The sequence below is a fragment of the Schistocerca serialis genome, chromosome 10 (genome assembly GCF_023864345.2).
Source record: "Schistocerca serialis cubense isolate TAMUIC-IGC-003099 chromosome 10, iqSchSeri2.2, whole genome shotgun sequence".
Lineage (NCBI taxonomy): Eukaryota > Metazoa > Arthropoda > Insecta > Orthoptera > Acrididae > Schistocerca > Schistocerca serialis.
Window position 1 is genome coordinate 226,417,648 of NC_064647.1, and position 243,793 is coordinate 226,661,440.

Below are 243,793 nucleotides of genomic sequence, written 5' to 3' on the forward strand. Positions count from 1 at the left end.
TACTCCAGAATAGGGCGGACAAGCGTAGTGTAAGCAGTCTCTTTAGTAGACCTGTTGCACCTTCTAAGTGTTCTGCCAATGAATCGCATTCTTCCGCTGGCTCTACCCACAACATTATCCTATTTACGGTATTTCTAATTGTAATTCCTAAGTATTTAGATGAATTTACAGCCTTCAGGTTTGTGTGACTTATCGCGTAATCAAAATTTATCGGATTTCTTTTAGTACTCATGTGAGTAACTTCACACTTTTCTTTATTCAGGGTCAATTGCCACTTTTCGCACCACAGAGATATCGTATCTAAACCATTTTGCAATTCGTTTTGGTCATCTGATGAGTTTACAAGACGGTAAATGACAGAAACATCTGCAAACAATCTAAGACGGCTATTGAGATTGTCGCCTATGTCGTTAATATAGACCAGGAACAATAGAGGGCCTATAACACTTCCTTGGGGAACGCCGGATATTACTTGTGTTTTACTCGATGACTTTCCGTCTATTACTATGAATTGTGACCTTTCTGACATCAAATCACAAATCCAGTGGCACAACTGAGACGATATTCCATAGCCACACAGTTTGGTTAGAAGACAGTTGTGAGGAACGGTGTCGAAAGCCTTCTGGAAATGGGGAAAAAAGTTGAAAATATGAAGTTTGTGTTGGGTAGAGAGTTGGACTTGGGTAGTTGGTGCAGCAATGCTGACCACAGTACTCCAGTGGTGTAATGGTTAGCATTTCTGCGTTGTAAGCGGAAAGACGTGAGTCTGAGTGCTGGCTGCGGTACAAATTTTAACTCAATTCAACAGCTTCCATCATCAGAATGAGAGTTTATTCCACATTAATGTTAAAGGGAATAGTTTTCAACGGAGAAAACACGGTGCTACGCTAATCGAAAATATCAATTCATTTTGGAACACGAATCGGCCGCCTAGTAACTGTTACCGAGTATCTTTGGCGGCAACTGCAAGCCGACAATAATAATTTTGAACATAAACTTAAAGAACGAGACTTCAAAAGATTAGTATAACCCGACTATAGACTCAAATTAGTGTAAAGAGCGGACATTGTCAACAAATATTGGTAGCAATGACGGATAGTGTTGTGTTGCCACGCTTTCACGTACCTCGATCTCGACGGGGTGAAGACTATGGGTTCGGCATAGAAAAAGGAAATTAAAATTTATCTGATTGTGAAAGTGCCATTAGGCAACATAGGAGGCTTCACGCTACACTCCAGACAAATTTGTGTCTCGGGAACCAAAACCAACTGCCGTTCCCTGTCTAACAGCTTCCAGGAACAACAAAATTTTCATCTTCAATACTTTGAGTCTATATTGACCGAATTTAAAAATTTAAAATGGTGTCGTAATGTACTCGTTAAGAGGTATACACTGAGGTGACAAGAGTCACGGGATGCCGATATGTACATATACAAATGGCGCTAGTTCGTGTACATCAGTTTGGATTCCGTAGAAATGTTGGAACACGTGAGGCAATACTGACCCTACGACTTAGATTAAGGAAAGGCAAACCTACGTTTCTAGCATTTGTAGACTTACAGAAAGCTTTTGATAATGTTGACTAGAATACTGTCTTTCAAATTCTAAAGGTAAAATACAGGGAACGAAAGGCTATTTACAATTTGCACAGAAACCAGAAGGCAGTTATAAGAGCCGAGGGGCTTGAAAGGGAAGCGGTGGTTGGGAAGGGAGTGAGACAGGGTTGTAGCCTATCCCCGATGTTATTCAATCTGTATATTGAGCAAGCAGTAAAGGAAACAAAAGAAAAATTCGGAGTAGGAATTAAAATCCATGGAGAAGAAATAAAAACTTTCAGGTTCGCCGATGACATTGTAATTCTGTCAGAGACAGCAAAGGACCTGGAAGAGCAGTTGAACGGAATGGACAGTGTCTTGAAAGGAGGATATAAGATGAACATCAACAAAAGCGAAACGAGGATAATGGAATGTAGTCAAATTAATTCGGATGATGCTGAGGGAATTGGATTAGGAAATGAGACACTTAAAGTAGTAAATGAGTTTTGCTATTTGGGGAGCAAAATAACTGATTATGGTCGAAGTAGAGAGGATATAAAATGTAGATTGGCAATGACAAGGAAAGCGTTTCTGAAGAAGAGAAATTTGTTAACATCGCGTATAGATTTAAGTGTCAGGAAGTCGTTTCTGAAAGTATTTGTATGGTGTGTAGCCATGTATGGAAGTGTAACGTGGACGACAAATAGTTTAGACAAGAAGAGAATAGAAGCTTTCGAAATGTGGAGCTACAGAAGAATGCTGAAGATTAGATGGGTAGATCACATAACTAATGAGGAGGTATTAAATAGAATTAGAGGGAAGAGAAATTTGTGGCACAAGAAGGGATCGGTTGGTAGGTCATATTCTGAGGCATCAAGGGATCACCAATTGAGTATTGGAGGGCAGAATGGAGGGTAAAAATCGTAGAGGGAGACCAAGAGATGAATACACTACACAGATTCAGAAGGATATAGGTTGAAGTAGGTACTGGGAGATGAAGAAGCTTGCACAGAATAGAGTAGCATGGAGAGCTGCGTGAAACCAGTCTCTGGACTGAAGACCACAACAACAACATCGTGTACATAAGGTATAAAAGGGCCGTGCATTGCCGAGGCCGTTATTTGTACGTAGATGATTCATGTGAAAAGGTTTCCAATGTGATTATGGCCGCAGACGGCAATTAACAGAATTTGAACGCGGAATTGTAGTCGGAGCTAGAAGTGTGCGACTTTCAGTTTCGGAAATCTTCAGAGAAATCATTATTCTAAGACCACAGTGTCAAGAGTGTGCAAAGAGTACGAAATTTCAGGCATTACCTCTCACCATGGACAAAGCAGTGGCCGACGACCTTCACTTAACGACCGAGATCAGCGGCATTCGCATAGAGCTGTCAGTGCGAACAGATAAGTAACATTAGTGCGAAGTGGTCTTGCGGTAGCGTTCTCGCTTCCCCTGCACGGGGTCCCAAGTTCGATTCCCGGCTGGGTAAGGTGTTTTCCTTGCCTCGAGGTGTTGTTGTGTCGTCTTCATCATCATCATCAGTCATCCGCACTACGGTCGCAGGAGGGCAACGGCAAACCACCTCCACTAGGACCTTGCCTAGTCGGCAGTGCGGGTCTCCTGCATCGTCCCCTACGCTCCTCCGAGTGTGGGACCTCACCACCATCATCATCAGCCGTAGAAAGCAATGTAGGATGTACGACGAACGCATCCGTTAGGACAATGCGTCACAATTTGAGCTGATTCTGGATCACGGGGTCCTGGGCTCGATTCCTGGCCGGGCTGGAGATTTTCTCTTCCCGGGAACTGGGTGTTTGTGTTGTTCTCAGATTAGATTAGATTAGATTTACTTTCATTCCAATTGATCCGTAGTGAGGAGGTCCTCCAGGATGTGGAACATGTCAGAAAAACAACAAGACGTGTCAAATATTTACAACTAAAACATATAAGCTAATGTACCATTTCACAGGTCCCAAGTGGAATGATCGTCATTTTTTAATGAACATTAAGAGTCATTTTACAAATACTAATGCACTGAATTTAAAATAAAAAAGTTTCTTATTTATTGATAAGGTAATAAACATGTAATACAACTACTGTAAGACTTATTTACAATGAACACATTACTGCACTGAAATGGTGCAGAAGTTAGATTATACTGACACACACACACAAATTTTCAATGAACACATTACTGCACTGAAATTGTGCAGAAGTTATGTTGTACTTATATACAAATCAGTTGGTTTTACTGAGAAATTCATCAATGGAGTAGAAGGAGTTGGTCACCAATAAATCCTTTAGGCTTCTCTTAAACTGAATTTCATTGGTTGTTAAGCTTTTCATCGCTGCTGACAAGTTATTGAAAATGTGTGTTCCTGAATAATGCACACCTTTTTGTACAAGACTAAGTGACTTTAAATCCTTGTGAAGATTATTCTTATTTCTAGTATTGATTCCATGAATTGAGCTGTTGGTTTGAAAAAGTGATATATTTTTAATGACAAATTTCATTAAGGAATAAATACACTCCTGGAAATGGAAAAAAGAACACATTGACACCGGTGTGTCAGACCCACCATACTTGCTCCGGACACTGCGAGAGGGCTGTACAAGCAATGATCACACGCACGGCACAGCGGACACACCAAGAACCGCGGTGTTGGCCGTCGAATGGCGCTAGCTGCGCAGCATTTGTGCACCGCCGCCGTCAGTGTCAGCCAGTTTGCCGTGGCATACGGAGCTCCATCGCAGTCTTTAACACTGGTAGCATGCCGCGACAGCGTGGACGTGAACCGTATGTGCAGATGACGGACGTTGAGCGAGGGCGTATAGTGGGCATGCGGGAGGCCGGGTGGACGTACCGCCGAATTGCTCAACACGTGGGGCGTGAGGTCTCCACAGTACATCGATGTTGTCGCCAGTGGTCGGCGGAAGGTGCACGTGCCCGTCGACCTGGGGCCGGACCGCAGCGACGCACGGATGCACGCCAAGACCGTAGGATCCTACGCAGTGCCGTAGGGGACCGCACCGCCACTTCCCAGCAAATTAGGGACACTGTTGCTCCTGGGGTATCGGCGAGGACCATTCGCAACCGTCTCCATGAAGCTGGGCTACGGTCCCGCACACCGTTAGGCCGTCTTCCGCTCACGCCCCAACATCGTGCAGCCCGCCTCCAGTGGTGTCGCGACAGGCGTGAATGGAGGGACGAATGGAGACGTGTCGTCTTCAGCGATGAGAGTCGCTTCTGCCTTGGTGCCAATGATGGTCGTATGCGTGTTTGGCGCCGTGCAGGTGAGCGCCACAATCAGGACTGCATACGACCGAGGCACACAGGGCCAACACCCGGCATCATGGCGTGGGGAGCGATCTCCTACACTGGCTGTACACCACTGGTGATCGTCGAGGGGACACTGAATAGTGCACGGTACATCCAAACCGTCATCGAACCCATCGTTCTACCATTCCTAGACCGGCAAGGGAACTTGCTGTTCCAACAGGACAATGCACGTCCGCATGTATCCCGTGCCACCCAACGTACTCTAGAAGGTGTAAGTCAACTACCCTGGCCAGCAAGATCTCCGGATCTGTCCCCCATTGAGCATGTTTGGGACTGGATGAAGTGTCGTCTCACGCGGTCTGCACGTCCAGCACGAACGCTGGTCCAACTGAGGCGCCAGGTGGAAATGGCATGGCAAGCCGTTCCACAGGACTACATCCAGCATATCTACGATCGTCTCCATGGGAGAATAGCAGCCTGCATTGCTGCGAAAGGTGGATATACACTGTACTAGTGCCGACATTGTGCATGCTCTGTTGCCTGTGTCTATGTGCCTGTGGTTCTGTCAGTGTGATCATGTGATGTATCTGACCCCAGGAATGTGTCAATAAAGTTTCCCCTTCCTGGGACAATGAATTCACGGTGTTCTTATTTCAATTTCCAGGAGTGTATATTGGGAAGCAGTAGTTAGTATACCTAGTTCCCTAAACAGGCTTCTGCAGGATGTTCTTGAGTTCACACCACATATAACTCTTACTGCACGTTTTTGTGCCCGGAAAACTTTAGCTTGGCTTGATGAATTTCATCATCATCATCCTCATCATTCGTGACAGTGGCTAGATTTGACTGTGTAAAAAAATGAGACTGTGTGAAAATTGGGACTTAGTAGGGGCGCTGATGACTGCGCAGTTGAGTGCCCCACAAACCAAACATAATCATCATCAAAATTTGACGTTAATGGGCTATGGCAGCAGACAACCGAGCAAGTGCCATTGCTAACAAGAAATCGCCTGTAGCGCCTCTCCTGAGCGCGTGGCCATAACGGTTGGACCCTAGACGACTTGAAAACCATGGCTTGGTCAAATGAGTCCTGATTTGAGTTGTTAGGAGCTGATGGTAGAGTTCGTGTGTGGCACAGACCACACGAAACCACGGACCCAAGTTGTCATCGAGGCACTGTGCAAGCTGACGGTGGCTCCATAATGGTGTGGGTTGTGCTTACAAGGAATGGACTGGATCCTCTGGTCCAACTGAACCGATTATTGACTGGAAGCGTTTATCTTCGGCTACTTGGAGACAATTTGCAGCCATTCATGGTCCTCATGTATCCAAACAATGACGTCATATAACGGGGCCACAATTGTTCGCGATTGGTTTGAAGAATATTCTGGGCAATTCGAGCTAATAATTTGACCTCTCATATCACTCGACATGTATCCCATCGAACATTTCAAATTCAGCATTTTGCTTGAATTAAAGTTTCGTTTCACAAAATTCCTCACGACTTTGAACGTCGTGTACAGTTCTGCCATTGGGTACAAGAGAAATTACCGGACGATGACAGATTTTTTGCATCAGCGACTTTGGCGGGTTAATGTATGGTGCGGCATAATGGGAGGTAGGATAATTGGCCCCCATTCTATCAATGGCAATCTAAATGGTGCAATGTATGCTGATTTCCTACGTAATGTTCTACCGATGTTACTACAAGATGTTTCACTGCATGACAGAATGGCGATGTACTTCCAATATGATGGTTGTCCGGCACATAGCTCGCGTGCAGTTGAAGCGGTATTGAATAGCATATTTCATGACAGGTGGATTGGTCGTCGAAGCACCATACAATGGCTCGCACGTTCACCGGATCTGACGTCCCCGGATTTCTTTCTGTGGGTAAAGTTGAAGGATATTTGCTATTGTGATCCACCGACAACGCCTGACAAAATGCGTCAGCGCATTGTCAATGCATGTACGAACGTTACCGAAGGCGAACTACTCGCTGTTGAGAGGAATGTCGTTACACGTATTGCCAAATGCATTGAGGTTGACGGACATCATGTGGAGCATTTATTGCATTAATGTGGTATTTACAGGTAGTCACGCTGTAACAGCATGCGTTCTCAGAAATGATAAGTTAACAAAGGTACATGTATCACATTGGAACAACCGAAATGAAATGTTCAAACGCACCTACGTTCTGTATTTTAATTTAAAAAACCTACCAGTTACCAACTGTTGGTCTAAAATTGTGAGCCACATGTTTGTGACTATTACAGCGCCATCTATCACAAAGCGAAAAAAGTGGTCCAACTAACACATTCATATTTCTTTATGTACTACACGAATATGTAATAAAAATGGGGAGTTCCTATTTTAAAAAACGTAGTTGATATCCGTTTGACCTATGGCAGCGACATCTAGTGGGCCAACCTTAGCGCCATCTGGTTTCCCCCTTCAAGCTAGACTACTTTCGTTGTTTGTATTTTTTTCGTTTGACGCTTATTTCGTGAGATATTTGGCCCTGTCACGATCAATGGACCACCCTGTATACACTACTCAAGAGAACTGTGGAACATGTCTTTGGGCATCTGCCATACTCCATTGAGCAATTATTGAAAACTGGGTATATTATAACTTTATCTTTCACGAATTAAGTACACAGGCAAACATCATTACATCCTTGTCATCCTGTGGTATCCGTTCCCATTTGGCAATTGGACCCCATTAGAGTTCTTAGAGTTTCTGTGATGGAACAGTACAACCACGAACACATTTATCAAGCACGTCCAACATGTGTACGTTGGGGTTTTGATCGGGACTCACCGCCAGCCATTCCGCTGCTTCAATGTCCAGGCTTCGCGAGACGTCTCTTCTGACGCCTGCCCCATTCACCCTGGTATTAGAAGGAGTTCAGGGCCACCACCACATACATCAGTCACCACCTGGTCCAACAGGACCTGTTCGATGTGCTGCCTGGCGTCACGGCTACCATGGACAACGGCATCATACGGCCATCAACACTGAAGCCTCCCCACGTCATCACAGAACCTTGGAAATCTGTCATTTGGCAGGTACCGCTCACCACGGGTCTCCGCACACGAACACAGCCATCACCTTGCGTTACAGACATCTGGACAAGTCTGTGAATAACACGTTATGCCGGTGACGAAGTTGCCAGTAGACATGGCGATGGCAGAACTGAAGGCGGAGTTACTGAAAACAGTTTTCCGTAATTCCTTCACGACAGAAGACGAAGTAAATATTCCAGAATTCGAAACCAGAACAGCTGTTAGCATGAGTGACACAAAAGTAGATACCTTAGGTGTTGTGAAATAACTTAAAACACTTAAGAAAGGCAAAGAAAACTAATCAAAACCTGCTACATTATAAGGATCTTAAAAACTTGTTGCAGCAAAGCCAGCCTGTTAAATGTATATTACTCCTATGTGCATTCTGTAATTAAATACGGCATAATCTTCTGGGGCAATGCAACAACAAATATTAAATTTTTCAGGATGCAAAAGAGAATATTAAGAGAAGGGGTAAACAATACAAAATCATGCAGACCCATATTCAAAAAACTGTCAATTCTCCCTCTTCCTTGCATTTTTATCTACGAAACATCAGTTTTCATCACACAATATATTGATAGACACCCAGATATCTTATTAAAAATGAAGATATACATGCATACAATACAAGGCAAAAATCTGACCTTCATATGAAACAGGTGCCAGAAAGGTACACTACATACTGGTATAAAGATTTACAATAATCTGCCTAACCATATTAAATCAGCAGGTAAACTCTGTAGTTTTAAGGCTGAAGTAAAGGCATATTTAATTGATCATTGTTTTTACAGTCTGACAGAGTACATAGAAGCCAAACAACAAAAATAAAGGTGCTTTATGAATATTCTACTTTGTATGTTGCCTCTAATGTTTGTTGTATGTATGATTCTTTGCTAAATTACTTCAATATCTAGTCCTTAGGATTGCAATACAATCTGTATTTTATCTTGTAAATATCTAACCATGTCCAATATCCTTGTATATATTCTATACATGTAGGATTTGAAGGACTAAATAAATAAATCAATAAATAAATAAGTCTTCCGGTCCAGATGGAATACCAATCAAGTTGTTTTCAGAGTATGCAGACACAATAGCGCCTGAATGAAATTTTCACTCTGCAGCGGACTGTGCGCTGATATGAAACTTCCTGACAGATTAAAACTGTGTGCCGGACCGAGACTCGATCTCCCCACCTTTGCCTTCCGCATGCAAGTGCTCTACCAACTGAGCTAGGAGACGAGGTACTGGCAGAATTGAAACTGTGAGGACGGGTCGTGAGTCGTGCTTGGGTAGCTCACTTAGTAGAGCACTTGCCCGCGAATGGCAAAGGTCCCGAGTCCGAGTCTTGGTCCGGCACACAGTTTTAATCTGTCAGGAAGTTTCACGATAGCACCTTTCTTAGCAATCATATACAACCGCTCACTTGACGAAAGGTCTGTACCTAAAGACTGGAAAGTAGGACGGGTCACACCGATATTCAAGAAAGGAAATAGGAGTAACCCAATGAAGTACAGACCCATTTCGCTGAACTCAATTTGCAGTAGGAGTTTGGAGCATATACTGTACTCGAACATTATGAATCACCTCGTAGAAAATGACTTACTGATACATAACCAATTCAGATTCAGAAAATATCGTTCTTGTGCAACACAGCTAGCTCTTTATTCCCATGAAGTAATCGATTCCATATTCCTAGATTTCCAGAAGGCTTTTGATACCGTTCCTCACAAGCGACTATTAATCAAATTGCGTGCATATGAAGTATCGTCTCAGTTGTGGGACTGGATTCGTGATTTCCTCCCAGCAAGGTCACAGTTCGTAGTGATTGACGGTAAATCATCGAGTAGAACAGAAGTGATGTCTGGTGTTCCACAAGGTAGTGTCATAGGCTCTCTGCTGTTCCTGATTTACATAAATGATCTAGGTGATAATCTGAGCAGCCCCCTTAGATTGTTTGCAGATGACGCTGTCATTTACCGTCTAGTAAAATAATCAGACGATCAATTCCAATTTCAAAATGATCTAGAGAGAATTTCTGTATGGTCCGAAAAGTGGCAGTTGGCACTAAACAAATAAAAGCGCGAGGTCATCCACATGGGTGCTAAAAGAAATCCGATAAATTTTGGGTATACGATAAATCGCACAAATCTAAGGGCTGTCAATTCGACTAAATACCTAGGAATTACAATTACGAGCAGCTTAAATTGGAAAGACCACATAGATAATATTGTGCGGAAGGCGAAACGAAGAATGCGCTTTGTTGGCAGAACACTTAGATGTGACAAACCCACAAAAGAGACAGCCTACATTACACTTGTCCGTCCTCTGCTGGAATATTGCTGCGCGGTGTGGAATCCTTACCAGGTAGGATTGACGGAGGGCATAGAAAAAGTGCAAAGAAGGGCAGCTCGTTTCGTGTTATCGCGCAACAGGGGTGAGAGTGTCACTGATATGATACGCGAGTTGGCGTGGCAGTCACGGAGACAAAGGCGGTCTTCTTTGCTGCGAGATCTATTCACGAAATTTCAATCACCAACTTTCTCTTCCGAATATTTTGTTGACACCCACCTACATAGGGAGAAATGATCATCATAATAAAATAAGAGAAATCAGAGCTCGAACGGAAAGATTTAGTTGCTCCTTTTTCCCACGCGCCATTCGAGAGTGGAATGGTAGAGAAATAGTATGAAAATGGTTCGATGAACCCTCTGCCAGACACTTACGTGTGAATTGCAGAGTAACCATGTAGATGTAGATGTAGAAGGGGAGCGTCAAGATGTTACCGTGTCAACAGGACATCTGGGTCGCAAGGTTCTTTCTCGAGACCTGCTCATTACAATCTGATAGGACACAGCGGTTCCAGTACTTCATCTGGGATCGCCTTGCAGTGCTGTACGACGATGCAACGAAGAGATGGCCAGACATCGAGTCTTCACGTGGGGTTGTAATGCTGCAGCGATCTTGTCCAGCTCACCTTGTGTTCTGACCTGTCTTCCTGTAGCTTGTCCACAACCTATGGAGACACATCGAATCAAACAGGCTGCCCCTGCAACTTGCACTGCATTAAGATGCCGCATTGCATGAGCTTGGTCGAGTAAAACGTCCAGAAATGACAACTGCAGTCTCTGTGCCTCCCTAGAAAACACTGCGACACCGGTACCGACCTCCTTTTGAGGAGCCAACTGTTAGTGTAATACACAACACAGCCAATAGATGACGAGTGATTTTAATTGTTGCCTACAATGAAAGTGAAGATTTCAAGCCATGTAATAAGGTCACATGTACTGTTTGGCCACCATAGCTTGAAGATTTCACTAGTGCTGCCAGAAGCGGATAAAATCAACACTACTTGAAAGATATTCATTTGTCTCCGAGCACTGCCAACGTCAAGCTGCCCCTAGATGCAAAGTGGTACAGAAGTCTTGCGCCCATGAGCTGTAAGTACTAGCTGAAGTGTTTACATTAGAGCAAAAACTTACTCAACTTTACTTCTTCAAGCTACTGGAGTAAATTTATTTGAGGAACTTGTGCAAGTCTTTGTTACAGTAGTGCAGTTATTCTTAAAAACCAGAGCAGTCGCCACTGTTGTGGCATTACAATTATTATTAATGAATAAAGCTAGTGACTAAACACAAAAATAAAAAAAATAGAAAAATATTAGAGGAGTGCATATTTATGGTACCAAGAAACAGAATTCAACTAACTAAAATCAGAGGATTTCATTCAAATTAAAAACTTTGAGGATGTCGAATGAAAATTTCGAACATCTTTTGTCCATTGTATAATCAAATACTCGATAACAGAAAACAAAACTGATGGCCGATGTCTCACCAAGACTGCGTTTTAATTACTCTTCAATTTTTGCAAGCAGTATTTACTGCTTTTATCACAGATGTAGCGCATCTATGTTTACTTTAACATTAAAAAAATCAGCTAAAATTTAAATACGAACTGCCAACCTACTTTCCCGTTAGGTAAAACGAATTGACTGGTAAACTCATTTCACATTTCCCTGATTGATGGTGTCAATTATGTGCGTTTAGAGACTCCAACAGTACATTTCTTTCGGCCCATTCTCTTTGCGTCATTCTCCTTTTCGACAACATTTTCGCACCGGTCTTCTGTAAGTTTGAGAAGAACTTCCACTAAAAGCCAAATTGGGCAAGTACTTGCAGCAAAATGCAAGAATCTACGAGGGCAGTTCAATAAGTAATGCAACACATTTTTTTTCTGAAACAGGGGTTGTTTTATTCAGCATTGAAATACACCAGGTTATTCCCCAATCTTTTAGCTACACAACACTATTTTTCAACGTAATCTCCATTCAATGCTACGGCCTTACGCCACCTTGAAATGAGGGCCTGTATGCCTGCACGGTACCATTCCACTGGTCGATGTCGGAGCCAACGTCGTACTGCATCAATAACTTCTTCATCATTCGCGTAATGCCTCCCACGGATTGCGTCCTTCATTGGGCCAAACATATGGAAATCCGACGGTGCGAGATCGGGGCTGTAGGGTGCATGAGGGAGAACAGTCCACTGAAGTTTTGTGAGCTCCTCTCGGGTGCGAAGACTTGTGTGAGGTCTTGCGTTGTCATGAAGACGGAGAAGTTCGTTCAGATTTTTGTGCCTACGAACACACTGAAGTCGTTTCTTCAATTTCTGAAGAGTAGCACAATACACTTCAGAGTTGATGGTTTGACCATGGGGAAGGACATAGAACAGAATAACCCCTTCAGCGTCCCAGAAGACTGTAACCATGACTTTACCAGCTGAGGGTATGGCTTTAAACTTTTTCTTGGTAGGGGAGTGGGTGTGGCGCCACTCCATTGATTGCCGTTTTGTTTCAGGTTCGAAGTGATGAACCCATGTTTCATCGCCTGTAACAATCTTTGACAAGAAATTGTCACCCTCAGCCACATGACGAGCAAGCAATTCCGCACAGATGGTTCTCCTTTGCTCTTTATGGTGTTCGGTTAGACAACGAGGGACCCAGCGGGAACAAACCTTTGAATATCCCAACTGGTGAACAATTGTGACAGCACTACCAACAGAGATGTCAAGTTGAGCACTGAGTTGTTTGATGGTGATCCGTCGATCATCTCGAATGAGTGTGTTCGCACGCTCCGCCATTGCAGGAGTCACAGCTGTGCACGGCCGGCCCGCACGTGGGAGATCAGACAGTCTTGCTTGACCTTGCAGCGATGATGACACACGCTTTGCCCAACGACTCACCGTGCTTTTGTCCACTGCCAGATCACCGTAGACATTCTGCAAGCGCCTATGAATATCTGAGATGCCCTGGTTTTCCGCCAAAAGAAACTCGATCACTGCCCGTTGTTTGCAACGCACATCCGTTATAGACGCCATTTTAACAGCTCCGTACAGCGCTGCCACCTGTCGGAAGTCAATGAAACTATACGAGACGAAGCGGGAATGTTTGAAAATATTCCACAAGAAATTTCCGGTTTTTTCAACCAAAATTGGCCGAGAAAAAAATATCTTGCATTACTTATTGAACTGCCCTCGTAGAACGAATTTTCACCTTTAGCGGAGTGAACTTTGATCTCAAACTTTCTGACAAATCAAAACTGTGTGCCGGACCGAGACTCGAACCTGAGAACTCGATCTGGCACACAGTTTTGTCAGAAAGTTTCATGCACGAAAGCGTTTCCACTAACTTGCGAACTTCTTGAAATTGACGCAACTAGTGGACGTCGACTAGAAGGGCCGTGGGGAGGGGGGAGGGGAGGAAGGGGGGGCTTTGCAGATACGGTGGTTCGTAAATTACACGCAATTCTGTGATTGTATGGATAATGCGCCATACAATTGCAGCGAGTTCTACAGAATGCCTAATAAATATGGTTTCCAGATTGCGATGTTAGACCGGTTGCAAAATGGGGAAATTAGCCGGCCTGTGTGACCGAGCGGTTCTAGGCGCTACAGTCGGGAACCACGCGACCGCTAAGGTCGCAGGTTCGAATCTTGCCTCGGGCATGGATGTGTGTTATGTCCTTAGATTAGTTAGGTTTAAGTAGTTCTAAGTTCTGGGGGACTGATGACCTCAGAAGTTGAGCCCCATAGTGCTCAGAGCCATTTGGGCAAATAAACTGCAACGACTAAATGAGGAAGCCTGAACCGTTATCTACAATAAAGGAAAACAAACCAGTCCGGAAAGTGTACGTCGCGGATAAAATCACTGAGATCAGAGGCCAAAAAGTAGTGCCTCTACCGCCCTAAAACTGAAATCTGAATCCGAAAGAGGTGGCATAGGCCAAAATAAACACGATTTGAGGGAGAACAACGTCGCTGGTCACATGTCGAAGGAAATATTGCAGAACCTTGTTAACGCCGCTTTCCTTTCAGTTGCCAGCCGAAGTGGCCGAACGGCGCTACGGTCGCAGGTTCGAATCCTGCCTCGGGCATGGATGTGTGTGATGTTCTTAGGTTTAAGTAGTTCTTAGTTCTAGGGGACTGATGACCTCAGACGTTAAGTCCCATAGTGCTCAGAGCCATTTGAACCATTTTTCCTTTCAGTTACTGCACACGACTGGTAAGCTTATTTCAGGAATGTTCGGCAGCTGGAGCAGGATTATTGGACACGAGATGGAATAATGGAAATGGCCATCGATGAAGTTATCATTAATGCCACATCCTCAAGCCGTGATGATGATCTTGAATCAAACACAACTGACAGTGATATTTAGTGAACATCAGTTTGACAGTCCTTTCAGGCACAATTCATTACATTTTGTAAACATTACTTCTGTGCTGCCTTTAATAAATACAATACGCAAACAAATACCAAAAATCATTTTTTTTCCTTTCAGTTCATATTGTCGTAGGCTGCACATTCTCCTACTTTCTTTTCCATTGTTTTCGATAAATAAAGAATACACAACTTGTAGGTAAAGCTCTCGAGCATGAATATGTCAACAAATTAGGGATTTCCGGTCTCACGCAAGTGTCACTCAAACGGGCAATATTTCTGCGAGTGCTGCCTCCGATTTCGTGTTAAGAACAGAAAGCAGGCGGCGGTGGCAGCAGTGCTACAAATAGCCGACGCTGCCTTCCCCTCATCTCTCCTCTCGCTCGGCAGCCGTAATGCAGGGGCACGGCCGTTCACGAAAGCCACCGCGCCAATCGCCAACTTAAAGTGAACAAACGGTACTGCCTGTATCGAAGTAGATATAACAGACCAGGCGTTGATACACGTGGTCCCCTAAATCTTTTCAATGGAGTAGGTCTTTTAAACAATGTTTTCATTGCCACCTCTTTCCTGCAACTATGACTATGAAAACTGACACTCAAATACACAGGCGCAAAGTATAGGTTCGATGACAATGACGATCGTTTTCGATCAGTTTTACATGTGACTGTCATAGGTAACGATGGAGTGAGAATAGGCATAATTGAAAACGTTATCAATACTATTATTCCATTTCTCACAGACAACTTCACTGTCTCTCTCTCTCTCTTGTCAGTGGTACACATCCTACTGAGTGGAAGCAAAGTTTAATTTGACCAGTGCTGCAGAATGCTAACCCAAAATCACCTGACGAATAGAGGACTGTCAACATATTACTCACAGTACGAAGCTTTGGAGTATGTTGTTTAGGAACAGCTGACAGACTACCTTAAAACTTATGACATCTAAGATAAAATAATAGCATAGGCTTCCATGGCCAGGATCTACTAGTTAGAATAATAACCAAAAATATTAGTCGAGCTCATTGTAAAGATCTGTTCAGAACACTGGGGATTTTAACTGCTCCATGTGAATACATTTATCAGTCAGTCGTACACATCAAAAATAACATTGGTAATTACTGCACAAACAGCTCTGTCCATGACAATGCAGCAAGAGATAGACTCAACTTACATTTACCAAGAAAAAAATAAACATAAATCTCAAAACAGCATTATCTACCAAGGAATAAAACTGTACAATAAATTACCAAAAGAGAAAAAGGCAGCTAAAAAGTACCTGTTATGCAATAGATTGCTCACGACGATCTCGCCAGATTGACATACCGTTTCCGGACTGAACTGCAGGCTGCTGCCACTTCTGTCCATCAGATCACTTATGTATACAAAAAATAATAGCGGTCCTGTCACACTTCCCAGGGGCACACCTGACGTTGCCCTTGTCTCTGATGAACACTCGCCATCGACAACAACACACTGGGTTCTGTTACTTAAGAAGTCTTCGAGTCACCCACATATTTGGGCACCTATTCCATATACTCGTACCTTCATTAACAATCTGCAGTGGGGTACCATGTCAAATGTTTTCTGGAAATCTAAAAATATGACATCTGCTTGTTATTGCCCTTAATCCATAGTTTGTTGGATATCACGTAAGAAAAGGGCAAGCTCACTTTCGCACGAGCGATGTTTTCTATATCGGTAGTGAGATAAGATAATTTCTACAAATAATAATACTTCAGACTAAGATAACATTAGAAATCAGCTGCGAGCTGAAACTGAACTGGAACAGATGCAGTCCAGACACAAACGCAGAAAGCCTTCGATAAGTTCTCGATCCAGAGGTGAGTAATTTGAACGCGTATAGCACACGGGCAGTTTCCCTGTGCTCATACGGCCAAATTATCCTACTTGATCCATAAGCAGCTTCTTTTGATGAATCCTAGCACACTACAGAGTCATTTTGATATTCTCAATTTCAATGTATTGTTGTGCTGGGTATGAATTAAAATATTCACTGTGACGCCTGTGAGATTTATAGGAGCAAAGTGCGCATTCAGACTATGATATGAAGATGGCAGTGCATGTTCACTGGAGAATGCAAAAATGTTCAGTGTGAAAGCTGAAGAATGACGAATTTCTAAATGGCAGAACAGTTGTTGGAAACGGATGACGCTGAAATCACAAAAAAGGCGAGCTAAAAACAGCGACTCTCGTATTTCTCTTATAATGGTTATTGCAGATTACGAAACAAAATGTGTATCCATTTTAACATTTCAGGAAATCCGTCAGAAGTACTCCTAGTTTATCGGGTGGTTCAAGAGCATACTCAGAATCTGAGTTAGAAGAAAGATGGAACAGTTCTGAGATTTCAGGAGGAATGTTTCAGGGTATTGCTATAGTGTCTGGCACGAGAATAGGGCTTCAAGGTCATCTCGCCATCTTACAGCATTGCCAGATTTTTTTATAGTGGTAATTTCAAATGTTCATAAAAATTCAAAAAAAATATTGGGCAACTCAACTCTATTTTTAGTCTAGAATATGATGGAGTACTTTCCAAATGAAAATTCTCACTAGCTGCTAAGAAATAAATAAAAACTAACGTTACAAGAAATTTTGGAAGAGAATAATTTTTTACTTCAACCTGTGGTAGTAACAGAATCACTAATGTAATTGGACTGAAAAAAAGAACATCCTCAAAGTTTACAGATGCATATGTTGCGTCTTTTATTTCACTAACGTAAAAGTATTCAGAGATAAAAAATAAAATATTATAAGATGTGTGAAACTGAACCGAGTGCGTAGCGAAAAATGTAGTTGCTGATGAATATCGGTTCTGTAGGACTACGAAGAAACATCCCGCGAGAAAGTTTTTAAGAAAACTACAAAATTATTTTTGGTAACATTTCAGACATTATTGTATCGTATCACGTACAGAGGCAAATTACTTCTGCGATATTCGGTGCGCAGCAGCGCGCGAGTCGTTGAAGGCCGCCGCCAAGTTTTCTTCGGACAGCTCGCTTTAATATGATCAAAAATATTCCCTACTTTCCGAAAATATTTTACTGTCTGCTAATATATATCCTTCATGATTGCATCCATAACTCAAAACGTCAATGTACTCTACGAAAAAGTAAATGGGTTTGAAGCATTTTCAGTGAAGTCGAGCAAAAAAATTGTTCTAAAGGTTTTGTGAAGCCCAAGTTTTATCTATAATTTGCTGTAAGCCTATTGTTCTCAGAACGTAATACGTGCTTGGTACACAAAAACGTCGCTCTTACTACTGCAATGTCCCTGGCTTGTGTTACAAATTTCGTCCATCATTACAGTTCCCGAACCAAGTGGGTGGAGAAGGCAGTGGAGAAGGCAATGGATACTATCCATTGTCATACTAAAGTAATACAATTCTACTTTCTGGCTTTTTGTAAATGTCGTCAATTATCACAGATTTCTATGCTCTTCTCGGAGAATCAGAATAGGTGCTGGGATTGTTCTCATGTTAACTGCACTGTTTATATATACGGTATGAACTGCATTACCCTTACTACGAAACAGCCAGTAAATCCTTCTATGAATACAAGGCGTTAAATTTCGAATGTACAAGTAAACCGAATACATTACATTATATCCGAATGTAAAGACATTCGATTTAGGTTTTTAGGAAAAACTGTTGTTAATTAATGCGGAATTGGCAATCTTATTTTAATTGACAGTTACTGTCGAATAAACTAATCGCCACCACTTGTGATAAATTTATCAGACGTCTACTGTAAGGGAAAAACATTCGCAGTATGTCATCTATAACTTAAATGAATAGACAAACATTTAAATCAAGTCAGCTTTTTGCATAGAAGGCACTTTTCTAAACTGAGGGATCTTCTGGCTCCGTGTCTTCAGGTTCACTGTCGCTTCTTTCAGCCAGGGGTATAATCACAGATTCCACTATGGTGTCTCCTAAACCCCGGGTTAAAGAAATCAGTTTCCTGCAATGCTTCAGCGTGTTTTACGCACCTCTCCCAGTCCTGCTGACTAACATTTTCAAGAGCTTTGTGTCTTAGCTTCTCGATGTCAGCAAGTTTGACAGTAGTATTTCTTTTCGCTACTTTTCTCTTTATTTGGGTCCATATCAATTCAGTGGGATTATACTGGCAGTGATACGATGGTAGACGTACCACTTGGTGTCCCATTTCGTTTGCCAGTTGATCTAGTTCGCAAGTATTTTTGGCACCTAGGATTTCTTCCTTAGACAGGAGTTCAGCGTTCGTTTCATCGACTGAAAATGAAACATTCTTTCTCTTTAACCACTCCATAAAATCTACCTTGCGCCAAATTGAATGTGGCAGCTTTTCTATCTGAATGGAGTGGTAGTTGGCCTTATCCATCACGATGATTGACCCTTCTTCCAGCGCATACAACAGTCGAATAAACCAATTCTTAGGAACTTCTCCATTCATTTCTGCATGGTAATCGGATTGGAAAGAACTTTTCCCACCACGAAAAACAAGTTTGGCTTCTGGCATGAAGCCTGTGATTAATGGATCAGCGTGGGCGATGATTAATCGGCCACCTCTACCAGTACGCACTTTCAAATCGCCGTTTCCTTTGGAGTCGTGCCATATATACTTATTGGTGTGGTTCTGTGAAACCCAAGTTTCATCCAAGTACGTTTCAGGCCTGGTGTCTACAGCACACAAGAAGGGCATTGTATGCAAAAACTTTGCTCTTGCTGCCGCAATGTCTCTGCGTTCCATAATTTCCGTCTGTCATTACACTTCTTGAATTGGAAAACAAGGGAGCAGAGAAGACGAAGAACGGAGGCCTTTGAGCCTGAGTAATTAATTTTTTCACAGAGGTCAACCTGTATTTTTTTAGCCTTTGGATACTCTGTTGTAATATCCAACTACAGTTCTATGCACGAGCTCTTTGTTAAAATCGTCAAAGTCGGTTGATCTCTGTTCACGTTCGTTTCCCTTTCCTGGAGAATCGAAACACTCATTCATGTCTGGAGATTGTGCCAATGACACAGATTTGCTAATACAGCCTACAGTTGACTTGGAGTCACCACACGCTTTATCAGTAAGTTTACGAATTTGCGCAAAATTTAAGTTATTTCTCGCTTCTTCATTGTTGGCCAGATCAGTAAAAACTTCAGTACATTCTATATGATAATGTTCGATTGTTTATGAATGTCTTTCCACCCTTTACGCACACCAACCAGAAGAGTACTAGAAGTAGGCCGTTGTTCCTGCATTGTTGTTCACCACCGAACGTACGTCAAAGCACCTTTCTAAAGACAGTAAGACACTGAGATCAGACGTGAACACTCGATATAGCACAGTAACACTGAGCTTTCAGCTGCTCTGCACCGCTAATGGTACCTACATGGCAACAAACCCGAGAGGCAGGCAGATCACAGCCCACAACCCCTGCTGGCGGCAGGAGCGGCTGTGACCTTGAGGTCTCTTACTTCCATGCTGGCCACTCTAGTCAGTGTCCGTTACATCTTCCTCCTTTCTTCAGAGCGATACTGAATCGATATGTCCACCTGTGTTGCGTGTCGGACTGCAGGTTTGGTTTGTGAAGAGCTCTTTTTTCTGGGATGAGGGAGCAACCTCCCCCCACCCCCATTACACACCCACCCATTCTCACTGCTGTGGCGCCTCTGTAAGCCCATGGGGTCGTCCCTATTACTCGTCTGTAGGAGTCACATACATTAGAAAACTGTGCATTAGAAGACCGCACAGGCGCTGCACCAAACCAACTTTAAAATAAATGACCGATGGAAAGAGGAATGGGAGAGCAGAACAGCAGTAAACTGCCATAGTATGCCATGCATCTTTAGTAAACCAAAAGGATTTGATTGCCCTCTCAAAGTTTGGTCAACTCTTAATCGCATCAGAACCAACTGTGGGAGATGCGCCGACTCCTTACACAGATGAGGTAAACTTCCTTCGGCCGCTTGCGACTGTGACGCTGAGAGACAGATGGTAAAACACATCATGCAGGAATGCCCACTAAGGACATATGAGGGTGACCCACAGGATTTCCTAATGGCGACCCAAGAGGCAATCGACTATATATTATCTAAGCTGGACGTGTGTTTGTCATTGTTCTTCTGTGAGTGTAAATTTACAATGGGTGGTGTCCTTATAACAAACTGTTATTTATTGCTCTGTTTATACATATATGATATTTTTTAAAAATCGTGTTGTTTCTGTAATTTTTAGTGCGATGTTATGAGACATACGCTAAATTAATAAAATGTACCAAAATGCAAAAACACCTACAGAGGTACAGCACTTGATGCAGATACTTGCGTTTGATGCTTAACAAATACAAATGTAACATGTTGCCCATAAATGGGAGGAAAAGCTTCCTGTCATTAGCTTCGATTTGGTTATAAATCAATGAAACTGTAACAACTACAAAATATTAACTTATTTATCATGTATCTTTAAGCATATAAATTAGGGTGACCAGGCGTCCCATTTTTAATGGGACTGTCCTTTTTTTTTGTTATGCGTCCTATTGTGCCGCAAAATATTCAGGAGGATGCCAAATGTCCCATTTTCTCATAATCAGCAGCAGCCTTTTCGTCCTTTGCTTCATTTCGTGTTTTTATTTATTTTTACGTCAATTTAGTGACACAGACATAGGTTTTTAACATTTTATTGAGTCTTGCTTTCTCTTGAACGCAAAGATGGAATAAAGAAGTATTATTTTGGTCACTAGGTGAGGAAAGATGTGAACAGAAGATTTTACATCATCATGCTCAGTGCCAGTGACTCATGCGTGAGCTTCCTGGTTCGTATCGATAATTTGCCACCGCAGAAAGGACGGACGGAAGTAACAAGTTTTCGTTACACAACGTTATAGGGCTGTCAGTGTTAAATTCTATTTGTAGTTAGGAATTAGGAATTTGTAGCTAGGAATTAGCTGTTGACCGTTGGATGACATAAATTTGCAGTAGATGCAACCGACTCGATGTCTTCGAACAGTTACAGACAACAATGAAAAGTAATCGGCAAATTTCAATAATGGGTTCGATAAGCTTGCTTTAATTCACTTCACTGTCTGTTGTTTGCTATGTGTGAAATTAACTCTTGCTCGTTAATATGGGGAAAAGAAAGTGTTCTCCCTCGAAAACCACGAAAGAAGGGTTCCCTTTCTTGAAGGAAATCATGAGTACAAAGGTCGTTCAGTTTTTCCTATTGAACGTGGAGTACGTGTCGATATAACGTAGCACAGAAGCGCCTGTTGGCGGTTTCTGCAAGAACTTATAACAGCATAATTTCCTTTGTAAGAACTAATAGACTACAAAGAGACGAAGGTAATTGTACCGCTGCAGAAGAAGGGCTGTTTGCGTTCCATACCGCAAAACCCAATCGTTCTACACTGCACGGCTCTTCTCAGAAAAATAGTTCAAATGGCCCTGAGCACTATGGGACCTGACATCTGAGGTCATCAGTCCCCTAGACTTAGAACTACTTAAATCTAACTAACCTAAGGACATCACAGACATCCATGCTCGAGGCAGGATTCGAACCTGCGGCCGTAGCGAGAGCGTGGTTCTGGACTGAAGCGCCTAGAACCTCTCGGCCACAGCGGCCGGCGGCTCTTCTCATCAGAGGCCTCTTTGAGAAGAAGTTCACATGCTTTAGGACAAAATGCGAGTCCATTTTAGTGAACATTTTATGGTCGTATGCAGTACAAGAAGTTCACTTAGAACTTAAAGATGGAGAAGGAGTATTACGGTATATTAATAATTTTTACTTATGGACCGTCTGACAGCAACTGAATAAAACACCATTTTAGTGCCATACGCGTTTCGCCTTTATTTTCTGCAAGGCATAATCAGTGGCCTGGAATATGTACATATGTTAGCTATTTTATTTACATTTTTGTCATGGTGCCTATAGGTTATAAACAGTTCTGGTGGTTGGTATTTCCTGTTAAGTAATAATGTTTTGAACTGTACTTACAGGTTGCGTGGACAATTTCCTACATATTACGCTCCTGTTGCATTTTTGGTGTTGTTCTTCTCCTTATGATCGCCAATTTGCGGTTTTTTTCCCCATTCCACAACACTATGCACTGAACGCTTGTTTTAAAGCAATGTTTTGGTTTCTGTTGCCGACTGTCAAATGTTTTTGCGACCGTAGCAGTCGCGCGGTTCCGAACTGCAGCGCCTAAACCGCGTGGCCACCACGCTCGGCACACAATGACAAAAATGTAAATAAAATAGCTAACATATGTACATATTCCAGGCCACTGATGATGTCTTGCAGAAAATAAAGGCGAAACGCGTATGGCACTAAAATTGTGTTTTATTCAGTTGCTGTCAGATGGTCCATAAGTAAAAATTATTTATATACCGTAATATTACACGCAACTAAGGAAGACAGGACTATAAAAGTTGAAGATGGAGAAGGAGATTAGTGTATAACGTCCCATCGACAACGATGTTATTAGAGACAGTGCACAAGCTCGAATTAGGGAGAGAGGGGGAAGGAAATCGCCCTTACCCTTTCATAGGAACCATCCCGGCACTTGCCTCAAGCGATCTCCTCCCGAATGCATGTGCTAACCACTGCACCACCTTGCTCGGAAGAAGTTTAAGATGTTAAGCCTGTGTCTGTGATGGTTGATGTATCAAATACCAAAGCTTAAAGTTAGCGCCGATTCTAGCTAGGTATTTGACACCTACCAAAGATATTCAGTGCAACGTAATCTCTCTTCAGAAAACTGGTGGAGAAACGGCAGAATTATTAACCAGCTATAGTCTGGATATTTTAATAATGTAAAATATAGTTGACAAGATTGTCACATTTTGTGCAGATAACTGTAATACCATCTTTGGTGGGTACAAGAGGCCAGGAACAAGCAATGTTTACTCCAAACTGAACATTATTCTCAAGATGAACATCCCACTCATCGGTTGTGCAGCCCATGTGGTATACAGTGGAGATCAAACAAGTGAAAACATTCCTCCCATTGACATAGAAACATTAGTGAATAAAATTTTTCAATGTTTTCATATTTATAATGTGCGTGTGCAGGAACTAAAATAATTCTGTGTTTTTGTTGATACTGAATACAAGCAACTTCTAGGTAGTATTAAAACTAGGTGGATGCCATTGTTGCCAAGAAATAGAGGAGTTACTGATATGTATAAACCTTTGAAATCCTATTTTCTATGTCAGGATAGGTGTCCCAAATGGCTGAAATAGTTTTTTGAGAATTCACAGTCATTTCTATTGCTTCATTTCACACAGATCAATTGAAAACCTTTTCAAATTCAATCCAGAATTTGGAAAGAGCCGCGATTTCAGCTACAGAATCGCCTGAGGAGTTAGAGCCACTTAAAGAAAAAAATCAGTAACAGGAAATATTTTAATTAGCCTGGAAAGACAGGTATTTTCTCTCAGTCAAAATACGAGATGATTACCAATTTATTTAAAGACACTTTTGTAACTTATTTAGAAAAGTGGACTTCTCTATTTCAGCCTCTCAAATCATTTCATGGGGTAACACTGAAAAGTTCTGTTTCTTGAGCTGAACTGTTAAATTATCTGAAAATTCGTACGACAGTAGATTCAGGTGCAACATTTCAGGTAGATGAGGAAGTATTGTTTGGTGAGATGCAAGCACAACATGGCTTACAGGAAACTTGAAGAATGGGAAAAAACTAATGTGGAAACAGATAAGACATAGTGTGACGTTTTCCATACACTCAGAAGTACAGGTACTTCATCTGAAAATATAGAGACGTTTGTGAGTTTTGTTCTTGCTGTATCAGACACAAATGCTGTTGTGGAAAGTGTATTTTCGGAAATGTGTATTTTGTAAATTCCCTTTGTATTGATGAGAAAAGTTGTTTCACCACTGAAACTATTGAAACAATTGTGAAAGTTAAGACTCATTATCAAGACCTTACCTACAAAGATTTCTACAACCTGCTATTAATCAATTCAAAGCTTTTGAAAAGTATTAGATCTTCTGATAAGTACAGAGTTAGTAGTAGTGTTCCTGATACAGTAACGAGATGGTCTACAGGTTTTTGATGTCTGCATTAGTGTTCACTTGTAGAAATCATTCTACCACTTTCTCAGTATTTTGAATTACAATAGTTCTTGGAAAAACAATGAATTATCGAATGATGCAGTGTCATTACACGCATGTTTTGAAGTATTTTGTTAAATTATATCTCTTCTTATGAGTATAAACTTTAGTTTTTCTTTATTTTAGTAAAGCGATGCAGTAATATGTGCAGAATATTTCCTTTTTGTCTAGTGTTCCATTTTGTCCCATTTCTTTCATCCTAGTTTTTCGTAAATGTCCCGTTTTTTCAGGTGGAAAAAATTGGACACTCTAGTATAAACGTACTCAATGTTGTCATTTTGTGTACATATAAACATACAGTGTACGCACTGTAAATGTTCATTGACCATTTTTGACATCTTCGGAAATGTTATTTTCGATTTTTGTTATGATGATTTGAAAATGGGTCTCAGCCTGAAACTAATAATAGAATGAATAAAAAGTAAAAATTTGCATTTTAGACTGTTTTTTTTGTACTCCTGATACACGTAAAGGGTGTCTATAATTAAAGTTCCAGTTTCAGAAGGCTGTTGAAAGAGAACCACTGCTCAGTTTGACATTAAATTTCAGCACCATGTCATACAACGAAATACAAATTAACGAAAATTTTTGCAATAGATGGCGCTGTAAGCATCTTAACGCAAATAGGATCGGCTACAAATGACAGATAAATCGCAATTCGACGACTATAGGTTCCACATTACATCATCCACACTCCGAATGTGCACGACTGCACAAGTTTGGCAGTTAACAGTTGTGGCTCCACAGCAAGGTATACCACATCAGGTGGGTAAAATCAGTTTTTAACTGTCCTGAGGGCAAAAGTCGCGTAAAAAGGAAAATTACATCGGTTTTTTTATTGTTCTGGGGCCGAAAACCGCATAAAAGCAAATTGACATCAGGTTCTAACTGGCGCAAGGCATGTTCAGCATGCTGTTCACCGTCTTCTGCCACAAATTTTCCGACTAGATTAGATTGTCTGGGAAGGGGGAGAGGTCACGTTCAGAAATCGTTGTGCAATATGTGCCTCAATTGAGCTATGCTCGTAATTGGAGCACTGCACACAACATCTTTCAGATAATCCCATAGCCAGAAGATACAGAGGTTAAGATCCGGTGATCATCAGGGCCAGACTGTAGGGAAAAGACAACTGATAATTCTAGCATTTCTGAAATGCCTCTGTAGCAGATGCTGCACTGGCTAAGCAATATGTGGAGGGGCGCCATCTTCCATTAAACTGATCCTACCCACATAACCCTCACTGCTCAAGGGTTGGAATGACATTGGTGCACAAAAGACTCTCATATAGTTTACCAATGGCGATACAGGTAAAAGGACGTGTAAGACTCATCTCCTCGAAAACATATGGTCCTATGATAAATGATGCCATCAACCTGCACCACACAGTCACCTTTGCAGAATGAAGTGTTACCAATTCGTGCATGTGTGGATTTTCCATTGCCAATGCTTTGAAATTCTGCCTGTTGACATGTCCTTGGAAATGGGCCTTTGTTTGCCCACAGAATAATCCAAGACCATTAATTGTCCACTTCCATGTGGCCAAGAAATTTCAGAGCGCACGTTTATCTTTCTGACAGGTAGCAGGCAGCAACTCCTCAATGTGTGTGAGTTTGTATGAATAGCAATGCAGGATGGTTCATAGAATTTTTATGCATCATGCTCTCAGACTGTCCTTATTCAGGCGATACCCCATGCACTGCATGTTTGCACACCACCACTCAACCCCTTCTGCAGTGTTGCAGCCACATCTTCGACAGATATCAGATCAACTTTTTTCCTCCCTCTGACACACTGAATTTCTGAAGAACCTTTCTTTTCGAATTTTATAATCTTTTCTCCAGACCCTTTTTTTCATACCTGCGAGTGTCCGCAACTTCTGCAGGGCTACTGGAGCACGGTCACCATTCTTCTAAATGAGCTTTGCATTGTATGTTAACTGGGGGGCGTAGAAACGACGGAAAGGCCCCATCCCCGCCGCAGCTGCAGTGGTCCACAACCCCACAACGACTGATGCAGTCCATTCCACCCCTCCACTGCCCCACATCGAACCTGTCTTTCAGGGTTATTGTGCGGTTCAGCCCCCTGTGGACCCCCCCCCCCTCCCCCAGGGAAAGTCTCACACCAAACGAGTGTAGCCCCTATGTTTGCATGGTAGAGTAATGGTGGTGTACGTGTACGTGGAGAACTTGTTTGTGCAGCAATCACCGACGCAGTGTATCTGAGGGGGAATAAGGGGAACCAGCCCGCATTCGCCAAGGCAGATGGAAAACCGCCTGAAAACTATCCACAGACTAGCCAGCTCACCGGACCTTGACACAAGTCCACCAGGCGGATTTATGCTGGTGACCAGGCGCTCCTTCCCAATCTGGAAAGCCGTGCGTTAGACCGCACTGCTAACCTGGCAGGCAAATGAGCTTTACCAGCAGCACACGATCCTTCATGGAGACAGTGATTTTGAGCATCTCGGATGCTACAGCCATGTGCTGTGCATTTGTTGGTGTACGTATTCTGACGCTGATAGCGCCATCTGTTAGTAAAATTTACTGTTTTTTTCCCCATAAATTTTCCCCTGCAATAATAATATGCTTTTCAAATTGGATGTCACTCTGTTCCCATTTTTACAGTGTTTTGACTCTGGTACTTTAATTATGGACACACTATACATATACATACATACAGTGTGAGGAAAATATGGTGAAATACAATCAGTCATTAGTACTACTGTGCACAAAATAACCATTGCACCATAAAATCTATGACATATTCTTTACAAATAGAACATACATGAAACAACATTAATAATTCAACATACATTGGTGTCACTGGCACTGCTCACTCAGGGTCACATAGTGCTAAATCAGGCACATGCTACCAAGTGGGGTAAACAGTTTCACCAAAGCAGTAAATGGATGTCAAACTGTCATCGTGCCACCACGACCTTATGACATGAATACCATCGCCAGTAGGCCACGCGCCTGCTGGGGGAATTTCTGGGGGGTGCTGCATCTCATGACTAAATAGAAGCTGTTGTCTTGCAGTGGACATTTCCTAACTACTGCAGCCAGCACCACTATCTCCACAACTCGCCACTTCATCACCGTTTCACCACTTCTACACTACAGTGGCTCCACTCCCTCCCGGTCACTATAGTACTCAGTTTTGCTCTGTCTTCCCCTAATTAAAGTTTTATAGTCCTCAACGATTATTATTGACGTTGAAAATCATTTATAATCTTCGTTTACTGTACCTTACACGTCTAATGGATGTAGCTGCCAATTTTTTACCCATATGTTCATCTAGATTATACATTCTATCTTTTGGTACATTTTTTAATTCTTTATCAGGTATATATATCTACAAGGTGTTTCACAGTTATTGTTTCACCCTTCTAGAGGTTGTATAGGGGACTTAGTAGATGCTATAATCACTTATTGAATAGAGTGGATGTGTTTCACAGTTTTGAAGATGAACAAGTGCTCATAGGTCCTCAGGTATGAATTTTAGAGCGTATGTTCACTAGTCACTTTTTCTTGTTTTGGTGCGTCCTACCACCCTTTGTAAGTTGCCTACCCTACAACAGTAATCCACTGTCAGAGGTAGCACAACAATTTTCACTTATAACTTCAACTCGTTATTTCCCACTACAGGGTACCCTATCTCAATCTGATACATTTATGCTTCTCCACTACCCTAGAACTTTTGTTACATCATTACAGAATAACCTTGTATATACATACATGTACAGATGCTGGCGCCTATAGCTTTGCTGCTTTGTAGTATTGTTGGATGACGTTTCTGGATGTGGGTTCCATTTAAAACTTGATCTACTAAGTCCCCCCTACAAAATCTAGAAGTGTGTGACATGAGATGTGAAACACTCTGTATATCTTACATCATTATTATCTCTGTATCCACTATCATGTTGTTGACAAGCTTCATATAATCGATTGATTTCATTGTCTCCATGTGCTAATCTATCTTGTAATGTAGTACCTGGTCCAAAGTAATTATATCCAAGCAATTGAACCTCAAATGTTAGCTTTATTAATTAAGGAGTAACCTAATACTTTTCTATACTATACACCTTCCCAAAATAAATGTGGTAAATTATATAAGAATATAATTAAATATGGTATACCATTTGGATTATTGACAAAAATTCAAATAAATTTAGTTCTTATCATTTTTATTATTCCCACTTTTTCACTGTAATAATTATTGTTGCAGGTATCTCTTCTCTATTAAATACTGTTAAGCTATCAATTAAATGTGTGTAGTCATGCATTCATATGTACAAAATAGCTTAATCATCTTATTTCTTAATAAACCCAAGACCCAATTTTTGTTTTGATTTTTGTTAGCCTTTATGTCACTCATTATTGGACCTAATATATTGATCCCTTTATGTACCCTACTAGACTTTACTCTGATATTATTAGCATCATATTTATTATTCATTAACTTTGTGTTAATTGCTATTTCTTTAGAGTATTTAGATCATCTTCAGATAAATACCGACAATGTATTATATCACGATAATGAAAATAAGTGTGTTGTTGATGAAAGATTCACCTCTTTCAGAGTAATTTTAGAAATGCAATATTTAGCGTCTATGCAGTATCTTTTTAAAATAGTACCAGCATGTAAAATATTTGATCTATACTTTAATTGCCCTCTTTAATAATTCTCTGTCATAATTTCTATTCATTGTGTCATAATGTTGGTTTTAGTTTTGTTTTTAATGGTAAATGAAATGATTGAACATCCATCATCTTTGTGAAACAGCCAATTTTCAAATGGTGTTTCACTTGTTGTTGGCAGTATTATAAATGTCGTAATAACCATTTTGTTATGGTATTAGTTGTTTTTCTGCTTCTCTACTATCTTCATTAGCTTTTAATACATTAGCTAATCCTTCTACTCCTTGTTTAATCTGTTGAACAGAATCAATAACAGACTGAGCCTATCTTATTATTTTTCTCAATCAGTTCTCTGATTTTTTCCAGGTCTGAATATCTTATGGAGCAAGGCTTAATTTTTCCATATTTATGCATTTTAATAATATGCAGATCATACTTTACAAACATTTATTTAAGAAAATATGTTATATTTAATTGTATTTATTACAATACAGGTAAATTATAAGTTATATTATATGTTAATGGTAAGTGTTATGCTGCATGTTATACATTTCATGTTATGTACATAAAAGTGATTTAGTATTATTTCAATTTTTGACACTCTCTGGTTTATGTATTATATCTACAGGTTGTTGTTGTTGTGGTCTTCAGTCCTGAGCCTGGTTTGATCAGCTCTCCATGCTATTCTATCCTGTGCAAGCTTCTCCATCTCCCAGTACTTACTGCAACCTACAACCTTCTGAATCTGCTTAGTGTATTCATCATCTACAGGTAAAATTTTAAATTCTACATTCTAACAGTTATTATATACTTTTCTAAGTTCATTGTATTTTAAATGTCCATGAACAAATTCATGGTAATATGAATTACATTTGTATCATCTTGTCCAAACATATAAAAATGATTAAATTATCTTTCAGTAATTGCTTAGATATATTGGAATATGTTTGATCTAAGTAAATATTTTACGCTTACAGTAAGTAAAAATTCTCTAAGAAATTTTGGTTCTGTGTTGTAAACTTCTCAAATAAAGTGACTGAAGTAGCTTACAATTTATTTATAAAATCGTGGCATCATTATTATCAATCGATGTTATCATACCTAATTTATCATCCATTTTAGTACATCTATTTTGAATTATTTATATTTAGTTGATTTAAGCACTTAGAATAAACGCATCAATGGTTAAATTTATTTCAATTTTACAATACCGATGCAAAAGTATATCTATCATCACTAATGTTGTTTTACTACATTCACCAGATCCAATAAGTGAACACTGAAAGCAATTAGCCAATAAGTGACAAGCTTTCTTTTTTAAATGTTTATCTTTTACTATTATTTTTGTCTCTTAATAGAGTGCATTACTTTATTAATACAAACTTTTTACATAATAGATCAATCGATTGCTTAAGTTGGGAAATTCCTTAATTCCTAAAGAAAGATTAAAGATATCAAGCAGAAATGAATTTAAGGGAATTGCATTAATTGGATGTTATTTCACATGCTGACACATCATGTAAAGACTAAAAATAAACAGTTGTATTGGGAATCTCAAACAATTATATTTCAAGAGAGGCAATATACTTTTGAAAATTTTAAAAAGTATATCACTGCAAAGAATGCAGGTATAAATATTTGATATGATAAATGCTTAAACAGACTGATAATAGAGAGTGAGGTATAATTTTTCTTAGATAAAGATCATAGTATAGGTAGTTTGTCACAATGTAACAATCAATATATTGAACTAAATATAATTACTATAACTGATGGTAGTCATCAAAGTATTCCATTTTAATTAATGAAAATACATTTTAATTTAGCTCATGGAACTTCACTTAAAAATTTAGATCTTCTCAACTTATATCAATTCCACTGAATATTTTAAACCTAAGGTTGAATTTGGATATCCAATAACTTACAATAATAATACCATCTTTTGCTGTTTACATTTCATGACAACATTCAATATTTACTGATAACTCTAACTGATGAAAATGATAATTTCGTGACTTCAATGGTGCAGTTGGAAACACTGTTCAGACCTGATATAATTTTTTGTTTAATACTTTTTTATGTTTGTAAATGAACTGGACTGGATTGAAAGCTATGAATTTCAGTAACTCCCTATGAATGAAAACATCACAAATAAATTCAATTTTTCTAACAAAAATGTAGAGATTAATATAAATGTTGGTGATGGTTGGATTCATCCACTCATATTCAGTTTTATGTACTGTTTGATGTTATTCATACATATGGAACAGATTTTACTGCTTATGAAGGTACACAAATGTTAAATTATCTGATATTTTTTAGAAATCTTCCTGATGTAATTATCATAGAAAAGTACATTTTATTTATAACTAAACAACCACATATTTCTTCTACAGCATTATTACACTTAACTCTCAGACAATGGATACATAGAAAATTATGTAATTGAGAATGGTAAAATGAAATAAAAATCATTGGTGGACTTTTTAAAAATTGTAAAGAATCCATGAGGTAGAGTGATTTAACTATATATTTAACAGAGGACTTAACATGAACTGATTCATTTGTTAGATGTTATAGCTTTAATAGTGATGGGAAGATACTTCTGGTACATGTTCTAAAGGAGACAAAACAGTTGTAGTAAGTATCAAAATTACAGTACTTGTAGTTAAATAAGAACTTGAATATGAAACTGTATTAGAGCAAGACGGATTAAAAAATTCTTTTGCATGTACAGACATCTGCGCCGATACCTGCGCAGACAGATCGTTGCGTATGGACCAGCCTTTAGATTGTAGGAAGTGTGATCTCTGTAATATGTGCAATATGAGCAAATGATATGTTTTGTCTTCCTCACATAATCTCTTTGGTTATGTTTAAAACTGAATAATTTTATTTAAATAATTTTGTGTAGAGCTACCAATATGTGCAAACGATATGTTTTGTTTAAAGTGATTGTTTGCTGTTATGTAAACTGCTGACCTTCATTTAGGGCTTGTAGTTATTGTGTACTTAGAAGGTGGTGTGTTTCCCCTCGGGAACGGAACTGTGTAGCGCGCGCAAAATGTGGTTGCCATGGATAGAAAGGTGGAACAAAGAGTCAGTCGGAGACGAGCTACTGAACCGCTAACAGCTCATGTAAAGGTTGTGATTTGTGCTAGTGCCGAGAGGGGCTTTTAGTGCCGCTTTAATACGCGTCAAAGCTTTGGATGAATAGAGTGATATGCTGGCAATACTCTGAAATTAATATCTATCTTCGCCACCAAGAAATGACAGAGTCCAGCTTGTCTATCGGCACCTCCATCCAACAACATGCACTCGCCACCACATTGCGCAATCACTGAAAAGTGACCAAGAAATAACAGAATTGTACAGTGAAGGATCAGCTCATTGGATTTTTCAGTGTGCTCAAATATAAGGTAACTTATACCTGAACTCTTGTACCTATCCTGATTTTTTATCCGCAGTCACTTATCCAGTCAGGGTCCTTCCCATGTTAAAGTGCTTACTGAGTATCCTAATTGAAAGAGTATCAAAGCCCAGTGTGTTATATTAAAAGGCCTCTTTAAAACATTAAAAGTTTTGGTTAAAATTAATGTGGATAAAGAATGTGCCATGGTAACTGTTTGTTGAAGTAAATTTTGCAATCAAAGTTGTTGCTTAAAAAATCTGTTGGTTTTCAAAGAATTATCGGAAATAAAGAAGCAGATAAATTCAGTTGGGTCTTAAAACAATTTGCTGTTATTTTTAAGCTAATAGAATACTTAGTAATTTCCAAGAGTGATTGCCTGTCAAAGTACGTGGGTCCAAACGATACATATCGAACGTGCGATCGTAAATCGTTCATGCGACTCCGGTGGCGTGCGTTGTGATCAATTATTTGTGATCGTCATTTTCATCTGTTTTCCGTCATTCCCTTTCTTGCTTTAAATTATATACATCAGCGAATTATTTGTGAGTTGCTAGGGAAAGCCAGACGATTTATGTTGTTAGTGAGTGGGATGCCTGGTGTTCTTGATGTTTCTTTGGCGGATTCTCTCACATGAAAGAATCTAATTCCATGTTTATAAAGTGTAGAAAATTGTTCGACTTTTTGTCGCAAACATGAAGTACTACTGGACGAGGAAAGAAGGGGCTGTGTAGACTGTGGTGGTGCGAAGTGTAAGATCAGTTTTGATGCTGAAATACCGTTACAATTTCATTGCGGACAGTGCGGAAAACGAACGAGTATCAGGAAGAACACTTGGTTCGACTCTTCCAAATTATCCATACACACCACCGTAATGGACTTCCACGTGACGACAACACCGACGACGAGTAAGGTAAGTAATCTCCTTTGCATTTATAGGTATGTTTGTAACGCTCTTCTTTTGTCAATGCTGTAATAACAAACGTAAATATACCCATAACGCCCGCCAGCAGAGTCGCATGATAGTATTACGATCACACGTTCGATATATATCGTTTGGACTCATCTAATTCGATAGGCAATCATTCTTTGAAATTACCGAATACTTACTCACACTGAAGCTAAAAATTTTGTTCAGTAAATGAATAATGCAGCTTGTTGTCCACTGTACCAAGTGAGTCAATGCCTCATGTTTTACTTGTGTCTTATTGCAGTAACAGGTCAAATTACCAGTGAAAGTTTCATGGTTACGTTTGCTAAAATAAGGATCCTATGGGTATAAGAAGGTGCATATCATAGGACGTACAGTTTGCTTATTGTGCTCATTAGTAGGAAACATTTGATAGATAGATTACAGTAACTGCTTTCAGTCATAGATCAGTGAGAAAGTGTTTGTCAGTGCATTTCATTTAAATTTTATTCTAAGTGGAAAGGTATTTAGCTGAGAGAGACTTAACCTATGCCCCATGCATAATTTTGTAGTGAACTATATTTACATTTTTTTGTTAGGTAGGAAAATGTTTGAAAAGTGAGACAGTACCTATGTCCAATTTATCATTCTATGGTGAATATTAATAGTAATGTTGTTGAGACCATCCTGCTTGACTAAGGACTGAAGACAATAGTGTGTGTCAGTATCTGCTGCACTTAGGCAAATAGTTTGTTCTACTCTATCAGCTCCAGCCTTAACGTTAACATATGCTTGTGCTAGAGTTCATTGCACTCTCATGTGGCAAAGTATAGGTTGTTTTGGCACATTAAAGTTACTCATATCCATTTTCTTGAATACGAATTTTACTCATTCTTATGTCTAATTAGGCTGGCGACTGTTTTCTTTATCATTTGTACAGTGTGGATAGGTAAATTTTGTTTGTTACCATTTAAACATTTACGTAATTCTGACTTATACCTTCTGATAAGCCACTTCCGTTAGGTACATGACGGTCAACATAACAGAATTCCTTCCAGAGGGTAACACTGCTCTGCTTCTTTACACTATAATTGCTTTGACTAATAATTTGGTGATACAGCTTTGAGGTTATGGTATAACAGTAGCGGACGGTAGTGTTATAGGGTCTCAGAGGTAACTTTTCACACATACACATCCGCAGCTCGTGGTCTAGGAGCTAGCATTGATGCCTCTGGATCACAGGGACCCGTGTTTGATTCCTGGCTGGGTTGGGGATATTCTCTGCCCACGGACTGGGTTTTGTGTTGTCCTCATCATCATCATCATTTGTGGGAGTGACTAGATTGGATTGTGAAAAGAAAATGGATTGTGTAAAAATTGGAACTTTGTACAAGCGCTGATGACTGCTCAGTTGAGTGCCCCACAAACCAAACATCTTCATCACACATATATACACTTTTTGATCAGAACTGTCTGGACACCCCTGGTAATGTCGAACTGAGCACTTGATGTCACGAGAAGCAGACTCGCCAGTATAAAAGGAGGCAGAGAGTATTGTGTTGTCGGTAGAGGAGCGGTAAAAGCAGAATCTGATGGGCAGGCGAGTTCAGTGACTTGGAATGTGGACTAGTCACTGGACATCATAGTGACCGGCAAGCAACCATTTGAGTGTGAGGCCGAAAGTTCAATCTTTAGTAAGGCTCATTTGACAGTGTTGTGTCAACAGTTATGAGAGGAAGAATAAAAGGGGCTTTCTGCTGGATGGTAAGGAGATGAGGCGTCCAGGTGAGGTAACGATCGAGGGTGAGGCCAAGGTATCTCAGGGTGGGGGTGAACTGGATGGGACGACCATAAATGCTGAGGTAGAAATAGTGGAGACGGAAGGAGTGGGTGGTGCGGCCTATGATGATTGTCTGGGTTTTGGAGGGGTTAAGATGAAGGAACCACCAAGTTGTGAACTGTCCAAGGTGGGTTTGGAGTGTGCATTGGGACCATTGAAGGGTAGGATAGAGAGCCAGGAAGGCTGTGTCATCAGCATATTCGAGGAGGTGGACAGGAGGGGGTGGCTTGGGCATATCGGTGGTGTACAGGAGATAGAGGAGAGGGGAGAGGATGGAGTCCCGGGGGATGCCATCAGTGGGATAAAAGAAGTTGGTGTTGTGGAGGGTGACATAGGAAGAATGGCATGAGAGGAAGGATGCGACCAGACAGACAAACTTGATAGGCAGGGCGTAGGTTTTGAGTTTAAAGAGGAGACTGGGGGTGCCATACACGGTCGTACGTATTTTGGAGGTCGAGGGAAACAAAAATGGTGGAGCAACCGGAGTTAAGCTGGAGGGAGAGAAGGTGGACGAGGTTAAGGAGTCGGTCTTCGGCGGAGAAGGAGAGTCGGAAGCCACACAGGGTGAGGGGGAGGAGCTGGTGGTGATTAAGGAGCTGATGGATACGACGGAAGAGAATGGATTCAAAGACCTTACTGAAGAAGGAGGTGAGGCTGATAGGACGATAGGAAGAGGTAATGGAAGGTTTTCTTTTGAGTTTGAGGAATAAGAGGACGTGGGAAGTCTTCCACAGGTTAGGGTAGAAGCCGGTAGAGAGGGTGACGTAAAGATTGGCAAGGACAGTCAGTAAGGAGAAGGGGCTTTCTCTAAGGTGGTGGCAGGTGACACAGTCATGACCAGGGGCCGTGTTGCATTTGGACCGGAAGATAAGTTTAATGTTTTGTGCTGTGATTGGAGTGTTGATGTCGGAGGGGGGCAACTGCCCCAAGCGCTGGAGACTTCACAAATACTCGTGCGTGTTCTTGACAGTTAGCCACAATACAAAACATAAATTACGAAGTCACAGGAAGGAAAGAACTTAATTTAATGCACAAGAAGGAACACAGTTAATCTCGAATGGAAATTAGTACTTTAAATGCGAACATTTTTAGGTTAGGCTTTACCGTGACTGTTACTGACATTAAATGAAACAACAAGTTTACTGTTACTAGTCACCGTTTCATTTATTTCCACGACGCGTTTCGAAGGTTTAAACCTCCATCATTGGGTGGATTTACATTAGTTAGTTGTACATTTGTATGTGTGTTGTGTTACGATTTTTGGAGGAACTTGTGGCACTGCCTAGTGGAGAAACAAGACACTATTTCAGAATATGGTTTAGGATTACTTTTGACAAAAAATGAAACTGATATCTAATGGTAAACCTTAAATAAGTAAACTAGAGTACCTCCAGTGGTCACAGGTTCCTTTTGCTGTCGTAACACCTCACATGTATACTGCCACTTTTGTAAACAAATATGGCGTCTGGAATCAGCTGGGTGCAAGGTTCGTATAGCGGAAGAGAAGACATAAACGCAAAGTGCAAAGAATATACATCGTAACAACATTATTACAGAATAATCAGCTGCAAATTAGTACTTTTCAGCAACTGGGAAGATAACAGCAGTATGCAAACTATCCTAAGAAACTAGGAAGAATAGGTCTCAAAGAACAGTAGTCATAGAAAGTCATATTAATCGAGGAGTGGTAAACCAACGACAACACAGGTCCCCTGGTGGAAGGTGTGCGAACTCTTCGACACATGGCGTATGTACATCAGCTGACAGCAACTAGCGATGTTCTCACTTCAGGGTGAAGTTACTAGTGTAACACCAGAGCATACAACTTTGTATCCACCGTTATTCCATTTACTCTGAACTGAGAAAAGTCAAGGGATAATGATATGCACGTATACAGATGGCGGTATTGTCCCATGCATAAGGTATAAAATGACAGTGTATTCGCGGAGCTGTCATTTGTACTGACATGAGTCATGGGTAAAGGTATCCAAGTGATTATGACCGCAAGACAGAAATTAACACGCTTTAAACGCGGAATGGTAGTCAGAGCCAGACGCATGGGACGTTCCATTTCCGAAATCGTTACGGAATTCAATTTTCTGAGATCCACAGTGTCAAGAGTGTGTCAAGAGTACCACATTTCAGGCTTTAACTCTCTCCACGGACAACACAGTGACCTTCGCTTAACGAGCGAGAGCAGCGGCCTCTGAGTAGAGTTACCAGCGTTAACAGACAAGCAACAGTGAGTGAAATTATAGCAAAAATTAATGTAGGACGTACGACGAACGTGTCCGTTAGGACAATGCGGCGAAATTTGGCGATAATGGGCTATGGCAGCAGACGACCGATGAGAGCCTGGCAGATTAAAACTGTGTGCCGGACCGAGACTCGAACTCGGGACCTTTGCCTTTCGCGGACAAGTCCTCTACCAACTGAGCTACCCAAGCACGACTCACGCCCCGTCCTCGCTTAATCTGCCAGGAAGTTTCATATCAGCGCACACTCCGCTGCAGAGTGAAAATCTCATTCTGGACCGATGCGAGTGCCTTCGTTAACAGCACGACATCACCTGCAGCCTCTCTCCTGGGCTATTTATCATATCGATTGGACCTAGACGACTGGAAAACAGTGATCCTGACAGATGAGTCCCGATTTCAGTTGGTAAGAGTTGATGGCAGGTTTAGACTATGGCACAGACCCCACGAAGCCACGGATTCAAATTGTCAACAAGGCACTGTGCAAGCTGGTGTTGCCTCCATAATGGTGCGGGTTGTGTTTACGTGGAGTAGGCTGGTCCAACTGAACTGATCATGGACTGGGTTATTTTCGGCTACCTGGGGACCATCTGCAGCCATTCATAGGCTTCACGTTCCGAAACAACGATGAAATTTTTATGGATGACACTGCGCCATGGAGCACAGTCGTTCCCGATTGGTTCGAAGAACATTGCGGACAGTTCGAACGGATGAACTGGTCATCCAGATCACCAGACATGGCTCCCACCGGACATTTATGGAATATAATCAAGAGGTCAGTTCATGCACAAAACACGGTACATGCAACACTTCCGAGTTATGGACGGCTGTAGAGGCAGCATGGATCAATATTCCTGTAGGGGACTTCTAATGACTTGTTGAGTCCATGCCACATTGAGTCGGTGCACTACGCCGGGAAAAAAGCGGTCCGACACGATGTTAGGAGTACCCCATGACTTTTTTCACCTCAGTATACATGTCCATGACCTTCCTTTAACGTATAAGGAAGGGAAGGTGGAAATTTAGATTTTCAAGGAGACTTAAGGGCTAACCAAAACCTATCTCCAAGAGGCAAAATTCCAAGTATCGCTGATAGACACTTGTAAAAGTAGTTTGTGTAAGTGTTATATTGGCCTATAATATGTGCGATGAATAACTCGTGATCAAACACTGTTTTCCATTCACACTTTATTTACCGCTTTTAGAAACTTAGTTTTGACAAGTTATTTCCCTTTAGAACCGAAAACAGATTTTCAGGTTAATCTGGAAACGTAGTTACAATGCGTAAACATGTAGAAATAAACTGCATGTTAGAAGGAAAAAGAACATGAGAGATGTTGGCAGAATGCAGGTCGTAGTAATGTTTCAATGCAACACAAATAAGGGGTATAATACAAAGAGGATCCATATTCTTAGATTTCAGTAAAGCATTTGACACGGTGCACACTTCAGGTATGAGTATACAGAGTAGGTTTCCAGATACGTGAGTGGCCCAAACGCTTATTAAGGGGAGTTTTACTATCTTCGACCCGAAAAAAAGCATGTTCTTTGAGAATTTTTTTCTCGTGATATGGTATAGATATCAATGTCAAATTTAGTCAAAATGTTCATTGATATTTTATCTACAAACTGGAATTTTTTCGGCCGGAAATGTCGAAGATCAAAGGCGGAGGTTCAGTCGGAACGAAACAAAATTTCGATGTAGACCTTTACGCGCGGTATGTCACAGGTCAGCCGGCTCGTCTGAAATCAAAATTGAGTTGACGTTAGCGAAGTATATAAGATTCTCTAGGAGTTGTACATCGCTTAAGTTATTTGGACCTTAGGAAACAGAATGGCGGTCATCGGAAAAAAATAGAGTTTTTTCATCGATTTTTCGACTTCGTCGACCAAATAAAAATATTTATGATAGATGGATCGGAATAAAAGTGGTACAACTCCTAGACAATTTAGTTAGCTCCCTCGGAACCAAAGAATCATGCCAATAGGTTCAATGGATTTGAAGTTACCATACCGCGCGATTAAAAAAAAAGTCATTTCGAGAAAAACGCGTTTGAAGTTTCGACTACATATAAATGCAATATTATGCAACTTACGTTCAATCTGCTAATCCGAGCCCATAAAGTAGTCCTTCCTCTTCCTCATAGAGGGCGTTCTGCTCGATCTGGGCCATTCTGCGCTGCTCCAGAGCCGCTCGTATGGCCGGTGGCAAGCGGTTTTCGGCCGCTTGAATCCGGTGGTCGTCCGAATGCTTGGCGAACTGCGTCGAATAGAATCCCAGTGTGACGTCCATCGTTGTCATGGTCTTCAGAATTGCTGAATACCCTTTGTAGAAACAGTCTTCGCACCAGAATGCAAATGCTTGGGGGCTAACTTCCAAACACACGTGTTCAAACTTTCATTTGAATTTTATGTGTTTCCTCCCAAACACCGGTACAATAGATCGTCCTCCGAAAGAAAAAAAAAACTGGTGCGTCAGAAAGGCCGATTTCAGGCAGGTGCATTCTTTTGTTCAACCGCCAATAACAAACATTCCCGTTCCGTATTCGGAAAAACCGTTTCAGGGGTGGATTCTTAACACTTTTATGGATCCAAAAATGCAATTTTAAAAAAATCGATTTTTGGAACCAAAAGATAGTAAACCTCTCCTTAAGTAACAGAACTAAGTTTGTTGTCGTCGACGGAGACTGTTCATCAGACACAAGAATATTGTCAGGAGAGCCCCATGGAAGTGTGACAGAACAGACATTATTCTCTGTATACATAAATGATCGCGTGGACAGGGCGGGCAGCAGTGCCCGGTAGTTTTTCGATGATGCTGAGGTGTGTGGGAAACTCATCATTAAGTGATTGTAGGAGAATACAAGATTAGTTAGACAAATTTACTAGTTAGTGTATTATTGCCAGCTGCCTCTAAACGTGGAAAAATCTAAGTTAATGCGGATGAGTATGGAAAAAACCAGTAATGTCCGGATACAACCTTAGTAGTGCCCATTCTGGCACAGCCAAGTCGGTTAAATATCTTGGCGTAGCAAAGCGATATGAAATGGAACGAGAAAGCGAGGGTTGTGGTAGGGGAGACGATGGTCGACTTCAGTTTATTGGTAGAATTTTGGGAAAGTGTGGTCAATCTGTAAAGGAGACCGAATGTAGGACACTTGTGCGACCCATTCTTGAGTGCTGCTCGTGTGTGTGGGATCCGCACCAGGTCAGACTGAAGGAAGACACTGAAACAGTTCATAGGTGGGCTGCTTGATTTGATACTGTGAAAGAAGAAAAAAAATGGTTCAAATGGCTCTGAGCACTATGGGACTCAACTGCTGAGGTCATTAGTCCCCTAGAACTTAGAACTAGTTAAACCTAACTAACCTAAGGACATCACACACATCCATGCCCGAGGCAGGATTCGAACCTGCGACCGTAGGGGTCTTGCGGTTCCAGACTGCAGCGCCAGAACCGCGCGGCCACTTCGGCCGGCTGTGAAAGAAGAGTTCGTGCCGGGAAGGGGGGTATGATTGTTACATCCCACACCTGAAACCAATGTAAAAGAGTACGTGGTTTGGGGACGGAGAGAGTAACTTCTGACACCAGTGTTAATGTATAAAATGGCAGGGAAGGGGGAAGGAGGTTGTTAAGTATGCCTCGGGGGGGGGGGGGGGGGGGGGAGTGTGCAGGAGGTCGAGCGGTCAGGATTTGATAGTGGGCATCCAGGGCTGCCGCTAAATGACAAAACAGGGAATTAAGTACACTACTGGCCATTGAAATTGCTACACCACGAAGATGACGTGCTACAGACGCGAAATTTAACCGGCAGGAAGAAGATGCTGTGATATTCAAATGATTAGATTTTCAGAGCATTAACACAAGGTTGGCGCCGGTGGCGACACCTACAACGTGCTGACATGAGGAAACTTTCCAACCGATTTGTCATAAACAAACAGCAGTTGACCGGCGTTGCTTGGTGAAACGTTGTGATGCCTCGTGTAAGGAGGGGAAATGCGTACCATCACGTTTCCGACGTTGATAAAGGTCGGATTGTAGCCTATCTGGATTGCGGTTTATCGTATCGCGACATTGCTGCTCGCGTTGGTCGAGATCCAATGACTGTTAGCAGAATATGGAATCGGTGGGTTCAGGAGGGTACTATGGGACGCCGTGCTGGATCCCAACGGCCTCGCATCACTAGCAGTCGAGATGACAGGCATCTTATCCGAATGGCTGTATAACGGATCGTGGAGCCACGTCTCGATCCCTGAGTCAACAGATGGAGACGTTTGCAAGACAACAACCATCAGCACGAACAGTTCGGCGACGTTTGCAGCAGTATGGACTATCATACTGGTTCCTTCGCGTACTCTGTGTAAATTTCGCGCCAAACACATAAGAATGGCGCTAGCAGCGCCACTATGAGATTGCTGATCAGGTCTGCTTCAAATACACGCTGTAAAAGTCTTCAGCGTTGGTTACCTTTTGAGACTGGACGTTGTGTGGCAAAGTTGGTCAACAATGCCCTTAAGTCGATAAAGATTCCATTATCAACAGGCCACTGAGTTTGAACGAGGTTGCGTAATAGAGCTGAATGTTTCTTCCGTGATATTGCAGAAAGACGTGACAGGACTGTAGCCGCTGTGCATAACTGCTGATAGTGGTGGTCTCGAGAATGTACGGTAGCAAGAATACCAGGGTCCAGGAGCGCACGTGGCACTACCGAGAGGGAAGACCATCGTGTTTGGCGTATGGCTCTAGCACATGGTAATGCATCTGTAGCGATAATTTGAGCAGCAGTCGGTACCTCTGTGATAAAACGAACTGTCACCAATCGATTACCTGAAGGACAGCTGTAAGCCAGATGTCCTGTAGCGTGTACTCCAATGACCCCAAACCACCCCCATTTTCGACTACAGTGGTGTCAAGCGAGGGCTCACTGGAGGGCAGGGTAGAGATGTGTTGTTTTTTTCTGATGAACGTCGGTACTGCCTCGATGCCAGCGATGGTGGCCAGTTGAGCGCCAGCAGCCAACGTATCAGCATTCTAGGCACGCTTTCCCCCACATTTGGAGTTACGCCCTGAGGTGTGATTTCGTTTGGCAGCAGCAGCTCTCTCGTGGTTATCCCATGCACCATGACTGCAAATCTGTAGCTCTGATGATTCGAGCTGTTGTGCTGCCACTCATGAACAGCATTCCAGGTGGTGTTTTCCAACAGGATAACGCTCTCCCACACACCACTGTTGTAGCCCTACATGCTCTACAGACCACTGACATGTTGCCTTGGCCTGCTCAATCACCAGATGTGTCTCCAAGTGAGTGCATACGGCTGGTTATTTTGGAGTATAAAGGGACCAAACTACAGGGCCATCAGTCCCTTTTCCCTCATGAAAACAAGTCTCAAGGTAAAACAATTCCTAAAAGAAGTTGGGGAGAGAAAAAAGGCGTAAAATTAACGGGTAACCACGCTGAAACAGGTGACGAAAGAAGCGAACCAAAAAGGAAAAAATACACGAAAAGTAAAAAAGTAGAGAGAAATATTAAAATCATATAGCAGATGGCCTGAATTGGCTGATGATAAGAATAAAAAGGATGAACAAGCCATTCTGCAACACACTAAAATCTCCAACCTAAAAGACAAGGCGAGATGAACACAAGTAGGCAAAATACGAACACAAAGGCAAACAAAATGCAAAGGACGAGTGACGAAGAGGTGAAATGGAGGAAGGATGGAGGCCTGTGAGAGAAGGCCAGACGCCAGCCCTTAGGTTGTATGATAACCTCACCCCCCCCCCCCACCCACGAAGAAAACGTAAAACTAAACCAGCCATTGAGGCATTATCACCCAACAATATAGGTAAAATTAATGGGGTACTGGGAAGGTTAAAAGTCCGCCGCAGAGTGGCTAAAATTGAGCAGTCCAACAAGATGTGGATGACAGAGGTGGGTCCTTGCGATGGAGGAGGCGACCATGTGTTAACCAAATGTTGCTGACGAGGAGCCAGCAAACAGAGTCTCTATGAGGGGCTTGTATGGATGACTGCCACACATTTGTTGTCTCTTGATAACATGGAGTTTATTTGGTGTGCTGACGATGCGCCATTCAGTATCCAAGATAACAAAAACTTTACTGTGGAAGACCGATCGAAGATCAGTCTCTGGCAGGCCGATCTTCAGAGATGATTTACCGGTAGCCTGTTTGGCCAGGCTGTCAGAAAGTTCATTGTCCAGTATCCCAGCATGTCCTGGGGTCAAAATAAAGGTCATTGAACGTCCACTGTTTCCAAGGGCATAAACAGACTCCTGGATAGTCATTAACAAAGGATGTCGGGGCAAGCACTGGCCAAGAGCTTCTAGGCTGCTTAAGGAGTCACTACAGATGACAAAGGACTCACCGGCACACGAGCATATATACTCAAGAGCGTGATAGATGGTTACCAACTCTGCAGTGAAAACACTGCAGCCATCTGGCAAGGAATGCTGTTCAGTATGTCCAGCATGAGTGTAAGTGAATCCAAAAAATGGTTCCAATGGCTCTGAGCACTATGGGACTCAACTGCTGAGGTCATAAGTCCCCTAGAACTTAGAACTACTTAAACCTAACTAACCTAAGGACACCACACACATCCATGCCCGAGGCAGGATTCGAACCTGCGACCGTAGTGGTCGCGCGATTCCAGACTGTAGCACCTAGAACCGCTCGGCCACTGCGGCCGGCTGTAAGTGAATCCAACAAGACCATCGACCATTTATCCATTGGTGTAGACTATTTCTGAGCCCTGGAGCCGGCCAGAGTGGCTGTGCAGTTCTAGGCGCTACAGTCTGGAACCAAGCGACCGCTACGGTCGCAGGTTCGAATTCTGCCTCGGTCATGGATGTGTGTGATGTCCTTAGGTTAGTTAGGTTTCATTAGTTCTAAGTTCTAGGCGACTGATGACCTCAGACGTTAAGTCGCATAGTGCTCAGAGCCATTTGAACATTTTGGGCCCTGGAACTCGCCAAGAAGAGAGAAAAATTGCCAGAGGAGGGCCTCAGGTAGAATTAAGCCATTTGGGCCTTGTGAAAGGTCCAGTCGAAGCTGTGGCCGAGGCATGGACTATGGAGGTGTATATAAGTGCATCTGCAGGAAGGCTCGTAGAGGGATAGCGTCGAGTTCGGTAAGAAGTGACTGATCATGGGCAGGAAGGAGATTCCCAGTTCTGGGCGGCCATTGCGGAAGATGGATCGCAATGTTAGGGAAAAGGAGTTGGTAATTAGGATGGTGAGGTGAACTATGAATGTGAGCCACATAATTTGCAAGCAGTAGTTGCTGCTGGACCCACAATGGAGGAACGCCAGCTTCCACAAGGAGGCTGTTCACTGGGCTCATTCAGAAAGCTCCCATCACAAGCCCAACTCCACAGTTGTGGACAGGGTCCAGCAGACTTAGTGCAGAGGGCGATCCTGAACCATACACCAGACTCTCATAGTCAACAAGGGACTGTAAGAGGGCTTTTTACAGCTGCTGCTGTGTAGGACGATCAGCACCCCAGTCAGTGGGGCTCAGGCATCGAATAACATTAAGATGCCGCCAGCACTTGTCCTTAAGCTGACATAGATGGAGAACCAAAGTTATATGCAGGTGTCGAAGACCAGGCCCAAAAAGCAGTAAGTCTCCACTACATCAAGTAGTTGGTCATCGAGGTGAAGTAGTGGATGGAAGTGAACAGTACGACAATGACAGAACTGCATGACACAAGTCTTGATGGATGAAAACTGAGAGCATGAATGAGGACCCAAGACTGTGCCTTCCATATGGCTTCCTGCAGCTGGCGTTTAGCCACACCAATAGGAGAGGAGCAAAAGGAAATACAAAAATGGGGAGTCTGTAGGAGGGGAAATACTTAGGACCCAACTGCTACCGTCAGACCATTGACAGCAACAAAAAAGAGTGGGACACTCAGGACAGAGTTCTGTTAGACCCAAATCTCTTGAATATGGGGTGCACTGTAGGAAACATGGACGCTTGGAGTGAGGTTGGAGTGACAAGAAGTTCCATATAAAACTGGGAGCAGACCCCAGAGGCTTTACTCATGCAGAGTAGTGGGGATATAGTGTTCCCAAGTGGTATCGTAGGCCTTCATCAGGTCAAAAAAGACAACGACAAGGGGTTGTCACTGCGAAAAGTCTGACTGAATGGCAGACTCCAGGTGGACCAAATTGTCAAATGTTCAAATGTGTGTGAAATCTTATGGGACTTAACTGCTAAGGTCATCAGTCCCTAAGCTTACACACTACTTAACCTAAATTATTCTAAGGACAAACACACACACATCCATGCCCGAGGGAGGACTCGAACCTCCGCCGGGACCAGCTGCACAGTCCATGACTGCAGCGGCTCAGACCGCTCAGCTAATCCCGCGTGGCACCAAATTGTCGATGATGGAGCGCCCCTGGCGGAAACCACCCTGCAATGGAGCCAAAAGGCCCCGAGACTCAAGGAGCCAACACATCCTCCAGCTCACCATATGTTTGAGCTGATTGCACAGAATGTTGGTGAGGCTGATAACTGTCCACATCTAGTGGATTCTTGCTAGGCATTAGCACTGGAACGGTAATACTTTCTCGCCATTGCAACAGGAATTCACCTTCGCTCCAGATGCAGTTGAAGATGAAAACGAGGTGGCGCTGGTAATCTGCTGACAGACGTTTACACATTTGGGAATGGATGCAGTATAGGCCAGGTGATGTGTCAGGACAGTCGGCAACGGCTCTGAGAAATTCCCATTCACTGAAAAGAGCATTATATGGCTTAGGTTGGCATGGGGCAAGAGATAGGTGTTGTTGTTACACCTACTGTTTGAGGAGATGAAAGGTGGAGTGGTAACTCTCAGATGCAGAGGTGTAAGCATAATGCTCAGCAAGATGTTCTGTGATTACGTCTGGATTGGCAGATACAGCTCCACGTGTACAAATTCCAGGTTCACCTTCAGCAGTCTGATAGCAGTAAAGTCATTGGAGCTTGGTCCAAACCAGGAAAGGAGAGGTTTGTGGAAATCTGTAGGCAGACCTGGGCATGGAAACGTTTGGAAGCAATGAGGTTGTCAAGGGAAAGGTGGTAGTGAAGCTGAAAGCGTCCCATTCAGCCTTGGGAAGATCCTATTTGGGCTGGGGTAGGGACAGGAAGAGTGGAAAGTGGTCACTGCCACACAGGGCGTCTTGAGCTCTCCAGTGGATAGATGGGAGTAGACCAGGAATGCAAATCGAGAGATCAATGGCCGAATATGCGCCATGTGCCACACAGAAGTGTGTGGGGACACCTGTATTTAGGAGGCAAAGGTCGAGTTGAGTTAGAGAAGGTCCTCGATCTCTTTACCATGGATAGTAACTTTGGTTCCACCTCACAAAGGTGGGAGGAATTGGGAAATTAGTGCAGCGATACATGGGGCAGTGCTTCACCATCTTGGGGGAGGTAGATGTTACGTATGGTAATTTTCTGTATTGCTCTCATCCTGCAGCCACAGTTTCTAATGGTGTTTGAAGGGGCACAGCTTCGCTACCGACAGAGGTAAGGACATAGATACAAACTCCACCTGACTGTCACAGTCAGTATGGTTTTTGTAGTACTCCCAACAATCGCAATGGGCGGTGGTCAACATTGTGGGAAATCAGGTTTCCTGAAGGGCAATGCAAAAAGCAGGTGTTACACTTAAGAGTTGTTGTAACTCAGCCAGGTGGGAGAAAAAACCGCCGCAGTTCTACTGGAGGGTGACACCTTATGTGGTCAGGTAAGGCATGAAGATACCAAGGAGGCAAATTACACCTCAGGTGACACTGGAGTCTCCTCTTTCCTAACAGACTTCTTCTTTGTTTGTCTGCCCTCTCGCCACTCTTTAGGGGCTTGCAAGGAGGTCTTCTTGGATATAGCTTCAGGGACAGAGGAAGACCATGAAGCCTATTGACCAGCAGCTAGGGTTCTTTCAGCCACTAGCAGGTGTCCACTTGACCACAAAGGGCGGACTGTGGAAGGTAGAGTCCAAACGGAAGCTTTCCACATAGGACAAGCCAGAGGAGGCTGTTACTTCTCCAGCTAGGGGGAGAGAACCAATGTCCCCTGGGGGGGGGGGGGGGAGGGCGGGCGATGCTCCCAACGAGCATCCAAAGCAATAGAAGAAGATGTGACCCCAACCAGCATGTGGAGGGATGAAGATGGGCGACCCTAAGGGCCCACTGGAGTAAGCTTAGACAAGGGGCATAATGGAGTCATGGAGAGTGAAGCCATCATAGTGGCAGTATAAGAAGACAGCATTCGACCAGTGTTCATCCTTCCATAGTTTGGCCTCGCAATAAGACAGCCCGTCCAGGGTCTTGTACTGCATAATTTTCCGCTCCTTTTGGAGTACTGAGCGGTCTAGCGAGCAAGGGGAGTGGTGCTCTCCACAGTTGACACTGGTGGGAGGAGGCGCACGTGGAGTATTTGGATGCAGCGAACGTCTGCAGTCTCTACATGTGGTGTTGGAACTGCACTGGAAGGACATGTGCCCAAATTTGCAGCATTTAAAGCACCGAATTCGGGGAGAGGTGTAAGGTTTGACGTCACATCGTCAGGTAACGAATCACCACAGAGGCCAAGATGAAGGCACCGGTGACAACCCAAATGTCCTTAGGCCCCCTATAGATGCCCCAGCCGAAGTGAAAGCGCCATCGTTGTAAATTGGCAAGTAGCTCGTCGTCGGACTGCAACAGTAGGACGTGATGAAAAATAATTTCCTGGACCATGTTGAAGCTTTTATGGGGAATGACCAAAACAGGAATACCATGCAGCTTGTCACAGGCGAGTAACGATCAGGACTGGGCTGGGATGCTGTCTGAATCAGAAGTGACCCATTCCACATTTTGGACAGCGCTGTCACTTCCCCAAATTTATCCTCTAGGTGCTCAAGAACAAAAGAGGCTTCAGATCCAGAAAGGAGTTCCCATTGGTTCTGCTGCACACTAAATAACGAGGTGAATATGGCTCTTTCTTTCTGTAGCCCTACGTTCCTCCCATGGTGTTGCTAGGGAGAGGAACAACTTGGGGACAAACATCACAGCATTTTATTCTACCTTCCCTGGAGGTGTTACAGTCAGTCGTCTGGTAATCTCTGAACTCCTTCCATACTGGACGCCAAGGAACACACTTCAGTACTGCTATGTTGATAACGAGGCGATCAGAAACAGAATCCCGAGCCACCAAAAAGTCCACATTTCCTCCTCCTTTTTTATGACGTGCTGGTCTGCATCTCGCCATTGTTCGGCAGTTATGTGTCACAAAGCTTTGTACATCAGTTGTAGTACGGTTGGCAGCCTAAATGTCTTATTATTTCTCGCGACGAATCCCTTAACTTGGCTCCAGATCAGTTCTGTAGGGTTCAGATAGCAGTAGTACAGTGACAACTGCAAAAATGCAGCATTTATACGGTGTGCTCGACGCCGTAATTATTTTTTTCCATGCTTCTATGACACGTATCTCACTGGCTCGTGTGATAGGACATCTGTCCTACAAAACTATTGGCATATTCAAATAAAAAGTATTTGATTTTTCGTTTTACTCCAAAAAAGTTTGATTCTGTAATGTTTTCTTAACTTCAGCAATGTTTAACATTTTTTTAATAAAATATCGATACTTAATAACTTATATTTGCAATGAAAACTAGAATTTTGCTTGCGATAAGTGACAAGAAACATGGAAGACGTGGATTTTTCCTGAAAAATGATTGTTAAGTACGAGTTAACATATATTTGAGGAAATTGGTGTTTAAATGATTTAAATATTGAAATCGAAGAAAAAGTTCTAGCGCAGAAGGCGATTCGAGCTGCCGCCCCACAGCATACGTGCTTATCATTCTACGACGCTAGCGGTTACTCCCCCTATATCGTCAGACTACGACTTCCTGTTTATTACATAGTATTCCTCGAAAAACATCAGAACTGTTTTTCCTCTGTAAGCTTGTGAAAACCATTAAGAACAACTAGTTTCTCGCCGTTAACAGTGTTTTGCGTGCGTATTTCACTACGAAGCAGGAAACAGTGTCATCCATTGTATTGTATTGTATGCTAACGAGGGGCCTAGAAACGACGGAGAGGCTCCGTCCCCGCAGCAGCCGCAGTGGTCCAAGACCCCACAACGACTATCGCAGTCCACTTCACCCCTCCACTGCTCCACACCGAACCACTCTTTCAGGGTTATTGTGCGGTTCGGCACCCAGTGGACCCTAACCCCCCCCTCCCCCCCCCCCCCCAGGGAACATCTCACCAAAGACGAGTGTAACTCCTATTTTTGTGTGGTAGAGTAATGGTGGTGTACGCGTACGTGGAGAACTTGTTTGCGCAGCCATCTCCGACATAGTGTAGCTGAGGCGGAATAAGGGGAACCAGCCCGCATTCGCCGAGGCAGATGGAAAACCGCCTAAAAACATCCTCCACAGACTGGCCGGCTCACTGGACCATGACACAAGTCTGCTGGGCGGATTTGTGTGGGGGACCACACGCTCCTTCCCATTCCGGAACGCTGTACATTGCACGGCTAACCGGGCGGCTACAGTATGTATACTAACGAGACAATCAGGGCACTAGTAGCGTTTATCGAGACTGTGACTGTACACGGTTTTTGAAACTAAAATTACGTAGCTAAAGTATGATGAAGAAAAACTTTGACGGCTGTTAATACATCAGAATGTCTTAAAGTTTCATGTACAATGACAGTAATAATACTAGTATATAGTATAGTATAGTAGTATAGTACTATTACTATAGTACTATTATTATAGTACTATATACTAGTAGTATAGTAGTATAGTACTAGTATATAGTATATAAGTTGGACCTACTTCCAAGAGTGGGACAATGCCAGTGTACGAGAGCTATGGCTGCTGACCAGTCATCGTGTTTGCGTTTGTTTGTATCAGGTTTATTCTTATGATGTACAAAGTATATAGAATAAAACCAAAACAAATATTACTTACCAACAAAAGCCTCTGGCACTACCACCCCACGCGCGCGCGCGCGCACACACACACACACACACACACACACAACAAACTAATCAGACCTAACAAAAACATCAAACACAAACAAACAAAAAAGACCTTAATAACTCGTTGAAAATACTTCTGCAATCCACGTTGCTGCACCAACCACCTGAACTGAGAACTTCGTTACCCCGATGACAAGCAATACCCAATGAACCGAATGCCACGCATTAAATCCAGCACGTCCACAGCCAGCACCAGAGGGCATCATAAAATACAACACGACATCTACAAACCTCCACGCCGTAGTGACGTCACACACCACACCGCCATTAAGTCAATGACCAAAGCAGACAGGTGGAATCGGACATTTCTGTCAACCCTGTTTGTCAGTATTATTGTGAAAGAATTACTGGTGGTACTGAGCAAACTTGAAATCTAAGCAAGTTATACATTTGTGTACAGGTTCAGCTGTCGAACTGCACCTCCACTACCATGCTGCGGCTGCTCACAGTGGAATCTCCGGCACTATAGTTATCCCCTCTCGTAACAAACCGTCTGCAGAGGTGCGGCCAACTTACTCTGCGCACACTCCACCTTGAAATTGTGCACGCAACATGGCTGAACACATCTTGTGGGGGAAGGGTTGATATGTGCACATGCAGAGAGCCGATGGCACATGGCTGCAATCTCTTCAGGGTGACCCTGGACCAAATCGTTTTATTACAAAAAAATGTCTGCCCTCCACCACAGAAACACACAAGATTACGGAGCTGATAAGCTCCAGAAATAGCTTGGTTTCCCTCAGCTAAAAAGTCTCTTCAAACTGAATACATCATGGTTCATTAGAAAAAAATTGGGCTGAGGAATTAATTGGAGCATTTTTGCTTTATTTGAATGTATCATTAATTAAATTCATAATTATATATTTTTCAAAGAAAATAACAATACTTAACATCAAAGAAAACATTTGTCATTCTCACATGCTTCAAGTTGAAGCGTTTCAGTTGTGCAATTTTCTTGTAGTACACTGTAGCAGTACTTCAAACCATAAAAAATTCAAGTCCGTAGTTTTCCATATGTGTTTTTTCACTGAGTTTCCACCTTTTACACCAGGGAATTTCTACTTTTGTTATTTCCATCTCATTCACCATATTTCCGAGTGCAACACTGGTAACACATTGAACTGGCACATACAGCAGTAGCGTCACATTTTTTGCAGCCTTGACGCAGCTACTGTTCACAAATGTGTCGCGGGCTGCCTATGACGTGTCAGTTAAGTATATAAAGTGTAGGATGAGTCCGTTCCTCAGGCGCTAACCAGCTCTGAACTATGTAGGCCTCTGATCAGCTCTAGTTATGGCAAGTTATAGAGGGTGTGTTTGTGCTTTGTCGATTGAACTCCCTGAGCTTCTTCATTTATATTTTCTGTGTGATTTCATAGCATGCAGCAAAGATTGCAATTGAAGGCAGTTCCTATAAGAGGAGTAACTGCCTTATTAAGATATTAGGTAAGAAAGTAGTTCCAGATGTAAAATTTGTTTCACTACACACAACTAGTTTTGGCCTTCAAGTTTGTTGTCACTCACTTTCAATTAGAATTTCGCATGTAGGAGACGACTTCTTCGCTTCAGATTTCTATAAATGTCGATAGTTAGACGTGAAACAAAAGAAAAGATCGGAGTAGGTATTAAAATCCATGGAGAATAAATAAAAACTTTGAGGTTCGCCGGTGACATTGTGATTCTGTCAGAGACAACAAAGGACTTGGAAGAGCAGTTGAACGGAATGGACAGTGTCTTGAAAGGAGGGTATAGGATGAACATCAACAAAAGCAAAACGAGGATAATGGAATGCAGTCGAATTAAATCGGGCGATGCTGAGGGAATTAGATTGGGAAATGAGACAAAGTAGTAAAGGAGTTTTGCTATTTGGGGGGCAAACTAACTGATGATGGTCGAAGTAGAGAGGATATAAAATGTAGAGTGACAATGGAAAGGAAAGCGTTTCTGAAGAAGAAAATTTGTTAACATCGAGTATAGATTTAAGTGTCAGGAAGTCGTTTCTGAAAGTATTTGTATGGAGTGTAGCCATATATGGAAGTGAAATGTGGACGATAAATAGTTTAGACAAGAACAGAATAGAAGCTTTCGAATTGTGGTGCTACAGAAGAATGCTGAAGATTAGATGGGTAGATCACATAACTAATGAGGAGGTATTGAATAGAATTGGGGAGAAGAGTTTGTGGCACAACTTGACTAGAAGAAGGGATCAGTTGGTAGGACATGTTCTGAGACATCGAGGGATCACCAATTCAGTATTGGAGGGCAGCGTGGAGGGTAAAAATCGTAGAAGGAGACCAAGAGATGCTGAGGGAATTAGATTGGGAAATGAGACAAAGTAGTAAAGGAGTTTTGCTATTTGGGGGGCAGATTCAGAAGGATGTAGGCTGCAATAGGTACTGGGAGATGAAGAAGCTTGCACAGGATAGAGTAAAATGGAGAGCTGCATCAAACCAGTCTCAGGACTGAAGACCACAACAACAACAGACGTGAAAAACATTGATAAGACTACTCTCAAAATAGTTTTCGTGCGAATTTCCTAAACAAATTAATGTCTGGTTACATATCACCCCAGAGAATCTGCTGTTTATTGGATGGATGTTCTACATAAACAGATTAAATCGTAATCTCGAACACTTTTTATGGAGTCAGAGGCAGCGAGTGTGTCACCCTGCTGCATAGAAGCCGTGTCCCGCCCCGGCGCCGCCGAATGTGACCCCGACTCCGAAGCCACCGAGGGGCACGCGGAGCAGGTTGTGTGTGACTGGCGGCTTGTGCACAGTCGTGGTCGACGTCGAGGACTGGGATGCAGCTGGGTGGTGAAGCAGCACCACGGGAGCGTCCGGTGCGTGCACCACGAGCAGTGGCGCGTTGTCGTGCTGCGTCACCGTGGTGACCGTCGTCGTCTTGGCCAGCACGTGTGGGTCGCTGTCGTGCTGGGCTAGGGTCAGCGTGGTGCTCTTCGACAGCACGTGGTCTGCCTGTGGACAAACAGGGCAAGGGCAGGTAAGTGTGACAGCCATTATACGAGGGTCACTCCAAAAGAAATGCACACTGTTTTTTTTAAATCCATATTTTATTCTACATCTACATCTACATCCATACTCCGCAAGCCACCTGACGGTGTGTGGTGGAGGGTACCTTGAGTACCTCTATCGGTTCTCCCTTCTATTCCAGTCTCGTATTGTTCGTGGAAAGAAGGATTGTCGGTATGCTTCTGTGTGGGCTCTAATCTCTCTGATTTTATCCTCACGGTCTCTTCGCGAGATATGCGTAGCAGGGAGCAATATACTGCTTGACTCTTCGGTGAAGGTATGTTCTCGAAACTTCAACAAAAGCCCGTACCGAGCTACTGAGCGTCTCTCCTGCAGAGTCTTCCACTGGAGTTTATGTATCATCTCCGCAACGCTTTCGCGATTACTAAATGATCCTGTATCGAAGCGCGCTGCTCTCCGTTGGATCTTCTCTATCTCTTCTATCAACCCTGTCTGGTGCGGATCCCACACTGCTGAGCAGTATTCAAGCAGTGGGCGAACAAGCGCACTGTAACCTACTTCCTTTGTTTTCGGATTGCATTTCCTTAGGATTCTTCCAATGAATCTCAGTCTGGCATCTGCTTTACCGACGATCAACTTTATAGTCCGCAGCTCGTGGTCGCGCGGTAGCGTTCTCGCTTCCCACGCCCGGGTTCCCGGGGTCGATTCCCGGCCTAGTCAGGGATTTTCTCTGCCTCGTGATGACTGGGTGTTGTGTGTTGTCCTTAGGTTAGTTAGGTTTAAGTAGTTCTAAGTTCTATGGGACTGATGACCATAGATGTTAAGTCCCATAGTGCTCAGAGCCATTTGAACCAATCAACTTTATATGATCATTCCATTTTAAATCACTCCTAATGCCTACTCCCAGATAATTTATGGAATTAACTGCTTACAGTTGCTGACCTGCTACATTGTAGCTAAATGATAAGGGATCTATCTTTCTATGTGTTCACAGCACGTTACACTTGTCTACATTGAGATTCAATTGCCATTCCCTGCACCATGTGTCAATTCGCTGCAGATCCTCCTGCATTTCAGTACAATTTTCCATTGTTACAACCTCTCGATATACCACAGCATCATCTGCAAAAAGCCTCAGTGAACTTCCGATGTCATCCACAAGGTCATTTATGTATATTGTGAATAGCAACGGTCCTATGACACTCCCCTGCGGCACACCTGAAATCACTCTTACTTCGGAAGACTTCTCTCCATTGAGAATGACATGCTGCGTTCTGTTATCTAGGAACTCTTCAATCCAATCACACAATTGGTCTGATAGTCCATATGCTCTTACTTTGTTCATTAAACTACTGTGGAGAACTGTATCGAACGCCTTGCGGAAGTCAAGAAACACGGTATGTACCTGAGAACCCGTGTCTATGGCCCGCTGAGTCTCGTGGACGAATAGCGCGAGCTGGGTTTCACACGATCGTGTTTTTCGAAAGCCATGCTGATTCCTACAGAGTAGATTCTACATGTTTGAAAGTTTTACAGTGTGTAGATACATCCTGTAGCAACTATATTTTCATTTCTCCACATAATTTCCATCCCTCTCAACCGCCTTACGCCATCTTGGAACCAGCGCCTGTATACTCGCACGGTAAAATTCTGGACCAACCTGTTGGAGCCACTGTTTGGCAGCGTGCACAAGGGAGTCATCATCTTCAAACCTTGTTCTACGAAGAGAGTCTTTCAGTTTCCCAAAGACATGACAGTCACATGGAGCCAGGTCAGGACTGTAAGGCGGTTGTTTCAGTATTTGTCCATCCGAGTTTTTTGATCGCTTCCATGGTTTTTTGACTGACATGTGGCCGTGCATTGTCTTGCAACAGCAAAACATCCTGCTTTTGCCGATGTGTTCGAACACGACTCAGTCGAGCTTGCAGTTTCTTCAGTGTCGTCACATATGCATTAGAATCTATGGTGGTTCCACTTGGCATGATGTCCACAAGCAAGAGTCCTTCGGAATCGAAAAACACCGTAGCCATAACTTTTCCAGCAGAAGGAGTGATTTTGAATTTGTTTTCTTGGGTGAATTTGCATGATGCCACTCCATTGATTGCCTCTTTGTCTCTGATGAAAAATGATGGAGCCATGTTTCATCACCTGTCGCAATTCTTCCAAGAAATTCATCTCCACCATTCTCGTACTGTTTCAAAAGTTCGCTGCATACCGTTTTTCTTGTTTCTTTGTGAGCCACCGTCAACATCTTGGGAACCCACCTGGCACAAACCTTTTTTAACGCCAACACTTTCAGTATTCTGCAAACACTTTCTTCCCCTATCCCAACGTAGTGTGACAATTCGTTCACTGTGATGCGTCTGTCAGCAGTCACCAATTCGTTAACACGAGACCTGCCACTGCGAGGACAATCTTCAACATCGCCGTGCCCGCTTTCATCACGTAACCTGCTTGCCCACTGACTAATTGTACTGCGATCGACAGCAGCATCTCCATACACCTTTTTCAACCTCTTTTGCATATTTCCCACTGTCTCGTTTTCACAGAACAGGAATTCTATAACAGCACGTTGCTTCCGACGAACGTCAAGTGTAGCAGCCTCCTTGAAGACATGCTGTGACGGCGCCATTCACGGGAACAGGTTGAACTAAGTTTGAAAACAAGCGGGAAGGATTTATCTACACACTGTAAAACTTTCACACATGCAGAATGAAAACTGTATTTTTATAAAAATAGTGTGCATTTCTTTTGGAGTGACCCTCGTACAATCATCTTGAGATTTTGTGTATCCAAGTTGGTGACAAGAATAATATACAGAAGAATGGAAACGAAGGTTACCGGAATAGCACTCAAGGAAGAATGGACATCACGCAAAAATGGGAAGGCTCCACCTCTGAGTCCAAATCTCGCACAGTGTTCTACTATGTCAGGAAGTGTCAAATATGATACGAGGGGCATTCAATAAGTAATGCGGCACTTTCTTCCTGAAAGCAGTGGTTTTATTCAGGATTACAATGCACCATATTATTCCCAACTCCTTTGGCAATAAAACCCTATTTTTAACTTAATCTCCGTTCAATGTGATGGCCTTAAGCCATCTTAGTGGGAGGCCCTGTATGCATGCGTGGTACCATTCTAGTGGTCGACGTCACAGCCAACGTCTTGCTGCATCAATAACCTCCCCACCATCCACGTACTGGTTCCCACCGAGTGCTTCCTTCATTGGGCCAACCAGATGGAAGTTGGAAGGTGTGAGGTCCAGCCTGTAGGAAAGATGAGGAAGCATAATCCAATGAAGTTTTGTGAGCTCCTCTCAGGTGTGCAGATTTATGTGAGGCACTGTCACGGATAAGAAGTAGTTGACCAGTGACGTGTTTGATCACGATCCATAGATCACCTCGAATGGGAGTGCTGCACGATCCAACATTGCAGGAGTCATACCTGTGTGAGCTGGCCTGCATCCGGGAGGTCGGAGAGGTTTGTGCGACCTTTTCGAGATGATGAAAGATGCCTCACTCACCTTGCTTTTGTTCAGAGCCAGGTCTCCATAGACACTATGCAAGCAGTTATGAATATCTGCGATGGTTTGGTTTTCCGCGAGAACAAATTCAATGACAGGTCTGTGTTTCGAACTCACCTCCGCTACAGACGCCATTTTGAAGGTTACGTATAGCGCTGTCACCTATCGGACCTTCGTGAAACTATATCGGCTGAAGCGGGAATATCCCACACTATCCCACAACAAATATTGCATTTTTTTAGCCGAAATTGTCTGAGAAAATAAATGTGTTGCTTCACTTACTCCAAACCCACCGTATTTAAATGAGGAAGGAAAGGGCTAAACATTACAGCAGACAGCGTCCTTTGTCTTCCGGTGCACATTATATGTATACTGAGACACAGAATGCTGTAACAGAAGAACTTGGTAAGCATCTATCAGGCAAGTCCATCAAGGGGGAGTGTGCTAAGTTAGAGAAGTCTGAAAATATGAAAAATGCTACCAAATGTGGTCGCCCAAAAGTGACAACACTGAAAAATATGATCAGCATGACAGCTACATCTTCTTTGATTCTCATAAAGCCTGTGTGATGTGATTGGCTTTGGTGTGAAGGGGGATGATTGTCCTCTCAATGCATATGTGAATTCACGGAATTCACGCTTGTGGGCTACTGATATCCGAATCAGTTGTAAGAAGGGTCCCATCTCAACACACAGAAAGTGCGAATTTCGAATGCAATTTCACATAGACAAACTATGTAGAAATAAGCAGGATAAACAAGTTTCTTCATTTTAAATCACACATAGCAGTTTTCTTATGTACTGCAAACATAGCCAAAACAAGGTGCTTCATTAATCTTTTTTTCAATTAATGTTATGATGTATCTCGAAGCCCAAGAAAGTGAACACATCTTTTTATTATTTTTCATTTTTTGAAAAACATATTTTATAGGTTGTGAAGTTCCATGAGAAGTCATTAACTCTACGTACTGAATCTTGCCCAAAATTAAATGATAATCCATTTCACAAGCTGTGACACAGTCGCGAATAAAACAGTAATATCAATAAATTTACTTTATTTTCGTCTTTGATCACAAAAACGCTTGGTCGTTAGACTAACGATTTCGGTCAACGATGACCATGTTCATTTCAGCAGTAAAACACAGGAAAACCAAACACAACTGTAGACAGTCTACATCTTAAAACAATAAAATATGTCATAATGAAAAGAATTACTTTTACATTCATGTTTTGCAGATATATAAAAGAAATGTTCTTCATTATTGCCTACTTTATTGTTTTAAGATGTAAACTGTCTACTAGTTGTATTTGGTTTTCTCATACTTTGATGCCGATCTGAAGATGGACATTTGTTGAATGAAACTGGTTTTCGGAGGACCAAAATAGGTCATAGATGGAAATAAAAGAGATAGTCCATTTGCCTTGAACAATTTGTTGACGTTTTAGAATATTTCGTTGACTTCCTTTATATATATATATATATATATATATATATATATATATATATATATATATATATATATATCGACCTTTTCCGAAATTGTGTAAACAGTCCATTTTAACACGGGTAATGTATCACGAAGCAAATACCGTCCGCACTGGCGGAATGTTACGTGATACCACGTACTTATACGTTTGGGACTATTACAGCGCCATCTATCACAAAGCGAAAAAAGTGGTCCAACTAAAACATTCATATTTCTTTACGTACTACACGAATATATAATAAAAAGTGGGGGTTCCTATTTAAAAAAAAACGCAGTTGATATCCGTTTGACCTATGGCAGTGCCATATAGCGGGCCAACCATAGCGCCATCTGGTTCCCCCTTCAAGCTAGACAAGTTTCGTTCTTTGTAGTTTTTTCCTTTGATGCTTATTTCGTGAGATATTTGGCCTGGTTACTATCAATGGACCACCCTGTATATATATCAGACCCTTGTGGCACACCATGATTAATCGAGGGCGCCAATGAATACTAACTTGAGGTTCACTTTACAAACCGAATGCTATCAAAGTTATACTCCAGTATTTTCAAGCCTGTGGAATATGACGACGAAAATTTCTTCTTATGTGAGCTTCTTTTTCAGTACATAAGAAAAGTAACTCCTATACATGAAGATTTGTATGGGAACATGACGTCTATTGGGTATTTCTAACATTGGTGGAAATTTATAAGTAAAAATCTGACAAGTAAGCACATGTGTGACCAAAAAGAATGGTGTTTCATCTCCAGGCCAAGACCTTCCCACGTAGCCCATACAGAGAGATTGAACATAATAGCCAGGAACCCGTCGTCTTTCAGAGAGACAAACCTCGTGGTGCAGTTCGTGGTGGTGGGCGACGGCGAACGGCACTGCGGCGATGACGTGTATGGTGTCGTCATCAGCGTGCGCTGCGACCAGCGGCTGTGGTGGATGCAGCACCACCAAAGCACCAGGCCCAGAGTCCTCCTGGTTCGGACCGCGACCGTTGCTGGCGCCGCCGGCGCTACCCCCTACTGTGGTTTCAGATTTCGATACCAGGTGGTGGGCTGTGTCGCCGCTGTGGTGATGTCCTGACGATAGGATGACAGCCGGAGGAACTGTTGACATGGAAGGCAATTTAACAGTGATTCGGCTGTGAACATTGTACAGAGTGACTAAGAATTATTGGACAGATATGGAAGGCTGTATTTTACCAACACTGTATGTTAACACACAGTGTCCATTTTGTAATTTCCGAATTTCATTGTGTCCCTGAACCAAAACCACTCCCCTCCAGGCAATCATCATAGGCCGCACCACCCGCTTTTTCTGTCTCCATGATTTGTACCTCACCATTTATGGCTGTCCTATTCACCTCACTCCTACCTTCAAATACCTTGGCCTCACCCTTTACCACCACCTCACCTTGACTCCCCATCTCCTTACCATCCAACACAAAGCTCCCAACAGACTCTGCCTCCTGAAACTGCTGTCCAGCTGGACATGGGGTCTGCATCCTTCCACCATCCTTCACACCCACAAATCCTTGATCCGCCTCATCCTTTGTTATGCCAGCATTGCTTGAATTTCCGCTCCTCCCATGACCTCATCCCCTTCCCTCAACTTCTCTTTTTCCTTGAAAACATCCCACCCTATATATTGTCCGCTGCCTTGATCCACCTCACCCTCTGGTGTCTCCCTTCCTCTTCACCCTGAGTCATTGCTGTATTGTGTCCCACCCTCTCTCCATCTCAACATCCTCCACCTCCTTTCCCAACGCAACTTCCAACATCTACCCCTCCCAGATGATGAGCTTCGCCCTGACGTCTACCCTTCCTACCAACCCAACTCTAACCCCATCTTCCTTCTTTCTCTTCAGGGCTCCCTCTCCTAAGCCTCCCTTCTCCTGAGCGACTTTCCTCTCCTACTCCCCCTCCCTTTCTTGCACTCCCATTCAGTGTTTCTGCACTCCCTCCTGCCTTGTCTTCCCTCTTCATCTCCTGCCCCACCAGTCTCCTGCCTCTTAGTGTACCCACTGACGCCCCTACTCTCTTCATCCCGCCCCCTCCCCTGCTGCCCCTTGCTCTCCTGTCCTTTTCCTTCCTCCCCGGCCTCTCCCTTGGCAGGTCCCACCTGGCAGTTTTATACTTCACCGTGTGTGTTCCAAGTGGGTTTTAAGTTTGTTGTTCTGGAGTGTTTTTAATACTGTGGCCAACTTTTAACCTGTGCATGTGCCTTCAGTGTCTTTTTTGTGTTCTACGAATCGCCAACTGTGTTTTTTAACTTTGTCGACTTTTTTAATTGTCCCTCAATGTAACGTCTCCATGTCCGTGTATTTTTACCTCCATTATCTCCCCTTATTCTGTTTTAGGTCCCCCTTTTTTATCACCTTATATGTAACATTTTCTTCTTGTATTAGTTGTCATGTCACTGTGCTGAGGAGTGGCGGATTGTGCTGCTGACAGCCCTCCCCTGTCCATATGGGGCAGGAGAGTGCAATCACAATAAAGAAAAAAAAAACCAAAACCACTCGAGATATGTAGATGAAATTCACAAACACAAATCACAGAAACACGCCTACACAGTGTGTCTCTCCTACAGGTCGTCAGGGGCATTTTCCCTGGTGCTTTGGGATATTTTCGCAATTTAATTTTTACAATGAGTCAGCACAAGTAAATACTGCTCATCATGTCTTTCATATCTTGCCCAGTATCAGGGGAAAACATCAGTTTGTTTCCTATTACCAAAAAAATTATTTTTAAAGGGGAATTTTATGCGCCCATTCGACAGAGCGCAACGGCCTTGCCGCAGTGGATACACCGGTTCCCGTCAGATCACTGAAGTTAAGCGCTGTCGGGCGTGGCCGGCACTTGGATGGGTGACCATCCAGGCTGCCATGTGCTGTTGCCCGTTTTCGGGGTGCACTCAGCCTCGTGATGCCAATTGAGGAGCTACTCGCTCGAATAGTAGCGGCTCCGGTCAAAGGCAACCATCGTAATGACCGGGAGAGCGGTGTGCTGACCACACGCCCCTCCTATCCGCATCCTCAACTGAGGATGACACGGCGGTCGGATGGTCCCGATGGGCCACTTGTGGACTGAAGACGGAGTGCTGCTGATTCGACAGAGCAGTCCCACATTAATCCACTACAATATTCGTTTCATCAGTCTATACTAACAGGCCAGCTGGAGTGGCCGTGCAGTTCTAGGCACTACAGTCTGGAACCGAGTGACCGCTACGGTCGCAGGTTCGAATCCTGCCTCGGACATGGCTGTGTGTGATGTCCTTAGGTTAGTTAGGTTTAATTAGTTCTAAGTTCAAGGCGACTGATGACCATAGAAGTTAAGTCGCATAGTGCTCAGAGCCATTTGAACCCATTTTTATACTAACAGGGACTGTGAAACACGATGAATAGCCAGTACTGCAGCAGCCCTGCTGAGCCACTGCTCTTGTTTCACTGTCCCTGATAATACATATGGATAAAACGAATATCACACTAGACTAATGTAGGGCTACTCTGTCGAATCTGCACATAAAATTCCCCTTTAAAAATAAATTTCTTTGTAACGGGAAGCAAACCGGACACTTGATCTAGGCATCATATGTAATATGTGGTGAGCAGTATTTGTTTGTGCTGCCTCCAGGTGCGCGTTGCAAAAATGAAATTGCAAATGTCCTTCCAAAAACTAGAGAGAAATCCAGTGGAAGACACTGTAGGGAAGAAGCCCGGTATATCATCTTCACAGCTGAGGTGCCTGAACCAGAACCATCTCCTCCAGTATGCTGATTACACAGCATTACTAGCCCTGAACACTTACTCCAGATTCATCTCAACAGTTCACATCTTTGTATAATCCATAGCCCTCCAAAATCCAGGCAGTAAAACTAGTCAACAACCATTTTGCATCTGGGATGTGATACATGAACTACACTACTAGTCATTAAAATTGCTACAGCAAGAAGAAATGCAGATGATAAACGGGTATTCAATGGACGAATATTTTATACTAGAACTGACATGCGATTACATTTTCATGCAATATGGGTGCATAGATCCTGAGAAATCAGTACCCAGAACAACCACCTCTGGCCATAATAACGGCCTTGACACGCCTGGGCATTGAGTCAAACAGAGCTTGGATGGCGTGTACAGGTACAGCTGCCCATGCAGCTTCAACACGATACCACACTTCATCAAGAGTAGTGACTGGTGTATTGTGATGAGCCAGTTGTTCGGCCACCATTGACCAGACGTTTTCAATTGGTGAGAGATCTGGAGAATGTGCTGGCCAGGGCAGGAGTCGAACATTTTCTGTATCCAGAGAGGCCCGTACAGGACCTGCAACATGCGGTCGTGCATTATCCTGCTGAAATGTAGGGTTTAGCAGGATAGAATGAAGGGTAGAGCCACGGGTCGTAACACATCTGAAATGTAACGTCCACTGTTCAAAGTGCGGTCAATGTGACCGAGACGTGTAACCAATGGCACCCCATACCATCACGCCGGGTGATACGCCAGTAGGGCGATGGCGAATACAAGCATCCAATGTGCGTTCACCACGATGTCGCCAAACACGGATACGACCATCATGATGCTGTAAACAGAACCTGGACTCATCCGAAAAATTACGTTTTGGCAATCGTGCACCCAGGTTCGTCGTTGAGTACACCATCGCAGGCGAATCTGTCTGTGGTGCAGCGTCAAGGGTAAGCGCAGCCATGGTCTCCGAGCTGATAGCTCATGCTGCTGCAAAAGTCGTCGAACCGTTCGTGCAGGCGGTTGTTGTCTTGCAAACGTCCCCATCTGTTGACTCAGTGATCGAGACGTGGCTACACGATCCGTTATAGCCATGCGGATAAGATGCCTGTCACCTAGCCTGCTAGTGGTACGAGGCCGTTGGGATCCAGCACGGCGTTCCGTATTACCCTCCTGAACCCACCAATTCCATATTCTGCTTACAGTCGTCGGATCTCGACCAACGCGAGTAGCAATATCGCGATACGATAAACCGCAATCGCGATAGGCTACAACCCGACCTTTATCAAAATCGGAAACGTGATGATACGCATTTCTCCTCCTTACACGAGGCATCACAACAACGTTTCACCAGGCAACGCCGGTCAACTGCTGTTTGTGTATGAGAAATCGGTTGGAAACTTTCCTCATGACAGCACGTTGTAGGTGTCGCCACTGGCGCCAACCTTGTGTGAATGCTCTGAAAAGCTAATCATTTGCATATCACAGCATCTTCTTCCTTTCGGTTAAATTTCGCGTCTGTAGCACGTGATCTTCGTGGTGTGGAAATTTTAATGGCCAGTAGTGTGTAAAGATGAAATTCACAAACACAAATCACAGAAACACACCTACACAGTTTGTCTCTCCTACAGGTTCAAAAATGGTTCAAATGGCTCTGAGCTCTATGGGACTTAACGTATGAGGTCATCAGTCCCCTAGAACTTAGAACTACTTAAACCTAACTAACCTAAGGACATCACACACACCCATGCCCGAGGCAGGATTCGAACCTGCGACTGTAGCGGTCGCGCGGTTCCAGACTGAAGCGCCTAGAACCACTCGGCCACCCCGGCCGGCTCTCCTACAGGTCATTGGGGGCATTTTCCCTGGTGTTTTGGGATATATTCCAAATTTAGTTTTTGCAATGAGTAGCTGGAGTTAGCCCAAATGCATACTGCTCATCATGTCTTTCACATCGTGCCCCATCACGAGAAAGCTTCAGTTTTTTTCCTGTTACAGAAAAAATTCTTTTTAAAGGGGAATTTTATGCGCCCGTTTGACAGAGCAGTTCCGCGTTAGACTAGTGCATTATTCGTTTCTCAGTGTATACTAACAGTGCCTGTAAAACACGATGAATAGCCAGAAGTGCAGCTGCGACAGAGCAGCAGCCTCGCCTGTTCCTACAGCTGACGCCGTGCAGCAGCCCTGCTGGAGTACTCGTCATTCCTCTTGTTTCACTGTCCCTGTTAATACATACAGATAAAACGAATGTCACACTATACTAATGTGGGGCTGCTCTGTCGAATCTGCACAGAGCTTCCCCCTTTAAAAATAATTTTGTTTGTAACAGGAAGCAAACCGACACTTGACCTAGGCCACATACGAGGGTGAGTCAAATGAAAACCTTAATATTTTTTAAAATATTTATGGTGCAGAAGTGGTACAAAGCTGTATCACTTTTCAACATAATCTCCCCCACGCTCAATGCAAGTCCTCCAGCGTTTACAAACTGCATAAATGCCTTTAGAAAAAAATTCTTTTGGTAGTCCGCGCAACCACTTATGCACTGCGTGGCGTACCTCTTCATCAGAACGGAACTTCTTTCCTCCCATTGCATCTTTGAATGGTCAAGACATATGGAAATCACTTGGAGCAAGGTCTGGTGAGTATGGTGGAAGAGGAAGACACTCAAAATGCAGGTCTGTGATTGTTGCAACTGTTGCACGGGCAGTGTGGGGCCTTGCATTGTCATGTTGCAAAAGGACACCTGCTGACAGCAATCGACGTCGCTTTGATTTGATTGCAGGCCGCAGATGAATGTTTAGGAGATCTGTGTATGATGCACTGGTGACAGTGGTCCCTCTAGCCATGTAGTGCTCGAAAATGACGCCGTTTTCGTCCCAAAAGAGAGTCAGCAAACCCTTCCGTGCTGATGGTTCTGTTCAAAACTTCTTTGGTTTTGGTGATGAGGAATGGCACCATTCCTTGCTCGCTCTCTTCGTTTCCGATTGGTGGAAGTGAACTCAGGTTTCGTCCCCAGTAACGATTCTTGCTAGGAAGCCATCACCTTCTCATTCAAAGCGCCGAATAAGTTCTTCACAAGCATCAACACGTCGTTCTCTCGTTTCAGCAGTCAGCTGCCGTGGCACTCATCTTGCAGACAATTTGTGAAACTGGAGCACATCATGCACAATGTGGTGTGCTGACCCATGACTAATCTGTAAACATGCTGGAATGTCATTCAGTGTCATTCGGCGGTTTTCCTTCACTATGGCTTCAACTGCTGCAATGTTCTGTGGAGTCACAACTTGTTGTGCCTGACCTGGACGAGGAGCATCTTCCACTGAAGTAACACCATTTGCGAACTTCCTACTCCATTCGTAGACTTGCTGCTGTGACAAACAAGCATCACCATACTGAACCTTCACTCGTCGATGAATTTCAATAGGTTTCACCCCTTCACTACGCAAAAACCGAATAACAGAACGCTGTTCTTCCCTGATGCAAGTAGGAAATAAGGCGGCCATCTTTATACTGATACTGCGACGGTGTGTGTGCATCTGCACTGTTCTGCCACCTACAGGCCATTCTGCACGCTGTTTGTAGCACACTTACCAACTTCCAGGATAACGGTGCGAAATTTCGATTTGTTATTACAAATTTAAGGTTTTCGTATGACTCACCCTCATATGTAATATGTGGTGAGCAGTATTTGTTTGTGCTGCATCCAGGTACACATTGCAAAAATGAAATTCCAAATATCCTTCCAAAAACTAGAGAAAAATTCAGCAGAAGACTCTTTGGCAAGAAGCCTGGTATATCCTTTACACAGCTGATGTGTCTCAACTGGAACCATGTCCTCCAGTATGCTGATTACACAGCATTCCTAGCCCTCTAACGTATCCTCCAAAAATCTGAACCCTCACTCCAGATTCATCTCAACCAGTTCACATCGTTGTGTAACCCATAGCCCTCCAAAATCCAGGCAGTAACACAAGTCAACAGCCACTTTGCATCTGGGATGTGATACATCAACTAGAATGTATTTTGGTGGGTAGAATCCGAATACACCTTTCAAAATTTTCTAGCTCGTACAATTTTTGAGTTTTTAAAGATTTTTTATTTTTCGTATTCGGTATCTTGCTTGTTGCTGTTCTTCTGTTATTATATTTAATAGTTTGTTTTTGATTTGCAGAGGAGAGCTAGAAGATATACAAATCGTCAGTAAATGGTTGGTGTGGTAATTCAGTGGTGTGAAAGAGATCCTCAGTGAATGTTTCCTGTGAAAGATAGTGCAAACTTTTTGTATTTAAAACTTACACAAAGAAAAATGGCAACTAGGAAATCTCGTTACTGTCTAAACTACCCCGACAACTTTTGTTATATGCGTGGGAAATTCACTCCAAACGCCCACAGAAAACCAGTCACTTATTTGGTTAAAAAGGCACATAAAATGTATTTTGATTGTCCTGTTGGTGACCAAGATAAAAACTTTGCACATCATATTGCCTGCATAACCTGTACTACAACCTTATCCGTGTGGTTGAAATGAAAATGCCGAGCCATGCCATTCGCTGTTCGGATGGTGTGGTGTGAGCCTAAAGACCATTATTCAGACTGTTACTTCTGTGTTACAAATATTTCGGAACATTCAAGCAAAACTAGACATAAAATAAAGCATCCAAATGTATCTTCACTGCATATGCCTGTGACCCATTATGAGGGGTTAGCTGTTCCTGTCTGTAATTTTAAAGCCACGGAATCAGACCCCATGTCAAGTGAATCAGGAAGTATTGAACATACAGAAGATTACTGCCTTCAATATCATGACACTTCGCCTCAGCTCTTTAATCAAAAGGAACTGAACGATTTGGTTCGCGATCCTAAACTTTCGAAACAGCAAGCTGAAGCTCTTTAATCAAAAGGAACTGAACGATTTGGTTCGTGACCTAAAGCTTTCGAAACAGCAAGCTGGAGTCTTGGGGTCGAGACTGCAACAATGGAACCTTCTACCTCCAGGGACAAAAATATCCTGTTCCAGATCGAGAGGCAGAAACCAGATGGCAGTTATAAGTCGAGGGACATGAAAGGGAAGCAGTGGTTGGGAAGGGAGTGAGACAGGGTTGTAGCCTCTCCCCGATGCTATTCAATCTGTATATTGAGCAAGCAGTAAAGGAAACAAAAGAAAAATTCGGAGTAGGCATTAAAATCCATGGAGAAGAAATAAAAACTTTCAGGTTCGCCGATGACATTGTAATTCTGTCAGAGACAGCAAAGAACTTGCAAGAGCAGTTGAACGGAATAGACAGTGTATTGAAAGGAGGGTATAAGATGAACATCAACAAAAGCAAAATGAGGATAATGGAATGTAGTCGAATTAAGTCGGGTGATGCTGAGGGAATTGGATTAGGAAATGAGACACTTAAAGTAGTAAAGGAGTTTTGCTATTTGGGGAGCAAAATAACTGATGATGGTCGAAGTAGAGAGGATATAAAATGTAGACTGGCAATGGCAAGGAAAGCATTTCTGAAGAAGAGAAATTTGTTAACATCGAGTATTGATTCAAGTGTCAGGAAGTCGTTTCTGAAGGTATTTGTATGGAGTGTGGCCATGTATGGAAGTGAAACGAGGACGATAAATAGTTTGGACAAGAAGAGGATAGAAGCTTTCGAAATGCGGTGCTACAGAAGAATGCTGAAGATTAGATGGGTAGATCACATAACTAATGAGGAGATATTGAACAGAATTGGGGAGAAGAGGAGTTTGTCGCACAACTTGACTAGAAGAAGGGATCGATAGGTAGGACATGTTCTGAGGCATCAAGTGATCACCAATTTAGTACTGGAGGGCAGCGTGGACGGTAAAACTCGTAGAGGGAGACCAAGAGATGAATACACTAAGCAGATTCAGAAGGATGTAGGCTGCAGTAGGTACTGGGAGATGAAGAAGCTTGCACAGGATAGAGTAGAATGGAGAGCTGCATCAAACCAGTCTCAGGACTGAAAACCACAACAACAACAACAAGATCGACGGGTGCTTCCTTCCCTCAGTATTTCAATATGCAGAATTCAGTGTGTGTATGTATAGATGTCAATGGTCTAATATTGCAGCTAGGTGTCAACATAATCCACAGGAGTGGCGACTATTTATTGACTCCAGTAAAACCAGCGTGAAAGCGGTACTACTGCATAATGGCAATGCATTTCTATCGGTACCTCGGGCTTACGCAGTAGACATGCAAGAAACTTATGAAACCATGGCTTTGCTGCTAGAGGCAATCATAAAGATAATGAATGGCAACTTTGCTGTGGTTTAAAAGCTGTAGCGCTCCTTGCAGGTTTACAGGCTGTATACACGAAATACTGCTGCTTTTGTGCCTTTGATACAGCCATGACACGAAGAACAGTCAAGGAATGGCCAATAAGGAAGTCATATGTTCATGGAAACGTAAATGTCAACAATACCCCATTGGTTGAGCCCAATAAAATCATTTTGCCTCCCCATCATATCAAGTTGGGCCTTTGTAAAAGCTCTGGATAAAGAAGGTGAGGCATTGAATCACTTAAAAGAAAAGTTTCCCAAATTGAGGCAAAGCTGAAAGAGGGTATATTTGTTGGACCAGAAATAAGAAAATTGCTGAAAGATCCAACTTTTGAGGCCAAACTCACAGATATCCAATTAGCTGCTTGGTCTTCTTTTAAAGAAATTGTGAAGGGCTTTTTGGGTAACAAAATGGACTAAAACTATATTACCATTGTGAATGACCACTTGGACAACTATAAGAACATGGGGTGTAGAATGCCACTTAAAATTCACTTCTTACATTCTCTCCTTGATTTCTACACAGAATTTTGGGAGCCGTAAGCGATGAGCATGGTGAACGCTTTCACCAAGACATTCTTACCATGGAACAGCGTTACCAAGGCCGTTGGAACCCTTCGATGATGGGTGACTACTGGCGGGGTCTTGTTACGGAGAGTGACGAAACGGCAAACAAAATAAGAGATCCGTCGTCTCATTTTTCAGAAACCAAAGATGATTAAAGGTGAAAATATCGTCTGAACTTATTTGGACCTTTTATTGGCATCATACCCATATACAGGGTGGTCCATTGATCGTGACCGGGCCAAATATCTCACGAAATAAGCGTCAAACGAAAAAACTACAAAGAACGAAACTCGTCTAGCTTGAAGGGGGAAACCAGATGGCGCTATGGTTGGCCCGCTCGGTGGCGCTGCCATAGGTCAAACGGATATCAATTGCGTTTTTTTAAATAGGACCCCCATCTTTTATTACATATTCGTGTAGTACGTAAAGAAACATGAATGATTTAGTTGGACCACTTTTTTCGCTTTGTGATAGATGGCGCTGTAATAGTCTCAAACATATGGCTTACAATTTTAGACGAACAGTTGGTAACAGGTAGGTTTTTTAAATTAAAATACAGAACTTAGGTACGTTTGAACATTTTATTTCGGTTGTTCCAAATCAAATGGTTCAAATGGCTCTGAGCACTACGGGACTTAACTGCTGAGGTCATCAGTCCCCTAAAACTTAGAACTACTTGAACCTAACTAACCTAAGGACATCGCACACATCCATGCCCGAGGCAGGATTCGAACCTGCGACCGTAGCAGCAGCGCTGTTTCGGACTGAAGCGCCTAGAACCGCTCGGCCACCACGGCCGGCAATCGGTTGTTCCAATGTGATACATGCACCTTTGTGAACTTATCCTTTCTGAGAACGCATGCTGTAACAGCGTGATTACCTGTAAATACCACATTAATACAATAAATGCTCAAAATGATGTCCGTTAACCCCAATGTATTTGGCAATACGTGTAACGACATTCAACATCGAGTAGTTCGCCTTGCGTAATGTTCGCACATGCACTGACAATACGCTGACGCATGTTGTCAGGCGTTGTCGGTGGATCACGATAGCAAATATCCTTCAACGTTCCCCACAGAAAGAAATCCGGGGACGTCATATCGGGTGAACGTGCGGGCCTTGGTATGGTGCTTCGACGACCAAGCCACCTGTCCTGAAATATGCTGTTCAATACCGCTTCAAACGCACGAGAGCTATGTGCCGGACATCCATCATGTTGGAAGTAAATCGCCATTCTGTCATGCAGTGAAACATCTTGTATTAACATCAGTAGAACATTACGTAGGAAATAGGCATGCAATGCGCCATCGATAAAATGGGGGCCAATTATCCTTCCTCCCATAATGCCGCACCATACATTAACCCGCCAACGTCGCTGATGTTCCACTTGCCGCAGCCATCGTGCATTTTCCATTGCCCAATAGTGCATATTATGCCGGTTTACGTTAACGCTGTTGGTGAATGACGTTTCGTCGCTAAATAGAACTTGTGCAAAAAATCTGTCATCGTCCCGTTATTTCTCTTGTGCCCAGTGGCAGAACGGTATACGATGTTCAAAGTCGTCGCTATACAATTCGTGGTGCATAGAAATATGGTACGGGTGCAATCGATGTTGATGTAGCATTCTCAACACCGACGTTTTTGAGATTCCCGATTATAGCGCTGTTTGTCTGCTACTGATGTGCCGATTAGCCGCGACAGCAGCTAAAACACCTACTTGGGCATCATTTGTTATAGGTCGTGGTTGACGTTTCACATGTGGCTAAAGATTTCCTATTTCCCTAAATAACGTAACTATCCGGCGCACGGTCCGGACACTTGGATGATGTTGTCCAGGATAACGAGCAGCATACATAGCACACGCCCGTCGGGCATTTTGATCACAGTAGCCATACATCAACACGATATAGACCTTTTCCGCAATTGGTAAACGGTCCATTTTAACACGGGTAATGTATCACGAAGCAAATACCGTCCGCACTGGCTGAATGTTACATGATACCACGTACTTATACGTTTGTGACTATTACAGCGCCATCTATCACAAAGCGAAAAAAGTGGTCCAACTAAAACATTAACATTTCTTTACGTACTACACGAATATGTAATAAAAATGGTAAAATAAAAAAACGCTGTTGATATCCGTTTGACCTATGGCAGCGCCATCTAGCGGGCCAAACATAGCTCCCTCCATCTGGTTTCCCCCTTCAAGCTAGACGAGTTTCGTTCTTTGTAGTTTTTTCGTTTGATGCTTATTTCGTGAGATATTTGGCACAGTCACTATCAAGGGACTACCCTGTATACATACAAAATAGTATTGATTTCCAACGTTCTGAATGTGAATTTTTGTTTGACTTAATTGTGTCAATCTTCGTTATTAACATTTTCTATTCTGCTGTGTATCTAGGAAATGTGAGGTCATAGAGAGGAAAATGATTTCACCAGTGTAATCAGCGCCCCAAAATTAGGTAAATCCACCCATTTGCAAACCAGATGTAAAAAAAAAGTTTAAATTTGTTAACTAGTGTAATTTAAGAAGCAGTACCTGTAGTTTCTGCTTCCATGCTTTTTACCTTGCCATTTATAACTCTCTTATCAATTAACCAAAACATTTAAAATGACCATGTAAATTATACTAATAATAATAATAATAATACAGTGCTTTGAAATACTTTGAACTAACCCCTGACTATGAACTAACATAGCAACTTCACGTACTAACCATCCTCAGAAAACCCTCGATAGACTAACTTTAAAACTACCAACCTGTTGAACAAAGAATTGCATCCCTCCACTATCTTCCACACCTACAAAATCTTTTCCCGAAGCTACCCACTCCTATGTAAACGTCTGGTGCCTGCCCCACCAACATTCTATCAATCCCCCGAAATCCTTAAATGCCATGCACTTTGCCTGGCTTCCAAATCTGCTTACCCTAGCCTACAAGACACCTTTACCAGCTCATCACTTTTCTCAACATCCTTCTCCACATTGGAACACGTCCCTATATCCTATACTTCTCTTAAGTTTGTCTCCAGCAGATCTATTAAATTACCAATCCCAGTGTGCTGCCCCATCTGCATCAAAACATCCCATCCACTCTACACTTACACACCCTCGATATCCTCTGTGATCTCAGTTTTAGCAAACTGCCACTCCCTAACAACGACATTCGCTCTGACATTTATTCCTCCTGTCAGACTGAACTCACTCGTCCCTAATCTTTTCTCATTTCGTGGCTTCCCTACCCTATGGACTCCATACCCAGATTTTATGCTTTTCATAAACTCAGTTCATTAACTGCAACGGCTGCAGGATCTACACTTTGTAAGTCTCAGCTCTTTCTTTGGGATATTGTGCACCTGGCGCTCTTGTGCAGTCTAATGAGTTAACTGTCTTTGCCTGCAATGGATCTTTTTGCAGAATCTAGTAGCTCGTTATAAACATCCTCTTCCATGCATTTTATAAATATCACCAGTGTCCAAAATTGTGTTTATGCCGACCTTTGATCACTTTCGCATCTGATATAAATACGCAATATACAAAATGAAACTGTCTATGCACCGTCTTAACAGAAGCAATCTCAACATAATAAAACATCATCTGTTTATTTGTTTGTTTTTCTCTTGTTTTTTGAATGATGATACCGCTATTTGACTGTAATAGTACTTATTTTATTATTATAAGACCCAGATTTCGCCCATAGGCCGTTTATATGTCAAAAGACCTAAGACTGATGACTTTTGACATAAAAATACGTTTTTCTACTTGAAAATGGACTAAGGTCGGTATCTGGATCATGTAGCAACAAAATAAGAATTGTTACAATCAAGTGGAGCCAGCATCATTCAAGAAGTCTGTCATGACTTTGGCTCAAGCCAAAATAAAAATTAACATCGTTTCTCCTGAACAAAATCTGTCTTATTAGTCAAGTCGGTTTGGCTTACTCAGCAGATCTGAAACAACCAAACATAAATCCAACCATAAGTCCTTATGAGTTACCGAGCGAGGTGGCGCAACGGTTAGCACACTGGGCTCACATTCTGGAGGACGACGGTTCAAACCCGCGTCTGACCATCCAGATTTAGGTTTTCCATGATTCCCCTAAATCGCTTCAGGCAAATGCCGGGATGGTTCCTTTGAAAGGGCACAACCGATTTCCTTCCCCATCCTTCCTTAATCCGAGCTTGTGCTTCGTCCCTAATAACCTCGTTGTCGACGGGACGTTAAATGCTAATCTCCTCCTACTCCCTGTGAGTTATATGCATCTAATGTCTATATGCATGTTTACTTGGTTTGAAACTAAAGCACAAGAAAGTTGGGGGTCTTGTTTCCCTTCATCTGCATGACATCTGCTTTAAATTACGTATTTTGAAGCCCGAGACGTATGTGGAGATGCAATACACACTACTGGTCGTTAAAACTGCAAAGTCATGAAAGCAGCATGCAGTGAAAATGCAAGAGTGACCGGACTACAGCCTACCGACACTGCAGTTTGTCATTCTACGAGATTCGTTCCTGAAGTAATGCCTTCTATGTTTTTGTGGAGAGTTTAGATGTCCGCGCCAGATGTCGTTGGTGTAGTGCTGATGCTTGAATCTTCCTCTTTCATTTGCAGCTGGTTTCGACGTTCTGCGGCAGTTGGCGCCAGCAGCGGAATGTTCCAAAATGGAGTCTGTCTGATATGGATGCACGTGTGAAACAGTGATGTGTGACTGAGTTCCTCACTGCTAAAGAAATTGCACCGGCTGAAATCCATCGACGTTTGATACAGTTGTATGGAGATGGCAGAATATACGTGAGGCGATGGGTATGGCATTTTCAAGATGGTGAAGAGGATGTGCACGACAAGTCATGGCCCGGTCGATCCTGCACAGCTCTCATCCCTCGCAATGAAGAGCGTCTTGATCAACTCATCCGCGCTGCTCGGCGGATAACGGCCAGACAATTGTGTGCAAAGCTGAATGTCGGCTGTAATGCCTTAGAAACAATGTTGGAACATCTTAGTTGTCGCAAAGCCTGCGAGGTGGGTCCCATGGATGCTTACAGATGAACAGAAAACTCATCGAATGGAAATTTGTTGGGACCTGCTGGACCAAGCTGAAGGTGACAATTTTCTGAATAGTATCGTGACAAGAGACGAGATGTAGTGTCACCACTATGAGCCAGAATTCAAAAGACAATCCATGGAATGGCGACATGCGAATTCTCTGTCAGATAAAAAGTTCAAGTCATAGCCATCTGCCTGCAAAGTGCTGTGCACAGTCTTCTGGGACAGCATGGGTGTGGTTCTTTTGGATGCTCTGGAGCGTGGAGAAACTGTCAATCCAGCACGCTAACTAAGCAGGAAACCCGAATTTCCAGGGCCTGAGGTCGGGATCTGAATCGTCTAGCAACAAATGAAGGGAGGAAGACCAGCTTTCGCCTGCAACGTGATAACGCCAGGCCCCACACCAGTTTTTCGACCTCGCATCTCATTGCAAAATTCGGCTGGAATGTCTTACCACATCCACCATACAGTCCCGATTTAGCGCCTTCAGACTTCTATCTCCTTGGGCCTACATGGCAACATGGCAAACATTTTCAAGACTGGGATGCAGTTGTCGAAGCTGTAAGGATGTAGTGATCCTCAGCTGGTTCCAATTTTTACAAGGGCGGCATGCAAGCTGCGCTTCATCGTTTGCAAAAGTGCGTAAAGAATAATGGTGACTAGAATGAGATTTTCACTCTGCATCGGAGTGTGCGCTGATATAAAAATTTCCTGGGAGATTAAACCTGTGTGCCGGACCGAGACTCGAACTCGGGACCCTTGCCTTTCGCACGCAAGTGCTCTACCATCTGAGCTACCCAAGCACGACTCACGTCCCCTCCTCATTGCTCCACTTCTGCCAGTACCTCGTCACCTACCTCCCAAACCTTACAGAAGCTCTCCTGCGAGCCTTGCAAAACTAGCACTCCTGGGAGAAAGGTGTCCAGAATGAGATTTTCACTCTGCAGCGGAGTGTGCTCTTATATGGTAGAGCATTTGCCCGCGAAAGGAAAAGGTCCCGAGTTCGAGTCTCGGTCCTGCCAGTAAGTTGACAAGGGATTCCAGATCGATTCCGTATTCCTGGATTTCCGGATGGCTTTTGACACTGTACCACACAAGCGGTTTGTAGTGAAATTGCGTGCTTGTGGGATATCGTCTCAGTTATGTGAGTGGGTTTGTGATTTCCTGTCAGAGAGGTCACAGTTCGTAGTAATTGACGGAAAGTCATAGAGTAAAATAGAAGTGATTTCTGGCGTTCCCCAAGGTAGTGTTATAGACGCTTTGCTGTTCCTTATCCATATAAACGATTTGGGAGATAATCTGAGTAGCCGTCGTAGATTGTTTGCAGATGACGATGTCGTGTCGACTAATTAAGTCACCAGAAGATAAAAAAAATGCAAAACAATTTAGAAAAGATATCTGAATGATGCGAAAATTAGCAGTTGACCCTAAATAACGAAAAGTGTGAGGTCATCCACATGAGTGCTAGAAGGAATTCGTTAATCTTCGGTTACACGATAAATCAGTCTAATCTGAAAGCCGTAAATTCAACTAAATACCTAGGTATTACAACTACGCACATCTGAAATTGGTAGGAACACATAGAAAACATTGTGGGGAAGGCTAACCAAAGACTACGTATCATTGACAGGACACTTAGAAAATGTAACAGATCTACTAAGGAGGCTGCCTGCACTACGGTTGGCCGTTCTTTTTTAGAAAACTGCTGCGTGGTGTGGGATCCTTACCAGATACGACTGACGAAGTACATCCAAAAATTTCAAAGAAGGGCAGCACGTTTTGTATTATCGCTAAATATGGGAGAGAGTGTCACAGAAAGGATACAGGATTTGGGCTGGACATCATTAAAATAAAGGGGTTTTTCGTTGCGACGGTATCTTCTCACAAAATTACAATCACCAACTTTCTCCTCCGAATGCGAAAATATTTTCTTGACACCGACCTACACAGGGAGAAACGATCACCACGATAAAATAACGGAAATCAGAGCTCGTACGGGAAGATACAGGTGTTCGTTCTTTCCGCGCGCTATACGAGATTGGAATAATAGAGAATTGTGAAGGTGGTTCGATGAACCCTCAGCCAGGCACTTAAATGTGATTTGCAGAGTATTCATGTAGATGCAGATGTAGATGTATATTATAGGTCATAGTGACGTTATCTTCCAACAAGATAACAAAAGACCGCATGATGTCCGTGCTGCCCTGATGTACCTCAATACAGATGGCGTAGTACTGTTTGTCCTGGTGAGAACGCTACACAGATATCTTACCAACTGGAGACATCTGTTCATGGTTTCTTGAGAGACTGGCACGACAACACTCACCAGCCACGACGATTGATGAAATGTGGCATAAGGTTGAAGCAGCAGGGAATCATGTACCTGTATTTATCATCCAAGCTCAGTTCTACCCGATGTCCTACTGGGTTAGACTCGTTTTTGCTGCCAGAAGTAGCAGCTTCGTGTACTGAACTTGGCACTCCATGTACATTGAGGTAACAAAAGCTATATGCACTTGTACAGATGGCAGCTGTAACGTGTATACAAGGTATAAAAGGGGAGTCGTGTGACGAGGGCCTCCCGTCGGGTAGACCGTTCGCCGGGTGCCAGTCTTTCGATTTGACGCCACTTCGGCGACTTGCGCGTCGATGGGGATGAAATGATGATCATTATGGACAACACAACACCCAGTCCCTGAGCGGAGAAAATCTCCGACCCAGCCGGGAATTGAACCCGGGCCCTTAGGATTGACATGCTGTCGCGCTGACCACTCAGCTACCGGGGCCGGCCTAAAAGGGCAGGGCGTTGGTGGGGCTGTCATTTGTACTCAGGTGATTCTTGTGAAGAGGTTTCCGACGTGATTGTGACGGCACGACGAGAATTAAGACACCTTTAATTTGGAATGGTAGCTGGAGCTAAGCGCTTGGACGTTCTGTTTCCAAAACCGTTAGGGAATTCAATACTCCGAGATCCACAGTGTTAAGAATGTGCCGAGAGTACCAAATTTCAGGTATTACCTCTCACCACGAACAATGCAGTGGCCGACGGCGTTCACTCAACAAGCTAGAGCAGCGTCATTTGCGTAGGGTAGGGCTATCAGTGTTAACAGACAAACACCACTACGTGAAATAACCGCAGTAAATAATATGGGACGTACGACGAACGCATCCGTTAGGACAACGTGTCAAAATTTGGCATTAATGGTTTATGGCAGCAGACGACCGACGCAAGTGCCTTTGCTAACAATAAGAAATCGCCTGCAGCGCCTCTCCTGAGCTGTATCCTAGACGATTGGAAAATCGTGGCCTGGTCACATGAGTCGCGATTTCAGTTGGTAATAGCTGATGGCAGGGTTCGAATGTGGCGCATACCACACGAAGCTGTACCTCAGGTGGTCAACAAGTCACTGTTCAAGCTGGTGATGGCTCCACATTGGCGTGGCCTGTGTTTACATGGAATGGACTGGATCCTCTGCTTCAAATGAACCGATCATGACTGTAAATGTTCAGGTTTGGCTACATAGAGACCATTTGCAGCCATTCGTGATGTTCCCAAGAACGTCATCGGCCAGAATTATTTGCGATTGGTTTGAAGACCATTCTGGACAAATCGAGCAAATGAATCGGCCACCTTGATGGCCTGACATGAATCTGGTTGAACTTTCATGGGACATTAGGGAGAGGTTAGTTCGTGCTCAAAATCCAGCACCGACAAGACTTTCGGAATTATGGATGACTGTAGATGCAGAATGGCTCGATATCTCTGTAGGCGACTTGCAAAGGCTTGTTGAGTCCATGACACTTTTACGAGGTGTGGCTAGAAAAAAACCGGACTAGTACTGGTGAAACAATAAAACGAATGCAATAAGGCTGAAAGTCGCGTGGCCTGTCACGTGACTCTCGCTCCGCCTACTGCTCGAGTTTCATCTGCCTCCTGCACTCAGTCTGTCCGTGGCGTCTGTTTTAAGTAGTTGACGTTTTGTCTGTGCGTCGGAAAATGTTGAGTGTACAGAAAGAACAGCGTGTTAACATCAAATTTTGTTTCAAACTAGGAAAATCTGCAAGTGAAACGTTTGTAATGTTACAACAAGTGTACGGCGATGATTGTTTATCTCGAACACAAGTGTTTGAGTGGTTTAAACGATTTAAAGATGGCCGCGAAGACACCAGTGATGACGCTCGCACTGGCAGACCATTGTCAGCAAAAACTGATTCAAACATTGAAAAAATCGGTAAACTTGTTCGACAAGATCGCCGTTTAACAATCAGAGCAGTGTCTGAGTTAACAGGAGTTGACAAGGAAAGTGTTAGGCAGATTCTTCATGAAAGTTTCAACATGAACAAAGTGTGTTCAAAAATGGTTCCAAAGTGTCTCACAATTTAACAGAAGGAACGCCGAAGAACGATTTGTTCTGACATCCTGGAAAACATTGTAAGTGATCCCACCTTCTTACAAAATGTTATTACTTGCGATGAATAGTGGTTTTTTTACTTACGATCCCGAAACTAAACGCCAATCGATGCATTGGAAAACTCCTGGTTCTCCACGACAAAAAAAAGCACGAATGTCAAAATCGAAATTCAAGGCAATGATGATTGTTTGTTTTGACATCAAAGGGATTGTGCACATTGATTGGGTACCAGAGGGACAAACAGTGAATCAGCATTACTACGAGTACATTAGCGTCCTGGCTACCCTACGTGAGCGAGTACGGAGAAAACGGAACGATTTGTGGAGAAAAAAGTCATGGATCCTTCACCAAGACAATGCCCCAGCTCACAGTGCGTTGTCAGTGAAGACGTTTTTGGCAAAACACAACATTCCCATCTTAGATCATCCACCCTACTCACCTGATTTGGCCCCCTGTGACTTTTTTCTTTTCCCTAAAGTCAAGTCAGCTTTGAAAGGAACTAGATTTGAGACTGTTGAAGCAGTAAAAGAAAAAGCGACGGAAGTAATGTATGGACTTACCGAAAATGATCTGCAGCATTGCTATGAACAGTGGAAAATTCGTATGGAGCGGTGTAGAGACCGAGGAGGAGAGTACATTGAAGCAGATAACATGAAATTGTAAATAATCGTAAATAAATGTTTTTTCCAGCATCAGTCCGGTTTTTTTCTAGCCGCACCTCGTAGTGTCTTGCAAAAGGAGGTCCGACACTGTATTAGGAGATACCCTATGACTTTTGTCACCTTATGTTGTTGTGGTCTTCAGTCCTGAGACTGGTTTGATGCAGCTCTCCATGCTACTCTATCCTGTGCAAGCTTCTTCATCTCCCAGTACCTACTGCAACCTACATCCTTCTGAATCTGCTTAGTGTATTGATCTCTTGGTCTCCCTCTACGATTTTTATCCTCCACGCTGCCCTCCAATGCTAAATTTGTGATCCCTTGATGCCTCAAAACATGTCCTACCAACCGATCCCTTCTTGCAGTCAAGTTGTGCCACAAACTTCTCTTCTCCCGAATCGTATTCAATACCTCCTCATCAGTTACGTGATCTACCCACCTTCAGCATTCTTCTGTAGCACCACATTTCGAAAGCTTCTATTCTCTTCTTGTCCAAACTATTTATCGTCCATGTTTCACTTTCATACATGGCTACACTCCATACAAATACTTTCAGAAACGACTTCCTGACACTTAAATCAATACTGGATGTTAACAAATTTCTCTTCTTCAGAAACGCTTTCCTTGCCATTGCCAGCCTACATTTTATATCCTCTCTACTTCGGCCATCATCAGTTATTTTGCTCCCCAAATAGCAAAACTCCTTTACTACTTTAAGTGCCTCATTTCCTAATCTAATTCCCTCAGCATCACCCGACTTAATTAGACTACATTCCATTATCCTTGTTTTGCTTTTGTTGATGTTCATCTTATATCCTCCTTTCAAGACACTGTCCATTCCATTCAACTGCTCTTCCAAGTCCTTTGCTGTCTCTGACAGAATTACAATGTCATCGGCGAACCTCAAAGTTTTTATTTCTTCTCCATGAATTTTAATACCTACTCCGAATTTTTCTTTTGCTTCCTTTACTGCTTGCTCAATATACAGATTGAACAACATCGGGGAGAGGCTACAACCCTGTCTTACTCCCTTCCCAACCACTGCTTCCCTTTCATGTCCCTCGACTCTTATAACTGCCATCTGGTTTCTGTACAAATTGTAAATAGCCTTTCGCTCCCTGTATTTTACCCCTGCCACCTTTAGAATTTGAAAGAGAGTATTCCAGTCAACATTGTCAAAAGCTTTCTCTACGTCTACAAATGCTAGAAACGTAGGTTTGCCTTTCCTTAATCTTTCTTCTAAGATAAGTCGTAAGGTCAGTATTGCCTCACGTGTTCCAGTGTCACCTTAGTGTACTGCAAATAACAACAAATTTAATCAAGTATTGTTGCCACTGTACTCTACACACACAATACATAAAATTTCATTATTGGCTACCGTTACTGGCGTGAATTCCCAGCAGAGTATTACCAGTGCCAAACGACGCCCAACAGTGTAGTACGAACGAAGTTAAGCAACAATAAAGTGAAATTTCTCCCCCCCCCCCTCCCAAAAAAAGAGGGACTTACTAGTGTGGTGGTGATGAGCAGCACCAGCCGCTGCCACGGCCATGTGCTCGTGGTGCTGGTGGTGGTCCACATCAGCAGTGATGCCAGCAACATAGCCAGTAGACAGAGGAGACCTCTTAGACAGCGCTGCTGAGGTATGACTGTCAGCCCCTTCTTGCATCATTTTAACCAAGTGAGCAACACCACCTTTCCTTAATCGTTCAGTGCCCACTGATCTCTTAAAGATCCTGATCCCCACATGGGGTTCCATAACTGGATTCAGTCCACTCTGGTAATCAGATCTGCTGAAGATGTTATCATGCAGTAGACTACCTTCTCCCTCCAACCAAAATCTCTGTTGGTCGCTGGTCTCGAGAACAAGGGCTCCCTCATCTATAGAACCACCCACATCTTCAACATGTGGTTCAGAGACTGTCGTGTGGTCGTATTCAGACGGCTTGTCGTCTATCGGCAGGATGGACGCCACTTGTTCAGACACAGCTAGTGGAACGCTGTGATGTGAAGAGAGGCTCACTGCCTCGTTTTGTGATACTGGCTGGAACAGCTTAGAGAAATGATCTGTGACAATTCTATCCCATTGCCCTTCTCCTCCCATAACCATTTTCGTGATAGCGTTTTCCAAAATAGGACGGTCATTTCTGTTGAACTCCTCCAATGCAGCAGATCTGTACAATGTAGGCTTCTGTGATGTTCCAGGCTCCACATTCTCCCCGAGAGTGACATGTTGTCGTGACAAATCCCTCTTCTTATTCTGCAGTGTCTTTTTCTGGGAAACATTTGCCTGGGAAACGTAGTTCCTAAGATTTGCGGGGAATGTATTTTTAATATATTCACTGCCTAAAGCGGAATGAGCATATTCTCCATTTCCAAACGATGCCCTTCCTCCAAGTGTGGTCTGAGGGAGGATGTTTTCTCTCCCGTTACGAATTTGTAACAAGTTTCTCTGGTGTAGCGGGTACAGTGCTTCTGTAAACGCACTGGCATGTGTATTTTGGGGTGTATGTATATTCCGCTGCCCTTCCTGTAGGTACTGCTGCTGATTATTTACCACGTACGTGTGGACACTTGCTTCTGAACTGTCATAGCCAGTTGACACATGAAAGGGTCTCTGTTCTTGTGCTTCATCCACTCCATATCCGTTTGGGCTGGAGAAAAATCCGAGGAAGTCACGATTTGTAACTGGGGAACGTGGCAGACGAACAGAACGTTTGATCTCACTCTCCTCGTGTTCGCCAGAGGAAACAGACTCTGCCATTTCTTGATCTGGAGAATCGTGGTTACTGTTCCCCTCACCTTCAGCATCAGCTGGATTGTCATCATTCACAAGTTTATTTGAATCCCAGACTGTTGTGTGTAACTGCTCGACCATTGTACCATGGCCATCCAGTATCTTACGATAGGGTTTCTTTGAGACTTTGTACTCGTTTAGAGAAGGCTGAAGCTCTTCTTCGTCCTTACCAGTTAGGCTTGGAGCTCGATCATGTAAGTGTGGACCACGGTCCCCTTCTCTAACTTCATGTAAGAACCTCTTATCTGGTAGTTCAGTCTCCCCAACAGGTAATAGTGTCAGCAAAAGTTCAGCGTCATCAGTCGGTGTCGAGTCTGTGTGAAGATGTCCCTCCATGATATTCTGACGTTGCAATAAACGAGAGTCTGCAATCTCCACGCCGTCGCCCAAAGGCAGTCTCGTCGCAGACGATGGATGAGTTGTCAGCAGCACCATCACCTGCAACAGGAGGAGGAAACTTCGTAAATGGACGGATTTCAAGCAGTTTCCTCTGACAAGGGGAGGCCGCCAATTGTGAAATTCAGATTCGGTTCATACTGCGCATAATAAAAGCTCAAGGCCAGAGGTGTAATGTGGCAAAGCACCAAGATGCACTTCTCAGCCGTTGTCGAGAAAATCGACAGTTAAAAGAAACCGTTGCGGTGAAATACTATCTACGATTAATAATTTTCTCTAGCATCGTGGCGCAGCGGTAAGCGCTCGGGTTCGTAATCCAAAGGTCGCCGGATCGAATCTCGCGCCATGCAATTTTTTTTATAATTAGTTTTTTGTAATTCAAATATATATATATATATATATATATATATATATATATATATATATATATATATACACTATTAATGAATTGCTTATGCATGTTGGTGAAGGCGGATCGCTCTCCAATTGTACCGCCTCCATTTTTCCATTTGTTTAACAGGGTGTAGCAAAGCTCTCACGTCCGCACTGATTTTCGACGATGTTAGAAGTTGCGCTAGGAACCGCATCTACCTTCTTTCGAAGTTAGCAGGCAACTACGCTAGTTATGCGGCGGCTCATTGCGGCCCATTCAACATCTGTCCTTCAAGTGTAACGAGCGAGTAACGGAGTTTATATTTCATACCTGCCACAGCAAATTTGTGTTCGTGGGGTCTCTATTCTAATTCGAACGTTTGACTTACGCTATACGTATTCGTTTCGGAATATCGTTTCTACGTCTTCCGTTAACTATACGTGGTTAGCATTATGAAGACAATTAATAACAATTGTGAAATACAACTTTGTTTACGGAAAACATAATGATGTTCGAAGTCGCCAGTTTTTCCACCACAAACGACTTTCAACAACTTATTATATGCATAATTGCTGCAACTGATTGCCGGGAATTATATATATATATATATATATATATATATATATATATATATATATATATATATATATTGAATGACAAAAAACAAATACTAAAAAAAAAAAGGCTCCATGGCGCGAGATGCGATCCGGCGACCTTCGGATTACGAACCCGGGCGCTTACCACTGCACCACGACGCTGTAGAAATTTATTAATCGTAGAGAGTATTTCACCGCAACGGTTTCTTTTAACTGTCGATTTTCTCGACAACGGCTGAGAAGTGCATCTTGGTGCTTTGCCACATTACACCTCTGGCCATGAGCTTTTATTATGCGCAGTATGAATCGAATCTGAATTTCACAATTGGCGGCCTCCCCTTGTGAGCTGTAAACATGAAGTTTTAGGTTCACTAGCAAGCATACAATTGCTCCTAGAGGTCTTAACAGCAGATATCAGAAACTTTTTGACACAGACAAAAAATAATCTTCAGTAAAAACTATTATGGAGTAAATGTAAGGAAGAGATTCATTCATGTCGTTCAGAGCGCAGTAGTCAAAGTCGCCCAGACTGATACCAGTGTCCTAGACTTCCGGAAGGCATTCAGTATTCTTCAGAACTGTTGTTTAGTGAACGTAATACGAGCTCATCGAGCAGTGGACAAGATTTGTTACTGGATTTAGCACTTCCTTATGGAGAGAAAGAAATATGTCTTTCTTAACGGAAGAGAATCGACGGATGGAATTTCGGGGCACCCCAACGGAGTGTAACGCGGCGCTGTCTACCTATTAAGGCGGAACGGAGAGGCTTTCCACCAGTCAAAAAATTACTATTTCTTTTCCGTTTTTTTTTTTTTTTTTTTTTTTGTTCAGAACCTCTAGATTGTTATGTTTGAAATGGTGCTTAAATGTTGTTTGTTGCATGACGAGAAGTATTCTACTCAATTTTTAAATAATTGTTTGCGCAATAATTTGCCTCCCAAACGTCAATATCACCGCAGTCTTAGCTGTCAATATGATAACTTTTCTGCTTGCGAGTTCTTTCAAATTTGCTTATTGGATTTATGGAGGCAGCAAAACCAGTATTAAAAGACTTGGCAAAGACTGAAGTATTTGCAAGGCAGGACACAGAATGCAAACGAGAGTGTCAACTATGTCGTTTGGAGTCTATTATCCGAAAACGTTGTTGTAGCCACACACACACACTTTACACTTTGGAGTATGTAACACCCATTGCTGCTTTCAATCAAGGCAACATTTGTAAATAGCAAGTGCTGAAAACTCTAGGATATGGGGTAGACAGTCCACTGTTGAGGCGACGAGAAATTTGGATAGTGAGAGACCGAGGAATTGTAACGTGCCCTGGCAACACTCACACTATTAATAAACTAAAATTTGATTGTACTATATACGCCGCTATGAAGCAATTTGTATATACTGTAATTATTTAACAAAAAATATTATTTAATTTTGTGTAAAGGACATTCGTTATTATTGTAATATTTTCTGTAGTAATATTCTCGATGTACTTATGATTGTAATATTTCTATACTCATAATGTAATTGCGAAATGTGTCAATATCTGCGATAACAAAAATGTAAAATTCAACCACAGAGGAAAATAATGTTGTAAGATTACAAAGAGATGTTAATGGTCAGCAGTAGTATAAAAAGCACCACGTACTCTGTATTCTTTGTCGTCTCCCTGTAGAGCTGAAAGTGAGAGGAACCTGTGACGTAGCATTTTAAGAATGGGTAGACTTCTTTTGTCTGTATCTAGATTTAGCCGCCATTAGAGGAGAAATTACAAACTAACGTAAGTTGAATTATTGTTGTGGTCTAAATACATTATAATTTATCAAAAGTGTGTATTTTTAATGTAAATTAGCTTGCCCATGTCATCTATAATATTTCTTTAAAGAATTTTCAGCATTTTTAGCGGTGTTGCTGGGCTGTGCCGCTACCGAACGATTTGCAGCGGCGGGCACATTTAAAACATTGTTCCGCTAAGAAAAATTAACCAAACCCGTAAATCGGGAGCAGATAAAAATTAGCAGTGAATTAAGAAAATGTTTTTCTTTTACAGCGATCCAGAGACTGACGGAATTTATCACTAGTTTCACATTTGTGCATTCAGAGGCGGATAGTTAACGTTGAAATTTAACAATTTTGGTTCTTTCAAATAACTTAAATGTATTGACATCTTCAATTTTTTGGTCCTGTCCTCCTCAGTTGCGCGTAATACCTTTACATCCAGAAAGCCATAGCAGAAAACAAACATGTGATAAATGAACAAACACACATCAGCAAAGGCTCCTTACTACACTTAATAAAGGAAATGATAACATAAAAAAAGTATATAACACCAAAATACACACACACACACACACACACACACACACACACACACACACACACACGCACACACACACACACAAAAATTGCATAACACCAAAATACAGACAGACACACATACACAGCACAAAAAAAAAAAAAATTGCATAACACCAAAATACAGACAGACACACATACACAGCACAAAAAAAAAAAAAAATATATATATATATATATATATATATATATATATATATATATATATATATATAGATATATCACACCAAAACACACACACACATACACAGGACATAAACAAAAATAAATAATTAAATGCAATAAAATAAAATAAAATTAAATTAATATGACACCAAAAAACACTCACACACACAGACACACACACACACACACACACACACACACACACAAGCGCACACACAAATGCATACACGAACAGACCACAGATACTTCGATAGTTACACTCATAAGTTTGGCAGTAATATTCGATCTTTGGCAAAAACATTTGACAGTCGGCAACAGAAACCAAAACATTGCATTAAAACAAGCGTTCAGTGCATAGTGCTGTGGAATGCAGAAAAAACAGCAAATTGGCGCTCATAGGAAGAAGAACAAGACCAAAAATGCAACAGGAGAGTAATATGTAAGAAACTGTCTACGCAACCTGTAAGTACAGTTCAAAACATTACTACTTAATAGGAAATACCAACCACCAGAACTGTTTATAACCTATAGGCACATTGACAAAAATGTAAATAAAATAGCTAACATATGTACATATTACAGGCCACTGATGATGCCTTGCAGAAAATAAAGGCGAAACGCGTATGGCACTAAATTTGTGTTTTATTCAGTTGCTGACAGACGGTCCATAAGTGAAAATCATCAACATACCGTAGTATTACGCGCAACAGGAGGACAGGACCAAAATATTGAAGATGTCGATACAGCTATGTCAAGCATTCCCTGTCAACATGTACAACACATTCAAGAAAATACATCTGAGACTCCATAAGACGATACAGCATATAAAATTCAACAGAACATGCAAAAAGAACGATTTAATTCCAAGCTACATTAATGTAAAGGTTAAAAACAGTTCTACAGTGGCACAAAAGTCGAAATCATTTGCAGAACGATATTGGTTACTACATGAAATTAAAATGCTCTATTCGAAAAAACAGCACCTAAACATGATGCTCTATGAGACTCATCTAGAATTGGCAAAAAACGTAGGTAACGCCGCAGTTTTCATGGCACTAGTAGAAAAAACTGAGCACAACACATACATAGCAATGAAACATTTACAAAACAAACATAAACACAAGATAATGAAACTAACAGTAAAAAAGACGCAAAAATACATTCACATTTTAAATGTGAAACCACATGAACACCAACGCTCATTCCATCCACGCTTAATTAACCTAACAGAGACAGAACTACACGAAAACGAAAAAATGCTCTTGGAAAAAGGTTTGAAGCACTGCACCAATAGCAAGGTGAACAATCAATACATAGAAAATCTCATAGTAGAAACCGAACACATCCTTACACGTGAAGAACAACAAAATAATTGTGAAATAAACATAGGACTGACAAGAGAACTAGTAAAAGAAGAAATAAAAGGCATAATAAAACAAACACAGCAGACACACAATAAGAACAACCAAACAGAAGCAGCTACTATGAAAAGGTTAAAACAAAAGTTAACAAACAACAGCATATTAATAACAAGAGCAGACAAGGGAAATGTAACAGTACTCATGGATAAAGAGCAATACATAACAAAAACCAAGGAATACATAAACACCAACGCAATACAAAAACTGAAGTCAGATCCAACTACACGATTCCAGGCAAATGTGAAACGAACACTGAAAAACATTGAACACACACTCACAGACAAACAGAAATACTACTTAACACAGAAAAACCCACAAGCACCAACACTCCGCAGTCAACCGAAAGTACATAAAGACGGAATGCCAATGAGACCTGTTATCAACTTCAAGAAAGCCCCAACATACCGCATAGCCAAACACCTCCAAAAGTTAGTTACAAAACTCTATAAAGTAGAATACAACAGAACAGTGATAAACACAGGAAACCTAATAGAAAATATACAGAACATACAGGTACCACACACAGCATCACTGATTTCATTCGATATAGAAAATATGTATACCTCCATCCCTATCACAGAAACAATAGAAATCATAGAACAAAATCTCTCATCCCACAGCAACCTCACCACAGACGCAATAAAAGAAATAACAGATATGCTCAGACTGACAACTGAACAAAACTACTTTCAGTTTGAGGAAGAATATTATCTACAAACTGATGGACTGCCCATGGGATCCCCAATATCAGGAACACTAGCAAACATTTTCATCAGTCACCTTGAAAATCAGATATTTGATAAGATAGCCACAAACGAAAGTTTCAAAATCATATATTGGTACAGATACGTGGATGACATTATTTGTTTGGTAGACGAGCCAAGTGAAAAAATAGATGAACTCCATTCAGAAATAAACAAAGCTCATAAGAACATAAAATTCACACTTGAAAAAGAAAAAGAAAATCAAATAAATTTTCTTGACATTACAATTAAAAAGGAAAATGGAAAACATACATTTAACATCTTTAGAAAACCAACAGCCACGGACACAATAATACATTCCACATCCAACCACCCCCAAAGCCAGAAATTTGCAGCACTAAGACACATGTTACATAGATTAAACAGAATCCCACTCAGTAAGAGAAACTATGAACAAGAAATGAACACGATCATACAAATAGCTAGGAACAACGGGTATGACACACATGTGGTACACAGGCTCAATCAAAAAATAAAAAGACAAATAAAAAACAAACACAACATTTCCACAATACAAAAGAACTCACAAGCTGAAAACTTACAAACACACTCAACAAACACACACAATGACAACACCACACAGAAAAGAACCAGATGGTACACCATGACCTACACACATAAACTAACACACAGAGTTGCAAACATCCTAAAGAGACAGGGCTTCAAAATAGCATATAAGCCTGGGCAAACCCTTCAATCACACCTAAGCCAGCCAGCTACCAAGAGGGACAAATTCCAACAACCAGGAATATATAAACTTGAATGTCAAAGTTGTGATGCAGTATACATAGGCATGACATGCAGGAATTTTGAAACAAGATACAAAGAACATATCAGATGTTGGAAGTATGAAACAAACCATTCCACATTTGCAGAGTATTTAAAACACTACAACCATCATCCTACAAACATGGAACAAGAAATGAAAATAATGAGGATAAGCAACCATGACAAACATCTTATACAAATGAAAGAAAACTTCCACATCCAGAAAGCCATAGCAGAAAACAAACATGTGATAAATGAACAAACACACATCAGCACAGGCTCCTTACTACACTTAATAAAGGAAATGATAACATAAAAAAAGTATATATATAACACCAAAATATACACACACACACACACACACACACACACACACACACATACACACACACACACATACAAAAAAAAATTGCATAACACCAAAATACAGACAGACACACATACACAGCACAAAAAAAAATATATATATATACACTCCTGGAAATGGAAAACAGAACACATTGACACCGGTGTGTCAGACCCACCATACTTGCTCCGGACACTGCGAGAGGGCTGTACAAGCAATGATCACACGCACGGCACAGCGGACACACCAGGAACCGCGGTGTTGGCCGTCGAATGGCGCTAGCTGCGCAGCATTTGTGCACCGCCGTCGTCAGTGTCAGCCAGTTTGCCGTGGCATACGGAGCTCCATCGCAGTCTTTAACACTCGTAGCATGCCGCGACAGCGTGGACGTGAACCGTATGTGCAGTTGACGGACTTTGAGCGAGGGCGTATAGTGGGCATGCGGGTGGCCGGGTGGACGTACCGCCGAATTGCTCAACACATGGGGCGTGAGGTCTCCACAGTACATCGATGTTGTCGCCAGTGGTCGGCGGAAGGTGCACGTGCCCGTCGACCTGGGACCGGACCGCAGCGACGCACGGATGCACGCCAAGAACGTAGGGTCCTACGCAGTGCCGTAGGGGACCGCACCGCCACTTCCCAGCAAATTAGGGACACTGTTGCTCCTGGGGTATCGGCGAGGACCATTCGCAACCGTCTCCATGAAGCTGGGCTACGGTCCCGCACACCGTTAGGCCGTCTTCCGCTCACGCCCCAACATCGTGCAGCCCGCCTCCAGTGGTGTCGCGACAGGCGTGAATGGAGGGACGAATGGAGACGTGTCGTCTTCAGCGATGAGAGTCGCTTCTGCCTTGGTGCCAATGATGGTCGTATGCGTGTTTGGCGCCGTGCAGGTGAGCGCCACAATCAGGACTGCATACGACCGAGGCACACAGGGCCAACACCCGGCATCATGGTGTGGGGAGCGATCTCCTACACTGGCCGTACACCACTGGTGATCGTCGAGGGGACACTGAATAGTGCACGGTACATCCAAACCGTCATCGAACCCATCGTTCTACCATTCCTAGACCGGCAAGGGAACTTGCTGTTCCAACAGGACAATGCACGTCCGCATGTATCCCGTGCCACCCAACGTGCTCTAGAAGGTGTAAGTCAACTACCCTGGCCAGCAAGATCTCCGGATCTGTCCCCCATTGAGCATGTTTGGGACTGGATGAAGCGTCGTCTCACGCGGTCTGCACGTCCTGCACGAACGCTGGTCCAACTGAGGCGCCAGGTGGAAATGGCATGGCAAGCCGTTCCACAGGACTACATCCAGCATCTCTACTATCGTCTCCATGGGAGAATAGCAGCCTGCATTGCTGCGAAAGGTGGATATACACTGTACTAGTGCCGACATTGTGCATGCTCTGTTGCCTGTGTCTATGTGCCTGTGGTTCTGTCAGTGTGATCATGTGATGTATCTGATCCCAGGAATGTGTCAATAAAGTTTCCCCTTCCTGGGACAATGAATTCACGGTGTTCTTATTTCAATTTCCAGGAGTGTGTATATATATATATATATATATATATATATATATATATATATATATATATATATATATCACACCAAAACACACACACACACACATACACAGGACATAAACAAAAATAAATAATTAAATGCAATAAAATAAAATTAAATTAAATTAATATGACACCAAAAAACACTCACACACACACACACACACACACACACACACACAAGCGCACACACAAATGCATACACGAACAGACCACAGATACTTCGATAGTTACACTCATAAGTTTGGCAGTAATATTCGATCTTTGGCAAAAACATTTGACAGTCGGCAACAGAAACCAAAACATTGCATTAAAACAAGCGTTCAGTGCATAGTGCTGTGGAATGCAGAAAAAACAGCAAATTGGCGCTCATAGGAAGAAGAACAAGACCAAAAATGCAACAGGAGAGTAATATGTAAGAAACTGTCTACGCAACCTGTAAGTACAGTTCAAAACATTACTACTTAATAGGAAATACCAACCACCAGAACTGTTTATAACCTATAGGCACATTGACAAAAATGTAAATAAAATAGCTAACATATGTACATATTACAGGCCACTGATGATGCCTTGCAGAAAATAAAGGCGAAACGCGTATGGCACTAAAATTGTGTTTTATTCAGTTGCTGTCAGACAGTCCATAAGTGAAAATCATCAACATACCGTAACTTAAATGTATAGTGAAGTCTGTTTTATCAGTGATAATTAAACGTCGGCTTGGCAATATTTAACCATTTTCTGCTAATAGAGACAGTCTTGTGTTCCATAGCTAACGCCGGGAAACAATTCAGTAAATAGTTAAAAAAACCACTGCATTTAGAAAATTTGTGCCAGGGCTGAATTATACACTCCTGGAAATGGAAAAAAGAACACATTGACACCGGTGTGTCAGACCCACCATACTTGCTCCGGACACTGCGAGAGGGCTGTACAAGCAATGATCACACGCACGGCACAGCGGACACACCAGGAACCGCGGTGTTGGCCGTCGAATGGCGCTAGCTGCGCAGCATTTGTGCACCGCCGCCGTCAGTGTCAGCCAGTTTGCCGTGGCATACGGAGCTCCATCGCAGTCTTTAACACTCGTAGCATGCCGCGACAGCGTGGACGTGAACCGTATGTGCAGTTGACGGACTTTGAGCGAGGGCGTATAGTGGGCATGCGGGAGGCCGGGTGGACGTACCGCCGAATTGCTCAACACGTGGGGCGTGAGGTCTCCACAGTCATCGATGTTGTCGCCAGTGGTCGGCGGAAGGTGCACGTGCCCGTCGACCTGGGACCAGACCGCAGCGACGCACGGATGCACGCCAAGACCGTAGGATCCTACGCAGTGCCGTAGGGGACTGCACCGCCACTTCCCAGCAAATTAGGGACACTGTTGCTCCTGGGGTATCGGCGAGGACCATTCGCAACCGTCTCCATGAAGCTGAGCTACGGTCCCGCACACCGTTAGGCCGTCTTCCGCTCACGCCCCAACATCGTGCAGCCCACCTCCAGTGGTGTCGCGACAGGCGTGAATGGAGGGACGAATGGAGACGTGTCGTCTTCAGCGATGAGAGTCGCTTCTGCCTTGGTGCCAATGATGGTCGTATGCGTGTTTGGCGCCGTGCAGGTGAGCGCCACAATCAGGACTGCATACGACCGAGGCACACAGGGCCAACACCCAGCATCATGGTGTGGGGAGCGATCTCCTACACTGGCCGTACACCACTGGTGATCGTCGAGGGGACACTGAATAGTGCACGGTACATCCAAACCGTCATCGAACACATCGTTCTACCATTCCTAGACCGGCAAGGGAACTTGCTGTTCCGACAGGACAATGCACGTCCGCATGTATCCCGTGCCACCCAATGTGCTCTAGAAGGTGTAAGTCAACTACCCTGGCCAGCAAGATCTCCGGATCTGTCCCCCATTGAGCATGTTTGGGACTGGATGAAGCGTCGTCTCATGCGGTCTGCACGTCCAGCACGAACGCTGGTCCAACTGAGGCGCCAGGTGGAAATGGCATGGCAAGCCGTTCCACAGGACTACATCCAGCATCTCTACGATCGTCTCCATGGGAGAATAGCAGCTTGCATTACTGCCAAAGGTGGATATACACTGTACTAGTGCCGACATTGTGCATGCTCTGTTGCCTGTGTCTATGTGCCTGTGGTTCTGTCAGTGTGATCATGTGATGTATCTGACCCCAGGAATGTGTCAATAAAGTTTCCCCTTCCTGGGACAATGAATTCACGGTGTTCTTATTTCAATTTCCAGGAGTGTATAAAGGATTTAATTCTCAACTAAATATTCTTAATCAGTTATATGAATTCACGTAATTTTAAATGTACTTAATTCTGTGTAAATGAATTTTTATTACCACACGTAAATAAGAGTTTCTACAGCAAAGTTCGTACGTACAGAAGGAAAGAAAGGCAAATTAACTAAAAACAAATTTAAAAAAGGTAACTGTTGATTATTTTTTTTATTCTTTAATGTAATTTCATTAAAGAATGCAGAAAACAAGTTAAAGATATTCGGTAGGGTTTCAAGACAAACTGAAAAACGCGTCAAGAGGACCCTGATGAACCGAGTTATTTAGCAGGTATGTTTTGATGTCTCATCTTCGGACTCCGTTTTCCGTAAGTATATTTTTTCAATACAAAAGGTACATTTTCTCAGTTTCTATTCAATACATAAATCTGAAATTTTTAGGATATTACTCAAATGTACATTTTGCATCACCTGAGGTTATTTTTAATATGAATAGAGGTTTTTTAATATTTTATGGAAAATAGGACTGAACTTTAAAAGAAAAAATATGTATCTTTCCTTATAAGACATAACACAAAATTCCCGTAACTTTAGCAGTTACACATCGAAATTATACATCGCCCCCAAAAATTTCAGAACTGTTTCTCACATAGTTTCTGAAATAATGTGACTTTTACAGAACTTAATTTTATGTTATCTGGATAGGGCATTGCGTTTCTCCTTAACAATTTATATTAATGATCCAGTGGGTAACGATTACCAGCCCACCTCTTAACTTTGTATTAAGAAGAGCTGAAGATCGTTGTGGGTTGCATTGGTGCGATGTTCTTAACGCGTAATGACCTGTTAATCTGCCAGCAGTGCGTATTTAAGGCAGCGTACCTACTCTTCGTCAGATCGAGAGTTTCACCCACACCGAGATACGAGGTGCAGTGGCTAGCGCAGCCGGCCGGGGTGGCCGAGCGGTTCTAGGTGCTACAGTCTGGAACCGCGCGACGGCTACGGTCGCAGGTTCGAATCCTGCCTCGGCCATGGATGTGTGTGATGTCCTCAGTTAGGTTTAAGTAGTTCTAAGTTCTAGGGGACTGATGACCTCAGAAGTTAAGTTCCATAGTGCTCAGAGCCATTTGAACCATCTTTGGCTAGCGCACTGGACTCACATTCGGGAGGACGACGGTTCAAACCCGCAACCGGCCATCCTTACTTAGATTTTCCGTGATTTCCCTAAATCCCTTCAGGTAAATGCCGGGATGGTTCCAACTTACTTTCCCATACTTGCCTCAAGCGATGGGATCGATGACCTCTCTGCTTGGTCCCCTCCCCCAAACTAACCAACCAACCAAACAGCTACAACCGCGAAGATCGCATCTCACATGCATCTGAAGGTAATTCAATGATTACAGGCTCTTCAACATTCTCGCGGTCTGAATGCGGGCATTAGTTCTGTAAGGTGCCAGGTAAATACTGCTGCTTTCAAAACTCAATAGTCGACTCTGGAAACATGAAACTACGTCACAATCTACCGTAAAATATTTTGTAGTCTACCAACATGAACTTCTTAACCGTCAGAAAAACACATTAACCTAGTGCGACTCATGAAATTCAGAGCACGTGGAGTTGATCAACTTTTCGTACATATAAAATATTTGACCGCTCATTCTCGAACATGTATCTCAAGCACTGATCAGCCAAGAAGCGAAGCAAAAACAGTTCTTTCTGCTGAACAGGAGGATTCTGCGTATTGCTCGAGATCTACGTCATAGCTTCCCTGTGCAACTCGTGGGCGATTAGAAAATTTTACTACTAACATACATACAAAAGTGGGCGGTAGGTAAAAATGGTTGACTATCCTTGCTCTAGATAAAGAAGTCAACGTGCTCGTCCACAGACCAAAGCTACCCTTAAGGACTTGGGATGATTTTGGAACATAATACACCAAAATAACTGCCTGTGTTGTTGTAGTCTTCAGTCTAGAGACTGAGTTGATGCAGCTCTTCCTGCTACTCTATCCTGTGCAAGCTTCTTCATCTCCCAGTACGTACTGCAGCCTTCATCCTTCCGAATCTGCTTAGTGTATTCATCTCTTGGTCTCCCTCTACGATTTTTACTCTCCACGCTGCCCTCCAATACTAAATTGGTGATCACTTGATGCCTCAGAACATGTCCTACCAACCGATCCCTTCTTCTAGTCAAGTTGTGCCACAAACTTCTCTTCTCCCCAATCCTGTTCAATACCTCCTCATTAGTTACATCTACCCACCTAATCTTCAACATTCTTCTGTAGCACCACATTTCGAAAGCTACTATTCTTTTCTTGTCCAAACTATTTATCGTCCATGTTTCACTTCCATACATGGCTACACTCCATACGAATACTTTTAGAAACGACTTCCTGACACTTAAATCTATACTCAATGTTAACAAATTTCTCTTCTTCAGAAATGCTTTCCTTGCCATTGCCAGTCTACATTTTATATCCTCTCTACTTCGACGATAATCAGTTATTTTGCTCCCCAAATAGCAAAACTCATTTACTACTTTAAGCGTCTCATTTCCTATTCTAATCCCCGCAGCGTCACCTGATTTAATTCGACTACATTCCATAATCCTCGTTTTGCTTTTGTTGATGTTCACCTTATACCCTCCTTTCAAGACACTATCTATTCCGTTAAGCTGCTCTTCCAGTCCTTTGCTGTCTCTGACAGAATTACAATATCATCGGCAATCCTCAAGGTTTTTATTTCTTCTCCATGGATTTTAATTCCTACTCCAAATTTTCTTTTGTTCCCTTTACTGCTTGCTCAATATACAGATTGAATAACATCGGGGATAGGCTACAACCCTGTCTCACTCCATTCCCAACCACTGCTTCCCTTTGATGCCTCTCGACTGGTTAAGGAATCGTTTTTTAGAGAATGTCTACAGAATAAGACGAAAGTTTTACATGGACTAAATTCCCAGTACCACTATGACAACGAGAAAAAACAGTAGCCAAAACATTCGGTAACTAATCCCAGCTGAGGTGTTTTCCCTCAGCCGTAAGGCGAATTTCGGGACTCAGAATGAAGAAGGTTAAAGTAAGAGCATCTTCCTCCCATCCATGTGCAACAAAACACATTGAAATTAAGCATCACACAAATTCTCCTAAATAAATTGTGCCACCACAGAGTAAACTGCAACTACTGGCTAAAAAGGGTTATGCCTTCCTTCAGTCCGCTACTTTCCTCAGAGATGAAAAAAACAGTTGTTAATCAACCGCAGCGGACTCGTTGAGTTTTCTGTTTCCGTCTCAAGCCAGCTATCACGCTCAACTGCAGTATTTTTACGAGCCGTCCTCTCGGCTGGTCACAGTACCTTTGTTCCTTAAAAAAGCACCTACTTAGCATGTCGTCAGTTTGTTTATAAACATTGACTATTTAATTTGATACAATCTTCACTTATAGAAGACATATGCGATTATAATTTCATAAAACTTTTGCACTTTTGATTTATAATCATTGTTGATAACATGAGTGAATGGGTTCTTGGGGTCTGCGCTACATTCTGAGCCTGCCATCAGCTCCTACCAAATGAAATCGGGTCTCATCTGACCAGGACACTACTTTCCAGTCGTCTACAATCCAGCTGCTGTGCTCACGAGTCTAGGAATGGCGCTGCAAGATGTGCCGCACTCGCGTCGTTCGATGCCATAGTCCATTAACGCCAGTTTCGCCGCACTGTCGTTTAACGGATACGTTCGTCGTAAGTCCCACATTGATTCCTTCGGTTGTTTCATTCAGTGTTGCTTGTCTGTTAACACTGACAACTCTACGCAAACGCCGCTGCTCTCGGTCGTTAAGTGAACGCCGTCTGCAAGTGTGTTGTCCTTGGCGAGAGATAATGTCGGAAATTTAGTATTATCGGCAAGCTCTTGATACTGTGAATCTAACAATATTGAAATCCCTAACGATTTTCGAAATGGAATGTCCCATGTGCCTAGCCCTACCATTGTGCGTGCAGAGCCTGCTAATTCTCGTCGTCTGGCCGTAACCAAGTCGGACACCGTTGCAAACGAATTACCTGAGTACCAATGACAGCTCCGCATTTTTTTTTTTTTTACTTCAATGTTATTTTGACACCTGAACAATCAGGTAGGCTGGCAGCAGCACAATACGCCGCTCTTCAGCCGAAGAGAGTACAATGAGATAAACAGAGAAGAGACATCACGTAGAAAAAACGGCGGGAAAAAACAGTAGACACATGAACATAAAAACACAAGAAGCCGTTCACACTCGATGACAATCCACACTACGAACTGTTGACACGACGCACAAACACTGAAGAAGACGTTGGCACTGGCGAACAATGGAGTGTGACGGCGAAACTGAACACTAAACATGACGGCACACACGATACACTGATGGCGGTGATCTCCGGCGCGCGAATGTCCACTGAGCGTGTGCGAGTCCGGGGACCTGCCAAGAGGTGAACAGGGGTGAGGTGGGGGAGAGGGGAGGAAAAAAGGATGCCAATGGCTTAGGAGACGGGGGCAGGAGGAGAGGGACAGGGGAGGGGAGGCCCAGGGGAGGAGGGGGAAGAAAGGAAGGAGGGAGGGAAAAGGGAGAGAAAGGAGGGAGGGTGCCCAGAGGAGCAAGCACAGGAGGAGGGCGGGAGGATCACAGTTGGTAGGAGGGGTATATGGAGGGGAGGAGGGCATCATCAGGGAGGGGGAGCCGGCGGAAGCCACCTTGGGAGAGGGTAAGGAGGGTGGAGAGATGGAGACCGGGTGGGACGAGCGAATAAAGGCACGGCAGTGGGCGGGGGTGGGAGAGGATCGGGGAGACGAGTGGGTGAGGAGGATCGAGTTTGCGGGAGGTGTACAGGATCCGTATCCTTTCAAGGAAAAGGAGGAGGTGGGGGAAGGACAGCTCCGCCAATGCACTGCCCTTTTATACCTCGTGTGCGCAATACTACCGCCATCTCTATGTATGCATATCGCTATCCTATGACTTTTGTCAGCTCGCTGTATGTAGATGCTGAAACGGGCTGGACCAAGTGTTGACCGACCTTACCAAGATGTGGATTGGAGGATGGAAGTGTAAACCAGGGAACAGAGATTTATAGAGGCGTATTATTCATCAGGCCGAAGCCCATCAAGGGCTGTAGCCCGAAAAAGAAAAAATGTGTCCAATATGGTTAATCATACACAATGTTGAACGTGTGACACGGATGAATAAAATACGACAATGAAGTATGTGTCTCAGGAATTATGTTTGGCCGTACAACACTGCCAAATGTCCGTTAACATTTGAAAATTCAATACATCACTTAACAATGTGGGTATAAAGGCGAAAATCACGCACATGCTTGAAATGACATAGGATTGTTTTTAAGTCAAGAATAGGCGCACAAAATGACCAACAGATGGCTCTTCGTGCGATACAAAAGCAGTAATTAGAATACCAAGTGATTTTTATCAGAGACAATATTGTTTGTAACAAATGCTCGACAACCTAATCACGTGGTCATCGTCAAGACAGATCCACACAGACGGATCTAAACAAAAAGACGGGGCAGGAAGTCCATTCATAGATGCGAGACTAATCTAGGAGGCAAATTCAAGCTTCCAGAAGTTTCGTCCAGGCTTACTGCAGCAATTTCAGAGGGACGTAAATATGCAAAGGAAGTGCAACGATAAATCATCATAATTTTATCGGACTTGGTCAGCACTGACGCTATTAAAATGCTACGACGTCGACGTTACCAAAAATTATCTAATATATCGGATTATAAAAGCAGTGCAGGATCTTTCCTGCGTAAATAAGACGACCGTCAAGTTTTGGGTTAAAGTGCTCAGTGGAATAAAATGAAGTGAGAAATTGGATACTCTTACCAAGGAATCCGTTACAGTGGTTCAGTGAAATATAGTTAAGTGGCCCCTGACGATATTCTTCATAACGTAAGGACTATTATCACAGCCCGATCGAATGAACGCCTCGAGAAATGCTACGAAATTAAAGCGAGACACTAAGCCGCAGTGGTGCCTAATCTCCCATCATGTCGTTGCAGCAACTTTATAGTGACAATGGCACGACTTCGATCCAATCGCGTGAGATTTCGGCAACTTCTCAATATGACCAAATCTTTTTCATATGAATGTGGCAGTGAGGAAGGGGTTAAGCATATATTCTTCAGGTACCATAAAACGTTTCAAGAAACTGTGAAACGATTACAGCATCTGATGATCTATCGAAAAGCCTTGCCCAGAAACACTGAAACTCTTTCAGCAACGGAAGACACAAAAGTGTATGTGCTCCTATACGATTTTATAACAGAGACCCAAACAAGAATATAAGAAGTGAGAATTTTTATTCTTTACATTATAATGTGCTAAATATGTTAATTTACTAGAAATTTTACTAATGTTCAGTTGATACGGATGTATCAGATAACTGTTGTTTCTTATGGTCTGAGGCTGACTGAGTCAGTCATCCCCAAAATCTGTTAACAAAGAAAAGAATCATGTTGGCTGTCATTCATCAACAAATAAGCCATTGGCGGTTATTCCTAACTGCTACCATGAATGGAAGTTAAGAATAATTACATGAATGACTAGAGAATATGGACTGAGAGTAAATGGAAGAAAGACCAAACAATGCGAAGTAGTAGAAATGAGAACAGCGAGAAACTTAACATCAGGATTGATGGGCACTGTAATGTTTCCCTAAGTGTTAACGGATAACATTTCGTGTAGTAGCGCTGAGACGATTCTATCGCTGACAATAAGCACTGCGATTATAAAGAAATTAATATCTCTATAATTGGATTATCTATGTAATTTAAGAGAACAAGGACTCGCAACTTTTTTGTTCTTTCACTTTCTTTTCAGGCGTTGTCTGGTACGGTCATAAAATATATTGCTCCGTCAATGTTACGTAGAGATTTTGTTATTTGTGCTCCTTTGCATAATAATAACTATTCAATTTCATTGTGTTTTCTGTTGCAACTAACCATCCCTTTTCTCCTCAGCATTTTTTTCATGAATTTGATAACTAAATGTGACTTACTTTGTGTGGGGATATCTGTTACTGAATGATCACGTATTAACGGCACCAGTCTGTGAAATACGTTTGGTTTGCTTTCAGAATAGAACCTGCATGTAAAGTTTCACTTTTCACAAAACGAAGTCCGATAGCTTTTAGGCGTAAATCACACCCCAAAATTATAGTCGCCAACAGACAACCCCGGTAGAGGAGCCTGGCTAAAAAATATCACCCATTACCTATGATTGTGGCAACTGCATTCCGATTTCAATATATAAAAAATATTTTTACATGATTTTTTGAAGTATGTAATTTTCTTGCTTTAATTGACGACTCATTTAGCCAAAGATAATTTTAATTTGATTCATATTTGCATTTGAGTTCAAACGCTTTAAAAACTAGAATAAAAATTAATTAATAACTTCAAAACCCAATAATAAATAATAACAAAAAGCCACCATTAAATCACGAAGTAGATGAAGTTAAGGAATTCTGCTACCTATGCAACAAAGTAACCAAGGACATCAAAAGCAAAGTGGCAATGAAAAAAAGGGCATTCGTGGCCAAGAGAAGTCTGCTAGTATCAAACATAGGCCCTAATTTCAGGAAGAAATTTCTGAGAATGTGCGTCTGGAGCAAAGCATTGTATGGCAGTGAAACTTGGACTGCGAGGAAACCGGAACAGAAGAGACTTAAAGCAGTTGAGATGTTGTGCTACAGGCGAATGTTGAAAATTAGGTGGACTGATAAGGTATGGAATGAGGAGGTTCTGGGCAGAAACAGAGAGGAAGGGGATATATGGAAAACACTGACGAGGAGAAGGGACAGGACGATAGACCAGCTGTTAAGAAATCACAGAATGACTTCTATGGTACTAGAAGAAACGATAGAGAGGAAAACTGTAGAGGAAGGCAGAGATTGGAATACATCTAGCAAATAATTGACGACGTAGGTTGCAACAGCTACTCTGAGATGAAGAGGATGGCACCGGAGTGGAATTTGTGGCGGCGCGCACCAAACCAGTCAGAAGACTGATGATTCATAGAAAGAAAATGTATGGGGTCGGACGACTGCGGTAGACTTGCGACTTCAGGTAGCCCTACAACCAATAATCGCACGGATTGAGCTCTGAGGACGTTGGTGCCCAAGCGCGACGGTACTCGCAGACCAGCACGTCTTCCTCACCATACGATGTGTGCAAGAGATTTCCCACACGTGCAGCAACGTCGGCTGGAGCGCCATCGTTCATAAAAGTTGTACCTTCCAGCAGGTGTTTATCAACGACATGAGGATGCAGAAGGCAATGGAAACCACTGCATTACAGACACGTAACGTGTATCCACAGGACATGTGGCCTGTAATTGAAGAAGTGTCATGATGATCTCTCCATTGGCAAAAGATTCCGGAATAGTCCCCCATTCGGATCTCCGGGAGGGGACTGCCAAGGGGGAGGTTACCATGACAAAAAGATTGAATAATCAACGAAAGGATAACGTTCTACGAGTCGGGGCGTGGAATGTCAGAAGCTTGAACGTGGTAGGGAAACTAGAAAATCTGAAAATGGAAATGCAAAGGCTCAATCTAGATATAGTAGGGGTCAGTGAAGTGAAGTGGAAGGAAGACAAGGATTTCTGGTCAGATAAGTATCGGGTAATATCAACAGCAGCAGAAAATGGTATAACAGGTGTAGGATTCGTTATGAATAGGAACGTAGGGCAGAGGCTGTGTTACTGTGAACAGTCCAGTGACCGGGTTGTTCTAATCAGAATCGACAGCAGACCAACACCGACAACGATAGTTCAGGTATACATACCGACGTCGCAAGCTGAAGATGAACAGATAGAAAAAGTGTATGAGGATATTGAAAGGGTAATGCAGTGTGTAAAGGGGGACGAAAATCTAATAGTCATGGGCGACTGGAATGCAGTTGTAGGGGAAGGAGTAGAAGAAAAGGTTACAGGAGAATATGGGCTTGGGACAAGGAATGAAAGAGGAGAAAGACTAATTGAGTTCTGTAACAAGTTTCAGCTAGTAATAGCGAATACCCTGTTCAAGAATCACAAGAAGAGGAGGTATACTTGGAAAAGGCCGGGAGATACGGGAAGATTTCAATTAGATTACATCATGGTCAGACAGAGATTCCGAAATCAGATACTGGATTGTAAGGCGTACCCAGGAGCAGATATAGACTCAGATCAGAATACAGTAGTGATGAAGAGTAGGCTGAAGTTCAAGACATTAGTCAGGAAGAATCAATACGCAAAGAAGAGGGATACGGAAGTACTAAGGAATGACGAGATACGTTTGAAGTTCTCTAACGCTATAGATACAGCAATAAGGAATAGCGCAGTAGGCAGTACAGTTGAAGAGGAATGGACATCTCTAAAAAGGGCCATCACAGAAGTTGGGAAGGAAAACATAGGTACAAAGAAGGTAGCTGCGAAGAAACCATGGGTAGCAGAAGAAATACTTCAGTTGATTGATGAAAGGAGGAAGTACAAACATGTTCCGGGAAAATCAGGAATACAGAAATACAAGTCGCTGAGGAATGACATAAATAGGAAGTGCAGGGAAGTTAAGACGAAATGGCTGCAGGAAAAATGTGAAGACATCGAAAAAGATATGATTGTCGGAAGGACAGACTCAGCATACAGGAAAGTCAAAACAACCTTTCGTGACATTAAAAGCAACGGTGGTAACATTATGAGTGCAACGGGAGTTCCACTCTTAAATACAGAGGAGAGAGCTGATAGGTGGAAAGAATACATTGAAAGCCTCTGTGAGGGTGAAGATTTGTCTGATGTGATAGAAGAAGAAACAGGAGTCGATTTAGAAGAGATAGGAGATCCAGTATTAGAATCTGAATTTAAAAGAGCTTTGGAGGACTTACAGTCAAATAAAGCAGAAGGGATGGATAACATTCCATCAGAATTTCTAAAATCATTGGGGGAAGTGGCAACAAAACGACTATTCACGTTGGTGTGTAGAATATATGAGTCTGGCGATATACCATCTGACTTTCGGAAAAGCATCATCCACACAATTCCGAAGACGGCAAGAGCTGACAAGTGCGAGAATTATCGCACAATCAGCTCAACAGCTCATGCATCGAAGCTGGTTACAAGCATAATAAACAGAAGAATGGAAAAGAAAATTGAGAATGCGCTAGGTGACGATCAGTTTGGCTTTAGGAAAAGTAAAGGGACGAGAGAGGCAATTCTGACGTTACGGCTAATAATGGAAGCAAGGCTAAAGAAAAATCAAGACACTTTCATAGGATTTGTGGACCTGGAAAAAGCGTTCGACAATATAAAATGGTGCAAGCTGTTCGAGATTCTGAAAAAAGTAGGGGTAAGCTATAGGGAGAGACGGGTCATATACAATATGTACAACAACCAAGAGGGAATAATAAGAGTGGACGATCAAGAACGAAGTGCTCGTATTAAGAAGGGTGTAAGACAAGGCTGTAGCCTTTCGCCCCTACTCTTCAATCTGTACATCGAGGAAGCAATGATGGAAATAAAAGAAAGGTTCAGGAGTGGAATTAAAATACAAGGTGAAAGGATATCAATGATACGATTCGCTGATGACATTGCTATCCTGAGTGAAAGTGAAGAAGAATTAAATGATCTGCTGAACGGAATGAACAGTCTAATGAGTACACAGTATGGTTTGAGAGTAAATCGGAGAAAGACGAAGGTAATGAGAAGTAGTAGAAATGAGAACAGCGAGAAACTTAACATCAGGATTGATGGTCACGAAGTCAATGAAGTTAAGGAATTCTGCTGCCTAGGCAGTAAAATAACCAATGACGGACGGAGCAAGGAGGACATCAAAAGCAGACTCGCTATGGCAAAAAAGGCATTTCTGGCCAAGAGAAGTCTACTAATATCAAATACCGGCCTTAATTTGAGGAAGAAATTTCTGAGGATGTACGTCTGGAGTACAGCATTGTATGGTAGTGAAACATGGACTGTGGGAAAACCGGAACAGAAGAGAATCCTAGAATTTGAGATGTGGTGCTATAGACGAATGTTGAAAATTAGGTGGACTGGTAAGGTAAGGAATGAGGAGGTTCTACGCAGAATTGGAGAGGAAAGGAATATGTGGAAAACACTGATATGGAGAAGGGACAGGATGATAGGACATCTGCTAAGACATGAGGGAATGCCTTCCATGGTACTAGAGGGAGCTGTAGAGGGCAAAAACTGTAGAGGAAGACAGAAATTGGAATACGTCAAGCAAATAATTGAGGACGTAGGTTGCAAGTGCTACTCTGCAATGAAGAGGTTAGCACAGGAAAGGAATTCGTGGCGGGCCGCATCAAACCAGTCAGTAGACTGATGACCAAAAAAAAAAAATCCTGAGAAATCAGTACCCAGAACAACCACCTGTGGCACAAATGAGTAACTCGCACCTGTGACACTGACAGTCTGAAGAGCTGCTGCCCACTTCCTCGAAGAAAACTGGGTCTCATCACGACTGATATCGAAAAACCACACCACGCTGTGACTTTCATATCAGGCAATAGGGCTCCCACCGCAGTTCTACGATTTACGGCAGCCCAAATTCTAGAGTTGTGGGAGTTTGGCGCCATCTGATGACCGGTTTTTGCACTCGTTTTTGGTTTCAATCAAAATCAATTCCATTTCAGCGCGTGTGTCAAGTTTTACTCTCTAGCAATATTAATCCGTGAAGCAGCGCATTTTCAAATGTTAACGGACTTTTGGGTCACCCTGCAAAACCATATTTGGTACAGACGAAATGGATGAGTTACGTGGTATAGAATAATTAATGTAAACAAAATATAGCAGGAGAGATGAACGGTATTCCGAGAGGTCGGAGAAATGCCTATCTGAAGCAAAGACTTCAAATAGGTTCAGGCTCTACACTATTGACCAAGACTCTAAATCTACAGTAATTAGCACGTCTGTAGGCCACAAGTGGCCCTTTGGGACCATCCGACAGCCGTGTCATCCTCAGTGGAGGATGGGGGTAGGAGGGGCGTGTGGTCAGCACACCGCTCTCCCGGTCGTTATGATGGTTTTCTGTGACCGGAGCCGCTACTATTCTGTCGAGTAGCTCCTCAATTGGCATGACGAGGCTGAGTGCACCCCGAAAAATGGCAACAGCGCATGACGGCCCGGATGGTCAAATCCACATTCATAATCTGCAAAATAATAACAAGTGCATGTCAGAAGGTACTTCCTATTGCTTGATTTATTATGTACGTTTTCTTCAGTTTTATTTGCTTATGGTGCCCGGGAAGAACTCTGCCCGCATTCCAATTTTCTTATTTTCGCCGTCAGTACGGCAGTGATACGCAGTGGGTTGTATGTGTATTTCTAGATTCCTGAGTTAGCAAGATAAGTGCGCGGTAAATTCAGTGAGACAGACAGCTGTAACGGATCGTGCAATCACGTCTGGATCCCTGACTCAACATATGGGGACGTTTGCAAGACAACAACCATCTGCACGAACAGTTCGACGACGTTTGCAGCAGCATGGACTATCAGCTCGGAGACTGTGGCTGCCGTTACCCTTGATGCTGCATCACAGACCGGAGCGCCTGCGATGGTGTACTCAACGAGGATCCTGGCAGCACGAATGACAAAGCAACATTTTCACGGATGAATCCATGTTCTGTTCACAGCATCGTGATGGTCGCATCCGTGTTTGGCGACATCGCGGTGAACACACATTGGAAGCGTGTATTCGTCATCGCCATACTGGCATATCACCCAGCGTAATGGTATGGGGTGCCATTGGTTACACGTGTCGGTCACCTCTTGTTCGCATTGACGGCACTTTGAACAGTGGACGTTACATTTCAGATGTGTTACGACCCGTGGCTCTACCCTTCATTCGATCCCTGCGAAACCCTACATGTCAGCAGGATAATGCACGACCGCATGTTGCGAGTCCTGTACGGGCCTTTCTGGACACATAAAAAGGTCGACTGCTGCCCTGGCCAGCACATTCTCCAGATCTCTCGCCAATTAAAAACGTCTGGTCAATGGTGGCTGAGCAACTGGCTCGTCACAATACGCCAGTCACTACTCTTGATGAACTGTGGTATCGTGTTGAAGCTGCATGGGCAGCTGTACCTGTACACGCCATCCAAGCTCTGTTTGACTCAATGCCCAGGCGTATCAAGGCCGTTATTACGGCTAGAGGTGGTTGTTCTGGGTACTGATTTCTCAGGATCTTTGTATCTAAATTGCGTGAAAATGTAATCACATGTCAGTTCTATTATAATATATTTGTCCAATGAATACCCGTTTATCATCTGCATTTCTTCTTGGTGTAGCAATTTTAATGGCCATTAGTGTAGATCAGAAACAATAGAGGGCCTATAACACTTCATGGGAGGTCCTGTATGCCCGCATGGCGCAACTCTACTGGTCGATGTAGGAGCCAAAGTCCTGCTGAATCAGTAACGTCTACGTCATCCGTGAACTCCTTGTCGCTGAGTGCCTGCTTCATTGGGACAAACAGATGGAAGTCGGAAGGCACGATATGCGGGATGTAGGGTGGATGAGGAATAACAGTCCAATGAAGTTATGTGAGCTCCCGTTGGATGCGCAGACATGTGTGAGGCCTTGCTTTGTCGAGGAGAAGGAGCCGTTCGTTTGTACTTTTGTGGGGAAGAACACGCTGGAGTAGTTTCTTCAATTTTCTGACGGTAGCACAACACCATGAAGGAGTACATGAAACAGAATAACCTGTCCAAAGACCCAGAGGGCATTTGCCATGACTTTACTCGCTGACGACGCGGCTTTGAAAGTTTTCTTCGGAGGAGATCCGGTGTGATGTCACTCCATGGATTGCCGTTTTGTTTTCTGTTCGAAGTGACGAACCTAGGTTTCATCGCCTGTGGCGATGTTCCACAAAAAAGTATCACGATCGGCCTCGTAACGGGCAAGCGGTTCCGCACAGGTAGTCCTTCGTTACTCTTTATGTTCTTCTGTTAGGCGGCGAAGTACAAAGCGGGGTACACACCAAAGAGTACCGCAATTGCTGGACGAATGTGTCAGCACTACGCAGTTGTGCAGGGAGGCGTTTGACTGCGATCCGTCCATCACACTGTCAGGTCTCCGTAGACACTCTGCAAGCTCCTATGAAAATCTATGATGCTCTGCTTTTTCGGCAAAACAAACTTACTGACTGCTGTCTTCATGGAAGCACCTCCGTTACAGTCTACGAACAGCGCTGCCACCTACCAGAATTTCATGAAGCTTTAGGGGCCGAAGCGGGAATATTTCACGATGTCCCATAAGTAAGTCCCCTTTTTTTAAAAAAAAAAGGAAACTGTCCGAGAAAGAAAATGCGTTGCGTTACTTAATGAGCGCCCCTCGTGCTTTTCGGTTGGAGGAAGTCAGACCGCCGGCCGCTGTTGCCGAACGGTTCTAGGCGTTACAGTCTGGAACCGTGAAGGTTCGAATCCTGCCTTGGGCGTGGATGTCTGGGATGTCCTTAGGTTAGTTAGGTTTAAGTAGTTCTAAGTTCTGGCGAACTGATGACCTCAGATGTTGAGTGCCATAGTGCTCAGAGCCATTGAAAGGGTACAGTACCGCCCGACATTGAAAATAAGTACAACATACTTCATTATTTTGGTCAGAACAACACATTTTTTTTGTAAAATAACTCAATTTCAATTAATACAGCGAAGCCGGATACCAGTGTGGGAAAGAATGACAATTTATTTATTTAATTGATCACATGTGCACTCCCACAAAGTAAATCCCTACACCCAGTTTGGTGAGATCTGTGAAATGAATGAATGTATGGTCGTCTGCTAACCGCAGATAGTGAATGTGAATATATGATCATCTTTGAGACGATCCTTTGGCCACCTTTGGTGGGACCAAAGAGATGAAATTTACCTGAGCTTTGAGCGCCTGAAATGTGGCTGACCAATATGGTAGCAAGGTGCTCCCCCCACTTCAGCAGAGGTGGAGAGGACCTCGAGAACGGCCATGTTTCAGCACTCTGCCGCTGGATCTTGTGCTGTTAAGACCTGTTTTAGTTGTGCTCCGTAATGACGAAAGAGTGGAGACATGGTATGCATGTGGAATATTTAAGAGTAGTTTGAAATAATAATTTTCTATTTCAGGAACTTTTGTGGGGAGAATTAAATGTCAGGCAGGTAATATTAATGGGATTGTAGGAATCTTCGGAAGTGACCAACGGTCACAATGAAACCACGTGTAACAATAAGTTGAAATACTTCCGTGTGCTTAAGTTAAGCTGAATTACTAGCGTGTGTACCATAAGTTGAAATATTTAAGAAATGGCGTGTGCAGGACTTGAAATTAGAGACGAGTACTTTCACGTGGTGAGTACTGTGTGAGTCTCAATCTGTGTATGAGACAAAAGATAAAGATAAGTACTCGTCCATGGTATCAGTTGAGGACTCGCGTGTGTGATGAATACGTTCTTAATATTACTTTGCGTGATATAATTCCGTGTGACGCTAGATTCAAACTCTGAGAGAGAAGCAAGGCGAGTCGGCCGTCTATCCAGCAACGCCACTTGGCTTGCATTGCACAGGAAGACGTGCATATATCTCCAGACTTCGTAGTAGGAAAGTAGAATTACGAAGTGGGGCAGTGTCGTGTGAAACTGGGATAAATATTAATTGCAGTGGGAAAGCTGAAAGTGATAGTGTTGTGACTATTTAGTGTTTTATATTTCTTATTGCAGTGTGATGTATGTCATGTAATTTGGGTATGTGTGGTTTGCATGGGAGAGTAGCAAGGCAGTTTCAAAAGATTAGTGGGTTATGCTTGTTCCTTCTGTATCGCCCGATCTGGAGGAAAGTTTCGTGATGATGATTGTGAGAGTCGAAGTGTGAGATATAATAAAAGATCCACCATCCTATCCAGAAAGTGCACTGTACCGTTAAATAATTACGAGACCATAATATAGAGATTCACCAATGTAAAGCTGTGCCCACTGGCCGGAATTTCTCATGTGTTATTGTTGTAGGTTATAGAATTTGTGTGTTTAAGTTAGAGAATTTATCGGAATAAATAAGATAGTGAAAAGAAAAAGATTGGTGGACTTTTCCTTCGAATTGTATGTTGCCATAATGTCCCGAATTTATAATGTGTGCGCCATTCATATTCAGTGCGGTGGCCACGTGTTGACAAAAGCCGATAAATAAAAAAAGAAAGAAAATGTGGTATTGCCAGTACGTAGTGTACAGTGAGAGTTCTGTAAATTACTGATAGATGCGTGTTTCCGTTGCGTATTAATCATATAGGAGGATAACTTGTAACTTAAGTGTGAGTACTAGAGTTCATGTTACTCGATAAATAAGAATGAATCCACTCGCTTGGCAGACCACTCATCTTGCAGGCCTGACTGCTTGATGCCACAGTATGAGCAAGGCATGTGGGTGGCTCTCACCATTTCAACCATTTTAAAGTCAGTCCGTGGGAACTGAAAGTGTAGTTTTTTGCTGTAATTTTGGCGAAGTTTATTACAACATTGGATTCAAATATGGGGTTTAGATTTGCACGTATTATAAAAGATAACAGCCTGTTTCGTTAATTTTCTCGCTGCAGTGCGTCCAAATGTTTTTGTTTGTCTTTTAACATTCAGAACAATTTCTACCAACTGTATGCGCCTTTCCTTCCTTTGTGGCCATATGGTGTTTGCTTCTTCTTGTATCGACACTGACTGAAGTTGCTTCATGCGAATGCCGTGTGAGCGCATCTTCCAACTGTTTCCCCAATATTCTGATTGAAATGTTCCTCCCCGCCACGTCTTGGAACACATATAACGCGCTCACAGCAGCGTTGTCCAAAAGAAGATCGAATGCTAACTTTCGATACCATTTTACTGTCTCTCTAGATAGACTGCTATTTGCACTCACCTGACCAGAAAGATCAATAGGAGATTTTCTCTTATTATAATCACTAATAGCTTTTACTTTTCGATGAACCCCTCTTTTGGCTGTCATATCTTCCATTTCACTCGAATCTTTGGTGGAAGCAAACAAAATTTCTCTTTTGTCTTTCCATTTCAGTACCACAGTTCCTTGACTGTTCTCTTTAGCAATCACTTTCCCGCTTATTTCTTTAGTAATTCCTTTGCGATTTACTCGGAGGGTAACAACCAAATGAGCGTTCTTTGTTATGAGTTTGCTTACCAAATCTACACTGGTTTATCAGTTATCGGTGTATAATGTGCGGTCTTTACTCAATACAGTACGCTTGTTCGCCCACTGCTTGAATACTGCTCAGCAGTGAGAGATCCGTACCAGATAGGGTTGATAGAAGAGATAGAGAAGATCCAACTGAGAGCAGCGCGCTTCGTTACAGGACATTTAGTAATCGCGAAAGCGTTACGGAGATGATAGATAAACTCCAGTGGAAGACTCTGCAAGAGAGACGCTCAGTAGCTCGGTACGGGCTTTTGTTGAAGTTTCGAGAACATACCTTCACGGATAAGTCAAGCAGTATATTTCTCCCTCCTACGTATATCTCGCGAAGAGACCATGAGGATAAAATCAGAGAGATTAGGGCGCACACAGAGGCATACCGACCATCCTTCTTTCCACGAACAATACGAGACTGGAATAGAAGGGAGAACCGATAGAGGTACTCAAGGTACCCTCCGCCACACACCGTCAGGTGGCTTGCGGAGTATGGATGTAGATGTAGATACATTTCGACACAAATTCATCACAGCGTTTGTTCGGGTGGTAATTGGAAGTACTTTCCCAGTGTAAATACGAAAACTGTAGGAGTATCCATTATCACAACACAATTGAAAAAGTTTGATGACACACTTCTGTAACTTTTGTTTCAGATATTGCCTGAACACTTCGTGCTCTGAATCGTATTACAGACTAGTCGAGGCATAGTATTTTGGCACAATCATAGTACATTTCAAAATGTTTGTTCAATTCGGCCATGATCAACTGAACTTTTGAGGGACGATCTAAAGCATGAACTTTTGTATTGTCTGCGAAATGCACCATTTGCAATAGAATATGGAAATGATCTTTACTCCTTACATGTTTCTGGAATCTTTAAATAAACGGTGGATAATATAAATGTGTGGGTGGAATTGCCGGTTAATTGCTGTGTTCAAACATTTCTTCTGGTGCAAAAAGACTATAAAAATCTTCGACTTTCTTACACGTTTGCACATATTCACTACTCACTTTGGCATCATGGGCACTCGCAAAATGCTGGTTGCCTCGGGGATGAAACTTCCTACTTTGACCTCTTATTGAAGCATCAGACGAATTTTCGCTTTCGGATGATGACAGCCGCATTATACGGCGACATTTAAGTGGTACAAATAACACGCTTGATTAATTACTGTCTTCTCCTCACAATCTGTGTCTCTGTGTCTTTTTACACTGAAGAACCAAAGAAACTGGAACACCTGCCTCTAATATCGTGTAGGGCCCCCGCGAGCACGCAGAACTGCCGCAACACGATGTGGCATGCACTCCATTAATGTCTTAAGTGTCAATGAAGCTATTGGCCAGATATGGCCAATAATGTCCTTGTCTGGGGAGTTTGGTTGCCAGCGGGAGCGTTTAAACTCAGAAGAGTGTTCCTGGTGATACTCTGTAGCAATTCTGGACGTATGTGGTGTCGCATTGTTCTGCTGGAATTGTCCAAGTCCACCGGAATGTACAGTGGACACAAATGAATGCAGGTGATCAGACAGGATGCTTAATTATTTGTCACCTGTCAGAGTCATATCTAAATGTATCAGGCTCCCATATCACTCCAGCTGCACATGCCCCACACCATCACAGAGCCTCCACCAGCTTGAACAGTCCCCTGCTGACGTGCAGGGTCCTTGGATTCATGAGCTTGTCTGTAACGTCCATCCGTTCGATGCAATTTTAAACGAGACTCGTTCGACCAAGCAACATGTTTCCTGTCATCAAGAGTCCAATGTCGGTGTTGGCGGGCCCAGGTGAGGCGTAAATCTTTCTGTCGAGGAGTCATGAAGGATACACGAGTGGGCTTTCGGCTCCCAAAGCCCATTTCCATGATGTTTCTTTGAATGGTTCGCACGCTGACACTTGGTGATGGCCCAGCATTGAAACCTGCAGCGATTTGCGGAAGGGCTGCACTTCTATCACGTTGAACGAGTCTCTTCAGTCGTCGTTGGTCCCGCTGTTGCAGGACTGTTTTCCGGCCGCAGCGATGTCGGAGATTTGATGTTTTACCGGATTCCTTATATTCACGGTACACTCGTGAAATGGTCGTATGAAAAATCGCCACTTCATCGCCACCTCGGAGATGCTGTGCCCCATCGCTCGTACGCCGACTATAACACCACGTTCAAACTCACTTAAATCTTGATAAGCTGCCATTATAGCAGCAGTAACCGATCTAACAACTGCAACAGACACTTGTTGTCTTACATAGGCATTGTCGGCCGCAGTGCCGATTCTGCCCGTTTACATATTCCTGTATTTGAATACGCATGCCTATACCAGATTCTTTGGCGCTTCAGTGTATACCTCGTCGCCCTTTGGAGATGGTCTTCGTACCACATCAAGCCGGTTTATACTTCAGCCCAACAATAGTCAAGCTGTATACTCTCGTTTAGTTCACTTCCCCAGCTACGTGACAGTAACCGATCGAATTTTTTGCACTGGAACGCCTCTATGCTAGATGACAAGTGCCGCGTGGCTGTCGGATGGGTTGCGGACCAGCAGGCGCACTGTTACGCGGCTGGATGCGGCCTAAATCAACACACGGCAAGTATTCACCGATTCACGGGCCTCCCTCCTCAGCGGAAAGCCTAGCAAAATCAACTCCACGCTCAACGTGTTAATACCGCCTCTAGAAACTTCATAAGGGTGCCTTTGTGAATGGCACATCTATCTTCAAGCGTTTATGAGTTCAGAATTTTCAGCTCTCTCTTCCGTAGGTCAAAATAACCTGTGACCCTTATTTGTATACGGTCATCACTTCAGCAACTCTCCCCACTCCCTCCTCCCCCCCTCCCCTCCCCCCCCCCCCCCCCACTCACAAATCCTCAATGACAAGTTTCATTTGACATTCCATGTGATGGTACACTGGGCAACAGAATTAAAGGATAACTTTGTCGAAACCCTGTAAATGTTACCCATTGCGACCCAAATATTTGAAATTTGGCTCAAAGATGCCTACAACATTCTTCTGTCATAGGAAAAAATCCTGATCCCCTTCGACCCCAGCCCCAGGTTGACGAGCGTTCAAACAGCAAGATATCGACACATGCGAAAGACCAGAGCTCTGAAGTTCTGGGAACTTCGAGTTCTTGTCATATTGCTTGTCTATTCACACTATCATATGCTTTTTGGAAGTCCACAAAAAGGTAGTGAACATTTTTGCGGAATTCCCAGCTCTTTGCTAGCACTTGCCGTATTCTATGTAAGTGGTGTACAGTTGTATTTACCTTTCCGAAACTGCTTGTTGGAATCCCAGTACTTTCTCGACATGTGGTGTTGGTCGCTTCAGTAACAACATGCTCAACATCTTAGTTGCTACATCTCATTGAGTCTCCTTTCTTTAGTATAGGGTAGATGACAAACTCCTTCCATTCTTCTGGGGTCCTTTCCTTCTTCCAAATTAAGCAGATTAAGTGGTATAATCTCGCTTGTAGAGTAGCTCTTTCCTCCTTCAGCATCTCTGCAGGTATGCCATCTATTCCTGGTGCCTTCCCCCTTTTCAACAGTTTTATGGTCGCTCTTACCTCTTCCATGGTTGGTAGTTCATAGCTCCCCAACGGTACAGTATCTCTGTTTTCTCTATATGATTCTTGTTCTTCTTTTTCTGTTGTAGCACTCATGGTGTTTACGTCCATATTTAGGGGGTTTCCGAAGTAGGTTTTTCATTCCTCCATAGCTTTCATTTCATCTGTGATTATCTGTACTTCTTCACCTCTGATCACGTTAAACCTTGGATTGTATCCTTTCATGAAGAACCTGACTGTCCTGTAAAAGTCTCTTGTACTTCCAATTGTCCGGTCCTTTTCCGCCAGTTTTATTTTACTATTTATGAACTCTCGCTTTTCTGTTCCAACGACTTGTCTTGCTTCTTACTGCTTCCATGTATCCCAATCTTGTTCTTTCATGCTGTTCGTTTGTCATCCATAACAGCTTCCCTTCTTTTTCTCTTGCAGTCTGCATCTCTACACCTATCATTAAACCATCCTCTGCTCTTCCTCCTTTCCTCCATTGCTTTCAGCACCTCGCTTGGAGCATCTTTAAAACCTGTCTTGATTTTCGACCAAAATTTTTCAATGTCATGTTCGCCTTTTTCTTCTATGGAAGCAAAACTGTTTCCAATTTCAAGTGCGTGTCTTTCCTTATTGTGGTCCTCTTTCAGTAGGTCTGCATTTATTTTCTGATCTGCTTCTGTTCCCCTGCCGTTGTGGCTTTCTGTCCTCTCCTGTATGGTTGTCATCGCAAGGTAACTGTGGTGTCACCGCCAGACACCACACTTGCTAGGTGGTAGCCTTTAAATCGGCCGCGGTCCGGTAGTATACGTCGGACCCGCGTGTCGCCACTGTCAGTGATTGCAGACAGAGCGCCGCCACACGGCAGGTCTAGAGAGACTTGCTAGCACTCGCCCCAGTTGTACAGCCGACTTTGCTAGCGATGCTACACTGACAAATACGCTCTCATTTGCCTAGACGATAGTTAGCATAGCCTTCAGCTACGTCATTTGCTACGACCTAGCAAGGCGGCATTACCAGTTTATATTGAGATTGTAAAACATGTACCGTCAAGAGCGATGTTCTCCAATTATGGATTAAAGTTGAGTATTCCAGCAGCAATGTACCTTATTGGCTATATTAATTACATTGTCCTGTTCCAGACCTCACGCCAGTTTGCGTGAGCTTAAAAGCGGCCTCCTCTAGCTACACGGTGTTGGCTCTTCTGCCAACACATCAGTAACGGTCTGATCCTATTTCTGCATCTGTTTGAGATTTTACATTCTGGATAGCACTTCTGACTTCTGTGCCTGGCATTCACAAGCATGTGGTCTGTTTGGTTCTAGTCTCTTCCTCAGGTAACTTCCATGTTCTCTTATGGGTGTCTTTGCCAGGAAAGTAGGCACTCACAATTCTTAAGTTTTTTGAAGCTGCCAGACTGATTAATCTCATTCCATTGTTGTTAGAGGAATCATGCAGACTGTGAAGGTCAGCGTAAGGTCTCAAAATATCTTCTCTTCCTACTTCAGCATTGGCATCACAAAGGAAAACCTTCACATCATATGATGGTGCATCTTCATACACTGATTCTAGGTGTTCATAGAAAATGTCTTTTTCACTGTCATCTTTTATCTTCTGTAGGTGCATGGAATGAAACCAGAGGTGTGTTATGCAAATAATAAATGAATCATTAGATACTGGTAATTTGAATCTGTTAGAATTATGTGAGAGAGAAGAAAAGCACCAGCAGCAAGATTAGATCCAAAGACCTCATCCTTATGAAACTGTATGGCTATTACGTTTAGCTGTGGACTGCATGAATATTTGTGAATGCACAAAGCATGTAAGGAGGCAAAAAACTGTTGTGTTGCGTCTTCCTGTTTACATATGTTGTAGTCCTAGCAGTGCCTTATATACCATGCCAGTATGAATCATATCAGTGAGGGGAATTTTGTACGGTCCCCTTGTGAGCTCTCCTGAGGGAGCCATTCCGCTGTTCCCATTCTACTACTGAACCCCCAATTTTCTTTTTTTTTTTTTCCTTTATTGTGATTTCATTCCCCTGCCCCATATGGGCAGGGGAGGGCTGGCAGCAGCACAATCCAACGCTCTTCAGCCGAATGATACATTTAATAAAAAGATGATACATACAAAAGGCAGTAAAAATGGGGACATAAGAATATAATAAGGGGAGACAGTGGGGGTTAAAAGATACATTTACATGGAGACGTTCATGAGGTAGAGTTAAAAAAGTCCAGATAAAGATAAAAAACACAGCTGGTGATTTGTGGAGCACATAAAATACACCAAAGTCACACACACAAGTTAAAAGTTGATCACAGTATTGAAACACCCCAGAATGAAGACACTTTAAAACTACTGCACGAGACGGAGCATGCACAATGAAGAATAAAAATTGCCAGGAGGGACCTGCCGAGGGAGGGGAGGCCGAGAGGAGGAAAAAGATGGGAGAGGAATGGGCAGCGGGGGAGGGGGGTGGAGGGAAGAATGAAAAGAAAGGGGGTCAGGGGTTGCACCAAGGGGCAGGAGGTGGGCAGGAAGGCAAGTCAGGAGGGAGCTCAGAGATGCAGAAGGGGTACACTGGGAAGGGAGGGGGCAGAGGAGGGAGTAAAAAACCACTCAGGGGGAGGGAAGAGGCGCCAGAGGTAGACCTGAGGAGGGCGATGGGGAAGGTGGGGTTAGAGTTGGTAGGAGGGGTAGATGTTAGGGCGAAGCTGGAGCCAAGGTGACGTTCTTTTCGAGGAGCATTACTGAGAAAATTTAAAGCACATGCATTTGAAGCTGAGTGGAGAACGACTCTATTGCCGCCAGCGCACATTTCGCTTAATGACCATGAAGATAATATCTGAAAGATTACGGCTAATGAGGATGTATATAGATAGTCCTTTTTCCCTCAATCTGCTTAAGAGTGGAACAGAAAATGAAATGATCGGTAGTGGTTCAGGAAACCCTCCACTTGCAGAGTAGATGTAGATGTAGATGTAGACATACTTCACACACATACATTATCTACTGGAAAGAATCCAGACCCCTAGATGTCAGGAGAGGCAGACCCATCAGTATAAAAGGAGGTGGGGTGTATTGGTGATTGATGTCACTATCCACAATACCAACTCCTGTACTTTCTATCCCACTGCTGGCATGCCCCAAGGCTCTGTTATTTCCTCTCTCCTCTATCTCCTGTATACTACAGATATGCCCAAACCTCCTCCACTTGTTCACCTCCTCCAATTTGCTGATAACCTGTCAACCCCACCTCAACCAGTTCACCAACTGGCTCCTTCGTAGCAACCCTTCCGAGACCCAGGCAATCATCATAGGTCATACCACTCGCTCCTTCTTTACCTCACAATTTATGGTCGTCACATACACCTCACTCCTAACCTGAAATACCTTGGCCTCACCATCGACCGTCACCTCACCTGGACTCCTCATCTCCTTACAATCCAAAGCCCACAATAGACCCCACCTCCTGGAACTCCTGTCTGCCTGGACATGAGGACTGCATCTTTCCACCATCCTTCACACCTACAAATGCTTGATCTGTCCCATCCTTTGTTCTGCCAGCATCAGCTAGACTTCTACCCCACCAGATTCTATAAACCCCTCCAAATCCTTGAATGCCATGCACTCCACCTCACCTTCCATATCTGCCTCCCGTCCTCCACACGGATTCTCTATGACCTCATCCCCTTCCCACATCTTCTCCATTTCCTCGAACACTTCCACACACTGTGCATCGTCTGCAGATTCGATCCCCCCCACCCCCACCCACTGGTGTCTTCCATTCCCTCTACAATCAGTCTGTTGCCGTGCTTTTACAGTGGTGTGCCGCCCTCTCTCCATCTCCATACCCTCCACCTCCAATCCCAACACAACTTCCAGCGCCTATTCCTCCAGGATGATGAGCTTCGCCCTAACATCTACCCCCGAAGCATCTCCGAAATCTCGCCTACTGTTCAAACCCAACAGTAACATATTTAGCAGCCCGCCTCCGAATTGCTTCAATGTCTTCCTTTAATCCGACCTGGTGGGAAACTGAAACGCACCAACGGTTCCACAAAGATAAAATAAATGGTCAGTCTTCAGTTGCACAAGAAAACTTTTATTTGGTTCACTTTACCGGTTTGGATAATTTATGCTGTCATCTTCAGAAGTGAAAGAGGGCTCAAATCATTGGTAAGCCAACGCCGAAATAAAAATTTGTTTGTAGTCACCCTTGCTACAGAAGCAATAAAACAGTGACATCTCTAAAAATATATGATTGTGCGATGAGTGGTAAACAATTAACTGTGAAAATTCATTCAGTTGGTGGTTGGCTTTTCTCGAACATACCATGCACGATATGAAATTTGACAGTTAATTGTTTGCTGCTCATCACATGCATCATATATTTTTAAAGCACTCCGTTTTATTGACTCTGTAGCAAAGGACACTACCGTCCCATACATATTTTGACATTGTGTTACCAATCATTTCACTTCTGAAGAAGACAGTATAAACTAACTAAAACAGTAAAGTGAATCAAATAAAGGTTTTCTTGTGCAACTGATGACTGTCTTTGTCGAAATATTCTGCAACTGCTGAACTACAACTATGAAGAAAATCATGAACCCCAAAAATACTCAACAATGGGTGGCACTGGTGCCCTTTACACATGAACCACACTTTCCTAAAATTCTGCCAGCAAACCGTAATCAACCATTGGCCTTCCCTTAAGTGCTCATTCCATGTCATATTGCTTTGCGAAGTACGCCTAGACGTGACTGCCAACCACCACACTACTAATACTATACTCGAAGATTATTTGTTTGTTTTTCCTACTCATCTGAATTACCTTCCCTTTTTCTGCATTTAGAGCTAGCTGCCGTCCATCATACCAACTAGAAATTTTGTCTAAGTCATCTTCTATCCTCCTACAGTCATCAAATGGCTACACATTCCAGTACACCACAGTATCTTCAGGAAACAACCGCATATTGCTGCCTACCCTGTCTGCCAGATCATTTATGTATACAGAAAATAACAGCGGTCGTATTACACTTCCCTGGAACGCTCCTGACGATGCCCTTGTCTCTGATGAACGCTCGCAGCCGAGCACAACGTACCTATGTGCGGTCTCATTTACAGGTGAACGACTCTTTCCTAAAATTCTCCCAATAAACCGAAATCGATCATTTGCCTTCCCTACAACAGTTCTCACATGCTCGTCCCACTTCGCATAGCTTTGAAACGCTACGCCCAGGTACTTAAACGACTTGATTGTGTCAAGCAGGACACCGGTAATACAGTATCCGAACATTGCAGGTTTGATCTTCCTACTCGTCCGCATTAACTTACATTTTTACACATTTATGCTAGCTGTCATTCATCCCACCAACTGGAATTTTTGTCTAAGTCGTCTTGTATCTCTCTACAGTCACTCAACTTCGACACCTTACGGTACACCACGGCATCAGCAGCAAATAATCGCAGATTGCTGCCCAACCTGTCCACCAAATCAGAGAACCGACTCGTGGCGATAACATATTAGACCTTCTGGTGACAAACAGACCCGAACTATTTGAAAAAGTTAACGCAGAACAGGGAATCAGCGATCATAAAGCGGTTACGGCATCGATGATTTCAGCCGTAAATAGGAATATTAAAAAGGGTAGGAAGATTTTTCTGTTTAGAAAAAGTGACAAAAAGCAGATTTCAGAGTACCTGTTGGCTCAACACAAAAGTTTTGTCTCAAGTACAGATAGTGTTGAGGATCAGTGGACAAAGTTCAAAACCGTCGTACATAATGCGTTAGATGAGTATGTGCCAAGCAAGATCGTAAGAGATGGAAAAGAGCCACCGTGGTACAACAACCGAGTTAGAAAACTGCTGCGGAAGCAAAGGGAACTTCACAGCAAACATAAACATAGCAAAAGTCTTGCAGACAAACAAAAATTACGTGAAGCGAAATGTAGTGCGAGGAGGGCTATGCGAGAGGCGTTCAATGAATTCGAAAGTAAAGTTCTATGTACTGACTTGGCAGAAAATCCTGAGAAATTTTGGTCTTATGTCAAAGCGGTAGGTGGATCAAAACAAAATGTCCAGACACTCTGTGACCAAAATGGTACTGAAACAGAGGATGACAGACTAAAGGCCGAAATACTAAATATCTTTTTCCAAAGTTGTTTCACAGAGGAAGATTGCACTGTAGTTCCTTCTCTAGATTGTCGCACAGATGACAAAATGGTAGATATCGAAATAGACGACAGAGGGATAGAGAAACAATTAAAATCGCTCAAAAGAGGAAAGGCCTCTGGACCTGATGGGATACCAGTTCAATTTTACACAGAGTACGCGAAGGAACTTGCCCCCCTTCTTGCAGCGGTGTACCGTAGGTCTCTAGAAGAGCGTAGCGTTCCAAAGGATTGGAAAAGGGCACAGGTCATCCCCGTTTTCAAGAAGGGACGTCGAGCAGATGTGCAGAACTATAGACCTATATCTCTAACGTCATTCAGTTGTAGAATTTTGGAACACGTATTGTGTTCGAGTATAATGACTTTTCTGGAGCCTAGAAATCTACTCTGTAGGAATCAGCATGGGTTTCGAAAAAGACGGTCATGTGAAACCCAGATCGCGCTATTCGTCCACGAGACTCAGAGGGCCATAGATACGGGTTCACAGGTAGATGCCGTGTTTCTTGACTTCCGCAAGGCGTTCGATACAGTTCCCCACAGTCGTTTAATGAACAAAGTAAGAGCATATGGACTATCAGACCAATTGTGTGATTGGATTGAGGAGTTCCTAGATGACAGGACGCAGCATGTCATTCTCAAAGGAGAGAAGTCTTCCGAAGTAAGAGTGATTTCAGGTGTGCCGCAGGGGAGTCTCATAGGACCGTTGCTATTCACAATATACATAAATGACCTTGTGGATGGCATCGGAAGTTCACTGAGGCTTTTTTCGGATGATGCTGTGGTGTATCGAGAGGTTGTAACAATGGAAAATTGTACTGAAATGCAGGAGGATCTGCAGCGAATTGACGCATGGTGCAGGGAATGGCAATTGAATCTCAATGTAGACAAGTGTAATGTGCTGCGAATACACAGCCGGTCAGCAACTGGAAGCAGTTAATACCATAAATTATCTGGGAGTACGCATTAGGAGTGATTTAAAATGGAATGATCATATAATGTTGATCGTCGGTAAAGCAGATGCCAGACTGAGATTCATTGGAAGAATCCTAAGGAAATGCAATCCGAAAACAAAGGAAGTAGGTTACAGTACGCTTGTTCGCCCACTGCTTGAATACTGCTCAGCAGTGTGGGATCCGTACCAGGTAGGGTTGATAGAAGAGATAGAGAAGATCCAACGGAGAGCAGCGCGCTTCGTTACAGGATCATTTAGTAATCGCGAAAGCGTTACGGAGATGATAGATAAACTCCAGTGGAAGACTCTGCAGGAGAGACGCTCAGTAGCTCGGTACGGGCTTTTGTCAAAGTTTCGAGAACATACCTTCACCGAAGAGTCAAGCAGTATATTGCTCCCTCCTACGTATATCTCGCGAAGAGACCATGAGGATAAAATCAGAGAGATTAGAGCCCACACAGAGGCAACCGACAATCCTTCTTTCCACGAACAATACGAGAATGGAATAGAAGGGAGACCCGATAGAGGTACTCAAGGTACCCTCCGCCACACACCGTCAGGTGGCTTGCGGAGTATGGATGTAGATGTAGATGTAGATGTATGTATACAGAGGACAAGATCGTCCTGTCACACTTCCATGGGGCACTCCTGACGTACCCTTGTCTCTGATGAACACTTGCCGTCGAGGACAACATACTGGATTCTGTTACTTAGGAGGTCTTTCAGCCATTCACTTCCCTGGGAACCTATTCCGTATTTTTGTACCTTCGCTAACAGTCGCTAGTGTGGCATCGTGTAAAACGTTTTCCGGATATCTAGAAATGTGGAATCTTCCTGTTGCCCATCACACATGCTTCGCAGGGTATCATGTGAGAAAATGGCAAGCTGAGTTTCGCACGAGCGATGCCTCCTAAAACCGGTTCCCTTTCAAGGGAACATAGAAGTAGACACCTTAGGTGTTGCAAAACAACTCAAATCACTTGAGAAAGGCAAGTCTTCCGGTCTAGGTGGCATACCAATCAGGTACCTTTCAGAGTATGCAGACATAACACCGCCTTTCTTAGCAATCACACAACCGCTCACTTGACGAAAGCTCTGTTCCTAAAGACTGGGCCGGCCAGAGTGGCCGAGCAGTTCTAGGTGCTACAGTCTGGAGCGCGCGACCGTTATGGTCACAGGTTCGAATCCTGCCTCGGGCATGGATGTGTGCGATGTCCTTAGGTTAGTTAGGTTTAAGTAGTTCTAAGTTCTAGTGGACTTATGACCTCAGCAGTTGAGTCCCATAGTGCTCAGAGCCATTTGAAGCTAAAGACTGGAAAGCAGCACCAAAATGGTTCAAATGGCTCTGAACACTATGGGACTCAACATCTTAGGTCATCAGTCCCGTAAAACTTAGAACTACTTAAACCTAACTAACCTAAGGATATCACACACATCCATGACCGAGGCAGGATTCGAACGTGCGACCGTAGCAGTCGCGCGGTTCCAGACTGACGCGCCTAGAAAGCAGCACAGGTCACACCAATATTCAAGAAAGGAAATAGGAGTAACCCATTGAATTACAGATCCATATCACTGACCTCAATTTGCAGTAGAATTTTGGAGCTTATACTGTACGTGAACATTACGAATGACCTAGAAGAAAAGGACTTATTGATACATAACCAACACGGTTCAGAAAATATCGTTCTTGTCCAACATCTAGCACTCTATTCCCATCAAGTAATGAGTGCTGTCGACAAGGGATATCAGATCGATTTCCTATTCCTAGCTTTCCAGAAGGTTTTTGATACCATTGGAGGTATGTATTAAACAACGTCTTCAGTCACAACAGTTACGTGTTTTATTAACTACACGATGCATTTCGGACTCTGTTGGTCCATCATCAGGTATAATTTGCTTAATACATGTTTTATTTCTTCTCCTGAATGAGGTGAAATGCATATTCCTGTCAAGAAAAGGTTTAATGTTAGGTTATGAATTTCGTAAGTCGACTGCGGAAAATATGTGCAAAATAGTGGAAAATGGACAGTGTAAACTTACCACATAATCCAAGGAAAGCATTTTTAATGTTTTGGTACCGGTAAAGATTCTTTTCTCCGTCGTTTTAGTACATGTCACTTCATTGTAGATGTACATTTACACACACACATGTTTATAAATCTTGATACCGTTCCTCACAAGCGAGTATTAATCAAACTGCGTGCATATAGAGTAACGTCTCAGCTGTGTGACTGGATTCGTGATTTCCTCTTAGAGAGGTTCAAATGGTTGAAATGGCTCTGAGCACTATGGGACTCAACTGCTGAGGTCATTAGTCCCCTATAACTTAGAACTAGTTAAACCTAACTAACCTAAGGACATCACAAACATCCATGCCCGAGGCAGGATTCGAACCTGCGACCGTAGCGGTCTTAGAGAGGTCACAGTTCGTAGTGATAGACGGTAAATCATCGAGTAGAACAGAACTGATATCTGCCGTTCCTCAAGGTAGTGTCATGGGCCCTCTGCTGTTCCTGATTTACATAAAAGACCTAGGTGATAATCTGAGCAGCCCCCTTAGATTGTTTGCAGATGACGCTGTAATTTACCGTCTGGTAAAATCATCAGATGATCAATTCCAACTACAAAATCGTCTAGAGAGAATTTCTGTATGGTGCGAAAAGTGGCAATTGTCGCTAAACATGCAAAGTACGAGGTCATCGACATGGGTACTAAAAGGAATCCGATAAATTTTGGGTATACGATAAAGCGCACAAATCCAAGAGCTGTCAATTCGACTAAATGCCTAAGAATTACAATTACGAGCAATTTAAATTGGAAAGACCACATAGATAATATTGTGGGGAAGGTAAAACAAAGACTGCGCTTTGTTGGCAGAACACTTAGAAGATGTGACAAACCCACTAAAGAGACAGCCTACAATACACTTCTCCGTCCTCTGCTGGAATATTGCTGCGCGGTATGGGATCCTTACCAGGTAGGACTGACGGAGGATATCGCAAAAGTGCAAAGAAGGGCAGCTCATTTCGTGTTATCGCGCAATAGGGGTGAGAGTGTCACTGATATGATACTCGAGTTGGGGTGGCAGTCACTCAAACAAAGGCGGTTTTCTTTGCGGCGAGATCTATTTACGAAATTTCAATCACCAACTTTCTCTTCCGAATGACACCCACCTACGTGGGGAGGAATGATCATCATAATAAAATAAGAGAAATCAGAGCTCGAACGGAAAGATTTAGATGTTCCTTTCTCCCACGCGCCATTGGAGAGTGGAACCGTAGAGAAGTTGTATGAAAATGGTTCGATGAACCCTCTGCCAGGCACTTAAGTGTGAATTGCAGAGTAAGCATGTAGATGTAGATGTAGAAGGGAATTCATTGTATTGCAACAGAAACATATGTGACGTAAGCATACTCCAGCCCCCAGGGGTTCAAATGGCTCTGAGTACTATGGGACTTAACATCTATGGTCATCAGTCCCCTAGAACTTAGAACTACTTAATCCTAACTAACCTAAGGATATCACACAACAGCCAGTCATCACGAGGCAGAGAAAATCCCTGACCCCGCCGGGAATCGAACCCGGGAACCCGGGCGCGGGAAGCGAGAACGCTACCGCACGACCACGAGCTGCAGACTCCCCCCAGGGGTATGCACTGGATATATATGACAGTGGTTAGACCTAGGATTTGCTATGGGGCCGTAGTGTGATGGAAGAAGGTAGAACAGCGGGTTGCTGCTAAAGAGCTTGCTAAGGTGCAGAGATTGGCCTGCTTAGCTATAACGGGCGGAATTAGCAGCACACCAACCGCTGGAATGGAAGCCATGCTGGATACGCCTCCACCTTTGGATTAAGATGGAGGCGGCAGTTGGGGCATACAGACTTAAAACTGGCCAAAACTGGGTCTCATTCGGATATCCAGAATCACACACTAACATAGTGAGTGAGGTAAATATAGATGTGGCTGGGGAAATGCTCGCCGACTACATAATAAATCCCAACTGCTTCGACAAGCCTTACAACATAATAATTGAATGTAGGGAGCAGTGGGAGAAAACAGTTCGACTCCATATGGGGGACATCATTTGATTCACCGATGGGTCGAAAACAGATCAAGGCGGTGGGGCAGGGTTGCACGGGGTTCATCCAAGACTGGAGAGCAATATCTCTCTAGGGAAACTGGCCTCTGTATTCCAAGCCGAAATTACTGCACTCAGGGCATGTGTGGAGGAGAATATGAGTAGGTGCTACAATGACCGTAGCGTCTACATCTATTCAGACAGCCAGGCAGCTCTGAAATCATTGGCAGCTCCTGCAACAAGATCTAAGATTATTGATTGGCGACTCCATGGAGTGTTCTGCGCACCACGACCAAATATTGGATAGAATTGGAAGGAGAATCAGCATTGGTCGTATTTTTTTGTTTTATTATCCGCAAAATCGATTTTCAGTCACTTATGACCACCCTCAGTGCTGTAATATACAATTAAAATTGGTAGGCACTGGTATCAACAAGCTTAGAGCGATCACATAAACAGTTTATGTGATCGCTCTAAGCTTGTTGATACCAGTGCCTACCAATTTTAATTGTATATTACAGCACTGAGGGTGGTCATAAGTGACCGAAAATCGATTTTGCGGATAATAAAACAAAAAAATACGACCAATGCTGATTCTCCTTCCAGATCCGAGATTGTTGCAGATTGCGACAGGGCTCTGGGGGAGCTAGGGGGAAGCAATAGGGTGAACCTAGTGTGGGTCCCTGGCCACTCAGGGATCTGTGGCAATGAACAAGCTGATAGATTGGCTAGGATGGCGGCAACAACTCCATTTATTGGACCGGAACCTGTCTTGACAATCACCAAGGCTACGATCAAATTAGCACTACGGAACTGGCTTAGGAAACAGCAGGTAGGATATTGGACCGAGGTCCTTAAACAAAAAGATGGAAGGTAATAACGCCCAAGCCATGTTTCAAAAGAAGCTCTGTAATCCTGGGATTGAACAAGAAAGAGGTCAGACTCATGACTGGACTGATGACCGGCCATGGGAACTTCAAAAAACACCTACACACAATGGGTACAATGGAAGAGGACCCTAAATGTAGGATCTGTGATGAGGGTGAAGAAACTGCATCACACATCATCTTTGAATGCATGGCATTGGAGAGTAAAAGATACAGAATCTTCGGGGCGACTAGACCTGAAGAAATTGTGTCTAACAAAAAACTGGTAAAGGGACTACTTGCACTTGTTTTCGTTTAAGGAACTTGGTCCAATATCCTACGTGCTGTTTCCTAAGCCATTTCCGTAGTGCTAATTTGATCGTAGCCTTTGGTGATTGTCAAGACAGGTTCCGGTCCAATAAATGGAGTTGTTGCCGCCATACTAGCCAATCTATCAGCTTGTTCATTGCCACAGATCCCTGAGTGGCCAGAGATCCACACTAGGTTCACCCTATTGCTTCCCCCTATCTCCCCCAGAGCCCTGTCGCAATCTGCAACAATCTTAGATCTCGTAGCAGGAGCTGCCAATGCTTGGCTTTACTACAAATACAGGAAGCGATACCGCACAATAAACCTACTTTCGGTGCAGGCAGTGGCGGGTTAGACCTAAGCTGTTATAGCTCTCCTGTGGAAATCAATCAATCAAGCATACGCCGACGAAGCCGAGAGTAGGAAGCCGATTTGACTGTAGACTGCAGACGCACTGGCGACGGCTTGGACAGGCGCTGCCTTGCCGCTCGCGAGCCGGGCAGCCGCCGCTCGCGTTCAGGAGTGACCAGGCAGGTATTCTGCGCGACAAAACAGCGGCCGTGCAGCGCCGCGGTCCGGCCGGTCGCATTCCTCGCCCTTTCCTTTTCCTCTCGCTGGCGACAGACTCGGTACGGGCAGTCCGCAGCGTCCAACTGGAGCAGCGGGCTGTTGCCCAACGCCCCGGCGCGCGCGCTATGCGCTCTGACTGCGCCTACCCTGGCAGCACGGGGTACAGCAGAGCGGCGCGACTGCGCGTGCGACGAATCTGCGAGAGGCGGCGAACGGCGGGAAAGTCCCCGTCATCTCCACTAACGAGCAAGGCCGCTATCTAGGCTGAGGGCTATCTAGGGGCCTCGCAACGTAAAAATCTATAATAAAAAAACATGAATTTTATCCATAATGGATACTGTTGACCTCCGTGACTGTTCCTCTTTAGGTTGTAGAAAATTAAAGGTTATTTATTTGTCACACGACCGGTTTCGGACTTGCACCCGTCTTCAGGTGTTTTCACATTCATGTACAAGATTATGTTGCTGGAGATCACTGCATAAATACAAAAAATTTTTTGCTGGTGACTAAAGAGATACATGTGGGACAATTGTAAGTAACAAGGCAGCATTTGTCGAAAATACGAGGCGTGTTTTTTAAGTAAGTACCGCTTTGAAATAAAAAAAGAGACGTGCTAAGGTATCTCAATAATTTTAATTTTACATGAAAGCCTGTACCTTAATCTACTTTTCTACATAATTTCCGTCAATATTGAGGCACTTGTCATAACGTTGTACCAATTTTAGAATACCCTCCTCATAGAGGTCTGCCACCTGACTTGTTAACCACTGATTCACCACTGTTTTGGCCGGCCGGTGTGGCCGTGCGGTTAAAGGCGCTTCAGTCTGGAACCGCGTGACCGCTACGGTCGCAGGTTCGAATCCTGCCTCGGGCATGGATGTGTGTGATGTCCTTAGGTTAGTTAGGTTTAATTAGTTCTAAGTTCTAGGCGACTGATGACCTCAGAAGTTAAGTCGCATAGTGCTCAGAGCCATTTAACCACTGTTTTGACTTCATCGTCTTGAAGACGGTGACCGCCCAGGTGTTTCTTCAAGTGCAGGAACAGATGGTAGTCACTGGGCGCAAGATCGGGGCTGTACGGAGGATGATCTAGAGTTTCCCATCGAAAAGATGTGATGAGATCTTTGGTCTGATGCGCCACATGCGGACGAGAATTGTCTTGCAGCAAAACGATGCCCTTGCTCAACTTCCGTCGACTGTTTCTTTGATTCTGGTGTGACGAAGACCAACCATGTTTTATCGCCCGTAACAATTTGGCTGAAAAAATCATCACCGTCGTTGTGGTACCGCTCAACGAAAGTCAATGCACTGTCTAAACCTTTGGTTTTGTGCACATCCGTCAATATTTTCGGTACCGAACGTGTGTAAAATTTTCGGTAATTCAAGTGCTCGGTCACAGTGCCGTACAAAACACTACGAGAAACATTAGGAAAGTCACCCCGCAAGGAGGAAATCGTAAAGCGTCTGTTTTCTCCTCACCTTATTGTCCACTTCCTGCATCAAACTTCCATTAACGACCGAAGGACGCCCACTCCGTTATTCATCATGCACATTTGTGCTGCCATCTATAAATGCTCTCACCCACTTTCTTATCATTCCATCACTCATAATGTTTTCTCCGTAAAGTGCACAGATCTCACGATGAACATCGATCGCTTTTAGGCCTTCAGCACTAAGAAATCTTATAACAGCCAGTACTTCACATTCGGCAGAACTCAGGTTATCGGAGGCATCTTAAACACTCAGTAAACAACGTAAACAAGGAAGCATCAGACTGTAATGGCGTCAGTGCGTAGATTAAGGTACAGGCTTTCATGTAAAAATAAAATTATTGAGATATCTTAGCACTTTTTTTTAAATTTCAAAACGGTACTTACTTAAAAAACACGCCTCGTATATCTGTACTTACATAAAGATGAAACCATTATTATACTCTACTGGCCATTGAAATTGCTACACCAAGAAGAAATGGAGATGATAAACGAGTATTCATGGACAAAAATATTATACTACAACTGGCATGTGATTACATTTTCACGCAATTTGGGTGCATAGATCCTGAGAAATCAGTACCTCTGGCCGTAATAACGACCTCGATACTCCTGGTCATTGAGTCAAACAGAGCTTGGATGGCGTGTACAGGTAAAGCTGCCCATGCAGCTTCAACACGATACCACAGTTCATCAAGAGTAGTGACTGGCGTATTGTGATGAGCCAGTTGCTCGGCCACCATTGACCAGACGTTTTCAATTAGTGACAGATCTGAAGAATGTGCTGTCTCCAGAAAGGCCCGTACAGGAGCTGCAACATGCGGTCGTGCATTATCCTGCTGAAATGTAGGGTTTAGCACTGATTGAATGAAGGGTAGAGCCCGGGTCGTAACACATCTGAAATGTAACGTCCTCTGTTCAGAGTGCCGTCAATGCGAACAAGAGGTCACCGAGACGTGTAACCAATGGCACCCCATACCATCACGTCGGGTGATACGCCAGTATGGCGATGACGAATACACGTTTCCAATGTGCGTTCACCGCGATGTCGCCAAACACGGATGCGACCATCATGACGCTGTAAACAGGACCTGGATTCAAAAGAAAAAATGACGTTTTGCCATTCGTGCTGCCAGGTTCGTCGTTGAGTACACCATCGCAGGCGCTCCGGTCTGTGATGCAGCATCAAGGGTAACGGCTGCCACGGTCTCCGAGCTGATAGTCCATGCTGCTGCAAACGACGACCAACTGTTCGTGCAGATGGTTGTTGTCTTGCAAACGTCCCTATCTGTTGACTCAGGGACCGAGACGTGGCTGCAGGATCCGTTATAGCCATGCGGATAAGATGCCTGTCATCTCGACTGCTAGTGATACGAGGCCGTTCGGATCCAGCACGGCGTTCCGTATTACCCTCCTGAATCCACCGATTCCATATTCTGCTAACAGCCATTGGATCTCGACCAACGCAAGCAGCGGTGTCGCGATGCGATAAACTGCAATCGCGATAGGCTACAATCCGACATTTATCAAAGTCGGAAACACCACGCAGCTCCGGTCAACTGCTGTTTGTGTATGAGAAATCGGTTAGAAACTTTCCTCATGCCAGTACGTTTTAGGTGTCGCCACCGGCGTCAACCTTGTGTGAATGCTCTGAAAAGCTAATCATTTGCATATCACAGCATCTTCTTCCAGTCGGTTAAATTTCGCATCTGTATCACGTCATCTTCGTGGTGTAGCAATTTTAATGGCCAGTAGTGTAGTTACGCTGTGGTGACAGTTTTTCCACTTAGTTACACACTTATTATGATTCTCAACTGAGGATGGGCCAAAGCCCGAAACCGGTCGTGTGACAAATAAATAACCTTTCATTGTGACTGGCAGCGGAAATTTTTCTACAACCTAAAAAACATGTCTCCCTTTTATTGCTGAAGTGCGGGACCTCTTACACTGAGGTCACAAAAGTCCTGCCATTCCTCCTTATATCGTGTTGGACCTCCCGTTACCCGGCGTAGAGCACCAACTGGGCGTGGAATGAACTCAAGTCGTTGGAAGTCCCCTGCAGAAAAATGTAGCCATGTTGCCTTTACAGCCTTCCATAAATACACTCCTGGAAATTGGAATAAGAACACCGTGAATTCATTGTCCCAGGAAGGGGAAACTTTATTGACACATTCCTGGGGTCAGATACATCACATGATCACACTGACAGAACCACAGGCACATAGACACAGGCAACAGAGCATGCACAATGTCGGCACTAGTACAGTGTATATCCACCTTTCGCAGCAATGCAGGCTGCTATTCTCCCATGGAGACGATCGTAGAGATGCTGGATGTAGTCCTGTGGAACGGCTTGCCATGCCATTTCCACCTGGCGCCTCAGTTGGACCAGCGTTCGTGCTGGACGTGCAGACCGCGTGAGACGACGCTTCATCCAGTCCCAAACATGCTCAATGGGGGATAGATCCGGAGATCTTACTGGCCAGGGTAGTTGACTTACACCTTCTAGAGCACGTTGGGTGGCACGGGATACATGCGGATGTGCATTGTCCTGTTGGAACAGCAAGTTCCCTTGCCGGTCTAGGAATGGTAGAACGATGGGTTCGATGACGGTTTGGATGTACCGTGCACTATTCAGTGTCCCCTCGACGATCACCAGTGGTGTGCGGCCAGTGTAGGAGATCGCTCCCCACACCATGATGCCGGGTGTTGGCCCTGTGTGCCTCGGTCGTATGCAGTCCTGATTGTGGCGCTCACCTGCACGGCGCCAAACACGCACACGACCATAATTGGCACCAAGGCAGAGGCGACTCTCATCGCTGAAGACGACACATCTCCATTCGTCCCTCCATTCACGCCTGTCGCGACACCACTGGAGGCGGGCTGCACGATGTTGGGGCGTGAGCGGAAGACGGCCTAACGGTGTGCGGGACCGTAGCCCAGCTTCATGGAGACGGTTGCGAATGGTCCTCGCCGATACCCCAGGAGCAACAGTGTCCCTAATTTGCTGGGAAGTGGCGGTGCGGTCCCCTACGGCACTGCGTAGGATCCTACGGTCTTGGCGTGCATCCGTGCGTCGCTGCGGTCCGGTCCCAGGTCGACGGGCACGTGCACCTTCCGCCGACCACTGGCGACAACATCGATGTACTGTGGAGACCTCACGCCCCACGTGTTGAGCAATTCGGCGGTACGTCCACCCGGCCTCCCGCATGCCCACTATACGCCCTCGCTCAAAGTCCGTCAACTGCACATACGGTTCACGTCCACGCTGTCGCGGCATGCTACCAGTGTTAAAGACTGCGATGGAGCTCCATATGCCACGGCAAACTGGCTGACACTGACGGCGGCGGTGCACAAATGCTGCGCAGCTAGCGCCATTCGACGGCCAACACCGCGGTTCCTGGTGTGTCCGTTGTGCCGTGCGTGTGATCATTGCTTGTACAGCCCTCTCGCAGTGTCCGGAGCAAGTATGGTGTGTCTGACACACCGGTGTCAATGTGTTCTTTTTTCCATTTCCAGGAGTGTAGAAAGTGTCGTCTGTACAAGATTTTCTGGACCAACGGACCTCCCTATTATGTCTCATAAATGTTGCATTGGATTCATGATGTTCCATTGGATTCATGTCTGGCGATCTGTTTGGCGAACTTATTCAGTCGAATTGTCCAGAAGCGAACAACTGAGGTCTCGTGACATGGAGCATTGTGATCCATAAAAGTTCTGTTCATGAATGGCTGCAAATGGCCTGTAGGTAGCCGAACCTAACCACTTCCAGACAATGATCGGTTCAGTTGGACCAGAGAACCCAGTTCATTTCATTTAAACACAGGTACACAGGCAACACCATTATGAAGCCACCACCTGCTTGCACAGAGCCTTGTTGACAACTTGGGTCCACGGCTTCGTGGGGGCTGTACCACACTTGAACCCTACCATCAGCATTTACCAACCGAAATCGGGAGTCATCTGAGTAGATCACAGTTTTCCAGCCGTCTAGGATCGAGCCGATACGGTCACGAGCTCTGGAGAGGTGCTGCAGGCGATGTCGTACTGTTAGTAAAGGCACTCGCGTCGGTCGTCTGCTGTCACGGTACCTTAACAACAGAATGACGTATGCGAAGTTGAATGTCACCTTTAATGGTCAGGGCCCTCCCCACCAAGACTCTCGAAAATATCTAGGAGTGACTCTTGATAGAACCCTCTCTTTGTAGATTTCAAAAAGGCGTATGATTGCATCCATAGATCTTCAATGATGAAAATATTAAGGAATTTTGGACTTCATCCTAAATTAATAAAAATGATACAGTTAACCTTAACAAACGCCAAATCCAAAGTAAAATTTAGAGGAGAAATATCTGAACCATTTACGATTAAAACAGGGTTGAGACAGGGAGATTGTTTATCACCATTGCTATTCAATTGTGCTCTTGAATATGTAATGAGAGAATGGTACAAGGAAAATCCTATGAATATTAAAATTGGAACTAAGAAAGATAAAATAAACCTAAATTGCTTGGGATTTGCTGATGACCTAGCATTACTAGCTAATAATATTCAGGAATCCACGAAACAAATAACAAGCTTACAAAATATAGCACAAAAATTAGGACTCCAGATATCATTTGAAAAGACTGAAATAATGGTAACAGATCCACTTGTAATAGATCACATCACAGTGAACAATAGGAAAATTAAAATAGTGAAACAATTTAAATACCTGGGTGAAATTATAACACATAAATTGGACGAGAAACCTGCATGGCGAGCAAGAACTAATAAAATGATAAAAGCTCAAAAACTAACATGGTCTACGTACAATAAAAATGTCTATCAATTAAAACAAAATTAAAACATTACAGGACGGTGGTTCAACCAGAGGTTACATACGGAAGTGAAACTCTTTTTAAAGTCACCCAGAAAAACAGAATTGACAAAATTTTAAAAGTAGAGAGAAGAATTGCCAGAACATGCATAAATAAGAAATATCAAAAAGCTGGGCAATGGCGGATAGTTCCAAATGAAGTGGTACACAGAGAATTGGAGCCCATCACTGATACTATACGAAAGAAAAGGATCTCTTTTTGTGGTCACATTCTGAGGACACCAGAAACCAGATTATCAAGGAAAATTATTGAGAAACTCTGGAATTTGAAACAACAAGGAGGATGGCTTAAGGAAATAAGAGAGGATATGGAATAACTGGAAATAACTCTGGATGATTTGCAGAACAAAACGCCAAATTTAAAGAAGTTGAGGGACACAGAAATAAGATTTAAACCAAAAATTGACAAACGACATACAATGAAAAGGGTATTTACAGATAAGGAACGACGAAAAGCATCGGAACGAATGAAGAGATACTGGGCCACTCGGAAGGGTAAAATACCAAAGAAGAGGACCAGAAATGATTGACTGAAGTGGTCCAATGAGGCCGTAAAAGCAGAAGAAGAAGAAGAAGAACCCTCTCTTACAGGAAGCACATAGAAAACACCGCAGCAAAGCTGAGATCACGCACTAACATCATACAGGAGCTGAGTGGTACCTCGTGGGGCGCAGGAGCTGCGACACTGCGATGCACTGCCTTAGGGCTGGTCTGTTCTGTTGCCGAATACTGTGTCCCAGTGTGGCTCAACAGCACACATGTGAGAAAAACTGACGTGGAGCTAAACGCAGAAGTGAGGAAAATAACACACTGCATCAAATCTACTCCTCTATACTGGTTACCACCTCTGAGCAACAATGCGACACCAGACCTTCGAAGACAGAATGCCCTCCGCAAGGAATACCAAAAATTACTTAAAATCCCCGAGCTTCCAATGCACTTTGACGTTCCTGCACTCCGAATGAACCGATTATAATCTAGGCAGCCATCTGGCAGAATCGCTACAGGCAGCTACTTTCAGTATCAACAAAAAGTGGACAGAAACGTGGAACACTGTGGCCCATGAGGTACATCAGACCCTCCAAAGACCTGACACAAGACCAGCCGGCACGGAATTCACGCGACGTGGAGGCCACGGCATCTGTGCTAAAAACCTCTACCGATGGGGAAGGGCTTCATCTCCTCAGTGTCACTGTGGAAATGAACACCAGACGGTCCATCACATTGCAACAACCTGTAGCAGAAGAGCCCACCATGGGAACTTGAAAGATTTCTTTGAAGTGACAGAGGCACCCCTTGAATGTATCGACAAATTAGATATTAATTTACAGACTTATTTTATAAATTATAAATTATGAAATTAAGACATTTTTGTAAAATTTTGTAAAACCATGTAATCCACAATTGCTAGTCGCTGTTGATATGTGACGCCATACAGTAAATAAATAACGCCAAGTTTCACTGCACTGTCTGAACGGATACGTTCGTATGTCCCACATTGATTTCTGCGGTTATTTCGTGCAGTGTTGCTTGTCTACTAGCACTGACAACCCTACGCAAACGCCGCTTCTGTCGGTCGTTAAATGAAGGCCGCCGGCCATTGTGAGAGGTTATGCCCGAAATGTGGCATTCTCGGCACGCTCTTCACACTGTGGATCTCGGAACTTTGAATTCGCTAACGATTTCCGAAATGGAATGTTCCATGCGTCTAGCTCCGACTACCGTTCCGCGTTCAAAGTCTTTTAACTCACGTCGTCTGGCCATAATCACTTCGGGAACCGTTTCACACGAATCAGCTGAGTACAAGTCACGGCTCCGCCAAAGCACTGTCCTTTTATACCCAGCACACCCGATACTACAGCCATCTGTGTCTGTGGATATCGCTGTCCCATAACTTTTGTAAGCTCAGTGTATTGTTGTTGTTGTTGTTGTTGTTGCGGTCTTCAGACCTGAGACTGGTTTGATGCAGATCTCCTATCCTGTGCAAGCTGCTTCATCTCCCAGTACGTACTGCAGCCTACATCCTTCTGAATCTGATTAGTGTTTTCATCTCTTGGTCTCCCTCTACGATTTTTACCCTCCACGCTGCCCTCCAGTACTAAATTGGTGATCCCTTGATGCCTCAGAACATGTCCTACCAACCGATCCCTTCTTCTAGTCAAGTTGTGCCACAAGCTCCTCTTCTCCCCAATTCTATTCGATACCTCCTCGTTAGTCATGTGATCTACCCATCTAATCTTCAGCATTCTTGCCGGCCGCAGTGGCCATGCGGCTCTAGGCGCTTCAGTCTGGAACCGCGCGACCGCTGCGGTCGCAGGTTTGAATCCTGCCTCGGGCATGGATGTGTGTGATGTCCTTAGGTTAGTTAGGTTTAAGTAGTTCTTAGTTCTAGGTTTACCCGTGGTCTAGGGGTAGCGTGTTTGATTCATAATCAAAACGTCTTCGGTCCCGGGTTCGATCCCCGCCACTGCCTAAACTTTGATAAATAATCAGCATTGGCGGCCGAAGACTTCCGGCATAAGAAGTCAGCCTCATTCTGCCAACGGCCTTGTCAAAGAGGGCGGAGGAGCGGAAAGAGCTTCAGGGCACTCTCTTGTCCTATGGGTGGGAAATTGCCCCTAAAGGCGGAAGAATCAGCAATGATCAACGACATGCGGATGCAGAAGGCACTGGAAACCACTGCATTAAAGACACATAACGCGTATCCACAGGACATGTGGCCTGTAATTGAAGAAGTGTCATGATGATCTCTCCATTGGCAAAAGATTCCGGAATAGTCACCCATTCGGATCTCCGGGAGGGGACTGCCAAGGGGGAGGTTACCATGAGAAAAAGATTGAATAATCAACGAAAAGATAACGTTCTACGAGTCGGGGCGTGGAATGTCAGAAGCTTGAACTTGGTAGGGAAACTATAAAATCTGAAAAGGGAAATGCAAAGGTTCAATCTAGATATAGTAGGGGTCAGTGAAGTGAAGTGGAAGGAAGACAAGGACTTCTGGTCAGATGAGTATCGGGTAATATCAACAGCAGCAGAAAATGGTATAACAGGTGTAGGATTCGTTATGAATAGTAAGATAGGGCAGAGGGTGTGTTACTGTGAACAGTTCAGTGACCGGGTTGTTCTAATCAGAATCGGCAGCAGACCAACACCGACAACGATAGTTCAGGTATACATGCCGACGTCGCAAGCTGAAGATGAACAGATAGAGAAAGTGTATGAGGATATTGAAAGGGTAATGCAGTATGTAAATGGGAACGAAAATCTAATAGTCATGGGCGACTGGAATACGGTTGTAGGGGAAGGAGTAGAAGAAAAGGTTACAGGAGAATATGGGCTTGGGACAAGGAATGAAAGAGGAGAAAGACTAATTGAGTTCTGTAACAAGTTTCAGCTAGTAATAGCGAATACCCTGTTCAAGAATCACAAGAGGAGGAGGTATACTTGGAAAAGGCCGGGAGATACGGGAAGATTTCAATTAGATTACATCATGGTCAGACAGAGATTCCGAAATCAGATACTGGACTGTAAGGCGTACCCAGGAGCAGATATAGACTCAGATCACAATATAGTAGTGATGAAGAGTAGGCTGAAGTTCAAGACATTAGTCAGGAAGAATCAATACGCAAAGAAGTGGGATACGGAAGTACTAAGGAATGACGAGATACGTTTGAAGTTCTCTAACGCTATAGATACAGCAATGAGGAATAGTGTAATAGGCAGTACAGTTGAAGAGGAATGGACATCTCTAAAACGGGCCATCACAGAAGTTGGGAAGGAAAACATAGGAACAAAGGAGGTAGCTGCGAAGAAACCATAGGTAACAGAAGAAATACTTCAGTTGATTGATGAAAGGAGGAAGTACAAACATGTTCCGGGAAAATCAGGAATACAGAAATACAAGTCGCTGAGGAATGAAATAAATAGGAAGCACAGTGAAGCTAAGACGAAATGGCTGCAGGATAAATGTGAAGACATCGAAAAAGATATGATTGTCGGAAGGACAGACTCAGCATACAGGAAAGTCAAAACAACCTTTCGTGACATTAAAAGCAACGGTCGTAACATTAAGAGTGCAACGGGAATCCCACTGTTAAATGCAGAGGAGAGAGCAGATAGGTGGAAAGAATACATTGAAAGCCTCTATGAGGGTGAAGATTTGTCTGATGTGATAGAAGAAGAAACTGGAGTCGATTTAGAAGAGATAGGGGATCCAGTATTAGAATCGGAATTTAAAAGAGCTTTGGAGGACTTACGGTCAAATAAGGCACAATGGATAGATAAGATTTCATCAGAATTTCTAAAATCATTGGGGGAAGTGGCAACAAAACGACTATTCACGTTGGTGTGTAGAATATATGAGTCTGGCGACATACCATCTGACTTTCGGAAAAGCATCATCCACACAATTCCGAAGACGGCAAGAGCTGACAAGTGCGAGATTATCGCACAATCAGCTTAACAGCTCATTCATCGAAGCTGCTTACAAGAATAATATACAGAAGAATGGAAAAGAAAATTGAGAATGCGCTAGGTGACGATCAGTTTGGCTTTAGGAAAAGTAAAGGGACTAGAGAGGCAATTCTGACGTTACGGCTAATAATGGAAGCAAGGCTAAAGAAAAATCAAGACACTTTCATAGGATTTGTCGACCTGGAAAAAGCGTTCGACAATATAAAATGGTGCAAGCTGTTCGAGATTCTGAAAAAAGTAGGGGTAAGCTATAGGGAGAGACGGGTTATATACAATATGTACAACAACCAAGAGGGAATAATAAGAGTGGACGATCAAGAACGAAGTGCTCGTATTAAGAAGGGTGTAAGACAAGGCTGTAGCCTTTCGCCCCTACTCTTCAATCTGTACATCGAGGAAGCAATGATGGAAATAAAAGAAAGGTTCAGGAGTGGAATTAAAATACAAGGTGAAAGGATATCAATGATACGATTCGCTGATGACATTGCTATCCTGAGTGAAAGTGAAGACGAATTAAATGATCTGCTGAACGGAATGAACAGTCTAATGAGTACACAGTATGGTTTGAGAGTAAATCGGAGGAAGACGAAGGTAATGAGAAGTAGTAGAAACGAGAACAGCGAAAAACTTAACATCAGAATTGATGGTCACGAAGTCAATGAAGTTAAGGAATTCTGCTACCTAGGCGGTAAAATAACCAATGACGGACGGAGCAAGGAGGACATCAAAAGCAGACTCGCTATGGCAAAACCGGAACAGAAGAGAATCGAAGCATTTGATATGTGGTACTATAGACGAATGTTGAAAATTAGGTGGACTGATAAGGTAAGGAATGAGGGGGTTCTATGCAGAATCGGAGACGAAAGGAATATGTGGAAAACACTGATAAGGAGAAGGGACAGGATGATAGGACATCTGTTAAGACATGAGGAAATGACTTCCATGGTACTAGAGGGAGTTGTAGAGGGCAAAAACTGTAGAGGAAGACAGAGATTGGAATACGTCAAGCAAATAATTGAGGATGTAGGTTGCATGTGCTACTCTGAGATGAAGAGGTTAGCACAGGAAAGGAATTCGTAGCGGGCCGCATCAAACCAGTCAGTAGACTGATGACCAAGAAAAAAAAAATTTCTAGGGGACTGATGACCTCAGAAGTTAAGTCCCATAGTGCTCAGACGCATTTGAACCATTTTTTTTTTCAGCATTCTTCTGTAGTACCACATTCGAAAGCTTCTATTCTCTTCTTGTCCAGACTATTTATCGTCCATGTTTCACTTCCGTACATGGCTACACTCCATACAAATACTTTAGAATTTGAAAGAGAGTATTCCAGTCAACATTGTCAAAAGCTTTCTCTAAGTCTACAAATGCTAGAAACGTAGGTTTGCCTGTCCTTAATCTTTCTTCTAAGATAAGTCGTAAGGTCTGTATTACCTCACGTGTTTCAATATTTTTACCGAATCCAAACTGATCTTCCCCAAGGTCGGCTTCTACTAGTTTTTCCATTCGTCTGTAGAGAATTTGCGTTAGTATTTTGCATCCCTGACTTATTAAACTGATTGTTCGGTAATTTTCAAATCTGTCAGCACCTGCTTTCTTTGGGATTGGAATTATTATATTCTTCTTGAAGTCTGAGGGAATTTCGCCTGTCTCATACATCTTGCTCACCAGATGGTAGAGTTTTGTCAGGACTGGCTCTCCCAAGGCTGTCAGTAGTTCTAATGGAATGTTGTCTACTTCCGAGGCCTCGTTTCGTCTCAGGTCTTTCAGTGCTCTGTCAAACTCTTCATGCAGTATCGCATCTCCCATTTCATCTTCATCTACATCCTCTTCCATTTCCGTAATATTGTCCTCAAGAACATCGCCCCTGTATAGACCCTCTATATACTCCTTCCACCTTTCTGCTTTCCCTTCTTTGCTTAGAACTGGGTTTCCATCTGAGCTCTTGATATTCATACAAGTGGTTCTCTTTTCTCCAAACGTCTCTTTAATTTTTATGCAGGCAGTATCTAACTTACCCCTAGTGAGATAAGCCTCTACAGCCTTACATTTGTCCTCTAGCCATCCCTGCTTAGCCATTTTGCGCTTCCTGTCGATCTCATTTTTGAGACGTTTGTATTCCCTTTTGCCTGCTTCATTTACTGCATTTTTATATTTTTCCTTTCATCAATTAAATTCAATATTTCTTCTGTTACCCATGGATTTCTACTAGCCCTCGTCCTTTTACCTACTTGATCCTCTGCTGCCTTCACTACTTCATCCCTCCTATTCCCGTCAATTGTTCCCTTAAGCTCTCCCTGAAACCCTGTACAACCTCTGGTTCTTTCAGTTTATCCAGGTCCCATCTCCTTAAATTCCCACCTTTTTGCAGTTTCTTCAGTTTTAATCTACAGTTCATAACCAATAGATTGTGGTCAGAGTCCACATCTGCCCCTGGAAATGTCTTACAATTTAAAACCTGGTTCCTAAATCTCTGTCTTATCATTAAATAATCTATCTGATACCTTCTAGTATCTCCAGGATTTTTTCATGTGTACACAATAATAAAATTTATAGAAATTTTTTGTGTTCTCCGAAAGTTCGTCCTTGATGTTTCCTTTCCTGGTCAGCATACTTTCTAGTTATCTGAAGCATGTTACCTCTGCAATCAGCCACCCAAGTATTGGCGGGTAAACCTTAAACCATACTGACGTGATGAAATGCGGCTCAGGCACTGACCATCTAGTGCCAAACAATATAATCTCGCAAAGCTCCACGGTAGGGCCAGCTAGCCAGTGGTATCGTATCAACATCTCTTCAAACAATCAAACAAATATTTTAAGTATCTAATTTAAATATCTTGGTGGGGGATATAGAAATACGGCTCTGACAGCGAGGTTAACAAACTCAGAGCAGCTTTCAGTTAGTTAAAGATGTGTACAAGGAGAGCTATTTCCTCTCAAACAAAGTTTCAGAAGATTTTTACAGTTACAGAAACAGACTAGTACGTGACACTGTATGCAGAATATTAAAAAATGGAATTCTGTAGAGAGATAGCCTTATCTGTATACTGTGCGGTGGAGATTCGTGGATTATGTGGAGAAAAGATTCTACCTATGGCCAATCGGCTTAAATCAACTTCTGGAATAGCCAAATGTTGCAGTGAGTTGGACAGGAATCCGATTTCTGGATTTCCGGAAGGCTTATGACAGTGTACCACACAAGCGGCTCGTAGTGAAATTGCGTGCTTATGTAATATCGTCTCAGTTATGTGACTGGATTTGTGATTTCCTGACAGAGAGGTCACAATCCGTAGTAACTGACGTAAAGTCATCGAGTAAAACAAATTATTTCTGGCGTTCCCATAGGCCCTTTGCTGTTCCTTATCTTTATAAACGATTTGGGAGACAATCTGAGCAGCCGTCTAGGTCGTCTACAGAAGAGGCTGTCGCTTGTCGACTAATGAAGTCATCAGAAGAACAAAACAAATTGCAAAACCATTTAGAAGAAATATCGGAATGGTGCGAAAAGTGGCAGTTGACCCTAAATAACGAAAAGTGTGAGGTCATCCACATGAGTGCTAAAACGATCTCGTTAAACTTCGGTTACACAATAAATCATTCTAATCTAAATTCAACTAAATACCTAGGTATTACAATTGCAAACAACTTAAATTGGAAAGAATACATAGAAAATGTTGTGGATAAGGCTAACCAAAGACTGCATTTTATTGGTAGGAAACTTAGAAAATGTAACAGACCTACTAAGGAGACTGCCTACACTACGCTTGTCCGTCCTCTTTTAGAATACTGCTGCGCTGTGTTGGATCCTTACCAGATAGGACAGACTGAGTACACCAAAAAAGTTCAAAGAATGGCAGCACGTTTTGTATTATGGCGAAATATGGAAGAGAGTGTCACAGAAATGATACAGGATTTCGGATGGGAATCATTAAAAGAAAGTCGATTTTCGTTGCGACGGAATCTTATCACGAAACTTCAATCACCAACTTTCTCCTCCGAATGCGAAAATATTTTATTGACACCGACCTACATAAGGAGGAACGATCACGACGATAAAATAAGGGAAATCCGCGCGCTATACGACATTGGAATAATAGAGAATTGTGAAGGTGTTTCGATGAACCCTCTGCCAGGCACTTGACTGGGATTTGCAGAGTATCTATGTAGATGTAGATGTAGATTACAGAAGAACTGAATATTTTCGCAGTAAATGACAGAACACAAGAACACAAACAAAACTTGAATGAACAACCGGAACGACTGGAAAAAACTAGGATTCCAACGATGGCCTTATGATACAAATCCAAAAGGAACAGAGATGTAGCACAGCCAGTTCAACGATGGAAGTGAAGGCAGAACAGGAGGATACGCCTAATCTGTCAAAGGAAGAAGAATACGTGGTTGTCAAAGAAGCTATAGAAACAAGTTACAAATATTAGAAACCATTTTGTACAGGTATTACACAGGGATAAGAAAAAATGCCAGACCTGGCGGTCGGCATGCATTTCCTCATCCAGATTCAAGACGAGTAGCCACGTGAAGTGACCGCGTGGTTCTAGGTGCCATGTCACGGACTGCGTGGCCCCTCCCGCCGGAGGTTCGAGTCCTCCCTCTGGCATGTGTGTGTGTGTGTGTTGTCCTTAGCATAAGTTAGTTTAAGTAGTGTGTAAGTCTAGGGACCGATGACCTCAGCAAATACGTACCTAAGGAATTCACACACATTTGAAAATTTTTTCAAGGCGTATAGCTTATCTAGCAAATTCAGATCGGGTGCGTTCCGAAAACACATGTATGAAAACGAGGATCTTGCAACACTGTTACATTGTGCAATGCATAGGATTAACAGAGGAAAGTGTCCTACGCTGTCTTCCAATACCAGCCACCGTAGCTCACTGCGAAGACGTTTCGGATATCAAACACACATCCGCCGTGGACTTATGTTTAGAATACTCGTCATGTTTCTTTTCTTTTATTGTTTGGGTACCAGTTCCCTAGTTCTCGTCGTTTATAAGCAGTACTTCATTTCCGCTGTGGAGTGAAAATCTCATTCTGGAAACATCCCCCAGGCTGTGGCTAACCCATGTCTCCGCAGTATCCTTTCTTTCAGGAGTGCTAGTTCTGCAAGGTTCGCAGGAGAGCTTCTGCAAAGTTTGAAAGGTAGGAGACGAGATACTGGCAGAAGTAAATCTGTGAGTAACGGGCGTGACTCGTGCTTCGGTAGCTCAGACGGTAGAGCACTTGCCCGCGAAAGGCAAAGGTCCCGAGTTCGAGTCTCGGTCGGGCACACAGTTTTAATCTGCCAGGAAGTTTCATATCAGCGCACACTCCGCTGCAGAGTGAAAATCTCATTCTGGAGTACTTCATTTTGTCCCATGACGATAGTGGGATCCGGGAAAGTGGACGCACGTGTCTGCCGACCGCGTGGTGCACAGTCATAACCTGTCCTGCTAGGTTCATGCATGACTGCTTCCTGATGGACGACACAAACGACGAATACGTCAGCATACTCCTGGTACTGGATGCATCCGATAACCAAGCTGCTGCTGCTGGTGGTCACCTCAAAGGCGCCATCCCGACGAGAATGTTTTTCGTCGCCTGCGGCAACCGGTAATCTTCGTCCACAAGAAATGCGCCATCTAGACGCAGTGGTCATCGCAACCACACGGGACTAGGCCTCCTGCCAGACACGAATTCTCAATTTATCCACGCGATAGTAATATGCTGCTCCTTGCGTACTATCCTCATTATTCGTCTCATTTTGACGATTCGCATAGGAACGCGTCTGCGCTGAGGAGATCTTTGGCCGTTCTCGCCTTACGTGTGGTGTCTGTTCTCTCGAGCACGGCATCAGCCTGTGAGATGGAGTCATTGGAGGAGTGCTCTTTGGACCTTACCTATTGCAGGACTTGTCGAACGCGCCCCTCTGCTGTATATTTCTTTGCAATACTTTTCCTGACGCATTAAAAAACGTCCGACAAGGTGTACGGCTGTGGCTGCGGTTTCAGCATGACCGCGCACCGCCACACTTTGGAATGAATGTGTGTGTAACTATTTAATGACACGTTTCCAGGGAAACAGATTAGTCGTGGAGATCCAATGTTCTGGCCTCCAAGTTCATATTAATCAACTACATTTTTATCTGTGAGGACATTTACCAATGGTTCAAATGGCTGTGAGCACCATGGGACTTAACATCTGAGGTCATCAGTCCCCTAGAACTTAGAACTAGTTAAACCTAACTAACCTAAGGACATCACACACATCCATGCGCGAGGCAGGATTCGAGCCTGTGACCGTAGCGGTCGGGCAGTTCCAGACTGTAGCGCCACCCCGGCCGGCGACACTTACAAGAACAAGTTTATAATACTCCATCCATGGATGTACACGTTCCGCTACGGCCGATTTATCCGTGTGATCCAGGCGGCAATTCCTCTTATGTTCAACAAGACGGGTGTTCACATTTGTCTTTGTGGTACTGATTTATATGTTTACCAGGAATGTGATCATGAAATAAAATTCAGCGAGACGAGCGTCATATCTAAAACCTCGCATTATTATTCACCCATGTATAGAGAGGCTATCGAGATTGATAAACACCGTAATAATTTTAACAGGAAAGACGAAGGTGTTAAAATCTGGATGTCAGCGTTGCACCGCAAGCGTGACGATCGACTACTTTCAATCGAGAATGTTGGCATCACCAGAGACAATCTCATAGCCGACGCCACGTGATCGACAGTGGCGCCCTCTGTACTGCCTATATAATCAGCGCTTCCTCGAGTTCTCTTCGGAGTTCGCCGCTGTACCTCCGACAATGTCTCCCGCAGTCGGAGACGAAACGTCAGGAGACAGCTTTATCCTTCGACCACGGCCTATCAGCCCAGAAGTTTTAAGTTAAGACAATACGGACCGTGATAGCCTACACTGTATAATAAGCCTTTCCGTCTGTCTCTCGCGTTAATGGGACAGAGCGCAGAGTTCATGCCAGCTGTTCCTGGCCACGCTGCACGCAGTTACAGCGCTACCAGAGTCTGGTTATTTTAAAATCGCGTTTCTATTAAACTTACTAGCGGAACTAGGTTTTGCTAAATACACTTTTGCTTTGAATTGGGGTAAAAAATCGCATTCCGTCCGCCAAGAGCTGCATTTTTCACCACCCTGTATACACTATGGGAAATCTTTGACTCTGCCACAATAAAATGTGTACCGACTGCACGAGAGAAAACAAGGGAAGTATCTACCTGCATCACTTTGTTGAAGAATGTATACAACGAAGCTGCAGATTCCATTCCATTACCTCAAGAGAGTGAAAAAGTTCAGAACTGAGAAAGCAGTGAGGCAAAAGTAGTTCTACAGACTTGGTTAATGTCTCCAAATCATTAAAATGTGATGGAGAAGGAACACGGATAATCCGATCATACCAGAATCATCTTCGATTAGCAGACGGGAGATGGCTTCGCATGCAAAAGAATTTCAGTAAGGATGTAGTAACTAGGTATAGGCTGAAAATGAAATACAGTGATACCAAATTAATGTAGAGTTAAAATACTTGTAGCAAAAGAGCGAACTTTAAATACAGTTTACAAAGTTGCATTCTTACATCCTGCGTGTGGCACGATGACCGAGTATAAGTCATTCAACTGAATCTCTGTAGCGCTTTCACGACTACTACATGATCCTGTAACGAAGGTTGCTTCTCTGTCTCTTCTATCAATCCTATCTGGTACAGATCCCACACCAGTGAGCAGTATTCAAGCAGTGGGCGAGCAAGTGTACTGTAACCTACTTCCTTTGTTTTCGGGCTGCATTTCCTTAGGATTCTTTCCAATGAATCTCAGTCTGGCATCTGCTTTACCGATGATTAATTTTATATGGTCATTCCATTTTAGATCACTCCTAATGCCTACTCCCAGATAATTTATGGAATTAACTTCTTCCAGTTGCTGACCTTCTATATTGTAGCTGAATGATAAATGATCTTTCTTTCTATGTATTCGCACTTGTCTACACTTGTCTACACTGAGATTCAGTTGCCATTCCCTGCACCATGCGTCAATTCGTTGCAGATCCTCCTGCATTTCAGTGCGATGTTCCATTATCAGACGAGATCATCGGCCTCATCGGATTAGGGGAAGGAAGTCGGCCGTGCCCTTTCAAAGGAACCATCCCGGCATTTGCCTGAAGCGATTTAGGGAAATCACGGAAAATCAAGATGGCCGGACGCGGGATTGAACCGTTGTCCTCCCGCATGCGAGTCCAGTGTGCTAACCAGTGTGCCACCTCGCTCGGTACAGCAATTAGCGCAAGCTGCCCTATAGATTAAGCCAATCAAACACACTCCCCCTTCAAAATGAGCACCCTTATATTTACATAACATCAAATATTATAGTATATACTTATATTAAACTAATAAGAAAGTATCAAAACCTATTAAAAAAGCGAAGATTAGAAGAAAAAATATTTAGTTGCAAATTACCAACACTTGAAAATTTCGCCACGAAACTACGACGCTACCCACTGCACTACCGGGACCACGAGGGGTTGGAGACCACATCCAGCTTGTTACCATATCCTGAATGCTTTAATTGTAGCTATATTACTAATTTAAATTTAATTGCAACAAATTGTATCGAGAACAACGCTTTTTTAATGGATCCTCAGCCGGCCGCTGATTTAAAATGGCTGGCTCTCATAATACGCAAGTTACAATAATTCTTTTGCCACAAATATGACGTTTCTCGTCATTTTATTACAATGAATCATGCAATTAACGGAGGGTTTTCGAGAACTCCCCAGTTTGCTGGTGCTCAGAAACGGCATACATACCGGCTTCACCTGTTAGCCAGTATGGCGCCTCACAACTCTGTACTGAAGGGAGCCGGCGTGCGTGTGACGTAGGTGGCGTTGTGCCGTCTCATTGGTCAACGCTCAGACGCACGCTCAGAATATCTGACAAGCTAGATATTGCTCTGCACGTTCGGAAAGACTCCGGAACGTGCTGTTCCACGCTTTGACGTCAGAAACACGGCACGATCAACGTTCAGATGGCGACGGCTTAAAGCGTCGGCACACGGACCGTGCAACCGAACGTTGAGCGTTCAGCGTGCCAAGCTTCTGACGTCATAGCGTGGAATAGCACGTTCGGGAGTCTTTCCGAACGTGCCGAGCAATATCTGGCATGTCAGATGTTCTGAGCGTGCGTCTGAGCGTTGACCAATGAGATGCCATAACGCCACCTACGTCACACACACGCCGTCTCCCTTCAGTACAGAGTTGTGAGGCGCCATATTGGCATTCGTTTCAAGCCTATACGTAAATACGCCGTTTCTGGGCACCAGCAAATTGAGAATCACTGGAAAACCCCTTGATTAACTGTGTGATTCGTTCCAATAAAATAATGAGAAACATCATATTCGTGGCAAAAGAATTATTGTAACTTGCGTATTATGAGAGTATGCTATTTGGAGGCAGCGACACACTGAAGATCCACCTAAAACGCATTGTTCTTGGTACAATTTGTTTTAACTAAATTTCAATTAGTAACATATCTACGATTAAGATTTTCAGCAAATGCTAACATGCTATGATTGAGTATGAATAGCGTGTTGTTGGTTTAGCGAAGTGAGTAGTGTCACTGATCCGTATGAAGTAGCATATGTGGGCGGTGGTTCGCGAAAGGACAATTCCAAATTTTTTTCCTAACATTTGCGTTTTTATTAGGTTCTGATACATTATTATTAGTTTAATGTAAGTATAGACTGTGGTGTCACCGCCAGACACCACACTTGCTAGGTGGTAGCTTAAATCGGCCGCGGTCCATTTAGTACATGTCGGACCCGTGTGTCGCCACTGTGTGATCGCAGACCTAGCGCCACCACAAGGCAGGTCTCGAGATAGATATAGCACTCGCCCCAGTTGTACGGACGACATTGCTAGCGACAATACGGACGAAGCCTTCCTCTCATTTGCCGAGAGACAGTTAGAATAGCCTTCTGCTGAGTCCATGGCTACGACCTAGCAAGGCGCCAGTAGCCTTACCTAGTTTGACAGTTATCGTATAAATGTCTCACGAAGAACGTTGTAAACAAACCAAGATTAAAAGTTAAGTATAAAGCAGCTACGTACTTTTCTTGCTACCATTCAATACTATCCTGTTCCAGAATTCACGCCAGTCGGCGTGTGTGTACGCGTGCCTTTCTTTCGGCTCCCTTCCCAGTGTGGCGTAGCAAGCTTGTTACGCCACAACTGATTGGCGACGAGTGAAGTGTTCTTTCTGATTGCTTACATTTATTTGTGTCATGGCTTGCCACAATCTCCAGATGTACTGTCCGAATTTTATCGCTTGCAGAATCAGCAGATGCAGGCGTTATTGGATGCCCTTGGACAGCTCGTCCAGGGTCAACGTGCACTGCAACACGATGCGGCAGCCGCCGCTTCACCGCTACCGCAGCCACAACATGCAGTTGCACCGCCGTTTCGCAGTTATAATGCGGCGCACGAGTCGTGGCCAGAATGGTCCCGCAAGTTCGCATTTCATCTAGCCGCCTACAGAATTCAAGGTAATGAGCGGCAGCAGTTTTTGCTTTCTTGTGTCGGTGTGTCCACCTACCGTGTGATAGTGAAATTGTTTCCCCGACGCGACGTAGCAACTCTGTCCTACGAAGAAATTTTGTCTGCTTTAGATGCCTATTTCAAAGAAACAGTTAATGTAGTTGCAAAACGGTATACGTTCTTTCGTACAAAACGTACGGCCGGTCAAACTAATAGGGAGTGGGTAGCAACATTGCAAAGACTTACTAGGGACTGTGCCTTTGACTGTGACTGTGGCCTTTCTTATTCAGATACAATGGTACATGATGCAATTGCACAGAATGTTTCTGATGTTCGCATACGGGAGGAAATTTTGAAACTAGTTAATCCCTCCCTTCAACAAGTGATAGACATATTGGATAGACAAGACACACTTGACTGTGCTCAGGAATCTTTTGAAACTTCGCCAGCCGTGTGTAACATTAACCGGCCCGCCGGACGCGCTGCATGGCCCGGTAACCTGCCCTCTTGCACGTCGATGCAGCTGCCGCCGCGCTTTAAACCAGGTGTGCCGCGCCAGCACACAAATGCAGTGAAATCATGCCCGCGGTGTGCTACTAGACATTCGCGTGAACATTGCCCGTCACGCCAAGCTATTTGCTTTTTCTGCAATAGGAAAGGACATGTTCAAAGTGTTTGCCAGAAAAAGCTCAGATCAGACAATCACAACCATTCCAGGCCCTTTGCTTCGCGCTGGAATCGAACCAAGGACACTCAGGCTCGTGGACCTTCGCCCATGGACATTCATGTCGTTACTTCCACCCCGTCCAGTGCCACTTTCTCTAACAGTGACTGTGTTCGGCCCACAAAAACTGTGCGTCGACGTCGCCGGAAATCGCGTCAATTAGCAAGTGATTCTGTACAAGTGTCTGTTCCAATTGCACAAAACAGTCGCTCTTGTCGTCAGCCGGACAATAAACTTTTTGTCGATTTGGACTTTAATGGCAAGGTCATACCATTCCAGCTCGATACCGGAGCTGCAGTTTCATTGCTCAATCACGACACGTACAAACAACTGGGCGCACCTCCGTTGCGTGCCGCAAATGTTCAGTTACATAGTTATTCAGGACAGAATATACCTGTGTTAGGACAGTGCAGCCTTCTTGCCACATACAAAGGCCAAACAAAACTTGTGTCGTTTTACGTTCTTCGTTCTTCTACTGCAGTGAACTTGTTTGGCTTAGATTTATTTCAGTTGTTTAACATGTCTATAGTAAATCAGGTCCTATCAGTGAATCAAACTGTGCCTTCAGACAGTGTTTCTCGCTTATGTGAAGAATTTGCAGACATTTTTGCACCGGGCCTGGGTTGCGCTACAAACCATGCAGCACGTTTGGAACTGAAAGTAAACGCGCAACCGAAATTTTTCAGAGCGCGCAATGTTCCTCACGCATTGCGTGTTGCGGTCGCAAGAACATTACACGATTTAGCATCACAAGGTGTGAGTGAATGTGCGCAATGCCTCTTCCATTTCAGCTCCACTTCATTGCTTACGCCGTACAGGTGTTCCGTTTGTCTGGACGACGGAATGCGAACGCGCCTTTCGCCAGTTGAAATCGGCGTTGCTTTCTAATACTTGCCTCACGCCTTTCGATCCCCAGAAACCCCTTTTGTTGATGGTAGATGCATCGGATTTCGGGATCGGTGCTGTGCTTGCGCACAAAGTTGGCTCGCATGATCGCCCTATTGCCTTTGCGCGCAAATTGCTCTCGTCTGCGCAAAGAAATTATTCACAGATAGAGAAAGAAGCTTTGGCTCTCGTGTTTGGTGTTACTAAGTTCCATGATTTCTTGTATGGTCGTCACTTTACCATCATCACAGACCACAAACCTTTGAAATCGCTTTTTCATCCGACCAAGCCTGTACCTCCACGTACAGCGCAGAAATTCATTCGCTGGTCTATTTTCCTCTCGCAGTACCGCTACGATATCTTGTATCGGTCCACTGCTAAGCACGGAAACGCCGATGCGTTGTCCCGTTTGCCTGTTGCTGAGGATAAAGCATTCGATTCTTCCGAACTTGCTTGCATGTTCATTGATTCGGAAACAGATGAAGTGGTCGAATCGTTTCCGATTGATTTTCGTCGTGTAGCTACAGCCACAGCTGCTGACCCTGTCCTTGCTACCGTTTTGCGTTTTGTTGCTACGCAATGGCCTTTGTCAAAGTCTCGGATCGAGGATCCGTTGGTTCGCCGATTTTTTGCTCACAAGGAGAGACTTTTTGTTCGACGTGGTGTTTTGTTGTTGCGTTCCGATAATGATCAGTCCCGAGTCGTGGTCCCACGTTCGTTGCAGTCCTCTGTCTTACGGCTTCTTCACAAAGGACATTGGGGTATAGTTCGAACGAAACAACTTGCTCGTCAGCACTGTACTTGGTTCGGAATCGATGCTGCGATTACGAATATGTGTTCTTCTTGCATGGCGTGTGCCGAACAACAATCCGCACCGCCGCGGAAAGTCTTTGCATGGCCAAAAGCCACTTCCCCTTGGCAACGCTTGCACATCGATTTTGCTGGTCCATTCTGGAATGCTCGATGGTTGGTTCTGGTAGATGCCTTCAGTAATTTTCCTTTTGTTGTCCGGATGTCTTCCACGACGTCCTCTGCCACCATCTAAGCGTTGTCTACTATCTTTTGCATTGAGGGTCTTCCGCAGACTATTGTTTCCGACAATGGCCCACAATTCATGTCCGCAGAATTTCAGTCATTCTGCCAGGCCAATGGTATTCAACATCTGACATCTGCGCCGTTCTCGCCTCAGTCAATCGGTGCCGCTGAACGATTGGTCCGGACTTTCAAGTCACAGATGTTGAAATTGAAAGAGTCGTATTCTCGGGAGGACGCATTGTTGCTCTTTTTGTCTTCGTCTCACTCTCAGCCCCGAGATGGTCGCTCGCCGGCTGAGTTGCTCCACGGTCGTCCTCATCGAACCTTGATGTCTTTGCTGCATCCGCCGCATCAGGTTCCTCTGCAGCGGCAGACTCCTGCTTTTGCTCCTGGCGACGTTGTATTCTATCGCCACTATCGAGGTTCACGGCGTTGGCTCGCAGGGCGCATTCTTCGCTGCCTCGGCCGCGCGATGTATTTGGTTTTGGGGGCCTCTGGTGAGGTGCGTCGACATCTCAATCAGCTGCGCCTCTGTCGTCGCACGGGTTCTGCCGCTCCCCGTCTGCTTTCAGCGACGGTGCCGTCCGGTCAGCGCCCTGGGGACCCATCTACTGGCTCGCCTCATCCCCAGGTGTTACCGACGATGCCTTCCATTTTGCCCCATGGCGACGCGCCGCCGCAGCCACCGCCGCCGCCGCCTGTTCTCCCGCCGGCGCCGCCCGCATTCGACGCTTCGCTGCAGCCGCCACGCGCCTCCCTGTGTCACGCGCCGCCGATCGCTTCCCGTGACCAGCCGTCCTCCGCCATGGAACTCTTGCCCGCACCGGACCACATGGCGTCTTCACACGTCGGGTACCCCGACGCAATGGAGGTCGACCCTTCGGCCCCTCCTGTCTCTTTACGGGCGCATACACGGCATGTTGATGTGCACCCTGGACTAGGTTTTCAGGCGTTTCCTAGCTCCCCTCGGACCGAATGGCCGGGTGCGGGTGGCACAGCCTCGCCTGTTGTTAGGCTCCCCACCTCATCGAATACGTCAACATGGGGTCCTCCCCACGGCGGGCGGAAGCCTTATCTCACGACCGTTCGCCGATTTGCGGGGGAGGAATGTGGTGTCACCGCCAGACACCACACTTGCTAGGTGGTAGCTTAAATCGGCCGCGGTCCATTTAGTACATGTCGGACCCGCGTGTCGCCACTGTGTGATCGCAGACCTAGCGCCACCACAAGGCAGGTCTCGAGATAGATATAGCACTCGCCCCAGTTGTACGGACGACATCGCTAGCGACAATACGGACGAAGCCTTCCTCTCATTTGCCGAGAGACAGTTAGAATAGCCTTCTGCTGAGTCCATGGCTACGACCTAGCAAGGCGCCAGTAGCCTTACCTAGTTTGACAGTTATCGTATAAATGTCTCACGAAGAACGTTGTAAACAAACCAAGATTAAAAGTTAAATATAAAGCAGCTATGTACTTTTCTTGCTACCATTCAATACTATCCTGTTCCAGAATTCACGCCAGTCGGCGTGTGTGTACGCGTGCCATTCTTTCGGCTCCCTTCCCAGTGTGGCGTAGCAAGCTTGTTACGCCACAACATAGACTATAATATGTGATGTTATGTAAATATAAGTTCACCTTTTTTTGATGGGTTACTTTGTTCGATTGGCTTAATCTATAGGACACCTTGCGCTAATTGTATAAAAATAATTTGCTCCTTTTTCTGTTGCGCTTCGTAATTCACATGTTGCAAAGATTCTGCTACTGGGTAGGAACAGTAACCAAGTAAGGCTGACCGTGGGGTTTTACTAAAATGTGGGAATGATGAAATAATGTTTATCTTATGCGGAGAAGTATTCCAAATTTGTAACGCAGTGTTTGTAATGGAACTTTTATACGCCTGTTTCCTTATTGAGTGGACATGGTACTTTCCTTTTCGTGGACGATGGAGGAAATGTGCGTTTTAATAGAGGTAACGTGGGAATTTTACGCGCTCCCTTTTAGTAAACAGTGTGATTTACGAACTAGAAACATCCCGCAACTGCCGCTGGAGTGCGTTGTGATCGCGTATACCACGTTGGGGCCCACGTACCGTGTGCACAGGTCGCATCGTTCCTGATCGTTCAGCAGCACGTTGAACTTAGCAGCCGGCCGGTGTGGCCGAGCGGTTCTAGGCGCTACAGTCTGGAACCGCACGACCGCTACGGTCGCAGGTTCGAATCCTGCCTCGGGCATGGATGTGTCTGATGTCCTTAGGTTAGTCAGGTTTAAGTAGTTCTAAGTTCTGGGGGACTGATGACCTCAGATGTTAAGTCCCATAGTGCTCAGAGCCATTTGAACCATTTTTTTCAACTCAGCACGCTCAACGCTGACGATCCACAGCACGGTCCGTGTGCCGACGGCTTCACGCACGCCTATGACAGCGAGTCGCGCGGGGACAGCGCAGTTGGTAGGGGCGTTGTTTGTAGAGACCAAGGTGCGGGGTTCGAGTGGCGACCCTGCCAACATTTTAATCCGCCGCTATTTCTCAGAACAGCGCGGACGCCACAAGATAGCGAAATACACATTCCCTGACACCTCCTGATTTGCATGGCTGGCGATTTACAAATACAGATTTCTTGCCCTGCCCTGACCGGATGGACCTGTTGGCTCAAAACAAGACTGCGAGCCGCAGCTGGAGAAACCGCGCCAAGCATGTTGCAGCGGCTCTGGACATAAATCGAGTCCAACTTTCTGCGGTATCAACAGCAGGAGTCATGCTAAATCCTTTTAAAAATAACTGGCGGAATGAGAACGGAAAGAGAGAAACATCTTACGCAACGTAAAGAGCTGAAAGTGGTACAGCTTCTGACACAAGCTATGAAGAGCACGCCAGGGCATGGAAATGCACTACAGATGTCTCATCATTCGCAGAACATTTTAAACAGGTGTATCTTTTTTTCTTTTAGTCGTAAGTCTTCTGACTTCTTTGATGCGGCCCGCCACGAATTCCTCTCCTGTGCTAACCTCTTCGTCTCAGAGCAGTACATGCAACCAACGTCCTCAATTATTTGCTGGACGTATTCCAATCTCTGTCTTTCTCTACAGTTTTTTTCCCTCTACAGCTCCCTCTAGTACCATGGAAGTCATTCCCTCATGTCTTTAACAGATGTCCTATCATCCTGTCCCTTCTCCTTATCAGTGTTTTCCACATATTCCTTTCCTCTCCGTTTCTGAGCAGAACTTCCTCATTCCTTACCTTACAGTTGTTGTTGTTGTGGTCTTCAGTCCTGAGACTGGTTTGATGCAGCTCTCCATGCTACTCTATCCTGTGCAAGCTTCTTTATCTCCCAGTACTTACTGCAACCTAAATCCTTCTGAATCTGATTAGTGTATTCATCTGTTGGTCTCCCTGTACGATTTTTACCCTCCACGCTGCCCTCCAATGCTAAATTTGTGATCCCTTGATGCCTCAGAACATGTCCTACCAATCGGTCTCTTCTTCTTGTCAAGTTTTGCCACAAACTCCTCTTCTCCCCAATTCTATTCAATACCTCCTCATTAGTTATGTTATCTACCCATCTAATCTTCAGCATTCTTCTGTAGCACCACATTTCGAAAGGATCTTCTTCTCCAAACTATTTATCGTCCATGTTTCACTTCCATACAAGGCTACACTCCATACAAATACTTTCAGAAACGACTTTCTGACACTTAAATCTATACTCGATGTTAACAAATTTCTCTTCTTCAGAAACGCTTTCCTTCCCATTGCCAGTCTACATTTTATATCCTCTCTACTATTCGTCTGTAGCACCACATCCCAAACGCTTCGATTCTCGTGTGTTCTGGTTTTCCCACAGTCCATGTTCCACCACCACACAGTGCTGTGCTCCAAGAAATTTTTTCCTCAAAATAAGGCCTATGTGTGATAGTAGTAGACTTCTCTTGGCCAGGAATGCCCTTTTACTTTTGATGTCCTCGTTGCTCCGCACGTCATTCGTTATTTTGCTGCTTAGGTAGTAGAATTCCTTAACTTCATCTACTTCGTGACCATCAATCCTGTTGTTAAGTTCTTCGGTGTTTCCATTTGTGTTGTCATTACTTTCGTCTTTCTTCGATTTACTCTCAATCTATATTCTGTACTCATTAGAATGTCTACTCTACTCAACAGATCACGTAAGTCTTCTTCACTTTCACTCAGGATAGCAATGTCATCAGTGAATCGTATCACTGATATACTTTCACCTTGTATTCTAATCCCACTTCTGAATCTTTCTTTTATTTCCATAATTGCTTCTGCGATGTACAGATTGAACAGTAAGGGCGAAAGAGTACACCTCTGTCTTACATCCTTTTTAATCGGGGCATTTCGTTCTTGGTCGTCCACTATTATTACTCCCTCTTGGTTCTTGTACATATTGTATATTACCAGTCTCTCCCTATAGCTGACCCCAATGTTTCTGAGAACTTCGAACATCTTGAACCATTTCACATCATCGAACACTTTCTCTAGGTCGACAAATCTTATGAACGTGTCTTGATTTTTCTTTAGTCTTGCTTCCACAATCGACCGCAACGTCAGAATTGGCTTCCTGTTGCACTCTTATGTTACCCGCCGTTGCTCTTAATTTCACCAAGGTTGTTTTGACTTTCCTATATGCTGACACAGTCCTTACGACAATTATTTCTTTTTCAATTTCTTCACATTTTCTATGCAGACATTTCGTCTTAGCTTCCCTGCACTTCCTATTTATTTCAATCCTCAGCATCTTGTATTTCTGTATTCCTGAATTTCTCTGAATATTTTTGTACTTTTTTCTTTCATCCATGAACTGAAGTATTTCTTCCGTTACCCATGGCTTCTCCGCAGAGGCCTTCTTTGTACCTATGTTTTTCTTTGCAACTTCCGTGATTGCCGTTTTTAGAGATATCCATTCCTCTTCAACAGTACTGCCTACTGAGCTATTCTTGATTGCTGTATCTAAAACCTTAGAGAACTTGATCTCGACATTCCCTAGTACTTCCGTATCCCAATTCTTTGAGTAGTTATTCTTCCTAACTAATCTCTTGAACTTCAGCCTACTATTCATTAATACTACATTGTGATCTGAGTCTAAATCTGCTCCTGGGTGCGCCTTAGAATCGAGTATCTGATTTCGGAATCTCTGACTGACCATAATCTACATCTACATCTACATACATAATCCGCAATGCACCATACGGTGCGTGGCGGAGGGTACCTCGTACCACAACTAGCATCTTCTCTCCCTGTTCCACTCCCAAACAGAACGAGAGAAAAATGACTGCGTATATGCCTCTATACGAGCCCTAATCTCACTTATCTTTGTGGTCTTTCCTCGAAATGTAAGCTGGCGGCAGTAAAATTGTACTGCAGGCAGCCTCAAATGCTGGTTCTCTAAATTTCCTCAGTAGCGATCCACGAAAAGAACGCCTCCTGTCCTCTAGAGACTTCCACCCGAGTTCCTGAAGCATTTCCGTAATACTCGCGTGATGATCAAACCAACCAGTAACAAATCTAGCAGCCCGCCTCTGAATTGCTTCTATGTCCTCCCTCAATCCGACCTGATAGGGACCCCAAACGCTCGAGCAGTACTCAAGAATAGGTCGTATTAGTGTTCCATAAGCGGTCTCCTTTACAGATGAACCACATCTTCCCAAAATTCTACCGATGAACCAAAGACGACTATCCGCCTTCGCCACAACTGCCATTACATGCTTGTCCCACTTCATATCGCTCTGCAATGTTACGCCCAAATATTTAATCTACGTGACTGTGGCAAGCGCTACACTACTAATGTAGTATTCAAACGTTACAGGATTCTTTTTCCTATTCATCTGCATTAATTTGAATGTATCTGTATTTAGAGTTAGCTGTCATTCTTTACACCAATCACAAATCCTGTCCAAGTCATCTTGAATTCTCCTACAGTTACTCAACGACGACACCTTCCCGTAAACCACAGCATCATCAGCAAACAGCCGCACATTGCTATCCACCCTTTCCAAAAGATCATTTATGTAGACAGAAAACAACAGCGGACCTACCACACTTCCCTGGGGCACTCCAGATGATACCCTCACCTCCATGAACACTCACCATCGAGGACAACGTACTGGGTTCTATTACAAATTAATGCAATCTAACTGAAATTTTCCCGCATCACCCGGTCTTTTCCAAGTATACCACCACCTCTTGTGATTCTTGAACAGAATATTCTGTATTACTTGCTGAAATTTATTACAGAAATCCATTAGTCTTTCTCCTCTCTCATTCCTTGTCCCAAGCCCACATTCTCCTGTAGCCTTTTCTTCTACTCCTTCCCCTACAACTGCGTTGCTGTCCCCGATGACTATTGGGTTTTCATCTCCCTTTACGTACTGTATTACCCTTCTAATATCCTCGTACACTTTCTCTATCTCTTCATCATTAGCTTGCGTCGTCGGCATGTATACCTGAACTATCGTTGTCGGTGTTTGTTTGCTGTCGATTCTGAAAAGAACAACCCTGTCACTGAACTGTTCACAGTAACACACTCTCTGCCCTACTTTCCTATTTATAACGAATCCTACTCCCGTTTTACCATTTTGTGCTGCTGTTGAAATTATCCTATACTCATGCTTGTCTTCTTTCCTTTTCACTTCACTGACACTACAATATCTAGATTGAGCCCTTGCATTGTTCTTTTCAGAGTTTCTAGCTTCCCTACCGCATTCAAACTTCTGACATTGCACGCCAGGCTCGTAGGACGTTACCCTTTCGTTGGTTATTCAATCTTTTTCTCATGGTCATCGCCCTCTTGGCAGTCCCCTACCGGAGATCCGAATGGTGGACCATTCTGGAATCTTTTGTCGATGGAGAGATCGTCATGAGACTTTTTCAATTACAGGCCTATCATATACCTAACATAACGGAAAAAAGGACCAGATGCGAGGAGGACTCGCGCACTGAGCGTTCCGTGCAAACTTGATGATTATACAGACAGTTCGTCCATTCCGGAAATCGAGAATGTTGACGAGTTTTACCTGCTATCGACTTCGATATTGGCAAGATACAACTCTCAGGGATTCTAAGACATTCGAGAATGTCTTAATTTCAAGTCCGAAGTCGGATGACAAATAACAGAACAAATTTTTTTCATGTCAAATTATTACAAATTAATCATTTCTGAATTTTTTTTGTTTACTTGTATTGTGAGATCTTCCTTCTTGCCAAATTTCATGACTCTAGGTCAGTGGGAAGTACCTAGTATGTTTTAATGAGTGGGTTTTCGAATATCAAAATATGCGACATAAATGGCTGTATTACGTTGTCATGGAAGCTTAAAATTGTTACACCGCCAAGAGACCACCGACCTTAGTATGTGACATAAATTTGAACTTCCTAGACCAAATAGTCCCAGAGAAAAAGGGTCTTAACAAACGAACAAACAGACAGACGGGTAAAAAATGACGAAATATATATTATTCGTATTATGTAATTACAAATTAACGATTTCGATTATTTTTCTTTACTTGTACTGTGAGTCCTTGCTTGTAGTCGAACTTCATGATTCTACGTCAACGGGAAGAACCCTACAGATTTTGATAGTGACTTCTCCAGTAGCAAGATAGGTGACGTAAAGGCCGTATCTTTTGCTTGAATTGACTTAGAGGCTTAGCATTTTTACACGCCCAAGGGATCTTAGACATTAATATGTGACATAAATTTGAACTTGATATGTCTGTTCGTTCCTGAGTAAAGGGATTTGTAACACTCGGGCACAGGCAGGCAGACAGACAGACAGATGGGCAACAAAAAGCTCCTGTAAGGGTTCCGTTTTCACAGAACCCTAAACAGATATGAGCATCAGAGGAATCAGCTATCGGAAACCAGAGTGCAAAATCACTGAACAAATAACCTAAAAAATACCGACCCAACCGCCCCATCCCCTTCTCTCTCTCTCTCTCTCTCTCTCTCTCTCTTGTCAACGTCCATTTCTCCTCCACCTTCTCCCCCTTTTCTCCATATCATTACTAGCTGACAGTCCCTTATCTTTCTTTACTTTGACTGCCCAATACCTTCACTCATCTTTGACCTCCCCTACCACCCCCACCGACCCCATCCCCCTACTCACCACTGGTCTCACCAATTCCCACACGACCTTTTCATTTCTGAACTTAGTATTACACACGTTAAAAGACTTTATAAGACCACGCGAAGCATTTGTGACTACTTGTTCTCCCCTATGTATGAAGATAGTAACTGTTCTCGAAAGAACAGATACCTTTGATGACCGTGCAGCTTCTCTAGAATAAATGATAATTAATTGTCCCCATCGAGGTATATCAACAACACCTGTCGGCAGCTGAGGGTTTCAATTAATTATCATTTACTTGTTCTTCCTGTTATTCCAGTACTCTTTCACTCGTTCGCTAAAGGCCCTCTTCCTTTCTTCGGTCCACTTTGCTCTTTGGGCTTTAGGTGGTGTCTTCTATGATATTACTTCCCACTGATGTATTTTGTATCTATAGACCCTTTTGTTTGTGATGTCCGCTGAATCTACCTGTGCATTTTCCAAATCAGTTTTGACTTGTGCCATCCAAGGCGAAGTTGTTTTGAGCCTCTGTATGTATCTGACAAGGGAACCTCCCCATCGCACCCCCCTCAGATTTAGTTATAAGTTGGCACAGTGGATAGGCCTTGAGAAACTGAACACAGATCAATTGAGAAAACAGGAAGAAATTGTGTGGAACTGTGAAAAAATAAGCAAAATATACAAACTGAGTAGTCCATGGGCCACATAAGCAACATCATGGAGGAAATGTGTTTAGAAGCGCCGTGATCCCGTGGTAGCGTGAGCAGCTGCTGAACGACAGATCCATGGTTCAAGTCTTCCCTCGACTGAAAATTTTACTTTCTTTATTTTTGCATAGTTATTATCTGTCCGTTCGTTCATTGACATCTCTGTTCACTGTAATAAGTTTACTGTCTGTGTTTTGCGACCGCACTGCAAAACTGTGCGATTAGTAGACGAAAGGACGTGCCTCTCCAATGGGAACAAAAAACATTTGATCGTAAGGTCATAGGTCAACGATTCCTCCACAGGAAAACACATCTGATATATTCTATACGACACTGGTGACGGCATGTGCGTCACATGACAGGAATATGTTGTCGACCCACCCAACTTGTACACTTGGCGAATGGGTAAAAAGATTCTTCTACCTTGCCCGGTTTAGGTTTTCTTGTGGATGTGATAGTCACTCCCAAAAAAGTGATGAAAACATAAGAGTTTGTCACATAAACTGAAAATAAAAAATTAAAATTTACACTTGATGGAAGATTTGAACCTAGGACCTTTCGTTCCGCAGATGCTCACGTTACCACAAGACCACGGCGCTCCTGCGTTCCTAATGTCCGTATTGTTGCTTATCTTCCCTTGAACTACACAGATTGTATATTTTGCTTATTTTTTCACAGTTCTACACAACTTCTTCCTGTTTTCTCAATTGATCCGTGTTCAGTTTTTCAAGGACTATCCACTGTGCCAACTTATAACTAAATCTGAGGGGGGTGCGATGGGGAGGTTCCCTTGTGAGTATTCTGTTGGTGAGTCTGGTCTGTGGGAGTCTGCTGGTGTGGCCGTAAAATTGTAGTCACCTTTTTCTGATGTCCGCTGGGAGGCTCAAAACCAAATGGTTCAAATGGCTCTGAGCACTACGGGACTACACATCTGAGGTCATCAGTCCCTTAGAACGTAGAACTACTTAAACCTAAGGACATCACACACGTCCATGCCCGAGGCAGGATTCGAACCTGCGACCGTAGCAGTCGTGCAGTTCCGGACTGAAGCGCCTAGAACCGCTCGGCCACCGCGGCCGGCTCTGCTGCGAGGTTGCACAACTTCTCTGTGGTGTCTCTGGAGTGAAACCTGCGTCCTCCGTCTGTGAGTTTTGTTCCAATAATTTTCCTCATAATTTTTCTTTCCTGCGTGAGGATATTCTACAGGTCGCCCTTGGTGCGTAGCGTCAGTGTCTCGCAGGCGTATAGCACCTCAGGTTTGATTACAGTATTGTTGTTGTTGTTGTGGTCTTCAGTCCTGAGACTGGTTGGATGCAGCTCTCCATGCTACTCTATCCTGTGCAAGCTTTTTCATCTCCCAGTACCTACTGCAACCTACATCCTTCTGAATCTGCTTAGTGTATTCATCTCTTGGTCTCCCTCTACGATTTTTACCCTCCACGCTGCCGTCCAATACTAAATTGGTGATCCCTTGATGCCTCAGAACATGTCCTACCAACCGATCCCTTCTTCTGGTCAAGTTGTGCCACAAACTTCTCTTCTCCCCAATCCTATTCAATACTTCCTCATTAGTTATGTGATCTACCCATCTAATCTTCAGCATTCTTCTGTAGCACCACATTTCGAAGGCTTCTATTCTCTTCTTGTCCAAACTATTTATCGTCCATGTTTCACTTCCATTACAGTATTGTAGTGACGAATTTCGATGGAGGTGGGCAGACATTTTTTGTTGTAGATACTTGTGTTTTGTATAAGACTCTCTTCATATTTAGTAACCTGGTGTTCTGCGTGATTTTCTCCTTTCCTGTCTGTTCGAGCACTTCCCCTAGGTATTTAAAATGTGTTATTATGTGTTTATATTTAGTATGTTGAATTTCGGAAGTACTGGCGGAAGTAAAATTGTGAATACGGGTCGTGAGTATTGCTTGGGTAGTTCAGTTGGCAGCTGGCGCGGTAACTCGGCGTGTTCGGTCAGAGGGTTAGCTGCCCTCTGTAATAAAAAAAGTGAATATTTGGGTCTAGAACAAATCTGTCCGGTTGCCATGGAACGTCCACAACGAGAAAATGCAACGAACAAGAACGAAGAAAAATGAGTTTAAAAAAATGCGAAAAAAAAGATTTGGTAGGGTACTTGCCAGTGAAAGGCAGAGGTCCCGAGATCGGGTTTCGGTCCGGCACATAGTTTTAATCTGTGAGGAAGTTTCATATCAGCGCACAGCCGCTGCAGAGTGCAGATTTCATTCTTGTTGTTTTAGTCCACAAAAAGAACTGTACGAAATATTTTGAAAACGTGTACATACTTTTGTATAAATCTTGCGCCTAAGAACCAATTAAAAGTCGCCTAAGAGTATTACAGCATAAATAAAAATTTTCCTTCCTCCAGAAAAAAATTCATGTCTGAAAGGGTTAAAAATGACGCACCACTTCCGAACTGGCGCTTCGTTCATCATATTATCGTAAAAACCTCAATCATCTGTCTACAAATTTCGATGGCTCGGGTTTTTGCACGTTTCAAAAGCAGATAACACCGCTCACCTCACACTTGGCGGGAGTGTCAGTTTTTATCACACATTTTAAAGTCGCATAACTAAGCAGTAATGAACAGTACTGGAACGTAGCTGCTGCCAAAAAAATGCGGATGAGTGCGAAGCCCAGGGGTCTGTCGGCGGTGGTGGTGGAGGGGGGACACGGTCACGTGTCCAAACAAAACGTTCTTCACTCCCGCAATCACCCTCGTAATAAATACAATCAGATGGGGGCCACGATTTCATTTAAAAAGGAGAAGGCTGATTAGGATCGCGTCTACGACGACGAGGTAAAGCAGATACCAGACTGAGATTCATTGGAAGAATCCTAAGGAAATGCAGTCTTAAAACAAAGAAGTAGCTTACAGTACACTAGTTCGCCCGCTGCTTGCTCACCGGTGTGGGATCCGTACCAGATAGGGTTGATAGAAGAGATAGAGAAGATCCAACGGAGAGCAGCGCGCTTCGTTACAGGATCATTTAGTAATCGCGAAAGCGTTACGGAGATGATAGATAAACTCCAGTGGAAGACTCTGCACGAGAGACTCTCAGTAGTTCGGTACGGGCTTTTGTTGAAGTTTCGAGAACATACGTCCACCGAGGAGTCAAGCAGTGTACAGGGCTATTACAAATGATTGAAGCGATTTCATAAATTCACTGTAGCTCCATTCATTGACATATGGTCACGACACACTACAGATACGTAGAAAAACTCACAGAGTTTTGTTCGGCTGAAGCCGCACTTCAGGTTACTGCCGCCAGAGCACTCGAGAGCGCAGTGAGACAAAATGGCGACAGGAGCCGAGAAAGCGTATGTCGTGCTTGAAATGCACTCACATCAGTCAGTCATAACAGCGCAACGACGCTTCAGGACGAACAAAGATCCACCATCTGCTAACTCCATTCGGCGATGGTATGCGCAGTTTAGAGCTTCTGGATACCTCTGTAAGGGGAAATCAACGGGTCGGCCTGCAGTGAGCGAAGAAACGGTTGAACGCGTGCGGGCAAGTTTCACGCGTAGCCCGCGGAAGTCGACGAATAAAGCAAGCAGGGAGCTAAACGTACCACAGCCGACGGTTTGGAAAATATTACGGAAAAGGCTAAAGCAGAAGCCTTACCGTTTGCAATTGCTACAAGCCCTGACACCCGATGACAAAGTCAAACGCTTTGAATTTTCGGCGCGGTTGCAACAGCTCATGGAAGAGGATGCGTTCAGTGCGAAACTTGTTTTCAGTGATGAAGCAACATTTTTTCTTAATGGTAAAGTGAACAGACACAATGTGCGAATGTGGGCGGTAGAGAATCCTCACGCATTCGTGCAGCAAATTCGCAATTCACCAAAAGTTTACGTGTTTTTGCAATCTCGCGGTTTTTAAGTTTACGGCCCCTTTTTCTTCTGCGAAAAAACGTTACAGGACACGTGTATCTGGACATGCTTGAAAATTGGCTCATGCCACAACTGGAGACCGACAGCGCCGACTTCATCTTTCAACAGGATGGTGCTCCACCGCACTTCCATCATGATGTTCGGCATTTCTTAAACAGGAGATTGGAAAACCGATGGATCGGTCGTGGTGGAGATCATGATCAGCAATTCATGTCATGGCCTCCACGCTCTTCCGACTTAACCCCACGCAATTTCTTTCTGTGGGGTTATGTGAAAGATACAGTGTTTAAACCTCCTCTACCAAGAAACGTGCCAGAACTGCGAGCTCGCATCAACGATGCTTTCGAACTCATTGATGGGGACATGCTGCGCCGAGTGTGGGAGGAACTTGATTATCGGCTTGATGTCTGCCGAATCACTAAATGGGGCACATATCGAACATTTGTAAATGCCCAAAAAAACTTTTCGAGTTTTTGTATGTGTGTGCAAAGCATTGTGAAAATATCTCAAATAATAAAGTTATTGTAGAGCTGTAAAATCGCTTCAATCCTACGTATATTCGCGAAGAGACCATGAGGATAATATCTGAGAGATTAGAGCCCACTCGTAGGCATACAGACAATCTTTCTCTTCACGAACAGTACGAGACTGGAATAGAAGGGAGAACTGATAGAGGTACTCAAAGTACCCTCCGCCACACACCGACAGGTGGCTTGCGGAGTATCGATGTAGATGTAGATGTAGAAGATGATTGCAAGACGAAGTTCCACTTCGTATTGGAGAAGAGGACAGTGCCATTTTCAAAGGAACTATGCGAGAATTTGTATTAAGCGATTTACGGAAATCATGGAAAACCTCCACCTCGATGTCCCGGCGGGCACTGGAACCGTTGTCCAGCAGTACAAGAAGACAGCGTCTGCGCAACAAGTCACAAACAGCGCTGTGAGTCATCGTAATAAATTTACACAGCTCCGCAGTGTCGCAAAATCCTGATGGAAATACCCGGAATTATCTCGGACCCAATTTGCCTACAATCGGTGGTTTGTGCGCCCACTCGGAAACCTCGCCGTCGGCAGCCTCGTCCACTTAAGTGCCGTTGGGGCAGTTTCTCTTTAATCCCTGCAATTCGGCGCTCTTAAAAGATTTATAGCTGGGCGGCAACAGAATTACTGCCCATTATCACATCAATCTCCTCGAACCGCCTCCCTCCCACCACACACGCACGCACGCACGTGCACACACACACACACACACACACACGCACACACACATGAGTGAGGCAGCAGCTAACAGAGAGAGAGAGAGACATGCGAAACACATTTGCTTCTATGTTTTAATGTACAGTCATGTCCACAATAAAGCGTACGCCGCTATCTGTGTGAAACAAAATACACTGTTATAAATATTGGTTAACATGAAAATACTAATTGCACAATTATCTAATAGTTAATCCAATTGCTGCTACTATCGGCATTTTTTGGCATGCTTTTCACGAGATTTTCTGCAAATTCTCCCGATAACGACCTCCATATAGTCCCCATTTTATATGATCTGCTTCAGAGTATATACTATCTTTCCTTTAAGCTTCATTTTAATATACGACCAAACACTTGCGATCGGATTTGCAGCCTGAAACATTGCAGACCAGTCCATCGTAGACACCCCATGGTCTTGTTTCCACGTTCTACAGAGGCAGCTGCGATGTTTCGGATCATTATCCTCTTGAAGCATCCAGTTTACCTCGTTCGAACCAAATAGTGTCTTAACAGACCTAAACAGCGAATTTTTGATCAATATTTCACGTTTTTTCAGCGTTTAAATACCAGATGGTTATAATTAAACTTTTCCCTTTTAACACGTTATAACGCGGCGGAAAATAATCGCCGTATGAGTACCAAACTTGGTAGCATAAATGTCCAGAGTACAGAGTGCATGACTCCCATGCGTCACAGCTCCACCGTCCAGTTCCAACAATGGCCGCCAGGTGTCGTGATCAGTCATCGTGATTCGCAGTCTCACACACCTGATCAGTCGCTGTGCACTTGTTGACGTGTCAACATGAGCTTGGACAAAAGGAGCAGGTCATTATTGCTGAAGCTCTGTTATCAAAACAACAGTAATGCCCAAATAACGTACGGGTTTGCTGCCGGGTGACGTCGTCGAACACCGCCGATATTTCGACAGGAGCACACTCTGCCTTACGCAGGAAGCATTTCCAACAGGATTGGCCGTATTTTGCGGAAATATGATGTGAAATGTGTTTTTCGACCACCTTCTAAGATAAAGGCCCTGTTGGCGTCCGTGAAAGATGATCTTGGTTTGCGTAAGGCTGGGGTCTATCGTATTCCTTGCAGTTGTGGCATGCCATATATTGCTCAGACAATCAGGACTGTGGAAGACCGGTGTATTGAAGATAAGCGTGACACACGCTTACAACAGCCGAGCAAATCCGCTATTGCAGAACATTGCCTTGACACCGGCCATCCTATGGAATACAACAACACGGAGATTCTGGCTTGCACGTCCAGCTATTGGGATAGTGTCATTAAGGAAGCTGTTGAAATCAGACTATCAAGCAACCTTATTAACAGAGATGGTGGATTTTGTTTAAATGCTGCTTGGAATCCGGCTCTGTCTCTCATCAAAAAACAGAGGGACAGAATCAGTGCTACCTCACCTGTTGATCATTAGTAACTATCGATATTTCTGATGTTGGTTGTCTTTGTTTGTGCTGACACTTGTTCTGTGTGTCTTGTCTTCCTTGTTTCTCCTCTGTGAACCGAGGTATTAAATTTGCTTGCACATTTCTTCTTCCTTGCATTTGTGCCTTGAGAATGGCAGGGTGTGCTCCTGTCGAAATATCGGCGGTGTTTGACGACGTCACCCGGCAGCAAACCCGTAAGTTATTTGAACATTAAGGTCTCAACAGTAATGCTGCAGCTGCACTTCGAGGATATCGCAGGCTGAAATGATCACGGAAGGGTCCTCTTTCTTCACCTGCTGCGCGGAGCATGACGAAGAAGTTCGAGTCAACTGGAGAACTGGACGTCGCTCCGGGAAGAGGCCGGCGACCGGTTGCACCACAGGTGGTTGATGAAAGCGCTGTAGCTATGGCAGACAACGCTGAGCGCAGTTCCTGATCGTCAGACAGTGCGAGTGCAGTGTCACGACAGTTGAACACCCCGTGGTCCACTGTACGGAAGGTGCTTCGAACCAGTCTCAAATGGTATCCGTACAAGGTCCATATCGTACAGCAGCTTGCACCACAGGAAGCACAACGGTGTGTTGACTTAGTTCTCCACTCACCCGCAAGGACTAAAGTTGACGAGGGCTGGGGTGAACACACTGAATTGTCGAGTGTGGGGATCTCCACCTCCAGCCACTGTTCACTAAGTTCCTCTGTACGGTGAACGTGTCACCATATGGAGTGGCTTCGCGGCTACGTTCACCAATAGCCCATTCTTTTTTGAACAGGTTGGCGCTCAAGGAGCAAAGACGTGCAATGTGACAGGCCAGCGTTACTGCGATATGCTTCGCCGGCATGTCATACCCGCACTACAGCAGAGAGAAACATGGAACTCAACAGTTTCCGTGCAACATGGGTCCCGACAGAACATCGCTCGTGAAGTTCACCTGCTTCTCCGAAACACATTTGCAAACGATCGAATTATCGGCTGATCGTTTCCAAATGCTTGGCCGACACAACCACCTGATCTCACTCCCTGTGATGTCTGGTTGTGAGGATACCTGAAGGACGGGGTTTACCTGAGGAGCCGGCCGCGGTGGTCTAGCGGTTCTAGGCGCTTCAGTCCCGAACCGCGCTACTGCTACGGTCGCAGGTTCGAATCCTGCCTCGGGCATGGATGTTTGTGATGTCCTTAGGTTTAAGTAGTTCTAAGTTCTAGGGGACTGGTGACCTCAGAAGTTAAGTCCCATAGTGTTGTTGTTGTTGTTGTGGTCTTCAGTCCTGAGACTGGTTTGATGCAGCTCTCCATGCTACTCTATCCTGTGCAAGCTTTTTCATCTCCCAGTACCTACTGCAACCTACATCCTTCTGAATCTGCTTAGTGTATTCATCTCTTGGTGTCCCCCTACGATTTTTACCCTCCACGCTGCCCTCCAATACTAAATTGGTGATCCCTTGATGCCTCAGAACATGTCCTACCAACCGATCCCTTCTTCTGGTTAAGTTGTGCCACAAACTCCTCTTCTCCCCAATCCTATTCAGTACCTCCTCATTAGTTACGTGATCTACCCATCTAATCTTCAGCATTCTTCTGTAGCACCACACTTCGAAAGCTTCTATTCTCTTCTTGTCCAAACTATTTATCGTCCATGTTTCACTTCCATACATGGCTACACTCCATACAAATACTTTCAGAAATGACTTCCTGACACTTAAATCTATACTCGATGTTAACAAATTTCTCTTCTTCAGAAACGCTTTCCTTGCCATTGCCAGTCTACATTTTATATCCTCTCTACTTCGACCATCATCAGGTATTTTGCTCCGCAAATAGCAAAACTCCTTTACTACTTTAAGTGTCTCATTTCCTAATCTAATTCCCTCAGCATCACCCGATTTAATTTGACTACATTCCATTATCCTCGTTTTGCTTTTGTTGATGTTCAACTTACATCCTCCCTTCAAGACACCATCCATTCCGTTCAACTGCTCTTCCAAGTCCTTTGCTGTCTCTGACAGGATTACAATGTCATCGGCGAACCTCAAAGTTTTTATTTCTTCTCCATGGATTTTAATACCTACTCCGAATTTTTCTTTTGTTTCCTTTACTGCTTGCTCAATATACAGATTGAATAACATCGGGGAGCGGCTACAACCCTGTCTTACTCCCTTCCCAACCACTGCTTCCCTCTCATGTCCCTCGACTCTTATAACTGCCATCTGGTTTCTGTACAAATTTTAAATAGCCTTTCGCTCCCTGTACTTTACCCCTGCCACCTTCAGAATTTGAAAGAGAGTATTCCAGTCAACATTGTCAAAAGCTTTCTCTAAGTCTACAAATGCTAGAAACGTAGGTTGGCTTTCCTTAAGCTTTCTTCTAAGATAAGTCGTAAGGTCAGTATTGCCTCATGTGTTCAAGAATTTCTACGGAATCCAAACTGATCTTCCCCGAGGTCGGCTTCTACTAGTTTTTCCATTCGTCTGTAAAGAATTCGTGTTAGTATTTTGCAGCTGTGGCTTATTAAACTGATTGTTCGGGAGCCATTTGAACCATTACCTGGGGAACATTCGCACGTGTGCTGATCTGAAGCGTAGCACATCGAGAGAGGTGGCCATCATACCTACGGACACGCTTCGTTCCGCTGTGCAGAAAGCATTCCTGCGCTGTCAGACTCTTCTGGGAACTGATGCGCGCCATATTGAGCGCCTTTTGTAGCAGCAATGGTGCCGGTATGGTATGATGTACCGTAGCAGCACATTAACAGTGTTTCTGTACAATTTATTCTGCATTATTTCTCGTCCCCATGTCCTTGACATCAATGCTAGCTCCATACTTAACAACCATATACAACTGTTCGCTCGACGAAAGATCTGTACTCAAAGACTGGAAAGCTGTACAGGTCACACTAATACTCAAGAAAGGTAGTAGGAGTAATCCACTTAATTACAGGCCTATATCATTAAGTCGATATGCAGCAGGATTTTGAAACATATGTTGTGTTCGAACATTATGAATTACCTCGAACAGGACGGTCTATTGACACACAGTCAACATGGACTGAAACATCGTTCTTGTGAAACACAACTAGCTCTTTACTCACATGAACTTTTGAGTGTTTTTGACAAGGGATTCCAAATTGATTCCGTTTTTCTGGGTTTCCCGAAGCCTTTTGACGCTGTACCATACAAGCGGCTTGTAGTGAAATTGCGGGCTTATGGAATATCGTCTCAGTTACGTGACTGGATTCGTGATTTCCTGTCAAAAAGGTCACAGTTCGTAGTAATTGACGGAAAGTCATCGAGTAAAACAGTGTTATAATCCCTTTGCTGTTCCTTATGTATATAAATGATTTGAGAAACGATCTAAACAGCCGTCTTAGATGCCGTCTTAGATGACGCTGTCGTTTATCGATTAATAATGTCACCCGAAGATCAAAACAAATTGCAAAACGATTTAGAAAAAATATTTGAATGGTGCGAAAATTGGCAATCGACCCTAAATAACGAAAAGAGTGAGGTCATCCACATGAGTGCTAAAAGGAATCCGTTAAACTTCGGCTACACGATAAGTCAATCAAATCTAAAGGCCGTAAATTCAACTAAATACCGAGGAATTACAATTACTGACAAATTGGAAGGAACACATAGAAAATGTTGCGGGGAAGGCTGATCAAAGACTATATTTTATTGCCAGGACACTTAGGAAATGTAACAGATCTGCTAAGGAGATTGCTTGTCCGTCCTCTTTTAGAATATTGCTGCGCGGTGTGGGATGCTTACCAGATAGGACTGACGGAGTACATCGAAAAAGTTCAAAGAAGAGCAGTACGTTTTGTATTATCGCGAAATATGGTAAATGGTTCAAATGGCTCTAAGCACTATGGGACTTAACATCTGAGGTCATCAGTCCCTTAGACTTACAACTACTTCAACATAACTAACATAAGGACATCACACACATCCATGCCCGAGGCAGGATTCGAAACTGCGACCGTAGCTGCAGCGCGGTTCCGGACTGAAGCGCCTAGAACCGCTCGGTCACGTCGGCCAGCGAAATCTGGGAGAGATTGTCACTGAAATGATACAGGATTTGGCGTGGACATCATTATAACAAAGGCATTTTTCGTTGCGGCGGGATCTTCAAAAATGGTTCAAATGGCTCTGAGCACTATGGGACTCAACTGCTGTGGTCATAAGTCCCCTAGAACTTAGAACTACTTAAACCTAACTAACCTAAGGACAGCACACAACACCCAGCCATCACGAGGCAGAGAAAATCCCTGACCCCGCCGGGAATCGAACCCGGGAACCCGGGCGTGGGAAGCGAGAACGCTACCGCACGACCACGAGATGCGGGCGGCGGGATCTTCTCACGAAATTCCGATCACCAACTTTCTCCTCCGAATGAGAGAATATTTTGTTGACACCGACCTACATAGGGAGAAACGATCATCATGATAAAATAAGGGAAATCAGAGCTCTTACGGAAAGATACAGGTGTTCGTTCTTTCCTTACACTATACGTGATTAGAACAATACAGAATTGTGGAGGTGATTCCATGAACCCTCTGCCAGCCACTTTAATGTGGTTCGAAGAGTATTCATGTAGATGTAGATAGTTCTCGTACGGTAATTATTTTCCATGTTATTGCGTGTTAAACAAGGAAAGTTTTATTATAACCACCCGGTATTTTGCGCTCATTTTAAATTGCAACCCACAAAACAAAACATTCAACTCTCACACTGTTTATCTATACACTGCGTGAAAGCGCATTGATTCGAGACCACCACCAAAGTTGTCGCTGCGGACGTTGTATTTAAAATTATGGCGCACACTTTCTAGTGGAACTGACGGCACGAAAAATATGTTACAGAATGATGGGATACAAATGGGCATAGCTATATATTAGCCACGCCTTAGGGTACTGCCAGCCTGGCCGCTGACTGCTTATAATCGACGGTTGGTCGAGGATGCTATGAAGTGTAACACTCAATTCAGAACACAATAGCGAGGAGCGCATGATCTGCTTGTGATTTTGTGAGTTGTAACAAGGAACAATTTTGACTGTTACTGCTGCTCGAGTCACTCGCAACAATTTAAGCTGTCCGTTTGTTTTCCCACCTAACCACACACCAGGAAATCGCCACATATTCGGAAATACAGAGTCAAGTATTTGTGAGAAGGAAGAATACGAATTTTACTGCAGCTCGTTTTAGTCCCGCATTTAAAGCTGTAGGCCTTCCCTTAGGTTCCCGCGTATCCAGACACTCGGAAATTGCCGCATATTCGTAAATGAACAGAGAAATATTTGAGACACGAAAGAAAATGAATGTTACTGTCCCTCGATTCACTCGCAGCAATTTAATTTGAACTATAAGGTTCCAACCTAACCACACACTCGGAAATCGCTGAATATTTTGCTTCATTCTTCGTTTCCTGATCAGATGGAAATGTTAATAACATCAGGTATTGTAGAACATTCTTATATTACAATCATGAAGAAGAAGAAGACCAAGGATCTGTTAACAACGCTATCATGATATATTTCTACTTATCGCACCATATATATATATTAAAAGGTCTCTGTTGGATTCCTTTCATGTTAATTTCTTAAATCTGTTGTCATTTACAGCATAAATTCCTCTTCTAAATTTACTGTGGTGCTTCTGACTATCTGGGAGGAGACTAAGCAGTGAAACGTGTTACTTTTACACATAAACAAGAACGATCTGTCACACTACTACACTTTAAAACACAGTTTATATGCAATTCATGTCACACAGTCTCATACAGAACCAACATCCACTTTCTTTTATATACTGTATATGATAAGATACTGTCATCCCCCTTCCCTTCTGTGTGAGAGGATGAATGAGCAAATGTATTTCTAGTTGCATGCTTGATGGTAGCAGACAAGCCTGTCTGCTAGAGAACAGTAGGACCAACGTCGGAACAGGTAGCTACGCTCTCTAAAAGCAGAAAGGTTTCTATTCTTAGTATGGTCCTGTCCGTCCCTTGTCACGTTGGTATAGGAAGCTGTTTCTCTGGTCACTTCCGTTTGTATCCGTTGAGCACGCTCGGTAGGGGCCCAGGTCAGTCTGTCCGCGGCGAGCGTCTGAAGTGGTAAGATCTCCAGCTAAGCGTGTGTCTGCTAAGTCCGTAGGACAATGGATTTCTTAAGTTCAGCCTAACTGAAAATTTAATCACCTTTATTTCAGGTTTAGATATAAAATATCTAATGTTATCTTAAATTGCAACGCAGTGTATTTCGAGTTGCTTTGTCACTACTTTGTGAGTAAAGTGGAACCATGTATTGATCAGTAACTCTAACTAAGATCATCAGTCTTAAATGCGAATGTGTGTGAGATTATAACGTCTCGTCTTGACAATATTTTTCAATATAGCAACTTTCCTTTATGTTCAACCCACGTGGGCTGTACTTTGTGAGACCAGTACCACGTGCCTATACAATTGTTTGACCCACCAGGTTAATAGTAAGACGATAGTAACCAGTTCGAGGTTTTTCTTTTGTAAATTGAAGCATGTGGTGTAATCATCAAAGTAGCCCTCAGCTATTCTTCTCGGGAAGATTTCACAGAGAGTTAGTATGAATTTAGTATACCAGTGTGTGGTAATTTCATGACGGACAGGATTGCGCTACGAACGTGACTTCTTTGGGTGAAAATTGAATCGGTTGGTTGTGGTTAATTTCGTCTTGGATATGTTTCAACCTTCTTCGTGTGTTATTTTATGAATGCAGTGTTGTATGCAGTCTCCCAATCTTGGCTCCATATTTGATGTGTTCCGTAAGATTACAAACTCATATTTTCACAATCCTAAATAAGGCACCAGTTTAGTTATGAATCAAGTTTAATATGCTGAAGTTTCAATGATCAATGTTAAAATAAATTTCCAAATATAAACTGATTTATTTCTTTTTATTTAAATTCTCTTTATATATATATCGCTGGTTATCGTATGACGATTAAAAGATTATAATTAATGTTAGTCTTTTGGGAATTTGGTAAGCTAGACTGGATACCTGGTGAAACAGTTGCTCAGTAATGCAAGGTTAACTTCCTCACATAGCTCACAGCTTTTAACCCACTTTTATGGTCTTGAATATCAGCACCACTTACACCTCAAATTAATGCAACAACAATACAATATATATATATATATATATATATATATATATATATATATATATATATACGTACTTGTTCGACACAAACTTGAATTACTTAGGGTCCCATGAGAAAAAATAAGAGTCGAAAGATACAGATTTGCATCTAACCACACACAAATACATATATATATATATATATATATATATATATATATATATATATATATATATAATTAATGCAACAACAATGCAATATATATATATAGAGAGAGAGAGAGAGAGAGAGCGATAGACCCACAAGACAATTTCAGACTGATTATAGCACTCACAGTAGCTTAAACAATTATTCTTCCCGCGCTGCAAACGCTACTGGAACGGGAAGAAGTCTTAGTACATGCTGCTATGCTGAATACCCTCTGCCCTGCACTTCGCAGTGGTTTGTAGAGTGGGGATTTCTGTGTGGAAGTGCACACAAATATCTGTCTCCGTCTCTGTTTCCAAATATTGCCATGATTTTAAAATTCTTCCAAAGATTCTTCTGCCTGTTGGTTTATGACACGGGTAGTCAGCGTCAACCTTTTTGTACCTTATGACGATTCCTTCATCAGTCGGCCACGTGTTTGGAGTAGTTGTTCCGTCCACCGTCAGACCGACAGTATTTGAAACCTGAGGACAACCAGTTGCAATTGCCGTCTACAGCAAAACTACCAAAGAAATGTAACCCCTGAACAGTCTTTTGCTAGACGTTGATAGGCTCTGACACACACACACACACACACATATATATATATATCGTCACTGTTACCTGTACTTAAGGTAGACAAACCAGCTATTAGGTAGGTGGTCGTAATGTTCTCGCTGACTGGTGTACTGTAAGGTCGTCTTATTTACGCGGGTAAGTTTCAACACTGATTTTATACTACGCTACACTAGATAATTTTTGGTACTGTCAACGTCTTAGCAATTTAAAAGGAACAGTGCTGAACGTTGAGCCTGATAAAATTATGTTTGCTTCCTTTTGCGCTTCTTTTGTGTATTTTAGCCCATCTAAAATCGCTATAAGTTCTCCAGTCGCAACTTGGATGGCCATGCTGCTAGATTTTCAGCTCAAATTTTCTCATTCACTGAACTTTGGATGAATGGAAGCTGGACTCTTGATATTCAGGTTAACTAAGGTATTACCGTAGGCCGCGGTGGTCTCTTGGTTCTAGGCGCTCAGTCCGGAACCGCGGGACTGCTACGGTCGCAGGTTCGAATCCTGCCTCCGGCATGGATGTGTGTGATGTCCTTAGGTTAGTTATGTATAAGTAGTTCTAAGTTCTAGGGGACTGATGACCACAGATGTTAAGTCCCATAGTGCTCAGAGCCATCTGAACCATTTTTATTACCGTAGGACGAGCTTAAGCAACTTGAATTTGGAGGAGTGTGAAGTGTTCATGGAAAGACGAACCATAGAAGTAAAATTCTAAAGTCAATAATTTCTTCTTAATCCAATACCTGTCTGCATAGCACTTTGTAGGTAGACCTGTAACCTTTGTTAATAAACTGCCATTAAGCAAGTGAAAATCGACGGTGATGTATGTTGAAGCTTTAAGAGGATTAGAGAAGTATTACAGTTAGAAGGAGTCTTGAGACACCATAACCCACAGTGCGCAAGACACCCAGGCTATATTCATCCATCATTTGAGACTGATAGCACGAAGCGACTTCCAACAAACTTTAAACATAGCTTCAAAAGTTTTCTAAACTTTTTGTCGCTTACACGGTTAACGTCAAATGTTTAACACTTTAACTCAATTGCAATCAGAGGTTTGAACCTATTTTATACAAGACAGTTCGATTATTTGAAGAATCGGTGGTGGTGAATCTACTGGAGCGACTGATACGAAGGCCGTTCAATATGTATTGCATCACTTTTTTTTGTGAAAGCAGGTTGCCTCCATTCAGGACCCCAATATAACATATTATTCCCCACTTTCTTGGCTACAAATCCCTATTTTTCAACATACTCTCCGTTCAGCGCGACGGTCTTACGCCGCCTTACTTGGAGGCCCGTATGCCAGCATGCCATCACGCTACTCGTCGAGGTCGGAGACAACGTCCTGCTGCATCTACATGGTTACTCTGCAATTCACACTTAAGTGCCTGGCAGAGGGTTCTTCGAACCCCATACTACTTCTCTACCATTCCACTCTCGAATGGCGCGTGGGAAACAGGAACACATAAATCTTTCCGTTCGAGCTCTGATTTTTCTTATTTTATTATGATGATCATTTCTCCCTACGTAGGAGGGTGTCAAAAAATATTTTCGCTTTCGGACGAGAAAGTTGGTGACTGAAATTTCGTAAGTAGATCTCGCCGCAAAGAAGACCGCCTTTGTTTCAGTGACTGCCACCCCCACTCGCGTATCGTATCAGATACTCTCACCCATACTGCGCGACAGCACGAAACGAGCTGCCCTTCTTTGCACTTTTCCGATGTCCTCCGTCAATCCTACCTGCATCAGTAACTTCCCCATTGTTCACGTACTGCTTCCCGTGGAGTGCTTTCCCTATTGGCCCAAACAGATGGAAGGTGCGAAATGTGGCCTGTAGGGTGGGTGACGAAGAACAGTCCAATGAAGTTTTATAAGTTCCTCTCGGGTGAGCAGACTAATGTGAGGCTTTGTGTTGTCATAATACTTCTCTAATCCTGTTAAAGTTTTTAAATACATCACCGTTGATTTTCACTTGTTGAATGGCAGTTTATTAACAAAGATTAGAGATCTACCTACAAAGTACTATACTGACAGGTACTGGATTAAGAAGAAATTATTGTCCTTAGGAGAATTTTACTTCTATCGTTCGTCTTTCCATGAACACGTCGCACTTCTCCAAATTTAAGTTGCTTAAGCTCGTCCTACGGTAATACCTTAGTTCAGCAGATATCAAGATGCCAGCTTCCATTCATCCAAGGTTCACTGAATGAGAAAATTTGAGCTGAAAATCTTGCAGCATGGCCGTCCAAGTTGCGACCATACTCACTGGAGAACTTATAACGACTCTAGAGGGGCTAAAATACGCAAAAGAAGTGCAAGGGGAAACAAACATAATTTTATCAAACTCAACGCTCAGCACTGTTCCTGTTAAAATGCTAAGACGTTAACAGTACCAAGAGGAGTTAGTTTGCATTTCTGTGGCTACGAACACGCTGAAATCGTTTCTTCAGTTTCCTGAAGGTAGCACGATACACTTCAGAGTTGACTATTGCAGCATGAGAGAGGACATCAAACAGAATAACGCCTGCCAGAGTCCCGGAAGACCGTCGCGATGACTTGATCAGCTCACCAGCTGACAGCTGGAGCAGTCGGCCCCACTCTATGGGGGTTGGGTTGGGTTGTTTGGGGGAGGAGACCAGACAGCGAGGTCATCGATCTCATCGGATTAGGGAAGGATGGGGAAGGAAGTCAACCGTGCCCTTTCAGAGGAACCATCCCGGCATTTGCCTGGAGTGATGTAGGGAAATCACGGAAACCATAAATCAGGATGGCCGGACGCGGGACCCACTCTATGGACTGCCGTTTTGTTTCCAGTTCGAAGCGATGAACCCATGTTTCATTGCCTGTGACGATGTTCGACACAAAATTGTCACGATCAGCCTTGTATGGCACATATGCTCCTTCGTTGCTCCTTATGCTCTTCTGTTATTTGGCGAGGAAGACGGTTTTGAGTACCGCAACTGGTGGGCGAGTGTTCAGTACTACCAACAGAGACGTCCAGTTGGGCAGCGACTGTGATCTATCGATCATCGCGGATGAGACTGTCCGCACGTTTGAGCATTGCAGGAGTGACAGCTGTGTGCGGCCGGCAGGCACGGATAAAATTGCGAGACCTCGTTGCGGTGATAACAGACGCCTCACCCAACGACTCACTGCGCTTTTGTTCACTGACAGGTCTCCGTACACAGTCTGCAAGCACCTATGAATGTCTGCGATTGGATTTTCGCCAAATGAAACTAAATGACAGCTCTCTGCTTGGATTGCACCTCCATTGCAGACGCCGTTTTGAAGGTTGTGCATAGGGCAGCGACCTATTGGGACTTCACGAAACTATAGGCCCTGAAGCGGGAATATTCCGCGATGCCCCACAACAAATTTCTCGCTTTTTCGAACGAAACTGGCCGAAATAAAAAAGGGTTGCTTTATATAGGCACGTCGGTAATAGGAATCACGTGTAATTGTACGGAAAACCAGGAAGAGGTGTCTAGCACATGTCCGCAATCCGCTTTCGGCGTCCAAACCACTGTGAACTGAAGGCATTATACTGGAACTTTGTACCAAATGGGTAATTATAGTTACTCGAAACTGTAATTATTGAGCCGTGGCGCCATTGAGTTAGTAGAGTGTTCTGTCTGGCGCCACTGGCTCACGTTAGTATCGACTATCACTTTTGCGGCCCCATTGCCAGTATCTGTGTGGAAGAGTTGGTAAATGGTTCAAATGGCTCTGAGCACTATGGGACTTAACATCTTAGGTCATCAGTCCCCTAGAACTTAGAACTACTTAAACCTAACCAACCTAAGGACATCGCACACATCCATGCCCGAGTCAGGATTCGAACCTGCGACCGTAGCAGTCACGCGTTTCCGGACTGCAGCGCCTAGAACCGCACGGCCACCCCGGCCGGCGAAGAGTTGGTATCTGTGGGTTGTGTCCTTAGAAGGTCTTCGCTTGCCGATATATACGGGTTCGCTGGCTGGAGAGAGGGACCTCAGGGCTCCCTCTCCTCCCCCTCCCTCTCTTGTGCTCCCCTTCAGTGTCTCTGCACTCCCTCCTGCCTCGTCTTCCCTCTTCATCTCCCGCCCCATCAGTCTCCTGTCTCTTCTTGGTGTACCTGCTGACGCCCCTCCTCTCTTCATCCCGCCGCTTCCCCTGCTGCCCCTTGCTCTCCCCTCCTTTTCCATCCTCTCCAGCCTCTCCCTCGGCAGGTCCCACCTGGCAGTTTTATTCTTCATCGTGTGTGCTACAAGTTGGTTTAAAGTGTGTTCTTCTGGAGTGTTTTTAATACTGTGGCCGACTTTTAGCCTGTGCATGTGCCTTCAGTGTCTTCTTTGTGTTCTAAGAATCGCCAACTGTGTTTTTTAACTTTATGTCGACTTTTTTAATTGTCCCCCCATGAAAGTCTCCATGTCAGTGTAATTTTACCTCCCTTATCTCCCCTTACTGTTTTATGTCCCCCGTTTTTTATCGCCTTATATGTAACATTTTATTCTTGCATTAGTTGTCGTGTCACTCGACTGAAGAGCGGCGGATTGTGCCGCTGACAGCCCTCCCCTGTCCATATAGGGCAGGGGAATGAAATCACAATAAAGAAACAAAAACTGACAGAGGGAGGCACCAAGTTTGGGAATTGGCGGTAATGTTGCGACAAGAGGTGGTCACGAGGTCCGAGCGGCCATAGCCACAAACTACGCAGGGAGGGCCTGTGCAGATTAAAGATGCCAGAGTACTTCACTGGGGTCAGCGTCGACTACAAGCAGCAGGCCGACATCCCATCAGTTGGTTGGCAACATTCGAGTCAGATGACAGCTCGTGCCCTGGCCGCCCTCTTCTCCTGGCTCTCATCCGCACCACTCAGTAACTGCTGCAACGCACCGTGGATCCATGGGAATCCTTGCTGATAAAGGGGACTAACATTCTGTAATCTTCGTGGTGATTGATATCATTGTCTACCCGACCTCCTACTTATTTTCTGGTTTCTACCCGAGTCTCAGAGTTTTACTCCATTGGCTCTTTGGTCGTAAATGTAGGGCGTAGTATTGTACTAACAAGGGAACCTCCCAATCGCCCCCCTCTCATATTTAGCTATAAGTTGGCACAGTGGATAGGCCTTGAAAAACTGAACACATATCAATCGAGAAAACAGGAAGAAGTTGTGTGGAACTATGAAAAAAATAAGCAAAATATACAAACTGAGTAGTCCATGCGCAAGATAGGCAACATCAAGGATAATATCAGCACAGTAGCGCCGTGGTCTCATGGTGCGAAACGAGAGTTCCTTGGTTCAATTCTCCCCTCGAGTAAAAAGTTTAATATTTTATTTTCAGACAATTATTATCTGTCAGTCCGTCCGTCTGATGCGAGGTAACTGCGCCATAGTATGGGGACGCTACACCTAAACGGAAAAATTTGAAAACGTTGAAGACATACGTTTTGACAGAGCACAGGGAAAACTGTGCGACTGTGAAACTGTTGCATTCATTTGTTGCAGTTTATGTGACAAACTCTTATGCTTTCATCACTTTTTTGGGAGTGATTATCACATCCACAAGAAAACCTAAATCGGGCAAGGTAGAAGAATCTTTTTACCCATTAGCCAAGTGCACAAGTTACGTGGGTCGACAACATACTCCTGTCATGTGACTCGTATGCCGTCACCAGTGTCGTATAGAATATATCAGACGTGTTTTCCTGTGGAGGAATCGGTTGACCTATGACCTTGCGATCAAATGTTTTCGGTTCCCATCGGAGAGGCACGTCCTTTCGTCTACTATTCCCACGGTTTGGCGGTGCACTCGCAAAACACAGATACTAAACTTATTACGGTGAACAGAGACGTCACTGAACGAACGGACAGATCATAACTTTACGAAAATAAAGAAAGTAAACTTTTAACTCGAGGGAAGACTTGAACCAAGGACCTCTCGTTCCGCAGCTGCTCACGCTAATCGCGGGACCACGGCGCTCCTGAGCTCACACTCTCCCTGATGTTGCCTATCTTTCTCGTGGACTACTCAGTTTGTATATTTTGCTTATTTTTTTCATAGTTCCACACAACGTCTTCCTGTTTTCTCGATTGATCTGTGTTCAGTTTTTCAAGACCTATCCACTGTGCCAACTTGTAACTAAATCTGAGGGGGGTGCGACGGGGAGGTTCCCTTGTAAGACATTGGTTGTCGTTTAAAAAATTATCCTGTTACTATATTGCCTTTGTTTATTATTTTTTGGTTTCTACCCGACCCACAGAGTTTTACTCGGGCCACGCGGGGTAGCCATGCGGACTGGGTTGTCTTGTCACCGTTCGCGCGGATCCCCCATTGAAGGTTCGAGTCCTCCCTCGGGCGTGGGTGTGCATGTTGTTCATAGCGTAAGTAAGCTTAAGTCAGGTTAATTAGTATGTATGCCTACGGCCCGACGACCTCAGCAGTTTGGTCCCATAGTCCTTACCACCAATTTCCAAATGGTTCAAATGGCTCTGAGCACTATGGGGCTTAACTTCTGAGGTCATCAGTCCCCTAGAACTTAGAACAACTTAAACCTAACTAACTTAAGGACATCACACAGATCCATGTCCGAGGCAGAATTCGAACCTGCGACCGTAGCGGTCGCGCAGTTCCAGACTGTAGCGCCTAGAACCGCTGGGCCACCCCGGCCGGCCACCAATATCCAATTTTATTGGACGTAAATATAGCCCGTAGTATTGTACTCGACACTAGTTGTCGATTGAAAATTTGTGCTGATATTATATTGCCCTTCGTTTCTAGTTTATACTCGATCATTAATGTTTTAATGAATCAGCTCCTGGTCGGAAGTACAGTCGGAACAATTGTATCAAGGCACAGGTTGCCATTAAACAAAACAGGGGTCTTGTGGTTAGATTTAGATGTTAACCGTTTCAATTCCTTGATTGTAATTACGTTTAGGATAATCTGAACCAGCTGTTGTACTAAGCTGTGCGTTTCTGTGCTTGAAAGACTGGGTCAGTATTAATGTATTTTTTAACCGGATCTTGTGGTTCCGCCGAGTGACTTCTCTTGTAATAAGTGTTCATATGTAACGTTTCAAAACGTTCCTTCAGAGCGGCCTTCATAACTGACGAGCAGTTTAACTTTTGACATATTAACAGCCAACTGTCACCAGAGCTTTAGCCAGAATAAGATTGTCAAAAGCGATGGGCTGGGATGCAGTCGCACCTTGTTGCTGATTGAAGTTAAAAGGTTTCTTGCTTTGAAGTCAAGCCTTATCATTGTATAGTTGTTTTCTAATTTGGTTAACCTTCAAGCGTAGGTGCGCATCTTAACCCCGAACCTTTCGACAACAATTTCCAGATTAGAAAAAAAGTCATCTGTTTGAGTAATTAAAACACTCTTGTCTTCAACATTTCTTACATGTCTTCGTGTGTTGCAGAAGCGCATTTAATAATAGAAACTGTGTCCAGTCCGATAGTAAACACCGCTGTTTCACCCGATAACGGGCGGGTTGCAGGTCCGGTCGCCTTGTAATTATTGTCATTTTGTTCTTGTTTTGGTTTCTCTTTCAAAAGCTCATTCATTTCACAAATTTGTTAATTTGTAAAGAAAACAAATTTATGATTATAAACTGTTAAATAAACAAGTTGTGTGAAAAGAAAGATACATTAGTGGGTCCTCCTCTGACGACCGGAGTGCCGAGCGGTTCTAGGCGCTTCAGTCTGGAACCGCGCTGCTGCTACGGTCGCAGGTTTGAATCCTGCCTCGGGTATGGATGTGTGTGATGTTCTTAGGTTAGTTAGGTTTAAGTAGTTCTAAGTCCCATAGTGCTCAGAGCCATTTGTACCATTTTGGTCCTCCCTTCCACGTTTTCCTTAATTCCAGTAAATACCACGTCTCTGTTACTATTATCGATTGCATGTATTTCAAACAGAAGAAAATCGTAAAACTGGCGTAGTGTTTCAGCTTTTAACACCAAACCGGTTATTATTGGACATGTCCAAAGATACGGGCATGGACGTCCAGTCCACACTTGTATCCGTAAACTAGTTGTTACTAGGGATATGAAGTTTCACAATACTGCATGATGGAGTGGAATCACCTCTGCAGTGGAGCACTTGGATGCAGTCAAGAACGAAAATTCGTCAGTCGATTAAAAACATTATACCAAAAAGGTGTTTCATTTTTATAGAATGATATCTACCGTATCTCATCAAAAGTGGCTAGCACACTGGACTTGCATTTGGAAGGACGACGATTCAAACCCGCGTCCGACAACCGTACTTTAGGTTTTCCGTGATTTCCCTGAATGACTTCAGGCAATTGCCGGGCTTGTTCGTTCGAAAGGGCACGGCCGATTTCCTATCCCATCCTACCCTAATTCGATGGGACTGACGACCTCGATGTTTGGTCCCCTCCCCCAAATCAAGCAGCCAACGAATGCGGAAACGACCAGCAGTTACAACGAGAGGTGGACCTGCCAGCGTAAGAGGAGGCAGGCAGTACTGTGTTGTCAGCGGAACGGGTCGCTCAGGACGGCTCAGTGACTTCGAACGTGGACCAGTCATTGCATGTGACCCAAGTAACAAAGTCATGACGGGTATTTCAAGCCATTCTAAAGCTGTCCAAGTAGACGGTTGGAGACGTGATTGCTAGGTGGAAACGCGGACAACCACGTCTAAACCAAGAACACATGGACTATCCGAAAATTACCTCGAGCAATTAAACAGAGAACCGACTCGTGGAGATAACATCTTGGACCTACTGATAACAAACAGACCCGAACTTTTCGACTCTGTATGTACAGAACAGGGAATCAGTGCGTTGCAGCATCCCTGAATATGGAAGTTAATAGGAATATAAAAAAAGGGAGGAAGGTTTATCTGTTTAGCAAGAGTAATAGAAGGCAGATTTCAGACTACCTAACAGATCAAAACGAAAATTTCTGTTCAGACACTGACAATGTTGAGTGTTTATGGAAAAAGTTCAAGGCAATCGTAAAATGCGTTTTAGACAGGTACGTGCCGAGTAAAACTGTGAGGGACGGGAAAAACCCACCGTGGTACAACAACAAAGTTAGGAAACTACTGCGAAAGCAAAGAGAGCTTCACTCCAAGTTTAAACGCAGCCAAAACCTCTCAGACAAACAGCAGCTAAACGATGTCAAAGTTAGCGTAAGGAGGGCTATGCGTGAAGCGTTCAGTGAATTCGAAAGTAAAATTCTATGTACCGACTTGACAGAAAATCCTAGGAAGTTCTGGTCGTACGTTAAATCAGTAAGTGGCTCGAAACAGCATATCCAGACACTCCGGGATGATGATGGCATTGAAACAGAGGAAGACACGGGTAAAGCTGAAATACTAAACACCTTTTTCCAAAGCTGTTTTACAGAGGAAGGCCGCACTGCAGTTCCTTCTCTAAATCCTCGCACAAACGAAAAAATGGCTGACATCGAAATAAGTGTCCAAGGAATAGAAAAGCAACTGGAATCACTCAACAGAGGAAAGTCCACTGGACCTGACGGGATACCAATTCGATTCTACACAGAGTACGCGAAAGAACTTGCCCCCCTTCTAACAGCCGTGTACCGCAAGTCTCTAGAGGAACGGAAGGTTCCAAATGATTGGAAAAGAGCACAGGTAGTCCCAGTCTTCAAGAACGGTCGTCGAGCAGATGCGCAAAACTATAGACCTATATCTCTGACGTCGATCTGTTGTAGAATTTTAGAACATGTGTTTTGCTCGAGTATCATGTCGTTTTTGGAAACCGAGAATCTACTATGTAGGAATCAACATGGATTCCGGAAACAGCGATCGTGTGAGACCCAACTCGCTTTATTTGTTCATGAGACCCAGAAAATATTAGATACAGATTCCCAAGTAGATGCTATTTTTCTTGACTTCCGGAAGGCGTTCGATACAGTTCCGCACTGTCGCCTGATAAACAAAGTAAGAGCCTACGGAATATCAGACCAGCTGTGTGGCTCGATTGAAGAGTTTTTAGCAAACAGAACACAACATGTTGTTATCAATGGAGAGACGTCTACAGACGTTAAAGTAACCTCTGGCGTGCCACAGGGGAGTGTTATGGGACCATTGCTTTTCACAATATATATAAATGACCTAGTAGATAGTGTCGGAAGTCCCATGCGGCTTTTCGCGGATGATGCTGTAGTATACAGAGAAGTTGCAGCATTAGAAAATTGTAGCGAAATGCAGGAAGATCTGCAGCGGACAGGCACTTGGTGCAGGGAGTGGCAACTGACCCTTAACATAGACAAATGTGATGTATTGCGAATACATAGAAAGAAGGATCCTTTATTGTATGATTATATGATAGCGGAACAAACACTGGTAGCAGTTACTTCTGTAAAATATCTGGGAGTATGCGTGCGGAACGATTTGAAGTGTAATGATCATATAAAATTAATTGTTGGTAAGGCGGGTACCAGGTTGAGATTCATTGGGAGAGTGCTTAGAAAATGTAGTCCATCAACAAAGGAGGTGGCTTACAAAACACTCGTTCGACCTATACTTGAGTATTGCTCATCAGTGTGGGATCCGTACCAGTTCGGGTTGACGGAGGAGATAGAGAAGATCCAAAGAAGAGCGGCGCGTTTCGTCACAGGGTTATTTGGTAACGGTGATAGCGTTACGGAGATGTTTAACAAACTCAAGTGGCAGACTCTGCAAGAGAGGCGCTCTGCATCGCGGTGTAGCTTGCTCGCCAGGTTTCGAGAGGGTGCGTTTCTGGATGAGGTATCGAATATATTGCTTCCCCCTACTTATACCTCCCGAGGAGATCACGAATGTAAAATTAGAGAGATTAGAGCGCGCACGGAGGCTTTCAGACAGTCGTTCTTCCCGCGAACCATACGCGACTGGAACAGGAAAGGGAGGTAATGACAGTGGCACGTAAAGTGCCCTCCGCCACACACCGTTGGGTGGCTTGCGGAGTATAAATATGTAGATGTAGACCTCACGTACAGACGAACGGAGACTGTCGACCGTGGCAGAGGGCTAGCTCTAAAAAAAAACCTCAAGAAAATCAGCGGAAGGAACCATTCGCGAGTTCCAGAGTGCTGCCAGCAGCCCAGACAATATAGCGATAGTGAGCAGGGGCTTAAAAAGAATGGGATGCAGATGTAGAGCGGCTTCTCATAAACCAAAATTTTTTTGTAGACAGTGCTACATGAGTCTACATCTACATCTACATCCATCTCCGCAAGCCAACTGACGGTGTGTGGCGGAGGGTGTCTTGAGTACCTCTATCGATTCTCCCTTCTATTCCAGTCTCGTATTGTTCGTGGAAAGAAAGATTGTCGGTATGCCTCTGTGTGGGCTCTAATCTCTCTGATTTTATCCTCATGGTCTCTTCGCGAGATATACGTAGGAGGGAGTAATATACTGATATACTCCTCGGTGAAGATATGTGCTCGAAACTTCAACAAAATCCCGTATCGAGCTACTGAGCGTCTCTCCTGCAGAGTCTTCCACTGGAGTTTATCTATCATCTCCGTAACGCATTCGCGATTACTAAATGATCCTGTAACGAAGCGCGCTTCTCTCCGTTGGATCTTCTCTCTCTTCTATCAACCCTATCTGGTACGGATACCACAGTGGTGAGCAATATTCAAGCAGTGGGCGAACAAGTGTACTGTAACCTACTTCCTTTGTTTTCGGATTGCATTTCCTTAGGATTCTTCCAATGAATCTCAGTCTGGCATCTGCTTTACCGACTATCAACTTTATGTGATCATTCCATTTTAAATCACTCCTAATGCCTACTCCCAGATAATTTATGGAATTAACTGCTCCCAGTTGCCGCCCTGCTATATTGTAGCTAAATGATACGGGATCTTTCTTTCTATGTATTCGCAGCACATTCCACTTGTCTACACTGAGATTCAATTGCCATTTCCTGCACAATGCGTCAATTCGTTGCAGATCCCCGCGCATTTCAGTACAATTTTCCATTGTTACAAACTCTCGAAATACCACAGCATCATCCGCAAAAAGCCTCAGTGAACTTCCGATGTTATCCACAAGGTCATTTATATATATATTGTGAATAGCAACAGTCCTACGACACTCCCCTGCGGCACACCTGAAATCACTCTTACTTCGGAAGACTTCTATCCGTTGAGAATGACATGCTGCGTTCTGTTATCTAGGAACTCATCAATCCAATCATACAATTAGTCCATATGCTATTACTTTTTTCATTAAACTACTGTGGAGAACTGTACCAAACGCCTTGCGGAAGTCAAGAAACACGGCATCTACCTGGGAATCCGTATCTATGGGCCTCTGAGTCTTGTGGACGAATAGCGTGAGCTGGGTTTCACACGATCGTCTTTTCCGAAACCCATGATGATTCCTACAGAGTAGATTTCTAGTCTCCAGAAAAGTCATTATACTCGAACATAATACGTAGTCCAAAATTCTACAACTGATGGACGTTAGAGATATAGGTCTATAGTTCTGCACATCTGTTCGACGTCCCTTCTTGAAAACGGGGATGACTTGTGCCCTTTTCCAATCCTTTGGAACGCTACGCTCTTCTAGAGACCTACGGTACACCGCTGCAATAAGTGGGGGCAAGTTCCTTCGCGGACTCTGTGTAAAATCGAACTGGTATCCCATCAGGTCCAGCGGCCTTTCCTCTTTCGTGCGATTTTAATTGTTTCTCTATCCCTCTGTCATCTATTTCGATATCTACCAGTTTGTCGTCAGTGCGACAATCTAGAGAGGGAACTACAGTGCAGTCTTCCTCTGTGAAACAGCTTTGGAAAAAGCCATTTAGCATTTCGGCCTTTAGTCTGTCATCCTCTGTTTCAGTACCATTTTGGTCACAGAGTGTCCGGACATTTTGTTTTGATCCACCTACCGCTTTGACATAAGACCAAAATTCTTAGGATTTTCTGCCAAGTCAGTACGTAGAACTTTACTTTCGGATTCATTGAACGCCCCTCGCATAGCCCTCCTCACACTACATTTCGCTTCGTGTAATTTTTGTTTGTCTGCAAGGCTTTGGCTATGTTTATGTTTGCTGTGAAGTTCCCTTTGCTTCCGCAGAAGTTTTCTAACTCGGGTGTTGTACCACGGTGGCTCTTTTCCATCTCTTACGATCTTGCTTGGCACATACTCATCTAACGCATATTGTACGATGGTTTTGAACTTTGTCCACTGATCCTCAACACTATATGTATTTGAGACAAAACTTTTGTGTTGAGCCGTCAGGTACTCTGTAATCTGCTTTTGTCCCTTTTGCTAAACAGAAAAATCTTCCTACCTTTTTTAATATTTCTATTGACGGCTTAAATCATCGATGCAGTAACCGCTTTATGATCGCTGATTCCCTGTTCTGCGTTAACTGTTTCAAATATTTCGGGTCTGTTTATCAGCAGAAGGTCTAATATGTTATCGCCACGAGTCGGTTCTCTGTTTAACTGCTCAAGGTAGTTTTCAGATAACGCACTTAAAAAAATTTCACTGGATTCTTTGTCCCTGCCGCCCGTTATAAACGTTTGAGTCTCCCAGTCTATATCCGGCAAATTAAAATCTCCACCCAGAACTATAACATGGACGAGAAATCTACTTGAAATATTTTCCAAATTTTCCTTCAGGTCCTCTGCCACAACAGCTGCAGAGCCAGGCGGCCTATAGAGACAGCCGGCCGGTGTGGCCGTGCGGTTCTAGGCGCTTCAGTCTGGAACCGCGTGACCGCTATGGTCGCAGGTTCGAATCCTGCCTCGGGCATAGATGTGTGTGATGTCCTTAGGTTAGTTAGGTTTAAGTAGTTCTAAGTTCTAGGGGACTGATGACCACAGATGTTAAGTCCCATAGTGCTCAGAGCCATTTGAACCTACAGAGACATCCAATTACCATGTTTGAGCCTGCTTTAACCGTGACCTTCGCCCAAATTATTTCACATTTCGGATCTCCGTCAATTTCCTTCGATAATACTGCACTTCTTATCGCTATAAACACGCCAGCCTGTCTCTGCGGTATACATTCCAATCTGAGTTTAGAATTTTTTTACTGTTTACATCTGGTTTCAGCCAACTTTCTGTCCCTAGTACTATGTGGGCATTGTGACCGTCTATTAATGAGAGCAGTTCCGGGAACTTTCTATAGACGCTCCTGCACTTTACTATTACCACATTAATATTGTTATTCCCTGTTGCGTTTTGCCTACTACTACCTTGTCGCGTCTCAGGAGGCGTCTTGTCGGGCCTAGGGAGGGAATTCTCTAACCTAAAAAACCTACATGTGTACTCCAAAGCGAGTCCATTCGACGGTGGATGACTGTAAGCGACTGATTTGTATGAGGAATCACGCTGCACCCTTTGGCAATCCGATGGAACGGTTTTGGCTATGGCAAATGTCTGCAGAACGCTACCAGCCGTCATGTGCGGTGCCGCGAAATACGGAGGAAACTGTAGCATGAGCGTGTTTTTCATGGTTAAGGCGTGGTCCCCTCACTCCGATTAAGAAAACGCCAAATGCGGGGGGATATGAAAACATGTTAGGCCGGCCGCGGTGGTCTAGTGGTTCTGGCGCTGCAGTCCGGAACCGCGGGACTGCTACGGTCGCAGGTTCGAATCCTGCCTCGGGCATGGGTGTGTGTGATGTCCTTAGGTTAGTTAGGTTTAAGTAGTTCTAAGTTCTAGGGGACTTATGACCTAAGATGTTGAGTCCCATAGTGCTCAGAGCCATTTGAACCATTTTTTTGAAAACATGTTACAGCTTTGTGTAATGTGCCCGGTAGAGGAACAATTCGGAGATGATGATTCTATCATTATAAAATACACCCTATCATAAAGCTTCAAGTATGAGCCAATAGTTTGTGGACCATAACATTTCAGACACCGGATCTGAAGTTCATGGAACACATGTTGGTTAAGTTAGAATGTCAGCTTCGTCCGGACACTGGCATCCAAAGTCACATCGTTCTCGGAGTTAGGCTTTTGTAAATGCGGCTTGGCGAAGGTTAATGTGACAAGTCAAGATTTCCAGGTAAAACTGTTGTGTTTGGAAAATGTAAAGCTAGTGGGTTTTTATGTTTTTGTTTTGGATTAGTTAATTTCATTGTTCAAACGTGATAAAATAATCAGTTCACGTGGGTTGCGCTCAGAGGTTGCAGATTTACCACTCCTTTACCAGTTCAATAATTAATTTCAAGGCAGAGTGATATTTGTTGTAAAGAGTAACTTTCGTAAAGATCTTTGTAGCTCTCCAAAAATGAGTTTTAGTTTTCGCAACATAGTTTTTGAAAAGTTAGATTCTTTTCAATCACTAGAGAGAAGGTCCACGTTGGCCGTAATACTGATGGTTTATTGACAGCAAAATCGATTTTCAATCACATATTGATCATTTTCAGTGCTGTGGTGTACAAATTAAACTAACAGGCACTGGTGTCAAGTTATTATCAGTGACCAAACCTTATGAAACGATCACAATAACTGAAGCTGCTGTTTACTTTCACCTATACAGCAGATCTCGATGTGACAAGGTCTTGGAACGCCCTGTCACACCAGTGCCTATGAGTTTAATTTGTACACAACAGCACTGAAAATGATCGCTATGTGATTGAAAATCGATTTTGCTGTCAATAAACCATCAATATTACGGCCAACGCTGACCTTCTCTCTAATTTCACGTATATGACCGTTGTGCACACATCACTCTATGGAGTCGCCAATCAATAATTTTTTCAATCATTTAGCAAAATCAAAATCTACCACCGTCTCCTCACCAAAGAATTCCACTTGTCTGATTATGTACCGCTCGGGGCAGCCGCGCCGTCTTAGGGGTCGTGCCACGGTTCGCGCGCGGCTCCCCACGTCGGAGGTTCGAGTCCTCCCTCGGGCGTGGGTGTGTGTGCTGTCTATAGCGTAAATAAATTTAAGTTAGATTAAGTAGTGTGTAATCCTAGGGGCCGATGACCTCAGCAGTTTGGTTCCATAGGAACTCACCACAAATTTCCAATTTTCTGATTATGTGAGTCCCCGCATTGCACTCCGCGGAATACAGTGGCTGAAGTCAAAACGTGATCTACTTAGAATAGGCTTTCCTATCTTTTCTTTTATTTAACTGGTTTGTTGCTGCGCTGTACTTTTGTGTTCATCACTTTCGAGCAGTACCTGCTTTCCGTCACAACAGGTAACCCGTGAAAGTTAGTTACGGCCAGCTTTATATGGCAGTCAGAACACAGTAACATCATATGACTCTTTTCATAGCTGTAGTTCATCAGCTGCAGAATATGTCCACAAAGATAAAGAGTCAGTCGTCAGCTGAATCAGAAAACTTTCATTTGGTTCACTTTACCGGTTTCTGCAGTTTATAGTGTCATCTTCGGAAGTGAAATAGTCCTAAATCGTTGGTAAGTATCGGACGGTAGTGTCCGACAAAGGACTGGCAAAAATTATATACATAAAGGAAGCATATGTTAAAACTAAATGCAGAAAGATTGAATAGCAGAAGTGAAGTGTTGGGTAAAAACAGTCTTGGTTGCAATTTTAGTTTATAAAATTGCAACCAAGACTGTTTTTAACCAATACTCTTAAGCACTGGTTTGCTGTATTTCACATATGGATTGGAAGAACTTCTAGAAGTAAAGTGGTTAAGATTAAGAGCCACAACATATCTTTGTTACAGGGTCAATAAAACAGAGTGACACCTCTAAAAATAAATGATGCGGGCCGTGAGTGGCAAAGAATTGACTGTCAAATTTCACGTCGTACATGGTACGGGATAGAAAAGTCAACCACCAAACTGATGACGTGAAGGACATTGAAGTCGCCTATATGCAAAGTGCGAGCCCTAGTGTACATACATAATTCTGTGCAACACTTGAAGCGCAAGTATGCATTAACAAAGTATGATTAACAAAAGACAGTAAACCACGGATCAAATGTCAACCAAACAGACATGTAAAAATAACATCATTGCTATGTAAAGAGATAACGGAGGACAGTAAAAAATTTGGAAATTTGTGGTAAGGACTATGGGAGCAAACTGCTGGGGTCATCTGTCCCTAGGCTTACACACTAATTAAACTAACGTAACCTAAGCTAAGGACAACACACACACATCCATGCTCTTGGGAGGACTCGAATCTCCGACGGGGGAGGAGCCGCGCGAACCGTGACAGGACGCTAGACCGCACGGCTAACCCGCGTGGCTGAAAGTAAACTGTTCAGTTTTTATCATCATTTTATGGTGCCGCCACTGGCCAATGGAACAACAGCTAGTATCCTGGAGACAAGGCCGGCCGCTGCACGCAGCAGTCGGCTTCGACAGCAGGAAGTGGACGCCGCCGCGTCGAAGGCTGACTTGCTGTATGGAAACGTAGCCGTGGCGCGTGTTTATACGCCGTGGTCATACCGAGAAGACATCGTCAGAACGCGAAAAAATATCTATGCTACATAAACGCCATTAGCACATGTTGGATAGAAAAGGCATCATAAAACTACCCTGGTCGTGAGCGTCAGTTACCTTTGAGATTGGTCGTGGTGACTTGATGTTAGTCAAGAATGCCTTTAAAGCGACAAAGAAGCCATTATCATCACCTCGTTGAGTTTGAAAGATGTCGCGTAATAGGGCAACTACAGGGTGTTTGAAAAATGACCGGTATATTTGAAACGGCAATAAAAACTAAACGAGCAGCGATAGAAATACACCGTTTGTTGCAATATGCTTGGGACAACAGTACATTTTCAGGCAGACAAACTTTCGAAATTACAGTAGTTACAATTTTCAACAACAGATGGCGTTGCGGTCTGGGAAACTCTATAGTACGATATTTTCCACATATCCACCATGCGTAGCAATAATATGGCGTAGTCTCTGAATGAAATTACCCGAAACCTTTGACAACGTGTCTGGCGGAATGGCTTCACATGCAGATGAGATGTACTGCTTCAGCTGTTCAATTGTTTCTGGATTCTGGCGGTACACCTGGTCTTCACAGAAAGAAGTCACAGGGGTTCATGTCTGGCGAATAGAGAGGCCAATCCACGCCGCCTCCTGTATGTTTCGGATAGCCCAAAGCAATCACACGATCGTCGAAATATTCATTCAGGAAATTAAAGACGTCGGCCGTGCGATGTGGCCGGGCACCATCTTGCATAAACCACGAGGTGTTCGCAGTGTCGTCTAAGGCAGTTTGTACCGCCACAAATTCCCGAAGAATGTCCAGATAGCGTGATGCAGTAATCGTTTCGGATCTGAAAAATGGGCCAATGATTCCTTTGGACGAAATGGCGGCCCAGACCAGTACTTTTTGAGGATGCAGGGACGATGGGACTGCAACATGGGGCTTTTCGGTTCCCCATATGCGCCAGTTCTGTTTATTGACGAAGCCGTCCAGGTAAAAATAAGCTTCGTCAGTAAACCAAATGCTGCGCACATGCATATCGCCGTCATCAATCCTGTGCACTATATCGTTAGCGAATGTCTCTCGTGCAGCAATGGTAGCGGCGCTGAGGGGTTGCCGCGTTTGAATTTTGTATGGATAGAGGTGTAAACTCTGGCGCATGAGACGATACGTGGACGTTGGCGTCATTTGGACCGCAGCTGCAACACGGCGAACGGAAACCCGAGGCCGCTGTTGGATCACCTGCTGCACTAGCTGCGCGTTGCCCTCTGTGGTTACCGTACGCGGTCGCCCTACCTTTCCAGCACGTTCATCCATCACGTTCCCAGTCCGTTGAAATTTTTCAAACAGATCCTTTATTGCATCGCTTTTCGGTCCTTTGGTTACATTAAACCTCCGTTGAAAACTTCGTCTTGTTGCAACAACGCTGTGTTCTAGGCGGTGGAAGTCCAATACCAGAAAAATCCTCTGTTCTAAGGAATAAACCATGTTGTCTACAGCACACTTGCACGTTGTGAACAGCACACGCTTACAGCAGAAAGACGACGTACAGAATGGCGCACCCACAGACTGCGTTGTCTTCTATATCCTTCACATCACTTGCACCGCCATCTGTTGTTGAAAATTGTAACTACTGTAATTTCGAAAGTTTGTCCGCCTGAAAATGTACTGTTGTCCCAAGCATATTGCAACAAACGGTGTATTTCTATCGCTGCTCGTTTAGTTTTGATTGCCGTTTCAAATATACCGGTCATTTCTGAAACACCCTGTAGGAGGTAAATGTTCCTATCCGATACTGTGTGGAGACTTGTCAGAAATGTAGCCACTGCATATGATTGCTGCCAGCGGCGCTCACGAGAAAGTACGGTCGCAAGAGGACTGGGCTGCCTGACACTGCGGAGAGGGAAGACCATCGTGTTTGTCGTACGGCTCTGGCGCATCGTACTGCGTCTCTAGCAGCAATCTGAGAGGCAGTTGGCACCTCTGTGACACAACGAACTGTTACAAATCGGCGAATATACAGGGTGAGTCACCTAACATTACCGCTGGATATATTTCGTAAACCACATCAAATACTGACGAATCGATTCCACAGACAGAACGTGAGGAGAGGGACTAGTGTAATTGGTTAATAAAAACCATAAGAAAATGCACGGAAGTATGTTTTTTAACACAAACCTACGTTTTTTTAAATGGAACCACGTTAGTTTTGTTAGCACATCTGAACATATAAACAAATACGTAATCAGTGCCGTTTGTTGCTTTGTAAAATGTTAATTACATCCGGAGATATTGTAACCTAAATTTGACGCTTGAGTACCACTCCTCCGCTGTTCGATCGTGTGTGTCGGAGAGCACCCAATTACGTAGGGATCCAAAGGGAACGGTGATGGACCTTAGGTACAGAAGAGACTGGAACAGCACATTACGTCCACATTCTAACACCTTTTTATTGGTCTTTTTCGCTGACGCACATGTACATTACCATGAGGGGTGAGGTACACGTACACGCGTGGTTTCCGTTTTCAATTACGGAGTGGAATAGAGTGTGTCCCGACATGTCAGGCCAGTAGATATTCAATGTGGTGGCCATCATTTGCTGCACACAATTGCAATCTCTGGCGTAATGAATGTCGTACACGCCGCAGTACATCTGGTGTAATGTCGCCGCAGGCTGCCACAATACGTTGTTTCATATCCTCTGGGGTTGTAGGCACATAACGATACGCATTCTGTTTTAACGTACCCAACAGAAAGAAGTCCAGAGGTGTAAGATCAGGAGAACGGGCTGGCCAATTTACGCGTCCTGCACGTCCTATGAAACGCCCGTCGAACATCCTGTCAAAGGGTCAGCCTAGTGTTAATTGCGGAATGTGCAGGTGCACCATCATGCTGATACCACATACGTCGACGCGTTTCCAGTGGGACATTTTCGAGCAACGTTGGCAGATCATTCTGTAGAAACGCGATGTATGTTGCAGCTGTTTTGGCCCCTGAAATGAAGTGAGGACCAATGATGTGGTCGCCAATGATTCCGCACCATACATTTACAGTCCACGGTCGCTGTCGCTCTACCTGTCTGAGCCAGCGAGGATTGTCCACGGACCAGTAATGCAGGTTCCGTAGATTCACTGCCCGTGGTTTGCGAAACGCGCTTCATCGGTAAACAGGTAGAACTGCAACGCATTCTCTGTTAATGCCCATTGACAGAATTGCACTCGATGATTAAAGTCATCACCATGTAATTGCTGATGTAGCGACACATGAAACGGGTGAAAGCGGTGACGATGCAATATGCGCATGACTTTACTTTGACTCAGTCCACCGGCTCTCGCAATGTCCCGTGTACTCATGTGTGGGTTCATGGCAACAGCAGCTAACACACCAACTGCACCCGCTTCTCCTGTGACGGGCCTGTTACGGACCCGTTTGCGTGCTACGACCATACCTGTTGCATGCAGTTGGCGGTAGATGTTTTGCAATGTGCGGCACGTTGGATGCTCTCTGTCCGGGTACCGTTCTGCGTACACCCTGCAGGCTTCAGCTGCATTTCGTCGACACTCGCAATAGATGAGTATCATCTCCGCCTTTTCAGAGTTCGAATACACCATGGTCACAGTTCCTACAACACTACACTATCACAGACGTCTGGTAACACGGTGTACTACTGTTGGTCTGCGTTCGGAGACGAATGCAGAATAACAATAGCAGCAAGCGCTACATGCGGACATTGCGACAGCTAGACCAAACCACAACAGTGCACTACAGCCACACTTGTAAACACGGTCGTCATCGTAAACATGTCCCTGCAGATGCTGCTCGCCGACCGTGGCCCGTGTTTGTTACAACACGCAACTGAACGTCGGAGGTTTCAAGCGTCAACTTTAGGTTACAATATCTCGGGATGTAATTAACATTTTACAATGCAACAAACGGCACTGGATACGTATTTATTTATATGTTCAGATGTGCTAACAAACCTAACGTGGTTCCATTTAAAAAAACGTAGGTTTGTGTTAAAAAACATATTTCCGTACATTTTTTTATGGTTTGTATTAAACAATTACACTAGCCCCTCTCCTCACGGTCGGTCTGTGGAATCGGTTCGTCAGTATTTGATGTGATTTACGAAATATATCCAGCGGTAACGTTAGGTGACTCACCCTGTATAAGAAAATACCAGCCTCGATTGCGGTAATGAAACCAATCTTTACCTAAGTTTCAGCGCAAGTAATTGAGCCTTCTTCAAAAGATATACCTGATTCTATAATATGTCTACGAGGGCATGGTCTAGAAGTAAAACTAAAACAGTCTGAATAGATGTAGCCACATTTTGAAAATGCGGTACATAGGTACTAAGTCACCACCAACACTTAAGCTCCTATGGACCGCATTTTTAAAATGTGACTACACCTATTCAGGCTGTTTTAGTTTTATTTCTAGACCATGCCCTGGTAGACATATTATAGAATCAGGTATATCTTGTGAAGAAGGCTCGATTACTTGGGCTGAACACTAGGTAAAGGTTGGTTTCATTACCGCAATCTAGACTGATATTTTCTTATATATCAGATTATCACGATTGCTGACTGGGCTGCAATGTTGAAAGTACAAATCGGTTACTTGAAGGGCAGCTCGGAGCCAGAAGTCCTATAGCGTGCATTCGACTGACCCCAATCCAACGATATTTGCAACTTCAGTGGTGTCAAGCGAGAACTCATTGGAAAATGGCTCTGAGCACTATGGGACTTAACATATATGGTCATCAGTCCCCTAGAACGTAGAATTACTTAAACCTAAGGACATCGCACACATCCATGCCCGAGGCAGGATTCGAACCTGCGACCGCAGCAGTCGCGCGGTTCCGGACTGCGCGCCTAGGATTAATGCACCAACATTTCACATTTGCAATCGCGTACATTGTGCTTAGATTAACTTGTGATATTGATTGTTAATCACTTAAATACGTCACCTAGACAAATGTCTACCAGAAATTTCGTTACTTTACACTAATTTTTTTTGTGCTCTTATTTTTTCCGTCAGTTTATTTATATTGAGCAAGGTAGCCCTGCTACCGTTAGGGACTGGGATAGGGACGAGAAGGGTTGGTATTTAAAAATGTTTGAAAACGACCTGTTACCATTTCTTTCCTGGTATGATTGACTTGGAGTACAACTATGAAGTGTCCGCTTTATGTTAGTTGTAATTTTCAGTGCGCCAATATTGTCGCGACAATGCGCACTACAGCGGGCCAATAACTTTGCCAGCGTGTTTGAGGGCTGTGGATCATTCCACACGGCAGTAATCCACAGATGCGTTTAACGTCCTCTGTGTCGAATGGTCTAAAAAACGGAGAATCTGGCAGATGCCTCAGGATTCAGACACAACTCCAGGACGAATCTCGCTGTGCAGAGGCAGGTGATACATGCGTACAAACACAATGGCAGAGAAAAATCATAAAACTAAAAAATAATTGAAGTACAGTAATCAAATTTTGCGGTGACATTTGTGTAGGTGACATGTTGTTGTTGTTGTGGTCTTCAGTCCAGAGACTGGTTTGATGCAGCTCTCCATGCTACTCTATCCTGTGCAAGCTTCTTCATCTCCCAGTACCTACTGCAGCCTACATCTTTCTCAATCTGCTTGGCGTATTCATCTCTTGGTCTCCCTCTACGATTTTTACTCTCCACGCTGCCCTCCAATACTAAACTGGTGATCCCTTGATGCCTCAGAACATGCCATACGAACCGATCCCTTCTTCCAGTTGTGCCACAAACTCCTCTTCTTCCCAGTTCTATTCAATACCTCCACATTAGTTATATGCTCTACCCATCTAATCTTCAGCATTCTTCTGTAGCACCACATTTCGAAAGCTTCTATTCTCTTCTTGTCCAAAGGATTTAGCGTCCATGTTTCACTTCCATACATGGCTACACTCCATACAAATACTTTCAGAAATGACTTCCTGACACTTAAATCAATACTGGATGTTAACAAATTTCTCTTCTTCAGAAACGCTTTCCTTGCCATTGCCAGTCTACATTTTATATCGTCTCTACTTCGACCATCATTTTGCTCCCCAAATAGTAAAACTTCTTTAGTACTTTAAGTGTCTCATTTCCTGATGTAATTCGTAGGTGAGAAATGTGATTAATATCAAATGGTTCAAATGGCTCTGAGCCCTATGAGGTAATCAGTCCCCTAGAACTTAGAACTGCTTAAACCTAACTAACCTAAGGACATCACACACATGCATGCCCGAGGCAGGACTCGAACCTGCGACCGTAGCGGTCGCGCGGTCCCAGACTGAAGCGCCTAGAACCGTATTAATATCAGAGGCTGATGTAAGCACGAGGTAACTCACTGAAAATGTGAAATTCAGAACATTAAGAACGGGGGTACTCATCACAATTTGAACGGAAGCATGCAGAAGTGCATGCATTGTGTTGTACAAGTGGTGGATGTTACTTTGTGGGACAGAGTGTTTTGGTTGGCAGGAGAGCCAACCAACACCGTGTTACTAGAGGAGGCCGAAAGGCACGCGTTTTGGCTCACGCAGGCTGGCGTGAGGTCTGGAACAGGACAAGGAAATTAGAATTTAGAAAAACGGACGTAGCTGGTGGAATACTTAACTTTAATCCGTTAATGGTGAACGTCGGTCTTGACGGTACATGATTCACAATATCAATGGTAACTGCTAATGGCGCCTTGCTAGGTCGTAGCAAATGACGTAGCTGAAGGCTATGCTAACTATCGTCTCGGCAAAAGAGAGCGTGTTTTGCCAGTGAACCATCGCTAGCAAAGTCGGCTGTACAACTGGGGCGAGTGCTAGGGAGTCTCTCTAGACCTGCCGTGTGGCGGCGCTCGGTCTGCAATCACTGACAGTGGCGACACGCGGGTCCGACGTATACTAACGGACCGCGGCCGATTTAAAGGCTACCACCTAGCAAGTGTGGTGTCTGGCGGTGACACCACACAGAGCTCCATGCTTTTTGAATTGTCTGGTCAGGACATGGATAGTTAATGATGTTTGTGGATGACACACTGCTTCTATACCTCGAGTCATGGTCTGGGGTGCGATCTCATACGACTGCAGGTGCGCTCTCTTGGCTATCTCACGCATCCTGAAGCAATCTGTACTTCAATCTCGTGATTCGACCTCTCGTGCTGCCATTCATGAACATACGAGGGGCGTCTGAAAAGTCCGTGCAAGAAAAAGAAAAAAAGCTACTCACTTGTTTGGGGTAAACCTTTTTTTTATTTTTCGACGTAGTCTCCTTTTAGACTTATACACTTCGTCCTACGCTGTTCTAATTTGTTGATCCCTACCGAATAATAGGAATTTACAAGTCTGCAAAATAGCTGTTAGCTGCTGCAATCACCTCCTCGTTTGAATAAAATCTTTGAGCCGCCAGCCATTTCTTCAAATTGGGGAGCCAAGTCTGGAGAATAGGAGGGGGGGGGGATATGTGAAACGAGTTGGAATCCTATTTCCATTAACTTTGCTGGTGCATTGTCGTGATGGAAAAGGACTTTTTTTTTGTGGTCCAATTGCCGGCGTTTTTATTGCAGCCAGGTTTTCAAACGGTCCATTAACGATGAATAATATGCACCTGTAATAGTTTTACCCCTTTGCAGATAGTCGATGAGGATTATCCCTTGAGAATCCCAAAAGATAGTCGCCATTACCTTTCCTGCCGAAGTAATGGTCTTCGCCTTTTTTGGTGCAGATTCTCCCTTCGTAACCCATTGTGTAGATTGTTGTTTGGTCTCAGGAGTATAGTAATGTAGCCATGTTTCATCCACAGTGACGAAACGACGCTTGAAGTCCTGCGGATTCTTCCTGAACAGCTGCAAACCATCCTTGAAACATTTTAACGATTCCGTCAAGCGTGAGCAATCGCGGAACCCATCTTGCGGATAGCTTTCTCATGTCCAAATATTTATGCAAAATATTATGTACCCATTCATTCGAGATGCCCATAGCACTAGCAATCTCACGCACCTTAACTCTTCTGTCATCCATCACCATATCATGGATTTTATTAATGATTTCTGGAGTTGTAACGTCCACAGGGCGTCCAGAACGTTCAGCATCATTTGTGCCCATATTTCCACTCCGAAAATTTTGAAACCACTTTTAAATTGTTCTAATCGAAGGTGCAGAGTCGCCGTAATGTTTATCAAGCTTCTCTTTAGCCTCCTGAGGCGTTTTGCCTTTCATAAAGTAATGTTTAATCTCCACACGAAATTCTTTTTCGTCCGTTTTTTGACAATCACTCGACTTCCTTGATTCACACGAATGGCAAACACAAAGAAATAGACCAATATGGCTGAAACTTGGTGTGTGTTGGTTCCAAAGATGCTACTAACTACACATGACCTCGATACGCACCGGTGGTGGCATCTCTCGGACTTCGCACGGACTTTTCAAACGCCCCTCATAATTCCGGGGTGTTTTCCAAAAGGATAACGCTCGCCATTATACCGCTTTTGGTACCCGGCATGCTCTACAGAGTATAGTCGTATTGCCTTGGCCTTCTCGATCACCAGATCCAATCTAACACACATAGGACATCATCGGCCGGCAACTCCAGCGTCATCCACAAACAGCATTAACCGCTCCTGAATTTCCCGACCAAGTGCCATAGTCATGGAACTCCATCCCACACGCTGACACCCGGCACCTGTGCAACACAACGCATCCACGTCTGCATGCTTATTCTGGCGGTTACAGCGGTTATTAATGTACAAGCATTTCGCTTTTGCAATGGCTTAACTTGTAGTCGCGCAATTTTAATCAGTTAAATACGTTACCTAGAAAAATTATCCCCGAAATTTCATTATTCTACGCAAATTACTTTCCGGTGTTGCTATTTTTTTCCGTCAGTTGAAACGTCTCTCTGATGTCGTTTCATAAGACCCTTGTCGAATTCGGTACAACGTATTCACTTTACTACCTGATTTTAGCTCAATTCATGAAGTCTTCCAGAAAGACTGAGCACTCAAATAAGGCCTATTGAATATTATATGTGTGTTTTAATGTGGGGTTTCGGGTTTGTTTTGTGGGAAACGCTGAGTTGGTCATCGTCTGCTGGTAGCAGACGATGTTGCTTCTCGTGCGAAGGAGAGCACAGGTTGACCAACTTAGGTTTCCTATACCTGAACAGAGAGGTTTACCCATCTTAGTCGAAGGCTGTTTTTGTGTGTGAGGTTGGTGACGGAGGCCTACCCCTCTGGTAGCTTCCGCTGCACGGGGAGCTAGGTAATCTCGAAAGAGAAAGGGGCACTCTTCGGTGAACGCTTGGTGAGTATGGATCGTAGCTCTTAAGGGGGGTTTCAGGTGATAGGAAGCAGGTTGAGTTAGGACATCTTTATGTTTAACTGTTCAAACGCTTAAGAACTTCAGCTTAACTGAAACGCGTGAAGCGCGTTATTTTTCCGAATGTACCATAATTATATTGCTTTAAACAGGCGATTTTTGGGTGGTTGAGTAAAAATTGTGGAAGTTACTTTCTTCATTTTGAACAACGATGAAGTAGAATTTCAAACGGTAAATCTGATTAAGGAAAGCTGGTGAGGATCACTTCAACCGAACGTGAGTGCAATACTGTGTCGAAGCGAGTACGATTTTTAATGATTTTTAATCTTATATCTTGTGGAAGTTGCTTTTGTCTTTGTGTGTCGATTTTGTGCCACGTGTTTGGTAATAAATGACCCTTCTGGTCCACCACGGCACCGCAATAGGCTTTAGTTCAACAGTTTGCTTGTTTAATGAGCTATAATGTCGGCAAGAATATCTGTTCTTTCGTGCGCTTTCTACAAAGCAGCACAACAGTTTGATTCAGAATGCACCACGTGCTCTAGTTCGGCCGTTTGCAAGCAGCAGACGTAGTTAGTATGTTGAATAATTGTCACACACCCTCGTGCATTGGTTAAACCTCTGGCCGGAATAGTGCATAAGGTAGAATCGTAATGCGAATCTCACTGATATATTTTTGTGATATGAATGCAAAGGAGATAATAGTATCATTGTCTCCCACCCCCAGTTTTCTATGTTTCTTCTTGCTGTAGTTAAATTGTGCTCTGTTTCATTCTCACGTAATTCTTACTTAAATATTTCTAGTCAGGCACCAGTTATGGGTAGTTAGGATGTGCAACCAAATACTTGGATACAATAAATAATCTACGTGAAAGATAAATTCTGTGGTGTTGATCTTTCCCACTTACTCCGATTTCCAATCCTGAATTAATCAAGTTGCTTCATGCACGACATACAGTGCTATTTATCTGGCAACTTAAAGAAATTTGCATACTTGTAATTAAATTATTAAAGTAATTAAACTAATAATTTTCCAGCTCCGTTTTTTTTTTCTAAATGTTTAGGAAGGGCTTGGGCTGGTGGTGACCACGAATTTCTGAATTTTTATCATTATTTGCGTGAGAGAAGCAGCTAGAAATGCGAGAAGACGTATATAGCTCGATGAGAAACGTCGTAAAGATAGTAATACGTTACACAGTGTTTGTTATCCCGCGCCTATGTCGGTCCAGAGCATTGTCGTAACTCAAAACAGTGTGCGCACAAACAACATCGGCCGGTCCCGTTTCTCGCACGCAGGCGTCGCGTGTCTGGAGCAGGTCAGATACTTGTGGCGATGGACCAGTAGCGCCGGTCCACTAATTCGCCTGTCCTCGCCCCTTCCGTACTCAAGCTCAACAGCTGTTGCTTTGCAACCAGACATACATATATACAGTAGGTGTGTGTGTGTGTGTGTGTGTGTGTGTGTGTGTGTGTGTGTGTGTGTGTGTGCGCGCGCAGCCCATTGCAACACCACCAAACCCTGACTCTGGTCTGGAATGGGATACGATCCACCTCAGTGAATAACCCGAGTATTGAGTCTCCTAAGAGGCTAAAATTTAAGGGAGCAAGAACTTGTACAATGAGTAGTCGTATCGCGGAAAATACGTTCATCATAAACGGTAATTTGACGTCCTATACACGGTAAATGCCTCCTCTAAGTTTTTCAACGCATTACATATGCATATGGATATTGAATTTCATCTAATATTATCAAGTCGCCTCCCATTACATCGTCATTTCCGTCGTCTAATCCAGCAAAGAAATTCCCTAGTTCCACTAGCATTCCTTCACCTGGTTTCATGTCCCACCCCTCTCTGTTTTATACACATTTAAGTCATAATTTCGCTCTTCAGTCTGCTTAATGCTTCATTTGTTAAATTTCCTGTCTTCTCAGTTAATGGAAATATGCATCTTTAAATTTTTCGCAGAATAATTCTCAGGTTCTGCACAGTTTGTCAAAAACACCATGCTCAGTTGCTGTACCCACTATCTACACTCCTGGAAATGGAAAAAAGAACACATTGACACCGGTGTGTCAGACCCACCATACTTGCTCCGGACACTGCGAGAGGGCTGTACAAGCAATGATCACACGCACGGCACAGCGGACACACCAGGAACCGCGGTGTTGGCCGTCGAATGGCGCTAGCTGCGCAGCATTTGTGCACCGCCGCCGTCAGTGTCAGCCAGTTTGCCGTGGCATACGGAGCTCCATCGCAGTCTTTAACACTGGTAGCATGCCGCGACAGCGTGGACGTGAACCGTATGTGCAGTTGACGGACTTTGAGCGAGGGCGTATAGTGGGCATGCGGGAGGCCGGGTGGACGTACCGCCGAATTGCTCAACACGTGGGGCGTGAGGTCTCCACAGTACATCGATGTTGTCACCAGTGGTCGGCGGAAGGTGCACGTGCCCGTCGACCTGGGACCGGACCGCAGCGACGCACGGATGCACGCCAAGACCGTAGGATCCTACGCAGTGCCGTAGGGGACCGCACCGCCACTTCCCAGCAAATTAGGGACACTGTTGCTCCTGGGGTATCGGCGAGGACCATTCGCAACCGTCTCCATGAAGCTGGGCTACGGTCCCGCACACCGTTAGGCCGTCTTCCGCTCACGCCCCAACATCGTGCAGCCCGCCTCCAGTGGTGTCGCGACAGGCGTGAATGGAGGGACGAATGGAGACGTGTCGTCTTCAGCGATGAGAGTCGCTTCTGCCTTGGTGCCAATGATGGTCGTATGCGTGTTTGGCGCCGTGCAGGTGAGCGCCACAATCAGGACTGCATACGACCGAGGCACACAGGGCCAACACCCGGCATCATGGTGTGGGGAGCGATCTCCTACACTGGCCGTACACCACTGGTGATCGTCGAGGGGACACTGAATAGTGCACGGTACATCCAAACCGTCATCGAACCCATCGTTCTACCATTCCTAGACCGGCAAGGGAACTTGCTGTTCCAACAGGACAATGCACGTCCGCATGTATCCCGTGCCACCCAACGTGCTCTAGAAGGTGTAAGTCAACTACCCTGGCCAGCAAGATCTCCGGATCTGTCCCCCATTGAGCATGTTTGGGACTGGATGAAGCGTCGTCTCACGCGGTCTGCACGTCCAGCACGAACGCTGGTCCAACTGAGGCGCCAGGTGGAAATGGCATGGCAAGCCGTTCCACAGGACTACATCCAGCATCTCTACGATCGTCTCCATGGGAGAATAGCAGCCTGCATTGCTGCGAAAGGTGGAAATACACTGTACTAGTGCCGACATTGTGCATGCTCTGTTGCCTGTGTCTATGTGCCTGTGGTTCTGTCAGTGTGATCATGTGATGTATCTGACCCCAGGAATGTGTCAATAAAGTTTCCCCTTCCTGGGACAATGAATTCACGGTGTTCTTATTTCAATTTCCAGGAGTGTACTTTAGAGCCAAATTCTTCATACACAATCGGTGGATGGTGCAGAAAAATTCGCTCATTCTGTGCAGAAGAATAAGCATGTTTACTTTGCAGCAGTCGCCCCCTACTTAGCTTGCATTTATCGCAAATCTCTCATCAAGGGGAAATTCCCAACTGGCCTCAAAAAAGGAGAGGGGTAAAAGAACCGGCTTGTATAAATACAGACCAATTATCCTTAATATCGACTTGCTACAGATTTCTAGTGCATATTTCAAGTGCGAATATAATAAGTTTCACCCCAAAAATCAGCACGGTTTTAGACATTATCGCTAGTGGGGAGGTTTGCTTCTCCTTCTCTTGGACGTTATCCTGCGAACGGTGTATGAACGGTGACAGGCTGATTCCATATTCCTAAGTTTCCGGAGAGCCTTTGACACTGACCCACACTACAGACTCTGAAGGCCCGAGTTTACGGATGAGGTTTCCAGATATCTGTCTGGCTCGAAGACTTCTAAAGTAATGGAAAGCAATAGAGTTGTCCTCGACGGCGTGTGTATGAGAGGACCGATCTTGTTCTATATACACTGAAGGTGGTATAGGCAGGCGTATTCAGATACAGAGACACGTAAACAGGCAGAATACGGCGCTGCGGTCGGAAACGTCTATATAGGACGCCAAGTGTCTGGCGCATTTGTTAGGTCGGTTACTGCTGCTACAGTGGCAAGTGGCAAGATTTGAGTTTGAGCGTGGTGTTATAGTCGGCGCACGAGCGATGCGACACAGCATCCCTGACCTAGCGATGAAGTGGGGAATGTCCCGTACGACCATTTCACGGGTGTACCGTGAATATGAGCAATCCGGTAAAAGAATGAGATTTTCACTCTGCAGCGGAGTGTGCGCTGATATGAAACTTCCTGGCAGATTAAAACTGTGTGCCAGACCGAGACTCGAACTCGGGACCTTTGCCTTTCGCGGGCAAGTGCTATACCATCTGAGCTACCGAAGCAAAACTCACGCCCGGTCCTCACAGCTTTACTTCTGCCAGTATCTCGTCTCCTACCTTCCAAACTTTACATAAGTTCTCCTGCGAACCTTGCAGAAAAACTCCGCTGCAGAGTGAAAATCTCATTCTGGAAACATCCCCCAGGCTGTGGCTAAGCAATGTCTCCGCAGTATCCTTTCGTTCAGGAGTGCTAGTTCTGCAAGGTTCGCAGGAGAACTGTAAAGTTTGGAAGGTAGGAGACGAGTTACTGGCAGAAGTAAAGTTGTGAGGACCGGACGTGAGTCGTGCTTCGGTAGCTCAGATGGTAGAGCACTTGCCCGCGAAAGGCAAAGGACCCGAGTTCGAGTCTCGGTCGGGCACACAGTTTTAATCTGCCAGGAAGTTTCAATCCGGTAAAACATCAAATCTCTGCCATCGCTTCTGCCGGGAAAACATCCTGCAAGAACAAGACCAACGACTTCTGAAGAGAGTTGTTCAACGTGACAGAACTGCAGCCCTTCCGCAGAATGCCGCAGAATTGAATGCTCGACCGCCAACCAGTGTCACCCTGTGAACCGCTCAACGGAACATCATCGATATGAGCTTTCGGAGCCGAAGGCCCACCCGTGTACCCTTGATGACTGGACGACACAAAGCTTTACGCCTCGCCTGGGTCCGTCAACACCGTCATTGGACTGTTGATGACTGGTAACATGTTGCCTGGTCTCACGAGTCTCGTTTCAGATTGTACAGAGCGGATGGGCGTGTACCAGTATGGAAATCACCTCACGAGTCCATGGACCTTGCATGTCCGCAGGGGACTGTTCAACCTGGTGAACGCTCGGTAGTGGTGCGGTGTGTGCAGTTGGAGTGATGTGGGAGCCCTGATACGTCTACGTACGTAAGCATCCTGGCTGATCACCTGCATCCATTCGTGTGCGTTGTGCACTTCAGTGGAGTAGGGTAACTCCATCAGAACAGTGCGATACCCCACACGTCAAAAATCGCTACAGAGTGGCTCCAGGAACACTCTTCTAAGGTTAAACACTTCCGCTGCCCACCAGACTCCCAGACATGACCATTATCGAGCACATTTGAGATGCCTTGCAATGTGCTGTTCAGAAAAGATCTCAATCTCTCCCCCTCTTGTTTACTCTTACAGATATATGGACAGCCTTGCAGGATTCATGGTGTGTATTCCCTCCAGCACTACTTAAGACATTAGCCGAGTGCATGCCAGGTAGTGTTGAGGCGCTTCTGCGTGCTCGCTGGGGCCCTACACGATATTAGGCAGGTGTACCAGTTTGTTTGGCTCTTCAATGTTTATACACAAACGATGTGATGCATAGGATGAGCTGCAATCTGGGACTGTTTGCTGACGACGGTGTAGTGTACGGGAAGCCATGGTCGTTGAGTGACTGTGGGAAGACACAGGGTGACTTGGACAGAATTTGTATTTGGTGTGATAAATGGGAGCGTACTCTAATTGTCAAAAAATTTAAGTTAATGCAGATGAGTAGAAAAAAGAACCGTGTAAAGTTCGAATACAATATTAGCAATGTTCTGCTTGACACAGTCATACCTACACTACTGGCCCTTAAAATTGCTACACCCCGAAGATGAGGTGCTACAGACGAACAGGAAGAAGACGCTGTGATATGCAAATGATCAGCTTTAAAGAGCATTCACTCAAGGTTGGCGCCGGTGGCGAAACCTACAACGTGCTGACATGAGGAAAGTTTCCAACCGATTTCTCATACACAAACAGCAGTTGACCGGCGTTACCTGGTGAAACGTTGTTGTGGTGCCTCGTGTAAGGAGGAGAAATGCGTACCATCACGTTTCCGACTTTGATAAAGGTCGGATTGTAGCCTACCACGATTGTGGTTTATCGTATCGCGACATTTCTGCTCGCGTTGGTCGAGGTCCAATGACTGTTGGCAGAATATGGAATCGGTGGGTTCCGGAGGGTAATACGGAACGCCGTGTTGAATCCCAACGGCCTCGTATCACTAGCAGTCGAGATGACAGGCATCTTATCCGCATTGCTGTAACGGATCGTGCAGCCATGTCTGGATCCCTGCTTCAACAGTTGGGGACGTCTGCAAGACAACTGCCATCTGCACGAACAGTTCGACGACGTTCGCAGCAGCACGGACTATCAGCTCGGAGACTGTGGCTGCGGTTACCCTCGATGCTGCATCACAGACAGGAGCGCCTGCGATGGTGTACTCAACGACGAACCTGGTTGCACGAATGGCAAAACGTCATGTTTTCGGACGAATCCAGGTTCTGTCTACAGCATCGTGATGGTCGCATCCGTGTTTGGCGACATCGCGGTGAACGCACATTGGAAGCGTGTATTCGTCATCGCCATACTGGCGTATCAGCCTGCGTGATGGTATGGGGTGCCATTGGTTGCACGTCTCGGTCACCTCTTGTTCGCACTGACGGCACTTTGAACAGTCGGCGTTATCTTTCAGATGTGTTACGACCCGGGGTTCTACCCTTCATTCGATCCCTGGAAAACCCTACATTTCAGCAGGATAATGCACGACCGCATGTTGGAGGTCCTGTACGGGCCTTTTTGGATAGAGAAAGTGTTCGACTGCTGCCCTGGCCAGCAGATTTTCCAGATCTCTCACCAATTGAAAACGTCTGGTCAATGGTGGCCGAGCAACTGGCTCGTCACAAAACGCCAGTCACTACTCGAAATGAACTGTGGTATCGTGTTGAAGCTGCATGGGCAGCTGTACCTGTACACGCCATCCGAGCTGTGTTTGACTCAATTCCCAGACGTATCAAGGTCGTTATTACGGCCAGAGGTGATTGTTGTGGGTACTGATTTCTCAGGATCTATGCACCCAAATTGCGTGAAAATGTAATCACATGTCAGTTCTAGTATATTTGTCCAATGAATACCTGTTTATCATCTGCATTTCTTCTTGGTGTAGCAATTTTAATGGCCAGTAGTGTAGTTCTGGGTTCTAGGGGACTGTTCCCGCACCAGGCATTTTTCGACATTACTTGGAACAGCTGACTGCAAAAGTGCCATTTTGTTCAATGTAGACGACATTGTCATCTCATATCGTACACCAGAGGAACACATCGCCAATTCAGCACTCTTTTTTCGAGTGTTGTCAGAAGTAACAGTGGCGACGAGTATGGGATACTACAGTGGCGACAAGGATCGGATACTACAAGAATTGTGCATTCTCTTCCACGAGGAGATCGGGTTCTCCACGTAATCACTCTGCCCTGATGTTCCGAGGCTGGGCGACGCCCGCAACGCTCGAGCTGTGGGCGTGTCCTGCTGCAGGTTTCCACCCCTGCAGCCGCCGACGGGTGTCGGCTGACATTCGCGTTCGCGACACGACGTTGCAGCAAGCGCCAAGAAACGCGAGCCCGATGCAAATGGAGCGAGTTTTCCGCGGTTTGTCGGATGAAAAGTAGTGCGGCGCGGCGCGGCCCTTCACCTGACATTCCGGACCGGCGGGCGGTCCTCCGCCGCTTTCACGCCCCACTGCGACTCCGCCCGCCTGGAGACAGCGAGGGCGTGGCACGGGGTCCGGCGACCGGGCTCTGCTCGCCGCCGACCAGGGGGTCCTCAGCTGGAGAACAGCATAGTACCGCGGCCCGTACCGAGGGGACTACACACACACTGGCTACAGCACTCGGTGCCTTGTAAAACTCCACCAGTGACATTTGAGCCAACAATAGCTGGGGAAACGCCCACTGAACCACTGTCCGAACGCCATCAGGTGGAATAGCCGACTGCTCTTCTGCGGTTTTTTACTTCATAACACTCCGAAGAGCCAAAGAAACGCGCACATCTGCCTAATATCTTGTGGTGCCCCCACTAGCACGCAGAAGTGTCGCAACACGACCTGGCATGGACTCGACTAATGTCTGAAGTCTTCGTTGATCCGTCATGGATCGTGGGACGACGGCTGGCATGAACTTCTCGATACAGTAAATTACCAACAGCCGTTGTTGTTGTTGTGGTCTTCAGTTCTGCGACTGGTTTCATGCAGCTCTCCATGCTACTCTATCCTGCGCAAGCTTCTTCATCTCCCAGTACCTACTGCAGCCTACATCCTTCTGAATCTGCTTAGTGTATTCATCTCTTGGTCTCCCTCAACGATTTTTACCCTCCACGCTGCCCTCCAATACTAAATTGGTGATCCCTTGATGCCTCAGAACATGTCCTACCAACCGATCCCTTCTTCTAGTCAAGTTGTGCCACAAACTCCTCTTCTCTCCAATTCTATTCAATAAATCCTCATTAGTTATGTGATCCACCCATCTAATCTTCAGCATTCATCTGTAGCACCACACTTCGAAAGCTACTATTATCTTCTTGTCCAAACTATTTATCGTCCATGTTTCATTTCCATACAAGGCTACACTCCATACAAATACTTTCAGAAGCGACTTCCTGACGCTTAAATCTATACTCGATGTTAACAAATTTCTCTTCTTCAGAAATGCTTTCCTTGCCATTGCCAGTCTACATTTTATATCCTCTCGACCACCATCAGTTAATTTGCTCCCCAAATAGCAAAACTCCTTTACTACTTTAAGCGTCTCATATCCTAATCTAATTCCCTCAGCATCACCCGACTTAATTCGACTACATTCCATTATCCTCGTTTTGCTTTTGTTGATGTTCATCTTATACCCTCCTTTCAAGACACTATCCATTCCTTTCAACTGCTCTTCCAATTCCTTTGCTGTCTCTGATTTAATCATACAGTAAAGCTGCATGCCATCGAGAAAAATTACGGCCGTAGTTTCCCCTTGCTTTCAGCCGTTCGCAGTACCAGCACAGTAACGCCGTTTTGGTTAGTGTTACAAGGCCAGATCAGTCAATCATCCAGACTGTTGCCCCTGCAACTACTGAAAAGGCTTGTGCCCTCTTCAGAAACCACATGTTTGTCTGGCCTCTCAACAGATACCCCTCCGTTATGTTGCACCTACGGTACAGCTATCTGTATCGTTGAGGCACGCAAGCCTCCCCACCAACGGTAAGGTCCATGGTTCATGGGGGGACACGTATTTTATTCGAGTATAATGACTTTTCTGGAAACTAGAAATCTACTCTATAGGAATCAGCATGGGTTTCGAAAAAGACGATCGTGTGAAACCCAGCTCGCGCTATTCGTCCACGAGACGTATGGTTCAAATGGCTCTGAGCACTATGGGACTTAACACCTGAAGTCATCAGTCCCCTAGAACTCAGAACTACTTAAACCTAACTATCCTAAGGACATCACACACATCCATGCCCGAGGCAGGATTCGAAGCTGCGACTGTAGCAGTCCCGCGGATCCGGACTGCAGCGCCTAGAACCGCTCGGCCACCGCGGCCGGTCGCCCACGAGACTCAGAGGGCCATAGACACGGGTTCCCAGGTAGATGCCGTGTTTCTTGACTTTCGGAAGGCGTTCGATACAGTTCCCCACAGTCGTTTTATGAACAAAGTAAGAGCATATGGACTATCAGACCAATTGTGTGATTGGATTGAAGAGTTCCTAGATAACAGAACGCAGCATGTCATTCTCAATGGAGAGAAGTCTTCCGAAGTAAGAGTGATTTCAGGCGTGCCACAGGGGAGTGTCGTAGGACCGTTGCTATTCACAATATACATAAATGACCTTGTGGATAACATCGGAATTTCTCTAAGGATTTTTGCGGATGATGCTGTCGTATGTCGAGAGGTTGTAACAGTGGAAAATTCTACTGAAATGCAGGAGTATCTGCAGCGAATTGACGCATGGTGCAGGGAATGGCCATTTAATCTCAATGTAGACAAGTGTAATGTGCTGCGAATACATAGAAAGAAAAATCCCTTATCATTTAGATACAATATAGCAGATCAACAACTGGAAGCAGATAATTCCATAAATTATCTGGGAGTACGCATTAGGAATGATTTAAAATGGAATGATCTTATAAAGTTGATCGCCGGTAAAGCAGATGCCAGACTGAGATTCATTGGAAGAATCCTAAGGAAATGCAATCCGAAAACAAAGGAAGTAGGTTACAGTACGCTTGTTCGCCCACTGCTTGAATACTGCTCAGCAGTGTGGGACCCGTACCAGATACGGTTGATAGAAGAGATAGAGAAGATCCAACGGAGACCAGTGCGCTTCGTTACAGGATCATTTAGTAATCGCGAAAGCGTTACGGAGATGATAAACTCCAGTGGAAGACTCTGCTAGAGAGACGCTCAGTAGCTCGCTATGGGCTTTTGTTGATGTTTCGAGAACATACCTTCACCGATGAGTCAAGCAGTATATTGCTCCCTCCTACGTATATCTCGCGAAGAGACCATGAGGATAAAACCAGAGAGATTAGAGCCCACACAGAGACATACCGACAATCCTTCTTTTCCACGAACAATACGAGACTGGAATAGAAGGGAGAACCGATAGAGGTACTCAAGGTACCCTCTGCCACACACCGTCAGGTGGCTTACGGAGTATGGATGTAGATGTAGACTTTTGTGAGGTCTTTTATTTCACAACACACTGAAGAGCCAAAGAAACGCGCACACCTGCCTAATATCTTGTGGTGCCCCCACTAGCACACAGAAGTGCCGCAACACGACGTGGCATGGACTCTACTAACGTCTGAAGTCTTCGTTGATCCATTATGGATCGTGGGATGACGGCTGGATTGAATTTCTTGATGCAATCATTTACCAACAGCTGTGTGTATTGTAGAAATTTATTTTATTTTATGAACTTCTATGTGCTACCAGTTTCGGCTTTACATTGATGCCATCTTCAGGCCCACTCGTCAATAGTAAGGAGCCATATAACTGGATCCGTGTATCAAATCGCCCTGCAACAGCTCTTGGGGGCCATCAAGCTCCTTCCGTGTATAGCGATTTTACGAATATGACCAGTGGGGCCCGAAGACGGCATCAATGTAATGCCGAAACTGGTAGCACATTTAAGTTCATAAAACAAAATAAATTTCTACAATACATACGGCTGTTGGTAAATTGTTGCATCAAGAATGTCAGAAGTAGTGCCGGAGGGAGCTGACACCAGGAATCCTGCAGAGGTGTCCATAAATCCGTAACAATACGAGGGGTGGAGATCTCTTCTAAACAGCATGTTGCAAGGCATCCCAGATATGCTCAGTAATGTCATGTCTGGGGAGTTTGGTGGCCAGCGGAAGTTTTTAAACTCGGAAGAGTGTTCCTGGAGCCACTCTGTAGCAATACTGGGCGTGTGGGGTGTAGCATTCTCCTACTGGAATTGCCCAAGTCCGTCGGAATGCACAATGGATATGAATGGATTGGAAGGAACACGTAGCAAATGTTGTGGGGAAGGTCAACCAAAGACTGCGTTTTATTGGCAGGACACTTAGAAAATGTAACAGATGTACTAAGGACACTGCCTACACTACGCTTGTCCGTCCTCTTTTAGAATAATGCTGCGCGGTGTGGGATCCTTACCAGATTGGACTGACGGAGTACATCGAAAAAGTTATCGCGAAATATGGCAGAGAGTGTCACAGCAATGAAACAGGATTTTGGCTGGAAATCATTAAAAGCTCGTAAGGAAAACTATAGCTATTCGTTCTTCCTGCGCGCTACACGAGATTGGAATAAGAGAGAATTGTGAAGGTGGTTCGATGAACCCTCCACCAGGCACTTAAATGTGATATGTACAGTATCCATGTAGATGTAGATGTACCCTTTGCACCCTGTATAAATGGCCGAGCAAATAACGTCAGAAGCTGCAGGGCGCTCTTCGCCAATGTCGTTGTTTTGTAGAGAGAACTCGCGACGATAGAAGATTGTAGCGGAATTCAAGAAGACCTGGAGAGCATCGACGCTTAGAACTGGGAGTGGATATTAACCCTCAACATAAACAAATGTAACGTATTGCGAATACATAGACAGAATGCCCCTTTATTGTATGATTATACAACTGCAGACCGATCACTGGAAGCAGTGACTTCCGTATAATACGGGCAACACCGACTCAAAGGACGGCCTCGGCGCTTGTTCGTGACGTCACGTCAGCTAGGCACGGCGAACGCCATGTCTGTTGCAGGCACACTCATAATGGTGGTGTCTCCCTCTCTGACACAGGAAAATGTGAAACTATTGGCGGTACTTGACCAACACACATTGTTCTGAGAGATTTCTACAATCAATTAATTGTCCAATTCATTACACTTCTTAACAAATAATGTACTCCTGAACTTAAATTTCCACCTGTTTTAAGGATTGATATACAAAAACAACTTCATGGTCCAGCAGCAACAGAATTCGTGCTTCTTTACCTTATTTGTAAACCTGAGGAAGTTACGTTTGTACTGGGTTGCTTTTACAAGAAACTGTGAACATATTGGTGCTCTTCTTTAGGTATCTCGGTTGACTGTGGGGTGAGGAGCACTGAATGTTAATGAAATATCTTGCGATTGTACACGTTTTGGGATGGTGTGGGGGACAGAACAAGAGGCAAAAGAGAGATACTTGTTTTATCAAATAAATTTTTTTATCTTATAAAGTTTCTCCTTTCAGTTGTAAGAGGGGAATATTTATCTTTTCTAATAAGCATGTTTAAAAAAGTTTAAGCTCAGCAGTATTTTCGATATATCAAGCTATTTTGTTTCCTGTTTAGAATTCCTTTCGTTGAAAACGACTGTAATCTAATGACTGGCAACAGTTGGACATTTACACATGTAAATTAGTTCACATTTCCAGTGACGATATCAAAGGAAAATAAATAAATAAATAAGAGAAATGAGTTCACTGTAAGGGGGTTGGGGTAAGTTTCGATAGCAAAATGGATCAAGTAAATATGTTGTTGTTGTTGTTGTGGTCTTCAGTCCTGAGACTGGTTTGATGCAGCTCTCCATGCTACTCTATCCTGTGCAAGCTTTTTCATCTCCCAGTACCTACTGCAACCTACATCCTTCTGAATCTGCTTAGTGTATTCATCTCTTGGTCTCCCTCTACGATTTTTACCCTCCACGCTGCCCTCCAATACTAAATTGGTGATCCCTTGATGCCTCAGAACATGTCCTACCAACCGATCCCTTCTTCTGGTCAAGTTGCGCCACAAACTTCTCTTCTCCCCAATCCTATTCAATACTTCCTCATTAGTTATGTGATCTACCCATCTAATCTTCAGCATTCTTCTGTAGCACCACATTTCGAAAGCTTCTATTCTCTTCTTGTCCAAACTATTTATCGTCCATGTTTCACTTCCATACATGGCTACACTCCATACAAATACTTTCAGAAATGACTTCCTGACACTTAAATCAATACTTGATGTTAACAAATTTCTCTTCTTCAGAAACGCTTTCCTTGCCATTGCCAGCCTACATTTTATATCCTCTCTACTTCGACCATCATCAGTTATTTTGCTCCCCAAATAGCAAAACTCCTTTACTACTTTAAGTGTCTCACTTCCTAATCTAATTCCCTCAGCATCACCCGACTTAATTAGACTACATTCCATTATCCTTGTTTTGCTTTTGTTGATGTTCATCTTATATCCTCCTTTCCAAGACACTGTCCATTCCATTCAACTGCTCTTCCAAGTCCTTTGCTGTCTCTGACAGAATTACAATGTCATCGGCGAACCTCAAAGTTTTTATTTCTTCTCCATGAATTTTAATACCTACTCCGAATTTTTCTTTTGTTTCCTTTATTGCTTGCTCAATATACAGATTGAACAACATCGGGGTAAATATAGTTACTTGAATGTAAAACTTCCGAAGCTCGCAATGGGGCAAAGCATCTTCTCATATTGATCTACGTCTGTTTCGACAGGATTCAGTAATACGGAACTACGATCTTCATTTGTAGCTTTACGGTAGTAAGAAAATCTTTCATCTAAATAAAACTGCAGAATCCAAAACAATACCAAACATTTTGTCCAAAAATAAGAAATTTATAATGATAAGCACGCCCAGGCGTTTCTGCCTGCAACAGACCTGGCGTTCGCCGTGCCTAGCTGACGTGACGTCACCGACAAGCGCCGAGGCCTTCCTTTGAGTCGGTGTTGGTACGGGGTGATATGAAATGGAGCGAACACGTAAATTTAATCGCGAGTATGGCAGATGCCGCACGCCCAGCTAGCCGCGCGATCTAACGCGTTGCTTCCCGAGCAGGAAAGCGTGCCGGTCCCCAGTACGAGTCCTCGCGGCGGCTTAGTGTCGGATGTCTGGTGTGCCGGCCAGCCTGTGGATGGTTTCTACCATAAGGCGGTTTTCCATCTGCCTCGGCGTATGCGGGCTGGTTCCCCTTATTCCACATTAGTTACACTATGTCTTCGATCGCTACGCAAACACTGTCTCCACATAGGCGTACACCATAATTACTCCACCACGCAAACCTTTGGGGTTACACTCGTCTGGTGTAATGAGCACTGTGTACATCACTCCTGTTCATGTACCTTGAGGTGTGTCCCAAAATAATCAGTTTTGGCGTACTAACTACCTCGTAAATTGAGATTTAGTAGATTTTATATCCAGTGTAGTATTAACGTTTAACTAAAGGAACTGTCGTACAAAAATATAATTTTGTAGGTACACTGTGTGATCAAAAGTATTCGGGCACAGGGCTGAAAATGGCTTACAAGTTGGTGGCGTCCTCCATCGGTAAAGCTAGAATTCAGTATGGTGTTGGCCCACTCTTAGCCTTGATGACAGCTTCCACTCTCGCAGGTATACTTTCAATCAGGTGCTGGAAGGTTTCTTGGGGAACGGCAGCCCATTCTCCACAGAGTGCTGCACTGAGGAGAGGTATCGATGTCGGTAGGTGAGGCCTGGCCCGAGGTCGGCGTTCCAAAACATCGCAGAGGTGTTCTATAGGATTCAGGTCAGGACTCTGTGCAGGTCAGTCCATTACAGGGATGTTATTGACGTGTAACCACCACAGCCAGTGTATTATGAACAGGTGCTCGATCGTGTTGAAAGCTTTCTATCGCCATCCCCGAATTGCTCTTCAACAGTGTGAAGCAAAAAGGTGCTTAAAACATCAGTGTAGGCCAGTGCTGTGATAGTGCCACGCAAAACAACAAGGGGTTCAAGACCCTTCCGTGAAAAACGCGACCACACCATAACACCACCGACTCCTAATTTTACTGTTGACACTACGCACAGTGGCACATGACGTTCATCGGGCATTCGCCATACCCACACTCTGCCATCGGGTCGCCACATTGTGTACCGTTACTCGTCACTCCACACAACGTTTTTCCACTGTTCAATCGTCCAATGTTTACGCTCCTTGCACGAAGAGAGGCGTCGTTTGGCATTTACCGGCGATGTGTGACGCTGGACCATGAAATCCAAGTTTTCTCACCTCCCGCTTAACTGTCATAGTACTTGCAGTGGATCCTGATTCAGTTTGGAATTCCTGTGTCGTGGTCTGGATAGATATCTGCCTATTAAACATTACGATCCTCTTCAACTGTCGGCAGTCTCTGTCAGTCAACAGGCGAGGTCGGCCCGTACGCTTTTGTGCTGTACGTGTCCTTTCAAGTTTCCAATTCACTATCACATCGGAAACAGTGGACCTAGTGATGTTTAGGAGTGTGGAAATCTCGCGTACAGACGTATGACACAAGTGACTCCCAATCACCTGACCACGTTCGAAGTCCGTGACTTCCGCGTTGCGCCCCATTCTACTCTCTCACGCTGTCTAATGACTATTGAGGGCGCTGATATGGGATACCTGGCAGTAGGTGGCAGCACAATGCGCCTGATATGAAAAACCTATGTTTTGGGGGTGTCCGGATACTTTTGATCACACAGTGGACATTCAGTGATATTTTTGGACACCGTCTGCAAAATATGTTGGGAACAGGTTTATTCATAAGAAAGTAATAAATCAAAACGTCATACCTGATGCTCAATTTTTACCGCATGACCATCGAAAAATGTAGAGAGTGATAAACTTTTTTCTTTTAATCATTTTTTTAGGTAAGAAGGGCAGGCGTCAGCGAGACAAAGTTCGCCTTAAAAAAAATAATAAAATAAAAAAAAAAGTTGCGCACCTCGAAGGAATTACGAGAATGGGATCGATGTAGATGTACAGACAAACTAATGACTGCACTTTCAGAAAACTTGGATGATTTATTCAAGAGAAAGAGCTTCACAAATTGAGGAAGTCAATAATGGGTTGGTCCGCTTCTGGCCTTATGAAAGCATTTATTATGCTTTACATCGATACGTAATGTTGGTGGATGTCCTCCCGAGGAGCACCGTGGAAAATTCTATACAATTGGTGCGTTACATGGTCAAAATACCTATATGGCTGGAAGGCCGTGACCTTAACACTCCGGACGTTCTCGAATAGGGAAGGATCCGGCGATCCTGCTGGTTTGGCATACTCAAAGAAAAGCGGTAACACTCCATGTGTTCTTTTTGTGTGTGTGGGGGGGGGGGGGGGGAATGGGGGCATCATCTTGCTGAAATGTTACGTCCGAATGGCTTGCGATGAACCGCCACAAAACGGGGCATAGAATATCGTTGACGTTCCAGGGTGCTATACGGTGCTATATGGATGCCGGGAATGACAGCCGAAGCAGACCGCAGCTCGTGGTCTAGAGGCTAGCGTTGCTGCCTCTGGATCACAGGGTTTCGGGTTCGATTCCCGGCCGGGTTGGGGATTTTCTCTGTCTGGCGACTGCGTGTTTGTGTTGCCCACATCATTTCATCATCGTCATTGAGCCGTAGTTGTGTCCGGCCCTTCGTAAAGCAAGCCAGGCGGAGTGCTTTCGCTTCGCGTCTAGTGTTTGCGGTGGCGCTTTCGGTTTGATGCGCTGTTTGGATCGCTACCGCCCTCTGGCAGGAGGAGGAGCAAGTGTACTGTCGCGTGACGATCGTGGAGTACGTGCTGGGCGGTGACCCAGAGAGGTGGTGGCGCGAGCGGGGCCCTGCTGTTGGGGGTCGTCAGCTGCTCGCCACGTGCTTTGGCCGACCTCTTGGCTGTCAGGAGCTGAGTCTGCCTCACCCGCACGTACGTGGCTTATGAAGCTTAGAAGCCGTGGTGCAGGAGATCAGCGCGTGGGACCGTGTGTCTTCTTATCGGCCGTTGAAACCATTGGCAGCGGTTCGCTCTGACGAGCATAAGGAAGTGCTACGTGTTCCCGGCGCTGGGGTGGAGTACTGTTTTTATGTAAGAGAGGTAGTTAATATGTGTGTGTGTGCGTGTGTGTGTGTGTGTGTGTGTGTGTATAAGAGAAGGTTTTCAAGTTCTAGTGAAGTGTATTAGTTTCTTCACCAGTGGTTTTGTTGGGTCGTCCCACCACAGTTTTCGTTTGCCTGTCTGCGGGAAGGTGGTAATTGCTTCTTGGTCGGGCCGTTTCATTCACACCTCGATTGCGTGATTTAGGGTCGGTGTCGCAGATCACTGTGGTTCAGAGTCTGTGCAGACACCGCCCTGGCTGCATCTTCTGGTTTTGAGTAATTCGGGGAGGTGGCGGCTTGTAATGGAAGTTTGGAGGTGATCTGCTATGGCCCTGTAGACCACCAGTAATTATTCCGCCTATTGTGATTTGGGCCCCTTTACACGTGTCACTCCCTCATCGAGCTAAGGATTTTTTTTGGGGGGGGGAGGGGGGGGGAACTGCCTTTAATGTGAAGGTTTGTATGCTGGCTTATTCACATTTGCCTTGTAACAAATATAAGTTACGTAACTGGCGAGAGACAACTATTTTGCTTAGTACAAGCTAGCTACTTAAAGATTTTTTTTTTTAAATTGTTCCCTTATTGATACAACAAGTTTAAAATCTTCTTATTGTTAACGTCAAACCTTGCAATATCCTTTACATAGAGCTATTTTTAAAAGAGTTTTTTTAACTGTTGACTTTTATGCATATATATCTATGTCAAGTTAAAATCTCATTATTGGCAAGTTGTTAATGTCATATCTGATAATCTCCAATTCATAATGAAAATTGTCAAGCTATTTGGAATTGTTTTGAAATTTTTTTTCAAAGAAAGCCTTTTAAAATAAAAGATAACCTTATCAATGTATGTTTTTTCATCAGCACCTCCTGGCCCCTACTTACACGATAACGTTTTTGGAATAACATGTGTACTTAAGTTGTTGTTTGTGAAACGTCCTAATGGACGGTTCAATCATCATCATTCGTGACTTTGGCTATATTGGATTGTGTAAAACTTGGACTGTGTAAACTTTGGGACTTCGTACAGGCGCTGATGACTGTGCAGTTGAGCACCCTACAAACCAAACATCATCATCACAACCAAGGGTGTCCTGCTGTGAAATGAAATGGCAACCCCAGACCATCACTCCAGACTGTCGGGCAGCATGGCGAGCGACAATCAGCTCGGTACCCCACTGCTGTCTCCAGACATAACTCCAGCCTGGAATTTCACTGACTGGAGTAGAATTGTCTTTGGTGATGGTTACCGCTTCGAACTGAACCGTGATGACCAGCGATGTCGCGTCTGCAAGGTTACAGACGATGTTCCTGATGAAAAAACTCCGCAATTCAGACTGACTGGTTAGTGATTGGAGGCTCCTTAACGGCAGCCTACGCTGAGCCATCGGTCTGAAATATCTGCCCGCTGCTCGGTCATTACTTTCAATGAACGGGTGCCGCCCCTCATCAGGCAGTGGCGTTAATCAAAGACGTAAATGAGAGCGGCTACGTGAAAACGCTGTAAGTATGTGTTAGACAGCCGTAATTCAAACTCTCGTGCGGATTAATGAGAGAATTATAAATAATTATGGTCCTTCCGCTAAAACTCTACTTCACGGCAGCAACTTTATTTGAAACGAAGAAGTTGTTACTTTTTGTTTACACACGTAATGAAAAATTACTGATATTAATATACACTAGTGGTCATTAAAACTGCTACACCACGAACATGACGTACTACAGACGCGAAATTTAATCGACAGGAAGAAGATGCTGTGATATGCAAATGATTAGTTTTTCAGAGCATTCACACAAGATTGGCGCCGGTGGCGACACCTACAACGTGCTGACACGAGGAAAGTTTCCAAACGATTTCTCATACACAAACTGCAGTTGACAGGCGTTGTCTGGTGAAACGTTGTTGTGATGCCTCGTGTAAGGAGGAGAAATGCGTAAAATCACGTTTCCGACTTTGACAAAGGTCAGATTGTAGCCTATCGCGATTGCGGTTTATCGTATCGCGAAATTGCTGCTCGCGTTGGTCGAGATCCAATGACTGTTAGCAGAATATGGAATCGGTGGGTTCAGGAGGGTAATACGGAACGCCATGCTGGATCCCAACAGCCTCAGATCACTAGCAGTCGAGATGACAGGCATGTTATCCGTATGGCTGTAACGGATCGTGCAGCCACCTCTCGATCCCTGAGCCAACAGATGGGGACGTTTGCAAAACAACAACCATCTCCACGAACAGTTCGACGACGTTTGCAGCAGCACGGACTATCAGCTCGGAGACCATGACTGCGGTTACCCTCGATGCTGCATCACAGACAGGAGCGCCTGCGATGGTGTACTCGACGACGAACCTGGGTGCACGAATGGCAAAACGCCTTTTTTTTCGGATGAATCCTGGTTCTGTTTACAGCATAATGATGGTCGCATCCCTGTTTGGCAACATCGCGGTGAGCGCACATTAGAAGCGTGTATTCGTCATCGCCATACTGGCGTATCACCCAGCGTGATGGTATGGAGTGCCATTGGTAACACGTCTCGGTGACCTCTTGTTCGCATTGACGGCACTTTGAACAGTGGACATTACATTTCAGATGTGTTACGACCAGTGGCTCTACCCTTCATTCGATCCTTACGAAACCCTACATTTCAGTAGGATAATGCACAACCGCATGTTGCAGGTCCTGTACGGGCCTTTCTGGATACAGAAAATGTTCGACTGCTGCCCTGGCCAGCACAGTCTCCAGATCTCTCGCCAATTGAAAACGTCTGGTCAATGGTGGCCCAGCAACTGGCTCGTCACAATACGCCAGTCACTACTCTTGATGAACTGTGGTATCGTGTTGAAGCTTTATGGGCAGCTGTACCTGTACACGCCATCCAAGCTCTGTTTGATTCAATGTCCAGGCGTATGAAGGCCGTTATTACGGCCAGAGCTGGTTGTTCTGGGTACTGCATGAAAGTGTAATCACATTTCAGTTCTAATATAATATATTTGTCCAATGAATACCTGTTTACCATCTGCATTTCTTCTTGGTGTAGCAATTTTAATTGCCTGTAGTGTATAATACTAGCGAACTCTTCTTTCTCATCCACCCTACACCCGGTATCTCGCACCTTCCGACTTCCATCTGTTTGGTCGAATGAAGAATGCACTCCGCGGAAAGTAGTACACGGACGATGGGGAGGTTATCGCTGCAGCAAGACGTTGGCTCCGACGTAGACCACTAGAGTGGTACCATGCGGGCGTCCAGGGTCTCCCAGTAAGGTTGGGTAAGCAGAGATAATATTGATAAACAGGATTTTGTTGCCAAAAGAGTGTGGAATTATAAGGTATTGTAGAACCCTGAATAAAAATAATCTCCTTTCAGAAAAAAATGTGTTGCATTAGTTACTGAACACGCCTCATACAAACATACTATACACACCACACATTCAGAATGACCACTCAAAATGGTTTGTAAATAAAAGCGAAATGCGCCTAATGGAAAACACTGTTAACTCATAGTAAACTTAAGACAGGACAAATATAACAGTTGTTGCGGAAAACTGCCACGCAGACAAATACGTTACATACTCATGATTGCAGGGTGTGCTTGAGGTTGTATCCTGTCGCAGTAGGGCGGTGTAGTTGTTAATGTCTACGCTGCAAACTCGATGTCCATTGCGTATCTGCCACAGAACTAAGCACTATCACTATAAAACTGTTCTCAGAAAACCACCAAAATCCAGTGCTTACGTACAGAGCCGTATTATTCAAAACTTGTTGCTGCAACTTTCTGGAAATAAACTGTATTCCTAACCACTCTGCAAAACGGTAACGTTTCTTATGCTTAACTATTTTGTAAGTTGTGGAAAAGTTTCTTAATATTTAGACGTATTTCGCAATTCTTTCCTTCCGCTATCCTTTAACCCTTTAAGTCCCAACAATATGAAAGAAGTTATTAATTTTTTCGCTTAATTAATCTTTATTATCACAGTAAGCAACAAACAACAACAACAAATTGATGAAAAGTAAACAATCACCTGTTTTAAGGAGGTGATTTCACTTTGGGACTACTAGGACATACAGTTTTCAACCTCCCACTATTTCATGAGATGTACGAGGGTTGTCCAGAAAGTAAGTTCCAATCAATCGCGAAATGGAAACCACGGTGAAAACCAGAAACGTTTTATTTGGAACAGTTAGGTACACCTTGCACCTACGTCTCTACATAGTCGCCGCTCCAACTTCGAGTTTTGTCGTAGTGTTGTATCAACTTTCCAATACATCATTATAAAAGCTAAATATTTGGCAGTTGTGTTCGGCTCCTCGGTCGGAAATAAAATAACACGTGTTTCGTTGTTTTCGGAAATTCAACTCCTAAGGGAGTGAAACATGGCCAGACTGACTCACTGACTCATCACCACCCAGCTCAAAACGCCAAGAATAGAAACTTGAAAGTTGGTGATATTGAAGATCTTATATTGTAGGCATCATTTGAGAACGGACTGTTCGAAATTCGACTCCTAAGGGTATGAAATAGAGTTGAAAGGCTTTTAGAAAATGTGTCGCTATTAAGACAGTTTAAAGCTACAATTACGAAAAGTTGTGTTTGGTTTCTGTCACAAATAAACAAATACGTGTTTCAGCATTTTTTGAAAGTTCAATCGCTAACGGGATGAAATAGCGGGTCACTGTTTTTGTTGAAGATGAACTTTTATTAAAGAACTATTAAAGCATTTTTAAGCTGCGTCTATGAATATTGGTATTTGAGTTCTTGGTTAGAAATAAAAAAATATGTGTTTCATTGTTTTTTGAAATTCAGACCCCTAAAAAAAGAGGGTGTAATAGGGGGTGAAAATTGTTAAATAATTATTTCATTATGAAAGCATTTTGAAAGCTAAACCTATGAAAATTGGTATTTGGTTTCACTGTTAGCAATAAAAAAAGTAGGTGTTCCACTGTTTTTGAAATTCAACTCCTAAGGAACTGAAATAAGGGATGACACTTTTTAAGAAAATATTTCGTTTCATTAAAAATTCATGAAAGGTAAATCTATGAAAACTATTATTTCACTTTCCTGTTAGACATCCAGAAATTCTCTTAGGGGATAAGAGTTTCTTTGGAAATATCACTGCAAGAACCGAAAAGGCCTGATTTAAAGAAAAAGCCTTGGAGTCCAGGTACCAGCATCACTTTTTCGTCAGACGTACATTCGGAAAAGGTCGTGTTTCTATGGCCTTAATCAGCAACAGAAGCTTAGAAGATTTTGAAATTTGTGAACAACATAAAAATTCGATTAAAGGAAAAAAATTTTTTTCAGCCAATACAGTCTACGCAAGCGAAGCAGTGGGAGCTAAGCCAATGTTAAAATAAATGTGTTTCCGATTGAGTGGCGTTGGTCTTCTTCTTATTTTCTAAGTTTAACAAACCGACTACCGAACATGCACTAAATCGTCCAGTTCCAGTTCAGAACTGGTCAGGATCCGTCGAGTGGTTGCTGTCAGATTGTCGAACGCATTCCATTTTCTCGTGCAACTCTTCACCAAACCCACAATTTACTCACTACGTTCGTTTCTCTCATCGTCAGTAGAGGCAAACCCATTGAAATCCGAAAGTATGAATTCCCTGCTGTATGGAATTGGGTCGCAGTGCACAGGAGATAAGAGGTGGGTTGCTGTATTTCCTTACTGACAACTTAAATACTAACTTTGCGAGTGAGTGGGCATAAAAAAATCATGGGAAACGACAGAACACATTATTCTTCCGCCTTCCTTTTGTCAAATCACGAAGTATTTTCTCACAATTATGACGCACGGTACGCGCACACCATTTCTTGTCTTCGTCCCCGGGAGGGAACTATTGCGTTGCCTTAACGTAGCGTACTGCAGTTTCACACATAACAGAAAGCATCACAATCTGAAAAAGTCTTAATCGGATGGAAAAAAAACAAAGGAGAAACAAGTACCAACGATTATTACGACACTCGCTTGAACTCCAAAACCATGTACACTACTGGCCATTAAAATTGCTACACCACGAAGATGACGTACTACAGACGCGAAATTTAAGCTACGGGAAGAAGATGCTGTGGTATGCAAATGATTGGCTTTTCAGAGCATATACACAATGTTGGCGCCGGTGGCGACACCTACAACGTGCTGACATGAGGAAAGTTTCCAACCGATTTCTCATACAGAAACAGCAGTTGACCGACGTTGCCTGGTGAAACGTTATTGTGATGCCTCGTGTAGGAAGGAGAAATGCGTACCATCACGTTTCCGACTTTGATAAAGGTGGCGATTGCGGTTTACCATATGGCGAGATTGCTGCTCGCGTTGGTCGAGATCAAATGACTGTTAGCAGAATATGGAATCGGTGGGTTCAGGAGGGTAATACGGAACGCCGTGCTGGATCCCAACGGCCTCGTATCAATGGCAGTCGAGATGACACGCATCTTATCCGCATGGCTGTAACGAATCGTGCAACCACGTCTCGATCCCTGAGTCAACAGATGGGGACGTTTGCAAGACAACAACCATCTGCACGAACAGTTCGACGAGGTTTGCAACAGCACGGACTATCAGCTCGGAGACCACGGCTGCGGTTACCCTTGACGCTGCATGGCAGATTGGAGCGCCTGCGATGGTGTACTCAACGACGAACCTAGGTGCACGAATGGCAAAACGTCATTTCCTCGGATGAATCCAGTTTCTGTTTACAGCATCCTGATGGTCGCATCCGTGTTTGGCGACATCGCGGTGAACGCACTTTGGAAGCGTGTATTCGTCATCGCCATACTGGCGTATGACCCGGCATGATGGTATGGGGTGCTATTGGTTACACGTCTCGGTCACTTCTTGTTCGCATTGACGGCACTTTGAACAGTGGACGCTACATTTCAGATGTGTTGCGACCCGTGGCTCTAGCCATCATTCGATCCCTGCGAAACCCTACATTTCAGCAGGATAATGCACGACCGCATGTTGCAGGTCCTGTACGGGCCTTTCTGGATACAGAAAATGTTCGACTGCTGCCCTGGCCAGCACATTCTCCAGATCTCTCACCAATTGAAAACGTCTGGTCAATGGTGGCCGAGCAACTGGCCCGTCACAATACGCCAGTCACTACTCTTGATGAGGTGTGGTATCGTGTTGAAGCTGCATGGGCATCTGTACCTGTACACGCCGTCCGAGCTCTGTTTGAATCAATGCCCAGGCGTATCAAGGCCGTTATTACGGCCAGAGGTGGTTGTTCTGGGTACTGATTTCTCAGGATCTATTCACCCAAATTGCGTGAAACTGTAATCACTTGTCAGTTCTAGTATAATATATTTGTCCAATGAATACCTGTTTGTCATCTGCATTTCTCCTTGGTGTAGCAATTTTAATCGCCAGTAGTGTAGTTACAGAAACTGAGAAAACAATTTTAGAATGTACAAAATTATGAGTTTGTTGTACTTAGGATGTATAACAGTCTAAAGGGCTTCATAGTGACGATGCCGACTACGACATGGCGCGCAATGTGGCCGCTTCCGTTAACAGTGACTGTGGAAAATGAACTGCCATGCCTGCGGCAGTAGCCGTTCATCTCCGTTTATCTACTACTACTTGCCAAAGAGTAAATTTAAAGAAATAAGAACTGTAATTTATTGAACTTTTTTTAAAAAGAGTATACGGAGGGTCCATACAAGGGAGGTGAGTGCATTAATATAGAAATGAAAGAGGACGTAGATGAAGATGACTTGGAAGAGATGACACTCTGAGGAGAATTTGGCAGAGCACTGAAAGACGTAAGTCGAAACAAGGCACCGGAAATAGACGCCATCCGTCAGAACTTCCGATAGCCTTGGGAGAGACAGCCACGACAAAAGTCTTCCGTCTGGTGTGCAAGACAGTGGTGATGACATTAAATAAAGTGAACGGTTTTATTTTGATAAATGTTTTTGACTTTGCGCAAAGACTTTGACAGAGGCGTGCATAAAAAACTAAAATTAATTTAAGGGTAATGCCGATAAGACCGGCATAGAAATTGAATTATAGTGAAGTCTTTGTTTTGTGTAATTATAATGAAAAGATTTTATTTGTTAATAATTGTACAAGGACAAAGAATTCACTATTAGGTTTCTCTTGTTCTGGAAGGCACGCAACGGTCGGCCATTGAACATTGTAAGTCTGTAATAACTGAATATTATAGAAAGTATTATTACTGTTTCATTTAAGTAGACAGTCCTTTCCTATGCAGGAAGTAGTAACTTTTTTAATTTTCAGTGATTGCATTAGCGCGGAAAGATCGCGCCAATAAAAGTCATTGTTGGGCGCCATTACTGACCGTAACATTTCTTTTAAGATTTTCACAACTTCTCTCAGTCGTAAGCGGCTGATATTGTAAATAATTTCCCTTTGACAGTAACTTTTTAGTAACGTTAAGGCATTTGCAGTTCTTATCGTAATTTGTGCACTACCATTTCAGCGATTCATATAGGCCGCTTCACGGCGATCGATTATTATTTCAAAGACAATATTTTAAGGTAAAAAATAATAAATAAATTACGTTCCCTTCCGAAGAGCCAGCTATACAGGGTGTCCACAATGGGACTCCAACATTTTAATATCGTATATCTTTCTCATTTCAGATGGTGGACCTGTGAATCCTGAAGAGGCAGACAGAGCAACTCAACAAGTTTGTGGTGTGCAAATTTCATACGCCAAGTGGCCGTAGTGGAGCTGCAATCAATTGTTTTAGCAAAATGGAGGATATGAAGGAGCGTGCACAAGTGGTCTGGTGGTACGCAGAGACAAAACCGGCGACCCAGGTGCAAAGAAACTTTCGTCGATTTTACAGCAAAGCGCCCCCGTCGTTCAAGACTATAAAGAAGTGGTGTGATCAGTTTGTGGCTGCTGGGAGTGTTGCGAAAAGGCATGGCGGTGGTAAGCCTGGGATCAGTGAACATCGTGTGGAACAAGTGGGGCGGTGATTCGAACAAAGTCCTCAGAAGTCAGTGCGAGACAGGCAGCACGAGAACTTCGTATGAAACGTTCAACAGTGCACGAAGTGCTTCATCAGCGATTACGTCTGTGTAGGTTGTGCAAGAAATGAAGCCTGGTGATCGACCAAAGCGAGAAGAATTTGCATGTGTCATGTTAGATCGCACTGCCACGGACGAGACATTTTTATCACACGTGATGTTTACAGACGAGGCAACCTTTCACGTGTCAGGGGCTGTCAATCGTCACAATCTGCGCATCTGGGGGTCCGAAAATCCACATCCACCTAGGGAACACATGGTGTGGTTTGATGATAAATCGCATTGTTGGGCCGTTTTTCTTTCAGGAGTCTACTGTGGATGGAGCCATCTACCTGGACATGGAACAATTTGCCGTGCCACAGATAACAGACCTGCAGCCAAATGTGATGTTTCAACAGGACGGTGCACCACCCCATTGGAGCCTTGATGTCCGAAAATTTTTAAATGACACATTCCCGCAACTATGGATTGGCCGTGGAGGTCCAATTCCTTGGCCGCCACGTTCGCTCGACATAACCCCCCTCGATTTTTTCTTGTGAGTTATGTGAAAGACCGGGTATATGCTACACCAGTAAAGGACCTGCAAGACTTGAAACAGCGCATAAGAATTGTCATCAACTCTGTCACAGAACAAATGCTCCGCAACACATGGCACGAAGTCTATTATAGACCTGATATTCTTCACGCTACCCGTGACGCCCATGTTCAGGTGTACTGAACCGTCCACCTGTGTATGAAAACTTGATGAGCTGCTGTATGATTTCCCTGTATTTGTTCGTCAATAAACTGTGTTTCCTCTCGTCCAATGTTGGAGTCTCATTGTGGACACCCTGTATTTCTCCATGTGACACCCACGAATAGTAAGTTATCAAAGATACGGTACCTTGAGACGTTTACCTTTTCGATAGATAAAGTAAACATTTTAGGTTTAACATTTTAAGGGGCCTCACGCCACGCATCCATAGCAAGGCTGTCAGCCGTTATTTAAAACAGATGTTGTTTTAATAAAATAATCAGTGCAGATTTCAGTATATTGCCCCCTTTTTTAATGGAATTCTGTCCTTTCCTGCAGTATAATTTCACTATACTATTTTTCAGTAGAAATTTTCCCCTTTTAGGTTAGATGCTATAAAAAGAAGTACATTTAGGCCCAGTAAAACAGGCGAAATAACCTCAGACCTCAATAATAATATAATAATTCCACTTCCAAACAAATCAGGTGCTTACAGGTGTGAATATTACCGAATTATCATTTTAATAACTCATGGTTGCAAAATCCTAAAACGAATTCGTTACAGAAAAATTGAAAAAAATGGTAGAACTCGATCTCGGGGAAGATCAGTTTGGTTCAAAATGGTTCAAATGGCTCTGAGCACTATGGGACTCAACTTCTGAGGTCATCAGTCCCCTAGAACTTAGAACTACTTAAACCTAACTAACCTAAGGACATCACACACATCCATGCCCGAGGCAGGATTCGAACTTGCGACCGTAGCGGTCGCGCGGTTCCAGACTGTAGCGCCTAGAACCGCTCGGCCACTCCGGCCGGCAAGATCAGTTTGGATTCCGGAGAAATGAAGGAACACGCGAGGCAATATTAGCCTTACGACCTATCTTAGAAGATAGGTTAAGGAAAAGAAAAACCTTCGTTTATAGTAGACCTATTTGTAGACTTAGAGAGAGCTTTCGACAATGTTGAGTACGCTCTTTGGAATTCTAAAGGTAGCGGGGGTAAAATACAGGGAGCAAAAGGCTATTTACAACTTTTACAGAAACCAGACGGAAGTTATAAGTGTTGAGGGGCACGAAAGGGAAGCAGTGGATGAGAAGGCAGTGAGAGAGGGTTGTGGCCTATCCCCGATGTTATTCAATCTGTACATTGAGCACGCAGTTAAAGCACTCAACATCCTGCTATAATTGACCTTTGATGATGGGCAGTGGAGCTTAGTGCGAAAGCATTCCGGCTAGGGGAAGCTGTCGTCACTGTTGCTGTCTATTGCGCAAAGTAATCCAAGTAAACAACGAACAATGACATTAAGGCTTGATTTTGTGTGGAGTGGCACCGGGAAGTTGCTGTGGATGAATGTGGAGCTTGAGTTACCAGCAGGTACGCTGTGTGTAGTGGAGACACTGGAAGACAGTGATATATTAGACGCAGTGTGCTATTTACTGAAGCGAAGTATCACATGCGTACAGGAGAGGGAAGTAGGTAAGGTAGAACCCGTCAATTTGTATAATTTTGGCGCTGAGGAGGTTAAGCTGTTAAAGGGAAGAACATTGATGGCGATCTTAGAAATTTCGGAGGAGGAGGATTGCTGTATAGAAGGTGTAGGCTACAGGAGGACACAGGATGGGCTAGCGCTACACTTCTGAGAAGGCGATGCATACGAAGCAGCACAGATCGAAGAGCTATTGTTAGAATTTCAGGGCTTGTTCTTTCCACCTACACCTGTAACGCAGCGCAGGATTCCGAGTGGGAAAGAAGTGTCGGTGTACGAGGTGCATTCAAGTTCTAAGGCCTCCGATGTTTTTTCTAATTAACTACTCACCATAAATCGATGAATCTGGCGTCACTTCTCGACGTAATCGCCCTGCAGACGAACATATTTTTCACAACGCTGACGCCATGATTCCATGGCAGCGGCGAAGGATTCTTTAGGAGTCTGTTTTGACCACTGGAAAATCGCTGAGGCAATAGCAGCACGGCTGGTGAATGTGCGGCCACGGAGGGTGTCTTTCATTGTTGGAAAAACCCAAAAGTCACTAGGAGCCAGGTCAGGTGAGTAGGGAGCATGAGGAATCACTTCAAAGTTGTTATCACGAAGAAACTGTTGCGTAACGTTAGCTCGATGTGCGGGTGCGTTGTCTTGGTGAAAAAGCACACGCGCAGCCCTTCCCAGACGTTTTTGTTGCAGTGCAGGAAGGAATTTGTTCTTCAAAACATTTTCGTAGGATGCACCTGTTACCGTAGTGCCCTTTGGAACGCAATGGGTAAGGATTACGCCCTCGCTGTCCCAGAACATGGACACCATCATTTTTTCAGCACTGGTGGTTACCCGAAATTTTTTTGGTGGCGGTGAATCTGTGTGCTTCCATTGAGCTGACTGGCGCTTTGTTTCTGGATTGAAAAATGGCATCCACGTCTCATCCATTGTCACAACCGACGAAAAGAAAGTCCGATTCGTGCTGTCGTTGCGCGTCAACATTGCTTGGCAAGGTGCCACACGGGCAGCCGTGTGGTCGTCCGTCAGCATTCGTGGCACCCACCTGGATGACACTTTTCGCTTTTTCAGGTCGTCGTGCAGGATTGTGTGCACAGAACCCAAAGAAATGCCAACTCTGTAGGCGATCTGTTCAACAGTCATTCGGCGATCCCCCAAAAACAATTCTCCCCACTTTCTCGATCATGTCGTCAGACCGGCTTGTGCGAGCCTGAGGTTGTTTCGGTTTGTTGTCACACGATGTTCTGCTTTCATTAAACTGTCGCACCCACGAACGCACTTTCGACACGTCCATAACTCCGTCACCACATGTCTCCTTCAACTGTCGATGAATTTCAATTGGTTTCACACCATGCAAATTCAGAAAACGAATGATTGCACGCTGTTCAAGTAAGGAAAACGTCGCCATTTTAAGTATTTACAACAGTTCTCATTCTCGCCGCTGGCGGTAAAATTCCATCTGCCATATGGTGCTGCCATCTCTGGGACGTATTGACAATGAACGCGGCCTCATTTTAAAACAATGCGCATGTTTCTATCTCTTTCCAGTCCGGAGAGAAAAAATCGGAGGCCTTAGAACTTGAATGCACCTCGTATTGGAGGCCTTACAGGATACCTGGGTCTCTGCAGTCGATTTTAAAACATTTTATCAGTCAACAGTTGGCTGATGGTATAGCACAAGAGACCAGTAGCCTCTGGAGGGGGTGGGGGGGTGGAGTCTATGGACAGTTCGAGGACAGAGATTCTGTTGCGATTACCTCCAACTAAATACTAAGAATATGACGGATGCTACCTAATTGCAGACATAACAGAGATGATTGATAATCTTGGGCAATGCCACTAATTCTCATCAATGGACTTAAAGAGTGGGTATCATCAATTAGAAGTGACTCTGGAGGATGGACATTTTCAGCACCTTGGGGCCATTATCAGTAGAGAAGTATGCTATTTGGTTTAAAGAATGCACCAGCAACATTCCAGCGATTGTTAGATGGGGTGTTGAAAGGACTGAAGTCTTGATAACGTCCAGTGCATCTAGATAATACCATTATTTGCATGCAGAAGCATATGAGGGTTATTCAGAAAGTAATGAACGATCGGTCGCGAAATGGAAACCACAGTGAAAATCCAATGAAGTTTTGCACAGCTGTGTCGGGCAGTGTCTCTAGTATGCCTGTCGATCGCGTTACGTCGTGCTTTTTAGTTCTGAGCACACAGGGAGCACATAAAGATACCAAGAACAATAGTGTCTCCCGCCAAGTACGAGGGCCTGGTGAGTAATTTCGCCTGAATCTATACAGCCAGCATTACATAACTGTCGTGTGTTTTCTTCTTCAAGACAATTCTCACAAGGGAACCTCCCCACCGCACCCCCCTCAGATTTAGCTATGTTGGCACAGTGGATAGGCCTTGAAAAACTAAGTACAGGTCAATCGAGAAAACAGGAAGAAGTTGTGCGGAACTATGAAAAAACAAACAAAATATACAAACTGAGTAATCAATGTGTAACATAGGCAACATCAAGGAGAATGGGAGCTCAAGAGCGCCGTGGTCCCGTGGTTAGCGTGAGCGCCTGCGGAACGAGAGGTCCTTGGTTCAAGTCGTCCATCGACTGAAAAGTTTAATTTTTTATTTTCAGACAATTATTATCTGTCGGTCCGTCCGTCCGATGCTAGGTAACTGCGCCGTAGTATGATGACGCTACACCTAAACAAACATCGAAACACACGACGTCAGTCGACTACAGCGCACGGAAGAGAGAGTATTCCTGCTAACGAGGCTCCCTGGCTGGCAGTTGACTGTTCGCTACTTTGGACGAGAGTGCATTGAATACGTGAGATGTATTCCGTGGGCAATATGAATCCAGCAAATATAGCTTGCGACTTCAATAACAATCGCTCGGTTTTGCGGTGCGGTCGCAAAACACAGCCACTAAACTTATTACAGTGAACAGAGACGTCAGTGAACGAACGGACAGATCATAACTTTGCGAAAATTAAGAAAGTAAAATTTTCACTCGAAGGAAGACTTGAACCAAGGACCTTTGGTTCCACAGCGGCTCACGCTAACCACGGGACCACGGCACTCCTAAGCTCACAATATCCTTGCTGGCGCCTATCTTGCACATGGACTACTCAGTTTGTATATTTTGCTTACTTTTTTCATAGTTCCACACAACTTCTTGTTTTCTCGATTGATCTGTGTTCATTTTTTCAAGGCCCATCCACTGTGCCAACTTATAACTAAATCTGAGGGGGGTGCGATGGGGAGGTTCCCTTGTCAGCTGCATTCTGCAGGGGCAATGAAGATGCTCCTGCATCGTTTACAATTGGAAATGTTTGATTACCCACAATACAACCCGTAATTGCCTCCCTCTCAGTTTTATCTCTGCTCACGTATACTGCTGGCTATGAAGACAACATTTTGGCACAGACAATGAGCGTAGAGAATTGGCGGAAAGCACTGGAGGCTGCCTTCTGCAACGAGGGTATTGGAAAGTTGGTACAACGCAACGACAAACGTTTAAGTCGGATCGGCGACTATGGAGACAAGTAGCTCGAAGTTGTAGCTAACTGGTGCAAATAAAACAGTTTTGATTTTCACTGTCGTTTCCATTTCGCGACCTATCGCTCCTTACTTTCCGAACAACTCTCGTAGTAAAGATGCAGGGAGGTGCTCAAGAGGTTACGAGCTGGACGTTCAACACTTTGCATGGAAAAACGTACTTTGCGTTCCAAGATTGCATCATCTGGATGCAGAAAGGATTGATCTGAAATTCATACAGGAAATGCAAGATTTTTCAGCACCAAGTACGAACAAGTAGTTAAAATATTTTCTAAGCCGCTCAAATTATTGTAGAAAGTTCGTGAGAGGATATGCGGATATAGCACGGTCACCTATGCAATAATTAAGGAAACATACCCAGCTTGTATGATCTGAAGAGTGTCAGAGAAAGTTCGTCGAATTGAAGGCGGTATAACGTCGTGTCCAGTGTTGCTGCTCCCAGATTTTCGCAAAGCGTTTATATCATAATGTAAACCATTAAACCACGCTCTTGGGTGTGTTTTGAGCCACGAGGTTAATGGGGAGGAGCATCCTATTGTTAACTTAATGGAGCAGAGAAATTATTCTGTGATGGAGAGAGAGAGAGGTGGTAAGCCGTGAACATGGAGTAACATTCTTCCAGTGTTACCTGTATTGAAGGAAGTTTAAAGTTGTGACTGACCATGCTGCTTTGATCTGGTTACTAGGTTTGAAGTCGTTGTCCTATACATAAGGGGATGGGCAATAAAACTCAATAAAATTAAGTATAAAGTAATCCACAAACAATGGAAGAAGCACGGAAATACAAATGTGCTAAGCAGCAAAATAGCAGTAGTCCAGGCACAAGGTCAAGACCTTGTAAAGTGGCCAGCAGAGCGCCTGCAGAGAGTGTAAGTAGTATTGCAAGCAGCTGTGATTTAGCACGTATAATGTATTATTATGTATCTACATCTACATCTACATCCATACTCCGCAAGCCACCTGACGGTGTGTGGCGGAGGGTACCCTGAGTACCTCTATCGGTTCTCCCTTCTATTCCAGTCTCGTATTGTTCGTGGAAATTAGGATTGTCTGTATGCTTCTGTGTGGGCTCTAATCTCTCTGATTTTATCCTCATAGTCTCTTCGCGAGATATACGTAAGAGGGAGCAATATACTGCTTGACTCTTCGGTGAAGGTATGTTCTCGAAACTTTAACAAAAACCCGTACCGAGCTACTGAGCGTCTCTCCTGTAGAGTCTTCCACTGGAGTTTATCTATCATCTCCGTAACGCTTTCGCGATTACTAAATGATCCTGTAACGAAGCGCGCTGCTCTCCGTTGGATCTTCTCTATCTCTTCTATCTATCCTATCTGGTACGGATCCCACACTGCTGGGCAGTATTCAAGCAGTGGTCGAACAAGCGTACTGTAACCTACTTCCTTTGTTTTCGGATTGCATTTCCTTAGGATTCTTCCAATGAATCTCAGTCTGGCATCTGCTTTACCGACGATCAACTTTATATGATCATTCCATTTTAAATCACTCCTAATGCGTATTCCCAAATAATTTATGGAATTATCTGCTTCCAGTTGCCGACCTGCTATTTTGTAGCTAAATGATAGGGGATTTTTCTTTCTATGTATTCGCAGCACATTACACTTGTCTACATTGAGATCCAATAGCCATTCCCTGCACCATGCGTCAATTCGCTGCAGATCCTCCCGCATTTTAGTACAATTTTCCATTGTTACAACCTCTCGATACACCACAGCATCATCTGCAAAAAACCTTAGTGAACTTCCGATGTCATCCACCGGGTCATTTATGTATATTGCGAATAGCAACGGTCCTACGACACTCCCCTGCGGCACACCTGAAATCACACTTACTTTGGAAGACTTCTCTCCATTGAGAATGACATGCTGCGTTCTGTTATCTAGGAACTCCTCAATCCAATCACACAATTGGTCTGATAGTCCATATGCTCTTACTTTGTTCATTAAACGACTGTAGGGGGACGAAACTAGGACAAGTGTTTGTACCAACAAAGTGGAAGGAAGAAGGACCGAGGGAAATGCATGATCACTTTTTTCTGGCCTTGGAGGGTGCAGAACGACGAATTGGAGGGCGATTGACAAATAATGGCGGAGAGGACAGAGCACGGAGGTCGATCGGTATGCCAGGAATTGTTTACACTGCGCAGAGCATGCGGATACGAGTCAGATACAGCTGCTGTCGCGCTGGGGAACAGATGGGTGCTCAAGTTTCGAGAGCTACGAATAGCTGATCAAGCTACAGACTTCATTTCAGATACCGTACCATGACCACAATTTATGTCCAGAATTGTTCGCAGTTTATAAAAAATATTTGTGCGAAAAACTTCTCATACCAACAGTACGCTCATGTTGTGGGAGACAACGACTCCTAGAAAGCTACCTCATGTAACATGTCTGAATGATGATATATATTGCAATAAGTGTTAATAGTATTTGTAATGTCTTGAGGACCATAATGAATCACGGTGACTTGAGTGTAATTATTACCTTTGAATAAAATGTCATTTGTGCTCGTCTCATTGCTTATTTTTTGCGTTTACCTTCTGTAGTGTACTGCAATGCAGTTGTTCTTTTTTTATAAGGTCCAAGTTTCACTGACCTATGTTACTTTGCAGTGTGTCATCATGCGAAAGTTGCCTTCAACTTTCAGTTTTTCACACCAGTGTATCTAAAGAGTATTAACATGCTGATATGCCAAGTGGGGTGGCGCTGTGGTTAGCACAATGGATTCGCATTCTGGAGGATGAAGGTTCAAACCCATGTCTGGCCATCCTGATTCAGGTTTTGCGTGAATTCCCTTAATCGCTTCAGGTAAATGCCGGGATGGTTCCTTTGAAACGGGACGGCCGGCTTCCTCCCCCATCCTTCCGTAATCCAATGGGATTGATGACCTTGCTGTTTGGTCCCGTCCCCCCACATCAACCAACCAACATGCAGATAAAACAGGGCGTAATGATTCTGTTTCATTCTTGAACAATATATGCAGCCCGTTTAGTTCAATGATTCGACTTTTATTTTACTGAGATAAGTGTGTGATAGTTGATTAACTTATATCCTATTGAGTGCACTTTTCATTTTATCTAGTAATTGCAAAATGGTTCTGTTTATGGAGTAGAGAAACACATTAAAAACGCAAATGAGATCTATTTCGGAGTTTATTGTGGCGCTATTAACTGTAGCAGACAATGGCCTTGCCGCAGTGGACACACCGCTTCCCGTCAGATCACCGAAGTTAAGCGCTGTCGGGCGTGGCCGGCACGTGGATGGGTGACCACCCTGGCCACTTTGAGCTGTTGCCATTTTTCGGAGTGCACTCAGCCTCATGATGCCAACTGAGCAGTTACTCGACCGAATGGTGGCGGCTCCGGTCAAAGAAAACCATCATAACGACCGGGAGAGCGGTGAGCTGACCACACGCCCCTCCTATTCATCCGCATCCTCAGCTGAGGATGACACGGCGGTCGGATGGTCCCGATGGGCGCCGAAGTGCGCGCTTCATTAACTGTAGCAGCTTCCTATGGATCCGCTATATGCAGAGGATTGTTTTTGTTTATCATCGACAGAAAATTAGCACTATATGATTAACCGATGAAAGAGCAGTGGTAGCTGGAAGTGAATAGGAAATGTATTTTACGCTGAATATAATAGAACATGTGCCATCTGTAATTTAATATATACTTATAAATGAGAATATATATACATATATAAGTAAAATTATCTTTCTTGAATGTAATGTTTAGTCGTCCAGCATGTCCGGCTGTGACACTTTCTTCTTATTTATTTGCATTTATTAAATTACACGTAGCACTTGCTCCATTACACTTAGCATATATATATATATTACCTGGAGCGCAGAGTGGACGTACTTGATAGGTACGTGAAGGCATTGGGAGCAACAAGCTCAAAATGGCGTTTACCAGCATAAGGAGCGACAAATGCCCAAGAATGTAAAAATAGTGTCTAATTTTGAGTGTACTAAAATGAGTCTGAAATCAGCAGAGACGGTAGTGAGACGAACTACAGCGGACGCCAACCTTATTAAAATATATGCCAAGCACGTGGAGACACTCATAATCAGGACCTTTTCAACTTACGCATACAGGGTACAATAGGATTACGACTCTGCTACTATGAACTGTCTATATTACACAGCATTGAGATTTTATTATTATATTGTTAACGTTAATGGGAGAGGGGATACTGCCGTAATTATAATTTCCTGATCGTAGCGGAAAAATCGCTGCCACGTTTAGGGACTGCCAAATATGGAAGTTACAGCATTAAAAGCAGCAAGTGCTCAGTTTTTATCGTGCCGTTCTGTTACTAGGTGTCAGCCGCTTGAAGCACTAGCATCTCTTCACTTGTCAAAAGGTACCTTTTTTTCTCTGTAGAGTTTCGCTATTGTTTGTTATAGACTGTTATGGGATTATACAAAAGCTGCGGATGATGCTGTGGTATATCGAGAGGTTGTAACAATGGAAAATTGTACTGAAATGCATGAGGATCTGCAGCGAATTGACGCATGGTGCGAGGAATGGCAATTGAATCTCAATGTAGACAAGTGTAATGTGCTGCGAATACATAGAAAGAAAAATCCCTTATCATTTAGATACAATATAGCAGGTCAGCAACTCGAAGCAGTTAATTCCATAAATTATCTGGGCGTACGCATTAGCAGTGATTTAAAATGGAATGATCATATAAAGTTGATCGTCGGTAAAGCAGACGCCAGACTGAGATTCATTGGAAGAATCCTAAGGAAATGCAATCCGAAAACAAAGGGAGTAGGTTACAGTACGCTTGTTCGCCCACTGCTTGAATACTTCTCACCAGTGTGGGATCCGTACCAGATAGGGTTGATAGAAGAGATAGAGAAGATCCAACGGAGAGCAGCGCGCTTCGTTACAGGATCGCGAAAGCGTTACGGAGATGATAGATAAACTCCAGTGGAAGACTCTGCAGGAGAGACGCTCAGTAGCTCGGTACGGGCTTTTGTTGAAGTTTCGAGAACATACCTTCACCGAGGAGTCAAGCAGTATATTGCAGTAAAAATATATTGCTCCCTCCTACGTGAGGCAATACTAACCTTACGACTTATCTTAGAAGAAAGATTAAGAAAAGGCAAACCTACGTTTCTGGTATTTGTAGACTTAGAGAAAGCTTTTGACAACGTTAACTGGAATACTCTCTTTCAAATTCTGAAGGTGGCAGGGGTAAAATACAGGGAGCGAAAGGCTGTTTACAATTTGTACGGAAACCAGATGGCAGTTATAAGAGTCGAGGGGCATGAAAGGGAAGCAGTGGTTGGGAAAGGAGTGAGACAGGGTTGTAGCCTCTCCCCGATGTTATTCAATCTGTATATTGAGCAAGCAGTGAAGGAAACAAAAGAAAAATTCGGAGTAGGTATTAAAATTCATGGAGAAGAAGTAAAAACTTTGAGGTTCGCCGATGACATTGTAATTCTGTCAGAGACAGCAAAGGACTTGGAAGAGCAGTTGAACGGAATGGACAGTGTCTTGAAAGGAGGATATAAGATGAACATCAACAAAAGCAAAACGAGGATAATGGAATGTAGTCAAATTAAATCGGGTGATGCTGAGGGGATTAGATTAGGGAATGAGAAACTTAAAGTAGTAAAGGAGTTTTGCTATTTAGGGAGTAAAATAACTGATGATGGTCGAAGTAGAGAGGATATAAAATGTAGACTGGCAATGGCAAGGAAATCGTTTCTGAAGAAGAGAAATTTGTTAACATCGAGTATAGATTTAAGTGTCAGGAAGTCGTTTCTGAAAGTATTTGTATGGAGTGTAGCCATGTATGGAAGTGAAACATGGACGATAACCAGTTTGGACAAGAAGAGAATAGAAGCTTTCGAAATGTGGTGCTACAGAAGAATGCTGAAGATAAGGTGGGTAGATCACGTAACTAATGAGGAGGTATTGAATAGGATTGGGGAGAAGAGAAGTTTGTGGCACAACTTGACTAGAAGAAGGGATCGGTTGGTAGGACATGTTTTGAGGCATCAAGGGATCACAAATTTAGCATTGGAGGGCAGCGTGGAGGGTAAAAATCGTAGAGGGAGACCAAGAGATCAATACAGTAAGCAGATTCAGAAGGATGTAGGTTTCAGTAGGTACTGGGAGATGAAGAAGCTTGCACAGGATAGAGTAGCATGGAGAGCTGCATCAAACCAGTCTCAGGACTGAAGACCACACAACAACAACAACACGTATATCTCGCGAAGAGACCATGAGGATAAAATCAGAGAGATTAGAGCCCACGCGGAGGCATACCGACAATCCTTCTTTCCACGAAAATACGAGACTGGAACAGAAGGGAGAACCGATAGTGGTACTCAAAGTACCCTCCGCCGCACACCATCAGGTGGCTTGCGGAGTATGGATGTAGATGTAGATGTAGAAATCGTGTCTTTTGTACCAGAACATTTATTATACCATGGGATTTTTATCCCTACACCCACGTTCAGCCGAAAACAATAGTTTTTACTGTATATTCGGGTTCTTGAAATAAAACTTAGTCATTCAGTAAAATAGCAGAATTCCAGCAAGAATGACAACTTATTCATTATAGGTGTAGCTCAAAAGACACGCATGGAATCACATGAAAGTTAGAATACACTCAAGGGAAGAGGCAGAAAGATGCTTGAAACGGTGTTTACGAGCGTACTCACCAGAAACGAGACGAGAGCCGGAACAGAGAACTGACTGCGGCACCCAGCGTCCAGCCGGCAATGGCGACGGAGAACCATCTTCAGGAAGCTGGCAGCCATTTTCCAGTTTGTATTACGTCAAGACGGGAAACGGCACTGGTTGCTGATCTGACAGGACAAATAATCACAAACTACTCGAAAAGGTATTCTTGCACCTAGTTCGAGAGTATTTCCTCCAACACGAATACTAGATTGTTTTTGCGCTATTTTTGCAGTATATTTTTTCATAGAACAAGCTCGCACAGTGTGTTGAGGTGCCCATCAGCTGCGTCTCATTGCAGCTGACGTACCAACCAAGTCCGATTGTATGAGCTGCCCGTAAGAGTAATACAAAGTAAAATACTACTCTCTGCCTTCCAAATTTTAACAGAACATGGTTTAAATCACTTAGGTGAGAATTTGCGTGCTGAAATTAAACATCTACGTTGGATAACTGCAATCCTCTAAATGTTTTACATGGCGCAACGCCATTATGTTTGAGTGGGCGAAGCACTCAAAACCTTTTTCACTAAACCGGCACAGATTTCAACTTCAGGATCTAATTTCTCTTGTCATAAAAAAAAACCAGTTCAATAGTATTTAAATCTTCCTAGCTAACGCTAGGAGGAACATTCAATTCTTTGTTGTTGTTTTTTTTTACCAATAAAGCGGCCGACTTAACAAAATATACCGGAGTAGAAAGTTCAATGGACCTTCCGTGAATCCTCGTAGATCCTCTTGGTGCTTCCAGTTTTGTACTGTTATAACTCTCGTCAGGCCAAAATGCTATATTCGCTTGGAATGTCTGTGAGGTAATATTTTCAAAGTGTCGAGCTCGTGACACTGTGCTGATGAACTAGAGGCAACAAAGCTACTTATTCTTCCCCATTCATTCCAGCTTCCGGTGAGTGGGGTAGCATAGTAACATCAACCAAGAACTAAGGTGGAATCGCAGATCTTCAGAGTCTAATACCAGAGAACAGTTATTATTTAGCCAAGAAAACCAGCCAAAAAGCCCAACATTTACGTAACTGCACTCTCTAAACACAGTTTTTCTTAAGTAAAAGCGATAGTGAGCCTTCTCGGCCAGTCAGTGGGAATCTGACAGATTTCTTCCGTCCTTATGACTAGATTAATATTTCCATAAACTACACAGCACCGGTTGAGAAAAGGTCACAGTTTCCTTTGTTCAGCTGGCGAAAACATTCCACGATAAAAGCAAATCTCATTCGTTATATAGTATGGGCTAACAGGAGGAGCTATTACAGCTGCCAGAATCGTATCCTACAGTTACATGTGGGCTCGAAATGGAGTGGATGCCTTTCCTTGATAGCGATCAGATTCCTCAGCCCAGCGGTCAACTTGATAATCAATACTGTTCTTGTAGGCATTCACTTAAACCCAGACCATCTGGTGCAACCAGCAACCAGAAGCACCAACTACTTTCGCTTTCTGATGATTGAAGGTAACACTCATAAGTTGCGCCTTAGTCACTACGTATTGATCTGGAATAGCACTAGTGGTGTTTTCACTCTATAGACAGTAGAAGAGTGATGTTCACACTCGATCCTACTCAGCATTCCCAGTGAATATACAGATAAGATGGACGATGGGCCTATGATGCATTTGGGACGGTATCGAAAGTTATTGCAGATTCTAGATACTAGACGTCTATCATTGGACTTTGGCAGAATAAGGTGTACTGTTCTTCCTGTAAGTGGCCTGTCCCAGAATGAGTGGCGAGCCTTACTGATCCTAATAAGTTAACAAGACCAGTTGGGCTACTAAAGTCATAACCTGTCAGTGCGCAGATGGAGAGAGAAGCCTACAGTCCTTCCCTGGAGCTTTTTATTTGGACCTGTGTTATTCACAGTTGCTCTCAGACATCAGCTGGGAATGGGACATGAAAAGTTCTGGCTTTATTCGAGATCACACACTGAAAAGCTACCGTGGAACCACTGGAACACTGTCCAATTCCAACATCTGCTGTCATCTGGGCGTAGCTGATACACATTTCTGATGTATCTTTCTGTCAAGAATAATGAGACTATCGTTGATCTCTGGAAGACCAGTGGTCTGAGTTGTCATACGCTATCAGTTCAGTAATGTCTAGCGTTGGTTGAGATTGTCAGCTTTGTGCAAGTGCGCTGTAAGGACTCACTCGTTCCAGATCCACTCTTCATGAGGACGCACATCCATTGCAATCTACTGTTGAAAATAAGGATGGACTTTCACACGTGCTCTGGCTTCTGTCGTCCAACTTTACAATTGAATTCGATTTTAACTGTAGCAGGCTGATTATGTCTCATTAGTACCAAAGGTTTTGGTCATCCTTGGACATCAGTTGAGATACACAAAAAGTTTGCGATGATGGTCTAGATTGCCAACTAGACGCTATTCGAATAATTTCACTTGGCGCTGGTAGATATGAAGACAACACACGCAGATCTCTGTCTCTCAGTACTAATCTGCGACTAGATTCTGTGGACGTGTTTCATCCTCAAGCCTGAGGTGTCCTCTCTGTAAAGATGCACACTCGTCGTAACCTGATTTTGAAGAGGAGGATGAACTTCTAGTGCCACTCTGAGCTCTGCCGTCCAATGGTACTTTGCGAATTCACCTTGGGCTTTAACAGACTGTCTTCCTTCGGCATTTGGCACCATCGGACTTAGCCAACCTTGGACATCAGTTGGTGCGGACACAGAAGAGCATATGGTGCAGGTAGAGTTTGTCAGTACAATCTGGGCACAGGACGGTCAACGATAGTAGATGTCAGTACTGTACCGCTGTATGTTGCTCCAATCTCAGTCCAACTTCACTGTCTAACTGACAATTGCGGCCTCAGACACTCTTGGACATTAACTGAAGCAGACACACAAGATCTTCTGCTGCCGATTGAGCTTGTCAGCACTGGCTGTTGAGCTAGCTGCGACCGAGGACAGATATAGATTTGTCCCAGCGTTGAGCAGACACACAAGATCTTCTGCTGCCGATTGAGTTTGTCAGCACTGGCTGTTGAGCTAGCTGCGACTGAGGACAGATATAGATTTGTCCCAGCGTTGGCAAATGAGGGGGCTGCACAGCAGAATGTTCCTCTGGTCTCTGTCGCCTAGAACTGCACTGATCCAAGGCAGTTGAGTATCCTGCAGCAGTTGAGGTAGAGGCACAATACCTTCTGGTGCCGGTCGAGTTTCTCTGCGCTGTCGAACCAGACAGGACTGTGGACAGTAGGCGCCTATTGTGTCCGCTGCTGGTAAACGAGAAGGCTTGCCAGCCAGAGGTTACCTCGGCGTCTGCACACCCACGCTGGTGGTTGGCTGACGCGCTGGAACGGCCGCCGGCAGCACCTGCGGCTGTGCAGGAGGAAAGGGAGCGGCGGCTCCGGAGGGATCCCCAGCTGCGCCGGTGTGCGGTCTGCGCGGCACTGCCTCCGCCCGGCGGCCTTCTGCCAGCCTCTCGGCCGGACCCGCCGCCACCGCGCTCTGACGTCACGCCGGACGAGGCTCCTTTCCCTGCGCTGGCGCACGCCCGCTCCGGCCGCTGTGAACAGACAGGACGGTCAGAGAGGGGGAGAGAAGTGTGTAGCAGCCGCAGAGACCTGTTCCGCGTGCGAGCCGCCGCCCACATTCCGTGCCTCCAGTTAGCACACTTCTTTCTGCACGACATACTGTAATCTATA

General features: G+C 44.0%; 1 protein-coding gene and 1 pseudogene across 1 annotated transcript; one reads left to right on the forward strand and one right to left on the reverse strand.

Moving 5' to 3' along the window:
* Positions 1 to 51,688: 51,688 nt before the first annotated feature.
* Positions 51,689 to 243,525, reverse strand: LOC126425064 (uncharacterized). Its single transcript, XM_050087975.1, has 4 exons — positions 240,097 to 243,525; positions 81,052 to 82,777; positions 59,644 to 59,912; positions 51,689 to 53,793 (listed from the first exon to the last, which is right to left on the reverse strand). The coding sequence occupies exons 1-4, from the start codon at positions 240,193 to 240,195 to the stop codon at positions 53,479 to 53,481; spliced, it is 2,409 nt and encodes an 802-aa protein (XP_049943932.1). The 5' UTR covers positions 240,196 to 243,525; the 3' UTR covers positions 51,689 to 53,478.
* Positions 61,587 to 61,704, forward strand: LOC126425641 (5S ribosomal RNA; annotated as a pseudogene).
* Positions 243,526 to 243,793: the final 268 nt, after the last annotated feature.

Excerpts from the sequence above, each read along its gene's own strand:
- LOC126425064 (XM_050087975.1), bottom strand. The coding sequence starts at position 240,195 with ATGGCTGCCAGCTTCCTGAAGATGGTTCTCCGTCGCCATTGCCGGCTG. Across the intron at positions 82,778-240,096 it reads CGGCTCTCGTCTCGTTTCTG|GTGATGGTGCTGCTGACAAC; the intron begins GTGAGTACGCTC and ends CTCCTGTTGCAG. Across the intron at positions 59,913-81,051 it reads TGCTCATCACCACCACACTA|TTCCTCCGGCTGTCATCCTA; the intron begins GTAAGTCCCTCT and ends CCATGTCAACAG.